Source organism: Osmerus mordax, chromosome 1 (assembly GCF_038355195.1).
Source record: "Osmerus mordax isolate fOsmMor3 chromosome 1, fOsmMor3.pri, whole genome shotgun sequence".
Classification (NCBI taxonomy): domain Eukaryota; kingdom Metazoa; phylum Chordata; class Actinopteri; order Osmeriformes; family Osmeridae; genus Osmerus; species Osmerus mordax.
In genome coordinates this window covers 13,540,551-13,817,074 of record NC_090050.1, presented here as the reverse complement: position 1 = coordinate 13,817,074, position 276,524 = coordinate 13,540,551, and the positions used below count along the sequence as shown (strand labels likewise).

The window sequence follows — 276,524 nt, the reverse complement described above, 5'->3', positions numbered from 1 at the left end:
GGAATAGGGGAACCATCTCGGCTCGTCCCCACTCTCTCTGCTCCAAACTCACTATGCAGGGCAGTATAGTGTTGGTGTGTGAATGGGCCCAGATAGACAACTAAAGACATACTGCATGTGTAGCATGAAATGACATCCAAAGACAAGATACAGGAATGTTTGGGCCATTTAGTTTCTATATTCATTAACGTGGGCTTTTTCGGTGATAGGACAGGTCTTTTTCCCACACAGCATCACCTGCACACACACATGCACACACTCGCAAACGCATTCACTCACCCAGTTTCTGGCAAAGAAAGTCATTTTATCCAGATGCTGTTTTTCTTTGGATATCAATCCTTTTCCAATCCTTCCCACACAGCCAACTAGTCTTGGAGCAGTTCAGTAATTATTTGTGTATGACAGACGCTGGGAAGAATGCACATCTCTCTACGGGAGATGGTGAGAAAACATAAGCACGCTAATTAAGTGAAATTGCTTGCGGGGGCGTAAACCAAGCACATATACAGCTTCTAATTTGAAAAAAGCCAAATGTTTTATTCATTTGGGTACACGGGCATGAATATGAGAGTGTGATGTTCGTCATTATGTGAAAAACAAAAAGACAATGGTACTTGCCACAACTCATTAGTCTGTATTCAGGGTTTGTAAGAATGTCTTCTGTCTCCTCTTGTGTTATTATGATGTTATCTCATCAAGTGCATATCACTATAAAACTAAACTCTAGAACTATACGAAATAGAGGATTTGAAGCGGAGGTGTGTAGGTTTAAACACACAGCACAGCTCTTGTGTAGTTTGTTTATTGCATCAGACAGCCATGGAGCAGCAATTGCAGTACTACCGCAACAAAATGTGTCAGCTGTCTTTGACGCTGCAAAAAAAAGCTTAATGAAACCTAACGCAGCACAATGTGGCATGTATCTAACGTCACATTGAAATGACAGATAATAGACTCATTTCCGTGGCCAGTGGGGATGACTGTTTTCACGACGAAGGTGTAATGGCCCATTCACACTGATGCATCAAGGCAGCTCAATCTGGTTTGATCCACGTCCTCTCAGAGGCCATTACTGCCCTGGGAGGGACAAAGTCTCCAAAATCTCTCATAGGCATGTTTTTTGTTTCTGTATATTACAGTCATGTTCATATTTTGTTAAGTGCTAATGTGGACTCTGGCAGGCCGGCTTCACATGGCGTCTCGGTCCATGGAGTGATTTACTTATGTCACTGAGAAGGTGACGTGGTCCTCCGGTAGGTTCTCTACCTCACTGTCCAGATTGTGATCTGTTCTACCTCATGGAAAATCCACGACTCTAAATACTATTGTTTTCCGTAGCACCTGCTATGCTCAAGGGTGCGGACTCTTAAGTTCTCTTATCCTGTTTCTACCAATATGTTATCCTCTCTCTCTGTCTCTCTCTGGTCCCTTTACTCTCTATCTCTCTCTGGTCCCTTTTATGCTCTTTCTCTCTCTCTCTCTCTCTCTCTCTCTCTCTCTCTCTCTCTCTCTCTCTCTCTCTCTCTCTCTCTCTCTCTCTCTCTCTCTCTCTCTCTCTCTCTCTCTCTCTCTCTCTCTCTCTCTCTCTCTCTCTCTGTTTGTCCTTCTTTCATGGTTGTCAAACCAGCTTGGATGAGGATGCAAATGAAGTCGAGAAGCCCACACACCAGAAAGAATGTGCATGTATAATTAGTTATGTGCTTATCAATGTGGTGATGTTGGGGGAGAGAAGGTGGAGAGATGCGAGGTGGGGGGACAAAGGAGCTGGGGAGGGGGGGGGGGGGGGTGTTGGATGCGGCCCCAGTGCTGTGATGAAGCCATTACAGTGAATAGCAGCTGGCAGACACACACCATAAACCAGTTAACGCATCACCAGAGGAAATAGGGATAACTGTCACAATCAGAGCATTGTGTGTCAGTGTCTGTGTGTGGGAATGTGTGTGTGTGTGACTGTGGGTGGGTGTGTGTGTGTGTCTGTTGACATACATATATGTGAGCTTGCGCGTGTTTACCCCTCTTCAGTGGTACTAGATGACCTGTCCTGTGGTTATTATCAGGGTTTTACTTGAGACTCATGAGACACAGGAAAGTAACTAAGACAGAGTCGTTTTAGATTGGAATAATGATAAAGATCATTACCCCAACACTGTTTTTGCCATCAACTTAATTACTGTACTCATTTAAATGAATATTAGGACTAACATTTTTTATGTGCTGCGCTAGAATTAAATCTGGGAAACTCTTAATTGAACAAATTCATTTGTTTGAATAATGAGCCTCATGCAAAAATATATTCAGTAGAATTGGATACAACATTACTGTAATGATAGGAGTGTTCTCTGATACAAATTCATTCTAATCTTGTTTCTACCCTCCCTCCCTCCCTTCCTCCTTCACTGCCTGTAGTTTTCGGGAGAGGTACCTGAGAACAAGGTTAATGTGGTGGTGACCAACCTGACGGTGATTGACAGGGACCAGCCTCACAGCCCTAACTGGAATGCTGTGTACAGGATCATCAACGGAGATCCCTCTGGACACTTCAGCATCCGCACCAACCCCATCAGCAATGATGGCATGGTCACCGTGGTTAAGGTAAGGGGGGGGGGGGACTGATTTAGAGAGAGAGACCACGGGGACTGATTTATTTGTGGTTCTCTATTAATCAGTGGCATCACATCTCTCTCTGTATCTTCCACCACATCCCACCCTAGCCGGTGGACTTTGAGATGAACCGGGCCTTTATGCTGTCAGTGGTGGTGTCCAACCAGGCCCATCTGGCCAGTGGGATCCAGTCGTCCCTCCAGTCCACGGCTGGGGTCACCATCTCAGTTCAGGATGTCAACGAGCCCCCTGTGTTTCCCGTCAACCCCAAGCTCATCCGCTTCGAGGAGGGCGTTCCAGCAGGGACCACCGTCACAGTGTTTGCTGCCACTGACCCTGACCACTTCATCCACCAGACCGTCAGGTAGGGTCCTGACAACAGCCATATGCCCTCAAATACAAATACACCAGCTACAGACCTTTTCTATAGTACTTATTATATATAATAATTATAATTAATATATTTTTATTATATACACTGGCCATGTACATGTGTATATACTGTGTATAAATGCACTCCTATATATAAATGTGTATACCAGTGTAAAAGACGTGATCACGCAAGCTTTGTCGGCTTTGCACACACGTCTTAACCGCCCGTCACTGGACTTGAACACAGCACCACAGACTCTGCACGTGTGACCACTACCAGCTACGCCAACAGAAAAGCTAGCTACTGACTGGCGCGATGGTCTGTGAATATACTCACATGTGCTACACCAGACCTATAAAACCCTGCACATCGACACTTCAGAACCTCACACATCTCTGACTAAGCCCAGGAGAGAAACTGAACTTTATGATATGTCCAGGTTGATCACACACTGGCCTATGTCTCCGCTGTGACATTCTAAACTGATCCCGTCGAGGACCAAGGTCCAATGGTTTCTTTTTTGCCTAGAGACGAGGGTGGAGGGGTCAGTGTGTAATGAGCTGAACTGTGGAGTTGTTCCTCACAGTCACCCCATTCCTCTCAGTCCTAATCGATCCTCTGAGTGTGGGCCTGTGCTCCCGGAGCTGGATGGCATGGCGGGCACGTTGCCAGCCCAGCATCGAGCCAGCGTGGCCTTACCGGGGAGAAGTCCCACATCCCCACAGGGTCAAAGGGCATCCCGCCACTCCCTTCCAAGATGCTACATAAATCAATTCCACTTAATGGCAGGGAGACCTTCATTGCAGAATGTTGTAGAATTGAGTGGCAGAAGATAAACTGGCAAATTTTATGACACAGGGCTTTTTCTTAATGGATTTAGTCATGCAAACTAAATCTGTTATGTTGTTTACTCCTCTGAGAGAGAAAACCCTTCTCTCCTGCTCCCCCCCCCCCCTCTCTCTCTCTCTCTCTCTCTCTCTCTCTCTCTCTCTCTCTCTCTCTCTCTCTCTGTTGACCCTATTGTCTGTCTCAGTTATTGATGGATGCTCCAAGCTACTTTCTCTTACAGAGGTAGTCTGGCAGCAGACAGCCTCATCTCCACTGCTTGATTCACTTATTTGACCTCCCATACGCACAACAAGAAAACTGTATGTGTGGGTATATTTGTGTGGGTTGGGCCTTTTTCTATGGATGGAGTGGAGAGGGTGGATAAGCTTGCCAGCTGATTTCTAACATTTGTAAAGTGAGGTCACGAGTGGATGTTGCTCTGCCCCAACAGCTGTGTGGCCTTTCCCATTTGCCAACTAGGTGTCAGAGGGAGCGAGAGCGCCCCTCAGATGGCACAACAGCACAGAGAGGGTTGACACAACCACACACACACGTCTCCCAGAACGCCCTGTTTCACCTGCCAACAAACATCACATCCAGGCTGAATCCTGAGTCTGTTTACGTGGCTGCCTGCGACATTTGTCGCTATTTTCTCAGTAATCCCTTCACACAGTACACAGAAATGCTATTCTACCCTTCTAACTCCATGGTTTGCGAGGGTGACAGTGTGTCATTAGCGGGAGCCAGATTTAGCTCTGCCATTATTTCCCCCATGTTTCAGTAGCACCTACTAACCTGTGTTAACCTCCAACACATTGTTCCCATCATCACACCATCTTCCTCCTGTGCACCTGATTTACACGCACGTCTACTTCTCTCACCTCTCTCTTTTCATTTCTTCTTTTTATCGTTCTCCGGCACGTTTTCTCTCTTCTCCTCCTCCTCTTTCGCTCCCCCCCTCTGTCCTCGTGTCTTTCTTCAAGTGTCTAAGCAAGAATATTGACATACATCTGTGAATTCATGTTGAGTACAAGCCCATGCAACTTTCTAGCAATTAACCTTTGCACATCAGCTGCACTCTCAGACATTCACACTTCATTTGCAGCACTCATAACAAGTACTCTTCAGTACCAAAATAAGTTGTTTACAACAAATGGCCCTTAGAAGTTAGTTCTCAACTTGCAAGGCGCAGGTTTATATCGGTTGATGAATTTGTTCTTTAAAATAACATCCTGTTGGGAATAATAAACTTACATACAGAATGTAGTTTGCCACATCTTACGGTGAAACGAGGCGTTTAGAAGGCATTCACTATTCTTCTCTTTCCCTGTACTGTGTGCTTTTTGCTACTCCAGTGGTTTATTTGTTGCTAACCAGATAGAGGTGGTCTGTGCATCTGTCTTTGAGAGCAGGTACTCCAAGCTATCTGACCCGGCCAACTGGCTGAGAATCAACAGGACCAACGGTCAGATCACCACCTTGGCTCAGCTTGACAGGGAGTCCTTCTATGTCAAAAACAACATCTATGAGGCCACCTTCCTGGCTGTGGACAATGGTAAGTCTGGTAAGTGAGTGTGAGTGTGGCTATGAGTGAAACTGGGAACTTTACAGGGAAACAACAAGTGGATTGTGGAGCTCTGTCTGTGTGTGTGTGTGTGTGTCTGTGTGTCTGTGTGCATGTGTTGATGTGAGTTTGAGTGTGTGTATGTGCATGTGTGTGTGTATGTGTGTGTATGTGTTACCTGCTCTACTTACCAGACACAGTGTTACCCTAGCTGCTGTAGCCATCAATGAAATAAGACCAATCAAGCCCAACCATTTTAGATGGAGGCGCTTACTTACTGTACCTGAGAGGGTGAATGCCCAGCTGTATTCATCAATGAAAGTAATGAAAGGATTGGTCTGGGACTTGCAAGCCGCATTGCTCTTGATAGCATACAAAATAGAGTTTAGCCCAACAAGAGGTTGACTACATATTGATTCCAAACCTCGATTTCTGCAGGAGGATACCTACTTTGCATAACATTCTCTTTACTTATTTTGCTCAATCGAAAAGGGAGTGCGACAAAGCATCTAGCCAATCATAACTGACTAGGCAGTTGTTGACTCTGGCAAGCAGAGGCAGTGGACCTTTACATGGTTTTTCCGCTTGATGCTGTCTGATAGAAAATCCAGTTTAAACTGTTCCAGTGCTGTGACTGAATGAGCTCCAGTTTGGATAAACTCTTACTTATCAAGTAGAAAGAGTTTGGCGCTGATTATTAACGATGTGTGTTAGTCTGCCAGCCACAACTTTGCAGCCCATGCCAAAATATAACTTCTCAAATGCTGACTGTAGGCTATTGTTAGTGAGTTAGTTGTTTTGTACTTTCATTCAAGTATAAAAACGAATTGTAAAACTTTCATTTCTAACTGTCATTACTAACTTACTATCAAGGTGATGGTATTGTCATACAGTGGCTGCACCTCTCTCTCTCCCCCTCTCTTGTCTTGTTCCATTTCTCTATCTTCCTCTCTCTCTCTCTCTTCCTCCCATTTCTCGCCACTCTGTCCTTTCATCATTATCTTTAATCTGCCTCCTTTTCCAAATTACTTCCTCCAGGTGAAGTTGACTTCAGATCCAAAGATTTTCCTTGTCAGGTGTTGCATTCTCACCTCTCTGTCTTTCTCCTTCTGTCCTTCCTCTCCCAGGTTCTCCTCCAGCTAGTGGAACAGGCACCCTGCAGATCTACCTGATAGACGTGAATGACAACACTCCAGTGCTGATTCCCAAAGAGGCGCAGGTGTGTGAGCGGGCCAGACCCAACTCCAGGGTGAACATCACAGCCTCGGACGCCGATGCCGACCCCAACGTGGGCCCGTTCGTCTTCGAGCTTCCCTCCTTCCCGCAGAGCGTCCGCCGGAACTGGACCATCTCCCGCCTCAGTGGTGAGTCAACGCCAGATGCTATTTTAGAACCCTTTCTGTGTGGAACCATAGCCTTGCTGTTTGTAGGACCTCGGCCTGACCTCGCGCTCTGGGTACTGGGGGATGAGGAAGTCAGGCGTGACAGTCAGAAGGCTCACAGGGACACAATGCCACCTGCTCATGTGGACAGATGACCTTCCGTTTGTGATAAATGAGATCAATTCATCTCCCCGTGCTCTGACTGACAAGATGCCATCCTCATAGATGAATGAGTTGTGATAAGGCAAAATAAGATCCAGAGTCCTAATGTTTTATCCCAGTAAGTCCACCTGCTTCCCCCTGACCTCTTTCCGTGCTCTCTACGTGTGTGACGATGACTATGCCCCGCTCACGCTGACTGGTGTGATCTGTGTGTGTGTGTGTGTGTCTCTGCTCTCATAGGTGATTACGCCCAGCTGAGACTCAGGATCCCCCACCTGGAAGCGGGGGTGTACGACATTCCAGTGACCGTGTCGGACTCGGGGAACCCGCCCCTGTCCAACAGGTCTGTGATCCGGGTGAAGGTGTGTCCCTGTGACGAGGATGGAGACTGCACCACCACAGGAGCTGTAGCCGCCGCCGGCCTGGGCACTGGAGCCATCATAGCCATCCTCATCTGTATCATCATCCTGCTTAGTGAGTGGAACACACTCACTCACACTGACCGCCACAGGGGGCTCCAACCCTGCTCCTGGAGAGCTGCCTGCCTGTTGGTTTTGGATCCTTGGTTCATTATTAGAATCAGGTGTGGGAGGTTCGTTTCACAGGCAGGTAGCTCTCCGGGAAAAGGTTTGTAGACCCCTGACCTGACATTGAGCACTCTTACATAGACATAGGCTACACACATGCATGGGTTATTTTATTCTATCTTATTTTATTTGATCGTATTTTATATTAAATTGTATAGCTCTGCCAGTATTTTGTTGGACATTTTCTACATTTTTTACATGTTTATTATATTTACTGTATGGACCTGCCCACCAAAGTAAATTCATTGTTTGTGACCACTTACTTGGCAATTAAACACTATTCTGATTCAGATTCTGATGCATGAATACATACATAAATACATACATACACTCTGTAGATACTGTAGATAAATAATTGAAAGTAAATTGCGTGTGTGTTGCAGCCATGGTGCTGTTCTTCGTGATGTGGATGAAGGGGAGAGAGAAGGAGCGTCAGGCCAAACCTCTCCTGATCGATCCGGAGGACGATGTCAGAGACAACATCCTGAAATACGACGAAGAGGGAGGAGGAGAGGAGGATCAGGTCCGCCACAAATACACACACACAGGTAACACAAGTCACTCCCATGAGACCATCTGTCTGAGCTCCCCTGTGCTGTCCCACGCAGGACTATGACCTGAGCCAGCTGCAGCAGCCTGAGTCTCTGGACCACATCATCAGCAAGCCAGCGGGGGTGCGCAGGGTGGACGAGAGGCCTGTCATCTCAGAGTCTCAGTACCCTGTCAGACCCAGCCTGCCCCACCCCGGAGACATAGGAGACTTCATAAACGACGTGCGTTCACCCTTACATATCCTCAGCTGTGACCAGTCTTTACTAGCCTGTACGCTCTCGTGATCGGGATATAGAGCCCGTTTGGAGGGATGTGGTGGTGGTTGTTGTAGAGCCGGCTGTCTAACCCACCTCTGTGCGTGTTACAGGGCCTGCGGGCAGCTGACAACGACCCCACGGCCCCGCCCTACGACTCCCTGCTGGTGTTTGACTACGAGGGCAGCGGCTCCACGGCCGGCTCCGTCAGCTCCCTCAACTCCTCCAGCTCAGGAGACCAGGACTACGACTACCTCAACGACTGGGGGCCGCGCTTCAAGAAGCTGGCCGACCTCTACGGGGGAGGGGATGACGACTGAGAGGGTGGGGGGTGGAAGGCAGGGGGCGGGGCGGGGTTACGGAGGGGGCAGGGAGGGGTAGATGTGTGAGGTGCCCGGAAACCACACACGGGGCCCAAGAAGAGCTCCTGAGATACTGTAGGTCCACGGTAGACGTGAGGACTGGACCAGTAGGCTGTTCTAGAACATGCCTTAGTGATCTCACAAGGTTCTGCTGCAACTCAAATGTACTCTGGCTTTTTTTTCGTGGCAAGTTTTCAGTGTATAGTTTACTTTGTTTTTCAATCCACTGGAGGAGTGTGGAGATGAAGAGAGACCCTTCTGAGAGTGGTGATCCTCGTTTACTTGCTTGGTAAAAAGGAACATCTTGTCCACTTTCTTTGTGACCGAATGTTACAAAAAAGGCACTCTTGAACTCTTTCTCTCCCCTTTGTCAACTTGAATTTAATTAGAACAGAAGCACTGTCGTTTATAAAGTGCCTTTTGTGGTGTGTTTTGTACGGGACTCCTGTTATCTCAGGGTGGGTTGCCATTTGAGCAGTTTCAGGCAAGTACTCTCAAAACCCCCCGCCATGACCTGCTAAGCCCCCCTCCTGATCACTACGTTGCTGACAGACCAACCCTGCGGCAACACAGAGATGACAGAAAGGAAGAAGCGACACTATCAGGGTGGACTGGACTGCAGATGACCGCCAGCCAATACAGTAGATTCTGAACTCTGGCCAGTTGGAGGGTTTTGGGATGGAGTGGAGCAGCCTTGTTCGAAGGACCTGATTTGTCCATCGCTGGGCTATTCTCTGACTTTCAGGAGCATTGTCTACTCAATGCCACTTGCTATGTGTGATTGTTTTTATAACTGTGGGGGGTTTCTAACTCAGCAGAGAATGCCTGCCTTTTCTTTACAAAACCATGAGTCTAGGAGCCTGTATACGTTCAGATGCTTGCCTGCCCTGTACGGTTTTGTGTTGTTTTTCACACTGTAAAGCTTGTATAGGCATGATCTGACTAGTCAGTCGATATGACAGGGGCTCTTGAAATGGCTTGGATTGAAAGACCTGGAAGCATCTGAAGGATTTTTCTCGCCTTGAACATTACCTTTTTTTTTAGGTCAACAAAACTATTAAGAGGTGCATGATTTTTTTGTTTTCCAAAATGTTTTACTCAACGCACTTGTTACTATGTGGTGAGAATGTGAAGGTAGTCCGCAAACTATATGAATATACTCTGTATAAAGACACACAAAAAAAGAAAATACTGTAAGATACCTATTTTTGAAGTATTAATGACAATATTTGCTGCTCTCTTGCTCTTCAGTGGCTGATGTGTTGGCCAGGCCATTTTAAATGTGTGTGCGCGTGTTGGTTGTTTAAAAAAGAAAAATCAATTTTGGTTCAAATGATGTAGATTTCATTCGGTTTCTGCTTTTTTTTTTTATTTGAAGGTTGTTTTCTAAGATTTAAGGAAAGCTTTGTTATACTCCTGTTTTTATATGTCAGATGCAGCCCTCTTTTCTCGTGTCTTTGACATAAGCATTCCTTCTCTTAGTCTTCAGGACTAAGGAAGGCTTCACAGCCATGCCTGCCGATAGTTGTTCAATTATTCAGTGTATCTGAATTCTTTTCTTCATTCATCTAGATACTGGATATGTGCTTTAGAAAATAAATGAGACATGTTTCAAAACTTCTTACACCCATCCTTTGATTATATCACTGGTAGGATCAACTGAATTCCGTTCATGTTTAGTCATTTTGTGTTTTCATTTCCATCGCTTGGAGTTTGACGAAGGAGAATTACGATACTTCTTGTGACGATGATCCGTCATGAACCTGGCACCCATCCCTACTACTGCTCTATGCAGACTTGAGCGAGTGGGAGTCCTCAGCCTAGGTCAAGTATGTGTGTGTCCAGCCCTGTGATTTCAATTAGTCAGCTGAGGCACCGAAAAACCCGCTGGGGATTTAAAGGGTTTTAATCCTCCCCGGCTGTGTGTCTATCAATTAGCCACACCATTAATCCCCAGGACGTAATCTCATTAGATAGAGCGCCTTTAATGAGACACCCAAAGAGAGGGGGAGAAGAAGCGAGAGGACTAAATGAAGGCCTGTGGAGATCTTCCAGGTTGGCTCTGTGGAAGACTGATGATGACGATGGATGAAACAGAGGGTCAACAGAGAGAGGGAACGAGAAAGTCGACTGGGAGGCAGAGCGCAACTTTTCGAACAAGAGCGGGGCCGATGCAAAACACTGCCCCTTTAAACACTGCCCCTTTAAACACTGTTGAAAAAGATTCAGAAATAGATATGAGCGTGTCTACTTTGACCAAGCTTGAAAGAGTGAGAGAGAGGCGTACAGAGTGAGGGAGAAGGACGCGAGAGAGATTAGGTGGGCTGAAATGCGGTGAGACCATGCTGGGGTAGAAAATGAAAGCTATGCTGGCTCCTCGACTAATCCCTCCACTCAAGGAAACCACAGTAGTGGCAACGTAATGAACCTTCTGTACAGTCAGACAGCCTATGGCCGGGGGTTCTTCTGTGGCACCATCAGCATTCTGTATGCTGCATGCTTGAGACTGTATGTGAGCAGAGAATGGCGATGTCCTCTCTGGGCTTCAAGTTTAGCTTCATTAGGAAGTCAGAAGTGGCTCCATTGGTCCAGGGGAGAAGCTATTGCTTGAGTAGCCTTGTTGATGAATGGTGTGCCCACCAAGAGCTTAGTTCTTGGTCAGGGGCCAGCAGTTTGTGTTTTGTAAATAAACTTCTCCTTTTCAAATGCATCTAGCTGCTCTTTTCATTTCCTCCCCATAAAGGTCCATGTCTCCTGGGCCAGCAGTGGGAACAATCCAATCTAGAAATGACTCAGACCGCCAAGTTTTGGTGGTGGAACCTGCTGGGTAATTGACTGTTTACAATTTAGTGCTGATGGGGCTGCCTCCGTTCAGACAAGCACTGGGAGGCACTTGTTTGCCAGGTCTGTTTTGCTGATACAGCAGAACCCTCCTGCTATTTTAAGACCAGGTCATGAATAAGATAAAAGCAGGAGAATCAATTGGCTGTTACTGCTCCGAGTGGTGAGTCCGTGCTGTGCCCTACCTCCATCTGTCATGCGGACGTCGACATGATAGATTGGTGAGAACGACAGAACAAACCTCTGATGGAGTCACTGTCATGGTGAGGAGAACCCAGCTGTCAAACTCTTCGTTTCTATAGAAACATGAATCCAGTCGCAGACAAAGGGCTTGCTTCATTATATTTCTACGGGCTTTTTAACCAGCCACTGCTGTCCTGTGGGAACTTTTGCTCCGCTATCTTCTTCTCTGGCCTCTGATTCCGTCTACTCCCATCTTCTATTGTTCAGTAGCCCGTCAGGTGTGCGGACCGTTCATATACATTGTACATACATCGCTGAGTGATTAGTATGAATGAATGATTTCTACCACGTGTAGTAGTAGTAAGTGAATCAGGGCAATTATATTACGATAACATGATGGAGAGTTATGTCAACACAGCCTGCCTTGACTACTGAAGGCTAGTAAGTTATGTCTGCATTTGCCTGATGAGCATCCAAGAATTCTCTCAGCTGGGGGATTGAGATGTGTTTCCATCAAAGAGACTCATAAAACGACTTGTGCATTATTCATTCATTTACTGCTGAACCTTGAAAAAAGGTAAAAGTGCTTCAAGGTGAGATGGATGTTTAGGTAAATGCAATGCAGTGAATCTGGTGCATTTTCACAAGGAGCTTTTTATTCCAGAGGCTGACTCACTTGGGACATGCTTGGGAATTTTATATTGTTTTGTAAGAACACTTTTATTTTGAAGAGAACTGCATTGTATGTGGGCTCTGGCATAATATACCAAACCCTCCCCATTCCAAACCAGGCACTGGATGTTGCTGTGCTTGTTCAAGATGTCTGAGGTGTGTTTCACTTTTCTTCTTCGGGACTAAATATTCTATATGCATAAACATGATGATGAAACCGAAAGCTACATCATCTTGCATTACAAACTCCATGGACTACCAGTGCCACCTAGCTAAGAACCTTGGAAATACAATTTACAAGAACATAATATAGTAAATGCACATTTTGTTAATTATGACGATGAAATTAAATGTGTGTGTCCATAAGTGTGATGCATGTGTGTGTGTGCGCGCATGCATGTCGCATTAACTCTGATTGGGTTTTCCTTTAGTTCTCCCTAGTTTACCCAATCATCTTATCCCCTGGTTGGCCTGTGTCCTGCCACTCTGAGTGAGCTCCATTAAAGCCCAACAGGCTATTAACCCCAGAGTCAATCCTTCACAGGTTTGGCCATGGTTATGAACCCATTCCAGCGGCAGTTATAAACACTAACCTTATTGTAGCATCTCCAGGCAAAAGCCAATTGAAGTCCTCAACCCCTAAATGAAAGGGCTTTTTAAGTTATACTGTGTAAAGAATACTTGCTCCATCTCCCCGCAACACACACATAAGGACTTTGTCTTCTGGCTAACAAGAGTATGACAGCATTAATGTACCAAACGACTGACATGAAGTACAATTCCACCCATGTCAGGAACCAGAGTGATGTCACTTCTCTTTCTAGACGGCTGTGATGTTTACTCTACACCCTCAGGTGCAGTGACTGAGATGTCGCTAGGCAACCGCACAGTCTCCGCTGTCGCTCGGTTGCTGGCACTCAAGTGGGAGCTTATGTGGACTTAAACTCTGAAAGAGCAGAGCTGTGCTGGAGTACAGAGGAGAATTACAAGGGAAAATATTGGATTGGACCGAGGAACAGAGAGCAGGAGTTTGGCACACTAGAACTGTGATGATGTGTAGACTGCCAATCCATCATACTCTGGCTCAGACGGTGGCTAACCAGTAGCTGAAAACAAGTAATGTCAGAGCTTTTTTGTATTTAGATCTGATTCTTGGTGAGCTGGGCACACTTTAAAAGCTGTTGCTAAAACTGTCCTTTTGAAACTCCTCTATAGAGAATGTAATAGGCAGAGAAGTCATGAATATACAGTATTACAAGACATCTTCAGGCATGACATGTTCAGCTTCATTCTTACTTGGCTTGCAGAGGCCTACCTACCGAAGAGGCAGCAGTGAATTATGTGAGATTTTACTGCCACCCTGTGGTGAAATGAAGCTATTAGAACAGGTTCACAAGGAGTTTACTCATGTAAACACACAGACACACTGTCATCTAGTAGATGTATTTTGCGGCATATTTTATTACCCTCAACTTGACCATGAAAAAACTAGACAGTAAAAAAATCATTTATTCAGACCTCTATAAAAATATTTACATATGAACAAAAGTCTGTGCAAAATGTACAAGAAACCATTCTCAGATTCTCCATGGAATTTCTCTGAGAAAAACATGCTGACAGAAATTCACCAATGGGAAGACATTGGGTGCACAGGCTGTATAATAAGAGAAATGACAATTATAACCGTCATGTCATCGAATGTCAAGAACCTTGGTATAAAAAAGTACACATTTTGCATGTTTAAAAGGGCTTGTATTGTAAATTGTTGGTGCAATAATACATGCCTTAAATCCCAACCCAAATCACAATGCATGCTGTACAGAACCCCACAAAGCCTTATGTAAGATTATAAAAATCTATTAACCATATTTTAGGGAACATAATTTTGGAAATTGAATCCCTCAGTGCAAGTGCAAGAATAAAAGCATGAAATCAACAAAAACACCAATTATATATCCTGTTATCAATTTGTTGCTACAAAATGCCACACACAAAAATATAGCACACGTATAGATTTTCCATACTTGGAAGAAAGAAAATCGGTCTAAACTGAAAACATACTAGACAGGGAATTAAAGCATAGTGCAACCAAACTCAGTGTTATTGTGTTAGATCATAATTATCTGAAGTTTTACTTTTGATGTTCATAAAAATCATGTACAAATACAGTATATGGCCTATTTTTGTTATTCACACTGAGTAGATTGATGCAAATTAAAATTCCTGCTAGATAACTATAGTTAATGTGATTAAAACTATTTGTATGATTTCATTTCATACACTAAACTGAATTGACTTTTTACTCTACAGGGACATATACTGTATGTGGTTGGTCAAAACATTACAAAACCACCTTCAAAGTATTATACTTAAGATCATTAAAAGGGGCCACCAGGTGTGCCCGTTACAATAGGCGAAAATCCATACAAGTAGAACAAGAGTATGTCTTTAGGAAAGTCGGTTCTTAAGACTTGAAAAAGAACAATGGCCTACATGGTAGTCATAGGAGCCGCCTGGATCATTGAGTTACATTTCAAGGTAGGATGAAAACAACTGAAATTCAAAAGGTATCCAGTCACTGAGGAGTCTCTTCATCCATCTCTCGGTGGAGATGAAAGTAAAAAGACTATCTGAGGAAGATTCTGAACTGAGAGGCAGGTCTTTCCCCACCCAGGAGTATCTCCCTCACTCTTTCTCTCTCTTTAGTCTCTTCACTTTAGGAAGCCTTTGTAGATGAGCTGGGAGCGATCGCTCTCTCTCTCGTTCTCCAGGCAGAAGAGCAGATCCCTGAGGTTAACCCTGGTGATGCGCTGACGGCTGAACTGCCTGGACGCCGCCGAACCTGGACTACCTGACACAGAAGGACTGAACCCCGAACCCTGCAGAGGGAGCCACAGGACAGATAGAGGTACATGACAGTGTGACAAAATGCTTGCCAACAAGTTCCATATCGGGTCTATTCAAGTTAAGACCCTGGGATTTAAGATCCCAGGCGAGGGTTAGCAAGAATCCGACCGCCTTACCTCTGCTCCAGCAGGAGAGGCTGCAGAGCCCAGCTTCCTCTTCTTCCTAGAGCCGATGGCTGCCAGAGCAGTAAGGTTGGCCTCCCTCTGTCTCATCTGCGCCAGCTCCTGCTGCTGCATCTGAACACACACACAAAGAAAGGGAGCTAATGAGCACACCTGGGAAAAAACAACATCCCACTGGTGGACTGGCACAGAATAACAGCTCCAGGTCCACACCTCCAGTGTCTCCTACCTCTTTGGCCTTCTGTTTCAGTCGCAGCTGCTCCGGGTCTTCTTGTCGAGCTCGAGACTGAAGGACCCCGCAGAGCAGAGGACAGGACAGGGGTCACAGACTCATGTGAAAACAGGTCACCACACCAAGGCTCCACATATAAAAGGCCTGCCTTTATCATGCCTTCATTTTAAAAGACACTTTCATCCAGAGCCACACACAGGGAAGATTTTGAAGCTGCAACCTAAAAGGCAAACGCTCTACCGCTGAGCTACACCCACCCCCTTTATCCTGAAACAGGTGTAGTCACTCCTGGCCACTAAGGGACCCCACATTTCAAGAAATCCACATCTAGGAGTCTAGGAGAGGAGCGTTTGGTTTCTGTTTCTGCCCCTGTACCTTTGCAGCCTTCATCAGGATCTCTCTCTCCTGCTCTTCTTTCCTCTGCTTCTCCACCTGGTCCAGGTGCTCAAAGAACTTGAGCTGGGCCCTCGCATCGCTTTTCTGCTCGTACCGACTATCCTCCTGCCCAAAAAAAAGGGAAGTGCCGTCACTGTCAGCTGTCGGGTACGAGACCTTTTGAAGATTTCATACCACACCACCGCTACATTGATAAAGAATGTATTGTAACTGACATACCTTGAAACTGATGTTTTTGTGCTGAGCCACCTCAGTGACCCGCTCCAGCAGGTTTCGCAGCCTCTGTTCGGTGGCATGGGACAAGAAGGTCACCACCTCTGGGCCCAGCTCTACTAGCCCACATCTCTGGCCTGGAGAGGACAGACACACAGCCATGGGGGCATGTAGGAGTAAAGAGTAAACAGCTGAGCTCAAAACAAATCCTACTTTCAGTGTGTGTGTGTGTGTGTGTGTAGGGGGGAGGAACCTCACCTATCTCCAGGATTCTCCTCTGCAGAGTGGAGGTATGGAGGTATGCCTCATCCTTACAGGAGCGCGTCACTGCCCCCACCAGCGCAGAGTTGGTTGCTAGGATCCGAGCGCTCTCCTCGGACAGGTTCACCCCGGCCATGGACGCCACGTCGTTGATGTCATCCTCCTCCCTGGAGGTGGTGACAAGCACACAAAATCAGCAAGACCACGTGAGCAAACCCTCCCATTCAGAGGTCAAGTTTGTCTTGTATATGAGGCAGACCTGAAGGTGCCTGCACCGGCCTCTCTCAGCTTATTCTTGTGGGCTGCAGTGGCCAGGGAAGCAGGGCCAGAAATGGTTTTAAAGCCAGGTCTCAAACCAGGCCTTGCCATGGGGACTGAGAGAGAACACAGAGACAGACAGATCCTGTCATGTTTCTTGGTTTACCACACAGTTAAACGTGCTGGTGTGTTCCCACTCTTACCTTGCTGCAGCTGTTTGAACTGCACCTGTGGCTGCCCCAGCATTAAGCCATTGGGGGCCTGACCCCTCAGTGATACCGCGGAGGTTGTTGCCAGGGTAACCTGGGGAGGCCTGACTATGGTCCCCTGCTGCACCTGGGGGGGGGGGGGGGGGGTATGCACGTATGGGTTCGCAGGTAAATAAGAAATAAAACTGATTTCCTTCATCTATAGAACATAATATTCTATAGTTAGACCATATGAAAAGCTGATTACCAGTGATGCTGGGTGTCCCTGTTTGCTGATGACAGGGTGGAGGTGGGATCTGGAGGCTGAGGCAGCAGGCATTAGAGCTGGGCTGCCGAGGACCACCATAGGAGTGGGGCTGGGGGTGGAGGTTGTATGGGCTGGCTGCTGGCTCTGCTGGATGAATGTTGCCGAGTCTGGGGTGAGCTGCCTCAGGGCTGGAAGGCTTCTCTGGAATAGGAACACAGAATTTAGACCTACATTAGGAATCCTTATTGGCATTAGGCTCAGCATTTGTCGCAATGGGTGAGTTGAGAAACATGATGGCGGTGGCAGCAATGCTTGCCTTGAGAAAAGGCACAAGGTAAGGCTGAGGTGAGGAGCTGAGCTCTTTGTACAGCTTACTGGTGAAATCCTCTGGTTCAATCTTGCCATCCTGTTGGAAACAAGCACAGAAGGGAGTAAATGATTAAATCAATGCAATATGTTAGTGGGGGGGAAACACTGTTCCAATCCTAGTTTTAGTGCCCTACTATGGAAAATGCTAAAGCTAGACTACTCTCCATACTGGTCATTCTTGTCCATACCGGCTGTGATTGGTGGTGTCTGCACTCACCAGCAGGTCTTTGACCAGGTCTTTGACGTTTTCCACTGTCTCTGAAGACTGCTTCCCGCTGGATGCCAGTTTGATTAAAGTCGAGAGAAAGTTCTTGCATTTTTTCACGTTCTCCATGGTTTCCTGCAGCAACACAATTCAGCGTTCAAATCCCCCTCATACAACCAATGTATGAATACATTCAGCACTGTTTGGAGTATCAGCTTGCTGTAAATAGTGGAGGCCCAGCCCTAGTCCCGATCAACAGGGGGACATAGGGATTGGATGAAAACTGGTGGCTCACCGTTGCCAAGGTGACAGTGGTCCCGGTGGATGGGCTGACTGTCATTTGGGATGTGCCTGGTAATGCTGCACCTATAGGGCTCTGGGGAGGAAAACCATAGAGAACAATGTGTAACTTCTGGAGTGTCTGAATTCATCACCTTTTTTTGGTTCCAACAGTCAGAGTAAGTAGTAGTTGTAAATGACTGTAAACCGAGCAGTTTCGGTTGCTTGGGGTTGTTTTTAAGGCTGACTGTAGCATTGAAGCTATGCTGTACCAGAAGCTACCAAAACTGAATGTTACCTGTAAAACCTGGGGTCTCTGAAGTGTGATGGTGACAGGGGCAGAGGTGAGGGCAGGAGACTCCTGCTTGATGATGGTGGGGGTCACCTGTCTGGGCAGGATGGAGGTACCAGGGGTCTGGGAAGAAGTAAAGAACACCAAGGTGTGATCTCATCATTTGCTTTGAAACTGACAGCGACTGTCAGAAACGAACAGTCGTGGGTGTCCTATGTGAATGTGTCGTCTGGTGTTGGTGAGGTGGGTTAATACGTTTTTTTGTGTTTTATTTCCTGAACATGGGCACAGGTGGTCTTACCTGGACTGAGGTGATCTGGACTTGGTGTCCTGGTGTGCTTGTGGGGGCGGCGAGGCGAGACGCCTGCATCTGAGACAGGATCTGTTGGTGGATCATCATCAGCTGCCCACTGTCACTGCGCACCAGGACCATACCTGTGTTGAAGACAACATAACCTGCTTAAACCTACGGACAGAGATAGGAAGGAGTTTGAAGCCAACCTAAAAACCTGTTATACGATTACATATTTCTGATGGAACTTATTTTACTTATCTGAAAGTCACTCGGATCGATGATCAATCCATATGAGTGATATTTTTGGGACTTAGCTCATTTGCCACTTACCTGTACAGGACACATTACTATAGAGATACCCAACAACTTAATGCAAGCTCCTCATTCAACCAGCAGTATGCTGACTTAATTTTCTATATTTCTTAAGACTTTTCGTTTTTTTGCAACCTTTCAATATCCCTAATGTTTTCTGTTGCTTACTCCGAAATTAAAGTTTGTTGCCTACCTGGGGGCAGCTGGATGTTCTGTAAGTTGGGCTGATTCGGGGATGTCTGGGAGAGACGTGGGGCTAACACCTGTGGCGCTATGGCTCTGATTCCGCCCGGGCTGGCAGCTGCTATCACAGGAGTGCACGTCTTTGGTGTGCTTTGCAGCAACGGATTCTTGATGATTATCCCCGGTGTTAAATTGTCCGCATTTGTAACAACGGCTGGAACAGTCTGCGGTTCTGTCTTTATGATTGTTTGGACCGCCTCTGCCTTGGCAATGTGCGATTCTGCACTGGCAGGCACTGAGGAACTAGGTGACTGATCACTGTTTAAAAGTGGAGTTTGAATGCTCCTAAATGGTGCAGACGTTAAGGGTTCCTTCGGTGCTTTGACATTTTCCGTACAACTGTCCCCATTCAAAGTTGTATACGATCCTGCAGTTTGCATACACGGCTTCACAAGTGTTACGGTAAGCCCACCACCCAAACCAGCAGCCGGAGATGAGGTAACAGTATTTTGTTGGTTAATACAAGTCTGAATGACACTGTTTGATGTGGGAGGCATTGTCACATTCGACAGTTTTAGTTCATTGCTGACTACTGTACTGCCGCTTTCGCTACCAGTGCAGATTTTTGACATCCCCGTTAGAGAGGAAGTGGTTCCTGAACTGTGGGAGACAATAATAGTGCTTCCATTAAAAGTTTTTACTGACGATGTAACTTTTTCGCCGTGATTTGGGACAGCATTAACACTAACAACAACTGTCTTGATTTGGTCATTTTCTGTCGATGAGTCCGACCCAACCGGTGATGCATCCATAGCTAAAATGAAAACTGAACTGTGCTAATGACACTTGCACTCCAGTCCCGATTTTGCAGGGGAAACAGTTCAAGCCAGACCACTTCCAAGTTCTACCTGAGTAAACAATTGGCGTTTGCTTTTTCTTACACTTAGGGAAACAGTTAGCGAGACAACGTCGTAGTAACACTGCATACCTGCTTTGGCAACCTCTTCAACAAGTCCCAGTTTGATCTGGACATTAGCTAGCATTAACGTTATTCCTTGTTCCGGTACTAGCCATGTGTAGGGCGCCTGTCTGACTTTCAACCCCAGGGTTTATGTGAAACGAGCTTGCGAGCTCGGATTCAAGAGATCCCACTAGATCACTGACTACTTTTTCGTCCACCTCTGTATTCAGAAAGACCTGGTACAGCAGATCAGAGCCTGACGCCATCTTCACACTTCTGCGAGGTGTGTGTGGACTGAAAGAGTTGCAAACTAACGTACGCCTGCGCCCATGAGCTATAACGTCACCACAGAGATCCGGGTATTCGCGGATTGGTAGTTTCTACATGTTAGGGCGGGACGAATGGACAGAGATGTATGCATACGACACCGTATGGCATAATCAGGCCAGGACAAGACAGCAAGACTGGGAAGTTACACTACACTATAGGCTAATAAACGTTTAATTTCAGGGAATTTCCCTCTATTGCTATCCTGTTTCGTTCGGAAATGACTTTGGCTACATTTTTATTCTTTAAAGTGAAGTTATATACACATACATTTTTGCAACATAAAATCAACATTCCAGGGCACAGCGCCCCTAGTCCCATGCTTAAAACGGCTGCGCCGATTCCAGAGCGCGAGGTAGCGATTGAAGATTTCTGATAACGCACCACACCTTTCTTTTTAATCGCGTTGTAGGGCATGCAGCAAAAAGTATAGGCCTACTGCTCATATTTACCTGTCTGGTCTTAATATTAAATGAAGTACAAATGACGCCAACTTAAGTGAAGGCAATGCATGCATTATACATTTGCTGTCTTATCTGTAGGATACACGTTGAAATTAGTCAATAAAAACTAAAAGAGTGTACCAATCTAGGCTATTTGATCCAATTTAATATAGGTTTGGCACCTGCTGTAAATTATGCCAGTGATTATCCACCTGTTGGTCCAACTGAGTTAATTTATCTATCATTTGTGAATAGATGCAAAGCAAGAATGTCCGGGACGCCTTACATTGGGAGTAAGATAAGTCTTATATCTAAAGCCCAAATTCGATACGACGGCATCCTATACTCTATCGATACAGTTAACTCGACGTTGGCTTTAGCAAGAGGTGAGGTTGTCCGCAGTCCTGCCGTTTTTTGCTACCTTATCAGATTTAGCTACCGTAGCGCAAACTATTTAACGCAAGCATGTAGGCTGGGACTTCTTGAATAGACTATCGCGCCGGTACAGTAAGCTACAGTCCAATCCCAAGTTAATGGTCCTTTTCTTTCAACAGTTAAGTCATATGGAACCGAGCACCGACCATCAAACAGACCTGTACCTCCAAAACATTACACTTTTGAATACATAATCTTTAGAGGACGTGACATCAAGGATATTACTGTCTGTGAACCACCAAAATCCCTCCGTTGTTTGCCTCATGACCCTGCCTTTTTGCAGGTAGGGTATGAGAACTTCACAAGCCTGCAATTCTGAGCTATGTAGGGCCTAATCATATTTAAAGTAGTACTTAACTAAGTTTTGTGATGTCTTTCTTTTTGCAGTCATCCATTGGCAGCTCATCTGACACCTACCTGCCCCAAACACATTACAATGCACACAGCGGTGTGATACCCAACTACAATCAACTGGATGTACACTCTCTATTCAACCAGCAATATGCTACAGCCCTGGCTCTTGGTGAGTTAGTTTTGAACCTGCTTGTTGTTTACAAAGCAGCAGTGGACAATGGTGTACCGTTTTTATTCATGGCCAGAAGCGTACCTAACCTTTAGTCTTAGTGTGAAGAGGGCATTTACATTTAGTCATTTAGCAGCATTTACACAAATGCATGCATCAAGTACCACTTCACCATTGGTAAAGCCTGATGGAAACATAATCTCCATCATCTGTTCAACATGTCATCCATCACAATATGCCTCCAAATGATAATGCCACCATATTATATAGCACGATTATCTGCTGGATCTTCTTATAGGGTTGCAGGGTCTTTCACTCAGCAGTGGGGCGATGGTAGAGCATGCTGTCCAGACTGTGCCAGTGGTCGAGGCTGCCCAGAAGAGGGGCCAGCCAGCCTCCAAGCAGCAGAGCAGAGAGTCCTCTCGCTCCCAGTCTCAGAGGAAGCCTGGCGCTCGCAGCAAGAATGAGCCAGGTCCTTGAGACCACAACAAATGACGTTCAATTCATCAGACTCAGCCTCCCACCATTAATTGTCTGACATTTTCATTTTCCAACCTGTATTTAGGACTGACTGCATCCCAGAGGGGCAACAGTGAGAATCGCACACCAAAACAACGTCAAGGTCTACTAGATGTAATCACTTGACAAGTTGTACAGTAACTCAAATGTCAGTTGTTGCACTTTAAACATAATCCTTATTCTTACAGGCAATCGCAGAATCCACGGAAGAGGTCAACTTCTTGTGGATGACTCAAAGACTACTACATTACATTTTGAGTCTGACTTTGATTTTGACACTGCTAATGCCCAGTTCTGTAAAGATGACCTTCCAAAGAAGCTTGAGGATCAAGTAATAATTAAAGGTGTCTGCTTAGGACGTAATCGTGCTCCATAAGTACTGATTTACAGAGATCGGGAATCTATATCTAATCTTACATGTTGGAGGGAGAAAAGGTGTTTCAGAAATGTATATTATTTTCTAATCTCTTCTTCCTGCATCAGAGGCAAAGGTGGACTTTGGAGTGGAGACTCCTACTAGTGGTGGCATGGCGGAGGAGGATTCTGTTGAAGAGAAGTTGCACTATGACAGAAACAAGTGCTTCTTCGATGGTGTCTCAGCCGACCTCAAGCCAAGGTGATTTGATGTTTGTTCCTTTTGTAGACCTTGAAAGGTCAAATTAAATGACAGTAGTCAGGACTACTGCTCATTATTGTATCCTTATCTGTTCCAGACGGACAACCTGGGCAGAGGAGAAGAAGCTGAACATGGAGACATTTGGGGTGCCTGGACGTCTCCTGAGGGACAGAGGGTTCCGCAGGGGCAGTCGTGGCCGGAAAGGGCCGAGCAGAGCCCTCCAGCAGCCCAGACCCAAAGTGGGTCGTGGTAGTGTGAAGTCTAAAGGGTTAACGCTTTGAATGTTCTCAGGTTTATTTTGCGTTCTGTGCTCGAGTAAAATTCAGTTGGTCAATGCCAACCCTCTCAGTTCAAAATCCGAAATATTTTCAATGAAAAATGGCAAAGTATTTGCTAGACAGACATGGCAACACATCAATTGATTTATCTTCAAAATATGTACTATAATACATCTTGAGTTTATTAGTATTTTGAAACATCCTATTTGGTTTAAGCATTAGTATTTAGAGGCATCCAAATTGATATCGGCCCACAGCTTATAGAATAAATTGAAAGTACAGTTGAAGGATGTATTTGATTTTTGTAAACACAATTACAATGGTTTTCAGGGCCTGTTTCCCATATGTAAAATACATCGATATGTGCCAATACTACGTTTTTTTTCTCTTTGTATTATTGTTAATGAAAATAATTGAATCCTTGGGGAAATGTAATTGTGACTCATCGTTTATTAATAAACAGTAAAAAAAAAAAATGTTTGTAAGGATGTTACTTCACATGGGCACATCATTCTTTTATTATTTTAAAGATGAAAAGTTAATTATACTATCATTATTCACTATACATGCGGACCCTATGGTCCTCTTGAATCAATGGTTGGCAGAATCAGGGATGCAGAGAGAAGCCAGCTGATTGAACTTTGGGCTGAGATCCTGCATATCTCCAATGTCCAAGGTGTCATCAGGGATGGAGATGGTGTCCAGTTGGAACTGGGTTCCCCCAGATGAGTCCCCCTCATCGGCATAGGGGTTTGGGTCATAGTCCCCCAGCTCTTCCCCTGGAACCTGGATGGAGTACAACCTCTACAGTTTGGGAAGAGAGGAGTGGACAGTGTCCCATATGAGTTACCATTCTTGTCAACAATATATAATAACAAATATATAATAATACTGTAAGGCAATGTAGTGTTAGCCTTTCACCAAAAAGGAACAAGATACAAACCTGGTGAAGCAGGGATCGAAAGGCATTTGTTACAGAGCCACAGTTCATTGTATTGTTGCTATACTTATTTATCTGAACGAATCCCTGTTGAACAGAGAAGATAAATCAAGTTCATGTCGTCACCAAAACAGGAGACATTGGCATAGAATCTACCAAACAAAATCTCAACAGTAAGTCATAGTACCTGATGGTGGTAGCTGTTTGTAACTGCACACGGTGATATCTTGTGTGTTTTGAAAATGAAAGGGGTCAGAGGAGGGCAGAGATGTAAGATTGCATTGAATAACACTCCTGTTAGCTACTGTCTGCACACATTGTTGTCTGTCTGTTTGCATACCATGTACAGAGAGTTGTCATTGAACAGTTGAAGATCCTCCTGACCATAGCCTCTGGCACCATGACTACTGAAGTTTTGATCTAAAACCTATGTGTGATAAAACAATGATATATTGTTCTCAGAGTATCAGTTTGTACAAATACCAGTATGTATCACCCAGCACATCTGAAGGATACCACCCGCACTTGCCGTTTTAGTGGACTGGGGATGCCATTGTGACCATATTGTTTTCTGTTGATCTGTGGGCAGCACTAGTGGCACAGTGGGAACCTTGACATAAAAACACAATAATGCAATCAATACAATTCCTGAAAAAAATCACATCTTTCTTGTCTTATTTCCTCATTGACAATGAGGAATTGTACCTACCATGCAGTCAGTTCCTGGTGCTTCTGTGTTAGTGTGGAGCAGGGTGTTTGCTGAGCTGTCTATATGAATGATGGACTGCTCCTTTCCACAAAAGATGGCGACAGACAACGACAAGAAAACTAACAAAAACATACAAATGAGTACAGTCACATAATCATCCTCAACCTGTTAGTGCTTGTGCTTGATGGATCCAGATGTCTTATAAGCCATGATCTACTGCTCTCTGATACTTCAGTTAACCCTCAAATAGATATAGATACTCAATGAATCTGAACAGTCTCTTACATAGCAACACAATCAAGGAGGTGAACAGGATTCCGATGGCTCCGTATCCCATTTGAGTGACAGTAACTCTGCCTTTCTGGCAGCTGGGTGTGACAGAGCAGTCACACACAGTTACAGAGAGGTTATACATCGCAAATTGGCCTTGCAAGTCCGAGATCTTCATCTCAACAGTGTGGGACCCAGCATACACACTAGTCTCTTTCACCAGGTTCACTGAATGACCTGGTGAATTGAATGAAACAGAAACATAGAGATTGAGTTGCTACGGGCAGTAGAAACGGTTCACATAATAAGGACATTTAAAAATTAAACAAGGGTTTTTACCATATGAAGGATCCAGACTCCATTTCCCATCAGTGTCTCCCAGGAGCTGAAACAGGAAGGGCCCTCCGTACGGATCCAGGTCCAGGTCAAAGGCTGTGATGTTGGCTGTGGTTGGGTCATCAGACACACACATGTCCACATAGCTCACTGTCAACTGTGGCACGTTGTCATTCTGATCCCTTACATGGATCCTCAGGGTCCCTGTGCCTGTCAAGGGCGGCTCACCTGCATAAGCGAGGGATGGCAGGAGTCACATTGAATTCGGTGCTTGAATAGAAAGAATATCTGTTCTCAGATTAGCACTTATTCTTGGCTTTGTGTACCATCACTTTATGGAAACTGAAATGTAAATAAGGGTCACCTATCATCCCCCCCCTACCGTTGTCAACAGCGTAGAGTATGACCATGTAGACATCTTTGTCCATGAAGCGGGATTCTCTGTCCAGTAATTTGGCTGTGGTGATGTGGCCAGTATGGAGGTCTACAGTCACCCAGTCGTCTGGATCGTATCCCTTCACATACCTGATCCACACAGGGAGGAGTGAGGAGGAGAATGCCACTTTCTTGACACACAATGATACAGTCACATGACGACAGTCTAACGAGTTTCTGTTCAAACATGAATTCTATGGATTTGATTGATGTCGCGCCATCGTAGAGTGGCCAAATCTCACAGCATATCCCGCAAACTCAACCACTAACAAGCGCTGGAGAGAAATCTTACACAAACTCATTTGCGTGACTGGAGTCCAGGTCAACAGCAGTCATGGTCTCCACAGGGGATCCCACCTCTGCGTTCTCCATCATTGAGGTGTCTTTCACGGGCATAATAAAGATGGGTGGGTCGTTGGCATCCTCTATGTGGATGATGAACCGCTCAGAGCTACGCTGAGGCAGAGCTGCGGTTGTGTCAACGGTCCACAGGCCAGAGACGGCCCTGTTCTTCACCTCGCAGGAAAAGAATGGCTCCTCGTTCTCCACAGACACAGACAGTTCTCTCTCTGCACCATCCTCAAAGTCCAGGGGCTGCACTCACACAGAACAATAAATATAGGTTATGATAAACAGGTGAGGCTCATCACTGATCACTGTGCTGTTCCTTTTGATGCAGCTTTTTTTATAACGTCTTTAAAACCTCTTTAAATATCGATGATACGACAAATGTACGTCACATAGTGTCAGTTCAATTCAAGGTGTTGTCATGAAGAGGACAAAACAGGCAAGAGGCATGAAAGGAAAAATAGCCTGACACATACTTTTACTACAGACAGAATTCCATCATTGGTTTCAGGGTCCGTCTCAATCTTAAAGTGGCCTCCCTCATTTCCCTCAATGGTGAACTTGGCTCTCCATGCTGGGGTCCCCTTGGTGTCCAAGTCAGTTACATGCAGTCGGAGGGGTGCAATTCCTGTACTTCCTTCCAGCACCTTGCTGCTTCCCTGAAAGAAAGAAATGACGTAGGAGGGAGAGATCATGGAGGAGAAATAGTTTATAGAGGAGAGAGAGATCATAGATGAGAAAGAGATCATGAGAGAGATCCCAAGAGAGAGTTCATGGAGGAGAGAGAGGTCATGGAGATGTGTGATGTTGCTGAGTCAGATATGGACCTACTGTGTAGCCGGTGATAGTTGGCAGGTGGTTGTTCTCATCCTGAACGTTGATGATGACAGTAGTCAAACTTGAAAGACTGACCACCTCACCATGGTCCTGTGCTTTCACCACCAGTGTGTAATTCTCAGCTCCCTGGGGACAAACACTAACAAATTAGACTAACATACCTTTCTCATGGTGCTTCCCTGTGTCAGGTAGCAACAGAATATTTATGTCAGAGTAGCAGAGATAAATACTTTACATAGCCGAGAGTCGAGAGTCCGACATGATGATCCATGTTTGAAACATCAGAGACGCTTGCAATCACATTTGAATGGAAATAAACACCTAATCTAACTTGTATGTCCTCCATAGTTTACTTGTGGGTTTATAACTTGCCTCATATTCCAAGCAGCCTGTGAAGGAGATTGAGCCATGGTTGTTGATGAAAAACTCAGCATTTGCCGGTTGTGGGGACACAGACACCATTTTGTAGTCAAACGTTGAGTTTGGTGAACCTCGCTGGTCTTTATCATGGGCCAAGACAGAGAGTAGATAGGAACCTATGTGACATTGAAAGGAACTCCATGTCACCTCCCTTATGGCGACACAGTATTATTAAACACAGTTTGGCATATGTTTGCATTCTTTACCTTGTCGGGTTGACTCTCCCATGTCGATTTTATACACGCCTCTCAGAAAGAGTGGTGGATTGTCATTAATGTCCAATATGCCAATCTCAACACCTAGTTTTGTATCAATGGCTTGATCTGTCTTCCTTGACTCAAATGTAAGCTGTAGACGGAACATGTGCCACACAAAACCATGAATAGAATGATTTGAAGGTGAATGTACGACGAGCAGTGAAAAATATGCAAATGTTTGTAACAGTTGACATTGTGAGATCCAGTGAGAGTGATCTGTCAGACTGTATATGTGCTCACCCTCAGGTTTTGGTGTTCCTCATAGTCGACTGCCTTGTGGACCAGCACTGTTCCACTTGCTTTATCGATTGAGAGGAGTCCCTTGGGCTCCTTATCCACCCCTTCCCCCATGAGCTCAAACTGCACACGGTATGTTCGTTCAATCTGGATCTAAGACCGTTGTTATTCCATGAAAGTTTAGTTTAGAAAAATCAGCATGTGGAGAATGGAGAAATGCATCATATTTCAATAGATTTGAGTAAATGTATTTCACAATTTTTTATGTTTAAAAAAATGTACTGAGGGATGAAACAAGCTTCGGAGCAGGTGACTGTTGTTGTACTTACTTGGCCTAGCTCATAGGGAAAGGGTCCAGGGTGGCCCTCTTCAATTTCAAACGAGCTGATGATCCATGCCCTCTTCTGGCGTCTCAGGGATGCCGTGCCAGTGACACAGGCCAGCCTACACACCTGGGGACCCCACTGACCGATTATTCAACTTGAAGTAAACCCTGTTAGTAAGGAGACCCTACAGACCTACTGTGTTAATGCTGCTTGAGAAGGTGGTGGATTACATCATTGTTCACAACCAGTTTTTATTTCTGGCTTCTAACTCCAACTTTATAACATGAAAATGTGTTATCTAATTTAGTTGATAACTTGACAACCACTTGACAAACTTGGATTCATTTGTTCAAAGTGAATGGTGTTGCATGGTCGTTGATACAGTTTCAGACTGAGTTGAGCATGCATCTCCTGACATGGATGGTATAGTTTCTGTTTGACGACACAAACAAACCTTCTACTCTCATGACACTATGAAACAGCTTTGTATGACACCCAGAGATGTTTCACCCAGCCAAGCCCTCTAAATTGGAAAAGATTAAATTAATGTGAACCTCCTCATGGTTAGTGAAGCACACCTGCCCATATTGGAGAAGCTCAGTGTATTGAAGCATAGGATGACATTTACATCTACATTTTTTTAAATTTTAGTCATTTAGCAGACGTTCTTATCCAGAGCGACTTACAGTAAGTACAGGGACATTCCCCCCGAGGCAAGTAGGGTAAAGTGCCTTGCCCAAGGACACAATCATTTGAAACGGCCAGGAATCGACCCAGCAACCTTCTGATTACTAGCCCGATTCCCTAACCGCTCGGCCACCTGACTCCCTACATGACATGATATGAAACATAGTGTTTACATTGATGTTATAAGCTCAATAATCTGTCATATTATAATATACTATTCATGCATTGCATGTACTGTATGCCTGTGTTATTTAAATTCTACACCTGGATCAAAGGTATACAGTCCAATTTACAATGTCAGTAAATATAGATTGTGTACCTCTTTGACATTTTGCCACACACAATTGTGTTTTTAAGTATTAAAAGTAAAAAGTAGTACATTCTCATGTTAGAAGAACATTTACATACTATACTGTATCCGGGTGAGTTGTACACATTCTATGTACACACTCTTTTTTTTAGACCAATTGTTGATTGCTGGTAATGTTAAATTAAATATCATGTACTAACCAAGAGGCAGAGAGAGATGAACAGTCCAGCTCTCATGGTCGAGCGATGATGACAGTGATGATCTGTTCTCCAGGACCTGCCAGTGGAGAGGTATCTGTCACAATGAACCAAGACATAGGAGACCCTGCCTTTTGTGTTCCTCACTGTATCCTATATGCAAATGTGTATGTGTGGGAGGGGGGTGGGGTCAGGGGGATTACGTGTGTCTGTGTGTATGTGTGGTGAAAGCAGTTGAGCAACATTCTTTTTCAGGATGTCAGATAAAGGAGCAACTTGCTGCTTGAGGTACAAGCCTCAAGGCTAACCAAAAGGCACAGGGACCTTAGTTGTTTGTTTAGAGCTAGGATATGTGAGCCATAGGCAGTCACCGTCAGAGAGAAAATAATGCAATGTAGTTTCTGTTTATTGCTGAAACAAATAAATTATGCATTAAAAACATATAATGTGAAACATGAGAATCTTCAGAGGAGGAAAAGAAAAAGGCTACTTCTACAGTGCTTCAAATTCAGTATCAGTAAGTCTTTAACAACATTTTGATTGGTTAGATGCAATACAAATCATGCTTAAGTCATTAGCAGTTTTCCTCTATTATTTACAAAGTGGAAGCCATGTAGGACAGACAATATATCATATAAAACAAAGAGAAAAGAAAAATGAAGTAAAAATGAAGAGCAGTAATGAGAGTATATGGAAAACGTTGGTGTTTTTAGTGTTCAATTGCACCAGTCCATTCTTGTTCTCCAGCTTGTGAAAAGAATGTTTATGAAGACAGTACGGGCCGATCCTTCTCATTGTCCTTCCCTGGAGAAGTGTCCATCAGTAAGAGCCTGTCAGCATGCATATCCTCATCATCTGATTGGACAACAGGGGTTTCCCCTCCATCCTTATTGGCGTTCTGGCTATCGGAGGATGAAGTAGAGGAAGTGGAGGACACACGAGACATTCCATCACAGCTGCTGTGGATGCATCGATGTAGTCCACGTTTGACGATGCCATCATGGTTATTGTTGTTGATCCCATGAACTGAGATAAAATAGAAATCATTTATTTTATAAATTGGTGTCAAACAAATCCCCAATTTGCATCCAAAATGTTTTTACTATCGTACCCTACTAAAATATAGTTACTCTTGTCTTTTTTATTCAGAGTAGACCCTCATCAGACTATTAAGCCTGCTGTTACCTGTTGAGTTACCTGGCAGTGGGGAGGCCAGCCCCCCCTCCTCTCCACTGGAGCTGAGGAAGACGTCCAGGGCTTCCTGGTCTGAGATGTCCAAGAGCTCCATCTGCTCCAGCATGTCCACATTCACCTCCATGGATGACACACTGCCAAGCGGAGCTAACATGAGAGATGGAGCCGAATGTTATACAAGTCACAGGCTCTTGACTCCAGACATCTGAACTATATGTGTGTGTTAGTTTGCATGGGACCAGACTCACGCCTCTTGTAGTCAACCTGCAGGTGTGCAGAGGACAGGTAGACATCCACATCGTGCTGAAAGACCTCCTCAAAGAAGCGCTGTCTCTCTCTCAGCTTCAGCTGCTGCGCTGCATCCATGTCTGTGACCCTCTGACCAAGTTCTGTCTCCGCTGGCAACCACAACAACAAAATGATTCTTCTTCAGACAAAGGGTTCCAGGAACAGAGCACATTGAGACCAGAAGGGGCCACCACTGAACTGTGGACAGAAGTCTGTAGCGGGCCAACATGCGGTGATTGACTGAAATGGACTTGATCAACATTCGTGTTTTTGGTGTCCCAGACATTTCAAAAATAATTCTGACCAGTTTGGGAAGTTCAACCCACATGATTTACAAAGCCTTTGTTTGTGTGTGTTCTCTTTCATTCATTATAAAGTATGTGCACACAGTTTCCTAGTCTGATACACTGTATTATTCCTGAACAGGACACAGATGTAACTTATCATAATTGCTTTAACCTTTACTACTGTAAGGTTTGCATTATGCATAGATAAAGAAATGTACGGCAATGTACTTTACAGCATAACAGCAGACCAGTCCTGGAGTTAATATTGTTAGGATGTCAAGCAATCCCATTTTCCACATCATCAGCATAGTTTTAAGAAAACAGAAATTAAATAAAGGGTAGGGTGCAGTAGAGGGATGAAACAGTAAAAGGAGAAATGCAGAAAACAAGTCAAGCTGGATGGACTGATACAGCCCAAACTATCCATGAATACCTGTCTACCAAGTGGCTGGCTTTTCCTCCAGGGGGAATGTGACTGCTGTGTGACACCAGAGCTGAACAACAGAAGGTTCTAGAACAACAGATCTAAAGAACGCCAGAGCACTTCAACTTTAGTGTTAACATCAAGGTTGCTCTGCGCTTTATAAGGGACTTCTCCAAAGACTGTTCATTTCTTGTATACATACCATTCCCTGTTGTTGATACCAACTGTACTGCTATAACAAATCTTTTGAACACCATGGTGTGTATACATATGAACAACTGGACATACCCTAGAGTTTATCTAAAGGTGTTTGAGTGAGGCCTGCCCTTGAACACACACAGCACGGATCAAACAAGGTTGACTAGACTTTCAGCAGAGTTCTGTTAGCATGTTGCAGCACACGATCCTGTCTCTCTGGCACATCCATATATTGACCACCTCTGAAAAAAACATCTAGGGATTCAGGTATAATGAGAGTCTACAGGCAGGGATTGGGCTAATTGGATGAAGCTTTTAAGCCTGATCTAAATTGGGAATAATGTAAAGATTATCTGGCATGTGATGTGTGCACCAATCACTCTCAAACGGTAGTTCTATAAAAAGCACAGACACACTGAACTACTTAGAAAATGGAAAGGTCTGGACAACACAATACCAGGGAAAAGAGCATCAGGAATTCCAGGTTTAGTCTCCTAAAAACCGGGAGGTGCTAAAACCACTGATCAGTTTTGCTAGGTTTTATTTGTGTTTGATGAGGTCCGATGTTCTCTGTAATCATTGGTGTGATTGTTTTCACAGTAACATGTGGTGGCGCTTTGGACAAAAGGAAGGCAGTTTATTTTGTATAAGAGGGTAGACCCCCTCAGTCTGATGTCTTTCCCCAAACCAGACCTCAGTAGTGTGAGCAGGGGACAACCAGACCTCAGTAGTGTGAGCAGGGGACAACCAGACCTCAGTAGTGTGAGCAGGGGACAACCAGACCTCAGTAGTGTGAGCAGGGGACAACCAGACCTCAGTAGTGTGAGCAGGGGACAACCAGACCTCAGTAGTGTGAGCAGGGGACAACCAGACCTCAGTAGTGTGAGCAGGGGACAACCAGACCTCAGTAGTGTGAGCAGGGGACAACCAGACCTCAGTAGTGTCAGCAGGGGACAACCAGACCTCAGTAGTGTGAGCAGGGGACAACCAGACCTCAGTAGTGTGAGCAGGGGACAATCAGACCTCAGTAGTGTCAGCAGGGGACAACCAGACCTCAGTAGTGTCAGCAGGGGACAACCAGACCTCAGTAGTGTGAGCAGGGGACAACCAGACCTCAGAAGTGTGAGCAGGGGACAACCAGACCTCAGTAGTGTGAGCAGGGGACAACCAGACCTCAGTAGTGTCAGCAGGGGACAACCAGACCTCAGTAGTGTGAGCAGGGGACAACCAGACCTCAGTAGTGTGAGCAGGGGACAACCAGACCTCAGTAGTAACAGCAGGGGACAACCAGACCTCAGTAGTAACAGCAGGGGACAACCAGACCTCAGTAGTAACAGCAGGGGACAACCAGACCTCAGTAGTAACAGCAGGGGACAACCAGACCTCAGTAGTGTCAGCAGGGGACAACCAGACCTCAGTAGTAACAGCAGGGGACAGGCCTGTCACAGCAGCTCTGCTCCCCCAGCCTGACAGACTGTCTTAGCCTCTGGAGCTCTGGGAAGGCTGGCTGTGGGCTCCCTCTTCTCTCTACCCATGAACAATGTAACACAGGTGAAACATTGATTTACAAAAGCTGTTTCCTTTACCAGTCTTGACTCTACTCTTCTGACTTTGCAACTCTTACTCCTAATGACACATTTTCATACCCATTTACGCCCACGGCCTGAAAAGGCCATGTCACCCACAGCTGGGCTCCATGTAACCAGCAGAGAGAAAGAGACTGTCACTCTGGCGTGATGTGAGCGATGAAGCTAGGATTACGCAATAAAGGGTCACGGCAGAGTCAAACACTGTCACAAGCTTAGAGTGAACTGTCCTTTCCTACGGCCTGGAGACAGGATGATGAGTTGGTAGTCCTGGAGCTAAGAACATAATGACACCCCAACATACTGAAGGAGTGTCGACAGAGCTTGTTGGGGAGGGGGGCAAATGAAGGGGGGGGGGGGGGGGGTTCTGTGATCTGAGCTAACAAGGCTGGCATCCTGAAGTGGGTTAGTAGATGAGAGTGACTCTCTCTTACACAATCAGATGTGCCACTGTCATGCCATGCTGACTCAGGAAGATGACAGGAGAAATGGGGTCTGCGCACATCAAGAGTCATCTTAATAACTGAAACAACAATGTTCATTTGTTGTGGTCTTCCTTTCCATTGTTTCCAGGGTTGAGAACATGTTTCTACTGGGTTTTAGGCTGGTGTGTGATTGGTGTATGTCCTGTAACACATACAACAGTGGGGTCAGTGGGGTCAGACCAGATGGTTTTACTGTCTTGTTAAAATAACGTATAAATATGTCAGCATAATTGTTCTTCTTCAGTTTATACCTTTGATCCCACAGACAAGATAACACTGACTTTGATTAACATAAATATTGATTTATTGCTTCATTTTACTTAAAGACCTCCAGGGACCAGATTTGGGATGCATGAGGATAAGTAGTATGCATGACCTCAGGTTGATTTCCTCAGTCTAGCCCATTCTTTCACCATCCAATCACCTTGATCAATAGCTCTGGGCAACTCAGAGCTGGCCTCTGTGACCTCTGAATAGCTTGACCATAACAAGAGAAGAAAAAATAAGGTCACACAGTGAGGCCACGATTTCCCGGACTGATGAGATCATTGTTCCGGTCTCTGCACCACTCCACCCCTCCACCCCCCTCCACCACCACAATCCAGTGTGACTACCAGCAGACTGCACAGTGTGGCCTTTCAAATGGGAGGAGGCATAAGGAGGGCTGGAGGACACAAGAATAGCATTTCTGATGGCCTTAAAGTTGACCTGACTTACTTACTGGAAGGACTTTCTTGTTTGGGTCTTTTCTACTCTCCTACTTCTTCCCCCGATCATTTCTGTTCCTCCCTCCCTCCTCCCTCCCTCCCTCCACCCCTCAGTCTGAGGGAAGGTTGTTGGAGCTGAGAGAAAGGGTCAGTGTTTAGGGCTCGGTACCAGCTGGATGTGTCAAATGAGAAGGACAGACAGAGCCGGATGTGTCAGCGTGCCCATTCTGCCCACCCACAGAAAGACAAACCCTAACCCTCCACACTGATGGGATGAACAGAAAAGGGCCTTTCAGAGATGGAGAAAAGCCTTGGTGTTGGGGAGTGGGACTGGGCTCGACTTTGGGGACATGAAGCCAGAGACAGGAAGTTACAACGTTCTGTGGGGTTGCAGAGTAGTGTCGGGAGATAGCAATAAGCCTCCATGTGGTCTATTCAAGAATGGATTAAGAATCTCTTGCACTTGAAGAATTTTTAATTACATATTAAATGAATACACAAGTAAAACACACAGCTTTCAACACGTACTGGAGAGGACGTGCTGTAGACCTTTGACAGATTTATACATGTAAAGGTATGGGAACACAACATGAGCAGTCAACTTTCCAGAAACAAGAGTTACTGTGGTCTCCCATTTTTGTGAAGTTGGTTTTGAGCCTCCCAACATAAATAGCTCCTCTTCAACTAAATTCCTCATAGATTAACATCTTCCTTTCTATAGAAAGAGTGACTGGAGGCTAAATTGCCAGATTCCGTTTGAAGTATTCTAGTCAACTAAGCTGAGAGTTCTGAACAGTGTCCAAAGGAACGTGATGTACCTTTTTATTTCAGAGAGCTATATTCCTAGCAGTGTAGGACATCAATTACATCACAGACAGAGGGAGGACAGTGGAAGAGATGAGAAGACAGACTTCATGCAACACCATACTGAAAGTGTTGACAGTGCAGCACAGCACCACACACTGCCAGAAGCTCCTGGTCAAACAGATACAAGGGCCTTGACAATGATGTCCCTGTGTTCAGAGTAGCCAGGAGGGGAGGCTGTCTGTCCTTTACCCGCAGACATGCTGGTCAGACTAATGCTTACATGCATGAGAGGGGAGAGGGATTCAGTTTCATGTCAACCACTTCTCCACTTGAAGTGGTGAGTGGGAGGAACACAGGAGAGCTGAGGAGAATATGTGAAAAGGAATGTGGGAGGAGAGGTTGGCCAGAGAGAGAAGGAACATACAATGGAAAGACAAAGAACAGGACCAGAAGGGAATTCTGCAGTATGGGAAAAAAAACAAAAAGACAAAAGGAATGCAAGAAACAGTTGCAATGAAAGAAAGAAAGAAAGACAGACAGACAGACAGACAGACAGAAAGAAAAGAAGTGGTGTGCAGTCTGTGGCCCATGCGGCTCCAAAATATTGCCAACACTGTCGCTTTTGAACAGCCTAATTATAACACATCACATTCCACCGTGATGCTCAAATTTATTCGATAATTGTTAGTTGATGACTTTCATATTGCTACTTTACAGGGACAATGGCCATCAAATTAAATAGACACCCACGGCCCGATCTCACCCGAGTGCCCAGAACACCTACACACAAGGCCACAGGTCCCTGACATCTTTGGGGCTGTTCCTTGCGGTGGAAACAAAAAATATGAGACCTTGTAGCCATAAGCCGGTGTGAGAGCACCAGTGGAAATGCCTCTTCTGTTTAGAGAAGGGGTTAGCGGGAGAGTCTGCTAATGTAAACAACACATCTGCTGCAGAATAGAAGAACCATGGAGAAAAAACAACTAGAGGCTTGTATTTGTATTTTGGGCTCTTGCAGTCCCTTGTTTTTTTTAATCCTAAACCCCATTTAGGCCTGGCTCCAATTGGACTAAATTATTGATGGTAAGTGTTGATGGGTATGTGTGTGACTGAATCAGAGTGTTTTGTGCATGTGTGCGTGTAACAGAGAGGAAGAGATATAGTGTGTGTGTGTGTGTGTGTGTGTGTGTGTGTGTGTGTGAGAGAGAGAGAGAGAGAGAGAGAGAGAGAGAGAGAGAGAGAGGGGGGGGGGGGGGGGGGGGGGGGCTGTAATGGGGCAAAGTACAGCCTGACACCATTCCATCCCTCTCCACAGTAAACACCAGTGACATCAGTGTTGACCCTCTCCTTCCCTCGGCTTAACCAAGTCTCACAATAGCATTGTTTGTGGGTCAGCCTCCTGTCTTGTCCTACTGCCCTCCGCCTGGCCTGTGACTAGACTGCTCTGAGACATGTCTGGGTATACAAAGAGCTTAGCCGTCTCGATTAGCCTGCCATCACTGTGAAGGAGGAGGAATAGCCCAGTGTGGAGGGAAGGGGTTAGAGGAATGCAGGGAGGAGAATAGGTGATGGAAGATGGCCAGTCAACTCCCGCCACATAGTGAGTCACGGTCACGTTTGGATGTTGAAGGTGGCTGTTTAGCCACCTTCACACAACATCAAGCAAGAAAAACTTGTTTTTAATTCACCAAAATTTGGTTTTACTAGGCATGTTACACGGGTGACCCCACTGAAACAGCTGTTGTCCGCTGTTTCAATGGAGCGCTGTTAAATGGCAGGAGCTGTTGACTGTTTCAGTGGCAAATAAAAAAATGTTGAAAAAATATCCTGTATCAAATAGTTTCTGACACACTCAGATGTATTTTCCATCTTTGATGCATTGGACTTTGGTAATCTAAAGGAGGACGTCAATGCATCCGTAGTCTAATTCAGTTATTGCAACTGATATTTTTTGCGTAATCAATCAATAACAACATCGCTACAGCATTCTTAAATGATGGCCTCGGTATATTCAAACAAAGTTACAACATTTAAAAACTCCGGCTTGAGGGCTACACATCTGAACAGATATGAGCACCTATTGTGTCAAAATCGAAATCTCCACAAATCCCAGGTTGGTTGGGTCTCCTTGATATTAATGTGTTTGTTAGTGGTCCATGTCTGTCCCAGTAGGTGTCTGGCTCCGTTTAAAAGAAGCACACTGGTATCAGCTGCAGCTCCCAGCAAGCAGGGAGGCAGACAGGAGGACACTGCTGCCACCAGACACATCCTGGTCTAATCTCTACATGACAGAGAACAGATCCCAGATTAAGTCACACTACTACTCCCTAATAAGGGACAACTTGTCCATGAACAAAAGACTTGGTTCCAAATAGTTACAACAGCATATTAAATGTAACCCTTCCATCTTGTTACAAATGGAAGTGACTGGAACTTTTGTGAAAAATTGTGAAACCAAGGGATTCGAATTTGATCGCTGTAAAAATCTCATCACATTTGTGTCGTGCGTGTCTAATCTGTTGCCAGGAAGACAAAGAGCTCCTTCACCAAGTGATTCCGATTGTGTCCTCTAGCTTTGCACCAGTCTGGCAACAGCTGTCTGCCCTTCCAGCCTCCACACACCGCTGGGCCGCTGTCCCTCACTCAGAGCCTGCTGGAGGGGCACAGAGTCTGCTCAACACAGCAGATGGAACACGGCTGTTCTCAGTCATGGTCCAATTTGACCTCCCAAACCTGTTAGCTGGCCTACCTGTGACAAATCACATTTATATATTTAGGACCGCCTTTAGGACACTGTAGTCCACATTGTTACGGTAGCCAATCTGTCTTTATAAAGCCAGACACCCAATCCCATTAGGAATCAGAGACTGTGTCTGAGAACATGTACAGTACAGTGCATGTGGCCTCTGTCCAGGACAACGCGTGTGTACATTTCAGACATGCTTTAGTTGAATGCCATTGATGACAAAGGCATGAGGCAACAAAAGTCTTAGTGATGATTCAACATTCTTGCCTTTATTTGGCCAGCACAGCACTTCCACCAGTGTGTGTCAGCCCAAGTAACATCAAGAACAGCTGTTCCCTTCTTCAGCATTTGTATTTTTAAGCTACAAACCACAAACACAACATTTACATACACACATACATGCCATACATACATGTACATGCAAACATACCTACATATACATACAAACATAGAGACAGACTGACAGACAGACTACTAGACATAAATTACAGCAATAGCAACAGTCAACAGGAACTCTTGATCATAGGCTTGATTTTGGTTTGTATTTCTTTGTTATTAATATTTAATGTGTTTGTCAGCAAGTGGAGCCTCATATGGCCAGAAGTAGAAAGGACTGGTCCCAACTATGCATACTGCTTTCCAATTCTAAATAAAAGGGAACAAATACGGCATACTGCACATATTACAAATAGTCAAGTAGTTGTTGAAAGGAATAAAAGAGTTCAGGTACTCACAAGGCAGGCGCTTGTTGTGGAGGTTGGCTGCTGAGGCGCTCATGGTCCTGTAGAGCCCAGGTGGAGCTCTCAGATCAGAGGTTAGGAGGAGGGAAACTTCACACCCACAGATCCAGAGAGAGATGATCAGTGACGCTTAGCCCTCCAGAGGTTCAGTAGAGACACTAGGCACAAGGACAACTCATTTTGCTCTTCTTTCTTGTCCTGGGATAAACACTCACTCAAAGTGTTGTAAAGTAAGTCAGCTGTCACACAGTCTGTCTGCTGCCCCAGTGTTCTCCCTCTTCCCACTGCCGTAAACTAAACCATTCGGATGGGGTCTGTAAGTAAGGGCTTGGAGGAGTGTACCAACTTGCTATTTATAGGGGTGGAGCACAACATGAGTTTGGGAGGGTTTCATCAGGGAGAGGGAAGGGAGCTTTTATGTAACATAGTGAAAGATACCATGACAAGTCAGACAATTTTTTATTCTCCTCTGCTATTCTTCTTTGTGAGTCCCCAGCACTGTCTCACTCTTAGGGTCAAGTGATGTCCCAAAAATTCAATGTGACAGGTTACAAGGTTGCCTGTAAGGAAAAGCCTTGCAATTTTAAGGAGGGATTGTTTGAAACAGAACATACAGTTCCTCAGATAAAAGGTTTATTTTGGTTACTTTGGTTAATTTATAATTTAGTTAAAAGCATTTCTTATTTCACAAAAAAAAGTATTCTGTTGAGATTTTCTGTATAGTGTGTTTGTCTAGATAGTTTTAGATTAGTTTACAATTCAATGAATAAAATGCACTCTGTTTTCTGTATGTTATATCATAAGGATTATTTTTCCAGGAGATACAATTCCTCAGAACATTCAGTTGGAATGAAAGACATTTCTCATGGTCAGGCTGAACCATACCCATGTTTTGAACGCCACCTAGTGGTGAACTATTACAGCAGCGGTGTTCAGATTACAGAAGGGGTCTCCAACCCTGTTCCTGAAGAGCTATCTTTCTGTAGGTTTTTGATTCAACACATCAACAAGCGAATTAGACAAATCAGGTGGGTTACAGTATGTCATGACATACAATATACAGTATTATCAACACATATTTCTCCATGAGAGCATCTGAGAGAAAACATTTCATTAGAAAATACTTGATGATTGACTTAAAGGCGCTGTAAAGCAAATTCCATGATTTGCTTCTCAGTACATAATATAAGTGTGAAATGAGTTTCTGAAAGCATATGCAAAGCTCTAAAACTTTGTCGCACTGAAATGTGGAGTTAGACCGTCGATTCGAACAGTTTCTCACCAGTTTTCATCTCAGGTTTTTTAAGGTGGGGCAAAACCCACCTATATACGTCACAGCAACCTATCTACGTCAGATCACAGACGGTTTATATAACCTGCATTATGTCAGCTGGTACAACGCAAAGACAAAGTAATTAACACCTAAAACACTCAGAGACTGCAGGTAGGACTGTTCTGATATCTGCTATTGATTTATCGAATTGTTGCTGTTGTTGCTAAATTCAATAAATTCAAGGGGGCGGAGCTTCAGCTCCTGCAGGCAACAAGCCCCCCTAGTATCAAGCAGAGAAGACTGCTTTCTCACGATTTCAAAGCTTAATTTAACATACTTGTCTGTGTTTTTGGATGGGTAGTTAACAACACATTCTTCTGTGGTGTGAAGAACTTGAAACTCATTTTCAGTTCAGCTTTACAGCCACTTTAATGTTTCTTCCCTGTTGGTGTGAACACTTTGTACAGAGGCTGGCACCGGTGCCAGGGTGCAAATGCAAGAAGCTGACGGCAAGAGATGATGTCTGTTTGGAGGTGGGAGGGAGAAGGCGATGTGGTCGTTTGTATCGATACCGTTCCTCCTAAATGTCAGCCAAGTGTCGCTTGTGGTAGTAACTACAAAGCCGTTGCCTCTTGACATGTTGTGTAGTGCATGAGAAAGTGTGTGTGGGCAGAGGAAGCGTGATGTGACTCAAAAGGAGAAGTACTCTTCACCTCTTTGATGTGTGTGTGGGCATGTCTTCCTCATGGCCGGGGCTTCACCCTGGGAGTCTGCAGCGTTGATGAGAGTGAACAAGAAAGATCTCCCTGATGAATCAAAGGCTGTGACCTCTGCTTTTGTTAAAGGAGGTTGAATAATAAGAAAGGGCATACACAGCCACAAAAATGGGAGAAAGAGAGGAAATCTATTTTATTTGTCTAGTGGTAATTGAAAAAGCCTTTGAGTAAACAGTTATGGTAGAGTCTAGCTCTAAGAGTTGACCTTTTGACAATTACTAAATCCAAGGGAAAATTGTACAATGAATATCATCCTCTTCTGGTTTTGCAGTCCAAGACATAAAATATGTGTTGCTCTCTCTGAAATGTGATGGATGTGAAAACTAGGCTCGAAAAAAAGGCTATGAGAACCAACAACTGAAACACTTTTCAATAACTGACAGTGTGGCTATTTTCAGAGTCCAATTTCAGTTTCGGCACATGCCCCCCCTATATTCCCTAGAAGGTTTGGTTTTCCAGCTAGTGGAGAAGCCCTGAAAGCTAAAGGTGTGTGCTGTGTGTGCCTAGCAGAGTGGAAGCTACAGTTTCCCGCCCTCACCACAGCTGGGAAGAGTGCCAAAGCCATCAGGCAGCCAGACGCCCACTATCAGCTGAGGAGTAGCACAGCAGTCTCATGTCTAATTATACAGCCAGGGAAAGCAGGAGGGAGGGAGGGAGGAAAAAAGGAAAGAGGGAGAGAGGGAGAGGGAGAGAGAGAGACAGAGACAGAGAGAGGAAAGAGGAAAAGAGAGAGCATCAAATCAGCTTGCTTGAGAGGGCTGGGGATACAGTAGAGTGGGGGTGTAAAAGAGTGGGAGGGAGAAGAGAGAATGTGTCTGATAGACACCGTCTGGTGATGTTGTCTGGATGTTTCCATTCAGTTTGCAGTCAGGCTGCTCTGCCAAGGAGCCTCATCTTCAGGACCCGGAGGTAAGACAGGTGGGCTGGCCTGGCCACCGCTCTTTGATGAGTGATAACGCCATGAGTGTGAATGTTTACTAATAGAGGTGTTTTAACTAGCTCTCGTCTCTCTGACACACAATGCTGCTTTAAGCCCATTTATGGAGTGTATCTGTTGACAAACTATTCTATAAATACAAAATGTATTATTCTGAAATGAGAGGGACATGACAGAAGAACAGTCTCAGTATCTGAAAGTACTCTGGAGTCTTGTTTGAATGATGGCTAATGAGCTGTACTGTGGAAACAGGCTGCCATGCTGCGTAGATTTGCAAAATGTCCTAGTCTTGATACAAAGTAAATTGTTTAGAGAGCTATACTGTAGCTGTGCAGTAGCTTTACTGTAGCCATTATAATACCACAAAACAGCAACACAGTTGTGTACAGTTGAGTGTATGGAACCATTTACATAATGACATGCACTGCAAGGTGAAGTGAAATGATAGCCTCTTAAGGTCATTCAGGTGTGCTGTGAGTGTTTGTCCTCAGTCATCAACTTTGTTAATGTAGCAGGTCGGTCACTTATCAGGCAGTTTCAGTTTCAGTCCCCTGTCAGTACAGCACTAGACCTAAATAAGACTAGCTCCAACCCCTTATCACTTTCTGTTATCTTCCCCCTGGCCTGTCCTGGATAGTGGGGCCTTCTGTGTGAAATTGAACATGTCTCCATGTGAGGGTGTGGTCTGTCCCCGCTCCATGAAGTCACCTTCCAACTACACACACGATGATGGATGTTACCTGAGCAATCCTTCCTGTCTGGGAGATGTGTCAGTCTTCGAGTCACTCGATTCATTCACTCAGTGTTGACTGTGGTGGCATGGTGATGACATAATGGAGGCCTTGGCCAAAGCTTTGCATCAGAGTGCTGTAAAAGTCCTTACACCGCTTTCATCTCTCACCTCCCTGCTGCTCGTTTGAATGACGAGCATGTGAGGATTTGAATATGTAAGCCACTGAACTTGAGCGAGTATGTGAATCATGAGATAACCTGATGATCTGGAAAACAGAGCTAAAAACAAGGCATGCTTGAGGTGAGAGATGATCATTTATGAGGCCGTATCAAACAAATCATTTTTCTTCCTTCCAAACATTCTGAAGAACGTTGATCAACTAAAAAAGGTACACACGTATTACAAGTGTGCCAGTTTAAAACTGGTTAATGTACGCCAGGTTCACTATTCATTTTGATATTCAAATACAAACACAGTCTAAACATTTTATTAGACCACTCTTTATTTAACCCCTGTAGCGTATACCTATTTTGTTACCATGGTAACTTTTCTGAAGGAGAGAAATTAAAATCCTACATTCAGGCTATAGCTGCCTATCAATCAATGTCTATAGAGCTGTCTGTTCTGTGCCACGAAAGGCTGTAATTTGAAGGCGCTTGGAGAAATGAATGTGGAGACTTTGAGAGCATAGTAACCATATGATTCTCCACAGGAGGTAGAGCGAGGGGAGGCTATGTAAATGTGAACAGTGTAGAAAGAGAAAAGAAATAGCGGGGGTGACAGCAGGATGGAAAATTAGATTGTGAAACCTTGGTAAACGCAGTTTATAAAATATACAGTACAATCTAAACAATCTGCTTGCATTTTCACTCTCTATAACTGTGGAATATTTGTAACATTATAGCTATATTTCTGCTCTTCAGACAACTTCAGGCAATTTGACTCTGACGCTTCAGCAGAAATCAACAGGAACCCTATGTCATGTGACCACAGAATGCCTTCAGCGATCTTAAAAAGTGCCTGTGCGAGTGACGCTTGAGTTGGACCAATGAGCAGCACACCAGCCCCAACCCTGTCCCCAGTCCGAGACAGGCTTCCACCCAAGAAGAGGGACCCAAGACAGGCAGAACCAGAGCAGTCTCCTGTCGCCACCTTCAAGGTGCCCTACCCGTACAAGAGCCAACATGCAGGCAGGAGCAAGAATGGGGTGAAACCCCTCTACACTCCATACCTAGACCTGTCTCCATCCATGGCTGATCCAGTGACCACTTTTTACCAGCCCTGGGTTCAGTCCAACACGGTCACCAGAAGCAAACCATACATCCCATATCCTGTCAGAGATAGTCACGGCTGGGAGAAATGGAGAGATTTTTACCACAGAAGCTGGGCTGCAGTGGACTCCAGGTTGGAAGTTCCCTTTATACCATCCCCTCACATGGGACACCCCAGGGGGGTCTCCACATCTGTCCTGCCCCTAGACCACCCACGCCACACCACAAAGATCAGACCAATCGCCACGTCCACAGAGGACCCACATGGGACGGGATTGGCCTACAGGTTGGAGTTGTTGGGTGCCAGGGGACAGTTGCCCTCACCCTCAGGGAGGCCCAATGAGACTTACATGAGAAGGAGAGGGAAACAGTGGACGCAAACACAAAGGATCACAGAGACAAGCCCTGCTCACCTGAATCTAGATTTCTCCTCACCCGTCTATGATCTATCTAAACTGGCCGACACAAAACACAGCACCGCGTCAAGCAAATGTGCCACCGCACCAGCACTTTCATATCAGTCAGTGGACCAATACTGGACCTTAGGAACAGCAAAAGATGTCATGGTTTCTCCCCCTCCCTCCTCAGTCCTCCGGTCCTCCCCCTCCGACCAGGCTCCCTGGCTCCTTCCTCACTTTGCGGCCGGCTCTCTGATCGAGCTCAGGGACGGCAGGCTGAAGAGGGTCGAGGACCTGCAGACAGAGGACTTCCAGTTGGGGTCAGAGGTCAGTCCAGAGCTCCATATCAGCTCCTGCACGGTGCAGCACATCTCCCCCTCCTCCTCTCCAGCCTTCTCACGCCTCCTCATCCTGCTCCACAAAGGGCTATCTCAGGTAAACACGGCTTCCTTCCTCACATCACAGGCTGACCACAATAAGCACTCCTTAACCAGTTACAATCCATCCCAATACGTTTCTTTTAGTCCCACACTGATCTCTAGAATGTCTCATGTTGCGTGACTTGATATGCTTTGCTATATACAGAACAGTGACCCCAGGTGGACAGAGTAGGAAGTGCACCATTGTCATTAACGGTCGGTCCCCCCTCAGGAGCTGCTGGATGTGTTTGTGGAGTATCCGTTCTTCGTCTGCGGGCGTGGCTGGTCCTCCTGCTGCCCGCAGAGAACCGCTCGTCTGTGTGGCCTCCGCTGCCACCAGCTCAGCGTGGGAGACATCTGCCTGGCTCTCACGCCAGCGCCTCCCCCCAGCCCCAGCCCATCCTCCCAGGGACCTGATGTTCCAACCAGTGTGGCGGAGGAGGAGTCTGAGCCCCTTCAGCGTTCCTCACCCCAGCCTGCCCAGGACCGGCCTCGTGCTTCAGGCAGGCCAGGTGAAGGGCTGGAGCCCAAGAGGAGGAGACGCTGGTCAGCCCCAGAGCTGCCCGGCCCGGGAGCTACCTGTCCAGACTCAGCTTCATTCAGGCCAAACCAACAATAAGTTGTGTATGCTGTTTTGTTTTTCTACCTCGTTCACTCTAGTCTGTTCTGTGTGAATTACATAAAACAGTGACAATAACTCCACAGAGATAGAATGGAGGATCACTCCAATTTTCACCCACTCACGATTCACCTCTTCATGTAATTTAGGAGCAAATAGAATCATCATAAAAACAATAACCAAAATGGATATTAGATTATAGTTATAGATATTTTTACTGTTATGATTATTAGGATTAAGCAACGGTTCTGGTTGCATTTTAAAGCATCCTGTTCGGCGAATGACTTGATGTATTTGAATGTGTCACCTAAAATGTATTACTTTAGTTCGTTCAGGAAAAATATGTGTAAAATTCTTAAACATCTTCTACCTCTATATTTGTTGTTTAGATCTGTGATTTAATGTTTACAAATGAGCGGGTCTTCCTATGTGCCTCTGGCTGTTCAGCTGATTCCTGCTTTGCCTTATGATGCACTTTTGTGCGACATCGATGTCCTGACTTTCATTTATTACCATTTCAAAATGTTATGCTCGGAAAATTACTTTGTTGTTAATTGGAAATAAATAGACTGCATACAGGTTAGAAATAGGCTATATTTCAGCTTTGTGCTTCATGAAGTGTTTTCGGGGTTTTTTCATTGTTGCACAGTGTGTACTTATATTATGTACAGTATCATATATATTTAATCAACCTTTCAAGTTCCAGTCTTTGGTTGTGTGCATGGCAGAGTGATATTAAATTATTGGCCCAGGTCCATTTGAACAGTTTCTGTTTATTTTTGCTGCTGTAATCTGACATTTTGTTTTGACCAAAAACACGGCCTCCCCTCGCCCACCTGCAGATCTGGCCCAACATCAAGAGAACACTGAAGTGGAGTGATGGCTCAGAACCCACTCTATATTTTGGGGGAAGAATCATCTCTGAGACCACATGCCTCCCCTCTGCTGCAGAGGGTTTGGTGATATACATCTCTACAACCCACTCCAGGAAACTCAGCCTAACCTACCGGCCTATCAATCCTACACACTTGTATTACCAGTTAGAGCTGCCAGTACTCTCAGAACCCCCACCACCTCCCTTAATGCAGAGAGCCAGATGTCCCACACCTGACTCTGACCAAACGCTGGCTCTTAAAACAGGATTTCAAAAGAAAAGACATAGATTATGTTTAACTCAAAGGTAACCCAGCTGTTTGAAACAGTCTAACAAAAAAAACATGTGTTCATAAAAACATATTGCATGTCTACTTGACATGTAAAGTACATCAGATGCAAAGTTCCAAACATGGTTTCCCATCCACGCGCAGGCTACCATGTGGGCTTCAGTACTTGTCAAACTTCCAGTTCATAACTGATGATTTTCATTTCTCTTTTAAAATGTCCAATGCACCATTTTGTAAAAAAAATACAAAAAAAACAAGCCCAGGTACTGAAAGTCCTTGCAGTGGACCAAGGCACAGTAAGTGTTCCTCTTTCTGTGTTTTCTAGTTATAAAAGAAAAAAGTATTTGTGGATATACAATACATGACAGTTCCTAGTCAAGCTTCATCAAGTGTTCACAAGAGAGGTCAGTTAGCCCTGAAGCAGCAGGTCCTTACAGATCAGGCAGTGACTAAGTTCCTACACCTAGCCCCTCCCCTTCCTCCTGTCCCAGTGCATCCCAGGAAGTTGGAGATATGCCAAACGTCAGTGGCAGCCGCAGGCTCTGACCACCATGTTGCGGTACTTCTTCAGGATGACGTTGGAGCTGTCATCAAAGTAAAGCACTGAGATGCCGTGCAGCTGGGTCGGAGCGCAGCAGGGCTTGGGCACCGTCTCTGGGTTTATAAAGTGTACCTGCAGGAGAAACATGGTGGACAGCTATCAGGCAGACAGAACTGGATAAGATGTACCAGTGACTTCTGAAGAACAGATGGTCTGGTACCTCCAGAGTATAGGAAATAGTGCACACTAAATCACCTTATAGACTCTAGACTAAGTGATATTACAACTAACGCTAATCTTACCAGAGTCTGCACAATGGCATGGTTAGTGGCGTTCATGTAGGAGTTGAGGGGGAAGGCACATTCACCCTCGCAGTAGTACGCTGCATAGCCCTCTGGAGCAATGATCCAATCCTGTGGTAAAAGCCACAAAACTGTAAGTTGCCAATTACAAAAAAAAACATAAACATCTCCTGAAAGTTAGCAACACGCACTGGTCCAATGGCTTACCTGCCACCCCAGGTCCCTGAAGCTGACATACAGCTCATGCTTCTTACAGCCCTGCTTGGGGTCAGTGCTGAGGTTCTCTGCAAGACCAGAGGGAAAATAAGTTCAGCTGGGTACTTGAATAACTCAGATCAACTCTCTGCTGTGGTGGTCAGCTGTGTTGATGGCCTACCTGCAGCAGCCTCTGCGACCTTCAAGGCATCCTGGGCAGTCTTCTGGGTTTTGGACCGGTTCCGCCCCTTGTGACCATGGGCAGAGCGGGCGCTGCGAAAGCGGACTTCAGTGGCTTTGAAGAAGGCCACCATGAAGGGCTGCTTGTCGTGTGACCCTGTGCCGCCCACCAGTCCCACCAGCCGGAAGTTCACACTCTGGCCTGAAGGCGGAGACAGACCCATTTCAGCCAACAGTCTCCCCTGCCGAATATACCTCTTGCATATCTATCAATCACAGTTCACTCCACTAAGTTTACGATATATTCTGAGCTCACCCTCATGATTCTACTGTAGTGACTCACCGTCAGCACCCTCTACCAACAGCTGCAGGCCCAGGTTCTGGTCGGGGTTCATCACCCAGTGGTTACTGGTGGCTGTGATGTCAAACACCAGCCAGCCCTCCTCAGCTGCCCACACTACCCGCGAGTCCAGCACGAATGGCTCCACATCACTGGGGGGCACACACACACACAAGGAGGGTTATGCACCAGGTGTAATACATTCTACAGGTTTGTTCGATTTCTGAATTAACCAAATAAGCTTTGGTTGAAAAACATTTTTGGTTGTTTATTGTCCTGACAGTTCACATTAAGTGGTCATTTGATTTCCCTAGCCCGATTTAGCGCAACAACAAAACCCTGGTTGATCTAGAAGGCTATTAATCACAAACAAGAGAAAACACGTAGATTCGCTGTATCCCTTATACGGACATTATTAAAAGAGAAGGATAATCTCTCCTCGTCAGATAAAAAATTCCCAGACTGATGGAAGCAGATATGGCAGCTCAGAGGCAGATTTCACAGACAATGGCTTCGTTTACATATTGAGTTTCAAGCCCTGAGGCTAACAGCAGAGACTCTTTGATTGTCGCCTGCTTGTCTGTATGGTGGGCATGTGTGTGTGTCTGTGAATGACAATGGTGTTACTCTTAACACCAACATCTCAGTCTCACTGTCACCGCTGAGACACACACCATGCCCACACACGACGCCGTAGGTTTATATGCTCTGGTACAGTTAGGTGAATGGGGGCGTTGATTTTGCTGGAAGATGAGGGGCATTAACGGAATTAAGACAAAGCAGCTGAACACCAGTACAAACAGAGCCTCAGGGTGTGTATCCTGTCCATTTATAATCAACAGCAAGGGTGTGATCAAACAGTGCTCTGGGGAGCACTCCTCTCTCTCTGTAGCAGACAGTAATGTCTAGATAAGCAGTCTAAGCTGTAGCAGTTAGCTAACCAGCCTGACAGTAAATCATTAGGAGGAGTGCCTGGGGAAGCCTACAGCAACAGCTGGAGACACACAACACTGCAGCACAAGCCAGTATCCTGCTGTTGAATTCGCCTAAACATGGGTACACACTGTGTATCTATCTGCAGTCAACAAGTTGAGGCATGTCATCAGTGGGAACATGAGGAGACGTGCAGAATGCCCACTCAGCGCTGTGATTGGAGGAGAGAGGTCACCTGCTGGGGGACTCCTGCAGCACCTGGAACACACTGACTCGGAAGGTCTCGTTCTCAAAGCGCTCTCGGACGTACTCCTTGTAGACGCGGAACTCTGCCCCCGTGACGGCCTCTCCCTCTGGGATGCGAGACAGGTCGAAGCGGTACTCCCTGCGGTGCTGCAGAGGCAGGGTGTCCTGGTCCTGCTCCACTGAGGTAGGAGGGAGAGAAATATATGGATGTTAGTACAGATACAGATGGACTTAGAGCAGGGGTGGCTGGGTATGTATGCCAAGACACAGACTTCTGGGAATACAATCAGACTGGCAGCCAGTTTGTGGTTTCTTTCTATCATAACTGCCCCATTGAATCAAACAGTTCTCTATGCTGCTTAGCCCACATCTCGGAAGTACCATGTTAGAAATAGGAAACTCTTGCTTCTATGAGAGGAGTGAGTGATCTCAACATCAGTAAGTGTTTCAAACATCAGTGTGTAAAGGGCCAATGTGTGTGGGGGAACCACACTCAGGGCTCAATTTGGCTCCACATTTAAACTGCACACATGTGGTGACCACAACAAAAACCTTTTAGAAAACTGCCCCGGAAAACCACAGCACCCAACACAGACACACATTATACTATGGTGCAGAGTGAGTTGATGTGGCTATTTTGAGATTAGCTAATACATAACTAGATTACCAAAAGTCCCTTAATGCCATTGGTCACATCAACGGGGGAATAGTAACAGCCAACCAATGCTACTAAACAACTTTTAGAATAGAATCTGAATTTTTAAAAATGGAACTACAAATTTGACAAGAACCTTAGTGATATGAATACCACATAGAAACAGACTAATCTAACGTGAGGAACTACAGCTGAGATGTGGGGTGTCCCACCCTGCCCTGAAACAGCTGACCCACTCTCAGAGTTTCCAGAATAATGTTGGTTGGAGAAAGCCAGAGGGTTCCTGGAGGTTTCCAGTGTTTTTACAGCGTTACCCAACGTGTTTGTCCTTGGAAAGAGCAGTGGAGGTCTCTGGAGAAGTGGGGGGACTTCCCACACTGGAGGTGTGCAAAGGGCAGCCATGATTACCCACCTCAAACCCTGCCTGCAGATGCCATGACATCACGTCCTTTTTGATGGTTAGCTATGGTTTCAGTGTCTCACTATGAACACACACATACACACCACCTTTCACGGTACACACGGAAGCACACACTCTGATGGATGATTTTTGTCTGGAACATAAGTACATAATGTCTCACAAAGACACAAAAAGCATAGAGCTTGAAAACATATTTATACACTCAAATATCCACAGCCCATAAGGCAAGACCAACCCACTCATCGTTAGGAAGAGAGCATTCTAAACACAGCTAGTCATTTGTTTGACCACAATTAAATGCTGGAAAGGAACCAGTGGCGTTTTTATGAAGGCAATAATTGCTTGTAAGAACTCGGTGTGTTTACGTTAGGGCCCATTAGCCCCAGAGATCAGCCCTCAGATATGCTAACTTCTCCCTGTGAGGCATTTCAACACTTCTTCAACCTCCTCACACTGGGCTTGACTCTGCACACTGACATGGCACAATCCTTCAAGCCTAGGGTTAAAATGATCTGGCTGATGTAATTGGTTTGCTAAGCTGCCACTTGTAGTAAGCATTTTAAATCTTTAAACAAATCAATAATATAATCCAGATTCTGGATCTAATTATGTAAAATTGTCCTTTTTTATGAGAATGATTCAACCCACCAAAACAGGCTTTGTTGACCCAACACAGCACCTCGTATTTAATTAATCCATCTGAAAACACAGTCCAAAACTGCTAGATTGTTATTAAAAGGTCATACAAGTCTGAAGGTAGAAGAAAAACAAATTTTCAACAAAGTATGGAAAAATAGTTAGGTGTGTAATCAGATTTTCTGGGGGAAGAAAGATAATCTCTTGTACAAACTACTTAGGTTCCACCAATCATCTTATCACAAACAGTTTCAACTGCTTAGCCTCACAATAGCTGTTCATGACTGGCATGGTGAACTGTTATACCAGAATATGCCTTGAAAAAGCATACTTCTATTTACAGACTGACAACTTCTGCCTCTATTGAACATCTGTCTTACATTGTTGAAAGAGCAATGGTTGCTGCAGGTGTGTTTTCGGGGGAACGTCCCAGACAACCATGGCAGCGGCCCCAGTCGGCATTAGAACCACTGGGATAGAGGTCACACCAGTTCATGGTATAAGGGAACAGTCAGGCAATAACTTAACTGTATGGGCATACTTGATTTACACAATACAGGAAGTGATTATAATTCCAATTATATAGCCTCACTGCCACACAGTAGCCGTACATGTATTGAAAGACTAAAGCTAAAATGTGAAGAGAAAGTACAGGTGCTTTAGTTCGATGTGAAATACTGGCATGACTTGAATGCTTGTGCTGAATAACTGCAATTGAGGCACTGTGGAATGGTGTTTAAGATGTCTGTGAGTACAGCTCAGATATTTAAATCAGAACATTTTACTCCATCCAGTGCATTTCATCAAAATCCATTAATCTGCATGAAAATGTTTACTTTACTGACTCTATCATTTGCTAAATCTACATGGATAAAAGCATCTGCTAAATATATAAATGTAAATGTACATTGTCGTCTAAAATGTATGATCCCATAACAGAAAGAGAGGGAAAATGTTTCTGTTCCTCACTGGTAGCTGTGGTCTGTTGAGGGGAAATGCCTCAATCCAGTTTGGTCTTATGTGATTATTCCAGGGACCACCAAGACAGGCTCTTTTCAAAATGGTAAGACCCACAGCTGGAACCAAGACAATCAAGCCAATCAAGAGCACAAGGAACAATGAACTGAGCTTATGAGAGCTCCTTCTCTTTCATAATTTATTTGGCCAGTCACATTTTTGTGTTTTGGCTCTGTACCACAGCGCATTGGATGTGAATTTGACTCTGATGATAACAATGATTATGAGGTACATGCTGTCAGCATTTATTTGACATATTTACGTTGAAAAACCATGTTGGAATTGGAGACCGTTTTATACATAGTAACAATACAACAAATACAATTCAGATATCTGCAGATTCAGCATGTGTGCTCTTTGTTGAAAAAGAAGATGGATGTAAAGGGGAGGGTCATTTTGATATTAGATTTTGCATAAAGTATACCTCTGAATAGCAGCCAAAAGCACTATGTTTTAACACAACAATTTTAGACTTGCATGAGATGTCTAAGAGTAAAACATAGGACTTGAATTTCATAAATGCAATCATGAAGCCACCTTACCCTCTACCACTCCTTTCATATCGTACACAAAAAAAAACTGGCAAGGCTCCATCTGCATATTTGTTTGAGGTAGAGTCTCTAGTAGACTAGTGCTGAATGTTTCCACCCTGTCTTTTGGTCAACTTGCCCTTTTTTTAGACTTCAGAAATGCCTGTTCAAATCTTAGTCATGCGAAACAAAGCCATCTTAAAGCTGGTCTCCCAAGGCTTTGAAGGGATTCCGGGGAAATCGGATACAGGCATGTTGTCATAACATTCACAACTAGGAATGCAGAACAATCTGATTTGAAGTACAGAGAAAGTGACCTAAAAGCATTCAGTGCAGAGCTGCAGCCCTACTGGTTGTCACAAAGACATGAGCACTTAGCTAATGCACTATGTGAGCGTTATTTCAGCAAAGTGACTTCAGACAACCAAAGGCATTAAAGAGTATTCTCTCTTTAATCCCAATGCCAACAGGTAAAAGCAGAGTGGAATTGATTTGCGGTTGTTTTGCCATCCGAGCTTATTCTGAGGTAGGGTTACTCCCAGAGGGCAAGTGTTGCAGAGACAACTTGATTTGTCACTGATGCCCTGTTCGTGCAGTTTTAGCCCACCTCACCTTGCACATAATCCACACTCAAGTCTGGAGTATGTTCCTCCATATAGCTATGCAGACAAACGGTGAGGTTCAGCCTAAACATACAGAGTGCAATCCAATCCAACATATTTGACCAACATTTTTGAAATACTTCCCCTTTATTAAGCTATAAGCAGTTTAGAAAGCAAGTTGTAACACTACACTTAGGCTACACATAATTTGAACTGAATGGAGGTACAAATATCAAAGCACAATAAAAAATAAAAACAACGTACCAAGGTTGACAAAACTCATTACCATATCCGCGTCGTTCAGAAATCGGCTGTCTAGCTGGGCTATCATTTGTGGTTCCTGGGTCGTAAATGCAGGGTTATAATATGAGTAACTTTTTGGCTCTCCGTTTGTTGAAATTGAGTTGTACAAATCCATCATAAACATCGGGGCTGCGTTTTGTTTAGTGTAGATGTGCGGCCGTGGCCGGTGAGGCAGCCCTAGGATGGAGAGGATCTCCCGCTGCATCTCTCTGCGCTCCTGACTCCGCAGACGCCGCTGGATGAAGCTGGAGTGCACTTCGTTATCCAGAGTGAAGTTAGAAAAAGTTACATCGGCCAAAATGCAATATCCGCATGCTACTAAAAACGCCGAGACCCGAATGAACAACATTGTCATCATGTTCAGATGATAGCGTATTTGGAATACGTAGGATACGGCTAAAGTTGAAATGGTTAGCCTCCAATCACTTCACTTCAAAATGCATGGGAAGAGAGCACCCCTGAGATCATCTGGATTGGTGCGCGCGGCGCGCTACTCCTATGCTACTGGTGAGTGCGCTGTACACGACTTGCTAATGGTCTTTATGGAAATGTAGTCTCCTAAGGGGAGGGCCGGGTGTGGTTTTGAATGGGAAAAGCTTTGTGTCTGGGAATGACTATTGCTGGATGATGAGGGCTTAGATGGGTTGATGAAAACTAGGGCAAGAGATCAATGTCCTTCTATTTCCTGGTAATGGGTGTGGAACACCTGGCCCATGATAGCAGTGTGAGACCTAATTGTCCTGTTGCATTTGCTTTGTTTGCAGGATTGAAGAATGGCCCGATGGATGCAAATATATTACTCTCCCCTCTTCCTCCCTCGATCACACACATAACCTCCTAATATACACCCACAATCACATGTGTAAAATACAGATTGTAGAGAACATTTACAGTGTGAAAACAAGTTTCAATTGTATGTCCAGATTCTGCTCATGACAAATACTCATTTCACAGGTTTGATGCCTGCTGTATCTGTGCCCTCTTGCCCATTATCATGTTCACAGTAGCCTGGCATAGTGTCACCTCGTACTAGTCTTATAGTCTTATATTCCCCGGTCCCCTATCCCGAAAAGCAAAGGTCGAACATGTCCCACAGATTTCTGGCCAAATGAGGACACGCAACTGACCATCACAATGTCTCTATCCCTCTAATTCAAATCTAAAAAGTTCAGCACACTAAAACAAAGCCTGTTTGAAAAGCAGGTTTTTCTCACAGCAATTATAAGTGAGTCAAACAATCATCTTGCGGGTTAGATGTGTCCATGTGTCCACACACTTGCTGAGACAACCTGTCTGGTTAGTTTACAAAAGGGATTTTCTAACAATAATGTACTAGTTTGAATTGTATGTTTTCTATAGGCAATACAAAGATCTGTTCTCCATAAATAACAGATTTGTACATGAGGGCCACAACTCCCCTTTGGTCAGTCAAACCGTAATGAGGGATAATCCCTTGTTCAAGACACCTTTGAACTCAAACAATGAGTCAGGATCCACCCTTGTTGGTGGTGATGCGTCTAAAGTAAGTGATCAACAACAGCAGCCCTGTAGAGAAACATGAGGGACGTGCTAATGGGACCACTGAATTACAGAGCAAGGTGCAAAGTGCAAACCCCAAGGTGCATGGAATGTTTGAGTGGTGAGGGGGAGGTGTACAATCAATGCAATTGTCTGACAGAGACACAGGGATTTACTAACTGGTGTCTAGTGTGTCTTTTTTATTGTTCAGGTGGTTTGCACAACTAAACATCTGTAGGCCTATGTGCAACCAAAAGAAAAAGAATAAACTAATGACAAGGCTGACGTGTAACATAGTTTCTTGTAAAGTATTTTGTTTCATAAAGTTTAGGCTATTAGGCTACATTTCACACTACTTGAGACAATCTATTAACAGGTTATAGCGAGTATATAAGACACCAGACCAAATAAAAGCCTTGTTAAATGACATTATATTTGTGTTTCGCTTGGTTTACGCCATTTTCATTTGGATAGAAAAGTTAAATAAAACAGACAAAATATAGGATTGCCTATCCCTGAATACAAAAAAAATCGAATCTGGATTTGACATTGGTGCATATCTACTGCCACCGAGTGGCGATTTGTTGTTATTGCCAATCAGTTTAAAAGTCAACATTATGACACATCTAACGTAAAATGTAGCTAATCAATATAGGTTTGAGGTTCATGGTTTGAGTTATTTTTTAATACAGGCTATTTAATCAACCTAGCCTACTTTTGGTGTATCAACTGTGGAATTTGTATCTAATTAACTACGTAGTTTCGAGCAATAATATGTAACGCTATGATACTCTGGAGTTTAAGAATACATCAGATAGAAGTATTTTGGTATTTATAAATATCACAATTGATTTCAAGAATTTGGAGCTGAGCCTGCACCACAGGTCTACCGCAAGGCAAGCGTCATCAACAAGCGTCTGCGGCAGGTTGGCAAATGAAGCAAGTTATCTTGAGGGCGCCACATTTGCTTACCCCAGAATAATTGTGCCAATTTTCTGTATTACTGGGTTATACATCTATATTAGGTATGTACATTTTAATTTGTATGTCCTGACTTACGAAATGGTTTTGATTTACCTCCATTACAGGACAGTTGTTCACTGTGATGGGAGCCAACCAATTAATGCTAGCCGTCCACATTAACGCTAGCTAGTTAGCTAGCTATGGGCGTAGCATCGGCATGGGCAGTTACAGTTCCTTTTACAAACACTATGCAAAGGAAGTTATCAACTAACTGTCCAGCTATATTGTATTAGTATCTGCTTCATTATAATGGCTGTGCATAGCACAACTTATCAATAGTTACCCAGTTAGCCACCACATTCTTCTAGTAAGGTAAAGTTAGCGTTGTCGCTAGCACCCTTCATGTCGGACATGGCATGAGCTTGTACTAAAAGCGCGTAAGGGAGCGGTGTTGTCAACAATAAATCTAGCCCGCTAGCATAACGTTAATGTTTGCTATCTAGCATACTACTGAAAGGCCAACTGATAGCTAGTCTAACGTTTCTCACCCTTACCCAATGCTGGTCCTCGGGGCCCACTGCCCTGCATGTTTTATGCTTCCCTGCTCGAACACATGATTCAAATGAATGGGACGTTAGCAGGCTTCTTGCTCGATGACAACCCATAAATGGACAGGGAAACAACTATAACATACAGGGCAGTGGACAGGACAAAGCTTAAGAAAGGCTGGCCTAGTGTATCTCAAATGCAAGTAACTGAGCCAGCTTGCTGAAATGGTCATTCTTTTTTTTTCTTTCGTAGCCCATTGCCTAGCTTCTAATCATGAGTTTATTTGGGACAACCACCGGTTTTGGTACTGGAGGAACCGGTGTCTTTGGAAGTACAACAACAGACAGCCACAATCCCATGAAGGCAAGTGCATGAAATTGCCACATATTTCCTTCAACAAATGCACAGTCTATGGGGCTGTGTATGTTCATATTGGTACAGTTCTGATAAGAAATCCTTATTATGCCAAGTCACTGTCTTGCTGTCCTTTGAATAACAGATTTTTTAAGCAGCAAAGTAGTATACTGTGCCAGTTCATTTTGGTTTTAGTGCATTTTTCATATTGACTCTGACTCTGGTGCAGGATGTTGAGGTGACTTCGCCACCTGATGACAGTATCAGCTGTCTGACTTTTAGCCCACCCACAATGCCAGGAAACTTTTTAATTGGTGGATCCTGGGCCAATGATGTAAGTGGCTCTCATTATGATTAAGTTGTAAACATAACTTTTCATTAACTGTGAGATGGTTTCATAGTCCTTAATGCATGGTAACCAACAAGGAAAGTTTTGATTAACAAACGATATGTTTTTTCTTTCTGTAACCGTAGGTGAGGTGCTGGGAGGTTCAAGACAACGGGCAAACTGTGCCCAAAGCCCAACAAATGCACACTGGCCCAGTGCTGGATGTCTGCTGGAGTGATGTAAGACCAAACACATCACACTCCTGATCTGACTTGAATGACTGTATTGTGGAATATGATGTGATGGTCCTTTCTGTTTTGGTCAGGATGGGAGCAAAGTATTCACTGCCTCATGTGACAAGACAGCCAAGATGTGGGACCTAAACAGTAACCAGGCCATGCAGATTGCGCAGGTAAGACAACCCCCATTCTGTTCACCATGTGTTAAATCAGATGGATAGTGCTGTTAAAAGTGATCATAACTGATGATACCTCCCTCCTCCATGATACCTCCCTCCTCCCTAGCATGATGGTCCCATCAGGACAATACACTGGATCAAAGCCCCTAACTACAGCTGTATTATGACGGGCAGCTGGGACAAAACACTGAAGGTAACCAGTTTCTGCCAGTGTGTCAGGGATAATTTTGTTATCAAAGTTTTTTTTGTCACATTGTGATATTGGATTTGTCCACCCACAGTTCTGGGACACACGCTCCCCCAACCCTATGATGTCTCTGCAGATGCCAGAGAGATGCTATTGTGCTGATGTGGTGAGTAGAGGCAACTTTCCCAAAGAAGTCATGACATCCTAACAAAAATGTCCCTCAATTTAAGTTTGCTTCCAACATGGTATACTGGTAAGCCCAGGTTTAAATCTGAGGATGAAGATAGCTAAACCCTTTTGGCCCTCTGTCCTGTACAGGTGTACCCCATGGCAGTGGTGGCCACGGCAGAGAGAGGTCTGATAGTTTACCAGCTGGAGAACCAGCCCTCAGAGTTCCGCAGGATAGACTCCCCACTGAAACACCAGGTGAATGACTCAACTCATCCCTCTCTTTCTCTCTCTTGCAATTTCAAAAAGTGATCTGTCTAACTGTATTCCCCCCCCCCCCCCCCCCCCCTTACATTATCATCCCGAAGCATCGATGTGTGGCAATCTTCAAAGACAAGCAGAACAAGCCCACAGGCTTTGCCCTGGGAAGCATTGAGGGTCGAGTGGCCATCCACTACATTAACCCCCCAAACCCGTGAGTGAACACACAACATGTCTCGAGTAGAGGAATGAATCTGACACGGCTCCTAAGTACTTGTCTTTGGGTATGCTTCCTACTAGGGCTAAGGACAACTTCACCTTCAAGTGCCACAGGTCCAATGGAACCAACACTGCCACACCACAGGATATATATGCTGTAAGTTCTGTCTGGATGTAGTTTATATTTATTCAGTTTTGCCATACATGTTCTTGTAATACTTGACTGGATAGCGTATTTAAAAAATCCAATACGATAAAAATATAGCCCTGAGATTGATCTTCAAAGCTGCCTTTGGTACATTTGTGTACCTGCTTAAACGATTGCTATCAAGTTTCTAAAACTGTTGGAAAATGTAAGAACACACAAGGTCATCCTAAACAATGACATTCATACTCCTAACTTATGTTGGGCGTAAGAGTCATTATTAATATGAGAATCACTGTAATCACTCTCAGCTCACCTTACTGCTCCTCCTCCAGGTGAATGCCATCTCGTTCCACCCTGTCCATGGCACACTGTCCACTGTTGGCTCAGATGGACGATTCAGCTTCTGGGACAAAGACGCCCGCACTAAACTCAAGACTTCTGAGCAGCTTGACCAGCCAATCACAGCCTGCTGCTTCAACAACAATGGCAACATCTTTGCCTATGCTTCCAGCTATGATTGGTCAAAGGTAAAATACTGGTTCACTGACAACCACCACTTGTGCTTGCAGATGTGTGCAAAGTGTTCTGTTTCCATAGTTACCCACTTACCTAGGCCTTCCACCTCATGGAGACAGCCTAGTGACCCAGGTTGGTGTGAAGGTTTATACAGTACGGGGCATCACAGAGAGCTGCCTAATGTAACAGTTTTTCCTTGTTTATTGCCCAGTAATCAATAGTTTCCTAGACATGAATCACATTTAATGGTTGATTAACAATGCGGAGCACTGGCAGTGAAACATCTGTTAACTGGCATCAGTGTCTTGATACAAGTGGCTAACTCTTGCCCTGTCGCTTGCACTCCTCAGGGACATGAGTATTACAACCCCCAGAAGAAGAACTATATCTTCCTACGGAACGCTGCTGAGGAACTGAAGCCTCGGAACAAGAAATGGTGAGAGAAGGGCAGCCGCTGTTCGTAATCTTGGAGAGGGTGTCACTGGACGGGGCTGCCCTACTTCCCCAGGCATGGTTGCTGGGGCCTTTCTCAGCACCTCTCGGCCTTATGCATGCAGGGATGTGGGTGGTCAGGGATTCATCTGGTATTGAGAGTACTGTGAATTATACTTAAGTGCTGCTGTGTAGTGCTAAGGCTGAAGTGCTCTCTGAGATGTCAAGCTTGGTTAAACTGTTAAGTTTGAGCTGTGCTGTGCATACACGTACCAGCTTTCACTAATTGTATCTTCAGTGGTTTTAAGGATAAGAGCATGCTGCACTGAAATTAATTTTATTTATGCTTTTAAATGTGAATTAGTAAGGATTTGCTGTGCATTCCTAATCACACAAAGGATTAAAACACTGTGGTTTCTTTATTTAAAGTAGAGAATTTGAATACGAACACTTGTTTGAATGATTTGTAGAACTTTCTTACAATTGGCAATATTGATTTTGTTTGTCTGCCATAGACTAATAATGTAAACAATAGGTAAAGACATAAAAAGACAATTTAAAGAAGCTCTTTGTGACTGACCGCTCCCTTCTGTCTTTAGATTTGTCGTGCCGAGTCGCTGTTGTGTGGAAACATGGAAGACCTGCTGCTTTAGTGTGTGTATACGCTCAAGACAGTGACGCCTTCCTTTTGGCAAACACCTGGACCAATGCTCTGGCATTGCATACTGTGCATGGACCAATCAGAGTTTGGTAAACACCCAGTATTGATGACAGCCGTGTGAATATTGGTCTCATGGGGTCACATTAAGGGGGGCTTTATTGTCATGAATCTGTTTTTTTTTTTTTTATTGACGTCTGCAGAATTTTGTTTTTTATACTGCTCTCCAAAGACTTTACGTTCACTCTTGATTTCCTGTCACCCTGGTGTAGCTCGAATATTAAATTTGAAATGTGAAATAATAAATAAACCTGCGCAGGACCCACTCCAGATTTTCCACATGTATTCTGTCAGGAGAAACATCAGTTGTTTGTCAGTATAACATGGCTTTTGCCATTACATCAGAAATATAAGCAACAAAATAAAATACTTTACAAATGTACATTGTGGCCTATAAACAATGCTGCACTCTACTGCTACAAATTTTTATTTGTGATATTGCTCAGTGTCACCAAGTGACCACAAGGTGAAGTATTTCATCTTTTACTTTATCTCTGGAGTGCTGGTAGGAAGTTCAGAAATCAGTCCAGGATCAAAGCTGGGTAGTTTGATTCAGTTGAGTCTTTGTTTGGCACAAGAAATAGAGATTGGGGATTTACCAGTAGGATATGAATTAGGGGTAGTGGGGATTACAAAGGCCATATGTGAGAAGATAACGGGTTATAAAAAGGTGTGAATGAAATAAATGTTTATTGTCATTTGAGTATCACTTAACTGTCATTTGGGCTTTGGGTACTTAGCAGTTGTGCTCCAAGGGATCTTGAGTGTGAATTACAGTCCTTTGGTTCTTTTTAACGAGATTTTGAACTTCATAAATTCTTGGGATACTATGGGTTCCAGTTCACATAGGCCAGACCCATGTTCAAATATATTTTCAAAAATCCACTGCATTTTGGCAACTGAAGCTGCTATAGTGTTACATTGTATTTTAAGCCCAGGTACTGTTTGGTACCAGGACTGGAGATAATCAAGGTCTTATGAATTCATAGCAACTGTGCGGTTGCACTCCGTGGGCAACACTCTGTTACAAGCCATGGCATGCCCTCTCTGGCCAACTTTTGGTTACGCAGCCCAACAATGAAGCAATCAATTACTTTACAGGAGACCTTGAAAGAAAACCGACGAACAAGACCGTTTTTAGGTAAACACAGAAGCGAGTGCGTTATCCTGCTTGCTATCAGTCATGAGCCAAACATTAAGTTTTAAAGGCGGTCAAAAATGGCGGGCCTACCATCAATATTTTACAAATTGATAACCAATAAAAATGTCAATAGCCTAATATGACACCACTTAAATGTGAGTAAACTATGTATGCACTTGAATAATAATATCGTAGCCTAATACTATGATGGTATTATGTCGTTTTCCAGTTTACAATAATTGGCCTGGATCATGTCGTAAACCCGTTTACAAGCGCTTCAATGCCAAGCCATAGATAGTTGCATAAAAATAATCAGTTCAAAAAATGTGATTCCGTTAATCAAACAAACAGGATCCGATGTTTAATAGGTTTTAAAGGATATTATATTATAGTTAATATAGTGTGTTATATATATATATATATATATATATATATATATATATATATATATATATATATATATATCAAAGTAACAGGGGTGATGCGCAAGGCGCGCTTCTTGGATAAATCGTGGTTTCCCTTTGTGTAGTAAAGACAAACACAGGCAGGTGCAAAAGGTAGGCTTTGCTTGAGGGCGGGTGAATAGGAGGGACTAAAGTTGTCGTTCGGATTCTTTGCTGATAGGACGGTTATGTAGAGTGGGCGCGGTTACGAACAGTGAAGATAAAGCTCTGTCGGAGTTTGACCTGTAGTGACTGAAAACTGGAACCAGTAGAAAACCAAGACCAGAGCTGGGTGCGAGATCGTAGCGTACAGTGTAGGAAATTATCACGCATGCCAACCGGTCGAAGGACAAAATTATACACCTGTAATTGGGAAGGAACGGACCACAATAACTTTTTTTATGAAGCCAGATATTGTGCTGGACTGTTTTCTGCTGTATAATTAGTCTAAAAACATTAGACTAATTGGTTAACCTACATTTGTTTTATTTATTAGTGTGATTTACGGCCTACCAATGCTCTTGCATCAGTTCATGAACGGAGCCTTGGAAGTGATGCATCCTACAGCAATACAAAAAGACACTACTTTCACCAAGATTTTTGTTGGTGGGTTGCCTTACCACACAAACGATGCCTCCTTAAGAAAATATTTTGAAGCCTTCGGAGAGATCGATGAGGCTGTTGTGATAACGGACAGACAGACTGGGAAGTCTAGAGGATACGGCTTTGTAAGTACCACTGCATGTCATTACAGCTCTGTCAGGCACTTCACCAGCATTGGCACGTGCTACTTGTTCAATTCGTGACCAACTGGCTTTTAATTATGGTGCCATTTGATAATGTCACGTGATCAGCACGGTAGGCTTAGAGGTTTGTTTCTCCAAGTGTTGGCGAAGTGCTTAATGACGGGAGTTGATATTATAAAATGACGTATTTAATCATTGCACAGTGCGGCTTAACGAGTAGGCAATGCCGAACACAAATGTATACATTTTTGCATTGCTTCCTTATTTGGCTTTATGAGGATCACATGTTTTGATGGATAAGAAGATTATATCTCGACATATGTCTCTAATATCCTTCATCCCTCTAACCAACTCTCCAGAAGTCGCCAATATTACCGACACGACACACCAATCAGTACTTGACCGTCACCGTTGAGCGCTGTAACTACGCGCCTAAGTGAGATGCTGTATGTCGCACTCGCTTGCTTTTATGGCGACCTGCATTCCCCTCCATATAGAACCGTTCAGTGTTGGTCCTATATCAAATGGAATGGAAAACTGCGATTAGGAGCAGCATAGGTCTGTTTACAGTTTGATGTACCTCACTGCGAGTGAGTCATTAAGACATCAACATCAGTCCCATCCCGCAAATGTGAGCTATCAAGATTTCCGGTCACCGAGAACACCATTTTCTTTAGCATTTTTCATTGCAAAATGAGTAGCCTAACTTTTTATTTTAGCTTTTATGATTGATTTGAATGTGCAAGGAGGACTTGGGCATAGAGAGTATGACCATAGTTGGGCACCAACCTGGTCCTATTCCTGTGCCTGATCCTCTGTGTGACCTCCATTCACATTAAGTGTCTGGGTATCTTCCCATTGAGAGCTGGAAGAGGATCAAAGAAACAGAATAATCTACAAGGTGGGCAAATAGACACCCAGAAGATACAATGAATGGGAAAAGCAGACATTTTAATTTTAAGAGTTCTGGAGACGCATCCTTGATGTAGACCAAAGATGGAATGGAAAGTTGTGTGTGCTTCTGGGTGGGTGACTGGGTGCAGTCTGTGTTTACTTTTAACAAAATTTAGAACCGTAACACTGGCAAACAATGACACTCAGCGTTTACACATTAGCAACCGCCAAATCCCTTGTGGATGTGTCTGCTGAGTGCCTCTGGTGTTTCAGGTCTGACCGGCTCAGGAGTATGTGGGTGCTCCATGCTTGTAAAGAGGTGCCTCAGCACATCACACGCTGGGAAAAGCCAAAAAGCAGCCAGTGGCATTTTTTATTTCCTCCCCCCTGGTAACGGAGTAGGCCAACTTGATAATCCTGTTGCTCGCTGCTTCAGACAGGCCCAGTGGGAGGGGGAGGAGGTGGGGATGCTCCACTGCCGGGCTTAGCCTACCTTTTATACACACTCCAGAGGTGGATTAGTAGATCCCCCCCCTCCTTCAGCAGAGTTCCAGTGTAAACACAGCCTTGTTCCTCTTTGTGTTCACAACACAAGCCCTGGAGTAGGCTCAGGACTGTGATGGCGAGCAGCAACCCACTCCACAGCACAGTTAAGATCTACATTTACAATCGAATTATCTGAAACCTCCTGAGTCGGCAGAAGAGAACCATCAAAGCAGACGGGGGATGTCTAATTCTTTTGGAAGGAGGGGGGAGGTGAGGGGTTTGGCATATGAAACAATCTCCTTAAATATCTGTTGTCCAATTGGATAAGCCCTTCTTATTTGTCCCAGATCCATATTTCAGCAGCCCTAGGTGGCAGGCTGTGCTGCTGTCAGGCGGGGGGGGGGGGGGGGTTGGCCTAGTGTTATGGGTAGTTTCTGAGCGGTGGTCATTGTGCTTTGTGTGCAGTTTCCTCTTCTGTTAAGAAAGGGGAATCTCAACAGTGGAAGCTCAGCAGAGAGGACTTTTACGACGGCTGGCGAGGTGGAAGGGGATGGGGGAGCTGTTTTATCATTCAGTGCTTTTGCTTTCGTTGGAGGGTTGAAGTGACCTTAACCACGGCAGGGGTGCTCTATTGTGATAAACGTGTCTGGGTGAAGCCTTTTGTAACACAAGGGGAAGCGGTGTCAGCCTTTTGGGATTCACGCTGTCCATTGCACTTCAATCCCCTGTCTTAATCAGGTGACCATGACCGATCGGGGGGCAGCAGAGAGGGCCTGTAAAGACCCGAACCCCATCATCGACGGGCGGAAGGCCAACGTCAACCTGGCCTACCTGGGTGCCAAGCCCCGCAGCATGCAGACAGGTGAGCCTGACAGGGGTGAGAGCTGCCGACCGACCTCCACACCACACTCTGCACACACTCCCCAGCGCTCACGCTGCCAGCGCGCACTCGCACAGTGACACACGTTCCCATCTGAGCGGAGCAAGCGTTCCAGCTATCTACCATGCATTTGCCTATGCCGATATTAGCATGCTGTTTGAGACAAGCCCCGTCCTTATGCACTTTTGCTCGGTCTCTTTCTGTCGTCTGTGTATTGTTCTCTATTCCTCCTCTGTAAATGCAAATGTGAGTGTGACCGTGGCTGTGTGTCTGTCTTCCAGGCATATCTATTGGCGTGCAGTCCATTCACCCTGCGCTCATCCAGAGGCAGTATGGGTAAGTGAGTAGGACTGGGCGCTCCCTCTTTATCATAAGTTTACTATCTCATAAAGACCAGACAACAGTGCTGCTCTTCTCTCGTTTCGTCTGTCTGTCCCCTGCCTGCATTAAGCTCTCAGTAATTCTGTTGGCGTAGCTTGAGTCTCTTATGTACTTGGTTAATAGTTATCAAATATAGGTTAGGTGTGTATATGTTGCTGGTGCATGCCCCAGTCGTGGGGCCTGGTGTTCCCCTGGTTGACTGGTTTCTCGGTAGGCCCTGCGGGGTCTGGTGTTGTCGAAACGACCTCGAGGGAGCCCAGCCTATGACCATGTCCAGGACACATGCACCAGTGGGCAGCTAATGACCATGTGGCTGTCAGAGGATTAACAGTCCTGGCCCCCCTGCTGCTGTGTGTCACCATCAGCCCCTCTCAAATGAATGCTCACTATGGACATCCAATGAGCATTCATCGCTTACAAGAGTCATATTTCTGTTAATATAAGTAAGGTTCAAACTTTGTCATCCATACCCACCTACAGAGCCGTTTCTTTGCCGCATGTCAATCAGGGGCATGTATGAGCACGTTCAGGGAGTTTGGGGGAGGGGGGGGGTCTTAGAAAGTCCCTTGATGTCCAAGTGCTTGTTGCCATAGGAACGGGGAGGAGCTCCCAGTGGTGGAAGCATGCTGCTCGGTGCCATGTGCCTGACAGGTGGTGGCTCTTATTACAACCTTTTACACCCCCTTAATCTCCCATGACTGCACCCCTAGAGAGCACCCGCACCTGTCTGCTTGGCTCTGAGCTCTCTCTATAGGCAGTTGACAGACACAGGCTGTTTGGAGATTTCGAGCACACAAGTGGCCTTTCAGCTTGTCTCCCGCCCCGAACCCTTGAACAACATGTGGTGGGGAGGACTTCTTGACTCCACCATGTGAAGTGGGCTTGTTTGTTGGGAGGGAGCACGTGCTGGACATGGGTACCTCCCGTGTGGACTGGACAGCAGCTCGTCCTTGTGTGCCAGCGCTGCTCTGGTCAGCAGATACTGTGGGCTGGGAGGGGCAGGTAGGGTCACGGAGGCCAGGGACACCGTTGAAGGGCACAGCCGGTTTGGAAGGGTGGTAGTGGCCAGAGAATTTTTCTTTTGTCTGTCTTGGCTTCTGTCTTCATATTCCGCATCCATTTTCTCCTGAACCCCCTTTTGGAGCAGCTCTCTTGTTCTTTACCGTCTTTCCACCCGTACGTCTCCCCCCCCCCGAACGAAGGAAGCAGCGCTTAGCGTCTCACCCAGAAAAACACCAGTCCTACTGTGTGGAGGAGCGATTAGACACAGACACTGAAAATTGACACCTCTGTGAGACTGGGGGTGGGTCAGGGGGAGGGGGGGGTTACAGTGGGGGAAAGGTGTAAGGAAAGGGGGGGGGAGGGGATATGGAGTAGGGTGAATTGTGTCTCTGAAGATCTCTGCCTAATGAGGCAGTATTCTCTGTGGGTGACACCTTCATGGGTGTCGAACAGAAGCTGTTTTTCTGTCCTTCCACTCTCTTGAGATGGCCTCTTTGATGTTTATCTTTATCTTTACCCGACTGAACGAGAAGGCCATTTTAACTAGCTTTAATAAGCTATTTGAGTGTAGGCAGGGACTACTTGACACGGTATCATAATTATGTATACACTGTATTTGTCAGCTGAAGCTGTGATGCTGAGAGGATTTGTGTGCTGATGTCAGTGGCTCTGCCACTCTGACTTCTCTGCCATCCCCAGAGTGGCACATGTCACATACACCCGCTAGCCGTCAGCACAAACCAGCTGACCCCTTGTCCTCCCCCCGCTGGCCCACAATGCTCCCTTTCGCCCTCTGAAGTCATGGGGTCTCTGGAGCCTGGGGAGCACACTGCTCTTCCTCACCTCCCTGTTTTCCTCTTTTACTATTCACCCTCTCTGACTCTCTGTGTGTTGTCTCATCTTTATTAATCCTGTGAAGGGAATTGTGAAAAGGATAACTTTCTCATAGAAAAAGTTATATTGCAGTCTACCACCTAATGTTTTCCAAAGGTCAACCCATGTTCTGTCAGCTTATCAAAGCTAGGGTCAGAGCAAAGGGTTACACACACTTTAGAGGTTACAGAGGGGAAGGGGGTGTGTGTGTGAGACTGCGGCCATTTTCAAGAGAATATCTACACAAATACAGAACTTATTTGTGAATAGCTTCATTCCATTCTGTAGCAGTGTTCAGCTGTGAGAGTGTTTTACCTGGTATGTATGATGCTGTGTATAGTGTAAATAAACTGTAGCCCAGTTTACACTCAGTTAACATCCCCCCCCCTAGCACAGCTCCCACCAATGTATTTTTTCATGTTTGTTTACTTTCTGTGGGAAGGATTTATGCATGTATTTTGATGTATCATCCACACCATTGTAGCCACCTCATTGTTTAACCACCACTATCCTATCAAACCCACTCATGGTTGCTCTGTGCTCCCAGCTGACCAGTGTGCCTGCAGGGGAGTGAAGATACCCAAGGTGCAGGACTCGTTGAGGCCTAATATGGAGGCTCCAGGAGGTTGCAGCATGTGACTGCCCCCACTCCCCACCCCACTCAAAGGTGCCAGTGATGGCTTGAGAGTGCAGTGCAGTGTGTTGTGATGGATTGGAGTGCCTTTATCTTCCTCTGTGTTGTGTGTGTGCGTGTGCGTGTGTGATATGACATTGGAAAGGTTATGCTGATTAAAGAGTAACTTCCATATATGGCATGGTTTGAGGTGTGCAGTGGTGACTTTCGTTGCTGATTGAAGTCCAGGGATAGAGGGGGGGGTTTAGTACGTGTGTGTGTGTGTCCTCCTGTCTACCGTGTCCCTGCATGCTCCCATGTGCGCTGTTGACGTGACGGCTGTCTCAATACTTCTAACATGTCTCCTTCCTCAACTCCTCCTGACTGTTTTGAGGGGAGGACATGGTTGAAACCTCCCCTGTCCTCTCGCCTCGTGCGCTCACCAAAGGAGGAGTGTGACGAGAGAGCGGTTTTATTAGTGTCGAGACGCAGTCAAGGAGTGAGTTGAGGTGTGCTGTGACTCTGCTGCCCTGTTGTAGTCCTTTCCCCCGGACCATACCTCCTGTCTGTGTGGCAGGGCTGAAGAGCCTCTTCTTTTCTCTCCCTGTGTGGAGTCTGCAGTGAGGGGAGCGCCCTTACCTCCTCTGTGTGTGTGTTCCTCCAGTTGAGTCACGTCAGTTTGTACCCCCAGAACTGCGCGCGCCGTCTGCAGTTGGACACTTGTGCTGTAGCCTGCCATCAACTCTCACCCTGCGACCTATTCTATGGAGCAAGACCCCAGGAGAGAGAATCTTTGGCCTTCATAAAAATAGCTCCCCATCCCCCCCTCCCTCTGCTCTAGTCTCCAGTCTGGGACCACATCCAGAGAGAGAAGAGAGTTCCCCAGAGCCCTCAGCTCGAATCATTCATCAGTGTGTGTGTGTGTGTGTGTGTGTGTGAGTGTGTGAAGCCCAGTTGTCCAATCTGCTCTGACGCTTCTCCTTTCTACCAGCTCCCCTCCTTCACATCATTTCTGTGCAATGTTCTTCACACATTCAACAGGAATAACGCCCACAAGTCTACTACTTCGTTACTTCCCGTTTGTGTGTGTGAGGGGGGTTCTCAGCGAGTGAGGAGCAGCAGCTGTTAAAACACTCGCATGGTGTCTGAACTTGAAAACCTGCCAGTAACGGCTGTCTCTCGCTCCTCCTCTCCTCCCCCTCCATGTCCGCTCAGGGGGCCTACCTAACAGGTTTTGTAGGTTCTCTTAACTGTCGGAGGTTAAGTTCCCTCCCAACCTCCTTACCCCTCTGCCTTGTCGTCACATTAGCAGTGGGTGGTATGGTGTCTGGCTAAGCTCTCACCCATTCCCAGGGTGGTCAGCAGACTGGACACATCCTAAGCTTTTTATACTCTCGACAAGCCAGCTCTTTGGCAATGTAAATGATAGAATCCAGGCCCTGGAGGACTATGTGTCCTTCTGCTGCATGTCCATTCTAACCCGGCTCCTCTACTGTGTGTGTGCAGGTTGGCCCAGCAGTACATGTACCCACAGGCCTTCGTCCAGCCCAGCCTGGTGATGCCCTCTCAGGTCTCCTCCTCCGTCAGCTCACCCTACCTGGACTACAGTGCTGCCTACGCCCAGTATGCCTCATCCGCCTTCGACCAGTACCCCTACGCCGCCTCCCCAGGCTTCCTGGGCTACGGCTACGCCCCCAGCCCCTCCGCTGGGCCCGCCGCAGCCTCTGTCCCCGCCACCGTCCACCAGACCCTCCCCACGGCCGCAGGCCCCGCCCCGGCCTTCCTGCAGTACGCCCCGCAGCCGCACGTCCAGCCAGACCGTATGCAGTGAGGAGGAGGGGGAGGAGGAGGGGAGGGGGAGGGGGGGGGGGGGGGATGGGAGGCCAAGCCTCGTGCCTGGAGAAACACACCCTCCTGACTGACCCTGCTACTGTCAGGGGTTTCAGGGAAGGGCAGGACTATTGCACTGTACCATCAGGATGAGCCCCTTCTTCGATGATGGAAGGCGGGGGGGGGGGGAGGGGGGTTCAGGGATTAGGGACTGTGGGGTCAGGGTGTTAAGCTATTTAAGGGCCACCTGAAGCAGACACATTCATTTTATGAGGATTTATTATTATTATTATTATTATTATTATTATTATTGTCTATCTATATTGTATTAATGTTCCTGTCTGTGTTTTATGTATTCAATGTTATTTTGTTGTTCAATCAACAATGTCTATGGTACATACTTGTTTTTGGAGAGGCTTACCTCGGACACTGCTGCTTTGAGACAGTGGGCTGGGCTTGGGCTTAGAGAAGGGCAGGCTGGGGGCCGTGGCCCTGGGCTGGCCCTGTGAGCACACTTGTCCAGTGTTAATGGCCCAAACAAAGGAACAAGGATTAGTCACTGTTGATCAAGGACAAAATGGACAGACTTCAGGTCCCCCACCTGAAAATGTGACTTCAGGACTTCTTTTTTTTATTTTCTATTAAAGAGGCCTTAATAGAACTCCCTCGATGTCTCTTCTATGTTTATACAAAAGCTCCTTTAACCCTCACTCACACACTGGGAGAGGCCCCTGTCGTAGTTATATGGCCAGATGCTTCCTATTTATACTATAGTCTAGTCCAGTCGTACACTCACTTTGTTGTTGATTTACTGTGTTGATGGATGTAGATAATCATATGCAGTAGGTGGTAGGAGGCCAAGAGCATTTGGTATTGATGTGGATGGTATCTGACAGATCCAATACCAGTGCGTTTCTTCTAACTGTTGATCTAAGATGATTGTCAAAAATGTTGCTTTGTCTAAAGGACATTCATGTACAGCATTTTGAAATGTTTCAGTTATTGATACATTCACAATGTTTATGTTTAGGTATTTATATGATAATGTTAAGTAAAAAGTTTTGGGTTACAATTACAGTATGTCTAGTTGCAGCACTGAGATCCTCTAACTTGCAGAGGCATACAATATGTGCAGACTCATGGGTATTGTTTCTGGGTCATTTCATGATCCCACTTTGTTTTGAGATCAATGTAGGAACCAACTGATCTGCCTGTATGCACAACTAGATGCTCTTTTGTAGGCCCTAGTATCACTGGCTGCTGGCATGAACAGGAAAGCTCTGTAGACTGTTTTAAGTACAATGTCAAGTCCCTTCAAGGAAGCCATACCAAAAAAAAAATACAAAATAAAGAATTTCTATTAAAATTGGCACATGAATTTTCTTCTTGTAATGTTGAATATATCACTACTTTGCCTCATGCCTTGTCGATTAGTTGTAGATTATTTCTATTGACGTAGCATCCAGTCATGAGCAGTCACCGAGGTGAGAAGGTTCAGTTGAGACCTTACGTCTGTATGTGACACGGTCGTTATCACGGTGTGTTGTCGGCTTTGGTGGGGGTCTGGAGCAAGAGGCCCACATTTTATCAGCCCATAGCACTACCTCCTGCCGGGGGCACGGGGTGTTCCTTGATCCCCCACCCCACACACACACACACTGTTGCCGGGGAGACTTTTTTAAATTACATATCAAGACAAAACTGATAAGCAAAACGGCTAGCTTAGTTCCTGCTTGAAACCCTTCCTCTACTCTCAAACGAGAGTTTGTTAGGCCACATGGTTTGGGGAACATGGTCTCTGCTTCAAAATAGCTCTGACATGCATTTCATGACCAAAGTCGGGTACAATCTGTAGAAGCGAGTGTGTATCTTTACAACAATGAGGAATGACAGATGGGGTTGTTACAGTGTGTTAGATAATTGGACAGTAATGGAGTCCTGCTTTGTTTAAATAAGCATTGTCCATTAATGGAATCAATGTCTCCGACTTGCAATTATATTGTTGAATCTTGTCATAAGTGTTTATAAGCAGTGTACAGTGAGGGAACGCGTGTCCTCTGCTCTGTGCCTGCTTTGTGTTAAAGCAGGATAGTTGCAGCTTTGTTAGTGTTTGGCTGTTCCTGTGGTTCTTCTCTCTGTCCATCATCTAACTTTTTTATTGTTTGTCCTCCTCCAGCTCATGCATCTCATCTCTGGCTCTCCTCCTGAGACTCTCTTCATTACGTCGACTTTTGTTTTTCCCAGTCTCTCCTCTTCCATCCCCATCTTTATTCAATCGTTTGTTCACGTTTGTCCAGAGTTGTTTTCTCACTCCCTTGTTTTTCCTCTGTCTGTCATTCTCCCTCCCTCCTTCGCTTCCTCCCTCTTTTCTCCTCCCTCCCTCCCTCCCTCCCTCCTCCCTCTCTCTCTCCTTCCTTCTCCCTGTCTCTCGCTGAATCATGAGAGGGGAGAAACAGAGCAGTGTCAGCTTGATGAACGAGGTCATACAGGCCTAGCGGAGCATGTTATGCTGAGTCACCATTAGGCCTCTTGTTCTCACACACATAACACACAGAGAAACGCACGCACGCCCAGCACAGGCCCAGACTGGTCTGCTCAGTCAAATCTAACTGCCCACATGGTGCTCACAATCATGCTCTTCTCTGACGTCAAGGGATTTCTCAGAACTGTCATATAACTGTCCCATCTCCCTCAGACATGGGACAGCCCTCAGCGCAACCTGAATCACAACACAGGATGAACTGATGCTCACTTCACACAACTACTCCACTTCCCCAGCTGAAAGACATTTCTAATTCTGGGTAAGTTTTGTGTTTGTGGATCCCAGTCCTTCAAACCCAGTATGCCCGTCTGCCGTGCCTCTGGCTCTGAAGTGGACCGGTCAGGAACTGGACAACATCATTTGAGATAGGGTCCTAGATCCAGTCTATATTTACCCATACTCAGAGAGACGGCCAGCCCCACACCCCTGTCTCAGGCTCTCTCAGGGAAATTTCCCGCGCCGGCCTACAGCGATAACATGGACAGGTCTGGAATGGGGGAAGGTGTTAGGAACTGGGGTGGGGGTGGGGTGCGGGGTGGAGGTGAGGGGTTGAGTGACGGGCAGCATGTGGTTGTAGGATGTTGAGAATGATGTTCAAAAGAGGTTGAGATCATTTTGATAAGAGGAGAGCATTTGTCAGGAACAGAGTCTGAAAATGTTTGTCGCAGATTGACTGCATACAGAGAGGAGGTTTGTCCCTAACACAGACCTGTCCGTTATCTGCCGGGTCTAATGGACTTGTGAGTCATTCTTCCACTCAGGTTTTAAAGCAGAGCAGATAGCAGGCTGGGGCAGATATACTGTCAGTTACAGATGTTCAAGACTGATACATTAGTGTGGCTCACCGATGCGCGAGGTTGTATATGTTAGCGAGAAAGAGAAAGAGAGAAAGAGAGAGAGACAGCGAGGGGGAAAAAGAGAGGCCATGCATTCATGCATGCTTGATGTGCTTGGTCATATTCAGTCTCTTGGTGTTAATACCACATAGCTGCTTGCGCGGGCTGTGCACTGCCAGTGTGAATATACATGAATTCAGAGAGTAAGTGTGATATTCCTGTTTGTGTGTGTGTGTGTGTGTGTGTGTGTGTGTGTGTGTGTGTGTGTGTGTGTGTGTGTGTGTGTGTGTGTGTGTGTGTGTGTGTGTGTGTGTGTGTGTGTGTGCGTGCGTGCGTGCGTGCGTGCGTGTGTGTGTGTGAGAGTGTGTGAGAGTGCTCATCATATCTTAGTAGCGTGTCTTATCTTATAGTTCTTCATGTATGTACTTGAACATGTGCTCCATCAACCTTTTGGCGTGTGTTGCTTTCTCTCCCCATAGATCCTCCGTGTCTTCAAGCCTGTAATTTGATCTGAGTTTGTCTCACTCAATTAGAGCCTGGGGAAGCTGGAGCTGTGTGCTGTAATCATTGGCTCATAGTCTCCACAAGACAAAGCAAGGCAACAAAAGGAAATACCTCCCCACCATCACACCCTCTCTCTCTGTCCTCAGCTGAGTCCACGGCTCCTTTGACCCGGCGTCAGCCTCTGTATGCGCTACACAATACTGGACGTGCACATCTGCGCACAGACACAGCTGTTAGAGAACACCCCAGTCGTAGCACAGAGGTAGAGGAGATGTTTTCTGAACACTCATACAGAGTGCATAACACAAGCATAGATAACACATTCATGTTAGTGTGGTCACATAAACTGTAGACGGAGGGAGGACAAGATGTGGTTTAGGGTGAGGTGATGTAAGAGGGCGGAGGTGGACCGTGAGAAGGCTGGAAAGAGAAATGAGGAGCAAAGAAATAAGAGTTTAGAGGGAGGACGTTTTCTTGACATGGCTGTCGATTGGAACAGGAACGTGTGTGTCTGTACCCCTCTCTGTCTCCAAGTATGAGCTGCTTTCGAGAACCGAACCCTGAGCCATGAACCATGGCCACATGTTCACAATGTGACAGGCGTCACATATGTTTTCTTGGCAGGTGGGGAGTTCCTGGTTTCTATGCCAGATTTCCTTATCTTTAGACGGCATGCATGCACCCAAGGCTGGGCCCCTGCCCTAACCCCCAGCAGTGGCTCAGACTGTGCCTGTTTAGGGTTGGGGGGTGGGGGGAGGGAGGGATGGATGGATGGAGGGGTGAACTGACCCCCACAGTAACAGGACCCAAAAAATCTAATGGACCGAAAGCCTGATAAACCCTGGCAGCTGAGCTTCCTCTCACAAAGGGCCTTTCCACCACCACAAACCCTGACACAAGTGTTCACCAACACAAAGATTCACAAAGACAACGGATGCGAAATGCACAGTCATACACAGCGTAACGCCCTGGCTTTCATACAGACACAGTTTGAAGTTGACTCAGTCTGACCGGCCTGTGGGGCTGCTCCAGTGGAGGAGGGATGCGTTACGTAACTGGGAGGCTCCGTGGACGTGTTCTGAGTGGAGGCTATTCTGTGGCTCTGGGCCTGCCTCAGATACTTTCTCATCTCAGCTTTGGAAAAGATTCATATCTGGATTATACTCATTTTGTGTGTGTGTTTGTGTCCAGTATGTGTGTATGTGTGGGTCAGATGGCTGAGCGGTTAGGGAGTCGGGCTATTAATCAGAAGGTTTTTGATCCGATTCCCCGGCTGTGCCAAATGACGTTGTGTCCTTGGGCAAGGTACTTCACCCTACTTGCCTCGGGGGAATGTCCCTGTACTTACTGTAAGTTGTTCTGGATAAGAGTGTCTGCTAAATTACTAAAAATGACTAAATGTATGAGTAATATGTACGGGTTTCTTTTTTGGGTGCCCATCCACCAAATGGGAGCCCAAGCAGCAGGTTTAGGACAGTGAAGCGTTTTCCTCCTGGAGGGACCTCTGCAGCTCAGCCCTTTGCTTTCATTGTAGTAATGGCAGCTGTCCAACTGACCTGCTGTTATCTCTCATCTCAGCATGGTCGAGTTTGGGGCCGGAGGGGGAGGCAAAGAGAGAGAGAGAGCAGCTCATGTAGATATTGATGATAATGTTAGTTATGTGTTGTTTTCCTGTGAAGGCATGTCTAAGCTTGCCCATCTGTACACAGCCTTCCCCCTTGTGTTTGTAAGTCTGTGTACGCATGTTTCAGGCTGCTGATAAGCAAGGGGCCGCTTCAGTTTGGACTGATGATTGAGTGTGGTGTGTGAGAGCAGCTGCGTGCTGACAGTGGCACCGTGTTGCAGCTGGCGGGGGGGGGGGGGGGGGGGGGGGGGGGGACGACACAGAACAGACCCCCACTGATAACATGGCTCAGACAGACAGACAGGGACAGGGGGCAGGACATGGTGGGAGGTCACATGATAAGACCTCTTGTCTACCGCTGCTGCTGTGGACCAAGACCCAAATGACCAGTGATTACATTAGAGGGGAAGTCTGGGGAGTCATTGAGTTGTTGAGTTGTTTTAGAATGCCAGCACAGATCCAGTGCTCTGTGTCCTTTTTCCTCCAGAGAAGTCATCGGAACACGTACTTTGAAGGAGATTTCTCCTTCAATGTAGATGAGATCTCACGGGGATCTACAAGGTGACAGTGAACAGTGGGATAAGAGAGAGTGAGAAAGATAAAATAAGGGATGTTTGTAGGGGATCACCATTTGAAAACAGAATTGAGATGTAAACCTTAAGGTTCATTGCATGGGCGTCTATAATCCAAGACTATGAGAGTATTCATGGAAAGCAGTTCATTTGAAGGTCATTTCGTAATCTTGAAAAACATCTTACACTCGGAGGTCAAACAGTCTCTTTCATTCTCTCTCTTTTTTTCCCGGGTCTGCCTTCAACCTATCCTATTTTAGTATGTTCCGCCTGGCTCTGTTTGCACTCTCATGAAAAGATAAAAACTGTTCAGATGCCGTCTTTCTTTCTCAGGAAAAAACCTGTGGAGGCAGAGTGGGGCTGTTTTCTCAGTCCGGGGGGAGCGATCTGCTCTCTGCGGAGCCAGGATGATACTCTGCATGGATTCAACACAGCTCTTTATAAGGACAGAGGAAAAAGGGCCTGCTGCCTCTATATATAGACCGACTTTATTGGGCCTCTTGTCTCTTTTCCCCCTCCGCTGCTCTTAGGAATCTCTCACCAAAGCCATGTGGGCGGCCAACCCTTCTCTCCTGCCCGCAGAGAGGAGAGTGAGAATGATAATGATCTGGGTGATAATAACAGAGTGAACAGAGAGAGAGAGAGAGAGAGAGATAGAGAGATAGAGATAGAGAGAGAGAGAGAGAGAGAGAGAGAGAGAGAGGGAGGGAGAGAGAGAGAGAGAGAGAGAGAGAGAGAGAGAGAGAGAGAGAGAGAGAGAGAGAGAGAAGACACGCAGACAAGACAGAGAGGCAAACAGGAGGATAGATGGTGAGAGGGGAAGTGAGTTGGCATCAGTATATCTAACATGGACTCAGCACTCCTCACTGGCTGTCATCTCGATTGCCTAGCAGAATGAGAAGGTTGATACAGGGCACTCAACCGATGTCTCCCTGAGGTCTTCTGGATGATTCCAAACTATGAGCAATGCTAGTATTTGTCTGTCTTGTTTTGGGGGCATGTGTATGTGTGTGTGTTCTTACTCTCCACTACACTGCTACATGTATTTCAAGCGTTGATCTCTGCTATCTAAACAGGCCTCTAAACTTGTGCAATCTAGCTGCCTAAATCTCTACAGCCAGTGTATCCCTTAGTGATACTAACAAACCGTACCTTGGTGTAACAGTAACTGTGTCCAATCAACTAGGCTTGGAGAGATTGGAAGACTCAAGTAACAAAACGACAACAAGATAGTGAAAGCAAATATGGACTGATAAGACATAGCTACATTTTATCACTATATTAAAGTGATTTGTGTTGTCAATCTGTTTTTTTTTTATAAATCTGTTGCCGGAGTAACCTTAACATGTCTATATATGTGTGAAACATCAGACAACACAAGGGATGTTCAAGTGATAAACAGATAGACAATAATGATCACAAAAAAACATAATAATCCAAACTCCCAAGAACATATTCATATTTCCCTGTGAGTATAAAACGAATTAAGTATCTATTTGAATTTTGACTTATTTTCCAGAAGACACTTCTGAGAACATCTTCAAAGGTTTTGCCTGTGCAACACTCTACAAAAACAAGATTGTCAAAATGGGTTGTCTCGTTTGATGGCCATGACCCTGTCCATGAGGAGATCTGAGGAGGTGTGAGGGTAGCCCCACCCATAAACACCATCTCCTCCCTGGAGTTAAAAAGACTCAGGCCAGATGAAAAATGAAATGTTTATTTGCATGTGTGCTGTCAAATACAGGGGTTGTACAGAAGCATCAACTGCCAAGCAAATTACATGCAAATGAGATTCAAATGAGATAAAAAGAGGCTGAAAGGGTGAAGGATACAGTATGTTTGTATGCATGCCATGGTACACGAGTCACTGCTTTGTACATCTATCACAACTGGATGAATGAGAAGGTGGACTTTCTATGATAACAGTGAACAATATTGGACCCGAGATAAAAACTAAATGAAAGACCTACAGGATATTTGAATGTCGTGCCAAGGATTATCTGAACGTCTAATTTGGTGACAGTATGAGTGTGGTATTTGTATGCATGTTTGTGGATGTAGAGTATGTACCACATTTACCTGTTTATCATTGGTTTTCCCTTTTAAAACCACCATCAGTTTCACCACAACAGTAACAGAAGAGCTCTGAGAATGACCAACGATGGCGTCACAATAGTGGTGGACAATGGGGCTGTGTCGGGGAGAGAAGCCCGGGCGTGGCCACGCTGGACAGAGGCTCCTCACACTGCAGGGGCCACGGCAGCTGTCTGAGCCGCTGTGTGTCTCCCTTCGCCCCACTACCACTCTCTGTTCAGCTCCAACACTGGAACGCAGGGATGGAGGTGGAGTGGGAGGAGAGCCAGAGAGGGATAGATGGCAAACATAGACTGGAAAACAAAAGGGACAGAGAGGCCCTTTCAGTTCAAACATGCACATACATACACACAAGTACACGCCCAAACACACACACACACACACACACAAGCACACTTGCATAGATAACCTCACAATTATTGTCCAGCCTGCATTCATCTTCTCTTCAACACCCCCACAACCCTCACACACTTACCCACTGTTAGTCTCTGCTCCTCCCATACTTATAAACGTTGTGCAGTTGATTTGAGTTACAGGAGTGTTTACCCAAGTTTCTAAAAGGAGAGCTATCCTCTTCAAACAACCATAACATTTTACAGGCCACAACAGAGACAAGTGATGAAGCTAACCCGCTGAACTGTATTTCACATAAAGGAAGAAAGAATTCTGGTTGCCTCGGCAGGATTCTGATTGTAAGGGCAAAATCATAGTCACAAAGATTCATGACAGGTACAAACCACCTGGATAGTAAGACGAGTCTGATGAACAATTGAAACAGCCCTTGTGGGACTGTGCAAACAGCGGAGGAACCTCATTGACTGTATATTAAGTCTGAATAAACACAAAGCCAACCTGCTCTTCAGTTTACGTTTAATGAGAACGACACAACAAAAGCCCAGTACAATAGTCACTGCCACGGGGGCTTCTGCTGTTGACTATTCAGACACTCATGCACTTCTGAATAGGCTTCAGGATGTCCATCTGTTTTAAAGCATACATGGTCGGCATTAGATATGGGAATTTTCCTACAGGTCATAGGACAAGGATGTTACAGAACTTTGACTACATAGAGGTTTTCCCTAAAAGGTCAAACAGAATGTATTTATTTTGGTTCCATTTTAGGGTTTGCATTTAGTTGCTGTAGTGGCATTGAGGATGTATGATTGGTTTGTTTTAATTCCTGCATCTGAAACATATATTTTACACTAGGCTTTGAGACAGCAGTCCTATATCACATAGGCCTATCCCTCTATGACCTTGCTGGTCTTTCTACCCAGAGAACTCTGTCCATCAGAGAACGTGACCTTGCACATTCATTTCCTGAGGGATCGGGGGACCATGAGAGAAGTATTTCCCAGACGTTCCCTTTAAATGGATGTAGATGGAAATATATTGGATACAGATAGAATCAGATTTACAAAATATTCCTAGCCTAGTAGTAAATCCATGTCACACAGTCTGACGTCAACTGCCGACATGTGGATGTTTTCCGAATGATAAACACTGTTAAATAGGTTTTGAGCGCCATCTAGTGGTATTAATCGATTTCAACAAACTACGACAAAAGTTCATATCAAAATAAAACGCTTTATTTTTTTTATGTGGAAGATTGTAGCCTATTTATAAATAATTTACTCTTTAGCCTACATTGGTTTCTCTTCACACTCAGTGATTTGAGTATCAGTACATCTACGCAATGTAAAAATGTACTAAAGAGAGCTATGGTGTATTTTAGAAACGGATCTATGAGTGAGATGAGTGGACATCCAGACCACCATGATAGCAAAAAGGAACATTAAGGCAGATAGTGTAAGGTGGTATAAATCATGGATGAAGCACGTACGGAAGTTATTGCCCCATGCGTGAATTTTTGGCTCCAACCTACACTCTGATGTGTCACGCTTTCAAAGGGGACGTGAGGTGTGAACATTGTGTCGTCACAGTGAAACGGGCAATGCTTTGGTTTTCAGCTATTTCATCAATCGCAATGTTCTCGGATTGTTTACGCAACACCATATAAAGTGACGCCGTGAAGTGAGCTGTAGGTATTTTGTCTTGACAATTTTGCATTACCGTATTGTATGTGTATCGAAACAATTGTGTCTGATGAGTTCCACTGTAGTTCCAAATGGGTTTTGATGGCAACATTTCTGAAAGATAATCTCTATCTTGAGAAACTGGGATAGTGTCCCCGACTGAAGGTAGGATGGTGTTGTGTAACTCTGTCTGCCCAGGGTGTAAGAAACGTGACATGTGTTAGCCAAGCTGTCTTCTGCAAGCAATTTGACCCACCTTGTTGGTCACTGCACCTACACAGACTGCCTGCATTCTTGCAGAGCTTGGGATATTGAACCCTAGACTCCAGCCCCAAAATACAGAATGTCACAACTATGGAACAAAATTGTGACACCATTTATTTGTGTGTATTTATTACAATGTTTTTAAAATTGTAAAAAAAACTGCTTAGGGGTACTGAATGTACAGTGTCATTTAAACGTAACAACTGAGCAATTATCCTTACAGCTTCGCTCTGGCTGACTGAGCAAGCTGAGCTAGTGACAATTGGAAGCAGCATGAGATAGAGGGGCAAGAGAACAGGGGCCGTGCTGCATGGAGGTCCCTAAACCCAGGAAGATAGTCCATCCTGGGCAGAAGGAGGAAGGAACTCAGGGCAAGGATGGAAGCCCAACACCAAGTATTGAAAGTGGTGAGTGTTTCTCATGCCCTGCCTGCCCTTAAAACCTGTCTCTGTGTTTGTATTCTGAGTGGCCATGGTGCTCTGTCACCTGTGTCTGTTTGACTTGCAGGAACAAATTATGCCAGGCTGACCTAAGGAAAAAAGTTTAATTCCTAGTTTTGTTTCACTGGTTATTCTTATGTGATCATATGCGTGACTCAACATAAATCTCCTGAACCAACTCTGTTTACAGTTTTGGACTGTTGCTTTGACACCTGCAAGCTTACAGTATTAAGCCTTTATACAGCTTGCCAATGTATGAATAATGTTGAATAAGTCATGAGGTCACACTTGGAAATGTCAGGTGGTCAGATGTATGAATACAGAGGCCAGGCATTAATGTTTCATGTGTTTGCTGACTGTGTGTTTGGTCTTGGACTGAAGAGGTCAAGGTTTAGGTTTCAGTTACAGACCCCAGCTTTGTGAACCTAATGATATATTAATCCCATGATCTCTTTACATCGGAATGTTGTTGAAACACATGTGAGGCTACTATGACCTAAGTGTAATTGTCTGTTCAGAACTATCAGGTAATAACTACTGAATGTACCAAATGTGAAGTGAGAAATACATATTTGGTTAACGGTGGTTTCTGTCCACAAATTCGATTCAGACCCCGCAGGAGATATGGGGGACACCTCTACAGACCACCAGAGCAAATCAGTGTGTCAGCGACGCACCCAAGCACCCCAGATCCCCACCATCAATAAGGGCCTACAGCCAAGTACAACCAGCAACTTCAGACAGCCGACACACTTACCATACATACCATACATCTGTCAAATAGAGCTGTCATCATCATGCATACTGGCTTGCTTGTGTTTGTGTGTCAGCGCCCCCTCCTGAGAGCAAAGTGCGCCGCAGCTTGCTCAACCTTCCTGTCATCAACCCAGAAAGACTCAGGACAGCCAAAGCCTTGGTGGACAAAGCGTTGCAGGTAAAGTGTGTGCTCGAGATAGTACAAATACATCTGACTTTGTTCCGAAAGGTCAATCAGTCATTCTTTCTACTCCTCGCTCTCCCTCCTCCCTCTCCCCCAGATGCGGAAGGTCTTTTCCATCCAGGGTCAGTACCCGGTCGTTCGGGCTATCCTCAGGGCCAGAGGTTGGGTAGAACGCCGTCTACCACAGCCAAATCAACCTTGCAGGCGTCGCCGTGGAGATGAGGAAGACGATGGGAATGATGCAGATGACAGTGATGATGATGATGATGATGGTGAGCTGGGAAGTAAACCGTCAGTGTTTCGTAATTGTATTTTGTTTCTTTGATGTATTTGATATTTATATGGAAGATGGACTGAGTGGTTTGTTATGTGGCTGTGCTTTTGCTTAGACAATCCACACGATGTTGAGAAACAGGAGGATCCTGATGACATGTATGATATCATGGTAATATGTTTTCTGGTTCACCGCGCCTGGTAGCTGAGATGTGGTTCCTTTTGCGATGGCCAGTCAATACAGTCCCCGTTTCTTGACTCTTACCAACGAAATATTGTTGAATTATGCACTTCTGATAATTGCTCTTCTGTGGTACTCTCTATATGCATCATTTTCATGTAGCTTTGGATAAAAGGTATCTGTTGAATTAAGAAAATGTATGTAAATGTGGTTCAAACACATTTCACTTTGACTACATAGGCGTGCCAAAGATCATGAGAAAGAATTCCGTTGTTCAACAGTCACGCATGGTGCGCAATGAAAGGACATACCTTTATTGGACAACCCGTAGAGAGAACATTGACATTCGGATTCTGCGAAAGGAACAGATTACCAATCATTATGCAAAGGCGGGAACCATCACCACCAAGGTCAGACATATCATAATGTCATCAGCCTATTTACCTAACTCGGAAATGCTATTGATGACACGTAGGGTTTTGTCCTTTGTCCCTTGTACCTGTCTGTCAGGTGGGCCTGTGTGTCAACCTGAGGAACCTGAGGTGGTTCGACGCAGCTGACCCGGACACGTTCTTCCCTCGCTGCTATAGGCTGGGTGCAGAAGATGAGAAGTACGCCTTCATCGGTCAGAATGTTTCCTTTGTCACTATTGGTTAGCTTTACGTGCTCTGTATTCCTTGCATTGTCACTTTACTTTCTACTGGATGGGTTTCCAGAACATTTCTGTACTCTATCATTGCTATTTTCACACCTGTTCCCCCCCACCACCACTTCTTTTTCTTCTAAATCTCCCCCCAATGTGTGCAGAGGACTACAGGAGGACAGCCTGCACCAGCCTTTTGAAGTGTATAGTAGAGAGGAGTTGTGGTGAGAGAGGAGAGGGACTAAAAGCTCGGACAGATGCATCAACCAAGCAGTCAGGCTAGTGAACGATGATGGTCATTCACAACATCATGTCAGTTGCACATTATTTGTTGAAAGAGGCTAACTAATTTCTGTCCTCGTCCCAACTGTGTCTTTAGGTCAAAACAAATCCAACAAGCGCCGACCAGTTGTATCGGTGTCCAGCACAATCATTGACATTGCATTAGAAGTGTGTCAAGACTTTCTGGATAGTTTGGAACATAATGACATAGACATTTCCTTGGACACGCCGCCAGCGCTTGATGAAGAACAGTGGTCTGAGTTCATTCACAATTATTACTGCGTTGTTCAGTGAGTACTTTGTTCAGTGAGTACTTTTTAAGTGTCTGATGATCATGTCTTGATGGGCCTTTCATACCAAAGAGCCATTAGAGACCGCAGTCTTTCTTCATTTTCCCACCTTTCTCTCTCTCTCTCTCTCTCTCTCTCTCTCTCTCTCTCTCTCTCTCTCTCTCTCTCTCTCTCTCTCTCTCTCTCTCTCTCTCTCTCTCTCTCTCTCTTTCTCTCTCTCTCTCTCTGTCTTTCTTTCTCTCTCTCTCTCTCTCTCTCTCGTCTCTCTCTCTCTCTCTCTCTCTCTCTCTCTCTCTTTCTCCCTCCCTCCCTCCCTCCCTCCCTCCCTCCCTCTCCCTCCCTCCCTCCCTCCCTCCCTCCCTCCCTCCCTCCCTCCCTCCCTCCCTCCCTCCCTCTCCCTCACTCCCCCTGTTTCTCCCTACTCTCTCTAATTATCTCTTCCCAGTGATGGAGTAGAAATAGAAGACAGCTCTATGTACCTGGGCAGCTGTCAGGCCATGTTGCAGAAGCTTCAGGAGGTCAGTCCACAGCTGGAAACAGACGGAACTCACAACATCTGGATTATCAAACCAGGGGCCATGTCCAGAGGTAGAGGTGAGCTTCAAGAGGAGCACATCACACAAAACAGTCATAAGTCATATCTAATAATCTAGCTCTTATGTCAGTCATAAAAAGAGATATTTACAGTTATACTTATAGTGTTGCTGCCTTCGGTCTCCAGGTATAATGTGTGCTAAGCGTCTAGATGAGATCCTCAGGCTGGTTGACAGTGACCCGTCCCTGATTAAGGACAGTAAGTGGGTGGTGCAGAAGTACCTGGAGCGCCCCCTGCTAGTTCATGACACCAAGTTTGACCTGCGTCAGTGGTTCCTGGTCACTGACTGGAACCCCCTCACTGTCTGGTTCTATAAGAAGTGCTACATGCGCTTCTGCACCCAGCCCTACTCAGTAGAGACTCTGGACAGGTATGGGAGGGGTTGAGAGAGAACTGTGGTAGGGGAAAGTGGAAGAGGTCATGACAAACGGTTAACTTTTTTATTCTTAAATATTTACTACATTTTCAACCCTTTGCCTCTCCCTTTATTTACCTCAACCTCCTTCACTCTGATCATCTTACCTTTCACCTGCCTCCCCCAGCTCCATTCATCTGTGTAATAACTCCATCCAGAAGCACCTGCAGCCTTCTCTGCAGCGCCACCCAGAGGTACCGGCAGACAACATGTGGTCGTGTGACCAGTTCAAAGCCTTCTTGTCTAGGCAAGGCTGGGGTGCACAGTGGGGGTCTGTGGTGGTCCCAGGGATGAAGAAGGCTGTGGTCCATGCCCTCCAGACAGCTCAGGACCTGGTGGAGTCACGACGAGGCAGCTTTGAACTGTATGGAGCTGACTTCATGCTTGGTAAGTTTATCAGTGTGGCATAGTGGCATGGCACATTTTTCAGGATTTCAATGATGGGCATACGTGTGACCTAGGAAAGAGACAAACATCACAGAATTTGTGTGATTCATACTCCTATCCAAAGGCCAAATCGCATTGTGGAGAATGGTGCTGGGTGGTACGACCATGCAGTTGGGGTATACGAATTCTGTGATGTTTGTCTCTTTCCTAGGTCGTGACCTGAGGCCATGGCTGATAGAGATCAATGCCAGCCCCACCATGGCGCCATCCACAGCAGTGACTGCCCGCCTGTGTGCGAAGGTTCAGGAGGACACTTTACGGGTGGTTCTCGACAAACGTCTGGACAAGGGGGCACAAACCGGAGGCTTTCAGCTCATATGCAAGCAGGTGAAGTTTTACACACAAGTGTTGGTACTGTTTTTTTTGTTGTTGCATGAAACGTGTTGTTCAAAAATGTTAGTTTAATCATTTGGTTGATAAGCAAAGTCTCTTATTTTTCTTATCGGAGATACATAATTCTGTATTTCAGAGATATTCTCTTTCAGGTGGTGAGGATAATTTTTTTCAAGTTAGAGTTTTAAATGGATAATGGTCCCCCAACTATTCATCCCAATAAATATAGTATTCTAAAGTGTGTGTTCATGGTGATCCAAAGCGTGAATGGAACATTTTGCTTAGGAACCAGAAGAAACATGCAGTTGTCTCTATTAATCTAAAATAATCAATAAAATATTCCGCTCACTGTTCTTCTCTCTCCAGGCTGCAGTGGAGGTGCCTCAGTATGTTGGAGTCAACTTCCTTGTCGAGGGCTCCCAGATCAAACGGCCCTGGCGCACTCCTCCTCTGAAAGCCTCTAAACTCTCTGAGCCTCGGACCAACCTAGGGGTCCCAAGACGGTGCCCCGCCAGTAAGGAGGAGAAGAGGACAGAGAAAACAAAGACAGCATCTAGGAGGTGGATGAGGGCTGTGGTTAAACAGCTTTCCCTGTCTAGCACCAAGGTCCAGCACCCTTCCTTTTCGGACAGGCCTCCGGCCACAGACACTTGGAGGCTGCATTACCCATGCCTGCCCATGGGGGGTGTTCACTCGTATCACAGGCCCCCCATAGCTCAGTCCCGCTCCATGGATTGCTGGAGAAGGCCCCAGGTTATAAAGCCTCGGTCGGTGCAAAACTGCAGACTCTTAGATACCAGCTATCAAGGCCCTATCTTTCCTCTGGAGGTCATACGCCTGCAGGACCCAGCCAAGAAGGCCCCTTCCCTGCAATTCACTCCCTTTGTCCGTCATCCTGGTTTCAGGTTTTCTCTACATCAGGACCTCCACCAGTGCATTGTCAGAGCTGCATGCACAGGGAGAGGACACTACAAAAGCACCTGATCCAGAGGATTATTATAACCCTTCACTTGCTGTTACATTTGAAGTTTGGTTAATCATTGTAGACCTACCTCATATAAAGTCATTGTTGAATCATAGCTTTGTGTTTGTATTTTTATGAAAATGGTTTATGTTTTCCACTGTGAATTACGGGTGTTATATAATTTAGACCTTTTATTAAAAAAGAATGTGTTTTTCCGTTAAACTAGAAGAAATATAAGCTCATGATTATGTACAGCTCAAGTTGGACTCCAAACGCAGAGCTGTGTTGAAGTCCAAGTACTTTTGATTGTGTAGTGCGATTGCGTCACAGTTTCTAGACCGGTTACGTGCGCGCAGCTGATCAGTCTGTATTTGCCAGGAAAAGATGGCAGCGTCCGTGTGCCGAGTTGGGAGTACTGTGGGTAAAGCCCTCGCCAAAGCACGCAGCGTGAGTAATCAGACACACATTTAAGGTGTTTAGATTATAACATAGTGTGGGAAAAGAGATGTTCAGTCCGATAAAAAAAATCGAAACTTGGTTATAACCATCGAATAACAAGGCCCTTCATAAGCCGCACTAGCCACCTAACGTTAGCACAGCTAGCTAATGAGATTGAGGCATGTAGGACTCGCTAGCTCGCTAGCTCGCTAACATTACGCAAGGTCAACTGTCAGAAGAGGCATAACGTCTTAAAATCAGAGTCTGATCTTTGCTCATACAGTTTTGCTTACGTTTGCTAAGGACTTGTTCAGTATTGTGTTCGTTTACAGATACTTTAGTAAGGTCATTCTGATGAGAACTGAGACGTCCTCATTTGCCCTCCCTGCTTTTATATCCCTGCTTAGCAAGTTGGCTAGCCAGTGTTAGTAAGACAGTGCTAACGGTGACTGACCTAGTCAGAAAGTATATAATTGTAGTTTTTCGTAAAATCTTTCAATCCTCGAAGGCAAACTCTTTTAACGAGGTTTTTACTAATTCTTCTGACAATAACTTGTTACTATTAGTAGTTGAAGGAGATGTGGCATCTAGCCATCTAATAATAACGATTTGGCTTTTCAATATTAGAAGTGTAAGAAATCAACTACGGCGTGTATGACAAATAGTTATAGCTAACATAAATGTATTACATGAGTGTTGCATTACATAGCAACCTGGTTATGTACAATTATATTGTTATCATCTCCACAGTCCTGCAACCAGACATTAAAATGACAATAATTCTGGTAACCTTCTAATTCCGTACCCGCTAGCCCGTGTTGCTGTCTCTGCGTCGTGGTCAGGCTACAGTGTCGTATGCCCAGACCCTGCTGGGGGCCCCTGAGACCCGGCTCACTGCCCTGGACAATGGCTTGAGGATTGCCTCAGAGGATTCTGGACATGCCACATGCACTGTAAGAGCCTCTGAGAAACTGCTTTCAGAACACAATGGCATTTGATGTCAAGAATTCATACATGCATTCTGTTTTTTTCTACTGTAGGACATCAGAATGTTCCCTTAATTCACTGTGTAGACTTGGATGCCACTAGGTCACGTACTGAGCATCTCCTCCTCTTTTAGGTTGGCCTGTGGATTAGCTGTGGTAGTCGCTACGAGTCAGAGAGGACCAATGGAGCAGGGTTCTTCCTGGAGCACCTGGCTTTCAAGGTAAGCTACGCTTTACACTGTTCAGTGTGCTTTGAGGCTCATGAACTTGTATGTCAACACTGTTCTATATACCCAGACTTGATCCTTACACCTTGTTGTTGTTCTTCTTCTCCTCCTCCAGGGGACAAAAAAGCACCCCCAGACAGCCCTGGAGCAGCAGGTAGAGTCGATGGGTGCTCACCTGAGCGCATACACCTCCCGCGAGCACACTGCATATTACATGAAGACCATGGCAAAGGATCTGCCCAAAGGTGAGCTGAACAGCATATAGGCTGTGTGTGTGTGTGTGCGTGCCCGCATGTGTGTAACTGTCTCGTCTCTCCCGGTCAGCGGTGGAGCTGCTGTCTGAAGTGGTGCAGAGCAGTGCCCTGAGTGAGGCTGACATCGAGCAGCAGAGAGGCGTGATGTTGAGAGAGCTGGAGGAGGTGGAGGGCAGTCTGCAGGACGTGTGTATGGACCTGCTGTACGCCACGGCCTTCCAGGGCACCCCCATGGGGCAGAGTGTGCTGGGGCCCTCTCATAACGCCAGGTACACACCAACATGCACAAGCGCTTCATCTGGAGCCTGAACACCAACGCACTATTACCATTTCGTACCAGTGTTTGTCTGTATCAAACATCTGTCTCTCTCCCTCAGGACCTTGACTCGCCAGGACCTGGTTGAGTACATCAACAGCCACTACAAGGCCCCCCGCATGGTGCTGGCTGCGGCTGGAGGTAGGCCTCCGAGATGCTGCTCTGTTGGGGCTTTGTGTTGGTAGACTGTGGAAGGTTCGCCCCACCCGTGTGTTTCGATGAGTCGTCGTTATGGTTTAATACTGAATCATGGAATTTCGAACCCGCCTGTATGTGCAGGGGTGAGCCACGAGGAGCTAGTTGGGCTGGCCAAACAACACTTCAGTGGAGTGTCCTTTGAGTACGAGGACGACGCCGTACCCGTGCTGTCCCCTTGTCGGTTCACCGGCAGCGAGGTGAGAACAACGGTCTCTCTGTACGTGGTGTGCGCGTGTGCAAGCGTGTCTGCACAGGCCATCCAAATCTGGTTCCCCATGTCCCTACAGATCCGTATGCGCGACGACGCTATGCCGCTAGCACACGTAGCCATCGCTGTAGAGGGCGCCAATGCCGCCAGCCCCGACATCGTGCCTCTTATGCTGGGCAACTCCATCATCGGCAGCTATGACATCACCTTTGGAGGAGGAAAGGTGAGCTTTGTGACTCCTTTTCCCCCTCCTTAGTATATATCAGTTAAAATGTCAGATCACTATATATATATACATATTCTCTAAATCATATCATCGTGTGTGTGCAGCACCTGAGCAGTCGACTGGCTCGTTGTGCGGTGGAGGACAATCTGTGTCACAGCTTCCAGGCTTTCCACTCCTCGTACAGCGACACTGGCCTGATGGGCATCTACTTTGTGGCGGATAAACACAACATCGACGACATGGTGCTGTACGCCCTGAACGCGTGGTGAGTGATGTCATAACAGGCGCCAGGCCGGCTGCAAACCTCAACTCAGCGGTGTGCCGCGCTGGTCTCTGAGCAGTCTCCGTCTCTCTCTGCAGGATGAACCTGTGCACCACAGTGACGGAGAGCGACGTCGCCAGAGCCAAGAACGCCCTCAAGGCCAGCCTGGTGGGACAGCTCAACGGTAAGACCCCCCCCCCCCCCCCCCCCGTGTTGTCTTTCTCACACAGACACACACGCACGCCAACAGGTTCTAACACGTGGTGCTCTCCTGCGCAGGCACGACGCCCGTGTGTGATGACATCGGCCGGCACGTCCTGAACTACGGCCGCCGCATCCCCCTGGCCGAGTGGGACGCACGCATCGACGTGAGTCCCTCGACGCCGCTCCGACACGCCCCCGTGCCTCGCACACGCTCGCCACCCCTCCCCTCTGCCTGCCTACCCTTACACTTGTCCCTGTGTGTCTTCTCCCCAGGCTGTGACGCCCAAGATCGTGCGTGACGTCTGCTCCAAATACATCTACGATAAGTGTCCCGCTGTGTCTGCTGTCGGTGAGTTACTGGACATTTCCTCTTTTTTTTTTTTCTTTCTTGTTCCTCTTTTATCAAGGCTATGACTCTGTGTTCTGACCTGTCCATCTCCCTCCCTCCATGACACAGGCCCCATTGAGCAGCTTACCGACTACAACAGAGTGCGCAGTGGCATGTACTGGCTCCGGTTTTAAGACGTCCCACCGCGCCCCCCCTCCTGTGTGCGTTGTCAGCTCTTCCTCCCCTCTTCACTCCTTTCTCACTGCGAACATGAAGACCCGAGAACGGCCTCAGTTCATCAACACGGACAGCCCTCCGTTCTCGCCCTCCTCCTCCGTCTCTTCATCGTTCCCGCCTCCCTTTCTCTCCCGCGGAGGGAGGGAGGCCCTGGGTGCATGTGTTCGCGGTGTCTCGGTTCACTGTAAAGACATGCTTATTCATCAATTACCTCTCGAGAAAGATTGTAATACACGGATTCCTGGTGTTATCAAGGAGCATTTTAACATACTTCATACTGTTTTGGGAAGGAGGAGAGAAGGGATCTTCTGAATACATTGTGATATACCTAGAGTTAAATCAGGCCACTGTGTACAACCTGTCATTGTGGAGCAGAAGTATTTATGAATTGCTGTAACGTTTTGTTTCTGGCCTCTATTGTACATAACAGAAGCTCTCATTCCGATGAATAAAATACTGTTCAACACCTTTGTGGCAGGCTCTGGTTTATCTACGTACATCTGCTTCAGTAAGGCCTGATGTTGTTCTGTAATGATTCATTCCAGCCACACGGGGGACATGATGGTGCTCTCCTGTTCTCACCTGAAAAAAGGCAATATCCTGTCAACACACAGTCACTCAAATGTTCCTCAAGTTCAAAGCCTCCCTCAAAGTATTATTCTCCCTTTGTTCCTTCATGAGTTAACTCTTATTGCGTCCACTCTCCACATCTTATTTTCCTGTCGGGTCTGGGATCCCAAGACTCCCTCCACATACCAATAATTTAATTTAGTCATTTAGCAGATGCTCTTATCCAGAGCGACCAATGTCAGAACTGCATACAAAGAGTTGCAGATCAGTTTTGCATCTATACCTTTACCTAAATAAACATCTGGTATTTACATTTGTAGATGTGTATTTGCTGATATCAAGAATAAATCACTCTGCAAAATGTCAGACAACATTCTGTGCTGGAGTGTGCCTGAATTAATATCTCCAGAAATGAATGTCAACTTGAGGGTACAGTGTGGCATGCCCACTTACTTTCCATGGACAACTCGCATCTTATCCTCCACTGATCCACCGAAGGACTGATCTTAATCATACATGGCAACATGTGTGACATAAAGCACATTGGAGTTCGTAGTGTATTTATGAAACAGACCTTGAACTGCAACCCAATAGCTGCAAGATGAGACATGCCTATTTACCTCTGAGTCACCCCCTTGATGGCGTCACACTGGATCTACAACACTGGGACTGCTGGTGGTATTCTATTCCAGGCTGTTCCACCTATGAGTACAGCCAGTGACCCCCCCCCCCCCCCCCCCCCCCCCTTCTCTCCTGCCTGAGCAGTGCTGCTGATAACAAGGCTGTAGGATGGGAATGTGACCCCATGCTGTGTGTTCAAACTGAAGAGGTCACCCAGGCAGATCCTCCTCTGAATAGCCCCAGGATCAGGTCCTTCTGTCCAGGCAGCAGATGTTGGTCTTCTGTTATCATTAACCAGATGAGGATAATGTCTTGATGGACCAAGCTGGAGGTGACTCAGCAAACGAGAACCTTGTCTTCCTCTCTCTCCTCTTCGCAGGGGACACAGCCTCTCCCTCTTTTCTCTCGTCCGCTGGGTTTTCGCCCCAGTTGATCCTTTTCCTTTTCGCCACGTATCTCATCTATTATTTTGAGACCGCAACGCACTTTTTTTTAACCTAATTTTAAGTGGAATTGAGAATGTGTGTTTTAAATATCTCTATATAGGTTTTAACCAGTAAATCAGAGACTGGATGTTGTTGCTCAGCATGGTCACTGATGGACTGGTTGACCCAGTTATAAAGAAACCAGATGTAACCAGATCTCCCAAAATGTAATGATGGACATGGTGACAGAGTCTCACTATTGATTGGATTTACAGGCACAGACGGAACCTGTTGGACTGTTCTGTGAAAGATGAATCCCACTTGTTCTGTCAGCAATCACAAAAAAGAAAGATCTCAACTGTTTCAAAAGATTATATATATATATATACTGTAACATGTGCAAAAGGTGATAACCCTATGTGATAACCCTATACATAAACAAGCACCATGCATTGATCAGGCCTAGATAAAGCATACTTTCACTAATGATGTTGGGAGTTGGCATGAGGTTCAGGGTGGTGAACGGATATTATGACCAATATAGAAAGGCCAAAATATTACAATTAACACTGTCTTTGTTATTTTTAGACAAAGAAGGTGATAGCAATGACAAGAAAGGAAATTACACAAGATGAGAGGGGAAGGAAAAGGATGGAGAGATGCAAAAGATAAACAGGGTGGGGGGGATCGTTGGGGGGGAAGGGGAAATGTGACGGTGCAGTGGGATGAGGATGAAAGAGAGGCGAGTCTTGGATAACGAGAGAGAAGTCAAGTTGAACAGTTGTCCGTATAGGTGTGATTGTGGTCGTTCTTCTACCGGGAGTTCAGAACCTGAAAGACAGAGAGACGATCAGTGGAGGACAGACGACAAACACTTCAACAGAACCTTGCTTCAGAGAAGAGAACTCAAGAGACTTTCTGTTACTTTTCCACTCCAGAGCCGTGACATTGGGTAAGTCCTTGGCATTTAGACTATTTTATTAGGCTTTACCAAACTGGTATTCAATTTAAAACTCAGTTTACTCAGTGGTCAGCACAACAACCCATGAATAGCTAAGGGTAAAATAGTATTTTTAATATCTATAGAATTTTGAACAATATTGCCACCCAGTTTAATACTCGTCATTTATCTACTTAATAGACATGGGATCAGTTAAGCACAAGGAAGATAATTAAACAATGTTTCAAAGTTTACGCATGAGTTGGACCCACTGACATGCAAATACAATGAGCAGTTATTTCTGACGGCAATTACGTTCCAAGGAGAAAAAGCTTTAATGATGTGAATACAGTGCATGGCAACACAATCTACAGTACTGTATTGGTGACAAATAAAAGAGGCAAATCTGTATGTATACATGGTCTGTATTTTCAAGTATTTTCTCTCCTCCCTAGACCAAGAGTGCTGACCATGCAGGGCATGCGTTTGTGTTTAGCCTTGGCTTTGCTGCTTCCCTGGTGCATCCAGTGCCAGAGAAGAGGCTCTGCCAGTGCCGATTTGGGTGAGGACACAGAGACGGACCTAGTGGCTGTTGACGTCCTAAACCACAGCGGTGTCCTGCGCACCCTGTTCCCCCCAGAGTACCATCCAACCCTCCGGCAAGTCAGAGCTCCACGCCCGGCGTCCCAGATCCCCAAGAGAGCCCAGCAGGGGTCCCGCTTTGCTCTGTCTCTCGATGTCCCCACCAGCATCCTCAGTGTCCTCATAGACCTGGCCAAGAACCAAGACATGAGAGCCAAGGCAGCAGCAAATGCAGAATTGATGGCCCGCATTGGCAAGAGAAAATGAGGACAAAGGGGGGTAAAGACCAGGAAGGATCAGTCTCCTTCCATGGGGAAGGATCCCGGACCAGGCTGTGGTAAATGTGCTAGGATGGCAGCAGGCTGGCTGTAAAAGGCATATCCGAATCTTTACTGAGTCTTGATTTACTTTAGATCCTCAATGTTTTATATTTTCATTGCATAATTATCACCTCATTCCAAAAACCTTCCACAGATTGCCTCTTGGAAATGGCAAAGAATGATATAGCAAACCTTGCCAATTGTCACTGAGAATGAAGCTGGTCTTTTGTCTCTGATACAGTGAATTAAAATAATCCATAGCAAATTAATATTAAAGAGAAATATTTAAAGTATATGTATTGTGTTTGTTGAGTGTATTAAATTGGAAGGTTCCAAAATAAAATATAATAGTGTAAATCTGTTTTGCGATTGCTGTTTTCGTTGTGGTCTGACGTCAAATGCACTTATTAATTACAAGCATCAGCAAACAATAAAACACAAATGAATGGGCCTAAGCCAAATCATCCTGCGTCAGTCACAGCAGGTTATCTTTGATAATGGGACACAAGGAATGGAGAGGAAATTGACCTCAAACACAAACAGAGCCCCCCTGATACAGATCTATGTTGATTTATGCCTGACCCATAGTCAAAAAGATATGTTTCAATCTACAATCCAAGTTATTTCATGTCTAAGGTATTCAGATGACACAGTTGAAACGTATAGGCCTATCCCCTCATATAGCCTCCACGTTGCCTTTCGTCATAGCCTACATCCTCATTGTAGAACATACTTTGTGTATAATTACTTTAATAATTACAAGCTGATATTTGAAGTCAAAATGAGTCACTGGACCCTGAGGTATTCAGCAATTGTCTTGAACGGAACTGGCAGTTTATTACTAAAATAAATGACTAAATGTTATTACTGTGGCCCTACCACTGTTTACTCTGACAGAAGCGTTCCAAGATTCACAAGATCGGTAGTGTATTAAGCAGCAGCTCATTGTTCATGACCATTGCCGTATGGAATAAATAACGTGCAGGCCTACCACATTGTTTGCTCAGGGAGTATAACTTGATACTGTCGCAGGAAAACTTACGAGCATACCATCGGGTATTTGCCCATGAGCTATTTGGCATATTCGTTCACCAACGATTTTGTCCACACGGTGTCAGTATTTTTTCTTTAATGCGTCTTTAATGCCCTTCCAAGTTCTGTGTTGTTCGTATGAGATCACACCTATGGTTCAAACGTTGGAGAACTACTTAAGCCACGATAAAGCTATTTAGCTTGTCATTAGGCTTAATTCAGTGCAGGTGTTTAAGATGTTTGTCGTAGCAGATGGCAATGTAATGTGTTCAATTAGGCAAAGAAAGTAAACGACTGAAGTTGGCACGCTGATGGTGAATATGATGGGCTACAACTATGAAGTGCATATGAAAAAAAAACTGCGCCTATTTTAGATAATAGCCTACAACGTTTTTAATAATTTGGGGAAACTTTATACTATCACTTCACACACACACCCTTGTATGTTGTTTGCATTACGGTTCTGAGACGGGAACCAAGGCAAATCTTTGTGTTATTGGGCCTTGTGTACAAACAAGTGCGTCTAGGCCTATGCGTATGTTCGTCTAGGATGTTGACACAGTTACCTATTCTTGAATACCGCGTTTGTGTGCATTTTTCTTATGAGCATGTTAGTGGAAAGAAAGGAAATGTACTAGAGTTGCTGCATGGGGTCTTGTAAGAGCTAAGAAACAGACAAGTTTGTGAAATAATTGGCAGCAAATCAACAAATTGCGAAAGCAACAAGCTGTTTCTCACCACCATAGATGATTTTATGGAGTGTGTGTGTGAGAGAGAGAGACATGTAGGCCATATGTTGTCACACTGACGTAGTGATTTGATGTAGTGATTTGATGTAGTGTTTTGTACAATCATGTTTTTATTTAGGGTAGATTGTATAACATGGATGGTGTGACGCAGTCAAAGGGACAAGGAATTACCTCATTTTGGCCTATTCGTATCAGCCTAAATGACGTGTTTAAAACTCAAGATAATGCCAGACTACATTTGGACTTTGACATCAGATATGTACAATATTGCCAGGACATGAGAGCCAAGAGTATTAACTGGACCATCATTAATGTACTTCCTATTTTTATTTTACCATAGTATGTGGATTAAGGGTTAAATTGACTGTCCTAAATTTAGGGGTCCATCCATTCTGCTCACAGATGAACGAATTGGCATTAATTAATGTTCTATCTTAAATGCTGAAATTTTATAAATTGAGTGATAAACAGCATTTTAGGGGAGGAGAAGTGGGTGGGACACAGATAGAATTGCTCAATATAAAAGCTGACTGTGCAACTGGCAGATTTGTTAGAACAAAGGTGAATGTGACGCAAGAAGCAGAAGGAGCTAAAGAGAGAAGACTGACGCTTGAGTTAAGAGAGGTGGAGACGATACCAGAAGAAGCTGTGTAAGCGTAGAGAGAGAGATCTTACTTACTGACGGTAACTTGATAGACTATAGCAACTGCTGGGTTGTGAGATGAACTTCTTTTCCTCATCAGAAATGTATTCGATGGTTGACTCATGACTTCCAGCACGTCTGTTTTAATGGGAGCACGGCATCTCCTGCTGGTAATTTGAAGCAGAACACCTTTAAGATTAACCTGTGTTCTTTTTGAATCAGCAGGTCCAGAGAGAACGTACGGATCATGACGTTGAATTATGCCATGAAGTCCTTCAGTCTTCTGTCGCCGACTTCTCTTTCTAAGTAAGACTTAGGGAGGGGGAACCTCCCGCTAGGAACACTTAAGGAATAATTGGCACAAGTCTTGACTGTGGCCTTGGAAATAGATCAGCACTACAGTTGGTCATCTTGGATTTGCTATTAAGTTCTTTATTCCATCTCATAAGGAATGTGTCTATTTTACTGTCCAGACAATCAGCAGAGTTTGAGTAGATGTGTGTTTGTGTCCGTACGGCAGGCGTGTGACAGACGGTGTCTCTGCAAGTGCTTCCATGACCCAGCAACTCCTGACGGTCAGGACTGCTCCGTCCAAACCTTTTCGGGTCACCATTTTTGACCGCAGTGTGAAGAAAGGCATCATGGCAGAGAGTCTACAAGACCTCATCAACAAGGTGAGGTTCTGAGGGAAGGTGGAGAACAGTGTGTCAATGTCAGGCAGTACATGGGTAACAGTGAGATTAAATGGAATGGAAGAATAGAGAGTGAGGAAGGGGATATGCTGTAGCTTGTTTCATAAATTTTTTCACATCTATCATTTGTGATGTCATATATTCATGACGGGATACAATGTGACTCAGACAGACCAATGAAGGACTGGAGATTAAAAGCATTGGGTGATTCAGAGCCTTGCAAAGAGAACATAGGTTTTTTTCTATGAAAGCTTTTTGTACTGTAGGATGAACTCATTGTCGTACTGATGCTGATTCACTTGTTTTTCTTTCACGCGCTGTGACGCTATTGCACCTTTCACACACTACTTTTAGAAACTCATGATCTTTAATAAATTTTTTGAATTTTCAAATAAGAGACCTTTCAGGAACTTCTTATCAAAGAAAAGCACATTGAAGTGTGAACATACTGTCACCAATTACAACTTGATATATAATTATATAATTGTGATTTAAGTAGGAAAGGGACCTCTGAGACAATGACTGGAGATGGCTGTACATGTTCTCCCTGTTGATGTTCTTCCTGCTGACATGTTGCTTGTCTCTCCACCAGGCCAGGGACTCTCTGCAGGTGTCCTGCGACGGCGTCCTGGTGCTGGAGGAGGATGGCACCGGGGTCGACACGGAGGACTTCTTCCTGACCCTGCCCAACAATGCTGCCCTCATGCTCCTGAACAAGGGCCAGAAGTGGACTCCTTCACAGGTTGGAAATGCCTCATACTACTGTCGACTCACTTCACTAGGATGTCCAGCATGTCATCAGTCAGTATGCCTGGAGGAGAGGCCACATTAGCATGTTCAGTATCCGCTCTGCACGAGGCTTGGTCATTGTCCATGGTCCTTCTGCTGTGGTGGCAATATGAAATTACTTTGTGGGGAAGTTTATATTTCATAAACTGAATTCAATATTCAGGAAATGTGACGAGAAAGAGAAATGCAAAATCCCTGGAATTAATTTGTAGAATTAATATAAATGTGTTGTTATTAAGGCTGACTAATACAACTGGCCTGATATGGAATAAGTCTGAAAGCAAATGGATATCAAATGGCAAAACTCACTCAGTTTTTGGGACAAAATGACGATTCAACAAAGGTCCCGTTACATTGGAATTAGTTTATTTCCATATTCATTTAATTGTGTTATGATTGGCTGCTACCTGAATGCCAACGCTCTGTGTCTGTTCTGCTCGCTTCATGCTGAGCCTGTCTCATTAACATAAGTCATTTCCTCTCTCTGGTTGTCAGCCTGATGTTTAAGATGCATTCATATCTATTCTAATGCACTCTGTGTTACTTGCAGATGACAGAACCCCCTTGGGGTTCTGTTCCACTTTGTCAGAATAATTCTGAACACTTAAGGGGATTATTTTAGAACTTATATTTGAAATTATATACTCCATCATTGTGTTTATAGTAGCCTTTGAGCCTGACCATTCTGACCATTTGACTGTCAGTGTTCCAGCAGAGTCCAGCACCGAAAAGATGTGGCTCGAGTGACCTTTGATCTGTACAAGAACAACCCGAAAGATTTCATTGGCTGTATGAATGTGAAGGCCACACTGTATGGAGTGTACACAGTGTCCTACGACGTCCGCTGCTATGCTGCCAAGACTATGTTCAAGTGAGTAAATTGTGTGTGTGTGTGTGTGTGTGTGTGTGGGGGGGGGGGGGGTTACTGTTTGGGAAATAAAGGTACAAGAGGTCAGATCTCCAATAGGTTGGGATGATTTTAGGGAGTAATTTTAGATGAGCCATAAGTGCTCAAGAGCAGCTTCAGGTGAACAGAAAATGAGATTAATGTTAAAATGTTTATTACTGATGTTGTGTATTCTGTTTCCATCTGCCTGAAACCTTTTGTTTTGTTTTTTCTTCTTGTATGTTATTATTTTACAACTCTCTTCATTTTTTTTTTTTACTGCTGCATGAGCACTGTATTTGCACCGTATGGCTGCATTTGCATGTTATGGCTCTGTCTGTTTGGTTACTATGTATTTGGTCTGGTGGTCCATCTACACGGCAGGTATTCGTCTGTGTCTGACCAACATTGTTTGTCCTGGTGTTAACAGGGAGATGCTCAGGTGGACCTTGTTCTCCATGCAGACCACAGGCCACCTCCTGCTGGGCTCTTCCTTCTACATCGAGCAGATGCTGGATGAAGAGGAGCAGGCAGAGAAGGGACTGGCACTGCCTAAGAGCAGCAGGATCAAGAAGCTGCAGTGTGCTCTGATGGGCAAGACGGCCCAGTGACAGCAGTCAGGGATGCCACCAACACTCAGGAGTTACATGCTCCCAGATGCGGAGGTAGTCATGCATGGTATGGACCCTGGAAAATGTCACCTGTTGCATCATTTGAATGATGTCACGTGCACTAGTCGGTGGTGAATGATGTGCCTAGAATGGATGTAGTCCGTCCTTGTGGAAAACGGGAAAGACTGCAATTTACTGCTGTCGTTTAACTAGCTTTGTTACACTTCCTGTTTATCAGAATGGAAAACAATGCACAAACCTTTTCTCTGAATGCACTTTTCTATTGCTGTGGCTACTGCTGCTGTGGCTACTACTGCTGCTGGTATGGCTTGTATTATATACTGCACAAAACTGTTCTTTTTTTATTTATACGCTGAAAAAAATAAATGATATGGATCACTGCAGCATTTATTTCATTTGTCGCAAGTACAACTAACTCACAGGGCTCAATGGTTAGTTTAGAGGAAGGGGTCATTTGTCATTGTCGTCTGGTCATCTCACAGCTCTGTAATAGTGTTGTGCCCTGTCCTGTCCTGCCAGCTGCAGCGTTTTAAGGGGGGGGGGGGGGGGGGGGTGGAAGGCAGGACAGGCTAACAGCTGTTGGGAGTAAAGTGGCAATGGATGACGGAAGAGAGCCATTAAACTAAAAGGAGAGGGTCATGATTTTGCCAGCAACATCAGCAGGTCCACTCCCCAGTTTTTAAGGAAAAGTGGCTGGGAAAAAAGGGTGTCATTAACAGAAATGATATAGGTTCCGTTTGGTCGTTCTGTCAAACACTTGAGTGGTCAGTAAGTGTGCTTTCAGACGCATGGGTATGAGTCGGGACAGCAGATTGGTTCAGATGGTACACATACCCTGGCACTACACATACCATGGCACTACACATGCTGCCTCCTGAACTGGGTCTCATTAGCCTCATTTCAAAATGATGCGGGGTATATCAGATCCAATGTCACATGGTTTCATTTTCATCCTATCCACTCCAAGACGTTTTCACAATCTTCTTCTCATGGACCATAACACAACTCTTTCAGCAAGTACACACAGACCAATTTCAATGATATTCAGAATGTAGTCTCTAACAGTTGAACCTGAGGAGAGTTCAGTGTTTACCTTTTACCCATTCCATTCGTGTTACACAGTTGTATGGAATAACAATTTAATGCATCTGCTTATCTTGATATTGGAGGGAAGTTGAGGAATTCCATCTGAAAGAAGGATACATTTACATCTTTCAAGACATCTTTGAAACAGGCAAGACACCTATTTGTATATGCTAAAGCGCAGTGTTGTGCATGAACGAGTTCAAAAGAACACGTTCATTGAACACGTTCATTTTTATGAGAACGATGAACTGAACGCAACTTAATGACAAATAATAAATTTGAACGGTGAACACGTCCATATTATCTGAGGTCTAGCTAAAACGTTACGGAATGTTTTCCTTCTCCTGAGGAGAGACGCTGTCTAATTCGAATGCTTCCACCATCGTTGCTCAGTGCCCGTAACATTTTCGCTATGTAGCTAGCCTAACCTAAACCAACTAACTCGACTTTGCACTACGTTAGCCTACCAATGATTCATCGCACACACGTAGACCAAACAAGCAACTTTACGTATTCCAAGACAACAGCTCTCCGTCTCATAAAAATGGCAAGTGAAAGCAGAGACGCAGACTCAGCGACTACATCTGATCGATGCACCTTATTATTTATTGCGGGATTTTTACACACAGTAAACACATACCTTAAAACTATTAAATGAACTGAACTATGAACTAGTTCAGCATTTAAATGGTGAACTATGAACGTGAACGATTCATATTTACTTGTATGAACTGAACTTGGACTAGTTTATGAGAGGTATGAACGTGCACAACACTGCTAAAGCGTAATCCTTGTAGACCGGTATGGGAGGCGAGAGACGCTCGCATTTGAATACCCAGCTACAATCCGTTGAACATGTGGTTAACTCTGATCATCAACACCCGCACATGCATACGCACTGTTTTTCATGGTGAAAAAAAACCTTGCTCTAGGTAGTCGTCTGCACCACAGAGGGATGGCTGCCCTTCATCGGCATAGGGAAGGAACCTATGAGTAAAAAGTGAAATTTTAGTTCAATAGTGGATTGTGCGGCAATATTTGTGGTATTACTTACTAGCGACAGACAGAATGTGTCACCTGTTAAATAATGTAGCGGAATATCCTGGACCGGTGGGGTACTGGCACATACAGGTAAGCATGTGCACTTTTGACATAATACTGAATTTGATTTTAAACCATTCAATAATTGATAAACCAGTTATCTTATATTCCACCTGTTTACCCATTGATGTTTTAATCTTGGACCTTACAATTACAACAGTTTAAAAAAAAGAAAAAAAAGAATTAAACCGACATCTAAAACCGTATACCTATCCTGTGCTCTTCTCTTAGAAGGAAAACACAATTCCCTCTAAATTTGTTGAGATTTTAGGGACATTGTTTGAACAGCTCATTTATTGATCTACAATGTTTTTTCAAGGAAACGTGAAACGAATATATTGCAACTGAATTTATGATTTGTTAAATTAATTATTGTTTTACGACCGTGTAACTATTGCAGATGCAGTTTTTCTTCTGCGTTATTCGCCTGCATACATTGTGGAGGCAGTATCGATTTACTGTAGTAGAGGGTACGGATTGAAACCAGGCTTTATGGTAGGAGTTGATGTTTGACACTTAAAGGCTTAGAGGCTGTGTGTTTCTCCCACGCTCCTGTGGGAACTCCACTGTGGTTGTCTTACTGGGAAAACATTTCCTTATGCATATCATGGAGATATATAACAGGCTTTCCATAGTGCCTATGTAAAAGACGGATCAAAACAAAACCATAAATTTCCTACTTATTAAACAGAACTACTAATACAACAAAATAATACAATAACAATATTTTCAACTCTTCAAAAAAGGAACTAAATGTGATCTCCTTTACCCCTTTATGCCTGTATACTGGTGTGGAGTGGTTTGATTGTGAATGTCCAGTTAACGTCTTGACAGGAGACACAGTCAGGACCCCACGGAGGTTTGGTACAGAGACAGCCCCTTCCACTATCTATCTCCCTGCAGCCAGCAGGACAATTTGATTAATTGTCTACTAATTACATCCTTCAGAAGATAAAGTAACCTCATTGTTTTAGACAAGTAGTGCTCTGTGTTTGTCCTTCCTCCCACGCAAACACATGAGCACACACAAACAAACGCTGCATGTACTCCAGCACATACACTCATATGTAGACCCCTGCCTTTCTTGCATTCCGCCTTTCAGCCTCCACTAGCTCTGTTTTTCCATCACTGTCTATTTCAGGTCTATATTGCAGTAAAAGCCCAACTATAAATTATTCAAGCAATGGGACAACACAAAATCTGTCTGTGGACGAATGGTGATATCTCTCGAACATACAAAACAGTATAGCTGACTACTATCCTGCTGTGAGGACATCTTACTTAAAGGATATTTGTCTTTCAAATTCAGGGATAAGAAATATACTTTTGGGGGGGTTTCTGCTGGCATTAATGGATGTCACAACATTATTTTCATGTCATTCAGTCCTCACTCCGATAACTACTTTAAACATACCCAGCTTCTAGATGATTGTTGTAATGCGTGTATTTCCAATGTTTTCAAGATACTTTAAATTCTTACTGATCTTAGGCATTGATTGACCATCCTCCTATCTTCCAGCTCTCTCTGTTCACCTGCCTTTAGCCCATTATTTTCTCAATGTTTCATGCCTTTGTACATTTCCAAATAGACCTGCATGTCTGACTGCTGCTTATTAGCATTACAGAATGAGCAAATATATTTATGACCTGGAAAGTAATGAAAATTGGATTTCTTTGCATTAATAAAAAGAATGGGTCAGAAGCACAGAATGAGAGGATGTAAAAAAATTCTACACAAACTGTCAATAATCCAATCAGGATAGAGCACATCCGTGACCCTCAATTCACCCTGTTGTGAAATCGTTTCGGTGAAGGTCAGACCAGCACGGCTAGAACATTTACATTCTGATGGAATGAGAATACAGTTCCTATCAGTGTGTGTGTGGGTGTGTGTGTTTAGAACTGTGTTAAATATGGGCAGGGACCTGTGACATTGTGTTCCAGCAAGGGCATGGTTATGGTACATGAACTCAAGTAGTGTTCTGCTGCGGTCTCAGTGGAGTATCATACTCTAAGAGAGGGAGTTACTGCTCTCACCATGTGACAGAGTTTCTGCTAGATGTATTCATATTTTGGTTAAGGTCCCATTATAAGACTGGTCCACCTTTTGTCATCTGTTATTGATTGTTGTTTGGGTTTGGGTAGTGGTTGACAAGTAAAAACACTGCTGACCTTCACACACCACCTACCTCCCCAGATCACTGTCGATCTGTATTATTTATTAATAGCATTTTATCTTCCATTTGATTTTTTTCTTTCAACGGTAGTCTCAGAGCAACAGAGTCTCAAGTCAACTCCATAGTTCACGTATCTGAGAACACATATTTCTCGTAGACTGGACCAAATCTGCTGGTGTAATGTTAAGTACAGGTATGACGAAACACCAGTCTAGCACGGATGAAGTTGTCCACCAGGGCACAACCCCTTTTTACTCTCGCTGTGTCATCCATCTCCACTCATCTAATCTTGACAACCTGTCACATCAGGCTGTCACAAGGGACACCAGGAGTCCGCTCCATTGACATCCATATTATGTGTTGCACGTGCCTTAGCACTGCACCACAGGACTGAGAGAAATACTTATCTGTTGAACATTATGGCTGTGTTCAGCTTTGATATTTTGATCAAACGTTGCATTTTACATGTTACATTTTTACATACCGCTATGAATGACACTTCACAATGACTACAAATATCGGATGGAAACAGCTGACTGTGTTGAAAGTCCCCCCCCCCCCCCTTCTCCATCTTACAACCATGCAGTGTTCAGTGATTCCATCCCCCCTTTCTTCAGCAAGCTGAAGGCCAGTCAAGCGTAGCAGACTGGATGCTACGCTTGCATCTGGGGTCCAGCAGTTGAGTAGTATGTGGGGGAGGAAGGGATGGAGTGGTGGACGTGTTGTTCAAACCGCAGCATAGGCAGAAAATCATCCATGATCCAGAAAATCATCCATGTATGTGCATCCACACACATCCATCATACTGTAGTGACCGGTCACTTCCGGACACAATTCTGAGCTGCTTGCACAGCACATTCTCTGCACTCTCGGCTGGAAACAGCTACTGTGTTTTGGGGAGAAGAAGAACATGGCAAGACGTGTAACCATTAACTTTTGATTATTGACTGTTCCTGCCTGACTACGTCTGTTATTAAGAAAGCCCACGCCTAGATCATACTCTATCTGGCCTGAGCCTCCAGACATTACAATGTAGAATAGATCAGTCTCAGTCTGTATATCAAGGAAGCTCAAAACATCCTAAGCCTGCCGGACCATACCTCTCCTCTCACAATGCTCATTATTCTCGTCCTCACTTCCCAGTTCCCCTTCCCTAACAACAACAGACTCAGTCCCGCAAAGTCCCACACAGCCTCTCTAGTTAAAATCCTTCAACCGTCCTTATCAGGAAGTCAGCTGTGTGACTCTACAGGTGTCTGGTTTCCAGTTGATTGGATACAACTTTAAGTTGTTTTTTTATAAATTGTTCTCAGTAATTTGTCTTTGAGCTGTATGTAAGTGGCTGCATACAATTATCTAACACTCCAGGAGTCCCCTGTGAACCTTTACTTGCAGGGGACTTAATTAAGAAGTTATCTTCAGAGTAGCGTGCACCGGGGTTTCACACCCTTGCAGGAGTCGATCATTAAGACCTGAGAGTGGTAGCAAGGCAAGTCACAAATTCACTGAGGCGTCAGATGAGTATAGAGGACTAGAGCAGATTTTTAGGTGAAGTTTAAGACGCCAAGCTTTATCCGCAGCACTTTTGTCATTGTGTACATATTTAAACGGAGGCTTCTGAGACACCTGACTCACAGAGTACAGACAAAGCTGTGAGCCTCGTCCATTCACTATTCCATGAAGCGCATGGTCCTATTCACTGTGAAAAGCTAGTGTGGACAGGGGGGCCTGAGATTTGACACTGAGACAGTTATACTGTCCTGTAGAGAATGCGAGGAAGGACTGTGTCCTGCAAGGACGACGAGCTGCAAGGCTATGTGAAATGGAGGTCGTATTGTTTTATCTCAAGCTTTAACTTTTTCCTCAAGCCTCATTTAAATAACATTTTACATTTGTATTCATTTATCAGAAGCTTTTTATCAAAAATGACATTCAAATAGTGTATATAGAAAGTTCAGCAGAACATCAAGGAAAAGAAGTGCTTAGTTCTAACAGTATTTTGATGGTTAGAGTCAAGAAATGGTCTGTATTCATCTGCACAGTGAACAATGCAACAATGACATATCAACTACAATAGTGCATAGTACAGCGCAGCAAACACAATGCAATAAGTACAACATCAAACAATTGCGTGGGTGCAGTCTCTTGCCAGACAGTGGTACAACAGAATCTCAAATACAACATATAGGGAAAGAATTACAATAAGAAATGTAGGATAACCATAGAAAAGTCTACGTTTGTTTACAAACACTTTACAAAGCTTTTCAGCCAGACATGCACGCAGGGAACCATAAATCAATCATTGTGGACAACAATAAGGTTTAAGGTATGTAAGCTTGTGTTATAAACATCTGCCAAATTAGTGCTACAGCATGCCACCCTGTATGGATCTGCCGCCACAGTTTAACCATGTTTGTTGAGTTCTCTATGTTTACGACTGGCATGATGTCTCATCCCAGTGTGAGACTCCTGCAGACATGCAGCTCTCCACTTAGAGGATATTGTGGGACACAGTAGACTCGGTAGAGAACAGGATCAGCCCTTTGGGAGCAGGGAACCATGCAGGAGGGTTGAGCAAGTGGATGTGAGACATTGGAGTGGAAAAAACACAGCCCGGTTCTCTCTCCCTGGGGAATCTTGTTTACCTGGTCCGATAAATTACCCTCCCCCTGTCTTTTCTCCTCCTTCCCTCTCTACCTTCTTACCTTGCTTATGCTTCAACCCTTCTTATAATCCAATCTAGCTCAAGACAGCCAAGCTGAAGAAACCTAGACATCCTAATGTATGTGCATGGGAAGATGTGTTTGGAAAGCATTTGATTTGACACCTCCATCTAAAGAACCATCATCTGTGGTTTGATGACCAATACGTATTTATCTCTTAAACTTCCCAAACACCTTTGAGGAATAAGCAGCCAACAGAAATGTGGAAAGTTAAAATAAACTTGATGTACCCTATTAGTCAGAATGCTTACTGTTATAGGACCATTAACACTTTGACTGTCACCATCAGGGTGTCACACACTTTAGTACTACAACAACTGTGTCCTCATTAATCTAGACCCTTGCAGCCTGGTTGTCATGGCAACGACAACGGGAGAACGGGTCCATCACTCAACCTAACATCTTGCTTAAAGACTGATGCAGTGGTGGAAACATATCCTACGATGAAGAATATTTTCACTGGGTTTTGGGTTGATAATCTCCGGCGATGTTCGTGGCAATAAATCTAACTCTGTGGATCTTGCAGATTTGGACAATCCGTTGGCTTTTGGTTAATCATTGGACCACACTCAGCAGCCATTCTCTGATCAATGCTAAGAGTACATTGCCTTAAGTAATCCTGGTGGTTCTGTCAATAAAGCAGCTGAACACAGTCTGATGACCCCATAGCACTGCAATAAATAAATAATACGTTAATACTGTTTACTATCACATACAGAAGGCCTCTCAGGCCTCTCACATCCTGCTTACTCACACTGGCTAATAAATGAGTCAACTGTCTGAGCTAGAGTCTGTTCCTGACTCGTAGACACATAGTGACCTAGACAACATGACTGTTGTCTAGGTCACTAGACAACGGTCTAGTGACTGTTTCATTTCTGTTTACTGTTGAATGACAATGAGTTTGTAGATATTACATTGTGTCTTTCACATACCACACAGATGCTGGTAGCAAGCTTCCTGGACAGATATTATAAACTATTTGTTTATCTGATATGTACTTAAGAGTAACTGACATTGCAGGTGACAGTCCCTGTGTGTTTGAATAGTTTGCTCATTACTTGTATTCATTATGTACCTCAGTACCAGACCTCAGGCAGACATTTCTTGAGATCTATATGACAGTGGCTGCAACTTCCAGACAGATGGTTAAACCCACATCTAAACCCCTGATTACACCCACAGAGCTCAGATGGTAATCAAGATAATCAATATGTGACAAACGCAGGATTGGCTGTATCTCTACCATACACCTGTTACCTCTGCCATCATAGCTTACCTAAGGGAAAGAAGATTAGTTGTTTTTCTTCCCATCTTGTCTCCCTCTCTCCAGGCCTGTCACTGAGCCGTTTGACACCCTGGGGTCCCTGCCTGGCTGCACCATGGGAGCTTGTTACTACTGGCTATTCTGCTGCATATGAGGCTTGAACGATTAGCATGGAGACCGACGCATACACCCCTAACCTGGCCACCACGGACTGGGCTGGCATGGTTGGGAGCATTGGGGGGATGGGAGGTGTAGAGGAGGGGGCCCATGGGTCGGCAGGCCCCTCCAGCCCAGCCTGGTACATGCCCTACCCGCTCGGCTTCCAGGTGTCCCTCACAGCCGTCCTGATGCTGGAGCTGGTGCTGGGCTTCAGCAGCAATATGACCGTGCTGGTTCTCTACTCCTCCCAGTCCAACCTGGTGGACTCGGTCAGCAACATGGTGACGGTCAACTTGCATGTGTTGGACGTTGCCGTATGTGTGCTGTGTCTGCCCCTCACCCTGGTGCTGGTGCTGCTGCCGCCAGGACCCAATCTGGCCCTGCTCTGCTGCTTCCACGAGGCCTGCGTCACCTTTGCCAGCATTGCCACCGCCATCAATGTCCTGGTCATCAGTGTAGACCGCTACGACATCTCTGTGCGACCAGCCAACCGGCTGCTGACCCTACGGAGGGCAGCGCTGCTGTTGGCTGCTGTCTGGGCCACCTCTCTGGCTGTTTTCTTCATCCCTTTCCTGGAGGTGGAGTTTTTCTCTGGTGCTGGGACGAAGAGTGGCCAGCTCAGTCATTCATCCTCCCCCCCAACCCCCTCCTCTCTGACGCCAGTTTGGCAAAACCGAACCCTGCTGTGTGTAGGAGGGCAGGGCTACCACACAAGCCTGAGCATGTACTACCACCTCTTGCTGCAGGTGCCCATCTTCTTCACCACAGTGGTGGCCATGCTGTTCACGTACTCACGCATCCTGCGGGCCTTGAACATCCGCATAGGCTCCCAATGGAAGAAGGTTCATCGCTTTAGGGGCCCCTCCTGCGGAGGGCGCCATAAGAAACCGAAGAAAAAGACAGGGCTTGGAGTGGAAGAGGCCGGAGAACAGTGTGCAGACAACACCAAGCACCTCACACACCCTCCCCTCATCCCGTCACCCACCCTCACTGCCACCTCCCCCCCAGTCCTGTCCACCGCCCCCATGGTTAAATCAGAAAGTGCTGCCACCCCTGTACCCATCACTGTTGGTGTCCAAGCATCTGTGTCAGCCATCATTGCCCTGCGACGGGCGGTGCGGCGCCACCGCGACCGTCGTGAGCGCCAGCGGAGGGTGTTCCGGATGTCTTTCCTCATCATCGTCACCTTCCTGGGCTGCTGGGCACCTCTGTCCCTGACCAACGTGCTGATCCTGTGCCTGGGCCCAAGCGACGCCCTGGTCAGCCTACGCCTCTGGTTCCTGGCCCTGGCTTACGGCACCACTGTCTCCCACCCTCTGCTCTACGCCTTCACCAGGCAGAAGCTGCGCCTCGCTCTTCGAGCCAAGGTGAAGAAGAGGGTGGTGTCCCTGCTCCAAGTGGACCCCTCGCCAGGGAGCACCGTCATACACAACTCCTGGGTGGAGCCGAGGAAGGGAGGGAGGAAGGTTCGACTGATGGGCAATGATGCCGCTGACCGCTGCCTGGGAGAGGCCTTGTAAGACCAGCACCAATTTGGCATGTATGGTTCATTGCCAATAGCCACACACCAATGCAAGTCACATACTGTATGTTACTCATGGGACTTCAAGCCCTTGTTGTGGGGGTATTGTGCACGGTTCGAAAAGTGACGATATATTTAAAAGTGCTTTATCAAATATATAGGAATCCCCCAATTAAGTGGTATAAACTGGTTGGATGTCTTTCTCCTAATAATTTTCTTAATTATGCCTCTAATATTGACACATCAAAACTACACATCAATTTGTACAAATGTGTTGAAATACTAAGTCTCTGTTTACAATCAGAGTAAAACAAAAATAAATGTTTTCATTGCACTCATGAAGGTGCTTACATAACTGCTCCAAATGAGTGTATGTTACTGTAAGCTAGAAAATGATCTGAATGCCGCCCACTCAAGCTCTTGAAGGCAGCTTCCAGGACTACACAAACACATGGGCATATATGAATACTCACATCCTTTACTTATGCCTTAATCCTGTAGAATGATTCATGCTAATTGTGTTATTTATTTGCCATTTTAGAAACCCATACGTGTTGTTTTTTTTAGCACATTATCAGACAATATTTGTAACCATAGAAAATAATGTCTGTATCTGTTAACTATTCTTCAACAGCAACTGTGCTGTTGAGAGAGACAGAGAGAAATGTGACAGTAGGAAAGTAAAAAGAAGTCATTTGTTTCTTGATACAAACATTTGGTAATGTATGAAATGAATGAAAGTGGCTGAATTTGTAATTATGTAAATGTTTATGTCAGTGAGATATTGAGTAGCCATGGCAGCATTGCCTTGTCCAGCTTCATACTGGGTTATAGTTGAGAAGTATGTCGCTATATGTGAGACCATCAGTCTTGAATTTCCCTACAATTTATTCAACCGCTCATGTCTTGACAAGTAGGGTTTACACAATGATCTGTGACACAGGCAGAAGAGTCTATTATTAGTAATGCAGTGTTGAAATTGTTCAAGAAATTATTACACAGTTTTGTGCTACTAACACACCTGCTCATTGCTCAGGTTAAGTGAGTTTATTAAGAGTTCTTAAATAAAATCTGGTGTATTTTAATTCTATACGTTCTGTTCTGTATAGTGTTTGCACAGTGCGCACACATAATTATTACATATTAATGTAAATGGTGTTCTATCTATATACTGAATATACTGTAAGTAGAATATCAATAAATGACTTTTGAGTTCTTGTCTTTTCTGTGGTTTTGCTATTTTTGAGTCCTGCTCGTCCATGCATGTTGTAGTATTTGAGTCTTTTGAAATGTGAACACTGATGAGAGCTTTGCTGAACTACACATTTTCTGTGGAGATGTGGTCCCTTCCTTGCAAGTATGGAAGCCATGAAATGGCTTGAAAGCTAATTATCACAAGGACAACAATGTTTGGGACACACATAAACATACAGAGAATTGGCAAATGTGCCAGAGCAGATAAAACATCCGCTCCTCTGTTTTAGTTTTTATAAACAACTTGTACAGCCTACTATAATTCAAACGTAATGCTACTGTAATGTCTCATAAGTACCTCCTTTGCTAGTTCATCTAGTAGGAGATTTATATATATATATATATAGCTAAGAATAAAAACGATATCTAGCCATTATTCTATGATTAGGCCTACTGCTTTGACTGTAGGATGCACTGTAGGACGATGCCCTTTAATCTATTTGTTGTGCGCCCTGTGAAGTGTATCATCCAGAGAGTGTTTGTGTGTGTTCCTGTTTGTGTTTTCTGCAATATTTTGGCTTGGCCTATAGTTTAAGGATTTCACAACTCTGAAAGTGCTCTGTTGCATCTAACAGGCGCTGAAGTGTTAGGCTTCCGAACAAAAAACTAAAATGACTCGTTGTGGCAGACACAATTTTAAGATAATATGCTCTCAGACTGTATGCTTTCAATGAAACTTATGATACTGAAGCCAACACATTCTGTAGGTTATTGTGGACAATTCCTTAGCTTCTGTGACTGCAGCTGAAGTCGGCTCGGTTTAGTGGGTTGTGGCTGAATGGGATAGTCTTGTCTAGACTAGAGCAATGTTTAGGTCCACTGAGTGACACATTTTTATGCATTATTTGTCTACGTTATTTAAACAATAAATATTAAATCATTGACTTCTGATATAATCAGGCAGACAACTTCCCATCTCAACAGAAAAAATAAATTGTTTGTTTTTTGGTCATACGTCAGCAACAGAACTTTAGCACCCTCTATCGCTCAACAATATATTAATTCTCCCATCATGCACTAGGCTAGAGCGTCTAAATCCATACATGCGAGGAAGCATTGCACGCCGAAATAGCTCAGTTGGGAGAGCGTTAGACTGAAGATCTAAAGGTCCCTGGTTCGATCCCGGGTTTCGGCAGTCAGCGGACAAGGTGTCTCTTTTGAATTGTTGATTATTGTGACAATTACAGCATTTACTGGCGTACATAACTGTATTTGACATCACAGGCGAAGTGAAAACGTTAATGAAGCGTTTTAAAATAATTGTTATTTTTGTTGCAGCTTGAGTTCCCTGGTATATCACACGATGGTGCTGTACTCTAACTCAGATCATTTTAGGATTTACACCAGACAAAGTGAACCACTTGTGCAGGTTGCACACTTGCACAATGCTGACAATGCACAATTTTGACAATTCACAAGTTTGTTTTGCAAAAAATGCTAACTTTTCTAAAAAATATAACTTTTACAGTGGTTAACAAAATGAGCCCCATGGTACGTTCCATGCTATCCAGAGCGCTACATATCTACTCTGCTACTGTCCCATCTGTTATGAGAACATTCTAAATTGTTGTAATATCTACGTGAATTACCTACAATGCATCTCAGCTGTGAATCAACAATCACAAAAGAATCATATAAGGGAGTTGAGCTAATTTCCTACTGCCACTTTATCAAGGGTCCCACAGCAGTACTCTGACAGGCAAATTGGGTCTGAAACAGTACATTCGAGGTTCTAGTTTTCCTGCCCACCTGCTTGCAAAGTTGTTTTGTGATGAAAAAGCATTGGTCGAGGAGATGGGTCATGAACAGGTCAGGGATTTGCGTCATGTGTATTGAAACTGAGTGAATGGTTTGCTTCCCCTTTGCTTGTCTGTGGCAGTGTTCTAATCGGCAGTACATTCTAATGAAAGCATGGGTTTGTTTCAGGGGATGCAGTCAGGTAGAGAAAGTGTGGTGTGTTTGAAAGGAGGTGCAGAATGTTCTGAGTGTGCTGCTGGGTGTTTGTGTGACAAAAGAGGTGAGGAGCTTTACATGTTGTTTTTGAATGTGTAATTGACGATACACATTTGATTATGCAAACGACTGAACTCAGCATCTACTGGAAGCCCTGACTTAAGTCTCTCAGAATGTCTTACATTATGTTGTGGCATGAAGTCTACTTGTTTCCAATAACCATGCTCAGAAATGCTAACAAAGCAACTGACTGATTAAATATGGTAATTTAATTCAACATTCAAGTGGCACCCTATACAGAGGACATGAAGGGAAAAGGACTGGGGCCTTGCACTCTTTTTGCTGTAATTAATCAATAGTCAATTTAGTCTTGTTCCACACAACTTCCACAAGAATGTCAGTGAAGTTGGAATGACTTCAAGACTTACATAACCCAAACAAGAACGACTTATACATTCTTAACACCCTCTTCTTAACATTCTCTCTGTCTGTCCTGTTACTCAACACTCTGCCTCTTGAACTGAGACTTGAAAAATGGATGGAGGAGTCGGACAGCAGAGACAGTACAATAATAACAAAAATGTTAAATTGACTACAGTGAAAAAAGTTACTTTACAGTACATGTTTCTAATAATGCCAGAAATCAAATTTGAATGGGTTCTGACGTTAACCTGCGTCGGCCGCACCAGGCTAGCATGCCACATTTGGAGTATGTGGATGCTGTAAAGAACAGTAACTCAAATAATTTGTAATCAGTCTTGAAATCTACTTTCTTGATCGAAGCAAAGACCATTTTTAATTTCCAATTCATACACCTCCATTGGGCAGTTTAGATGTGTTCATGATAACAGAAACAGATGCATTCTCAGAAATGCATGGCTTTACCTTTGGGGGGCGCTAGGGAGTCAACAAAACAGCTGATGTTTACGAGTATTTGGTTGTATTCCTCACTGATAGTGGTGACATTGTGCAAAATGTCTGTATTTGTATGAACCTTTGTATTGAAAGGTTTAGTTGATTTTTAAGATAAATTGTACCTCAGGTCAAAGTGACCCAAATGTAATAGGTGTTATTATTCCTTAATAAAGGAATTTTATTTTATATTTTATTGTATAGTTTATTTTAATTCTAATTCCACTTAGTATTGCTAGTTATGTACCCTTAGTATAGTTAATCCTCGTATTAAAATTTTAGATTCCTATATGTTTAATGTTTGCACCTTCCTGCCAAAGCAAATTCCTTGTCTGTGCAAACCTTCATGGTGAATAAAACCCATTCTGATTCTGATTCTGATAAAATAATGTAACAGCAACACAAACAGTAAACAGCAACAAAAAAATGCTATTACTATACTAATTAAAACACTCATGATTTGTGCTGCTGTTGTAGGCCAGCCTACAGCTGTTTACTAGCTAGATATCTAGGCCAGCTCCCCATCAAATCCTAGCATTCAATTGGATGATGGTACAATATTATGGTAGTATATGGTTATTACATGGTGGTGTGTAAAAGTCTCAAAGGTATATTTTCATTTCCTTAAGTTTTAATTTAGTTAAAATTGTTTTTTGTTTTTGTGTTGTTGTTTTTATGGTGTTGGTGGGTAAATCTCAGTTTCACCTATCTTTCTTATTGACAATCAACCTGCTGTGAGATGTCATTTGTTGTCAGGGACATCCCCACGAAGGTAAGCGATACTAAAGAAGGTCAACTTTGTGTTATATACTTAACATGCCAGATTACAGCCTTCCGACTCCCTGCCCTAACCCTGTCGTACCCGTTTGCATTTTCTCTCTAGACTTCTTGATTGCTTTCAGAAAGTGGAAGCTCGATAGGCACTATTATTCATTGTGGAGTGGTGGCAGTTTAAGATGTGAGATGGGAACCAAACATTGATGGGAGCCAACAACACAGTTATTGCACTCCTCTCTGGAAATGGAGTAGAAAGTATTCCCTCCGGGTTAGTCCAAGTTGTCAGCACTACTCTCATATAACTCAAATATGTGGGGGCGTCCTGCATTGAGTCATGTGTCCACTTTAAGATGAGATACCTTTAATGCCAGGGCTCTTGACTACATATACATTTACTTGAGAAATTCTACAAACATTTCCTGAAATCGTAATAATCCCAGGAAAGTATTAAATCCTTACAAAGTTACCACATCAAAATATTTGTGTTTCCCCCTCCAAAATATCTCTTCCCATTTCTCTCTCTGACTTTAACTATAATCAGGTGCCATTCATTCAGGGATTAGCCAACATTTGTCACAAGGACACAGACAATAATAATAAGACTATAAATAAAAACATTGCTACACTGACATAGTATCATAAGCTAGGCAGAATAAGTGGGTCTTGGGGCATGATTTAAAAACATCAATATTGATTTCATGTTCTTCAGAGCTCTGGAGACAGTGTGGTAACCAAGTGTTCAATGAAGCCACAGTACTTTTCCACTGACCACTCTGCAGCTGTCTCTCTGTGCCATTGCTCTCAGGTGTTCCCCTGCATGTTGGACAGGGCCCAGGTTTCCCATTATAATAAATTACTTTACACATTGAAATGTGAAGTTTTTGTATTATCTGCATGAAGGAGTGACTGATAATAATAAGATACAATACAATGTAGTGGGCAAATCTACTGTTGATTGCTTTTTAATCATTAGTAAACATGGGGTTGGTTGGGGAGTGGCAAATAATGGACAATGCCTTCTACTGCTTTCGAGTATTAGAACTATTACCGACTGTAGTAAATGCTTGTCAGTGACTTGACTGACTGACTGACTGTAGCCAGTATTGGGTGTCCAGGATGAGCCATAAGATTGCAGCTCTCTGTACTGATCATGTTTCCTAGTGAAACTTTCAAAACAGGTTTGGGTTTCCCTTGGCCTGTGTCCCACCCCTCCCCCTTCAGTCTCTCTCTCCTCCATTGTCCTTTCCTCTTGTCTTAGGTTTCTCACTGACTGGAACACGTCACTGTCGCTCTAGCTTGCATACCAATCAGAGACCGAGGTGAGATATGTACATAGACTGTGGGCTGCTGTCAGCACTCTTCACTCTCCTGTTCAGGTCATGGACATGGACGAGAGCTTTGAACTAGTCTGAAATGTAGGCCAAGGCCTCTTCACTATGTGAACAATTGGAATGTTTTGGACATGGACATGGTATATGGATGGGTTTTTCTGCTTCTGATAGCACAGAGGTTTTCTATAGGTGCGTGACTGGTGATCTTTTAGGTTCGAGGTGTAGGCTTGTTGTTGAAGGGATGTGTTAGTGAGCCACAGGGCACGTGCATCCATGTTCCTGTCGCCTGACGTGGGGGGAGATTCACCAGAGATTCACCTCAAGGATCGGAATCCTCAAAAGCTCTGTTACTCAATACACAATGCACCCAATCACACTGCAGATGGATGAGCCTTGGTGTCAAGTTTACAGAAGACACCTGGCTTACGCTAATCATGCAGTCTCCTTGACATTCCCAAGGTTCCCTTGAACACATCTTGTCACACTTTCTACTTTATTCTGCTTTACCTCTATTATCCAATATTGTTCGCTTATTATTTAACAACCTCTATTCACCCAGCACATTTCCATTGCAAAGATTTGTTCTTCCGATTCCTGACCAATAGGGAAATGCTAGTACGTCACATTCAAACACAAACAACAAGACTGAGCTGTGTATGAGGATTTACAGAGCTGAGAGACGTCCACCTGAAGCCTGGCTTACACAGGAGCACAGTGCTACAGTGATACACTGGCCATCATAGTGTTGCTGGCACAAGGAGTGTAATATAATCTTACCCCTCTGCTGCAGAGCACAGGACAGATCAGGAGTTTACTGGGGAGCAATGGCTGTTTGACCTCAATGGCAACCGGGGCTCATGGTCAAACCACCACATTAGAATGAGAAGATATCACCTAAATGTTTAATATCTATACATTTACACAAGTAAGTCCGTATGTCCTGCCTGAGTGTAAAAGTGGTGTAACTGGATAGGTGGAGCCTACCTTTCCCTGCCAACAGATTGACACTGTGTCCTGTTTTCCAGACAGCCTTATTGAACCTGTTGGTTTGTGTACACACGTACAGATTTGTGTGAATGAATAGCTGTTCCTGAAGTATTTTTAGTGCAAGCTTAAAGTGACCTCTGAGGATCACCATCATCTGATCTAATGCCACATGTCTGGAAAAGGACCCCTAGCTGACCCCAAGGTGGGATTAACCTCTTCCAATAAATCCACCCTACAGACACGTCAACAGAGGTGTGTGGTGTGTGTGGTGTGTGTGGTCTGTGTGTTTGTGTGTGTGTGTGGTGTGTGTGTGTGTGTCTGGGATGTTCAGTTGGGGCTCACTCTCTTCATCAGTCTGAGAAAGGGGAACTGATATCCTGTTCTAAATCTGGCCATGCAATTGGTCTGTCCACTGCAAGGAGAACAACTATCAATTATCATTTAGATAGCATAGATTTCTGTATCTTAAGTTCAAGCGAGGCCCAGCTCAAGTTTCTTTCCAAGTTGAAGGATACCTGCCTGATACATGTCTCAATGTCAGAGTGTAGATGTACAAACAAGTGAATTGGTGAGCTGAAGATTTTGTTATTGTGTCCTGTACAATCTCATTTAGTCTCTTAAGTCTTTATAAAATCACTCAGCACCTTGTTATTATCCCCACTCCAGTTACCTTTCTCCCCTGCCTGTGCCCTCGGACTCATATGGGCCCACAAGATGACCAAGATGAACACCCATCATCAAGCTCTTATTCATTTCATTCCAAGGCCCAGTGCAACCTTCTCACATTTGAACTGGATGTGTTGTCATGTGAGAGGGTAATATTCATTGAACGTCTGTCCTGTCAGGGCTTCAGAACTGGCTTTTCTCCAGGTCTCTCTCCAGACCACCGGCCCTCCACACAGCAGCAAACAGCCCTTGTTAAGACCTGACCTACTTAAAACACGTACGTGTTGATAAGTTGTACCTGACCATCCACACAACTAACCCTAGTTAGGTTACTAGAAGAAAGTAAGCCTTCCGCTGGGCTTTTTGAGACCGACGAGGATTAACAGAGAACACATTTAGAAAACATTTTATGAAGGTTTGGCTAGGCTTCATAATAATCATCAGTATGGTTGCCATCATTTATTACAAAAATACAAAATAAATAACAAAAAAGTACACTTTCAACTGTTTTTATTCTTTTGAATGCATAAAAACGTTTTTGCAGGTAATCACAGAGCTACAAAAATAGAGACACTGTTTTATCATATTTGTAACATTCAGAAAAGGTTCATCTTTTTTTGTTTCAGTAAAACACTTTTAATATTTGTCACAGTTTAGTACAAATATTTTCTCGTATATTCCTTTGGTGCAGAAAGTATAGGGAGCGAGCTAGAAAAAAAAGGTCACATGAACAACTCTTTTGCCCCGACGTGTCTGACTGAACTAGTGTACGCATGGCGTGTTACTCGCTTGAAGGAATGCATCATTCTGCTCTACAGTAGGTGTTTTTTGATGTTCAAGGCTGTTTTGGTATTTCATTTGTATATCACAAGCCTGTGTTTCAATTCCTGAATGTTATTTTGTGGCCCATTTTCCTGTTGTGTGTTCCAGGAAGCTGGATTACAGAGATTAAGCAGTATCCACCCACTCTGAAACTGACACACACAGAGATAGCACACACAAGGGCACATTTATTCTTGCATTCTCAGTTATTAGGTGAATTATTCAGTAACATAGCTTACTTTGTTATATGTTGTTGATAAGTATAGTAGCTCATATAGGTTAGGATTCACAGCATTTATTACAGGTTTAGATACACTTGAAACTTGAACTAACGTTATATACAAGGTTGTACTAATATCTTGTGGAATATACCATACTCATAGTAGACTGCACAAGTTAAACTGTCACCACACACATTCAAAGAGTGGTCTATCCTGTTCCATACTCATCTCCTGAAATTTCATGGAAATATTATTTTCAATGTTCATGGAAACATTTCTGACAGAGGATCATTTTTGACAGAAATTATTCAACCTTTTAAAATGCAATAAGGCTACGTATGTTTTTACTGCTTTACTTATACAATAATACAGTATTATCACAATGCTGTATTATTTCTTGGTGCTGTATTCCTCATCTCTCTCCCTTCCCCCAGACCTCTTCCATCTTTTCCCTGCATGTCTTTGTTTGTTTTGCTCCATTCCCTCAAATGGTTACCACCCAACAACCTGCTCATGCTGTCTGTGATTGGTGAATGTGGGATGAGGGGGCGGGCTTAGCTTGTGAGATTTTTACCAGTCGACAGCGAGCTCTTGACTGTCAGACGGGTTTCAGTGTGCAGGCAGGACACACAGATCTCTGTCCCACTCGACCTGCAGCTGCAATACCAAACCTTCATTTTTCAACACTAGGACATAAAGGGCTTTCTGTCCCTATACAGCCAGGAGACCTACCAAAGCCAACGAAAGGGATTTCTGATCAAAAAGCATTGAGCCAATCTCTCTATCTCTTTCTTCCTCCTTGTTGTCTCTCTTTGTTTTCATCCTGCATAATCCCTCTTGCACAGAGAGATCCTCAGAGCACCGTCTGAAGACACAGAGAAGGATCAAAACAAACATCGCAACAGAGCCAAAATTCACCAAGGACTTTCTCTGTGTCGGTCGGGTGTGATCAAGGGCCTTTTGCTGTCCTGCTGTCCTGCTGCCCTGCGGTGTGTGTGTGTGTGTGTGTGTGAGGAGGCTAATGCCCGCGGTGGCGTTAGGGCCAGAGGAGGATGAGTCCGGCTGTAGGGGCTCAGGCCCAGGAGGCCATGCAAGCAGAGCAGCAGCAGTGCTACCTGGAGGAACGGGGGGTGATGCTTGAGCCCTTCGTTCACCAGGTGGGGGGCCACTCGTGTGTGCTGCGCTTCGGGGAGCAGACCATCTGCAAGCCCCTCATCCCCCGCGAGCACCAGTTCTACAAGAGTCTCCCTCCTGCCATGAAAACATTCACCCCTCAGTACAGAGGTAAGACTCAACTCAGCCGTGTTGCGGTTTGCTTGTGTTGCTCTGCTCTGTATCTTTAGTAGGTTCATGCTGAGTCAGCTCCTCCTCAACATGTTTATGTTTCATTCCACCGAGACTTTTGGAAATTCTGTTGTGGCCGGTCAGTGACCCACTTTTATTTATACAGTAGAAGCGGTAAGTATCCCAGAAGGTGGGAACTGGAGTTTCTCTGGATAATCAGCAGTCCAGTAGGCTGTGTCCTACTGGCAAAGCTAAAGCTACAGTAAAGATGGTCTCCTGTAGCAATCTCCTATAGTCAAAAAAGAAGACAAAAGAAGGCTGCTCTGAAAGGCTGGGAGGACCCTCCAACACCTTTGATCGAGCTCAGCTGTCAGATTCAAATGGTTCATTCCTGTTTTACTCACCTGCACTTGTACATATTTATGGTTTCCCATTCACAAATTCATTCAGACATTTTCTAGCTCAGACTGTACATATATTATTCAGCAAAGAAGGAGTTGTGCATGCCAGGCAGTGACATCAGTATGGAAGGTGAAAATATAGTCAGCATGGAATGGCTGGGTCCTAAATCCCGCCATTTGGCCAGCCTTTCCTGTTCTACCAAAATGTATGCTGTGTCCTTCCCTTTAACTGTTATCTAAGACTGCTGCACGGGTCACTGCAGCTGCTTGCCTTTTGTCCATGAGGGAGGTTTGAAAGGTGATCTTTGATATCAGCTGACATTGATCTGTTCTAACAGCCTGAGAGCTGTACTGTTTAAAAATGTAAGTGTTCCATGTGATTGTCCCATTTTTGTGTTATGGAACATGAAAACAACAAGGCATGACAATGTTATTCATTCAGTTGTTGTCGTTTGATTCACACAGAGAATGTTATTCTTGCCATCACAGGATACAGTTTTGTATTGCCTTCCCCTCTCCCTCTGTTTCTCTATCGCTGTACAGTAGTATATCAGCCCCTTTCTTTTAATCTCAGCAAAATTCTAATAAAAAATGATGTCTCTACCTTAACTTGGATTTCTGTGCCAAACATGCCTTGTGACCATAAATAGACTTTGATGCCAAACATCCAGTCTAATTCTGAAGTCCTTAGAAAACCTTATTTGTAGGGGGAGCGTTCTTTGTGTGGACAGGTATGCTACGTGATAGCATGCATAATGCTGCTTTTGACTTTTGGAGAAAAATATTTCATCCTTTATACCTCATTGTTTTTATTGTCGCTATGTTATATTGACTTGTGGTTCCTTTGCTTTTTTATCAAATGCAAATACATTTACTGTTGTCAATGCATATTTTGATATATGCACATTTAATTAAACATCCATCCTCATTGCATCTCCTCAAGGCTTGCGTCACAATAATAAATCAATACTGATTTACTGGCAGTGTGTGCTTACTGGGAGTGTCTAGGTTTACAATGTAACTACAGTCCACTGATTACACATTCACTTTTCCATTTTTCTCTCTAAAAATATTTGCTTTTGATCTTTAACTGGTTAAAATTCATTGATGCAAACAGCTCGACTTGTTAAAAACTGCCACAAAATAACATTTGACTCTCTACTTTCTCATTCTCTCAGGAGTGGTATCGGTTAGCTTTGACGAGGATGCTGATGGAAACTTGTGCCTCATGGCTTACCCCATCCACAGTGAACCAGAGGACATGGAGAACCAAGACCCTGCAGACGACTGTGAACCCAAGAGCAAGATGCTCAAGTGGGGGAACAAGAGGCTGAACACCCTGCTGGAAAAAGAGAACTACAGCAGAGAGAGCCGAACCAGGCACTCACGCAAGGACAAGGACAAGAGGTGAGGCCACATTAGACTGGTACAAATGCATGCAATGTCACAGTAATGATCCTTTCCATCATTCCACCCATTAACTAAATGTGGCACTGATCAAAACCATCCTGTATGAATGCACTCCCTCCTACATGCAATTAAATAGACATAATCTGTACTCAACATTACCTGCCTGTGACTCAGTGCACAGATCCAATTTCATCAGACCTACTCGATAGAGGTCTCTTCCTAAGGTCAGTCCTCCCCCTCTCTCGTCCCTCAGTCTGAAGCGTGAGGAGGAGCTGGAGCAGGAGAGGTTACAGGAGGACGAGGTGCACCGTTACAGCCTGGAGCGCAGCAACGCTGGGCCCCAGCACAAGCACAACCCCTGGAGCCTCAAGTGCCATCAGCAACACCTGCAGAAGATGAAGGAGAATGCCAAGCAACGCAACCAGTACAGTATCCTTTCGCCCAGGACTGCCGGTCATGGAAGAGGTAGCTTGGTCTTCTTTTGTACTGGAGTAGAGTGAGGCTCCATTTGTAGGTTGACTCCCTTGACCCAGACTCCCTTCCCAGAATTCATCCTGCTGGAGAACCTGACGTGGAGACACACGGTGCCGTGCGTGCTGGACCTGAAGATGGGCACGCGCCAGCACGGGGACGACGCCTCGGAGGAGAAGAAGGCCATGCACATCCGCAAGTGCCAGCAGAGCACCTCCGCCTCCATAGGGGTCCGACTGTGTGGCATGCAGGTGGGCACCGCAGCAGCCAGGCCTGTGGCATTCTTCATTGTCATGAGAAGCTAAGGAAGTCCGAAAACAGACTCACAGGCAGTAGAGATAGCAGTCGTTTTCATGACGTTCAACAATTGAAGGAAATATATACTTATTCTATAGAGATTCATAAAATGTCTACTTTGCCTTATCTTAAAGACCAATACAACTTGGGTGATGGGTATAGCTCAGTGGTAGAGCATTTGGCTTGTGATCAAGAGGTTGGTTATCTGTTGCTTTGGATAAAAGCATCTGCTAAATAAAAACTCAATTTTTATCATTAATGGAGCTGTTACGTAATAATGTGTTTGTTGCCATTTCCTGTCCATTCCACTCGTTGCTTAGGTGTACCAGTCCGACTCAGGCCAGCTGATGTTCATGAACAAGTACCACGGCCGGAAGCTCACCCTGCCGGGCTTCAAGGAGGCCTTGTTCCAGTTCTTCCATGACGGGCGGCGTCTACGCCGTGAGCTGCTCTCCCCGGTGCTGCACAAGCTGAGGGACATGCAGGCCGCGCTGGAGTCCTGCGAGTCCTACCGCTTCTACTCCAGCTCTCTGCTCATCATCTACGATGGAGAGCCGTCATGCACACACACACGCCACCGAAAAGGCCAGTCCAAAGAGGAGGAGGAGGAGGAAGAAGAGGAGGTAGAGGGTGACGAGGGTGGTGCGTTTGGATTCCTTCACATTGCAGGGGAGTCCAGCGAGAGCGGTAGCTCCTTGGGCAGCGCAGGAGTCCGGTGCCAGCCCCCCTGCCCAGACCCAGACCCAGCGGTGGATGTGAGGATGATAGACTTTGCCCACACCACCTGTCGTCACTATGGGGAGGACAGTGTGGTCCACGAGGGCCAGGATTCTGGCTATATCTTTGGTCTTCAGAACCTCATAACAATCATCTCACAGCTGGAGGATCATTGCACAGACTAGAGTCACTCACCTTACACACGGTACTACACACACGCACACATGCAGCATACACACGCCACCCATGGAAGAAATAGCACACTGGACTACAGCTATGTTGAGGAGACCAAGGTGTCTGTCTTCACCAGCAAATCAAACTTTGCTGTAGCCTGAAGTTCCATCTGTCTCCATGTTTCGGTCCTTGGTGCTTATCTGGTGTTTCTGTGTGTGTGTGTGTTACTGTCTGTAGGGATTAACAGAGTCCTGAAGGTTAGTGTTTACCTAACTCAGTGACTTACCGCCTTTATCTGCTCAAACTTATGTAACAAAGTTACTTAGTCGACCCAGTTATTCAGGGAAATAGGTTGTGGAAAACAGTTTAGAGATATTTATGAGAAATCTGTATAATAGAGGATGCACGGTTTTCAGATGTTCTATTTGAAATAGAATGTCGCCATTGTGTGCACACTTACACACTTACACACACACACACTTACACACACACACAAACAGTCCATGATAGTCCTGTGTGCTCCTGATAGAACAGGTGTATCAAAGAGAATAGGAGTTACAGTTGATTTGTGTGATGGTAAGGGAAACTTTCAATACTGTAACCTTTATTTTCGTTGAATCATTTTGCCATCCCTCCTACCCCTTCCCTTAACATATATTCATATAGATAATACAGAAAACACATATACAGTATGTATATATACAGATAGATATTTATTTATTTGACATGTTCATAAATAAATACAAAAACTAAAAAAGAAACTGAATAGATTCAAAAATGACATTCCATAAATTCATGTTATAATGATGTGAATGAAAAGTGATGTTCAGAAACTGTATTTTATATCTGTGCTCCACAGTTTACCAGAGGATAAATAAAAACCTTTTTGTGGTAAAACGTCTGGTATGTCAGTGTCCTCATGCTGTAACAACCATCTATTCCCCACTACTTTCCGAAATTCTCATTTCTATTGCCAAATATACAAAATGGTCATGCCCCGAGTTCAGGAAGTGTATTCACAGTGTGTGGAAATTTGATAACAAAAGAGACAACACACTTCAAAGGGATACATTTCTCTCTAATTAATGACTTTAATATAATATTCTGAAAGTTACATCAGCATCTGCAAGCATGAAGACAACAATTGACCAGACAAAAGCCTTTGCCACACATCATATCTCTGAGATTGAGTTCCTAATAAAAGGATGAAAGGCATGGTTCCATTGTCCACTAGTGCCACAGAGAGCCTCAGTTCCAGAGCCGTGTGTTTGGAGAGTGGGTGTGGGCACAGTCCCCCAGAGTCAGGTCTTATCCAGTCGGAGCTGGTACGAGAGGGACGTAGAGTGAACGGGACACAGTCAGTTTCTGAGTCATGTATGTGTCACACCTTTCAGGATGCATGTAGACCACTGTTCCTGGTTTTGTTTACATGATCACACACAATGAAGGACTATCACGTCACTGGAAGCATTGCATCCTAACCTCTGTATCTCAGTTCTGGAACATGGCTTATGATGTACATCATCGTGGTTTGGGATACTGTTGGTGATTAAGGGTTAATTTCAGGGATCTACTGACACTTTGGTGCTTGGTTATGACCCAGAAGGCTCAGCTCCAATTATAGACACACAGTGTCACAGCAGTACATCAAAACTGTACTGTACGTTTGAAACTATCAGTCCTCTGATTCATTTGATGTGTGTGATTGAGTCTCGGAGCAGGCTCAAAGCCATCACTCATGACACTGAACATATTTGATGCTTCAATCCTGGATGAGATTCCAGAGGGATTGAGAGATTGATGGAGGAGGTAAGCTGCTCCGTCTCTCGTCCCTGGGGAGGGGGGCTTTAACTGATGTTGTCTAAAAGCCTCAGAGTCATTGGTCTGTTTCATCAGCTTCATACCACCAGGACCTGATCTGATTCTGTCACTTTCTAAATGTCTTTGTGAATGTGTGTTTCTGTGTTTGTGTTTGTGAGTGTGTGTATGTTGTGTATGTGCATGTGGGTGTATACTGTATGTGTGTCCATGTGTGTGTTGTGTTATCTGTATATAGTATGCAGGTATATGCTCTTGTTCATACCCTTGTCCTACTTTGTTATGCTTGCCAATGCAAGTAGACTGGTTGCATAATAGTGGTTGAATTTGCTATGACAACAGCACCACGCTATTGTTAATTCTGAGTCTGGGGAGGAAATAGTTTCCTGGATTCTCAGATATTTCTAACCCCAAATGATCCAATCAAATCAACTATTCATGTCAACTGACTAGCTGCCATTGTATATCTCTTTTCTTCAGTCAGAAGACTGTTTTCACTCTGGCTAACACCATGTACTTTGCATCTCTATATTTGTTGTCAATATAATCAGCCACTACTACTACTGATTAACAACAAAACATTTTTTTTTTACATTTCAACAGTAAACCTCATTTAGCACACACATAGAAATATACTCTACACACCAACATCGTGTAAATACACAGTCTGCCAAGAACACAGATTAAGGGGGATTGAATCTAAGTAGTTGGTAATTGGTCTCAGTGAGGAATGGAAAAGTCAAAGAGCATCAGAGTCCAATCATTATAATGTAATAAACAAAGCATTATTTTAGCGGACGCTTTTATCCAGCACAACATACAGGATGAGATTTGAACTGGTGACCTTTTGATCTGCAGTTAGATGCACTGAGCCATACCTGTCCCCTTGAAATGTGAATCAACACCACGTTTTGAAGCAAGACCAATGACTATAAACATGCCCTGAATAAAAAGCACATATGTTCATATTGTTAACTCACATACTGTACACACATATTATGACAGTCTATAATAATTTCTTTATCAGTATCTATGCCTATTATTTTATAAATACATATAATATATCTGTTAAAGATTCAGGCCTTAATCTCATGCTGTATTCATTCATATCCTGCTGAGACTTGGGGCAGTTTTAGCCAAGTTTCTAACCAAAACAAGACAGGATTGTGTTTTGACAGTGGTTAAAGTGAGCCCCTGCCAGTGCCTGTGGGGGCGACCAGTGACAAGCTCTGCCCAGGCAGTTACATAACCAGTGGAACTGTGACAGGAGGTGGGGTAGGACACTTCCAGCATCCTTCTCATGCTCCATCATCCAGTCATGGAGAATTGACAATGAGGATGGGGATGTTGAAACACATAGCTTTTTTAGCCACTCAGGTGTATGTGTGTGTGTTTGTGTGAGAGAGAAAAAAGGTCTTATTCATGAGATGGTCTGCAAGGCAAATGAAAACGTGGAATAATCAAACGTCTGCACCAAGAGTCGGGTATTGATTCTGCTTTAGAAATGTAGGTAATAACCACACAGGTGCATGAACCGAAGAATACAAAGTCAGTGAAATAATGCCTGATACTGTACTTATTTAAATGTAACCCCTTCTGTTCCTCAATCAAAAGTTTCCTTATCCACGTTTTTGGAAAGGAAAGAAAAGGGTGCATTGGTCTCTTACATTTTTGCCGAGCTGTAATGTCAAATGAATGGCCGTGTCCAGAAGTCTGACATTTTGTCCATATATACAACTCTGGAAAAAAAATTTAAGACCACAGCAACTTATTCTTTCCTTTCCAAATACGTTGAGAGTGAGGAACAGAAGGGTTCAACTTGCAGTGGCCTCTTCTCATATAATCGTTATACATGTTTTAAATATTTAGTTATGTCACCATCTGAAGTAATGTTTGCATTTGATGATGATTTGAATGAGAACAATGTTCTGGTTTGTAATGATAGCCTAAATACATGCAGTGTGCAGAGCAAACACTGCCTAACCATTGGGCGAATGTGACCTTCACATTGAGGAGGATTTCAACCACACTTTCAGATGGAGGGCAGCAGATAGCATTAGATATGGTTGGATTGAGCCAAGAAAAGAGGAGACCAGAAAAACAGGCCAAGATGGAATTAGAATCTTACATAAGGGCAGCAGTGACGTGGTTGAACATAGCAGAGGGCAAGCATTTGCCCAAGGGTTCTGTCAGGGCTGATCCACGCATACTCTGTCAAACCAATTTTTATTTACCTACAAATTACCCTAATTGGTAACTAGACACACACTCTCTTTATGTCGTGAAAGCGTTGGTAACTATAAGCGGATGCATGTTAGAGGGATTCGTATCTGAACTGCAGGTCCCTTGTCTAATACCCACTGGACTGCAAGACTTCTGCAATTTAACTGGTTCCAATGGCCCTGCTCAAATTTCTGTGTAAAACAATCTTTGTTTTGACCCTATCATACATGACATTAAAATGAAATCAAATTCCTAAGCCAAAGATTTGATTGAACCAGAAAGTCTTTCTTTTTGATCTACATAGTATGTCCAGTAATTTCCACTTATCCCCCCCCCCTCCCTCGCCCCCCTCTCTCTCTTGCTCTTGTATTGAGACACTATTCTGAGTCTAGTTTACGTAACTGCTGTGTTCTCATTGGCCCCCTCTTTGCCAGAAGGGATGTGTGAAGCAAATGATGCATGCAAGGACTGTGTGTGTGTGTTTGTGTGTGTCCGTGTGTGTGTGTGTTTGTCAATGTATGTCCCAAATGGTAAATAGCTCAGGTTAGTGCAATCCTATGAATGGACACAGTAGAGGTGTCATAAACATAGCAACCAATGCTAATCAGAAACAAGGAAAGGAAAATATCTACATTAAAAGGTTCCTCATATGTACATACTGATAGATGAGGTCAGGGTGTGAGTAGACTGTACTACCAATAACACTTCACATTCTCTAACAAGGCTCCTCATATGTACATACTGATAGACGAGGTCAGGGTGTGACTAGACTGTACTACCAACACTCCAAATTATCTAACAAGGTTCCTCATATGTACATACTGATATATGAGGTCAGGGTGTGAGTAGACTGTACTACTAATAACACTCCAAATTCTCTAACAAGGCTCCTCATATGTACATACTGATAGATGAGGTCAGGGTGTGAGTAGACTGTACTACCAAGGTCATACATTTTAGTTTACGTTGCAGAATATGAATATATACAGTACAGGCTATAGTTGCAAACTCATATGGTATTAATCAATGTTGATGTGCAGTGAAAATATGTCCCATCCAGACTCCTGTAACACCGTCATACACATGCCTGCACACCTAGCAGTCCACTGTATATTATTAGGCCTCTAAAAATAAGAATATAAGATCTGACTAATCTGGAATGAAAGCATATTTGCTGCCTGCCTACGTCACCACGTTCTTATGTTCTCATATCAACTTCCCACGCCACAGGCAGTCTGTATGTCTGCACAGCTCTGCACATTACTGTGGGTGGACTTATGGAGCCAGTTATGCCTTAATGAAGACAGACAAGAACTTATTTTTGCACTCTTACATGTGTCAGAGCTTATGCAATCAAATGGTTATACCTATTCCCTGAATGATGCTCCTTATATTAAACTATACCAAAAATATACAGTACATAAAGCATTCATAACCACCTCTTCAGGACTGAAGTCAATACCACTTGTTGCAATACAAATAAGCACAGATACATTTTAAGGAGCTCACAGTGGGTGTCAGTCATTCAATTTTTATGCAACCAGTTTCCTAGTCCCTATATTTTTTGTCACAAAAAAGACGATGATTTTGATTGATTTAATCAAGGTTGATGCCCTAATCAAACTAATCATATTCAGGCAGTCAGCTGTCAGATAGGGTTGGTAGAGGTCCCAGGTGCTAATTAAGGTGCCGTTGTTTTACTGGAGATCAGTGATTTGACTAAATTCACGCTGTCATCGGCAGCCACAATGCATATCCTGCAATATAACTGACATCCAAGAAAATAACTATTAAATACAATTTACAATCAGTACTCAGATGTGTTTCAGTAAATGGGTTTCACCCCTTTCTGTCTTGTATGACGTGTTTTAGTTTTTCCTTCAGGGGTTTTATATGGGTTCATTGTGTACTCAGAGACAAGGAGTTTATGACAGTCAGATAAACCTTTTTTGACGACCCTTCAACTAGAATAAAAGACAGCTATGGGCTATTGGGTTTGATTGGTCATTAGTCAACAACTACCACATTATTTAGATGCTCCATGTTTAACTTGAAATATAATCAACAATGAAAAAGAATTCCGGAGATACAGTAGGTGATTAGATCTTTAGAATTGCCTGTCCCCAAAATATCTGTCTGTGGATAAATAACAGTTATGTCTTCATTTTTGCATACAATTCCAGGCTCATTCACCAAACTCAACTAAACAAAACTAATATCTCTATCAACAGTATATAATGTATCTACGTTGGTTTATCATGTTTACAAAAATACATTTTGCGAGTTTAGTCAAAATATAATTAAAATATCATTTTACCTTTGTTTTAGGTAGACTAATGACAGTGTTTACTTACGTATATTACTTGCTGTAACTGGTCGATCATCACTGGTATAATACTGATCTCTAGTGGCAAAGAATACCCTACTTACTGAATGATTTGAAACAAATTGGCAAGTTTCAACGAGCAACTGATTGTCTTCATGTCTCTTGGCATTGAGCAGACAACAATTCCTACTGTATAAATCTAATTCGTATACTGTTTTCATAAAATTACCTCTGACTGCAAGAGGACTGAAACGTTAGTTTTATGTATTCGTTTATTACAGCTTCTCTTTTGCAGAAAAAATGCACATGAGCGTGTTTAAACACGTTTACACACACTGGAATGAATGTATGCATTGATGAAAAACTAATCAAGTGCATACTGTTTGTTCATCATTTCTAGTGCAAGTCCAAAGTTTATGAAGTTCCAAAGAATTATTGGCTATTCATGCATTCCTAAACAACTTATAAGTTGTATTAACATGTTCCTAATATATATTTTTGTTTTGATTGATTTAATTACCTAAAATTGGCCAACTCATTGAGACGCTGCTTGGGATCTTGTGGATGGTGATGATTGCTCAAAAACAGAAGATCCTCAAAGATCTGACGTGTAGTAGCAGCTTCATTGGTGACGTGTCTTTTACAGAGCTTTCTTTTCAGTGTGGAGCGGCTGGATGGTGCCACACAAACCGTGCTGATCCTTCAAAGTGGCACCATTAACATATTAGGAATCGGACAAACGACACCATGGGCAGTAAGTAATCTTCTTACTAGACATATACATCTATTAAACAGGATTGATTTGGTAAAAATACGCTCTAACTGTTTGCATTGGTGTATGAATAGACATTTAGCTTACTAGCTATCAGTAAAGGTAGCCAGTCTTGCTATTTGATTGTCAGGCCCTGGTTATTACTTGGTAATAACATTTGAGCAACTACCCAGTTAACTTACACAAATAATATGCTGTGTACCTCACTAAACTCCCTAACGTTATCGCCATCATTGTCATTGAAATATCAAGTTGGCACGCTAGACAATGCAATACAATACAAATAGGGGTTGCTGCTAGCTAGCCAGCACTAAACTAATCTGCCAAAGAGGGTGGCTACTCAATGGTAGCATAAACCATAGCTGAGATAGTTAGTTGCTTTGCATTATCCCATTCATCCAGTTGGTCAGATGCAATTACCGAACAAAAAAGTTTGACACAGTCCAAATCTGAACGTTGTGTTGATTTTACTTGTATAACAGTGAGTCTATAACAGTATGTTTGAGGCTAGCTAGCTAACTGCTCGCTAGCGCTGCAAAGACACAACTCGGCTGGAAACGATTGCATACTAGCTAGGTGAAACTCAATTGTTGATATCTTTAATTTAAATACAATAGCTTGTCATTCATTTGCATTTTTATATAACTACTCAAAATAAAAATGAATTTGTTTTGTTATCCAATGTAATAATGGGCTAGTCGACATTCCTATATTGCTTTTGCTGTCTACAAACTAGATTGAGTGACGTGGTACTACAGTACCCATTTGTTTAATGGAAAAGTCACAAACTAGGCTAGTACTATACATTTAACTTCAGTTACATACTTTTGGAATTGGCAAATGTTAATAACCTTTTTTTCTCTCTTTAGTTAAATTTTTGGAAGTCATAAAGCCCTTCTGTGCGGTCTTACCTGAGATCCAGAAACCAGAAAGAAAGGTACAGTGTGGGGGTAGTAATGTGTAGAAGCTCTCCAAATGTAGATCATTGTATCTGGAGTTTAATTATCTAACATCCCTTTTTTTCCTTGTAATTACAGATTCAATTTAGGGAAAAAGTACTATGGACTGCCATCACTCTCTTCATCTTCCTGGTGTGCTGCCAGGTTAGTATCTGCTGGGTTCAGCTCAACAGTGAATTCTTTTACTTGCCATTACTGTACAAGTTATTCTTGTCTTGAAGTCTGTTTGCAGGTTGCTAGTCATTGAGACACTAAAGGGCTGTTGTTCTCTCTTGTTTCTCCTTCAGATTCCTCTCTTTGGCATCATGTCATCAGACTCAGCAGATCCTTTCTACTGGATGAGAGTAATCTTGGCTTCCAACAGAGGTGTGTAAAGTGGGCTGTTTCGTAAAATGATTGTACCGTTTGATTCAAGAGCTAACTGTCTGTAATGTTGTGGTTTGGCGAGGGTGTAGCTCAGTGGTTAGAGCACTTGACTGCAGATTAAGAAATTGCAGGTTCAAATGATTCCCTGCACTGTATGTTGCTTTAGATACAAGTTGGACGAGAGCTTGGTAGAATTCAGCATATCTGAGTGTCTCTTTCTCTCCATTCCTTTTTGTCTTGTAGGTACTCTGATGGAGCTGGGCATCTCACCCATCGTCACTTCGGGGCTCATCATGCAACTGCTTGCAGGAGCCAAGATCATTGAAGTTGGTGACACCCCAAAGGACAGAGCTCTGTTCAATGGAGCTCAGAAATGTAGGTCTTCTGTTTCACTTTCAAACGCCATCATCCACACAAGCACCCACTTTAACTCACTATAGACTTAGAGTTTGTTATAGTGTACAAGGATGCCAGACCTACACTTTCTCTGTTCTCTACACGAATGCAACCTACATTGTGCCTTGCAGTGTTCGGAATGATCATCACCATTGGACAGGCCATTGTGTACGTGATGACGGGCATGTATGGAGACCCCTCTGAAATGGGTGCTGGGGTCTGTCTGCTCATCATCATTCAGGTTAGAGCCCACAGACAATGATCCATATGAGTGATCCAAACCTGAACATTAGCATTGACCATGTATCATTCAGAACTCTGTTGTTAAGGTCCTTCTCTTGTCCTGTCCAGCTGTTTGTTGCCGGTCTGATTGTGTTGCTGCTGGATGAGCTGCTGCAGAAGGGATATGGTTTGGGCTCTGGTATCTCCCTGTTCATCGCCACCAACATCTGTGAGACTATTGTCTGGAAGGCCTTCAGCCCCACTACTGTCAACACTGGCAGAGGTTTGTACAGCCTTCCGACTGATGGGATCTAGTCAAGGCACCCAAACAAACCTAAAATAGTGTGAAACAAAGATGTAAATAAAGTTTTCCTTTTAATATTCATCCCCTTGTGTGTTTGACGTTTCAGGTACTGAGTTTGAAGGAGCCATCATTGCTCTCTTCCATCTGCTGGCCACCAGGACAGACAAGGTGCGTGCCTTGAGGGAGGCCTTCTACAGACAGAACCTTCCCAACCTCATGAACCTCATCGCCACCGTCTTCGTGTTCGCCGTGGTCATATACTTCCAGGTCAGTTGACAACTCAGTTGGAGGATGTAGCCTGCTTTTCAAACCACTGGGTAAAGAATGAGGACTTGTGAATTAAATAAGGGAACCATTCTGTCCTCTTCTTCTAGGGCTTCAGAGTGGATCTGCCCATTAAGTCAGCCCGCTACCGTGGACAGTACAACACCTACCCCATCAAGCTGTTCTACACCTCCAACATTCCCATCATCCTCCAGTCTGCCCTTGTGTCCAATCTGTACGTCATCTCTCAGATGCTGTCGACTCGGTTTAGTGGCAACTTCATTGTTAACCTGCTGGGGACCTGGTCTGTAAGTATCTATTTTGAGTGGCTGAATATTACTGCATAAGTGGCCGTTATACAAATGTAATGTTTACCTTTTACTCAGCACTATTACCAACTGGTTTAGTTGTAAGGTATAACGCTTTACGTCACGACTAAATGTAAATGACTAACTGACTCGTGTGTGTGATCTGGTGTTCAGGACACTTCTAGCGGAGGCCCAGCCCGTGCCTACCCGGTGGCTGGTCTCTGCTACTACCTCTCTCCCCCGGAGTCGTTTGGCTCCGTCCTGGATGACCCGGTCCATGCTGTAATCTACATCGTCTTCATGCTGGGATCCTGCGCCTTCTTCTCCAAGACCTGGATCGAGGTGTCAGGGTCCTCCGCCAAAGATGTAAGCACATCACACCTTCTGTTTATGCGTCGGTTAACACGCCTTCTCTTACGGGGTTGATCCGAGGTCTTAACCGTGCTGTTTGGGTGTGACAGGTGGCCAAGCAGCTGAAGGAACAGCAAATGGTAATGAGAGGACACAGGGAGACCTCCATGGTTCATGAGCTCAACAGGTAAGAATGAACACATCATCAGACTCTTACTTATATATTACAGTTGAAATGTTGCGTTGGATACAGCTCAGTGGTAGAGCATTTGACTACAGAGCAAGAGATTACAGCTTCAATAAATGTATAATAATAATAATGATTATTTAATAGCTTAAATAGCTTGTCACATTAAAACTTTTTAATTTCAGGTACATCCCTACTGCTGCTGCATTTGGAGGTTTATGCATAGGAGGGCTGTCTGTCATGGCTGACTTCCTGGGTGCCATTGGCTCTGGTACTGGAATCCTATTGGCTGTCACCATCATCTACCAGTACTTTGAGATCTTCGTCAAGGAGCAGAGTGAAATGGGCAGCATGGGAGCTCTACTGTTCTAGAAAGCACATCCTTTAACACATACAACAGACACATGCCTCCATCCTTCAAATTATTTTCTTTAGCATTTTGTTAAATGCGCACAATCAATACATTCTTGTCCTGGGAAGTGGGCTTGTTCTCAGCCACTAATGTGTTCCCAGTAGCCCTCAAGGTTTCAATACAGGCTGGGTTTTATTTGGGAGTGGAAATGAGCAGCTTGTCTCAGTGTTCAGCATGGAATTGAGCTTCCTCTGCCTCTTTCTATTACCCTCCTCTCTTCATCAGACCATCCAGGTTAAGTCTTTACCGACTGTCCTATCTTCTGAAGCATGGTGAAAAGCGCAAAGGTCTGAGATTGTCGTGGACATACCTCAGGCTTAATTTGCTGACATTTAACCATCTAGTCACCATCTGATGGAGTTAGTGTTTAAACTCACTTTTGGAGAGTGAAAAAAGCCATGTTCATTTCAGGTAATTGAAAGCTGCACATGGGGTTTTAAGAGTATGTTATTAGAATGCATTACATATACTTGTACATGTATTTCTGAAATGGCTCAAGGAATCTCCCAAAAAGCTTAGTTGGTTTTCATTTATATTGATGTTTTAAATCATGAAATACTTGTTTTCACGCTGGTCTTATCAAGGGCACAATGTCCTGTGTCTGGGTCCTAAAAGGGAAGTGTGTGTCTGTAGTCCACTTTTTTAGTCCCAGACTGAATCGCTGCAAAAACTGCCTGATGTGGTTGGATGAGGGTGGGTTTGGTAGGGAAAGAATGGGGGCTCGTTTTTGGTTCTTACTTTCTGTATTGGACATAATTGTATTATTAAAAATGATTTTTTTCCAACAGTCTTTGAAGTTGTGTTATCAATTTAAATGGTTAGTTATAAATCAACATGGCTTTCTCACTAGGCTGATGTAGAAATAGCTGGTTTGTGTTAAACCGCCGCTGACTCAAAGCTGACGTCATCGCTGCGCGACTGAAAGTCGCATTAGGTCAGGGGTAACCGGGCAGCTCGAACTGTCGGAAACCGACAAATCACTAATGAATGTCCTGTAACATTGATGGTTAATTACATTATTTTAATAATTGTACCATTGTGAATATATAACGTGGGCCGACAGATACCAACCTTCGAAAACATGTCTTACTGCAAGCAAGAGGGTAAGTGTTGCGGTGCTGGCTTGTCATTCATTCCATGCGTTTCCCCAATGTCATGTCATGCCTGCGAGATCTAGCTAGCTCAAGTTAGCTGGCAAGTTAGCACCATGGCATGATTTCAATTTATCGCAGTGTCACATTACCCTGTCGCTTGAGCTTGCAACCTTGCTATCTATCCATGATCCACGATTGCCTTAACCGTAACCGTCTTGCTATTTTAACTTCTTTGCAATCGGGTTTAGCAAGTCAAATAGCCAAGCTAAATTTGAGTCTAGACTCATGAGTCGTTGTCAGCATTAACAGCAGTCACGAATTGAGCTACATTGGGCAATTGATGTTTTATCCTCTGTCTTACGGTTCTGTCAAATGTGCTAGTATTATGTTTATGTCAAGTTTTCATTACCTAAGAGAAGCCATTCTTAGATACATGTGTTCTCCCCTACAGGAAAAGATCGTATTATCTTTGTAACTAAAGAAGACCATGAGATGCCAAGCAATGCTGAGCTCATTGCTGATGACCCTAATGACCCCTATGAAGACCATGGTTAGTAGAGTGCCAATAGATGCTTTTATTTTGTTCAGTATCTCCTAGCATCACGACTAGTTCATTGAGTGTGTGTGGTCTGTTTTTCTATTTATATAGGTTTGATCCTGCCCAATGGGGATGTAAACTGGAACTGCCCGTGCCTGGGGGGCATGGCCAGTGGGCCCTGTGGTCAGCAGTTCAAGGAGGCCTTCTCCTGTTTCCACTACAGCAATGAAGAAGTTAAGGGTTCTGAGTGTATCGACAATTTCCGGAACATGCAGGAGTGCATGCAGAAATACCCTGAGCTTTATCCACAGGAGGATGAAAACGAGAGCCCCTCTCAGGGAGGGGTTGATGCCACTGCACCAACTGAGGACACTGGCCTTCCCTCAGCCCCCTCCACTGACTCTGAATCAGGCCCATCTGAATCAGGCCCATCTGAATCAGGCCCATCTGAATCCCCCTCTGAATCAGGCCCATCTGACAATATGCCATCCACAGACAGCCTAGCTACCAGCTAAAACAATGCATCGCCATCTGCGGCCTCTGTCTCTCTGTAAAAGATTAACTGCCCTACAGAAGGCTCTCTCTCTGTGTGAGGTTGGATACTCCAAACTTGCCCTCTATGTTCAAATCTTGTCACAAGGGCAGAGAACCAGAGACACAACCCAGCCTCAAGGAAGATCTTGTTAATGTAGGGACAAGTCATGAAGACAAGGGGGATGATCAAAAGAAAAATACGTAAGACATTTTTTCTTAAGCTATTGTATTCTAAGCTTCGAGAGTCCCAATAGTGATGATAGATGAGAGCTTCTTTGTTTTGGGTGGATTTCACTAAGGTCTCTCCATTACAGGGTTTTGTAGTGTATTGTCCTGCTACAAATCAGATGAGTTGATTCTGTGCCATTGATCATTAATGCTACACTGGTGATGTGTAACCTACTGTAGGTGTAACTGCTCAGACTGTATTTGTATTAGTGTCACTTAACTTAAGCTTGCAATGTCAATACCCCCCCAACATTAACACTTAGATTTTTAATTAAAGCTTAATCATAATTACCTATCAGCATACCAAAGATTGTGTTGGCAAACTATCCCTTTTCATCTCACTTGCAACCTGAATACCTTCATCTACTCTTTTAGTTTATTCTTGTCTCAGGTTTTAACACATCTTGTTGTTCAAGTGGCTTTTGGATTATAATTTTCTATAATTAAAAAGACATACCCAAATTATGTGATTCTAAATATCTATGCAATCTTTTTCAAAATCATAAATAAAATTGAACAGAATTTTGAGTTGATCAGAAGGACACCTCACAATATACAGACTAATTCAAGATCATATTACATCTAATTGAAAGTGAAGTTGACTTATTTTGTCCCTTCATTTTCTGAAAAACGTCTGGTGAGCCTCTGTGGAGGCATTGGAGCTATGTGTCGGTCTGAAACTGCTTTTGTACAATCCTTGGTGTTCCTAATGCCTGAATCTTGTTTTGCTGTGTATTCAAACATGTTTTAAGCCTCAATGCACTAGTATCCTTTTTCCCTGTCTTGATTAAACAGAATGGAGAACTATATGTCATTTGATTTCTATTACTTATGTGGTTAGTGTGTCTAGATAGTGATTTGTTCCAGAGAGGGTAGTAAAACCATATTCCCCTTTGTATTAATATGTTAAATTTTATTTAAAGTGTTCAAGTAGAAAATTACATGAAGGTTTTTTAGCAAAATTCTTTATATATATATTCAGAAGTGCTGTGCATCTGGAACATTATCAAAATGTATTGAGGCAAATCTAAGTTGGCATGTGACTCCTGTAGTTAATATGTTTAGTTGTAGGCTATATAATTATATTGTATTTAAACTAAATGTTAGAAAAAGCTATCAAGCCTGCATTCCAGGTTCATTGTGTGTTGTAGTTCACACTTAAGTGACCACGTTTAACTACTCTAGCATTCATTGGATTCCAGAAAAAAATATTTCTGCCCATGTCTGAGAGATGACTCGTGGAACCACCTTTCATATTCACTTCATTCTGGAGTTTAACTCTGTCATCTCATCACGTTTACAGAATGGCAGAATGTTTACATTGGGAAAAGTGGTAACCAGTGACCTAAACTGAAATGCAGTCCATTAGTGGAGTAATCAGTTTGATTACAGTCCATTTCTGTTCTGAGTGCTCCTCTGTTTCCGGGGTGTGCACAGTTCACTGGTCATGGGCAGCTGTGTCTGAGGCCCTCTGCTATGTGAACCCCTAGCTGAGGGGACCAGGGCACCACCACACTCTGCATGGTGACCAGCAGTCGCCCCGTCCCAGCCTCTTCAGGGCCTGCCAGCAGGTACTCCACACCTGGGGGAAAGCGAGATGGATGGGGTTGGCCTGGGCTAGTTTAGAATTATTGTTATTCAAGATGTATCATAACTGGGTAATGGTTACATATTACTAGTTACAGATGACATCTACCATGAAAAATACAATTTGCACTATTGGATGTTTACTGAAATGTGTTTCGGCTTTTAATATCGGACTACCTGGGTTTAGGATGGGGCAGGTGCACCCTCTGCTGGTCCAAGACAAGGGATAGAGACTAAGAGTGCCCTGGGACACCTGAGTCACCTGTCCTGATCGCAGAACCTTGCGAACTTTGACCTGAACCTCAGCATGGCTCCCCTTGTCATGAGCAGACAACACACTGGCCTTGATCACTGCCACAACCAGAAACCAATCTTATATAATTATTTGTACAACTCAAACAGTGCATTTGACCTTAAATGTATTTTATTTGAACTGTCTTACCATAGTCATGTTTGGTCTTACAAAGGTCAGATACACTCAGTTTTTTATCCTTACAGCTACATTTCCCTGTTAACAGTCAAATGAATTGTTCTTACTCTTAAAAGCTTAATCATAGATAAACATAAAGCAAATGTACATTAGCCATATTATATTTATCATGTTTGTTTACACACTGCTTGCTTACCTGTGTAGTGCAGTGCAGAGACGGCAAGCTCCTTTGGCCACAAAGCCTTACCCTCATTAGTCGTCAAAATGTCCACATCAGGAATCTTTCCACCAATGGGCACGTTGAAAACCTGGTTATTCCTGAAGCTGATGAAGTGAAAATGGGGGTATGGGGTCAATGTGCAGTCAACTGTGTACTGTAGGACATGATTATACAGCGAGTATGCAATCACTGTTGCTTTGGACAGTAAGAGGCCTGGGCCTAACCTGTCAAGGCAGTGACCTGTGAATGGATCACAGCTCAGAGGACAAGTGCATGGTTTGCACCCCTCCTCACCATATTCCCAGTACCCAGGGAGGCAGTGGCTGCAGCTGGTGCCTCCAACACCAGGCTTACAGGGGCACTGCCCACTCCTAGAGTGGCACCACTGGCCCTTCTGCCCAGAGTGGCCTGACAATGACCCCACTGAGTCACACCTGCAACCTGGAAAAATGGACACAAAGACAATTTATGTATAATCCTTTATGTTATAACATAAATCAGACATAAACATCTCCTCTTTATTATACACTTTCCCATAATGCTAATGCAGTTCTTTACCAGAAGGGGGTGATGACAAGACATTTTTCATTGAGAACTGAACAGGAAACAGACGTATATCAAACCAGCTATCCCAATCCCTTGTCCTCACTTACGTGTGCAGGCATAGGGGGAGTTGAGGGGCATGGTCGGATGGCGGTGGTAACCATGGCGACATCGCTGGCACTTGCGCCCAGCTGTATTGTGTCGGCAGTTATCACAGACCCCCCCGCTCCTACCCCCTGAGGAGAGCCATGCCCTCTTGGAGAAGTGACAGCTGTCTGCGTGGCTGTGACACTCACATTCTGGCCAGCAGGAGAGAGGGGGTAAGAGAGGATTAATGTTTGAAACATTCAAGTGTTCGAATGTTTTCCTTCTCTTTGCCCTCACTCAGTTGTGACTTGTTATTAGGCCGTCCAATTAGCAAAAGGATAGTTTGGATATGAGTAGAATTAGGGAAGAGCAAGTGTCTAATCGACAGGTAGTTAAAATGCAGTAGTTCAGAGGACTGAGGCAATGAGTAATAACCAAGGTTTTATTTGCTCAGTTGTATTATAGCTTTGTTATATATTGACTGTAGTTTGACCCTCACAGAGTACTTACTCTGGCAGGGGTGTGGCTCCCCACTGCTACCATTTGCTGGCCTCCAGGCACGGTCATTGTACAGAGGGGCACACCTTTCACAGTGCTCCCCTGCTGTGTGGTGAGTACACACACAGCTGCCTGGAACCTGCAATACAGGTGTATTTCACAGTACACACATGCACCAACCACTACCAGGCATCTGCAACAAGCGATGGGTCTTTAAGAACACCTTCCAGTGAGAGCAGTCTTTGAGCACAAACAGACACTTGCAAAGCCATACACCATGAAGAACAGTTTGACAGCAGCATGATAGACAATCGGATAGATCAGCACCACATGGCCGAGTGCCGAGATGGAGAACAGTGAAAACAATATAAAATGTTATACAGAAATGGATCACTCACCAAGTTGCCGTCCTCTGGTGTCTCCTGGCTGCTACTGTCTACACATTGCTCTGCATGGCCATGACACAGGCATGTTCCTCTCGCCAGTAGGGTGTAAATGGAAAAGGATGGTGTGGCTGAGGACTCTGATATGGACAGGGAGGGTGAAGCGCTCCCAACCGTGAGAGGGTCGGGGGGTTCCATAGAGGGGCTCAAGGAAGAAGATGAGGATGAAGAAGACTGGCAGGCCTGGGCCTTGATGAGACGTATGCGGAGGCTGGTCAGGGTCAGCTGGACCAGGGCCTCGGGACTGTAGGGGTCAAGTACTCCACCATCACTTGGGCCAAGCGCCCGATATATCACCTGGGAGAGACATGCTGTACAGTCACAATATGCCGACTGACTCATTGACATATTGTAGAACCGACAGGAATCAGCATGTCCAACAGACACAATGGCCTCTTACCTCCCCTCTGCTGCATGTGGTGGCACTGGAGTAGCGGGAAGTACACAGAGACCCTGCCTGACTGCTGTCGTCAGGAAGTCCAAACTCCCGAATGCAGTTTTTAGCAAACAGTTTCAGCGTCTCCCACGTCTGGCCGTAATCCTGGGATCGCTCTATGGCCATGGCAGCAGGTTGGGGGGAATGAAACAGCAGGATCACATGAGTCAGGAAGAATTTGGTCTCAAGGTCTAGATGGATCTCATCCTGTTGCCCAGCACTAGCCCTGGACTTCCACCAGGTGTCTGGGTGCAGGAAGGGATCGTCCACCATGTGGGCAGGTGGGTGGAGTTGCTCAGAGCAGACGTGGTGAGGAGAGGGGCATGGGGTGTCCTGGGAGCTATTTCCACAGCAGCCTGAAAGAGTGCGGAGGCTCCGACCACTGGCTAGGTTGCCCAGAGGAGGACTGCAAGCATGGTCCACACACCTGGAGGCTAAAGAGGGCACATGGAGATAGTTGCTCAGTGAAAAAATACGGATCTGAAATATGATGTAAAAACTAAAGTAACTAAGATGAACGGTAAGAGATGTTCAGTATTTATTTGATGATGTTATGGTGGTGTCCAGACGTGATAGGCTACTCACCTGTTCCGCTGTGCATAACAATGAGCAACAGCGCATAGTTAATTGCAAGCATCTCTATTCTGAGGTGACTTCCCAGCAAAGGTATTCTACATAACAAAGTCTTCTATCTGATGCCAATTTGGGTTTACATTTATTTAGTCAAAGGACGAGCACTTCACTTATCACTGTCATGGAATTCGTATCCAGTGGTCAAGTCTGATCGATGTTTTAATTTAATCCTTTTTAATGTCAAACAGGAAGCGTCTTGAATGTGGTCGGTGGTCCATAATGCGTAGCCGGATTGATTAAAAGCCATTCGATAATCCAAGTGCAAATATTCAGGACAATAGCATGTTAAAAAGGGAAGATGTTGCCATTTAAAAAGGTTTTATATTTAACTATTATTTACCTCCATCTATTCATAAATCCTGTTACTTCCGCTGAAGTGTTCATGACTATCAGTTTTTAATGGAGAGGCTAGTACACAAGCGCCTGGAACATACCCAACTGAAATTACGCACAAATAAGCGAGCGCTCTGTATTTATGCAGAGCCCTCTGTGGACAGCTGGTGTATTGCCTTTATTTATTATTTATTTATTACCGAATTTAACTTCGAAAATATGTCTCTTTAAATCTGTCGGCAAACTAATTACTTCCACTCAGACTCCAAAACAACGACAAGCGTGAGTAGCCTATTCTTTGTTAACCTTCCTCCTACCGTTTAAACCACTGAGATAGTTTTGCAAGTTTGAGTTTGAGTTTTCCAAGTCATGTCATCAACAATACAGCTATATCCAATAATAAATACATAATGTTAGAGGAAATATTCACCTTGCATGTAAATAATTGTCTTGCATAGAACATACATTATGACATAAAATGAACGGTACCATGTAATGCATTCCTGTTCCTTTGAAGATGCTAGTTTGTGGAACACAAGATCTTTTCAGATTTACAGTACAATGAAGATAAAGGGCTCATAAATTTAAATATACACATTAAATTGGACTTTGTTCCTATAAATCCCTTTTGTGTCTGGAAGCTCACTGAGGCCTCCCCATCATTTTCAAGGGTCATCTTAGTTTATCCCTTTGGTCCCTTTAACTGCAGTATGTGTCATGAATCATTTTATGGGGAACTGTGTTACTCTTGTTTGTGAGGGATTTGTTGCATTGGACACAAACAAATGTTGCATTGGACACAAACAAATGTAGGACAGGTGATTGTGTCACTGTAAGGTTTTTGGACAGTGAGGCTTACTCTTGGAAATAAATTCAGAGAGCGTGGGATAGAAATACTGTGTGTGTGTGTGTGTGTGTGTGTGTGTGCACATGCTTGTGTGTATGCATGTGGTGTTCTTATATTTTAGTCTGTGATAGCTCTGATACATATATTTGTGTATTTTGGAAATAAATGTTTGTGAAGTTACAATTTCAGAATTGAGGTTTCATTTGAGGTAATTTGCATCTCACTTTAAAGCACCCACAGGATTTAACAAGACCGTGAAAACCTTTATAAAGCAGGACATTTGAAAAACTAGTTCAACTGCTTGTTTCAGATGGAAAATAGAAACAGTCAAATGTTAATTGACTTCCCAGTAATTGTGGGTGATGGTGCCAACCCACAACCAATAAAAAACATTGTTGTGAACATCCCACATGATAACACAAATCCACAACATCATGGTCGACAGTGGATACTCTCACTGTAGTGAGAGAGAAAGTGGAAGGAGTATGCATTTCTTTATTATTTTCATAGATAATTGGGCATTTTCATGAAGGAAAGTCACAGAGATCACCTATCTTCCGTGTGACTCTGGTTCTAATTGTTAGTCTCTCTCATTTACAGGACTTAACAGAGGCCTGGGTCAGGGAGCAAGGTCAGGCTGTCAGGGATCCCCCTGCCCCTATAATACTCAGTGTTAGTTCATGCAAGTCATTCATGCATGTGTCGAGAAAACGGTGTTAGTCTTCACCTCACCCTTGTCAACTCAAATAAAAATCTTTCTGCCTCTGCTGCTGTATCTTTGTTCTATCTGTGTTACCGCCTCCCATTCCTTTATACGCATGATTGTGAACGTTGCATTATTTCACGTCTGGGATTGGTCACCCTGTAGAGGTAGTATGATTTTGGGATCATTTAATTGTAATAATTGTTCATAAATACTCTAATCATTTGTCAGATTAAGTGCAGTTGTTATCATTATAGCCCACTGAAAACACCATGGCATGACAGAGCTGTGGGCAGTTGGATGGATATGTAAGAAAGCCATTGAGATGCCATGCCTACAGTATCAAATATTTCAACAAGATGGGTCATGACAACTGAAATTCCCTAAATAGGACTTTGCAGAGTACAACTGGGCAAGGTTTAAATGGAAAAAGGTTAGAATTAGGATCCAAAACATTAGCTCTGTCATGATTTGTGCCTCCTTAACACTTCTCTTTGACAATCCATGACCATGAACATGTCGGTGAACATGTGCATCAACATTCTTTTGAGCATTGTGTACACTGGCATCTGTGTTTGTCTTAAAAGGGTTTAGAATGCAGACAGGTTCTTTGATCTAAAAGAATAAATGACACAGATTATGCTGTCAGGCAAGGGACTGATAAAAGCCAGATGAGGCAGCCTCTGTGTAACGATTGGGTAGAGTGGCAAAGTAATAATGCACTGTGTGTGTGTTCCAGGAGTGCATTAACATTAACACATGTTTTGATTTATAATCTCTTTTTTTTCTCATTGAAACTGTCTGAATTATTCTGAAAATGGTTTTGATTTAATAGGTTTTGGTTGAGTGGCAGTGATGTATTTTATGAATGCAGCTGAAACTCATGTCTGATATCTGAACTGAATGTCCCACCCACATACAACATGCAAAGAAACCTTTTACACAGAATCTATTTAAAGTTTTCCCACTCTGACTTATATGGTATTGTGTTATTATTTGTGCTCATTTTTTCCACCAATTCCACTGGATAGAGAGGATTGGAAATGTCTGCTCTAGGAATGTTATGTAAATCACAAAAGTTGTACAAAAGTTGAACAAGGTCAACCAGACGACAGACAAGGTTAAAAGTCAAGACACAGAGACTGGAGAATAACAATAAATCTATACTGCCTTACTATAGAGTTCACCACCATGCCCAATGCACACACACCTGCAAGTCTTCTCTCTGCTTGTCACACACACCTACACACACTCACACACACCAGTGCACTCAATCACACTTAATCAGTAAAGAGTTTCCTGTCCACTGAATACTTGTGTGACTGATGGTTTCTGATCTTTGAGCTTTAATGCGACTTTAGTTTCCCGTAAAAGTCACAGTGAGAAATGAGGCAAATGAGAAGAAGAAAGCAGATGCAGCTGTTTTGGGTCCCTGGCCGTGAGTATGGAGATTTACTCAGTCTACCCCTATTCCCTACTTAAGGGCTGTCGCCATGCACCCATTAAACGCTTTACAAGCATGCCAAGGATCCACCTGTGATGCACCCCAACCATTTGCGGCCACTTCAATGGCGGACAAGGCATAGGGTCATACTAAATCTTTATTCAACATCATGCCATAACCTAACACCCCAGGTCACCCTTTCATTTCACTTTCTCTGGCATGCGCTCCGAAAATGCACATCCACAAACATTGCAATGTTAGTGTGACATTTTCTGCCCTAACTAGGTGTCCATTTCATCCATTAACTAGCATGTGTGACACTCCAGCAGTGCAGAGGTGTTTTTGTAACCCTCATAAAAGAGTAAAGCACTTGACAATTGGCCATAAATGCTTATGTGAGGTGAACACATTCGAGTTTGTCCAGATGTGGTGTGATTACCTTTTTACCTTCTAAATGAAACCTTTATACACATAATGTGAGATATGAACTCCCTTTTCCCCAACTTTATCGTAAAGCATCGAGACACACACAATACCTGTAGTTTACATCCTGCTGTGCACACAGTTGTGGATGGTATGTATGTTGTTGGTGAAGAAGGTTGGTTTGGCCTCCCTAGCTATGAGAGGAGTTTGGTAGTGGTGGTCGGGGTCGGGGTGGGAGGGGGTGGGAGTTGGGCAGTGTTTGATCACACCAACATCTGGCCCTCAGGAGGAGCTAAAGTTAGTAGAACATGCTTCTCTCATTACTGTAAAAATGGAGTCACATTTGCAGGCGTGACCCCCACAACACCCCAGACCCTGTAAAAACAGGAGGTGGGGTTGGGGGCTAAAGTAGGGAGGTTGGGGTGGAAGCCAAGGAGCCTGGGTGAGAGAGGCAAAGAGGGATGAGAGAAGTGTGTGTGTGTGTGTGTGTGTGCGTGTGTGTGTGGGGAGGGGGGTATTGTGGTCGTTTTGTAGTTGATGGTGTTCCAGCTGGTTAATATGAGGATACAGCTGCCACTGGACAAGAAGGACCATAGGAGAAGAGGTGCAGGGTGGATCAAAGCAATGACAAACTTGTTAGATTCTAATCAGCTCCACCGCAAATAACTTCCAAACGCAGATATGTTTGATAAACCTAAGAGCAGTGGTAGATTCTAGCTTCAGCCGCGACCATGATCGCCCGCCAAGCCCTGGCTCACATCTACGTTCGCAGGACCGACACCTCATCAGAGACACTGGGGCTTATAAGATTTTCTTTGGTTCATTTTAACAAGTTCCTTTGCCTGATCTCATTGCCTTATTACGCAGCTGCAAACAATTAATGAAGCTGCGTAGACCAAGGAGGGCTGTGAACATCAAACGGCCTGGCGCTCTGATATGATAATGTCATTCTTAGATGTTAGTTAATCGTTGGTGCGGTCATCCAATAGGATGGTGGGACTGAGTTCCCCTGGTGAGTGAGCTCATCCTCTCTAACCACTAATGGTTAACATGGTTAGCCAACCAGAGCCAAGTCAGAAGAGCCTTGGATGAACTGTGATTTAATTTAAACTGTAGCTGACAAAAACAAGGATGAAGAAGAGCACAAAAGACAACACATTCCCTTTGCATTTAATTTTTTTTCTGTCATGCTTCTCTTCTCAGTAATTTTCAAAGAGAAGAATGTCTTATCATGACACTGTCCGACTCCTCACATGTTCTCTGTCTCCAGTTCACTCTGCAGTGGGTCATTCAATCCAGTGTAACACGTGAGAGTTCAAACATGGAAAACAAATAGTTTATGCTTGGTACATCTTAGGCAGGTCTATGAGATTCATACTCTGGGGGTCGGGCCAGGAGGCATGTTTTCTGTCATCTGCCATGGGAAACGAGTGGTAGGCTATGGAGGCCTTGTGACCCAGGGGTGTGGGGATAGCACGGGTCAGTGGGGCTTCTCTCCTGCCAAACACATTCAGGCTGGCCTTGGTGGGACAGGAAGGTTCACTAATTTGAGCACAGGACTGTCCATTCCAGTGTATTATCTCATCATCATCACCATTATCATTACCCTCATGATCATTTGCAAAAGTATTGTAATGGGCACAAATAAATGATTGACATCCCTTGAAAAAGGTTCAGCTAGCAGGAGTTGTATTATTCTGTATTTGGTGCAGTTTATTTAGTAGTGACCAATTATAGCTTTAAGTATATTGTAGCATAAATGAAAGTGAGCCTATTTGCGCCCCAGCAACCGATTGTTCTTCTTGCCACGTAATTTCTTTAGTGCATTAGGTCACGTGCTTTGGCACTCCACGCTCAGCTGTTTGACAGGATAAAGTCCCTGACAACCGTTGCCGCGTCCTCCACTTTTGCTCTGTTAACTAGTCTACATAGAAACCGAGATTTCACCTGAAAAAGAAACGGCGTTAGGTTCATGGAAAGTCAACTCCAAGCAAAAGTTTGATGTTTGAAAACGAATAGCACCTTCTAAAGTAATTTCAGAATGGAGAGCATCAAGTAAAAGCTTTTTATAGCAGGTCTGTACTATAGTAACAAGTTCGCTCGAACTTCATACTGTAACTTTGCCAGATGGGAACCAACGTGATTACAGTAGCTCTATAGCCTACTGCAGTACTGTAATCACAACAGTTTAGCTAACGTTAATTTAGCTTTATTTTGTATCTGTAATGTAATGTAATGTAACTTGGTCAATCGACAAATTATGTCATGCCATGTTATGTCAGTAACGCAACTTAAGGCTTGAAGATACTGGATTTGATTCAGGAAGTGCTAAAACCTAGAGGTCGCCTACTTCCTCAGATTGCACCAACATTGTAATTCTTCCTTTGTGACAGGTGACAGGTGACCTGTGGGAAGATGGAGGCAAAGCAGGGACTCCACGACCATCCTCATGGATTTGGTACATTATTAGTTCCACATCCACCCATCAAACCTGCAGAGCCCAAGTTACCACCCATACAAGGTCACACAAAACTACCTCCAATAAGAAAGTACCCTCTGATTGAGCAGAAAGGGTACTACTCTGAACTCATTACAACTGCAGCCAAACCAAGACTTCAGGTAGCTACTGTCATTTGTGGCATACATTCAGGCTACGGTTAGCAATATTCATTGTGTTGTAATGCCACAGTATTAATACATGTTTTGTCTTACTTACTTAAGCCTTGCACAGATGGACCAGTGACCCAACAGAGTTTACTCTGCCAAGCTGGGTATGAGTGCAACACTCCAAAAGGTGGGGCTCATGCACAACATATGGAGCTTTGAATTGATGAGGAGACATACTGTATATGAGTGTTATGTTTTCACAAATACTTCTACAGACTGTTAACCACTGGAAATTTATAATGGCATATACATATTTCTATCAATATAATATATCCTGTGTGCACTCTGCTCACAGTGACCACCTTCTGGACACCCCATGAACTACACAGCCTTGTTGAGAAGGACAGCCATGGACCCAGCACCCAGATCCAGCAGCAGACTGACTTTGCCCCAGGAGGTCACACAGCCAAGGTCCAGCTGCCCTACAACAGCCTGCCAGGAGAGATCCCTCGCAAGATAGAGATTGAAAGGTGTGTGTAGGCCACAGCTCAGATTAAACAGAGACGTGATCGACCCTTTGTATTCAAGTAACGTAATGTATAACTTTTGCTCCAATTAAAGTTGTACTTTTTAAAATGCTGTTAATGTTCATCACTTCACTTTCTATCAGACGCAGACGGCAGTACCTACAGCTGGACATCGCCCAGCTCCTGGAAGAGGAAGGCATTGACTCAAATCTCCTGATGTCTCGCCACCAGGGAACAGAGGAATGTGTGACCACCCCAGACAGTCCACTCCCACCAGTGGCAAACTACCTGCCTCTAGAGGTGAGACCCATATCACAGGCCATGTCTGCTAAATTCTCCTTGGTTTCCAGAATAATAGTGCATATGTTTTAGAATTTTGGTTTGACCATACCAGATGCTATCCATGGCAGGAGAGTAGCTATTTCTCAATAATAGTGGACTGATTTTTTTTTCTAGGTTTTTGACAATGAAGAGTATGACTGTCGGACCCCTCAAGACTGGCTTGCCCTGGGCTGTGATCCTGGATCAACTGACCGCAAACCTATACCTGCTAAAGCCCTGCTGCCCACAATTGACAAAATACCTCCAGGTACAGTCATTTTACATGCATGACTCTCAAAAACAGTTAGTATATACAATGCATTTACAGTACATGCTTTTTTGTTTATTCCTTTTCCTTTGATTCTGAAGAGGACCCAAAAAGCCCCACTATAGAGTACAGCTGGCAGTTTGTTGGTGTCCTAAACTACTGCCAGGAGAAAGGCCTTTACCTGGTCCAGAAGGCTGATAGCAGCGGGCATATCAAAGATGCAGAGGGAAATCCTGTTCTTAATGGGGCCCAGAAAATCCAAGGCAAATACTGTGCTAGAATTTGTTAGATCCAAGTACAAGATACTTTGTTTCCCTCATGAGATGATCCTATGTCTGTCTATTCTTTCCATTGTATCACTGTACTTCATTAGCTTTTTTACAATTGTGATGCCCTGTTCCTGTGGTCTGTACTGTAGGTGTGTACCATCTGACCGCCACTCAGTACTGGGTTCCCAGGATCAGGCTGCTGTTCAGTGCTGAGGACCCTCGGGTCTTCTGCCAGCGGGTGCAGTTTGCCCATCGCTGGAGGGACAACACCGAGGCCCTGCTGCTCTACCACCTGTCTGTCGACTGCATGCCTGTGTGGAGCGGCACCCCGTCTTTGAACTCCCAAAGCCTCAACCGCATACAGAAATACGCCCTCTCCACACCTGGCCTTCGACTCAAAATGTGAGAAGTATGGCTGTACTTTTTTCCCCAGTCGCATTTGATTGTGTGTCTGTGTCAGATCCCCCCCCATTTTTGTTTCTCGTGTTTTATATGTCGTATACATGCAGTCTGGAGGAGTGTGTAGGTCGTCTGGGGAAGGAGATACAGCTGGATTTCGACCGCACCATGAACAGAATCAGCTTTGACAGAGTGGTGCTGTCCAACCCTGAGGAGTTCTCCCACATCACTCTGCCTCAGGAAGATCCTGAGTGTGTGCCCCAGGAGGGTGAGATCACTGGTGTTTACAGTAGGGAACTGGGACTGCAGGGAGAACAGTAGAACTCAGTAGAAAACAGTGTACTCCTCAAGTATAAGGGAGTTTTGCTGGTGTGCTACTGTAACATATTGTCATATAACCTTCAGTATCAAAGATATATTGTGTAAATCATGTGGAACGTCTCCTTAACGTGCATGTCCATAGGGTTAGTGTATGTCCCTGACTACCCCTTTGAGAAGAACCGAGCTGCATTTGCCTTCCACTCCCTGCTGACCAAGCCAGAGGTGATCTCTGCCTTGTCCAAAGTGCGAGCCGAGTGTAACAGAGTGGCAGCCATGAGCCTCTTCCATGTAACCTTCACCAAATCGCTGCGTCTGGAAGAATTTGAGGTCACCCAGTCTCAGACACATGCACAGGTAAGATGTCAACACTTCCGACACTCCCAACACAGTAGAAACCACAAAGGCTTAGACTTACATCCGTTGTTCCGACCGTAGCATACATTGAGGCCTCGTCTAACATCCCTGTACTGTATACATTTGAAACCCTTCAGGTACAGCTGTTCCTGAGAGACTCGTTAGTGACCACGCTGTGTAATGGCGTGCGCTACAGCCTGAGAGAAGTGGGGCCTGGCTGGTACAGTCTGTCTGAGTCCCGCTGGGAGGTGTACAGGATGTCCAAGCTGTGCAGCCTCATGGGCCTGGTGCGCTACAACCTGCAGGACTCCCTGCGCTTCCTGGTTCAGGACTCGATGGTCAGCTTTGCCCAGCTGCTGCTGGACGCCTGCCACAGTGTCCTCTCCTGTCCTCAGGACCTGATCTGGGGGTCTGACCTCATCAACAGCCCTTACAAGTCAGCTGCGTTTATAGCTGTCTTGTTATGCATTCTAATTGTTCGAATTGCATTATTCTACTTGTACACTGTATCATTTTGTGAGGGGATGTGTGTTGATTATGTGTCTGCTTTGTATTCAGGCCTAAGAAGAACCCTCTGTTCCTGGTAGATCTGGTTCTGGACCAGACTGGAGTCCATTACAGCACTCCTCTGGAGAACTTTGAAACATCTCTCATGACTTTGTTTGATAAGGGAGTACTGTCCACACACAACGTACCTCAACTGGACAAGGCAAGATAAACAGGATGAACTGATAAAGACATTTACAGTAAAAATCTGTCAATTCAAATAGCTTTGCTCCAGACACGGTGAGGATGATGACGTTTCACAATGACGATGTGAAGGTAACTTAGCCTTTCTCTCTTAGTTTGTGATGCAGAAGATGTTCATCAGTGGAATTCCCCTGTTGGAGTCTGTGGGTCTGTTGGAGCCTGTGGTCTCCGAGCTGAGAGAGGTGATCCGTCAAGCCCTGCGTCAGGCAGCCATACCTCTAAAGGCCTACGCCTGCGAGTATGAGAAGCACCTGGAACTGCACAACTCCAACATTGACACCTTCCTCACGTAAGACCTACCTCAGCCCCTCATAATAAACTTGTCCGACACATTTTTCCGTGCGAGCTGCCGACGTTCTTTGTGTTTCTCCCGTGCAGAGCCCACAGTCAGGAGAGCCAGACTCCCCAGGAGGTGAAGAAGGAGGTGGTGCAGCACCTGAAGGAGCAGGAGACTCTGGACCACTCCATCCCTGCCTCCATAGTCATCGGACCTTTCACTGTCAGTGTGAATAGTGTACGCCAGAATCTGTCCAAGAAACGCAAAGCCTTGGCCAACGCTGTGCTCGACCGGCTTGTTATCAAACTGCACAAGCAAGTGGAAGAGGTGAGTCCGTCCTGTGTGCGTAGAAAACACACGGGTTTGGGTGTGTTTGTTTCGTGAGTGAGATACTGGGTACACTAAGCCATTCTGTTCAAGGCATGTGAAGAGTGCAAGGCCATCAGCATGAAACTGTACGAGAAACCCAACAGCATTGAGGAGCTTTCCGAGCAGCGCGATTGGATGAAGCAGATCCCAGAGCAGCTGAAGGCCCATGAGGTTCAGACTGATATTCATACAATAAGAAAGAAAGCCGTATGGCCTCAGAGACCTTTGATTTGACGTCTGATTTGATCTCCCTCTCCAAATCTCCCCGTAGGAGCTCCTATCTAAAGCCATGTCAGACTACGAGCTGATTGACGAGTTCTTCTACAGTCTGTCAAATGAAGACTTCAACGGAAAGTAAGACAAACCATCCATCGTCGCACAAAATGTGCTTTCAAATCTCTGTGGGATGTTGAGATAAGATTGTGGTCACATCCTCTAGCTTGGATACCTTACGCTATACAGGGCGAAGCAGGGAATTAAGATATTCAGTGAGGAGTGAAGGAGTGTCCATCGTCGGTCTCTGCGCAGGTGGACAGCCATGGCATGGTCACACAAGATCGTGACCCAGATGGAGACAGTATCAGAGCAGCACTTGGAGGACGAAGAACGCTTCCACAAGATCCAGCTGGCCGACCAGAACAACTTCCAGGAGCGCATTGACTCTCTGCAGGTCGGTGGGGAAGGGACAGCATCTATGAGCGGAGCCTTCTGGCGCGCTGAGGAAGTTGCTGATCACCTGTGTGGTTGTAGATGCTGGTGGCCGGCTTCGCCGCCTACACCGACGTGAGCAGAGCCCACGAGGTGGCCAACGAGGTGAGGCGTGTGGGAAAGCAGCTGAAGGAATCCCAGACCATGGCCCAGACCTACAACAACCGGGAACGCCTGTTTGGACTCCCCGTCACCAACGTGAGTAGGGCCTCGATAGCCCGCTATTATCCTGAAATAAAACGATCGCTTGGAATCCTCGGCGTACGTTGGAGCCGTATGTTGCGTGTGTTGCAGTACGAGCGTTTGCAGAAGCTCAGCAGGGACTTCCAGCCCTTCAGAGACCTGTGGACCACCACGTCAGACTGGCTGCGCTGGCACGAGAGCTGGCTCAACGACCCGCTGTCCACCATCGACCCCGAGCTGCTGGAGCGAAACGTCACAGACGCCTTCAAGACCATGCACAAGTGTGTCAAACAGTTTAAGGACATCCCCGGTAAGGAGTCCTGACCAAAGAGGCACAAGAGGCAGTTTGCTCTCTTTTTTTCCCTCTCTCCTACTCTTTCTTTTCCCTTCTTCTCCATGTATTTGTTCTCCCTCTCTCACATGCTGTACACCACCTCCCTCCCAGCCTGTCAGGAGGTGGCGTCGGAGATCCGGGAAAAGATCGACGAGTTCCGACCGTCCATCCCCCTGATCCAGGGCCTGAGGAACCCTGGGATGCGGGCCCGTCACTGGGAGCTGCTGTCGGACCGCATCCACATGAACGTGAAGCCCAAAGCCAACCTGACCTTCTCCCGCTGCCTGGAGCTGGGCCTGCAGGACCACGTCAGTGAGATAGCCCACGTGGCCGAGGTGGCGGGGAAGGAGTACGCCATCGAGCAGGTACTGGATCGTGCCGGAAAGCGAGCCGTCCAAAATACACGGAGCTCAACAAAAGTTCCGTAAAGAATGTTCTTGCCCTCCTCTCCGTCCATCTAGGCCCTGAATAAGATGGAGAATGAGTGGTCCACGGTGATGTTCGAGGTGCTGCCTTACAAGGAGACGGGCACGTACATCCTGAAGAGCCCGGACGAGGCCTCCCAGCTCCTGGATGACCACATCGTCATGACCCAGAGCATGTCCTTCTCCCCTTACAAGAAGCCCTTCGAGGAGCGCATCAGCGCCTGGGAGACCAAGCTCAGGATGACGCAGGTACATTTTAAGCGAAAGGAGGCTGAAGTCCCAAATGATACGGATGAACTTCTAGTAAATAATGTGGATTGAATGCGTTTGAATTCCACAATCGAAAGCATTCGTGTCGATTTGAACGCTCACTCCGATGCCCGTTCAGTGAGAACCAGTTCCTGGTGAGCATTACTCAGCCCTCACGCTGTGCTGCCCTCTGCTGGCAGGATGTGCTGGAAGAGTGGCTGACATGCCAGCGCTCCTGGCTCTACCTGGAGCCCATCTTCAGCTCTGACGACATCAACCGCCAGCTGCCTGTGGAGGGCAAGAGGTACCAGACCATGGAGCGCACCTGGAGGAAGGTCATGACGAGGGCTCACGACAACAAACAGGTCCGACCCTGCCCTCCCTAACAACCACGTACAACAGCAAGGCATACCGTAGACAGACATGGGGAAGGAGGTCATGCTTTGGAGTGTGTGTGTTTGTAGGTTATCGACCTGTGTCCAGACCCCCGCCTGTTGGACAGTCTGAAGGACTGTAACAAGCTGCTGGAGCTGGTCCAGAAGGGGCTGACCGAGTACCTGGAGACTAAGAGGGGATCTTTCCCCAGGTAGGCTGTGCGCCTGCTAACTTGGCCTGTTGCTCTGTACGCACCACCTGACCTGCTGTCTGCTCAACAACTGACAGCGTTTTAAAGATCTAACTCGTTCTGTGTTTCCAATTTTTCAGATTCTATTTCTTGTCAGATGATGAGCTGTTGGAGATTTTGTCCCAGACCAAAGATCCTACTGCGGTCCAGCCTCATCTACGCAAGTGCTTCGAGAACATTGCTCGGGTTTGTCTTCATTCTCTCTCTCCCCTCTCTGAACCCATATGACTTCTAGAGACACAGAATAACAAGTAGAACATGTTTGCGTCAGCTGAATAACCTCGTAACACCCTGTCTGACCTGCAGTTGAAGTTCCAGCCAGACTTGAAGATCACCCACATGTACTCCGGTGAGGGTGAGGAGGTGATGCTCAGTGTGCCAGTGTGGCCCTCTGGGAATGTGGAGGACTGGCTGAGGGAAGTGGAAAAGTCTATGAAGGCCAGTCTGAGGGACCAGATTCAACGCTCCCTTCAGGCCTACCCACAGGTCAGGCCCTGCCAGCAAACTCCTCCACATCTCAGTGCGGTAGAGATCCAGAAACTGAAAGAGCAAACAGAGGAGCTCATTTGACCGTGTTTCCTTCCCCTCAGGAACCGCGTACCACCTGGGTGTTGTCATGGCCGGGGCAGGTGGTCATTGCTGGCTGTCAGACCTTCTGGACCACGGAGGTGTCTGGGGCCCTGGAGCAGGGAGACATGGGTAGCCGTCTCTACCCCCAGCTACAGGCCCAGGTGAGGGGAAGCAGGTTGGTCAGACCAAGGCTGCTCTTCCTGTGCTTCATTTTGACCTCATCAAGCTGGTGTATTATATCCCTTAGTGTAAAAAACACAATCCTAGTATCCAAGTCCCTACAGCCTCGGGAGAGTAATGCATGAAGGTGTTCTGTGCAGCTGGGTGACCTGGTGCAGCTGGTGAGGGGGCGCCTGTCCAGGATGCAGAGGGCCGTCCTCTCCGCCCTCATCGTCATCGAGGTCCACGCCAAGGACGTGTCTGCCAAGCTGGTGGATGAAGGAGTGTGTAGTGTCAATGACTTTGAGTGGATCAGCCAGCTCAGGTTGAACCTGCGTCCATCCCCTGACCCCACAGCTCCCAGGCTGGTCCTGGGTATTCTTGTGAAAGGCACAGCACATGCTCAGCTGACTGGTGTACTGTGTTCAAACCCGTTCCAGGTATTACTGGGCCAGAGATGACCTGTATATCCGTGCTGTGAATGCAGAGTTCCTGTATGGATATGAGTACCTGGGTAACTCTGGACGTCTGGTCATCACCCCCCTCACAGACAGGTAAGTCCAGGCTGTCAGGGAGTGTCTAAGGTAGTGTTCTCACACGTCTTGTTCATGAAAAGGGTTATGAAGTCATTCTAAAGTGACCCCTCCTTCCTATCTTCACAGGTGCTATCTGACCCTCACAGGAGCACTGCACCTGAAGTTTGGGGGGGCTCCTGCAGGTCCAGCAGGAACAGGGAAGACCGAGACCACCAAAGACCTGGGGAAGGCCCTGGCCATCCAGACTGTGGTGTTCAACTGCTCTGACCAGCTGGACTTCATCGCTATGGGCAAGTTCCTCAAGGGACTGGCCAGGTGAGACCGACCTAGCACATATGTAACACCCCTAAAGCACTGGAAATGTTGTTGTAAAATACAAAGGAAAAAAGTTGCCCACTGTAACAGTTGAACGTTTTGACTTTGTTGGTGAATATTATGAGTCATTCACGGTGAAAGTTCATGAAAGTGGCTTCAAATGATAAGGCACCTTTTCTGTCATCTTGTCTGTCCTGCAGCTCTGGAGCCTGGGCATGTTTTGACGAGTTTAACCGCATTGATGTGGAGGTGCTGTCTGTGGTAGCCCAACAGATCACAACTATCCAGAAAGCCCAGCAACAGAGGGTGGGCTGGAATTGGAATGGCACAGAAGTACTGGTATCTGATTCCCAGATGATAGGACGAGTAGACACTCATGTTTTAAACGTGTTCATTATGTCTTGACAGGTGGAGCGCTTTGTGTTTGAGGGGGTAGAAATTCCACTGGTGGCCTCCTGTGCTGTCTTCATTACCATGAACCCTGGTTATGCAGGGCGCACTGAACTGCCAGATAACCTCAAGGTGGATCCTCACTCCTTACTCTCCCTGCACTGTCTCCAATGATGACCGAAAGGTCCTACTGACATTTGTATTTGTTATTTCCAGGCCCTGTTCCGTCCTGTTGCTATGATGGTCCCTGACTATGCCATGATTGCTGAGATCTCCCTCTACTCCTTTGGCTTCAGTGATGCCAAAGTTCTTTCTAAGAAGATCACTACCACCTTCAAACTGTCCTCAGAGCAGCTCAGCTCCCAGGTGGGCCTCTAGGCTGCATGGACAGAACAGACAGCTTGGCCTGCAGTATGTTAATGACTTCAACCAGGACTGTTAGGCAGAGTCTTAATCCTGATGTTCTTGTGCTTGGTTCTGTATGCAGGATCATTATGACTTTGGGATGAGGGCTGTGAAGACCGTGATCTCTGCAGCTGGAAACCTAAAGAGAGAAAATCCTGATATGAATGAGGTATGTATATTTGTGATTCTGCTGAAAACAAACCCTTTTATCCAAAGTGAGGCACCATACAGAGGGGGGATTTGTATCTGCAACCTGATTTGCCGTCAAATTCTCTTCCACTGAACTATACCCTGAAAAATAAGCATTGTTCCTATTTTCGTCCAACAAAAACACGATTGACCATTTTCCTTGTACCTCACCCAGGAGCTGATCTGTCTGCGGGCTATAAGAGACGTCAACGTCCCCAAGTTCCTCCAAGACGACCTCAAGCTCTTTTACGGCATCGTGTCGGACCTTTTCCCCAAGATCAAAGAGGAGCCCATCGACTACGGCACCCTGGAGAAGTCAATCCGAGACGTCTGCACCAAGAAGTACCTCAAGGATGTGGATGGTTCGTAAGGACACACACACACACCTACACGCATACTCTACGGCCGCGGAAGATGACCATGTGGTGTGCGTCTTTCTCACGTCTCTCTCGTCCATCTGATACTGTAGCATATATCACCAAGTGTATCCAGCTGTATGAAACCACTGTCGTGAGACATGGCCTGATGCTGGTGGGACCATCTGGCTCTGGGAAAACCAAGGTCTGCTTTCATTCTGATCTCTTCCTGAACATCATCTTAGTGTTGGTTTGCCTCTGAGAGAGTTTCTTTTGGTCCGTTTGTGCGTTAGTGCTATGAGATCCTGGGTGCGGCCATAACAGCCCTGCAGGGCCAGCCGTCAGTGAGCGGTGGGGTGTATGAGGTTGTTCATATTCATGTCCTCAACCCCAAGTCCATTACCATGGGACAGCTCTATGGAGAGTTTGACCTGCTGACCCATGAGTGGTGAGAACGTACACAGCCACACAACGTCGTTAGCGTTCCCGCAAAAACACACACGCTCACTCAGCACTCCCTTCCCTCTCTGCGGTCCCTGCAGGACCGATGGAATCCTCTCGTCCCTCATCCGGGGGGGGACGAGCACCATGGATGAGGAGAAGAAGTGGTATATGTTCGACGGACCGGTGGACGCCGTGTGGATTGAGAATATGAACACCGTGCTGGACGACAACAAAAAACTCTGTCTGAGCTCTGGAGAGATCATCAAACTGACAGACGTAAAAAGAGCCTTCCACCTTTATCCATCGGATTGACAGAGTTTATTAATTCAGTCCGTTCTGATGTCGGGACTGTGCTGTGCTGTGTGTGTGTCCTCCAGGTTATGACCTTGATGTTTGAGGTGGAGGACCTAGCAGTGGCCTCCCCAGCCACGGTATCTCGCTGTGGGATGGTGTACCTGGAGCCCAGCATCCTGGGACTCACACCTTTCACAGAGTGCTGGCTCAGGAAGGTCCCTGAGCCTTTCCAGCCCTACACAGACCAGCTGAACTCCCTCTTCACCAGGTTCCTCCAGGTAGCAGACAGAGAACATGGGAGAGAGTCTGGGAAACATACGAAATAGCTTGTGTGTGTGTCAAGCCTGACATAAAGACATAAAGACACTGATCCCGTCTGTGTTTTTTGTAGGACTCCATCACCTTTTTGCGCAAATCCGTCAAAGAGGTCATAACCTCCATGGACAGCAACCTCACCTGCAGCCTCCTGAAACTGCTGGACTGCTTCTTCCAGCCCTTCATCCCCCGAGAGGTCAGCTGGCGGCAACATGCTGCAGTGTGTTGTGTGTCATCAGTATGTGTGCAGGGTGAAGACCTTCCACGATGCCTCTGTGTCATGTTCCTGGGCAGGGTGAGAGGCCACCTCTCCAGGACAAGCTGGAGCGTCTGAATGAGCTTATAGAGCCCTGGTTCATCTTCTCCCTGATCTGGAGTGTGGGCGCCACAGGAGACGCCCCCAGCTGCCAGCGCTTCAGTGCGTGGCTCCGGGGCAAGATGGCCGAGGAGAAGGTCAGAGGTCATGATGAGGCTCCCTCAGGCAGCCCAGTAGAGTTTATTACACGTCATGTGGTAGGACTTTAGCTCTTTGTGTGTTTGTAACTGCATCAGTGTGTTAATTCATGTCTGGTAGATCGGCCTGCTTTTCCCACAAGAGGGCCTGGTGTATGACTACCAGCTGGATGATGCAGGGATCAGTAACTTTACTGAGGAAGAGGAGGAAGAAAAAGGGAGGAAGGTTGAGTTTTCAAAAATGCAATTAGGGAAATAAAACACACACTGGAATGAAATGTTTAGAGATTTTGATGAAAATATATGTGCAGTACTTTGGGACAACTTGTGGTTTCCTGCCCTGGTCTGCAGGTTAAGTGGGTCAGCTGGATGAACTCTGCCCAGGATGTGGTCATCACCCCGGAGACAAGCTACTCTGACATCATCGTGCCCACCCAAGACACAGTACGCATGTCCTTCCTGATGGACATGTTGCTGTCCAATAAGAAACCTGTGAGTGTACCCTATCTCTCCCTTCTCATCCCTAAGGTGTGTCCTGTGTGCGTCTGGCTTGAAAAGTATGTGAGTGAAGGTTTAGTTGTAATCAAGTGGGGCTGTGTTCACCAGGTGCTGTGTATTGGCCCGACTGGCACAGGGAAGACCCTCACCATGTCTGATAAGCTGCTGAAGAACATGTTTTCTGAGTACATCACACACTTCCTCATGTTCTCCGCTCGGACCTCAGCCAACCAGACTCAAGATTACATTGACAGCAAGCTGGACAAGAGGTACACCCCCAACAAGCTAATACTAGTCTGTTATAGCGATAGTCCAAGGTGTTCTTAACTGTGATGTCTAGTCATGTGTTTGGGGAGCTTTAAAAGAAGGAGCCCTGTTTCTTTGTTAGGCGGAAGGGTGTGTTTGGGCCCCCCCTTGGCAAGTACTTCATCTTCTTCATTGACGACCTGAACATGCCCCTGCTGGAGACGTACGGGGCCCAGCCCCCCATAGAGCTGCTGCGGCAGTGGATGGACCACGGAGGCTGGTACGACAGGAAGCAGATCGGTACGGGCGCCTCCTCCCCCCACGGCTGTGCTGGGACTCAGGGACACACAGAGCTTCCTGTATATGAGAGGGGAATCCTCGTTTCTTTTCTCATTCATCTTCCTCGCTCTGTTCATTCAGGAACCTTCAAGAACCTGGTGGACATCAACTTTGCCTGTGCGATGGGTCCCCCAGGAGGGGGAAGAAACCCCATCACGCAGCGCTTCACCCGCCATTTCAACTTCCTCTCCTTCACCGAGATGGAGGACGCCAGTAAGAGGAAAATCTTCTCCACTATTCTGGGAAGCTGGATGGGTAAGTCAGAAGTCAAAAATGAATGAGTGTCCGACTGAATTTGGTTGTAGAGATGATTAAGGAGGCTTGTTTCAGTGGTGGGTCATGATGATGGATGGGGCCGCTTGCTGAGGTCAGGGTTGGTCTCTAACAGAGTTTTTGTTGTTTCACAGATGGAAATATGAGTAAAAAAGAACCAGGCAGTAAGTCAGACAGGAGAGAGGAGAATGAGGGAAGATGAGGTAGAGACAGGAGATAAAAGACCATAGACAGGCATTATCTATTCATCACTATTTGAGACACGTCACTTTTTTACGCAGGATATTCTTTTTGCAGTAAAAGCAGTTTGTATATAAAGGAAACGGTCTAAAATATAATAAGTTATAATTTCAGAACCTTCCCAAAATTAAGGGCTCCATGGTGTCTTCTCAATGTCTTGTTTGCCCCCACCAGAACCTGTCCCAGAGATCCAGCCCCTCAACGAGCCCCTGGTGGACGCCACCATCCTCGTCTATGCCACCATCACTTCCCAGCTGCTCCCCACTCCAGCCAAGTCCCACTACACCTTCAACCTCAGAGACCTCTCCAAAGTCTTCCAAGGCATCCTGATGGCCGAAGCCACCAAGACTGAGGTACTGGACTCCCCAGAAATCCCGTTTCACGAGAGCTATCGAAAGAGCTATTGTTAGACAGGAGCATGTGGATCAGACCCAGCGCCAGGTACGTGGATCTGATGGGATGGTGTCTGTGTCCGTGTCCAGGACAAGGTGCACCTGCTGCAGCTGTGGTACCACGAGAGCTGCCGGGTGTTCCAGGACCGCCTGGTGAATAAGGAAGACAGGGACTGGTTTGACCAGCTGCTGCAGGCTCGCATCCAGGAGTTTGGCTGCAGCTTTGAGGAGGTTGTATCCACCCAGCCTCTCATGTTTGGAGACTTCATGATCCCAGGCACCGACAACAAAGTCTACCAGCTCATTGAGGACAAGGAAAAGGTGACCTGTGTGATGGAACACAGGTCTGTCAGACTGACAGACCTGTTGAGACATAATAGTAAACAACTCATCCCATCTCTGTTTTTGTTTGGCAGCTGGCCAGGGTCATGGAGGAGTATATGGACGATTACAACCAGATCAGTACCACCAAGATGAAGCTGGTGCTCTTCATGGACGCCATCCAGCACGTGTGTCGCATCAGCCGCATCCTGCGCCAGCCCCTGGGCAACGCCCTGCTGCTGGGTGTGGGGGGCAGCGGGCGCCAGTCTCTCACCAAGCTGGCCACTCACATGTGAGGCTCGCCACTCGGTGGCCGGCCCATACAGGTAGTCAACATGGCTGTATCTGTCCCAGGTTCATTCTCAGGCTCCTTCTCCGTCTGTCCCTCCCAGTTCAGACTACGAGTGCTTCCAGATCGAGCTCTCCAAGAACTACGGCCTGGCCGAGTGGAAGGAGGACATCAAGAGTATCATGCTGAAGGCTGGCCTGCAGAACGTCCAGATCACCTTCCTGTTTGTGGATACCCAGGTAACTGGCTTGGGCCCGGGCACACTGACCCCCGGCTGTCCCTCGTCCCTGCCGCTCATCCGTGTCGTGTGTTTGCGTCCAGATCAAGAGCGAGTCGTTCCTGGAGGACGTGAACAACATCCTGAACTCGGGGGACGTCCCCAACCTGTATGCGGTGGACGAGCAGGAGAGCATCCTCACAGCCATGAAGCCCGTGGTGCAGGACCTGGGCCAGCAGCCCACCAAGGCCAACCTGATGGCTGCTTACATCAAGAGGGTCCGCTGCAACATCCACACCGTGCTCTGCATGAGGTCCGCTCACTTCCCAAGTCCTGTCCATGTGATCGGACCGGCAGCAAAGGCTCGAGGCCTCCTTCGCGTGCTTTGAGCACTTTGTGAAGTGATTTTTCATTCATAACTACCCTTCTGTCTTATTCTACCTACGCCTCTCCTGGCATTGCTCTCTCCTTCCCCCTCCCTCGGCCATCCTTTCCCCTCCCTCCCTCCCTCCCTCCCTCCCTCCCTCCCTCCGCAGCCCTATAGGTGAGGTGTTCCGTGCGCGGTTGAGGCAGTTCCCCTCCCTGGTGACCTGCTGTACTCTAGACTGGTTCAGCGCCTGGCCAGAAGATGCCCTGCAGTCTGTCGCTTCCTCCTTCCTCAGTGAACTGCCAGAGCTGGAGGCCGGCCCCACTGCTATGAGAGGCATGGTGAGGACTGAATGTGTGTGTGTCTGTGTTTGGAGCAGGGCGTGCGTTTGGGTGTCTAATGGGTGTCAATCGATTTTCTTACCTGTTTGTTTGTTCCTAGACTTTGATGTGTGTGGAGATCCACCAAATGGTGGCCAGGAAGTGTCAACAGTACCTGGCTGAGCTGTCCCGCTACAACTATGTCACCCCCAAGAGCTACCTGGAGCTGCTCATCATCTTCTCTTCTCTCATCGGAGGCAAGAAGCAGGAGCTGCACAGCGCCCGCCAGCGCATGAAGACCGGTCTAGACAAGGTACGGCTAATGGGCTCTGTAGAGGCTTCCATTAACGAGAGAAGACTTACAACTTCCTGTGTGTGTGTGTGTGTGTGTGTCTGTCTGTGTGTCTGTGTGTGTGTGTGTGTGTAGCTCCTGAGGACAGCCGAGGACGTGAGTAAGATGCAGGAGGAGCTGGAGATGATGAGACCCCTGCTGGAGGAAGCTGCCAAGGACACCGTGGTCACCATGGAGAAGATCAAGGTAACCCACACCCAACCAGCTCCAGACCTCCACCACCACATCCAGTCAGGCCATCAATCCCAAACCTCCTCACCGCGTGGTCTGACACCTTGCCCTGCGCGTTGCTAGGAAGACACGGTGGTGGCAGAGGAGACCCGCACGGCCGTGCAGGCGGAGGAGGCCAAGGCCTCAGAGAAGGCCAGCGTTGCTCAGGAGATCGCTACCGACGCCCAGAAAGACCTGGATGCGGCTCTGCCTGCACTGGATGCTGCTCTCACCAGCCTCAAGTCTCTCAACAAGAATGACGTCGTAGAGGTACCGCCTCTTCTATGCAGCTGGACGCTAGTGTCCTCTCGTGAACAGCACTTTCCATGCAGTGTTCATTTAACCCCAGGAGTGTTCAGGTCCAGCTCATGAGATTGGGTTTATAGAAACGGGTAACAAGTCAAATATATACTCCCGGTGTTAAATGAACACTTAGAAATGTGCTGTGTGGCTTCGTAGCTGGACTTGTAACCGGGGGCGGGGGGTTTGTAGGTGCGAGCTATGCAGCGTCCTCCCAACGGGGTGAGGCTGGTTGTGGAGGCAGTGTGCATCATGAAGGGCATTAAACCCAAGAAGGTGGCTGGGGAGAAGCCAGGCACCAAGGTGGACGACTACTGGGAACCTGGAAAGGGCCTGTTGCAGGACCCTGGCAAGTTCTTGGAGGGGCTTTTCAAATTTGACAAGGTAGAAGTGTTGAAATGACACGATTTGCTAATGACTCAAAGCTGAATTTGTATTCCACACTGACACCAACTTCTCCTCCTCTTACCCACGTAAGGAAAACATTCCAGATTCTGTCATCAAATTAATTCAGCCATACATTGATAATGAAGAGTTCCAGCCAGCCAACATAGCCAAAGTATCCAAGGCCTGCACCTCCATCTGTCAGTGGGTGCGAGCCATGCATGTGTATCATTTTGTGGCCAGGGGTGTGGAACCAAAGAGGGTACGCCTTTTATTTGAAAAGTGATCACATCCCACACAGTTAACTTCTTAAGTTCTTAGTTACTGACTGGTAAATACTGTACTGTGTGTGTGTGTATGTGTGTGTGTGTGAGAGCAGCAAGCCCTTCAAGAGGCCTCAGAGGACTTGGCTGCGACGCAGCTCATCCTTGACGATGCCAAGGCAAAGCTTGATAAAGTGGAGGAGGGCATCGCCACCCTGCAGGCCAAGTACCTCGACTGCCTGGCCAAGAGGGACGAGCTGGACACCAAGTGCCAGCTGTGTGAGTGCCGCCTGGTCCGCGCAGACAAGGTCAGAGACACGGCGTCCAGTTCGAACCTTACCGGCTCTTTTTCATTCATGTCGTCTGTTGTCTGTACCGGTTGTAAGTTGCTGATGAAGTTCTGTGTGTGTGTAGCTGATTGGAGGGTTAGCTGATGAGAAGGTGCGCTGGAAGGAGACAGTGCAGCACCTGGAGTACATGGTCAATAATGTGTCAGGAGACGTGCTGCTGGCAGCAGGATATGTGGCCTACCTGGGGCCTTTCACTGTAAGTGGCTGTTACCAGGGCTTGCAACTAACTGTTTGTTCATACCCTGCCGCCGCCTATGTGCGTAGTAGCTCGGCCGATAACGGTGTTCCGGAGAATTCCGTTCCCCTGTTCCCCCTTCCTTGCGTGTGTGCGAAATCATGACGTTTTCTCTTGTTGCTTGGTTGAGCTGAATGTGATTTATATAATCACGTGTGTTAGCTTATAGTGTATAGGTGTATGCACCAGTCTTTTACACTGAGAACACAGGGGGAACAGATTTCCCTGGAGGCCTGAGGAAAGTGGTTCCCCTCCTGAATATTACAGTCTGCCCATTTATAAAACAATACAGTGATGCTGGTGATGTATGTTACTTGCTGTTACACATTTGTGTGTGTGTGTGTATGTGTGTGTGTCCTTATGTCATTCTTGTGTATCTGTTAGGGGGAGTACCGGGCCTCCATGGCAGAAGAGTGGCTGCAAGGTTTTCAAAAGCTAGGTGTTCCTCACACTAAAGATCCCAACCTCATCAGCACCCTGGGGGACAAGGGCAAGATACGCTCGTGGCAGGTCAGAACCTCCTGACACACCACACAGTGTCATCTGTCTCCTACATGGGTGTGTGTGTGTGTGTGTGTGTGTGTGTGTGTGTGTGTGTGTGTGTGTTCCTTCGGTGTGTTTGTGTTTCCACTATTGTGAGCGAAAATCAGAGGTCAGTTCACCTTGATACTAAAATGACTTTGTGAATGAATGAATGAATGAATGAATGTGCTTTGGATGTATTTCACATTTTCCTTGGGGAGGTGCGCAGGATATGTAAACGATATAAACCATACAAACATGCTGCATGACCAGTTTATGTGAAGATAAGTGGATGTGCGTGTGTGATTCCTTGTTTCCTTGGATATATTTAGATTACCGGTTTACCCAAGGACAATCTGTCAGTGGAGAATGGTGTGATCACTCAGTACTCCAAACGCTGGCCTCTGTTTATTGACCCCCAGGGACAGGCCAACAAGTGGGTCAAGAACATGGTACGAACCTCTTCTCTCCCATGCACCACTCTCACTCTACCCACAGATGGAGCTAGAAAGCTAAACCAAAAATCACAATAGCTCTATTTTTTACATTTAGCAGACACTCGTTTTATCCAGAGCCACATACAAATGATGCATGTACAATTCCATTAGGTTTTGAAAATGTGAAATCCATGGTTGTAGTTATGTGAATAAGAATTGTTTCTATGTCATAGTATGACTGGCTACTGGCTAGGCTAGTTGAGTACAGGTCACAGTGTAACTGGCCCTGCGTTCCTGTCTCCCAGGAACGGGAAAATGGATTGGATGTGATGAAGCTGAGTGACCGGGACTTCCTGAGGAGTTTGGAGAATGCGATTCGCTTTGGGAAGCCCTGCCTACTGGAGAATGTAGGCGAGGAGCTGGACCCTGCTCTGGAGCCTGTTCTCCAGCGACTGGTTGGTACATAGCTGACTCGAACCTACTTTTGAACAGGGTGAACCTTTCATGGTCATGAGAACTTCCATATCTGCTTGACGTGACTCTCTCTCCCCAGACCTACAAGCAGCAAGGCAGCACGGTTCTGAAGCTGGGAGACGCAATCATTCCCTACCACGATGACTTCAAGATGTATATCACCACCAAGCTGCCCAACCCACACTACTCCCCTGAGATCTCCACCAAGGTCACCCTCATTAACTTCACCCTGTCCCCCAGGTACGCAGCCTGCTCACAAGATGTCACCACCTCCCTGTCCATGGTCATCCATAACCTAGCACCAGAAGGGTTCTCTTTCATTTGAACTGGACCCTGACTTTGACCTTTGTCGTGTGTATTTGTGTATGTGATTATATTTGTGTGGCTATATTTGTGTGGCTGTGTGTACGCGTGTGAGACTGTGTGTGTGGCTGGGTATGTGTGTGTATGGCTGTGTGAATGTGCGGATGTGTGTGTGGATGTGTGTGTGTGTGGCTGTGTGCGTGGCTGTGTGTGCGGATGTTTGTGTGGGGCTGTGTGTGTGTGGCTATGTGTGTGTGCGGATATGTGTGTGTGTGGCTGTGTGTGTGTGCCGATGTGTGTGTGTGTGGCTATGTGTGTGTGTGTGTGTGTGCACATGGTCTGGTGTAGTGGTTTGGAGGACCAGCTGCTGGGCCGGGTGGTGGCTGAAGAGAGGCCTGACCTGGAGGAGGCAAAGAACCAGCTGATAGTGAGTAACGCCCGTATGAAGCAGGAGCTGAAGGAGATCGAGGACCAGATCCTGTTCCGTCTCAGCTCGTCAGAGGGCAACCCTGTGGATGACGAGGAGCTCATCCGAGTGCTGGGTGCCTCCAAGGTCAAAGCCGAGGAGATCAAGGTCAGTGTCCAGCAAAATCACCAGCCCATGTTTTAACAGCCTGTTCAGTTGACTGACTGTTCAGTTATTTGTTCATCTCAACCTTTAATCGTGGATGTATTCATGTGTCTGTAACAAGCTGATGTCTCCGCCAGGCCAAAGTGATGGTTGCCGAGGAGACGGAGCGGGACATTGATGCCACCCGTCTGGAGTACATCCCTGTGGCTGTGCGCACTCAGATCCTCTTCTTCTGCGTGTCGGACCTGTCCAACGTGGACCCCATGTACCAGTACTCCCTGGAGTGGTTCCTGGGCATCTTCCTGTCCGGCATCGGCAACTCCGACAGGGCAGGTAGAGACGACACAGACGCACAGATTGATTGGATACATAAATTAAAAAAAACACTTATGACTTTAGGGAAAATAGGATACTATGTGGCTACTAATTACAGACCCTTTCTTGACTCTGACCACTGAAAGACGACTAGAACTATGCACTTCTGAGCCTTGTTCTTCTACTGTTCTTATGTGCACTCTTTGTACATCACTTTGGAGAAAAGCATCTGCTAAATGAATACAAAGTGAATGAGACCGTCTGTCCAGCTCACTGCTCCGCTGACGCCCCTGTATCCCTCCCAGACACGGTGGAGCAGAGGATCATCAACATCAACCAGTTCTTCACCTTCAGCCTCTACAGTAACGTGTGCCGCAGCTTGTTTGAGAAGCACAAGCTCATGTTCGCCTTCCTCCTGTGTGCTCGCATCATGATGAACGACGACAAGATAGACATGGTGAGAAGATTTCCTCCTCAACCTTCCTGCCCTGAATGATCTCCATCGCTTCTACAGTGCTGATATAAAAGAGTATTGTGGTGGTCCCGATTTGCCTGTGTTTATACCCTGTGTGTGTGTGTGTGTGTGTGTGCGTGTGTGTGTGTGTGTACCAGGCGGAGTGGAGGTATATGTTGTCTGGAGGGATGCCCCAGCAGCAACTGCCCAACCCAGCGGTGAGCTGGCTGTCTGTGCGAGCCTGGCAGGACATCCTGGCTCTGTCTGCCCTGCCCACCTTCAGCAGCCTCCCTGAGAGCTTCTCCCAGCACATAGAGGGCTTCAAGACCATCTTTGACAGCAACGAGCCCCACAGGTCTCTCTCCCAAGCCCCCGCTCTCACCCTCCCAACACTGTTTACCGTACTGGAGCCTGAGGGTCAAAGTCAGATAAATATTTAGCATGACAGTTTACAGTGTGTGCGTATGTTTAGCTTTGGTTGACATTTGTGTGTGTGTGGGGCTGTGGGGGTTTATAGGGAGCCTGTCCCAGGAAAACTGAACACAACCTTGGACTCCTTCCAGAAGTTACTGGTGCTGCGCTGTCTGAGGGCTGACCGCCTCACTCATGGCCTGCAGGACTTTGTGGCTGCCCATCTGGGCCAGCGCTTCATCGAGCCCCAGGTGTGAACACAGAACACAGGCCTCAGACTCCACAGGGGCTTTTATCAGCCCCATTCTCTCCAAGAGACACAGTCACTCTAAATCTAACGGCTTTTTCCAATGCTGCTGATATCAATCTATTTTCTGTTGTTGTTCACCCTGTTGCACACAAATGCACTATTTGTACGTCGCTTTGGAAAAATGTATTGTTGCTTTCATCCAAAGCGACGTGCAAACAGCGCATCAACAGCAGCACGTCAGATGATCAAGGAGTGCATAGTTCTACCGGTTCTCATGGTTCTCCCTCCTCCACTGACTGTCCCGTTCTCCTCCGCTGCCCCTCCACTTCCCCCCCAGACGTCAGATCTGTCCGTGGTGTTTAAGGAGTCGTCCCCCTCCACGCCCCTCATCTTCGTCCTCTCCCCTGGGACTGATCCTGCCGCTGACCTGTACAAGTTTGCTGACCTCATGAAGTTCTCCAAGAAGATGAGCGCCATCTCGCTGGGCCAGGGCCAGGTGAGGACCAGGAGACGACGACGGTCTCACTCCCCCTCTCACACCCTGGGGGGGGGGAAACCTGAAAACCGTTATTCATAAAATGAGGTCACTCTCATTTGTCCTGCTAAGAAAAGCCCAGTTTCGACACCTCGGTGCTAATTACTGGGTGTATTTTGAGCCGAGTGTGGCACACCAGGTCCTGTATCTCTTTCAGACTGTGTTGATGTGCTGTCTGGTCGTAGCTCTCTGAAGACCTCCATGTGGCCCTCCTGCTTTGTGTTGTTCCCTCCCAGGGTCCCTGGGCCGAGGCTTTGATGCACAGTGCCATGGAGAGAGGGAAGTGGGTGTTCTTCCAGAACTGCCACCTGGCTCCCAGCTGGATGCCCTCCCTGGAGAGACTCATTGAGAACATTGACCCAGATAAGGTAAGGCACATCCACAAAGGTCCATAACTGACCCACCCTTGACTGTTAGCATGGAACCATCTCACCCTAAGTGGGGTTTTCTTCTCTCCAGGTACACAGGGACTTCCGTATGTGGCTCACCAGCCTGCCCAGCAACAAGTTCCCCGTGGCCATCCTGCAGAACGGCTCCAAGATGACCATCGAGCCGCCCAGGGGCATCAAGGCCAACCTGCTGAAGACGTACCTGAGCCTCACGGATGACTTCATCACAACCTGCTCCAAGGTCTGTGTGGCTCACGCCCACCATCTCGCTCTCCCTCACCTCTCCTCTCCTTCAAGGTGAGGAAGAGAGTGCCCGTCCTCCCTCTCACCCCCCTCTCTCCTCGCCTGTCGTCTGTCTCTCCCTTGTTACAGCTCAGTCACAGTTCACAGATGACCACAGCACATACTCTTAGATTGGAGTCTTAGACTCCAATCAGCTCTTTACGTTTATTCATCGCCGTACGAGCTTAAGATCTGTGCTTCGGAGAGCCATGTCGAACTTGTAGAAGTAGCAGCACCATATCTTCTCCCTCCTCGGCCCTGCCTCACCCTCCCCCTCCTCTCTTGCGGTCCAGACTGCGGCGTTCAAGTGCCTGCTCCTGTCCCTGTGCCTGTTCCACGGGAACACCATCGAGCGCAAGAAGTTCGGCCCGTTGGGCTTCAACATCCCGTATGATTTCACTGATGGAGACCTGCGTATCTGCATCAGCCAGCTGAAGATGTTCTTGGACGAGTACCACGACGTTCCCTACAAGGTGGGACACCCCCCCCCCCCCCTTTATTGTATTTTTGATTTATTCTTGTCTAATATTTAGTTTTCAACTAGCCCTACTTAGCAGCGCTTACATTTATTCAAGCGATTTGCAGACAGTTTAAACAGTTTAAACTGTGTCCTCTCTCACCTCTCCTCTTGATCCAGACAGATACTGCAAACATTCAAAATTGAAGTCGCTGGTCTTTGGGCCATGTGCTGTAGTAAACACTTAGAACAAGATTAGACAGTTTTGCCAGAATGTGTATATGTCCTTGAGCCTGTACCCAGTGTGTGTGTGGTGTGTGTGCGTGTGTTAATGTGTGTGTGTGTGTTTGCCTTAAACCTCCTGTGGACTGATGTTGGTGTCCAGGTGTTGAAGTACACTGCCGGGGAAATCAACTACGGCGGGCGTGTGACTGATGACTGGGACCGCCGCTGCATCCTCAACGTGTTAGAGGACTTCTACTGTCCCTCCGTGCTCCACCCCGACCACGCCTACTCTCCCTCTGGAGTCTACAGACAGATCAACACGGAGCTGGACGTCAAGGTTAGGGCACACTGCAGACCTGACTTTGGCCTGGTTCTCGCTATGCACCATTGTGCATCAGCATTGTTCCAGACTTACATTTACATTTCGTCATTTAGCAGACGCTCTTATCCAGAACTGACACCTACATCAGTCCATTTAATGTGTCTATGAGTGCTTGTTAATTTGTGGCTTGTTACTGTAATGACCGGTTGTCATGGTCACCCTCCTTAGGGCTACCTGGACTATATCCGTGGCCTGCCCATCAACGACACACCTGAGATCTTCGGTCTCCATGACAACGCTAACATTAGTTTTGCACAGAATGAGACGTTTGCTCTGCTAGGAGCAGTGTTGAAACTGCAGCCCAGAGCAGCTGCCAGTGGGGGCAAGGGCAGAGAGGAGGTAGTGTGTGTGTGTGTGTGTGTGCGTGTAGACAATAGGTGACAGCTTGTCATAAACACATTTTTTACTTGTCTTTCTAGGGACTTTTGGTGTTGTGGCATATTTACCCTGTATAGATGCATGTGTTTAGATGTGTGTCACATTTCCCTAGTAACAAAACACCATAATAATGCATTGGATACTATTCTGGTGACAGGGCAACACTAAACAATGCACATATCTCCAAAGGCAATAATGTTGTTTGTGAGCATTTACACTTTCTTTGAAAAGGAGATTACGGTTGGGTTAACCAGTCATGGTGTATATCTCTTGCTGCAGATGGTGGAAGAGATTGTGGCAGGTATAGTGCAGAAGATCCCTCCACTCATAAATGTTGTAGAGGTCATGGCCAAGTATCCAGTCATGTATGAGGAGTCCATGAACACAGTGCTGCTGCAGGAGGTCATCAGGTAATACACTCCTCATTAGGGTTGGGGGGAATATTACATCATATTATTACTGAAGTGAGTAACAAAGTAATATGACGCATTTGTTTTTGACATTGAGTAATATTATTACAGTTACTTATTTAAGTAACTTGCGTTAATTGTCCAAGTTACTGCATGAATTCAACAAAAGACTAAAATAGCCTTAGAAATACAGATTGTTGCCTAAACAACAATTCCTGGGCGCAGTGTTTGCCTTTGATTCACGCTGCAGACAAACAGGCAGCAGAACGTGTAAGCTAACGTTTTTGAGTGGAAATATTCACACAATTTCTCTTTCATTGAAGAGATAGGAAAAAAAATTAAAGTGAACTGCAAACTGTGCCAAACGAAATACTATCTACTTCCAAAAACAGCACTTACAACTTAAAAAAACACCTCGAAAGTGTCCAGAGTAAGGAAGCTGGCAGCTAGCGAAAAACCCACTTTAAACCTTAAGAGAGATGGCGACCCGTTTCCACAACTCGCTACTATTAAAAGTAATAGTAAAAGTAATATAATAAGTAATAATATTACTTTGTACAGTAAGTAATAATGTAACTTAATCACACTACTCTTACTGAACAATAATAAGTAATAACTAATATATAACTTTTTTGAGTACATTTACATTTACATTTTAGTCATTTAGCAGACGCTCTTATCCAGAGCGACTTACATTAAGTACAGGGACATTCTCCCCGAGGCAAGTAGGGTGAAGTGCCTTGCCCAAGGACACAACGTCATTTGGCACAGCCGGGGAATCGAATTGACAACCTTCAGATTACTAGCCCGCTTCCCTAACCGCTCAGCCACCTGACTCCCAGTAACTTCCCCCAACACTGCTGCTCATACACCCCTCAGCTCACCCAGCAGGTCCTCCAGTCATTCATCTACCATCTTCCTCTGTTTCTCAGGTATAACCGGTTGCTGGAAGTCATATCCCAGAGTCTCAGTGACATAGTGAAGGCTCTGAAGGGCTTAGTGGTGATGTCATCAGAACTGGAGCTCATGGCCAACAGCCTTTTCATCAATGTGGTGCCGGACATATGGAAGGGCAAGGCAAGAGAGAAACACACACTGTGAAAAGATGATAGTAATAATGGTTTATATCAGTCCATTTGATACAGTTGTATTTGTCTCTCAAACACTGCCCATCCACTGTCATCCTCCAGGCCTATCCATCCCTGAAGCCTCTGGCCTCCTGGGTGTCTGACCTTCTCCTGAGGATCAAGTTCTTGAAGGGCTGGATCTCTGACGGGATCCCAGCGGTGTTCTGGATCAGTGGTTTCTTCTTCCCGCAGGCCTTCCTCACAGGAACACTCCAGAACTATGCTCGTCGATCCGTGGTCTCCATAGACACCATTGGTTTTGACTTCAAGGTGAGGAAGGACGCTCCCCCTACCCTAACAGACTGGATGGCTGTCATAAACAGAAGTTATTTTCTCTACGAAGACAAAAGTTTCAATGGTCTATGCACTTTGTGCTGGGACAAACCTTTCTCTGCCCCTTCCTGACCCCCCCCCTCCCCCCCCCCCCGCCCCCCAGGTGATGAAGGTGTCGTCTGCAGAGTTGAAGGAGCGTCCTGACATGGGCTGCTACATCCACGGTCTGTTCCTGGAGGGAGCCTGCTGGGACAGGCAGGAAGGCCTGCTCAAACAGTCCAGACCCAAAGAGCTGTACACAGAGATGGCTGTCATCTGGATGGTCCCTGAGCCCAACCGCAAAGCTCCCTCCTCTGGGATCTACATCTGCCCCATCTACAAGACCCTCACTAGAGCCGGTCAGTGACTCTGGAGAGGTTCTGGCTAGAGTGTGTGCAACTCCAGGGGTGTAGCTGGTCTCTCAGTCGTAAGAGTTCAGGGCACAGGGCGTCAAACCCTCTGAGTGGTAAAACCTTATCAAACCTATCGGACATCATTTTGCTAGGCAAACATGGCAAACTGTAATAGCTAAATTATGATTATACAACATATAATCATATTCTGCTAAATGAAAAAAAAAAAAACAATGATTACATGTTAATCTAATAAATGCTCAAATATTTAGCAAGTCTATGACAAACCATATATGGTAAGTATGCTAGTATGGCTAGATAATGCTGCTAAACTAAAAGGAACACTCAACAGGTAAACCAATGGAATGGTGAAGGGCAACTGTGTAGTACTGATGTGACTGTTTAATAGCAGTTGTGCATACACTTGAGTTGGTTGCTTAAAATAGCCTGACTATAGTATCCAATTTCACTATGTGCAACTCAATGTTTTCCATCACCAGCAAGCTGTTGCCATCCACATAATATCACTTTGAAATACCCGATTCATCACAGGTATATCACATTTTGTTCTTGTTAATCTTTTCCCCTGTAGGAACCCTGTCAACAACTGGGCATTCTACCAATTATGTCATTGCTGTGGAGCTGCCCACAGACCAGACCCAGAGACACTGGATCAAACAGGGGGTGGCCCTCATCTGTGCACTAGACTACTGAAGACACACACACGTACACAACACACACACTACACATACACACAAGATCACACACATTATATAGACATGTGGCACAGACCCTGTCCCTAGCAGGGTCTTTGCCACAGGGTCTAAAATACAGGTTCAGGATTGTGGATTATTCTCTGAATTAAAATGGACATGCTAAGCATGTTTTAAACATTGTATATTGCTACCTTGCCAACCGCAGTGGTTTTGTTGAAAATGGGATATTTTAACCACTTCACTATCTTACTCAAGAACATAATGCTATAGCACATACACTATACAATGCTCTTTTTTTCCGAATGCAGAAGTTGGTTTTGGTTGGGTATTTAGTCTGGGGGCAACAGTGTTGCCAAAATTGTGAAATACAACACCAAGCAATTTTTTTTCTATTTTCCCAGATTTTTTCTATTTTGCTCTATTCCTCACTCTCCTCTACACATAATCATATTTTTGTCTCCAAAACTAAATTATCTGTGTGCTACTGTCACAGCTTTTTTCATGTCTATCTCTCCTTTACACACACACACACACACACACACACACACACACACACACACACACACACACACACACACACACACACTGTTAAATAATATATAATTCAAGACACCTTCACTTTAACTCTGGCCAACAGACCAAAAGTCACACCTAGTTTCCATTTAACTGAGCACCTAATTACAAAGATTCTTCCATGACACCTGTACTGCTCCTTTAAGAGGCAGAGAGCCAGTAGAGAATATTACAAGGAGATGGATAGGGTTACACAAGCTCTCAGTGCCAGTTAGTTCATGAAAATGTTACGAATCGTTGGGAAGTGTGGAGATCAACGATAGGTGCATTAGACCAGAATTCCCGTTTGGTCTGGATTCGCTGAATCCTTTTAACACTGGAAACTTGGAGACTAATGCATATTTATGTGTTTTAATTTTATAATATAAGGCAATTATAGTTCCAGTGTAATTTTTTTAAATTAAATAATAGGTACATGTGGATACACTTTTTTTTTACAAGCATGAATCAGATGCGGTATTAACTTTTTACCTTTTCTAGCTGAACTGTTGGGTTTACACACATGTTCTCGTCGGTCTGTCTGGATTAAGTCACACTTCTGCATCGTACTGCTGCCGCGCGCATAAGGGTGTTTACTAACCAGTTTAATTTAAGATTTGAATCAATTACGCAACAGCGGCAGTCATTTCATTACTTTCTGTTCTCTGACATAAACTGGTGGACCATTTACTGGCACCACGCCTGTGTGACAATGCTACAAAATGGGAACGGTAAGGAGAAACCGTTGGAGGCTCCAAAGGCTCAACCAGAAGAAGATTCCCCGTTAGAACCTCCGAAACAGACTACTCCGACTGACAGTGAGGCGGCCAAAAATGACTTTGATAGCGAATCCACGAAGTTCCCAATGCCTAATTATCCTAAACTTGAGATCAAGCGAAACGCAGTGACGGACGATTACAAGATTACCAGCCAGGTGCTAGGTTTGGGAATCAATGGGAAAGTTCTGGAGTGCTTTAACAAGAAGACTGGAGAAAAGTGTGCACTGAAGGTAGGCTAGCCTTCAGCTTGTGACAAGCAGGTGGATGTGACACTGATATGTTGGCATTTTTATGTTTTAAGATGATCTGAGCACGTCAGTAGTCAAAAGTAAAGCAGAAAAGGTACTGCCACTGTATAGTGACCATATTGTATTTTATTTTGACTCATTTCTAGTTTGTGTGTGCACTCCTACTTGTGTCATTTCGTGTATGAATATCTCTTACAGTGTGGCGTGGGTTCTGGGAAGGAGGGTTTGGGCTATTTATACATCAGCTGAAATTCAGTGCAAAACCAAGAACATGGTTGGTGTTATTTTATGCTGACTCTTAGTAAGTCATTATACTAGTAATTGTCAGTGTTTTACTCAGTATTTTGGCTGAGAAGTGGAAACTTTGACATACACACAACCCTGGAACCCGCATGACCAACACATAGTGACTGTCCTGGTTGTGCAGTGGAAAGCTGTCACCTGTCACCACAAGGCTGGTGAAAAAGATTTATATCCTTCCGGTAATCCACCGGGCTCAGAATACTCAAACCAGGACCATTGAGCCAAGCCTAGACTGAGGTGTAGGTCTACTTGAGGGGAGGAGAGACAGCTGGGGGGAGAACCATGGGTCATGGATGACATGGAAAGGAACACCTGACTTTTAGAAAAGCTTTAAAATCACAACAATCTTATCTTGAAAAGTAATAATATAATCAAATACATTGGATGGAAAGTGTATTTGGATACAGTGTTTGCCTATCACAGAGATGAACGTAACATATTCCACTTTCATAGGCATAAATTGTACACAGGCCTTTAGACAATTTGCTTTGAGTGGTATAAAGCAGTGAACTACATCATTGCACCCACATCAAACATCTCATAGGTCCCTGTTCATAACTTAGGCAGGGCCACAGTCACAGAGACCAAAGCTTAAGCAAGGACTTCAAAGTTAAAGCAATTCCTATTCAAAACACAGCCACTTGCCCCTTTAGAAAAGTTCACTCTATTTGAGAAGATGTTTGCACATTGACTAAGAACTGTTAATCAGTGTCTGAAAGTAACACCACCCGCACACCCTGCCAAATAAAACTTGTGTGACTTAAAGCAAATGGCGTTATATCTGGTTGGCATATTAGTGGTGTTTTTGTGTTTCCTGTACCTTATTGGTAGATAGAGTACATAAGCCAACAACTTGTTTGCCGTGTGTGATTAAATGCACACTTGCCAGGAAGAACCTTTTTTTTGATTTTCCCATTGATACTCTTGGTAATTTACAACTTAATGTCCTTTTTGTTTTATCACAAGGCAAACAGGCAAAGGGGGACTGGGGGTAGAGGTGCTCAGTCTGGTTGAGCAGCTTTTTAATTAAGTCTTTGTCTTAATGCTAGATGGGGACAGGTTTCGTGTATTCTGTAGACTTGGAGGAAAGCCAGTCTTTTAATCTAATCCAATTACAGTGATCAGGGATCTCTCATCTTGTCAAGCTGCCACTGAAGATGATTCACTGAAAGTGAATCTGTGCTTAACCTGGAAAGATGCACTGCTCCAGGATGGTTCCCCGGAGAGATTCCATTTACTGGAGATTCCATTAGAACTTCACAGTTGGCAGGCGAATGTTCCGTCCCGAAGTTGCTGTCTTGCCAAACATTTCAGCAGTCTTTTCATATTCCCCCCGGTTTGTTTCAGTGGCTCCTCATGTTTACATCTGTGGTCATTTTTAGGCAGTTTTGGTCCTTCTGAGTTTACTCTGTGGTTCTGTGACGTGTGATGCAGAGTTGAACTTTGGCCATAGTCGAACTTTGGTCTCTAGGTTGATTGGTCCTCAGAGCCTATAAAAGAAGTTAATCAGTCAGATGTGATAATTTCCTCTCTTAAGTGGTCAACATGTTGGGTAATTGTCTGCACTATTGCATGTTATACCTTTTTAGTAAACAAATACTTGCAAGTCAAACTTGGCTAGTACTTAGGTTTTATCATGTGAAGCTTACTGCATTTTTCGTTTCTGATATTTCTCGTACATTTTTGTCTCCACTTTCTGTTGTACTGAGAGGATTAATATTTTAATACCTCACTTAATAATTTATATAACTTCCTTATTTACTCATCAGATTTTATGATAAAAACATTATTGGTTATAGAAGTGCTAAAAGGTGCAATACAGAGTAAACCGTTCTAGATAAGCAGGCCAATATACAAACAATATGCCATTAACCTTGAACAGTCTGTAAACAACCAACAAGATACACTTTGCAGCAGTGTGTGAAGCTGGCCAATAACACACTGCTGGCAGGGATATCATGCATGCGGTAAAAGCACCAGGTTTGTTCTAAGTAAAAAGATGAGATTTCTTTTGGGGATATCACTGTGTTGTGATGTGTGAGGAAGGGGGCTGGGCAAGTAGTGTCTCATGGCTGTAGGGGAGTAGGATCTCATTGGTATATGTGTCTGAGGAGGATGTTGATTGGTTTATAGGGAGATCAGGGACAGGTGCGACATTAGCCCCCAGAACGTCTGCAGAGGGCACCAATGATGTCATGTTGCATTAGAAGTGGATCCATCTGAGGATTATATCTTACTCACCCTGTGTGTGAGTGTGTTGTCTTGTTTAACTACCCTTGTGGTGACTTTTAAATAAACTAGTGGTCACTTGTAAACTAAGAAATTACTGACCTTGTGGGAACTTTTCTTGGGCCCCACAAGTATTATTTCTAAGGGGGGGGGGGGGGGAGTAGGGTTAGGGTCAGAATTAGTGTTAGGGTAACAAGTACATGAAGAGTTAAGGTTAGATTTAGGTGTTAGGTATAACACCATTTTGAATGGGAGTGAATGGTCTGGCCTCACGAGGATAGTAAAATAAACTTGTGTGTGTGTGTATTTGTTTGTGTAATATGTGTTAATGTATGTGAATGTGTGTTTTCATTTCTGAACTGAGAGTCCTTTCAGTATTTCATGCTGTAAGTTAAAAGCTGTCTGCTTTTAGTTGAATCATAAGGGTCCCAATAAAAACACTGCATATGAGTTTGCTGTATTTTATAACAATATCCACTCACTGTTTGATTTCAAGATGCACTAGACAGATGTGAGAAACTCACTGTTGAAGAGTATCTACACTCTGAAGTAATGTCTTAATGTGAGCCTAAGATAGACATCTATTATGAAGAACGACGGAAGTCTTTAACTTCCACTTTCCCCTCACAAACATGAGGCAAGAAGCTTGCTTCCTCTTAAATGTTTTATCAGGGCATGGTTTGTGAAGACGTTTGTCCCACACAGCCAGAGCTAAAACCACTCATGCCTTGACATGGACACTATTATACCCAGGATACACAGCTTAAAAAATAACTTCATGTTACTGACTTTCTCTGAAGTTAGTTGAAACCTGGGGCCTTTTGTAAATAATTGTAAAAGACAATGGATATTGAGATTTCTTTCTTCAACACTTAACTGCCTATTACAGTCAAATCGAAACAAGTAACTTTAAACAGCAAACTGGAATCAAATGTAAGCATATATTGCATCGAAACTTAATTTTTAATCGAATCGTGACCCCAAGAATCGAATCGTGAGGTACCAAAAGATTCCCACCCCTACTATTGCTATTGTACTTGTGTGTGGCATGTGTTTTTGCTGTGTGTGTAATCTGTGACTGAGCTGGTCTTGTGAACTGCAGATCATTCCATCTCTGTAAGCTCCCCAAAATACCCTCTGATGGAACGCATGCTTTGTCAAGGCCTCTCGCCTGCTGCGTAACAGTGTGAGTGAGTGTGTGTGTGTGTGTGTATGTGGAGAGAGGAGTGAGTCCGCAATGCCTATTTCAAATTGTTGTTGTGTGAGCAGGGAATGCTCTGACCCCTTATCACATGTAGTAGGGAACAACTTTGACAGACACAAATTATTGCTTTGACTAGGGTTGTAAAAAGCTTATTACAGTTGGAAAATGTTTATAAATACATGAAAATTGTCGGGCATGTATAGAATTCTTTGAATTTATATGAACTAATGAACTTTAAGGACCTTTTTCTAATTCATGTGGCACAATAATAGTTTTATATAGATCCATTAATAGTTGATGGGTTGGCTTAAAAAAACTATTTTAGGAGTTTATAATTAATGTCCCCAAACTTTGAAACTCTAACTTGCATCATTCTACCATGCTGGATACCTGATGTTAGAATTTGCTGTAAATAAGTCAGGTTGGTCATAGGCCGATAATTGTCTTGTGTCTAAGGCAGAGTGCGAATTATACAATGACAATCGGGGGGGTGAACTTTTTCTCCAGGGCGTAAAGTAATATTTACGATTACAGGTAAGAATGATATATAAATGTATCGACCCCCTGACCTGTTGTTTTTACCTCTTTTGGGAGGGTCCAAGTCTTAATTAGGGGGGTCAAACCCCCCCGTAATTCGAACTCTGGTCTCAGGCCCTTGAGACAGAGAGAGCCCTAGGTGCAGATACCAGTCTTTCAACTCAGTCCAGATCCGTGTCCAGTAATCCTTCTCCTCCCTGTCTTAGATTCTGTACGACAGTCCGAAGGCCAGGCGGGAGGTGGAGCTCCACTGGAGGGTGTCAGGAGGGCCTTACATTGTTCGCATTCTCAGCCTGTATGAGAACATGCACCACGGGAAGAAGTGCCTGCTCATTGTCATGGAATGGTACAGTCCTGTCTGTCGTCCTGTTATACCCCCTTTTCTGGTATCCCTCTCCTCCTTCCCACACCACTGCTTCAAGGGGCAGTAATGGTCACTTCATCTAATCTTAGAGTACATAGTATACTACTGGATCCAAAGTTGAATAAGGATTGGGGATGGACTAATGTGAGATAGATTTGAGATGGGTCAGTACACCTGAGGAAACCCATCCTGACATGAAGGACGCTTGATGAAACTTTACAATTTGACACATCAAACTATTTTGTAGCATCAATAACTTTGAGCTTTTGCTCTGTGGGATCTTTCCTGTGTCTTTAACATTGAACATGTATCTGATAGTATTTATCTGATAGACAAGTATATGCGTGGAAGTCTGTGAATTCAGGCTGGGCAATCTAGCCTTTCTGTGCTCAGATCAAGGCATTTTAGTGCCGCTCTTACACAGTTGGCCAATATCATTAGGCTCAATGGAAAGGTCAGTTCTGCAGCATGGTATGTGTACGGAGGGCAGGAGTGGGAGTAGGCCAGCCCTAAACTCCATGCGGGGTCACCACCTGTGCTTCTCAGATCACTCCAAACTCTCCTCACTTCTCAGAGATGACAGTGTAGTCTGTCACCATGTGCTGGAAGTCTGTCTCACACTAGTCCAGAGTCTGGTTTGTAACCTAGATGACGTAACTGTCATTTCAATTGAGAAGCTACACATTTGCCTCCGCGCTACATTAACGGGGAGGGTGTGGACATTAACAAGTAAGGAGTTTCACTGGTTAAAATATCATCCTGCTTCGCTGATAGAAGATTTCTGGTTCATCGTCAGAGTGACCAGTCATTTTCACATAATCTGTCTATTCAAAGAAGAGTGGGATGACCAGCACACAGATTCTCTGAGCGTGTTGTCAGTAAAGTAATCTCTCCCAGCGATCTGCCCTTCCTGTAGCAAGGAGGGTCAGAGGAGTTCAACAGCTCAGAAGGCTCAATAAAAAGATCCTATGACAGAATCTCACAGACATTCTTTTTGTAAACCCCATCCTCTTCTTACATGGAACAGTGTCCAAAAGAGAAGCAGCATTACGGTGTGATTGTGTGTATCATAGCTTGCATGTATGAGGTCATGGAAAGATAGGGACAACAGTTTGTTGCGTATAGCAGCTTGTTGTCAGTCCAGCCTTACACCCAGTCTTTTTTAGGTTACATCTAGGTGCACAGATTTACCACTCTGCTGCCTGCTTTGTAATATATACCTTTATCCCCATCTACCCTACTGCCTTTCACACTAACGTTATATCAAGACAACATGCTGTTTGTGAAGAAGGTTGTACACATGGTCAGTAGGTGACAGTGTTCCTCCATCTCCAGTATGCAGGGAGGAGAGCTCTTCAGCCGCATCCAGGTCAGAGGAGACCAGGCCTTCACTGAGAGAGGTGAGGTCGGCTGGGAGGAGGCCAAAGCTCCATGTCCATCACCTCAGCGAACATGACGTTTTGATGTTCTCGAGGTTCTGTCTTCCTTTTCAGAGGCTTCAGAGATCATGAGGGACATTGGCACGGCCTGTGAATTCCTCCACAATATAAACATTGCGCACAGAGACATTAAGGTGAGAGGGGCTTTGTCAGCTTCTGGCTCTAGTCATATACGTGTGTCATGTGTTACTGACAGGGCTTTCTTTTATCAGCCTGAGAACCTGCTCTACACCAGCCAGGATTGCAAAGGTGTCCTCAAACTGACAGACTTTGGCTTTGCCAAGGAGACTACGCTACACAACGCCCTGCAGACCCCCTGCTACACTCCATACTACGTGGGTCAGTTTTATTGCAACCTTCTCTGCTTGAAAGGCATATGTAACATGGACTATCAGAACGTCATGACGTGACAGAGAAACATATGAAATATAACATTTCAAAAGTTACAGTCTGTCACTAAGGTTGTTGTTAAAGACTAACAGTAATACTTTTTTTTGTTTCTCATCGATAAGCCCCCGAGGTTTTGGGCCCAGAGAAGTATGACAAGTCCTGTGACATGTGGTCTCTTGGCGTCATTATGTACATCCTGTAAGTACTGCATGAAAGCTTGTGTTTCTGTGTATGAGAGAGAGTAAAGGAGAGAGAGTCAGCCTTAGTTGTAGGGGTGTGTCTAAACTTTACAATGTATTAACATTTGAACATTAAATATAAATGTCATCTTAAGCTTTTTCCTAACGAGCTAACGAGAGGTGGTTAGTTGTGTGTTTGAGTCTGGAGACCCCAAATCTCCTTCTTTTTAAATGACAAGGAATACATAGCCGCATATAAAAACAACCCAGTAAAGTATTGTTTTATGTGACAATCCTCTATCCTGCAGGCTGTGTGGGTTTCCTCCGTTCTACTCCAACACGGGTCAGGCCATCTCCCCAGGGATGAAGAGGAGGATCAGGATGGGCCAGTACGAGTTCCCCAAACCAGAGTGGGCTGAGGTGTCAGAGGAAGGTGAAACGGGGTCACTTGTCAGCTTACATCCTGCTCAACTCGTTATCCCTGTTTTCCTTAATGGTCATCCATTTCCCTGAATGTGGACTTAAAACTAGTTTAGCATACGCTACACCATCACACGCACACAGATTGCTTCTTAAAACCTGTGGCAAACACAAGTGGAATATGCACATGTCCATGCACAAATCAGTTCAAGAAACAATAGGCAAACGAACAGTAGGCATAGTCTGAATGTACTCTGTGACATTGTCACGTGGACCAACTGGTGCCTGCTTACAAAACAGAAGCCCAGACAGAGGGCAACTCTGGTGGAGAGGGCTCCACTCAGATGGCTCACCACGTGCACACTATCATATCTCTCAGTCTCTCTGGGCTCCTATCTTTTGCTCTCCTTCGCATTTTGTCAAATAGCTCCAGGCCTCATATCATTAAAATGGCTAAAACATGAGCAGTGTGTGTGCTTGTGTGAGTATTACTGATTCTTTTTTTTCGCCCCCCAGCCAAACAGTTAATCCATCAGCTGTTGAAGACAGACCCCAATGAGAGAATGCCTATAACGCAGTTCATGAACCACCCCTGGATCAATGTAAGATCATGGATATGTGGGCGTGTTTGTGTGTGGGTGGGTGAGTGAGTCTCTGTTTGTCTCATGGCTGACTGTGTCTCTATGAAATCATTACAGCAGTCCATGGTTGTTCCTTCCACTCCGCTCCACACTACGAGAGTCTTGACTGAGGACAGGGAAATGTGGGACGACGTGAAGGTGAGACCCAGAGCAACACTGACACCCTCTGGCCATTAAAGGGAATGCATGTCTCCCAAGGCTTTTCATGAACTCATGCAAACAGTCCGACAATGTTCTCACAGTGTAAATGAACAGAAGGATCCCTCAACCCTTGCTGGGCCTCGTTTAGGAGCTGATCCACAAGGGAGAGGCAAACAGATGGGCCTAGTCGAGTTACACCACATAGATGACAGACTGATCCTCACTGTTTCAGATTCCAGAGCATTTCTCTCATCCTGCGTGTCTGTGTGTGTGTCTGTGTGTGTGTGTGTGCCCTGTAGGAGGAGATGACCAGTGCCCTGGCCACCATGCGTGTGGACTATGACCAGGTGAAGATCAAAGATCTGGACACGTCCAGTAACCCACTGCTGAATAAGAGACGCAAGAAGGCAGCTGCAGGCAGCAAGAGTGGAGGAACTGTTTGTAACAGCCAATGAGGGGTGGAGGAAGGCTTGAAGAAGATTATTTGAGGAAGGACAGTTGAACATATGAGGAACAGCTGAGGAGGGAAGTCGGGGGTGGGAGGGTAACACCGGGGCAGGAGACTAGGAGCGTGTCTCAGCAAATAACATCTGTGTCTGGTCACTACAGAAATGAGCAAGCTTGCATACACTGTAGGCCTTTCATTGATATGGATTGATGGTGGGTTTTGTATGGTGTAATAGTGTGTCTTTGTAAGTGTGTGTTCATAAGTGTCTGTGATGGCAGCGAGGTGGATGCTGGATTGCCTCTCGACTTCAGGTTTCTCCCATCATCCCTGCACTGTTGAGATCATGCTCATTTGTGGAACCTACATTGCCGTAACACACCACAAACCAGCTCCTTGGAATCCCTTTGATTTTGTACCTAAGAATACTTAGATGGTCGATCATGGACTATGCATGACACCGGCACACTGTAGATTGTATGTGGTCTCATTTGTATTTGTACGTTGTTCTTTGTTTCAAACAATAAAGCATATTTGAAACTAGTTGTCCTGTCAATTACTGGAAAGGGTTCTGATAAGATGTTTTCTCACATGTGCGCAAAGTTCCCTCTTCTTCAATCCCAGGATCAACACACATGCACACACACAACTGTTTGTGACATTCTGGTAGTGTCCTTCTATCTAACACAGAAGAGAAGAGTCCGAAATCCTTAAAATCATATTATGCTTCCTAGCAGGATCGGGTGGTGATAATGTTATTCTGGTACCGCCCTCTGGTTGTGAGAGCAGAGCGTTGTGTAAGCGGATGATGTCCCAAGGTTAGGTGGTGAACTTTTGTGTTGTCACTTGATTCTTTACATATTGTGGTTTTAGCACAAGTACAAACAGTATTTGACAACACTTATTTTGATACAACTTTTTTCCTTGCTTTGTGCGCTAGTTATAAATAGGAGCAGTGAAATATTTATTTGGAACACAAGCTAATAACTCAACGTTGACACAACTATATATTAAGAATAGCTTTATCATTTAAAGGAAAACCTTTCCCTTACTTCCAGTTCACACGTTTTCCATTTGGGATGGGTTTGGTAAATTACTGGCTTGAAATTTAGTCTGGCTTAGCTATTGGAAATATTGGAAATCAGCCAAGCTTATATTTGGCTCTTTTCAGATCATGACCTCACAGCTGTTGTTTGGTTCACAAGAAAATATTTTATACATGATAAACATCGTATTCACCAGCACAATTAGACAGTAGTTTATGGCCTTCTTGGTCGAAGTTTAGATACTTCTCAAGTTGAAATATATTGTATTTTTAGTCAAATTAAAAGGATCTAAATTAATAGATATTGTAAAGTAAAATGTAATCCCAATCTACTGAATTATTGTAATTCAAGTAATAATGATGATGTAAAACAACAGTCACATGATACAACATCACCCAACAGTTAAACCTTTACCCACAGATGTCGTAAGGCTTCAGCTCCCCTAAGATCAAAGCACAGTAGCTCGGCCAAAGCCACCGTGTCCTCTAGCATGTTCAGCACAGTCATGCCAGCAGGCACTAGTTATGACAGGGGGCTGACATCCAGCATCTAGACACAGTGTTTTAGGTGAGGGGGGCGGGGGTGCTAATAATCACACTCTGACCTTTATGGTGCAGTGAAGAATAAGACAGGTCATGTCACAGAGCTCTCGGGCACAATGATTCTTCCTCAGTTCTCTTACTTTCTTTTCAGTCTCTCTTGCTTTCTTTGTTGTTGTTTTTTACACTTTCACACAAGTCTGCTCTACTCACTTTGTTGGTTACAAGCACCTTTAATAATTGTCATGTTTCATTCGTTGTACGTTCATTATTTACGATGGAACTACAACTCTACAACACTTCTCTATGTAACCAATGTGTCAAACTTACCCATTTATTGTTGCTGATGATGGATATGATCCAGTGCATAAATACTGCCATGTAAGTACTGCTGATAAGGGTACCACTCGCCCCTGAAATAGCCTCCAGCCTGAGCAGAGGGTCACATGATATTGTTATCTCTACAGGCTTACACTGTTAATTGTGTTTGTGTTTCACCTACATAGGTTCACCTATAGGTACTCAACTGACGGACTTCTTATCCGTAACATTTTTAAGTTAACTTAAACTTTTACTGGAATGGAAATGTTCATCTATACATCTACATTCAAATGTAGGTACACATGTTATTGACAAGTTTATCTATACAGATTCTGTAAAATTGGACTATTGTAAAATAAAGTGTCATATCCGTGGCTATAGGCTACATACGATGATTCATTGCAACTTCTCAATGTTTCCCAATGAAATCCATGTGGTCAAACATCCTCTTACACAGTATAGCTACTTTCAAGATAGAACCATATACGTGTAGGCCCCAAGTGTTTTAAAAAATCCACTCATTTACAACAGAAGTGGGTGTGTGCATAGTCGCAGTATTTCGAGACATGAGCTGGTTGCGGCACGTTTCACTGAGTGTGATACACCCGCTTTCATCGGACGCACAGGCAAGTAGCGTCAGTATAGCGGAGCACTGGAAACAAATGATGAGAGGCTGCAGTCGTTCCAAAAATACACAAAATCTGGATCGGACGGGTAAGGGAAATATTTTGCTAATAGGCTATTACGATTTGTTATAAGAAAAGCCTGCAGTTCCTGAAGCTACAATGTAGCCTAACGCTGAACGTAAACAACCGTCGATGTTGTGCTGTCAATGAGACCGATCACCGCCAACACGCATCCTTGGTAGCTAATTATGGGCTTCAGTTTTTGTAGCGTATTCAATAGTCTACGTACTTATTAAATCAAATCTAAACCGGTAGCCTAATTGTGATAGCCTACACTGGGCTATTTTTAGCCCGTTCTAGGCATATTCTACGGGCTATGTAAAAATCGCAACTGGAGTAAACTGTCTGTCAACGCGCATGTGAACTAAACTGAAAGGTTACAAGACTATTCCTGATACAAGTGTCTCGCTTGAAGTAAGAATAAGACATTGGTGTATTGTTTCATAATGTATTCATCCTGTCATGGTGTGGTTTATGTGTAGTACCATTATGACCATTATCTTGTATTGACATTATCTCAATAGACTCTATTGAAATAATGTCAATACACGAGTTGATCTGAGAATCAGACAATAAAGTTTTACATTTCTGTCCATTTTTATAGCAAAATTGGATGGTTGGATAAAATCCGGTTGCTCTTAAAACTGGTCTCATTGACAACATTGGCCTAATTATGGATTTTAGTTCACAATTAGGCTACATTGTTGTCAGATTATCAGCAGGTAAGGCAGATGAGATACCAAGGTTGATTCAAGTGACAATGTCACTAACGATGATTGAACGAGGCCTTTCTGTCAAGATGATGAATTTATCCATTTGGTGTGGTTTGATAAGGCTCTGTTAAACCTATAACGCTGGGCAGCAGCCTAATGCATAATGTAATAGTCGTACTTAATAAAAAAATGTTTTAATTACAATGCGGTTTGTTGCAAATGTCGAAACGCTTCCTTATTTTGCAAGACCTCAGCAAATCATCAGAATGTGCCAATCTATTTCCAGAATATGGCTTTAAGCGTCAGCTGTGACAATCAGGGTAGAAAAGAGAAAGACCTGGATTGTTTAAATAGACACCCTCCATCTCTTATTTGGGTCATGACTGTTGGTGCTGCATCAGGATCCTATACAGTTTTATGACCCACTGGATACCCATACATTGCTGCTTAATAAGAAATATAGCCTACTGACTATAGCACTGGTTACGCACTGAAACACTGCATGTATATACTTGTTGGATGTATGTAATCATGCAAACACCCACATTTGAAATACATGGTATAGGCTAATTGGCACAATAATATCCATCATGTAGCCTGTATAATTGATAGGCTATGTAGCCTAATCAAAGTAAACAAAGTAAACATGTCATAAACTCTATGCTGCCATCTTATGGATATTCATAAAAATACATAAAAACGGTATTATAATAATAGCCTATGTCCACAGTATTTTCAGTTTATTATTATTATTTATATATGTAAAATCCCCTCCCCATTTTGGTCTATAGGCTAGAGGCCCTATACGTTGTTGAAATACATTTTATCAGTTTCTCACGATACATTGCATCGAGTTGGGAGGGGCTTGTATCTCCTACCACCCATTAATTAATTCTCTTGCGCAAATTGAATTTGTGTTAAATTAGAAATAGCCTATAGTATGTGGTAGACTTTATAGTAGGTTATGACCCCAACATACATGGAATTCATGTATCCTAGTCAGAGTCAAAATCGTGACCGCCGGGCATCGCAGATCAAATTTCTGAATACCAAGCGCGCATGTTTTCGACAGATTATGGTAAACTTGGTCAAACCAACCCATATTCTACGACATCCAAAATAATCCCACCAAACCATTAGGACATCTCATACGAGGGACCAGGCGCTATACGAGCTGTAGGCTATGTGAATAAAAGGCCCCGTGCTGATTTTGTTGAGGCTTCTCTGATGGACGACGAAATGGACGAACGACCATCAAATTCCTCAACGCCGCGGGAACTTACTCAAAACCCTCTAAAGAAAATCTGGATGCCAAACAAGAATGGCCTTCCTGAGAAACACATTTCTCAAAGAAAAGGTGTGTATTTTGCTAGCTAGCTGCATTACGACGTGGTTTAGATTTCGAAGCTGGGATGCAGGTCGTTTGGTACCCCATTAATTGATGAATGCTTTGAAAGTTGATGAATGTCATGATAAATTATTGTAACATGCATTTGCTACTTACTGATTTTTCGAGGGAACAAACTGCATCGCGATTGTAGCAATGCTGTATTACAATAAGTAGGAAATAATACTCTCCTATGCTCATATCGGAGTGGGAATCGGTCTGTAATACATTTTTTTTTATTCATCGCTATTCATCTACACAGGGTATTCCATTGTTATTGTCCTATATTGTTGGTAAGCAGAAGTTCTCCTGACTGTAGCCTACATGTTTTTGAGTCTGCTTCACTGTGCTTTGCAGTTTTGTTCCTGGTCACAAATCACCCTTACAGATATTTCTCTTAAATTAAACTAAAAAAATAAACTAAAAAATATTAAAATTATTTTTTATTATAGTCAAATCTGAACATTGTTGTGTTCTGATTTTAGAAAAGTATTTTGTCCTAAGCAGTACTTTGGGTATTTGATTTGATTGATAGCAAACTATAAATTAACATTGTTCAGTAAAGTGGATTGTCCCAGACCCAGTCAAGAGTTTTCACTATTTCCTCTCTGGCCTACTAGTCTTCAAGTCTACAGATGTTTTGCTATGAAATACTTTTACCATGACATGGCAACAGATATGACCTCTGCTCTATTTCATATATTACTTGACAACATTTCATATATTGAGTAATGGAACAGTATAAGCTTGCATCAGATAGCATTCCGTGTGACCTACTTTAACAAGGAAAAATTCCACTCTTAATATCAGATTTTAACAAGTTGTTGCAATGTGTATCTACCAACCAGTATTTCACTATAAAAATATATTGTCAATGTCACGAGGGAATGTCGTGTTCTGTGCAGCAGGGTTTGTAAAGCACAAAACGTCAGCTGCTATGTCCATGTTCAATTGATTGAAGTGTGTCTTCCCCCCTGTACGTTTCTCCCATATTCAGTATGTATGACCAACTGCCCCACCCTCATTGTGACGGTGGGTCTCCCAGCCAGAGGGAAGACCTACATCTCGAAGAAGCTGACTCGCTACCTCAACTGGATAGGTGTACCCACAAGAGGTACTAGCTCCCCTGATATAGCGATTCATTTGGTTTGTGCTTATCAATTTGAACATATGCCTAAAGGAGAACGGTTGTTTCCTTTATTGAACATTGCATCTCTTTAACTTCTGTAGAGTTCAATGTTGGCCAGTACCGGCGTGAATGTGTGAAGATCTACAAGTCCTTTGAGTTTTTCCTACCAGACAATGAGGAGGGACTGAAGATACGGCAGTAAGATGAACTTCTAAGGCTTTCTCTGTTACTCTAATGAGCGAAGATGAGGTGGATTCAGTATCACAAGATTTATGATGAACCCTCCTCCAACCCATGGTCACGATGTGTCGGTGGTAGATGTTGTAATGTCTTCTATTTGTCTTTGTAATGACTCCCGGTCATTGTTAGTAAAAGTAACATATCCCTGTGTCACTTCTAGGCAGTGTGCCACAGCTGCTCTGAATGATGTCAGACAGTACCTTACTGATGAAGGAGGCCAAGTTGCGGTGGGTCAAGTCACTTAAACCAGTTAAATGGACTAGGACATTTTAGAAACTCATGTCATGGCTCAATAAAGATACTTCAAGGATGCAATACTAAAATTATTCCAAGTTTATTTATGCATGGGGAGAAGGTTCACAACACTATTGCGATTTCAGTTCTTTGCCAAATGGCAGTTTTCCCCAAGCGTATTAAACCGGGACTGACAAGGTCTTCATTCAAAGGACATGACAAGGAATTACGTGATTGGTAGAAAGACATTGATTAATTATCGCTGTCTGCTTACAGTTAGTTAGGCCTTACTGTCGCAATAAAGGTAGGGGGGAAGGTCAAAGGTCTTTCCTGTCTCGTAAAAGGCGTAAAACGTAAACACATCAGATAAGGTACACACCTAGTCTTGAAGAACAAAACAAAAGCTGAAGTTTGAACCACAATCATATCAGGAAAGGGTGCATTAGATTACTGTTGGACAATTGCCTCCATATAACTGTTATGAGCATGCAATATAGGCCTAATACTTTCTGTAGAAGGTTTTAGTCTGTATGAGCTATTTTGTTGGGAGTAACCGGTGTGTCCTCTGGTGTTCCAGGTGTTTGATGCCACAAACACCACCAGGGAAAGAAGAGAGACCATCAACCAGTTCGCTGAGCAGAATGGTTTTAAGGTACAATTGGCCTCTCAAGTGCTGATCCGTCTGGTTGAGTTGTGTTGTACGACTCTGATGTTTCATCGGTTCTTTAAGGTGTTCTTTGTGGAGTCGGTTTGCGAAGACCCAGATGTCATTCAAGAGAACATAGTGGTGAGTTTCCTCAGCAAACCACTATTTGGATCAAACTGGAACAGAACTTTTCCATGGTTCACACTAAACGTGTTACCTTTGTCCCCCGTGTGTTGTGGTCAGCAAGTGAAACTGGGCAGCCCTGACTACACCAACTGTGACACAGAGGAAGCTGTGCAGGACTTCATGAAGAGAATCAAGTGTTATGAGAACTCCTATGAACCTCTTGACGAGGTCCAGGACAGGTAAGGGGGGGGGGGGGGGGGGCTGTGTGAGCAACACAACTTGGCTTCCTCTGATTGAAGATGGCTGACGTCTAAAGCCATTTCTCTCTCCCAGGGATCTGTCCTACATTAAGATTATTGACGTGGGCCAACGGTACCTGGTGAACCGGGTCCAGGACCACATCCAGAGCCGCATCGTCTACTACCTGATGAACATCCACATCACCCCACGCTCCATCTACCTCTGCCGCCACGGAGAGAGTGAACTCAACATCAAGGGCCGCATTGGAGGAGATTCTGGGCTCTCAAACAGGGGCAAAGAGGTGGGACACATGCTGGGAATCAGTTCTTTGGTGGGAAGGGTTCTTGGTCTGGCTAGCTCTTCTTCATTGCTTTTCCATGTGAACTCTGTGTTGTGCAGTTTGCCAAGTACCTAGACCACTTCATCCAGTCTCAGGAGATCAGTGATCTGAAGGTGTGGACCAGTCAGATGAAGAGGACCATCCAGACTGCAGAGGCTCTCAATGTGCCCTATGAGCAGTGGAAGGCTATTAACGAGATAGACGCGGTGAGATGCCCTGCAAAACTCGAATGTACTGCTACTATTGTGTTTCTGGATTTGTGGATTTAACTAACGTATCCGATATGTGCTTTCATCAGGGTGTGTGTGAGGAGATGATGTATGAGGAAATCCAGGAACACTACCCTCTGGAGTTTGCTATGAGGGACCAGGACAAATACCGTTACCGTTATCCAAAGGGAGAGGTGAGGCCAGACAATTTGCTTATAGACTGTTTCCTTACGGTGCCTTCTGAAAATATCCAGATATCTTTCAATTGTTCCACGTTTTGTTGTGTTTTATGGGTAGACTTCATTTACAATGTTTTATTTTTATTTTTATACTGCCTCAGTCCACACACACTACTCGACAATGACAAATAGAAAACATGCAAATGTTCAGAAACTAAAATGTACATTTAGTTCTTAAGACCATTTGTTATGACATACCAATTTGCCAAGTTTCTCAACTGTTTCCTTTTACAAAAACATGTTTTCAATACATCCTTTTGGGGTGTAGGTGATGCGTCTTTGTTCTAGACTCTTGTATGTGTGTTAATGATGTCCTAAATGCCAAATGATGCGTTTCTACCGTTTAGTCTTGTCTCATTATCCTTCATTTCCTCTACTTAGTGAGACTCAGATGCCCATTATGATTATCTCTTGATAACCCAGTTCTTTGGAAGGCTTAATCTCTGAGATATAATGCTGATGTGTGCCCTGATCTAGTGTGTGTGTGTGTGTGTGTGTGTGTGTGTGTCTTTGCAAGTCTATTTATGTCTTTCTTGCTGTCTGTGTGTATTTGCTCTCTCATCTCTGCTCTCAGTCCTATGAGGACCTGGTGCAGCGGTTAGAGCCAGTCATCATGGAGCTAGAGAGGCAGGAGAATGTGCTCGTCATATGTCACCAGGCCATCATGCGCTGCCTGCTGGCCTACTTCCTGGATAAAACAGCAGGTTAGTCTGCAAACCCACCAGCTAGTATGAGGGCCAGGGCATTGGCTGTGTTAGTCTTTAAGACTTTGTGTTGTTTTTGTTTGAGATGAACATAGATTATACACTGATTTACTATTGTCTGACTGAGCTGGATGTTGACCATTTGGTACCGTCTTCTCAGACGAGCTGCCCTACCTGAAGTGCCCACTGCATACTGTGCTGAAGCTCACACCAGTGGCTTACGGTAAGAGTGATGTCTTTTTAATCTCTCTTTCTCTCTTTTATTGGTTGAAATAATCAGACGATAAACGGCTTCTCTTCACTGTGTCTCTAGGCTGTAAGGTGGAATCCATCTACCTGCATGTGGAAGCTGTGAACACCCACAGAGATCGACCAGAGGTAGGTATACGCACCACCACCACCACATGCTGGAGGTCCATTCATGATTTCCTATAGATTCATGGAAGTCTGTTCCAGTGAAATGCAACTCTTAAGACGGTTCCTCACAATAAGGCTTTGATGCAATGCCCATCATACCAGATACCTAAAAGCATAGATGCACTATGGTCTTCTCAAATTGCAAAAAATGCTCTTGGATGACCTTTTGCACTTTTTATTTAATATTATGGAAAACCTTTGCCATGCCTAGAGAGGCATAAAAACAGAACATAACAATACAATAATCAAGTTAGATGATTATTAATTTTTGATTACCTGAATGTGTCTCCCGTATGCTTGACCCATTTGTTTTGTTTTATTGCTGAACAGAACGTAGAGGTGTCGCGGATGTCAGATGAGGCTTTGCTAACAGTCCCAGCTCACCAGTGAGACAGTGTCCCTTTCACTCTCAAACACTCGTCCCCTCTCACACTCTCCCTCTGCTCCATCCTCAATCACTATCATCACAATCAGGCTTCTCTTGAACTCCTGTGATCAGAAGCTAATTGGTCTGGCTTTAGTAAACAACATCGGTGCAATGTGCTGTTTCCTGCCCTATTAACAATGAATAACTGGAATCCAGTTCAATACTGACAACCCAACTCCATGAGTCAAGTGTAATTTATACTCCTTTTCTAAATATCAAAGCATTGATTTTTGCCATAACATCAAATACTAATGTTGTGAATCGATGCTCGATTGCCAAATGTGAAGCAATGACACAAGCAGCATTTTTAACTGAACTTCGATGACTTAGTCTTGTCATTTTGAATGTTGGAAAAATGAATGTTGTGTGTTTGAATGAATGGGAATCAACCGCAGTTTACATATCAGTTGTCAGTGTTACACAGCTGGCTATGAAGCAGGTACATGTAGAGACAATGCCATTTGCATTTAAGAATGCATTTTAGTCCTTTCTCTCATTTTCATTCATATTAATATGCTTATCCTGTAGACAAAAGTCCCTTGTTGAGTTCTCAGCTATGAAGGTCTGCTGAAATTAAAGGGGAAGTCTTTCCTTCCTATTGTGTACGCGCTGTGTTAATAAAATATACTTGACCTTCTCTGCTGCACTTTTTTATCCATGCCTTCAGATGTCTTATTTAAAATGGGTCTGACCAGTTTTGTAGAGCTGCCAGCTATGAAGAATTAGATATACCATGACCTGCTTTTGAGGGTGCGTACCACAGTTGTCCACTAAATGAATAATAACCTGTGAATTTGTAACCAATCGAGTTTTCCAATCATCCACACCACTGCTGAACTCGAAAGTATTTCCAAAATTCACTCTATGGTTCTTCCGTTGATTCTTCTTGAAATGTGTTGTCAATGTTGGTGGATGTTGTCACTAGCCTCCCTTTGTCAACGTCCCTATCTACATGTAAAATATATAGTGTCTTTATAAAGTTTTCCCCTCTTTCAAAAAGTCTGAAAAGTTACATTTGACTCATTTAGTAGTTGCTTTTATCGCGATCGAGGATCACACGTCCATAGTTCTAGCTGTGTTTGTTGTGGTCATAGACAAGGACTGGTCAGAATCTTTCAGCCACAGCGCAAAGTAACCACATCTCTGCTCCCAGGCGCAGTGAACCATAATAGTATCTGAACTACACTACAATGATAACATCTCAATTACAATAGTGCATAATACAGTGCAGCTAAATCAGTGATATATCTCACATCTCTAGCCAGACGGGTGCAACAGGATCTCAAATTCAACAGGCAGTGAAGGGACAAATGTGTAGGTATCACAAGAATTTATTCTTTCTCTGCATGGTATTTTAGATCCTTTTGTACCCCTGTCTGGCAAGAGACTGCACCCACAACTGTTGCACTAATGTCTATCAAAAGTGTCATAACCTCAACTGGATTCCTTATTTTTGTCACTTGCCTACACACAATACACCATAATGACAACAGAGACAACATGTTTGCACATCCCTTGAAAATCGAATGAAAAAATATGTCAGTATATTGCATACCCCTGAGTACACATACTGCAAAGTGGTGTTTTGTACTTTGTACTTTATGGCATTTCATTTCCAAGCTGATGCTAGTAACATGTATATAGATGGGGCTGTTGGACTACATATTAATTGTTGATGTTCCAAACTCCTGTGTTTGCCATGTTGTTGGTTGTTTTGCTAAAATATCTGTTGAGGGTTGATATGCGTTGCAGGATAATTTGCATGTCCATGAACTAAAAACCTAAATGGGCTTTCTGAAAGACTTGCTTTACATTTATTATAAACACATTCAACATATTCACAAAAGCTGAACTAGTTTAGTGGTTTTTATACATCAGACTTGTGTTCCTCTTTCAGAATGTAAACGTCCATCGCACTACTGAAGATGCCTTGCAGACCGTCCCATCTCACCTTTGACCTTCTATCTGCTTGTCAGACATGTTGGAAGGGGAGACTTCTAGCCCTCATTCTCTGTTTGCCTCCAAGATACACTCATCGGGTACAACAATGGCAGTGACATATTTTTGTAATGTGAAACCTAAAATTCTTTGTGTTATAACTATTTTGAATAACTGGTATCACTGAACCTTTTGTGTGACACTGTACAGTATTAAAGGGATTGTTAAGGTTTAGACACTTTCTGGGAAAATTATTTAAAGACATTACTTTATGATCATAGAATGAGTAGCACTTGATAAGGTGTTCATGTAATTTTCAAAAATAGTGAAGTATAATGAAACAACTTCCTCAAACAATAATCCAATGCCATTTGAAGTGAACACAAAATGTTATTTTAAGCACCAATATGGGCAAGATATGGACACGTGGTAAGAACGTTGCCTCTATTAAACCATTGGAAGACAGAAAAGTAGTTAATTGGGAAAACGTTCTATTAAAATCACAGATGAACACTAATGAAAACCCACAATAATGGGCCCTAAGGGTTAAGTCAATCCCCTTTTCCCCACATCAGCAACACCCGTTTTTCTGCATATCGACAACATATCTGTTGCACCATCACATTGCCATTGTGCCTTTTGAGGAGGGCACTTAAAAACCATGCAATGTCACAGTACGGTTAGTGTATGTTGGAGAATAATATATAATATTTTTTTTCTATTATGCTTAAATCACATCTGAAAATGTTTTGACATATATGGAATCAATAACAATTTGGGTTTGATTGATACTTTAACACATTAAAATGTTATCTGAACTGTTAATACATTTTTGGTTTGACTTATTTTGAATCAGTCATTATGTCAAAATTAGAGGAATGTTATAGGAGTGAATATACATTACATACAAATACAGGAATATCTCAAGCATATGAATTGTTTTTGAAACTTTGATTTGAGTTGCCTACAATGCCAAAAGACCACAACAATCCTCAATGAGGATGATCAGGCACAGCAGTGTAAATGAACTCTCCTGTCTCAGACCTTCACCAGTCATACATACAGTCATACATACAGACCTTCACCAGTCATACATACAGTCATACATACAGACCTTCACCAGTCATACATACAGTCATACATACAGACCTTCACCAGTCATACATACAGTCATACATACAGACCTTCACCAGTCATACATACAGTCATACATACAGACCTTCACCAGTCATACATACAGACCTTCACCAGTCATACATACAGTCATACATACAGACCTTCACCAGTCATACATACAGACCTTCACCAGTCATACATACAGTCATACATACAGACCTTCACCAGTCATACATACAGTCATACATACAGTCATACATACAGACCTTCACCAGTCATACATACAGACCTTCACCAGTCATACATACAGACCTTCACCAGTCATACATCCCTTACAAACCTTCCTGACAGCAAACAGACAACCTACACACAGGCAAAACCAGTCACATCCTGCAACAGCTCAAATGTAACCCAACACCTTGGGTTACATTGAAGAAAGAATTCAAGCATTACAAACAATCCAACATTTTATTGGTGATTTGCATTTTTATCACTCACCACACCATCATTTTATACAGGGTTTCTGGTGGCTTCTTTCCAATTATTTGTAATGATGCCTTCCTCTGAGATTCAGGCATTTATGACAAAACAGTCTAGATTATATGAAAGGACGTACAGAATGTATAAAAACAATATAGTCCATTTATATCGCAACATTCTGTTGCAACACTCATTGTCCCTGTTTCCATGAATATCAACTTGATTAATACTATAAGGACCCGCCTTGGTTGAGGGATTTGTCCCAAATTCTATAAAATGAAATCGGAACTATTTCATTATATACAATCATCAATAATCATGCGAACAGGGGAATACTCTTGTGATATACAATTGGGTGCTAAGCACACTGTCATAGGATTGGTCATTTTTGTGTGGTCGTTATCGTTGATTGGCTGTTCATTCACGGGGGCTCTCCCCTCTCACGCTGTCACCCTGTCCTCAGATACAGTAACGGCCATGTCACGTGACCAAATGGCAGGATGGCAGGAGACCCTCTCAAAACTGTGAAAATAGGATTTTCATTGTAAGCATCTACATTATTACATCACATCACATATATTCTTTCTATATTAGCTTAATCACTATAAGGACAAAGGACAAAGTATAAAAAATACAGCTGAGTCATAATTGCATCACAAGCACTGCTTCTTTAAAGGACTGTAAATATGAGTTCTTACATTCTTGAGGAACTCCTCTGCTACAATACGAGCTCTGGCGTTGACAGACAACTTCATCTCACTGATCTCTTTGTCGATCTCCTCCATGAAGTTAATGACAAAGTCCACTAACTTGTGCTTGTACATCTGCTCTGTGTGGAAGTTGGTTATGAGGAAACTGATGTCATAACCCTGGATGAAAAAATGAAGTCAGATAATTAAACATAAGTTTGCTATTCATACAAATGATCATGTGTGTTACTCTACAGATAAAATACTATGGTTATTTTGGGCATTTATGAATCATCGTTTTGTTTCCTCAACTGTTCTCTGCTTCGACCTCATAGGAGAACTTGGTTTCCTTCTACTTCATATAAAAAGTATCATCTTCTGAGCTCTACTTCTCCTTTAGCTCACCTCGACTGGCTTCCTCCGCAGGATAAAGAAGTTCTCTGCTCTCATCATCATGAACCGCATAAACTTGTGGCACAAGATCTTCTCAATCTCATCAGCCTGAGGGGGGCAATGATCACACAAAAACAACACCAAATAGGATTAGACTCAAAGTGACTTATGTTCACGGTTAGCTTGTAGAATTAAGATCAGAGTGAACGTAACAAAACGAACTAATTCGTGACAAATGCCTAAAGCAATGCAACTGGTTCACTGACCTGCTTTACAGCAATGCTGACTCTGACAGAGTTGATAGAGCCCTCAATGAAAACCTTTTCTTTTTCATTGCGGCTGACAACTACAGGCTGTAGCAACAACTCTTTACTGCTCCTGTAAGGTTATACAGAGTGAGACATTACCTTTGTAATCGTATGGAACCTCAACAGAGGTAGAGCATCTTTGACATACTGGACAAGGAGACTGTCTCCCTCAGAGATTGTTCTTACCTGACCTCCACCTCTGGTTTGTTGTGACGCTCCACCACTTGGGAGGAGAAGTTCTCCAAGCAGAGCGCTGCCTGCAGAGTTGCACGCACTGCGTTCAAGTAGGGGCGCAAAGTCGCTGTCTGAGAAGAGTGACACGGCCTTGGTAAGGTATAAATAGCACCATTGTGTGGTGGGTTCATACGTTATTTCTCGTCCAATGATGCCAGACGATATGACTTGATCAGTCCGAGAAAACTGACAGGAAGTGTCACCTCATTAGCCCCTTTTACTTAACAGCAACACACAACTATCAACATAATATATGGTGAAAACAGATGAGTAAACTGGCTTGCCCAACACATTTATATTAGCAGCTAGCTAGCTCACACTTTGGGTTGGGTGCAGCAGTTGTTGAGTGAAGTTTTGCTCAGAGGATGACAGTCACGCCCAGGCAAGCTAATGAATCGAACTGACCCTGATGCGACCACCACATTTGCCCAATCTGTGGCACAATGATTTGCCCGTGCACTCGTTTCGGACAACAATGATCATAATCGGTGTATGCCAGGAGAATTTTAGACGCTTACCATTTTTCTGATGAAGCTGGTTTGAAGACGGAAGTTCGCCTGCCACGCCTGGACGGAACTCTTCCGTAAATCTCATATTTCATTGAGATAGACCAAATATGACGCTGCATCAGAAGCCATTCACGACGCTCGTTTTGTAATCATGGGCTTCTTGACAGAGCGGGGGTATTCTAATCATGAAATGATCGGTTTGTCGGAACGAAATATCCTCCCGTTTGTGCTGTTCTAGTTGTCAAAACGAACTAGCATACGACCGATCCTTCATGCAGTTGGTTTTGTAGGGGAGTTGAATTAAAATTACATTTTGTGCTAATTGGTACAGTCCTGAACAAATAATAATTGAACAAATTTGACAGCAAATTGTGTATTATGCAAAAAATAGATCTATCGTTTCAGATCATATTTCCCTGAAACCTACCGAACCCACCGAAGATACCATCCTGTATCTGGGGTGCTTTTGTATTTCCACTGCTATTTAGCCTATGGAACTGTGGTTAAATAACAGTGTTCATTTGCGAATTAAAATTTGTTTTCAATCCCCAGACAAAATAGCAGATTATGTGACCTCACTCGTCCTCTGAAATAGAAGGAATTGTACTTGAAATCGCAACTCACCGAAAAACCCTATCCCCTATTCTTGTAAATGGTCCTTCCAATAATGGATGCCTTTCTGTAAAGGTAAATATTGCTGGGCGCTTAAATCTAATTTAGCCATTTTAGATTCCACTAATATCGTATATTTTGAATGAAAGGGGTGTCTCGTAAATTAATGCACCTACGTATGGGCTGAGATTAGTTTGTGTTGAATGTAGCTGTTCAGTCTTGAACGCAACACCGGTGTTGAGAGCAGATTGTTAATGCTAACACTAGTAGCTAGCTAGGCTAAAGTAGAGAGAAGTGGTTAGTTAGCACTAGGAAGCTGGCTTTCTGTAAGCACCCACGCTGCTGTAGTTTTGACAGAAGGAGTAATAATAAACGTTTATCACCAGTCAGCAAGAAGAAGAATGTCTAAGAAGAATGTGTCTATCTGAAATGTATGGTTTAAATCTCCGCTGTTTGCAGGATTCAGGAGAACAATTTAAAGACCCCAATTTTCCACTGACCTTAAAATCATTAACATTGTGTATGGTTTCATATCTTTCATTAGAGATTTGCTCGACCTCACTAAACATTAACATGAGTGAGTTGAAGGACTGCCCCCCTCTGAAGTACTATGACTTCAAACCTGTTGAGCACGTGAAAGTATGCCCTCGGTACAGTGCTGTGCTTAGCCGCTCAGAAGACGATGGCATCGGTATAGAGGAATTGGACACACTACAGTTGGAGCTGGAGACGCTTCTGTCCTCTGCCAATCGCCGCCTCAGAGCTCTAGAGGAACAGAGACAGGTACGAAAAGAGGTGTTTGTAACAGCTTCTGAGACCTAATGTGTGGTTATAAATCACTGATTACTTTATCCCTAGATCCTCACAGACTGGCAGGATAAGAAGGGGGACAAGCGTTTCCTGAAGCTGGGGAAGGATGCAGACCTCTCTGCCACGTCAAGGCACAAAACCAAGAAGCAGAAGCTAGATGGCAAGGGTGGTCATAGTACTGGACCTGGACCTGGCAGACCTAAATCCAAGAACTTGCAGCCAAAGGTCCAGGACTATGAGTTCAGTGAAGATCCTCAAGACATTCCCCGTAATCCTAAAAATGATGCTCCAAACAGGTCAGAAACAATCACTATTTTATGTATAGCCCTGATTTTGATTTCAAACTTTGTGTGATAGTTTAAGCATTTCTTACATTGTCGTGCCAAATGTAGAGTATGCCATATGTGTTTGTGATTTCAGATTTTGGGCATCAGTTGAACCATACTGTGCTGACATCACAAATGAAGAGATCCGAGTTCTGGAAGAACTCTTGAAGCCTCCAGAGGATGAGGCAGAATATTACAAGGTACACTTTTTTGGAGACAATTGACCCCTTTTGTACAACATAATATACTTTTTGGAAGTACCTGAAGGCCCTGATACATGTTCCCAATGGACATAACATGAGATTGAGAACAACAGTAGAGTGATGGCACACTTGGCTGTGTTTTGTAGATTCCAGCATTGGGGAAACACTACTCCCAGCGGTGGGCACAGGAGGATCTGCTGGAGGAGCAGAGGGAAGGAGCTCGGGCCAATGACAAAAAGAAAAGCCTTTTGGGACCGCTTTCTGAGTTGGACGCCAAAGGTGAGGGATTTGAAAGCGAATGTTGAGACTGAACCTTGAGCTTTTGTATAGGCATGTGAACAGTGGCTGCCTCCAGGATAACAACTTTGAAAGTAAGGGTGGCTAATGGGGTGGTTACTGTTGTTCTTCCAGACGTGGATGCTTTGTTAAAGAAGTCAGAGTCTCAACATGACAGTCCCGAGGATGGCTGTCCCTTTGGTCCTCTCACACAACGCCTGCTTCAGGCCCTTGTTGAGGTCAGATAACTAGGCCTGTAGTGTGTGTGTCAGCACAAATGACACCTCTGACATCCATATGTTTCTTGTAGGGATGCAAACCCTATCAGTGTCAGCCAATATTAGCATATATAATTCTGGCATTGCTTCACTGTTAACTGATATGTTTATATGTAGGATATATTTTTATATATAGTACATGTTAACATTTGTTTTGATGTTATTCTTCCAGGAAAACATTATATCCCCCATGGAAGATTCCCCAATTCCAGACATTTCAGGGAAAGATGGAGGAAACGACGGGGCTGGGACCTCACCTCGCAGCCAAGGAAAAACCTTCAGGTACCTTCTAAAGTGATGTATTCTTCACTGTCAAAATGATACCCTTCAGGTTCACCAGCTTTTTAAAAATTGATCACGAGGCATCCTTTTTTCATTTTCTCATTGATCTTAATCACCATTTATTGTATAATTGTATTGTATAAATTTGTTTGTTTTGCTTTTCTTGCTGCTCGTGTTTTGATATTTCTTTTCTCTGTTGACCCAGTGTTCCTCACACCCGTTCACTGGAGGCCCGGATCAAGGAGGAGCTGGTGGCTCAGGGGCTGCTGGACTCTGAGGAGCGGCCGGGGGCAGGAGGAGACTCGGAGGACGAGGTGCTGGCAGAACTCCACAAGAGACAGGCGGAGCTCAAAGCCCTGAGTGCCCACAACCGTGCCCGCAAGCAGGAGCTGCTTAGGTATGGAAAGATAGTCCTAAAAGAAAATCGTCCTAAAACACATAGTTATTGACCTCCACATCCTACATTTGACAATACTGCGAATTAAGTTTTAGACAAGCCATGTGTGCATAAGTAATGATCTAGTCTAACGTGCCGTGTGTGGCCGGGCTCCCTCAGGCTGGCTAAGGAGGAGATGGGGAAGCAGGAGCTGAGGCAGAGGGTCAGAGTCTCTGACAACGAGGTCATGGAGGGTTTCCGTCGCATCATGGCTGCCAGGCAAAAGAAACGCACACCAACCAAGAAGGAGAAGGATCAGGCATGGAAATCCCTGAAGGAGAGAGACAGCATCCTTAAGCTGCTGGATGGATGAATGGCCAACCCTTTAGAGGCTTAGTCGTGGTGGGAGGGGAGCAGTGTTTCGGCAGTCATTTGTATCATTAGAGTTTATATATATTTGATGTCCTTCCTTAGTTTAGTGATCATTAACACATTTTATACTTCCAGCAGTCTCATGACAGGACATTTAATATAGATGTAGCATGCTTTTTCATAAAGTAAAATTTTCAAAGGCATGTATGTTTTGGTGGATATTTTTATCCTGATTATGCACACTGCTTTCCAAATGGGAACATCCTTTACTGTGTTTATGGGAACTTTCAGTCGTTTCATGTAGGCCTAGCATTCTGTTTCTGAGACAACCATTTAATAATAATGTTATTGTATTAACACAATTACATATCTGTGTTCTGATGTGGATTTTGTTTTCCAATGTTTATCACAATATGAAAAAAATGACTGTGAATGTTTGAATAAATTAATATCACTAATGCTGGGCAGAGTATTCAATATGTATCGTAGAAAGTGGCAGAAATAACGTTTGATTAGTTGATTTTCTGGGCACAATGTTCATTATTAAAACACTGAAAACCCACAGGTTATTCCAAGATTCTATTAAAATGGACATAACTGGCCTGGCTTTTCACATGCTGCCATGCCTTTGCACCACATGCCCTAAATGGCTTCAGGGGGAGAACATTGGACTACAATCAAGGAGCCAACTAAATACATTTTGGTGTGACTGAGGAGGTGATTATGGAGGCTGTAGGCTTTGTCCAACCGTATTCCTTCAGCTCAGTCTTGTCTAAGGCCTTAGTGAGTGAGCTGGTCCACTAGTCAGGAGGTATCCATCGTTCATATGCTACTCTCCAGGTGTACACAGGCCTTAGTGAGTGAGCTGGTCCACTAGTCAGGAGGTATCCATCATTCATATGCTACTCTCAAGGTGTACACCCCCTGTTATACTCCAATACCTTGACAAGGGGGTCTGGTGGAGGTAACATCACCTCATCTTGCCAATCTAGTGGCCAATGAAGTGTTCAGTCAGCTACCTGTGATCTGCACCAAGCTGTACTGTGCTGGGATGAGCTTCTCTAGTCTTGGAGGCTCCCCCACCCACTCCAACACTGCACATCCTTCTCACCACACAAACCTACTTCATGTATTCCCCCACTATAACCTCATAGACCTCCTGTATCTCCTACCACAGACACATCTGACTTCAACCACACATGCTCCTCCTTTCAACATCCACTAAACACACCTTAGTATCCACACATCTCCAACTTACACACACCATACCTACCTCACCAGCCTATACCAGCCTCACCTCTGCTCTCACTGACCCACTTCACATTCCCTGACTTTACACCTCAACCACCACAACACACTAAAAGACAATACAATGAAAAACAATTACTTTGTTTGCTAAGCTTTAAGGGTAAACATGCATTGTATCATACTCATTCTACATGATTATTTAACATGAAAAGATCCCTTTCTGATTTCCAGAGTTTTTGCATATTTTCAACATTATGTATGATCTAAAACCAAAACCACATTTTAGGTAAGAAATTCTCAAGGTTTCTCAACCTTTGTGATTGATTTATTAAGTTATGCAAAAGTTAAACGCCAACAAATGCCCCTGTATGAAAAGTTAATCAACCCCTTATATTTAGTAACTTGTTTACATTACTTTTAGCAGCAGTGACTTCAACCAAACTCTTCCTGTAGTTATTGATCAGCAGACCATAGAACCCACTGCTCAATGCATAATTTCTTATAACTTCTTATATACTTGTTGCATTTGTGATGTGAATGTGGCAACACTCAAAATGTAGTTTGAATAATGAAGTGCACTCAGTTGAACCCTTGATAATGCCATTTTCTTTGATGTGTTGCTTTTTCTCACTGCCTCGTTATCCACACACACATACACACACAATTTGATTAAGGAGGTGGTTAAAAAAAAATTGACATTTAAATTCAAGCCGGAGGAGTGCGAGCATCTCTGTTCGAAGATCGAATGGGGATTTAAGAAAACATGCTTGCCGACTATAATTTTTGTCAAACTGAGGAGATTGCGTATCCATGACGATAATTCAATTGGCCAGTGATCAATTTTGTTTACAAATACAGAGATGAATGTGTGTGCCCTGATCAACTTATCATCAAGTTGACAATTAATTATGTTAGTCGAGTATTTAAATAACATATTCTTTAAAATAATGTATGCCATCAACGATGTAAAGAATGTTGCTAAACCATGTTTCTTAAATTAGGGTAATCAGAACTAAGTCTTGAGCACAACAAAAACCTGGTTCTTTGAAAGTGTGTAGTATAAAATATTTGACAAGGATAGTGTTTTACTGCCCTCTTGTGTTTTCATAATGATAAAGTGGTGGTGGTGATCTCTCCAGGCAATGTCAGATGGATCCTCTACTCATCTTTACAGTGTATCTGCTTCACAACATCTGGATTGGCTAGATAAAGAACAATATTTGTGTCATTCTCTGGAATATTGACCATAGGAACAGTAAGGCATGGGTAAGAATGAAAATATGTGACATTGCACCAGTACTACTAGGTAGAAGAAGAGCACAAAGAAAAAAGCCCATGCCTTGGGTGAGCTGACAGTGACAAGACTCTGGTCCAGTCCCCATTCAGAACCTTGGTTGGATGCCCTGATCTCTTTCCTGTCTGAGGGAGGCTGCTCTGTGTTCTCCCACACATGTAGTCTGATGCATCAATCGCTGGTCTGAGACGGACCCTTATAGGACATGCAAATGTGGCGTGATTTGGGTCCTAACTGGACACAGAGGACTGTGAATTCCCAGAAGGCATCAAGGCTTTGGCTGAGAAGTAAAGGCATCATGGCAGAATCATGGGTGGAAAAGAAAGACACTTTTTAACCTGGTTACCATGGGAACATGCCTGTGTCTCACTCCAGCATCACTCCTGTGCAGACATACAGCACTGTCTTATCTGACAGACGAGGGCATTCATTTTTCAAACTGCTTCTTCACCTCGAATCTGCAGTCCAAAGCATTCACTATGATGTGCTCCTTCACAAACTCAATCTTCGTCATTCACCCGACACACAAATACATACCCCAATTTGGGAATATATCCCATACCAAAGACACACTTCACACATCCTATAATTTAAGAACAGTCTATCCTTAACACACGGGGCGGATTTAGATTTTAAACAAGCCTTAAAACAAAGATTACTATACCACCTATAGTCTCATAGAGCCTCCAAAATTAGATTTTCTGCAAAGTACCTCCCTATAATATCAACATTGTTGGGAGTTAGAACAATAAAACTAATCTGATTATGTTACTAAAATCAAAACACAATATTGTGTGTATATGTGTGCTTGTGTGTGGTGTGTCAAAGCACAAGTGCAATAGAAGTCACTAGTGTTATCTGACTTTGGAAACAAAAGTTTTTCCCCATTTTTGTAATCCTCGCGTTTTAGCAGTTAGAACAAAATTAGATAATGGCTTGTGGCATTGTGGTTAAAACATAGTAGTAGTTGACCTACCCATCAAGTCACACTTGATGGGTAGGTCACACTTGACTGGGATTTTACACCTGTCCTGGCTGCAGCTTCTAGTTGTAGGAACAATTGAGATATTTAAGGCATAGTCTTGTTGCATGACTCCTGCTCTTCTGTGAATGTACGTGCAGATGGTGTTTGCAACATATCTGCACAATTCTCAGCTCAACTCTTTCAAGTAGCCTACATTTCCTACCCTGTGGGATATATTAGACCTATATTGAGTGAGGTTAATTCTGATTAGCAAATATATTTTCCTGCAAGGACTATAGATACAAAAATATTTTTACGGAAAATTCCACCTATGGTCATTTGCCATGCCTTATTAAGTTGCTTTGTGGTCATTTCCAACAACCCTTCCAGTTCGCATCCGAGTTGCATCCACACAGTGGGCCTCTTTTTGTTTTCTTAACAGTTCTCTTCAACCTAACACGAGAAGGGGGAGGGTAAATAGGTTGAAACGAGTGTTGAAGAGCAACTAGACGTGCCAAAGGAAAGGAGAATCATCATTCGAATTACCCAATAGGAGCAACGGAGTCTCAAGGTTCTCCTCTCATGATCGGCTATGGGCGGTCCTAGTCTCTGAGGGCCCTCCTCAAGGCCACACCGTTTGGTTGAGCGCAGTCTGCAGTTTCAGTTTGTTTTATTCACCATTTTGAGTAGCAGAAGGTAAAAATTAAACTAAAATCGCATTTAGTTGAGTAATCGCTCCCACATTTTTTGTTTTACGCAATAGCTCCGGCGTTGAGCTGTGACGTCTTGTGCCGCCCTTTTGGAGTCGCAGAGCGGGGCGATTTTTTTTATTTGCCTGGGCTTCTTTTTCCCTTTCTTACATTCTTAACCTCTACAGTATTTCTGCAAAATGTCAAGACCAGTGAGGTACGTTTACTGAATATGTCCACCGCTGTGCCTACGCGCCATGCACGCACGCCTCGTAGACAACATGTACGTCTCTACTATGTTGAGCTTTTGGCCCGGGTCGTGTTATTTTATAAAATATTGATGTAAATGTGTTTTTCACTGCACGCACTTTCTAACATGGATCCTTTGCTATGGGAAATGCTCGCCATGCCCTCATAGAAATGTCTTTATTACGCGCGCATTGGCTTGTGAATGCATCTTGTCTGATTCATGCCTGGAAAACAGATCCGTGTCGAGCGTCATTTGCTGCAATCAGCTTGTTGTGCTTCAAATGTATTTTAGCGAGTTATTACATGATACCTGGACTGGTAAATGACTTGATATTTTCCCTGAGAGCACTGGTTGACTAGGCTGAGGGAATATGGCTACCCATTCATCCACGGGAGGCTCTGAAACGCTAATAAAAAAACAGGACTGGAGGTAGTCATCGGCTCATGGGTTTAAGCTTGTTAGCAAGCACTGGGCTAAATCTAGCGTCAGTCAAGACAACACCTTTTTCACATGTTTTATAATACAATATGAGGGAAATAATTTCTGGCCGTTGATTTTCGTGTAGAACGCCAGAGTAGAAAGGGAGAGGGGAGCTACATTTTCACTGATGGCAGTAAATTAACACTGTTGAGTGATGTCAGAGGGGGGCGGAGTGGCTTTAAAAGTCACCACACCCCCAGCATCGTGCTCTACTGTCTTGGCATATACATTTATGTGTAATTAATCGAATAGTAACGTAAATAAAGATGTTTATGTTAGAGAAAACATTCACTTTAAAATCGATCGGTCAAGAATCCATTTAACAGGAAATGTTGCTGCCGGAAACAATGTAACAATAGAACACTGGCACGGCTACAAAGTAGAGCTATGTGTCGTAAGGTTCCCTCCCCCTTGACTCCAGGTAGAGCGCGAGACCGCCAAGCTGTTCTATTCAACCAGTTGCACAATATATTAGCTGTTGTAGCATCATCCAATGCTATAATTTCTCAGCAAGGAGCGCTAGCATTTAAACCGTTTAAAAATACAATTCAGGGTGGAAGCTAAATCGTACGGTAAATGGACACAGATGGAATCGTACAGTAGATGCACACTGCCTGTCTAGACTGAGGCCTTTACAGTGGTTTGTCAGCCTGCTCTTGTAATCAGAAGGCTTGTAAAATGGTTTAAGACCCCTCACCCTTGCCCCACTCCTCAATTACTACTTGCTGGTTTAACCATGTGTGATGCTATACTTGAAGGAGGAATTACATGCACTAAGAAAGAAACGTGATAGGAGAAACAATTAGGTTGGTTCTTGTCTCAGGTTGTCTGTCACAGTTGAGATTCCATGGACTCGACATTACAGCACAGCTCTCCTGGTGTGTGTTACATTGAACATTTGAGCAGTGGTCAGCTGTGTGTTACCTGAAACGTCCCTTTTTAAAGAGTGTGTAGGTTTCTGTGAGTCCATCGACCCACTCTAGCTAATGAGCCATGGAAACAATAGAAGAGAGACTGGCGTCCATTTTACCCCCTGCTGAGACAGTAAGCCACCGGTGCTTCACCCACCCTTCCCTTGACCCCTCGGGGTCTTGTTGTGTAGTGCCGATGTACCATCAAAGCGCACTGGTCAACTTGCCGCCATCCACCAACCACGGCACTCCTAACCTGTTATCCACACCCCCTTTAGGATCAGGTGGTATTTTGTGTTGGATAGGTTTCTGTTAGCAGTGGATCAGAGGGTGATTCTGCGGTTCTGTTGAATGTGGGGCAAGAAAAAGCACTGTGTTTGAATAAACGTATTTTTTGTTTTGTTTATAGGAACAGGAAGGTGGTGAATTACTCACAGTTCAATGAGTCTGATGATGCAGGTGAGATTTGTAAGGTGTGGGGTTTGAGCCATGGGTGTTTGAACACACCCCCTTGGGTATATATGTTTTTGTGTTTTAAAGCCGTTGTCCTGTCTGTAGATGAGGAGTATGGGAAAGACTCCAACAAGCCCAAGAAGATCCGTGCGGCGCCTCGGGAGGTGAAGCACAAACGTTCAAAGAACTCCCAGGAGGACAGGTGAGCTCTGATTGGACCAGTCTTACATCTCTAGAGACATGAACCTGGCGTGGTATTCATTCTAAACATTGTAACGGGAACCACAGGCTGCTCTAGAAAACATTTGCTTCTAGAAAAACTGAGCCGTAGATGCAATCTAATTATCGCAATGATTAAACGAGCTAAATAGGTTTTAAAACAGTTTTCATCAGTTACCTGGAGACTGTTTCCTAGACTACCCGGTATCGTGTTGCTAAGATGATGTTTATTATTTCTTTCAGTGAGGAATCTGATGACAAACTCTCCAAACCCAAAAATGATTCAGCAGGTAAACAATGTAGAAATTCAGACGGGTTATGATTTGATGGGGGTAGGACTAGAGGGGGGCAGGGGTGGATTGGTGTCACTGTTCGTTGGACAGAAGCCTTGGGGAATTGTCCTGAGACCGGGCCAGTGATGACTGCTCCTTTGCCCATCTGCAGATGACTTCGGCAGTGATGACGACAACGACTTTGGAGAGGAGGATGAGGAGGATGGAGGGAGCGACTACGAGGCCAAGCGAGGAAAAAAGGGAAAGAAGGCCAAGGTGGAGAAGCCCAGCAAGAAGACGCTGAAGAGGAAACGGCCTGCTGGTGAGAGTCGTGTGTGTGTGTGTAAGAGACCAGAGTACCCAGGAGTGTCTCTCAGCCGTGTGTGTGAAAGAGAGACAAGCTGACCATGGCCCGTCTGTGTGTAGATGATAGTGACGATGACCGGGAGGTGAGTCGTAAGGTGCGCACGGTGCGCCAGGCAGCGACCAAGGCCGTGTCCAAACAGAGAGAGATCCTACTGGGGGACGGAGGTAGCGAGGACGAGGAACACCCAGACCAGGAGGAGGCCTACATGGACCGTAAGTCCACCACCCAGTATCACACACACACCTTAAACCCTTCACTTGCTTATCACCACAAGTTTAGTCACCACTCAACATTGTATTGTCCGAAAGTCAGTCAAATGCGTCCGTACAACGTGATCTCATAGCCTTCCTCTGCAGCTGACGAGTCGGGTAGCGATGAAGACTTCATGGTTGAGGATGATGATGATAGTGACTACGGACGCTCCAAGAAGAGGAGCAAGAAGGTGATCAGAAGGGGCCGGCCAGAGCGGAAGGAGAAGAAGTCCCCCAAACCAAGACTAAAGGCCACAGGTAAGAACCCCCCTCGACCCTCTGAAATGGATGATGACGTGATGGACGGAGTGAACGCCCCCCCCCTGACTGTGTGCCCCTCCCCTCCTCAGTTACCCCCAGCCCATTGAAAGGCAAAGGTAAGGGGCGCCCCAGCGCCAAAGCCCTGGAGAAGAGCTCGCCCAAAGAGGAGGAAGAGGAGGAGCCAGAGAGCCCCCTGGAGGAGGACGAGGAAGAGGTCGAGAAGAAGGAGTCCTCCCCCGCCCCCAAGAAAACAAAGGAGGCCGCAGGAGAGGAAGAGGAGGAGGAAGATGAAGAGGAGGATGGCTCGGAAGAGGAAGCTCCCTCTGGGGAGGACTAGAAGATCCAACCCACAGAAATCTCCCTCTCTCTCTTTGGTTCTTTCTCTCTTCTCAAACGTTCTCGAGTTTTGTTTTATTTTTTTTTGTTTTATTGTACTCCTGAGTTTTAAAGATGGTTTATTTTAGGTTTATGCAGTGGCCTGGCCCAATGGTTTGGACATTAATGTGGCTTTATTGTTTTGCTCTGGTTTTATCCTCCCCTACATCCCACTTGCCCCTTTGGCCCGGGACCCCTGTGGTATGAGAACATGCCACGTGTGATAGAGGAGTATAGGCAGCTGTCTCTGGCTTTCTGACGCCCTGTATACGTTCCCTTTTCCTTCCATGTCCCCCAGCTTTGCCTCTCCTTTGACAGACTTGTCTCTGGTGTCTTATCTTTTCCCTTCCATTCAGGAGCTCCTGTGACTTCCGGAGGGATTCACCTCTCCAGGCCGTGTTAGTTGGCTTCTTCTCAGCACACCGTGCTAGTGAGCATCCGTCCTGAAGCCTCACCCAAACCATAGAAAAGCTAGTTCGCCCAACATGCGCGTGTCTGTGCGAGCGTGGGTGGTTGTGTTCGTTTCAGGACCATGTTATCAAAGGGTCACTGATTTGACATGACCACACAGGGAGTCAGAGTAGTAATCCCTTTCCTCCAGTCATGTGACCACCGTTAGGGCCTGAACATGCTCTGTATAGCTCTTTTAACATCCAGCCACTGCGCGGTTTATTCACCAAGCAACACTATCCATTGGTGCAGCCGCAACCCCTGCTGAGTAATGAGAGAGGGCCAGACTAGACAGTAAACAAAAATGAGGATATGGACTTGGTGAAGTTCTTGTACGTTTCTCCTCTGCTGGTTAGTTCAGTTTGAGTTACATGGGTGTGTGTGTGTTTTTAAATCTCTGACTCTTATACTGTTAAACACATCATGTGTTAACAGGGCAGTTTTATGCTTATTTTATTCACGGTAATTTCTTATCTGTGCTGTTCTGCTGTCCCCTACTTGTCTTCAGCTTGACAGGAAAAACGTTATCTGTCCCTGTGTTGACGGCCTGCAGTTTTAACACTGAAGTAATACTCATTGCTTGTGTGGTTGTAGACTATGTTATTGGTCTGTGGTTTTAATGAAGAGAACTGAGGTGATAATAATTTCTATGAACAGTGTTGACGTTCAAAATGATAGGTCTCCCTCTGGAGCAGTGGTTATGAACTGACAACGGTTAATTGTTTGTTACAGAAACAAGTTCTTGGTGAGATCCTGGTCTGTACTCTGTGTGTTTGTTGCCCACGAAGGTGTTAACCTGCTGTGTGTGTGTGTGTGTGCGCGTAAGTACAGTGTAGAGAAACTGGGTTTTACAGTTGTCTCCATGTGGGATGATTCTCACGCATGCTCACACCAATATGACTAACACAGATGTTCTGTTAGTAGCACTCTCAGAAATACACTAGCCCAGTCTGACTGGAGCATCTTCTCACCGTTCAATCCTTTGTGCCAGGCGTCTCCATTTATTTTTGTTTTAGTTTTTTAGTTTTGTTTTGGAGAGTCCAAAAAAATGAATGTTTTTTTTTTTTTTTTTTTTTTATGGTTTTAATTCTCTTAAGATTTTTTTTGTAATGTTTGTTTTTTAAGAAAATAAATAAAATGTATCTTTGATTTTAAAGAGAAAAGTTGACCCTATCCATCTGTTGATATGTCTGTGGTTGGAGTGGTTTTGGAGAGCAGGCCATCCATCATGTCTTACTCCTCTGTCTGTCCCTCTCTTTCAGCTAATCCTGCTCCCTTCTATGTCACTCATGAGCCGAGAACAAACATGCATCATCAGGTGGACAGATGGGTTAAAATGGTCAAAATGTGTTTGCATTATGACCCAAGCTAATGTTTAGGGCCACTCCCTTCCCCTTCAACTCCGTCAGGATGGAGGGCTATCTATTACTATTATTCCTTTACTAGACTCAAGATACATTTGTGACTCAGATTTATGGTACTGAGATGTATATTGATTCGTATGAATTACTGTTTTCACTGAGTAGGCTATGAACATTGGTTGAGAAGCTCTCTGAACATTCATCATGTCTAATCTTTTTGTAAATGCCTTAATGTGGGTCAGGCATAGGGCAGCAGTGGGTGTCATTAAATTGACTGGAACTGGAGATGTGAACGGGAAATGTAGATAACTACAGCTTTTCCACTATTATCATTAGCTTAGTGTTGCTGACAACCAGTTGAAGCCATAAGTGATATGTGATGGCTTAATGTAAAACGGTGACGCAAAAAGTAGGAAAATGATGAGTCAAAGCTGCCAAAGAAATCTTGGACACATGTTTGTTCTTGTTATCTTTGTTTTAGGATTAATTCCAAATAGCCTGAGACCCAAGACTGCAAAACAACTAGTGCCCTAATAGGCCCACATGTAAACCCAAGCCTTGGTTCTGAAGCACATTCACTGATTCAAAAACTGACCTTACCACAAGGAAGAAATGCTATCTCATGCCCAACTCCTAATTGACACCAAGCCTACAGCCACATCTATATATCTGACTGTATGTACAGAAAGACAAGCCCATACTTACTTTTGGGACAGAGCCAGAAGGCTTTTTGCAGGATTCTGGAATGCCAGTCCCACGACAGCTGGTGTTCTGTGACGTGTTAAAGCTCTGAGGGCTTCTATGCTACTGTGTCTGAAATGAGAAACATGACATACAGTAACAATTTCCTTAGAGGGAGCAACGGACTTGTTCTTTCTTTTATTCATTGTACAGCTTGTTTTCAAAATTTTGTTTCTCATGTTTTTCTCTGTATCTTGAATCGTTCTGGCAATGTAAATGTAAGCAAACGTGATTCCTGCAGGTGATGTGGAGAAGCTTTTGTTAGTGTGGTGTGGAAAGGGAACGCTGAACTGCATGTCATGGAAAAGTTAGCTACAATGAAGAAGGTGGCGATGAAGGTGATGGTGATGATGGCAATAGTGTGGTCTTAAATAGTGTTAACAACAACAATGATGTTGATGACATTTTGGTTTCCCAGCTTCTAATAAAGGCAACCTACTTTTTATATCGATTTAACTAGTTGTTTTCTGATAGAGTTATGTACTGAATTTGTGGATGTGAAAATGTCAGACTATGGGGCACTACTGATTCTCATCCACTGGGTGGCAATGTTCAATTCAGAGAAAGTGAATCCATGTCTTGTCCTTGTCTGGTGTAAGCTCACTAACTTCCAACACATCTCAAGACCTTAAGTCTGCAAATTCTTATAGCAAATCCACATAGCTATCTACAGCTCCTATCTCTTCATGTGAAAGCAACTGAACCATTAGAGATTCAACTCAATATATTACGTTATTAACCTTAAGCTGTAAAGGGCACTAAATGTATTGCCATGTGTTGATCTAATTCTACAGTCACACGACATACCACTTATCTACCAACAGGAAATGAAGAGGTGATGAGGATCTTGTATCAGTTGAGCACACTGTGACAATATATTAGTTTCACTGTAGGGTTGTTCCAGAGACACATTTACAGATTAATCAGGTACTCGGCAAACCGAAGGACAGAACTGAAGTATATTATTCACACTTCAACCAGCTGAGAGACCTACAGGTAGGCTACCAAACAGAACAGCTGATCATCTGACCTGCTGATCTCTTAACGTACACTAGACTAGACGTGACAGTTATTATTTTGATCACAATGATTTAAATATGTAGAGACAGAAATGACATGCCGCCGTGTAAATAAGATAAATAAGATAAGGCCATTTAGTTTGTTTAATAAAAAAGCAAGCTATAGACTTGTTTTATAGGAAAGGTAACCTTAAATGACTTATTTTGTGATATGGCGCTATATATATATATATATATTTTTTTTTTACAAAATTTACTTGACCTACCGGGGGGGGGGGGGGGGGGGGGCTAATATAATGGTTAGGGGAAACACTGCTGTTTGTGTTTAATAGTATGGCTTTACTCTTGAGTCAATCACCCTTCAATTCTACACACAAGTGTAACTGACTTCCAGTTTCCCTTTTTCATTTCTCAAATGATTATGCTCAGCACTTTTATTTGCTGAATCATGCATAACAGCAGTGTCTGGGGACAACTGACATGGCAAGGCGTTAACCTAACTAGCAGAACACAGAACAGCTTTGCACAATTACTCTCCAAAGCCTGTGCTGGAAACGTGGTAAGTAATTCAACCTGAAAATATTCATTGCTTTCATCTGAATGGCCACCTGGTTCTTTCTTCCTACTCCCTTCTGTTTGTCTGTTTATCTTCCTTTTTATGTTTATTTAGTCCTTCCCTGCCTTATATTTGAATATTCAGAAGCAGAGTTCTGAGTAAACTCCTGTAGCCTAATCAGCTTCCCTGGTTAGGTTGCCAAGGCTACTCTCCCCAGCAGGTGTGGGACCAGGATGTGATCTCCGCTTTATGGTGGCTTTTGCAAACATTCTGAAAGCAATGTGGGTAAGGTCAACCACTTCTTTGGTCTAATCCAGCCTTGTTTTTTTAATACACTGCAAACAGGAAAAATAACACCAGAAACTACAGCTAAAAGGCTGGTTCCTATCCTCAGGGCACGGGGCCCATGGCTGGTATTGGCTGGTGGGAATAGCCTACTATGAGTCTTTGGTCCCTCCCAAACAGCTAGTTCTGTCCCAGGGGGAGGGGTGAGAGTGTGGATATTCCAGTTCCCAACCTCATCCCCTCAAACCTCATCCCGTAGAGCAGGTGTGTCTCACCTGGCCTGTTATGTGGGTCATATATGATGATGCCTGCCATCTTGTAGCTGGAAAAACAGATAAGGAAATATACTCACATGCTGGGTTTTTCAGACACTCGAAGGACCCAGAAGGACTTTGAGGTTAGATGGTGATTTTTATTTTTCTAATGATCTATAACATTGTATGTGACGATAAAAGCTAAAAAGTGCTTAATTGTGTCTTCTGGTATAGCATGGGTTTAGTCTTGGTTTGTGTGACACAAACCATGTTACAATAAGTGAACTTATCTCAACTGTGTACTCAAACCCCATGTCAAGACACAGGAACAGGCTTTATCTACAGTACATGTTTTAAATACAGAATAACAAATGCTTTGTGTGTGTGACTGAGCAGACAGATTGACACACCTCAGTGTACACACTGCTTGCTGGGCTTGACTTGTACCTGGTCTATGAGAATCCAACCTTGCCCTTCTCTTTACACTTTCAAACCTATTTAATAGTATATATTTTAAGTTGTTGCCCCCCAGAGTTGACAACATGTAAAATTAAATTGAAAAAATAATTAAAATAAGTTATAATTGAAGTACAAAAACTCCATGCTGTGCAGTGTAAAGAGTGGCTTGTCTATATCAGTTCTAATGTCCCTATGCATACTGTAGTCAATCTCAGACAGGCTCATGTCTAGCCTAACCTCAGAGAACATAGATACTCAGAACCACTGTCTAGAGCCCACCTGTCGATCTCTAAACATGATCAAAGTCCAACTGGATGGAATGATGGTAACGATGACAGGTGCATTTTTGATGTACCGGTAACTCAATACATCAAAAAACATTTGTATTTTATATTTATTTTCGATATATCTCAGTATGGAAACAAAATCATCGATTTAAGAACGGTTGCTCGCCAATGTGTTCTCAAAAGTGTATTTTCCGTTGTCCCACAGCCATCTTATTAGGACTTTCCAACCTCCACCTGATGTCACCTGATCCTCATTAGAGGCCTGGAAGAGTGTCCACACATCTGCCTGCTCCGGCCAGGGTTAGCTCCAGGACAGGCCAGGGTTAGCTCCAGGACAGGCCAGGGTTAGCTCTAAGACAGGCCAGGGTTAGCTCCAGGACAGGCCAGGGTTAGCTCCAGGACAGGCCAGGGTTAGCTCTAAGACAGGCCAGGGTTAGCTCCAGGACAGGCCAGTGTTAGCTCCAGGACAGGCCAGGGTTAGCTCCAGGACAGGCCAGTGTTAGCTCCAGGACAGGCCAGGGTTAGCTCCAGGACAGGCCAGGGTTAGCTCCAGGACAGGCCAGGCCAGGGTTAGCTCCAGGACAGGCCAGGGTTAGCTCCAGGACAGGCCAGGCCAGGGTTAGCTCCAGGACAGGCCAGTGTTAGCTCCAGGACAGGCCAGTGTTAGCTCCAGGCCAGTGATAGCTCCAGGACAGGCCAGTGTTAGCTCCAGGACAGGCCAGTGTTAGCTCCAGGACAGGCCAGGGTTAGCTCAAGGACAGGCCAGGCCAGTGTTAGCTTCAGGACAGGCCAGGGTTAGCTCCAGGACAGGCCAGGGTTAGCTCCAGGACAGGCCAGGGTTAGGTCTAAGACAGGCCAGGGTTAGCTTCAGGACAGGCCAGGGTTAGCTCTAAGACAGGTCAGGGGTCAGCACTCCTTTATTCACTGACCACCCTTGCAGTGGAGAGGAAAACTGACCTTTTTTCACTGGACAACATCCTAATCCCAAGACACACTGAAAGCCCCATGGAAAAGCAAAAAGTCAACAATCTACTGAAGCCCAGCCTCGGCACAGTTCAGATAACCTATGGACTGACAACTGTAAACCTTAACATGGGCGGAGGATATCTGTGTCTCAGTCTTTCATCCTGAGGAACCAAGTTGAAGCCGTAAGCAGATCAGTCTCTAGACTGAAAGGGATCAGGGAGAGAGAAAAAGGGGGAATCAGGGGAGTCCAAGGCAGTGTGTGTGGGCCATGCAAGGGTGTGTGTGCCAGCTCCTGCTGGTGAACGCACTAGCATATGGGCTGGAGATGTGCATGGCTGCAGGGACCATCTGCATCCCTCCTCTACTGCTGCATGTGGGCGTGGAGGAAAGCTACATGACCATGGTGCTGGGTGAGTCAACACAACAGGGTCAGTATTTCCTCTTCCCTGTCTTGTCCATGCCCTTGTAAACAGGGTTCCCGCAACGACCACATTTACACCTCTTTGCTCAGCTATGTGTTTGGTATTTGCATTTGAGTGAGTTCAACATCAGCCGGACATCAACATCAGCTCTCAGTCAGAAGTGTTAAATATGTGAATGCTGGACAAATTGAGCCATTCAATGATTCCATTTTCTTTCTTTCTCTCTCTCTCTCTCTCTCTCTCTCTCTCTCTCTCTCTCTCTCTCTCTCTCTCTCTCTCTCTCTCTCTCTCTCTCTCTCTCTCTCTCTCTCTCTCTCTCTCTCTCTCTCTCTCTCTCTCTCTCTCTCTCTCTCTCTCTCAGGAGTGGGCCCTGTTATGGCCCTGATCTTTGTGCCTATGATTGGGTCAGCAAGTGACTCATGGCGTGGGCGCTTTGGTCGTCGACGCCCATTCATCTGGCTGCTGAGTGTGGGATTTCTGTTGGGCTTGCAGATCATGCTCCAGGCCTCACGCCTGGCTGCTCTGTTCTCCCCACAGAAGCCCCACTGGTTGAAGGCACTGCTTCAAGCTGGGGGGGTGTGTCTGCTGGAATTCTGTGGACAGGTTGGTTAGGATGTTGTAAATCCATACTCATATAACTTGATGTTATTCCAAACTTCATACAGTGATAATGTGAGTTTGCAAGATGAGGTTATGCTTGATAAAGATGTGTTCATTCACTCCAGTCCTCCAGGCGATGCTCTTGGTGTTTGTGTTGTTGTTTCAGGCCTGCTGCACGCCACTGGTGGCTCTGCTGTCAGACCTGTTTCCTGGAGAAGAGGAGAGCAGGAGAGCCTTCTCAGTCTACTCCCTCATGATCAGCCTGGGGGGCTGCTTCGGGTAGGACAACCCCTCCGCACGCCTTTCTCTCACTCTGCCCGTGATTTCTTTCCCTTGTCCCTCCTCTCATATCTATTCCTCTAATCCCGGAGCTCTGTTCCCAGATACCTGCTCCCAGTGATGGACTGGAGCCACTCCTCCATAGCAGTGTACCTGGGGGGCCAGGAGGCCTTCATCTACACCTTGCTCTCCCTCATCTTCCTCATCTGCCTTCTCAGTACAGCCTTCATCTCGGAGGAAAAATGGACAGGGGGGGGAGGGAAGACAACCAGTAGGACTGCAGGGCTCAGCCCCACCTTGAAACCTTCCCCCTGCAGGAACCGCTGCTGTGCCCCCTCCCCGACACCCTGGCTCCCATGTTTGTGCCTGGCACTGGGCCGTTGGTTGTTGATGTGTGTTGTGGCATTGCCGCGGGCGTATGGTGTGTGTGCACGTGTTCCGGCAGTCATGCAGAGGCTGTTTGTGGCAGAGCTTTGTAGTTGGATGGCCCTAATGAGTTTCATGCTCTTCTATGCTGACTTCATGGGGGAGGGGCTGTATAAGGGTGTGGCCCATGCCCCACAAGGCAGTCAGGACAGACTTCTCTACGATGAAGGTAGGATAGTTAGGAAATTGGGTTGAAGAGTCCTCACTGTAGACGTATAACTTTTCCTGAAGACTGTTCCTGTCTGTTTGTATATTTGCAGGTGTGCGTGTAGCCAGTTTGGGTCTGTTCCTACAATGCGTGACGTCTGCGATCTGCTCCCTGCTTATCGAGCGCTGGGTGGTGTTGCTAGGTGCCAGGGCTGTGTACTTCAGCAGTGTAGTTCTGCTGGCCTTAGCCACCGCCGTGATGAGTCTGTCAGAGAGCGTGTTGATTGTCACTGCCTTGGCGGCCGCAACTGGATACACGTTCTGCGTGCTGCAAATCCTGCCCTACATGCTACTCTGTCTCTACCACTCCGATAGACACGTGAGAGCACACACACACACAAGCACACACACACAGTCCTTGTTTGAAAGGTTACCACAGCATATACATTTCACCCACCACTTTCGTTTTCAGGTTTACTTCTCCAGCTCCAAACTCAAACTGGCCTACCCTCGAGGAAGTGATTATCCTTCCTACTCCAAACCTCTCCTCCCCCCTGACTTAGCCAGTCTCCATGGCAACAGCCACCCAGGGGGAGTCACTCTACCTGGGGCATCTGGCTCTCTAACACCACTCTCCTGCCAAGTGCCCCTGCAGTTGGAGAGGGACAGAGGTGAGGGAGACCCTGCAAACATGTCCCAGAGAGGGATGTGCTTAGACGTGGCTATCCTGGACAGTGCCTACCTTCTCTCCCAGGCAAGGATGATCCAGTGAAACATCTTGAGCACACAACAATGCCCTGTAAAGCATCTTCAGTAGATTCTTTATGTTATTGAAGTGTTTGATTTAGGGATAAAGTAAACTGTTGTGTCCCCACCTCCCTGCTAGGTGCTGCCTGCGCTGTGTCTGGGCACTCTAGTTCAGCAGGCGGGCAGTGTGAGGGCCTACATGGTGTCTGCCTGCTCTCTCAGCCTCCTGGCCCTGCTCTGCTCCACCCGGGTCACCTTCCAACTCAGTGACCTCCAATGTTAACAAAGTACACAGTTACAGGATAGTGGTCACAGGAACAGCCTTGGCTCCTGGACAACCAAATAGGTGACAGAGTAGAAGAGATGCACTTCGAATGGTGGGTCATTGACCACATGGAGAGGATGGGTGTAAAAAGTACTGAGTTTAGACATGGGAAAACATTTTGAGAGGTGAATACACTGAAGTTGACGATATCTTCACAGAGAAAACAACATTCAGTATTGTTAACTGCTACATATTTTGAACAATGCTTGTGTTTTTATGGAAGCTTATGTTTGTCTATTTATTAATGTGTTCACTACCGGTAGAAGAGGTCTCTTATGAATGTCATAATCATGTATGTGTGTGTGTTTTTTGCAGCTGTGCACAGTTGCAAAATTACAGAGGAAGGTGTTTGTAACATGCCACCTTAAAGTGTTTTCGATTGGTTTTTGGGGAATATTAAGGTCCTATTGTCAGTAAAGTACATGCTCATTTGTCCTGGTCAATCAGATGCTTATCAAACACTCTCTAACACACTCTCTCCAGATACTGTATGCTAAATACCCAATTTTCCAATAGCTTAGTTTAGCTTCATGCACAAACAACCCTTTTAATAATTTTTTGATAACAAGCACAATACTAAAATATACAAATTAAAGCTAGATAGACAATGTTATGGTGTAATAAATTGGTGTATAAAAATTGTGCAAAAGGTAGCTGTTTATTTAGAATAATCAGGAACCTACATTTCTAAATGACTGAGATGTGATGTCCAGTATGGATCAAAGGCAACATGATCCAAGAGACTTACTGTTCTTACCCAGGAGACCTTTCTAGTCTAGGACACAGATAAAACACATTTCAAATTGTTCTGGCAATGTATTGACTGTTTTTGTCATTATAGGACTTCAACAATGTTTCATCAATTAGTAGGCTACATCATTTTCAGTTAAATCTGATTTATCAATCTCTAAATACACTTCGAGGATTTTTTGTAATCCGTTTATTGTAGCGATTGACAATGTGCTATTTCGGCTTAATTCCTCTCTGGGGAGGACAGAAAGGGTACCATTCCGAAGAACTTGAAAAAATAACTTACACGCAGTCTATTATCATGTTATGTTATCTCCAAATCACTTATGTGAACGTTTGACTTCTAGAGTAATAGACTCTACATTTGTGTGCAATGCTTATAGGGATTAAGCCACCGCGAGTCCTGAACCACCAGAGGTCCCTGTTCTATCTCCAAAACCACTGATCAAATACGCATATTCCAGAACATAACCCACCCATTCATTCCATACTTGATCAACCACATGCTCCTCGTAACAAGCGTAAACAATCTTAAATCTCTGCATACTATGCAACAAGTTTTGATAACACATTTTAATGGCTGTAGAGCTTAAATATGTTGCATACGCAACATTTAAGACACTTGTGGCGTTAGACATTGCAGGACAAATGGGCCATGTTTCCAAAATAATGATGACAACAACATATATCCAGTGGAAACCAATGAGAGCTCATGTTTTAGGGCGAGCCTCCGCAATTCAAACCAATCAGAAACACGGAATTGGATCCGTGCCTCCGAGTGTACAGCAATGCAGTCATGTGATGGCCTCAGTGAAGAATGCCAACATGGAACCGTGGCAAGGACGGAATCCTTTTCTTTAACAATAACACGACGGAGAAAAACTTGCCAGTGGGCGTAGTTCGATTAATTACATGATATAATAAAATTATAGAGGGTAAGTCCGATACATCCCTCTAAATGTGATATTTCTGTTTGCGCGAGAATGCTCAATAAGTATAAATAGAATATTGACCGACCGAACTTGAGACTCGTGAATTCCTGTCTGTCTTTTGTAGCTAGCTAGCTAGTCAGGTGGCTTGCCATGCGCCTCGCAAGTAAATATCGTGTGTAGTATTGGGTGGGCGCCGTATTTTTACATATACACAATATATACCATCTGTAAAGTATTGTTCTTGCTCCCCGCCCCCCCCCCCCCCCCCCCCAATATACATGCGTCACAAGTGAAACCTACTAGACTTGAACTTGCAGTGTAAAATGTATATTAAATTCATAGTTGCTGCAACTAGTTTGCGTATGAGTGCTCGATATATCATTTTGTGTATTTTGTAACTCGCGTAGCTCTGTTTCATGTTTCTCAAATTGCATTCAGCATGTATTTTGCAAACCTCGTAGTTGGCCTGAATCACACCACAAAGTGCCAAATGACACACTAGGAGAAAACAGGTGTCCAAACGCATTTATGGTGAATTATGCTAAGTTACCAACTATCCCAATGTTATCTTTGCAGGTTAGACTTTCCCCTGTGGTTTCCTGACAAACATCATCTCCTTGTATCTGGACTGAATCAATGGTGTCAATAAGCAGCAGGACGCTGGTTACTGATAATGCCCTATTCCGAGACTGTTCTTTGGTTTCCCTGGGACTAGAGGAGGTAGGGAGCAGTGAGGGGGGAAGCGAGGGGGGCGGTTCAGCTTACTGTTACAGTCCGGAGGGGGGCGACATGGGGGCTCATCTAAGCTCCAGTCCAGGAGCAGAGGAGGAAGAAGAAGGTGACGAGGAAGGGGGCCATTTGCACCTCTTTCTTACCCATACGCCAGCAGAAGAGGGGAAGAATCAAGAAGGGAGCGGTTCACAGGACCCGAGCCTGCCTGACTTTCCTCTCCGCCAGCCATCCCAGTTCTCCCCAACCCTGGATGACATCGAAGAGTTCCTGAGGGAAAAGATGGAGCTGGTGAGAGAGGGCCTACTCCTCCTTGACGAACCTAGAAACGGATCCTCACCCTCCTCATCCAGCCCGACAGAGCCTCCTTCCTCTTACCCCGAGGAACACAGTGAACATAATGATTCAGTGGTCAGTGCTGCTCTCTCCCCCCAAAGCCCTCACACACCTCTCAATCTGCACATCCCCAGCCCAACAACCCCATCTCCCTCCCCATCACCTTTAACCCCATCTGTTGTCCTTGGTGCCCCCCTAGTTCTCCAACTCCAGTCCCTTCCCCTGGCCCAGGCAGGCTCCTCTGGGTCCTATGCCGGCCTGCAGCTGGCCCACCTGGTTCTGGGGCTCCAGGGTGCTGTAGGGCAGAACATTACCCTGCTGGCTTCACAAGTACCCTCTGCCACGCTTCTTCCCTTTGGTGGTGGAGATCCTTGTGGACCAGACCAGAAGTATGTCAAGATTGCCCCTCTCCCGATCACAGTGAGGGCCTTGGGGGTTGCAGGGGTGACAGGGCTTGGGAGTCAGGGTGGTGTGAGCCTGGTGAAAGCTGTTCCCCCTCGGGTGAACAGAGTGCCCCCTACAGAGACACTTAGGGTTCATAAATGCTCCCACCCGGGTTGTGAGAAGATGTACACCAAGAGCAGCCATCTTAAAGCCCATTTCCGCAGACACACAGGAGAGAAGCCTTACACGTGTAGCTGGCCTGACTGTGGTTGGAGGTAGGTGCTCTCTCCTTGGTAGGACAGCTAAAGGTATAGATGGTGTAAATCTCAAATGGAGACTAGACATTTCATTGTGACTTGACATCTGGTGGTTAAGTGTTGAAGCTCTTGTCTCCTCAGGTTCTCCCGATCTGATGAACTTTCTCGTCACCGACGCTCCCACTCTGGGGTAAAACCGTACGAGTGCTCGCTGTGTGACAAGAAGTTTGCCCGCAGCGACCATCTGTCCAAACACACCAAGGTGCACCGCAGCCCACGGCCAGGAAGGATAATCAGAACCACAGTCTGAGCCCCACCCTGCCCAGGCCCCTCAGCAGACACAGCTCTTCCTACCCTCCCATCTCAGGCTCGCCCAGCCAGGGGGTCTAGGCCCTCCTCGGGACTGGTGCTACAGAAACATAATGAGACCTGAAGCTCTGATCCCCCACCCCTCTGGCTTCTACCCGTCTCCCTCATTTAGTCCCTTCTCATCCCTCCTCCCATCACTCTAATCCATCCTCAGCTATCCTGAGATAAGGGCTTCTCTTGGTGCTACATTGAGCCAGTGCTACATTGAACGGTTACCCCCAGCGGAAGACTGACATGCGAAAGGTCTCACATCAGAGACTAGCCTTCTCACAGCCTCGAGCTTCTACTCCTAGCCCTGGGAAATCATGATTTCTGATAGCTGATAATGAATTTAAATCTTTTCAGTTTTTTCAATGCCAAACATCAGGCCTTGATGCCTTTTTGCTCACGCAATCATGTTGCTCTTTGAACTTTATGACTTTGACCAATTAGCATGTTTACTAGCCTATGTGTTCCTTCCCTTTTTTAACCTTACCTGGGGTTGATGCCTTCGTACAATCAGAGCCCTTAATGGTCCCTATCAAGAGCAACTCCAGTTGCTAGCACAGTTAACAAATGCCTGCTCTTATTGGATTGTAATTGTTGTACTGGGGTTTTGCCAAACCAGTCCTTTTTGGTCATTTTCAAACGTGAGCCACACACACACCTATGTGTGATCTACAAGCTATAAGCCTAGTTTCTCTCTTATTGAAACCAATGCGAGTGATAGTGGCCCAATGTTTTACAAGTTAGCTTTACAAAGCAATGTGATGTTAAGTACTGTTTATTCCGATTTACAGTTGTACAGTTACTGTAAACTCTTAGTGGCCAGCAAGGAAAGCTAATTAATTACCTCCCAAAAAAACAATTGACCTTATCTATCCATTTAGATAATCAGTAAAATGTAATAGTAGGCCTTCTGAACTAACTTATACAGAGCACTTAGCAGAATGTGTAGTCGTATAAGAGACGTTCCTATCTCAGTGCATTAAGCTATTCCAGTGATGTCTCTGTGGAAGAGTTATGTGAGATTCGTTGTATGGTCATTCGTCTGAAATTTTTCCAGATGATATGACTTAATAGGCACTGGCCTACAACTGCATTGTCAGTGTATGCCTGTGCCAAAGAATCTTTAAGTTTCATTATTTCCTGTAACATTTGTAACACAGCACATAAGTCTTGATAGTAATTTTACAAGGACTTGCTTTCTAGGTTTGGAAGTGGATAAGCTGTAGATTTTGAATCCCACTGTACACCACCTATAAGCTCAGACCCATGTAAAGTCCATTCAACCAAGCCCTGTGGTCTCTAATGCACTTCTGTTGAGCAGAGCAAAGGACAGCTGAAATGAAATTGCAGTGATTCATCTACTGTAGTTGACACGCGTTAAAAAACCTTATCCAAGTACATGGGAACCAACAGAAGCTAAGCTCTTGTATGGCGTATCATGGGTAATTATGAAACACTGCAGAAAATGATCAAGCAAATAGAATGATGTCTCCCTATAACAGATGACAGATCCCTATGATCAGACCACAGTGGCTTGGGTTCCACAATTCTGGTGCTGTAACAAGAAGTTTTTTTGTACTGCTGGTCCAGCCTGTTTGGTCAAATCTGTTATATCTGATATTATTGTGTTAAAATGAAATGTTGAACAGAAGAGTGGTAACATGCACTTCATGCTGTACTTGCATCGAAGACCAGTTTTAAAAAGGTGCCACTTTTGACTGTCAAACCCTGAATAGAGCACTTCAATATGAGACGGTAGCAGCAGTTCATCATATCAAAATGACTTACAAGTGCAGAAGAAGGTGTGTATGTAGTTGTAACTTTTTATTTTAACATGACTTGTGTTGAAATAAGATTTTTTTCTTCAAGCTTTTCTGTATGTAGTCATGTAGAAATGCATCTCCCCACAGGTAGGCTGTGATGTGCATGGCTGGTTGTACTGACCATGCCAACTTGTAAATATCCACAACACATCCAGTCTGCACAGCAGCTATATCCACTGACATACATGCTATATTTTTTGAATACAAGAAATGCTATTTTCCTATGTATGAAAATAAAGTACAACAGTTGCTTCATCTGATGCCATTATCAATCCCTTTCTTCATGTGAACAAGATAAATGTATCCTGACGAAGATGACCATGGATACGACTTTAAACAAGACTGTCAGTAGACCACACTAAACCTATCCACCAAACAACTTTCAGGCTTGTGACAGTTCTTACAGTATGTGGCATGCTGGCATGGGTGTTTCTGCATGTTTCTACAAGAAGAAAAGAATTCTGTTGGCTCCGGTACAGGGAATGCCAGCATATTGCTAACAGTGATTCTGCTGTTCCTCTGTGTGAAATAATGTGGGTGTGCAGTGCTAGTAGAGAGGAGGATGATAAACTAAAAATGGACATTCTTCTTTGTGCTTCAGAAGCCTGAAAGACTGGAATGTCTGGTTCTGGACACAGCTGATTTGAACTGGGTAGAGTGGGTGTGACCAGAATAGGTTGCATTATAAACATAACGTGCCCCCCTCCCCTTCACCAGTTCACTCATCTAAACCCAAGGATGTACTTCTTTAAGAGAGTAGGATATATAATGCAAAGACTCAAGTGGATAAATAATTCTTCTCAGAGATACCATCAGGCCAGGGACACAAGTACATGTCAACTGTCATGAACTGCTTGACAAGCATTGCTTATTTATTGTACATATACAGAGGATCCATCCTGATTCAAGACTTTTATCTGAGAATGCCAAATAATATACCGTATTTTATCTGTACTTGCCCGGGAGTAATATTAAATATATCAACCTGAGCAATACACAAGGCTACCACTTAGTGGTGAACGCGAGTAAAGACCCTGTGATGAAGCAAGGTACAAGTACTCTGCACACCTCCCACGCACTTTCCAGACAGACCTCATCCATACAGTCATAGTCAATGGAATAGGAACGCGGGAGGATGTACAGATTATGTATTCGATACATTTTATAGATAACATTTTAATCTTTATATATCAGATATATTCGGCGTAACCTTTATTTTACAGAGGGGACTGCTCTGCTAGATGGTTTAACGCCAATAAGTTGGTGCCGTCGGAGATGGGAACGAAATAGGAAGTGATCTCAGCAAGGTTTTAATTTCCTGTTGTGTACTGCGCAGAGCTAAACTCAGAGCTAGCTACTTTCCAACAGTTTAATTGCACAAAGTAAAGACAGTCCACACTATTCTGTTAATGAACACCACGCCTTAAGATACCACTAAGCCAGCCTAGTGTGCTTGCATTTTTACACAAGCTGCCAAGCTCAATTCCTGCCAGAATGTTTTGGTATTTGTATGGACATTTTTGGACGGCTCGGGATTTCGACGGACTCGATTTGTACTAGTAGTAGCCAAGGTAAGTGATGATGGATCATAAGTGGAGCTACAAAAGTACCTAGTTGGTGTTAGCTAGGTATCAAACTAGCACGGTAGAAACGTTTCCCCCCCAACTATCAATGGCCCCTCAGTCACTCAAGTTCAACTTTGAAGAGAATACACAGTACCTTGCGTCAGTGACAGTGGTGTGTGGGGGAGTTCAAAATATCAAGACAATCGTGTTTCTGTTTTTTACTTTAAATGTAGCAAGCTAATTATGCAATTCGGGGGTGTTTGGACTGCATGCAATACCAGTGCTTCTGTTTTTATAAGATTAGCACTGTATTGTTTTTATACCTGACTCGTATACAACAATCTCTCTAGTTTTTCCGCTCAAGCACTGAAGCTAGGTCGCAACTTAGGTGCTTTTTAAAGCTTGATAAGTCATGTACGCTAGGTAGCTAGTGTACCAGCTGTTTTTGTCAAATGTTGTCAATGTCAGTCGAACGATGTTATAATTCGTAGGATCTCTGAAAAGGAAAGCTGCATCGAAGTAGCAACAGAGCAAACTGTTGTGGTCAGCTTGATGTTTGCATTTGCATGCTTGTAGTATGATTTGCTTGATGCATTTGACTTAGATCTAGTTGTGATATTGTTAGCTACCTAGCTACAGCACATGTCATGAGTAGGCTAGCTATTCTAGGCATACACTAGTTAGCTGACTAGTCTTGTTAGTTCGTATAGTGAATGCTACTCAAACCCCAATGTTGTGGTGAGTTGTAGCTAGCTAGCCAGGTATCAAAACTGTTGTAACAGGCCAAGGTTTATTTTTTATTTTTTTTACTTTTAATCTTTGCTCTATTGGACTCAGCTAGGCTGTGAGTATTGTCACAGTTACATAATCAGATCCCCAATCATATCGGTAATCTTCTTGGCGGCCGTTTTCTAGTCTGTTCTGATTTTACCCCCTTTTCACCCGTTTTTAAACATCTATGATAGGACAGATTGTGTGTGGGGGGTGTGTCCCTGTCCCATCTGGCCGAGTGAGTCAGGGCAGATTTAGCCTTCATCTAAGCAGCTTACACACACGAATACAGAGTAAAAGTCAGACGTCAAGCAGCAAAAGGAGCACAGTGCATATCCTAGAAATGACCCAAACGATCCAGTGTTATACCAGTGCACTTTCCATGTTCTCTGACATTTCCTTTAGGATCAATAAAGTGAATTTTAATGTGTTACATCACTGTACCAAGGCTATTATGATGGCTTTGTTATGGCCTCGAGATCCTACTTTCTGCTTCTGCAACAGTTGTCCTGGCAAAGGATTTCCTTTTAAAACAACACTATGCATGCATTACTTATAGACTACAATACAGAAGTGTTTGAAATCAACACAGAGGAAAGGAGACTGCAACGGTCTAAAATGATTATATTATTCAGTCAGGCTTTCTGACTTCTCCTAAACTGGCCCACAGCAACTTAGCTTCAGATTGTCTTCAAGGCCCTTCCAGAGGGATACCAGCTAAACAAAAACAAAGCCTCAAGTAAATCTCGACTCAGAGAAATACATGTAGGCTTGTTAGTATTGGATAGGTAGGCCTCAATGTACTGGGAATGTCAGTAAAGCAATGTTATTGTAAATAATCTTTGATGGGTTAACACAAACACACACACTTTAGAGCCAACTAGGCAGAGCAACATTTTAAAATCTTTCTTTTACTTAAGAAACCCTTCACTTTTCACTGTGGAACTTATAATTACCCCACAGACAGACAATTGCTCAGCCAGGGAAGCAGACAGGCTGTAATTTTAAAGGGAGGAAACAGTCACAGGCAGCCACAGTGTAATATCCCTTAAATTGAGGCAATATTCTTGTCTAAGGGCCTAGTATGTAAGACCAGGAACTGTCACTTATGTAGGATATAACTGACGATAGCCAAGTATGAAAAACAGATGTTCTTAGTGTGTGCTGGTTGATTTTCTCCATCTGCACACCTGTGTTTGTGTGCCCATAGCATTTTCCTCCATTGTTGTGTTGAACATCATTGAAGGAGTGCACCATGGGAATAATCTCTTCAGAGCTACTGCTGTGAAAACCTGTCCTTGCTCCCTGGCCCTTGAGTTTCGCTTTTCAGAGCATCAACATTTGTGTGTGCACTTCAGAATTGTGGTCTGCTTCTCTTTTTCAAGGTTGCCATCCTAAAGACTTGGGCTACTTGGCTCTAGACTTATTTTTGTTGGTAGTCAACCACCATACAACATACACAAGAAAATTTCAAATTGTCTTGCTTTTGTTCTGAGAAATACGGAGGTGTACAGTTCCTACATTCGACCGTAACTGACTGTTATTGACTGCAACGGTTGCTTGTCTTTCTGTTTGTGTGCATAGCAGGGGACATGGATAGCTCAGTGACCCTGTGGCAGTTTCTTCTCCAACTCCTGTTGGACTCCTCCAATGATCAGTTGATCTGTTGGACCAATCATGACGGAGAGTTTAAGCTGCTACAGGCTGAGGAGGTGGCCAAGCTGTGGGGCGCCAGGAAGAACAAGCCCAGCATGAACTACGACAAGCTCAGCAGAGCACTGAGATACTACTACGACAAGGTAACACACACACACCCACACCCACACACCCACACACCCACACAGACAGACAGAAACCTTTTTGGTGGTTTACTTCCAGAAGTTGAGATTCTCCCCTCAGTATATGGCCCCTAGCCTCCTCAGTACATTGGATAGCCTGTTATGTTTACAGCCTTGAACCCACTCTGTATACAGCCTCTATTGCAGCACAGAGCTGTGTCTGTCTCACCCACTCTGCCTGTGGTTTGGCCCCTTGTCAGTGGGAAGGCTGGACTGGTATGTTTAGCTGGAGGATGATTGGTTGCTAGTTTGGTCACAGACAGGAAGGATGGAAGAGTCCCACGCGGAACGCTTTTCTGTGGTCTCATGTTACTTCTGACTACCTTTCATGGGCCTAAATGTAAAACACATTGACTCTGACCCTCTAAATGGTTGAAACATTTCTTCTTTCTCGCCTTCCTATCCTCTCTCGTTCTTGCAGAACATTATTAAGAAGGTGAACGGACAGAAGTTTGTCTACCGCTTTGTCTCCTACCCCGACATCCTGAAAGGGGAGACGTCGGCCAGGCCGGAGGGGGGTGAAGGGGGTGCAGGGGGTTCGCCGCCTGTCTCAGAGAGGGGGGAAAACATACCCCGAGAAGGGGACTCTGGGGACAAGAGCAGGGCTGGAGGTGGGCCAGGCGGCCAGGGCTTTAGCACCAAGCCATCCAATCGGAATGACTACATCCACTCTGGGCTCTACACATCCTTTACCCTCACCTCACTACAAAATGGACGACAACTATTCAAATCCATCAAGATGGAGAACCCGGCTGACAAACTGGCAGACAGGAAGTCAGCCTCGGACCTGTCTCCTCTGCCACAGCAGCCCCCGAGGTCTCCTTCTGTCATCAAGTTTGGGAGCACACCACCCACTCCTCAGGTTGCCATAGAAACCTCTCCAGCATCCAGCTCAACGCTGTATCCTCTCCAAAGCCCACCCCCCGTAGGTGATGTTGTGACAACACACTCCTCGCTCCCACCCCCTGCTGGGTGTAGTTTGGAGCCAGTCCGATCCACGGAGTCTGCATTGCCAGGATTCGCCCTGTCAGAGCTGTCGTCACGGAGCCCCTCCCCCAGCATCATTCCTGACTCCACCCAGGAACTGGTGATTGACAGCGACAATGAGTCAAGCTGCTCCCAGCCTACCGACACACAGACACAGGGGGTAAGGCTGCAGCACACACAGCTCATTTGAATGTCAGGGTTAAGGAAAAGTGAGCAAACTCAACATGGTTTTCTCTCTCTGCCAGGTGGAAAGGGCAGGCTCTGTGTCCAGTGGTGAGGTGTGTCCAGGGGACAGAGAGATGAGCCTCTCTCCAGGCAGAAGGAGTCTCAGTGGGTGCAGTCAGAACGGAGGGAAGGCCCGCAAGCCCAAGGTCCTGGAGCTGAGCGCCCCCACTCTGGTGGTCACCTCCTCCGACCTTTCACCCATGAACCTCTACAGCCCCTCCCTACCCACGGCCTCCCTGACTCCCGCCCTGTTGCAGGTCAGACAGGCACAAACATACACTCACGTCTTATAACACACACATCCAGCTTGTTGAAGTGGCTTGAGGTCCGTGGTGGACCAACTGGATTTGCCCTCATTAAACCCTCAGAGTCTCTTTAGACTGGCTGGGCCTCACATGACTGAGGACATGTAGAAAAAGGCCTTCCTCGTCATGACAGTCTTTCTTCCTTTCCTCTCAGACTCCCACCCTGCTGCTGACTCCCAGCCCCCTGCTGTCCAACATCCACTTCTGGAGCACGCTCAGTCCGGTGGCTCCCCTCAGCCCCGCCACCCGTCGCCAGCAGGCTGCTCACACCCTTTTCCAGGTCAGAAACGCCCTTCCCTTCCTTGGTTCTCGAGCCTGAACAGTGTCTGTGGAAGCTATTTCAAACCCATGTTTTGTTTTTGTTCACACATGACTTCCTGTGTTGTCTTGCAGTTTCCCTCAGTGCTGAATCCTCAGTTCCAGATACCAGTGCACAGTCTAGACGGGACGAACACCCCCGGGCCCATCTCCCCAGACCCTCAGAAGACGTAAGACACCCTCCACCATGAACCCCATCTGGCAGCCAGGTCGTCATACTCACTTCCACCCCAGTTCCAGAACACTGCTGGGGGGCCCTGTGCCTGGGGGGGGGGGCTGACTACCACAAACTGTCATGAAGTGGAAATCTGGGCCACCTGCCGCCAAAGAATGGCTGGATGTTTGCTGTATGTCAGCTACTGGGCACAGGTGTCCTGTTGATTAGAAGCCATAATCCCTACCTTGAGCCCTGACCCTTGAACTCAACCTCAACCCCCCACCTAGGGTCCTGACCTGAACCCCTTAGCCTTAACCCCAAACATGAACCCTAAGCTCTAACTCAAACCTCAACCTTAACTCGGAAGCTATAGCTATGAAAGATATAGAGGTGTAGACTATTAGGCAGTAGAATCAAGCCATAAGGCAGGAGCAGCGGAAGTCCCTACATCGAATGGGACGTTGGTGGAATGTTTCAGATTCTCATGTTTACAGGCGACTCATTGTAAGCCCCTGTCACTGCTGCCCATTCCTGTTAGAAATGCTTTGCCTCTTGTAACACATGCTTACTTTAAGTGGTGCCTTAATCCTCCCAGGCCCTAGTCCAGCCCTCTGGGCTCGGCCCTAGCTAATGCAGTGTAGATTCTTTGCTGTCTTTGTGTTGATGTTTGTGTAATGCAAGCTCTGCCTTTACCAAGCGGCAGAAGGAGGAGGGGAGAGCAGGTGGGGGGGCTGTCAGAGCAGCCAGGCCCAGGCAGCTTGGTGCCACACCTCTGCTCTCTCCACCAGGATAGGAGGCAGGGTCTACTATATTGGGAAGTAAAAGTGCTCACCTAGACCCTTCTATAAACAAATTTCTTAATTTTGTCTATTACAGCTTTTTTTTACAGCAGTGCTGTATGATAGTTGCATTAAGGTCATGATCCCGAGCCGAGGTCTTTCGACACATTTTCCTTTTCCATTTGTAAGCCACGTCACAAACATTTATTTCGATTTTTGAAGTCACATCCTGTCGACGTTAGAAGTTCAGTTGGGATGGCTCGTTCTCTCTCTCTCGTGGTCTCAAGGTTTCCTGTGTGTGTGTGTGTGCAAGTATGGATTATAGTTCAGAATTGCACAGAGGGAGAATACGGCTCGACGATCAAAAGGAATGTGCAGGCGTCATCTCTGCATGTTTGCAAAGACGCGCAGGACATGCACATGAATAGTGCACCCCCACGTTCTGTACCTCCTCCTGCTTCTCCGTCCCCCACTGTTTACCTGCTTAAACATTAGTAGTGACATTAAAACGTAACCATGTGACATAGAAAAGTCAATTATGCCTATCTGTTTCGTTTGAATTCCTTTTGACATTTTCCATGTCACTTTCAGTCTGAACATAAATGTATATTTTTGTAATGGCCAGATGGTGGTGTCCATGCTGTCGTGGTTTCTGTAGTTGAATATGGTTTTAATGTAGACGTTTTGTTCATGTGGTTTTCTTCTCCGATTGTGGGTCTTGTCCCTTGATGACATTGACTATTTGTGCAATCAAAGCCTTGTGCAGAGAAACATAAATCCAAGTTTTTATATAGTACTTTGATAGCGTTAAGTGTTGGTAGTGGTATAATGTTGGCACTCGAACTTCAGGATTTCCTGTAGTATTGGATACAAAATATGAAATCACTTTTCTATGTTTGAGATTTGATACAGATTTTACACTATTGCAAAAAAAAAAGTAGATTAAATCTATATTTGTCTGTGATTACTTAGTTTTGTCCAAATCAACACAATCTGTAAATCTATGCACAAACTGACTTCAAGATTGATCTCCCTAGATCTGCAGTATGGTCTTAATCAAATGTTTATATTTTAACGTAGAAGAAAAACCTCTGCATCTGAGTTCCCTGTTTATCAAAGTTTACAGATTTAACAGCAGATATTTTTGTATCTGAAAAGTGACATTTCTATTTCAGAAAAATGACATAAGCTTAAAACTCTATGCTATTCTATTCTATTTTGTACAATAGTTAAAGGTGAAAAGTAGCCATTTTTGAAGATTTTCCAACGGTATGAAGTTTCATCCAAGCATCTCTTGCCCCAACATTCTAGTATTTGTATGTTGTTTTCTTGAATCACCATTCATGTCAAACTTTGGCGCTTAAAAAGACGTTAACAGACTGTTTGCTTGTTCTGTTTGGTTTTGTCCAGTTGCAGTAATTGTACTTGTTCAAAGCTTTTCAAATGTTTACAGGCTGCTTGTTTGAAGTGGCATATTGATGTGAGGAGTACACAGCCTCTTTAAAATATGAGAAAAAGATTAAATAAACTAGTCTCTCTAGCCAGACTGACTGTGTCTCTATGGAGTTATGCACCACACCATGTTTATAAAGTTGTACTCATCCACCTGTTTTTGATAAACCATGGCAAAATGACAGGGTTCCCCCAGGGTCTTAAAAAGTCAAAAATTCTGAACTTGCCTTAAAACATCTTAAAAACGGACAGATTTTCATCCGAGGTCTTAAATTTCATTTAGTCATGTCTAAAAAGGTTTTACCCTTGTTCATTTCCAGAAACGCTGGCCGCAGAAAGTTGTTACAAAATAGCAAAAAAGTATTGAGTCGTAGCCTACAAAGCGGAGCGCTAGAGTCCAGGGTTCATATTACGGGGAGCTTGGGGGGGGATTTGACCCCCCCTAATTAAGACTTGGACCCCCCCAAAAGAGGTAAAAACAACAGGTCGGCGGGGTCGATACATTTATATATCGTTCTTGCCTGTAATTGTAAATATTACTTTACACCCTGGAGAAGAAGCTGACCCCCCCGATTATCATTGTATAATTCGCACTCTATTTCTAACTAAATGAAAGAGAATCTTCCTGAGATTAACAAGCGTTTGGCAGAGAGGAGAGACATTATATTTATGAAACTATGTGAAGGTGAAGTCCCACATCTCACATGACCACAATGTAACAAGTTAAAATAAACAATTTAAAATTTGGATTAGAACCCAGGCTGTTGCGGTACTGCACCAGCATGTCTGAAAGAGCACGCACACTAACCCAGTGAGTTAACAGGGGAGCCCTGCTTTCTTCTGGTTTTCTGACACCCCAACTCTGCAGTTAGTTACAATTAGATAGTTCAATGTCAAATGTTATGTTGAGTGGAGCTTGTTATGATCCCTGATAGCACAGTGGTTAAGGATGTGTGAGGGGTCTTGTGTTCAAATATGTCTGAAGGATCTTCTTACAGCTCAATTTTTGCTCTTGGACTTAAAACTTATATAAGGTACATTTCTTTTTAGACTCTTGGTTGAGCCTTTCCTGGTGGGACAGTTGTGTAACTGTAAAGACAGTACCCACTACACCACAGGGTCCCCTTCTTGAATAGACATTTATTTCTGCAACATAGATAAATATTAAACAGAAATGTACAGCTTACCGTCTATTAGGAGTGGGAATCTTTTGGTACCTCACAATTTGATTCTTGGGGTCACGATTCGGTAAAAAAATAGATTTATGATTTTTTTTTTTTTTTTTTTATCAAAATACGATTCAATATATACTTACATTTAAAAAAATTGAGAATTGCTAGAAGACTGAATCGCGATTCATATGTGAATCGATTTTTTCCCCCACCCCTAGTACTTAGTGCTGAATTAAATTAGGTAACTAATGTGATTGCTTTATCTGTAAATTAAATGTATGCTTTTTCAATGACTGAATTCATTGAAATAAGTTTTTTTCAGAATTTCTTTGATTTGAATATTTTCTTTGGTAATGTGGTGTGTAGGTCTTAAATTAAATCTTTATGGTCTTAAAATCAGGCATGCAAACAGGTCAGGGGTAAAAACCCCCTCGAGGGGGGTCCGGGTGTGTGCTCCCCCGGAAGAACATTTATTACATTTTAAAGTTAAACGCATCAATCTGGTTCCCTTTGAGAGCAAAATTAAGAGGCTAAATCTATGTAGAATCTGTGCTCTTGTAAACAATGTAATGTTATTAAACAATCGGGATTACCTGTGTTGAACTACTGTATTTTCTATAAGTCAAAAGCTTCACTTACTGTAAAGCTAACACCTATCCAATAGACATAATTTTTTATATTGTATTAAAATTGTTTGTACTAGATGATGTAAGATTGACATTGTCCCATTGACATTCATTCACTTATTTAACTATTATAAGTCCATCTAATGGCAAGTCAGTATGCCACTTTATCTCAGTATCCGATTGCACTATGTTGACCATTCACGCTGCTCATTATTCTTATTTTTATATATATTTTATTTTATATTTAAATTGTTGTATTCTTAGATTGTTTAGTTCTTAGAAATAGTTAAACTTTTGTACTTTTACTTAATTTAAGATCTGTATATGTTTAGTGTTTTGCACCTCCCTGCCACAGTAAATTCCGTGTTTGTATAACATACATGGCGAATAAACCGAATTCTGATTCTGATTCTAAGATGGGTCTGTAAACCTCTCCCCACTCTGCCTCTGAATGGTTGTGAAGTTTAGGCATTAGGAGTGACGATTGGGTCCAGAGCCAGTTGTAAAGTTGCGATGCACGGGTAAAATGCTGTGTTGGCCATGGCCACGACCCCCCCCCCCCCCCTCTCATCGGATCTGCACGAATCATTTAGGTTACCCATTTTGGTTTCAAAAAGGTGAGTCTCACCTAAAGGTGAGGAGTTTGCATGCCTATAAAATATCTTACAAGGGTCGTGAATTTGAATTACTGAAACCTGCAGGAACCCTGGAATGAGATACTTGTTTAACAAAATAAATCCAGACACAAAAGTATGCACACACAGGCAGCGATGACAGCCATAGGCCAAGCTTTCAGACAAGCTTTATGAAAGCCACTAGAGTAGACAGTTACAGCTACACACGTTCAACATTTACTACACTTTGTTAATAAGTTCATATGGTGGAGTTTTTACACCTGGTTCCCCTACACTCCAATAATGAGTGTGTAGACAGACCCAGGTGAGGCTGTTTTTGATCAAAGGCTTGTACTACAGGATGGGGGTGTCCACCAGGCTCTCCAGCAGTGTCCTAGTCCCTACTAATACTTCTCCCTCTTGGACCCCAGCATAGTGGGTCCTTCACAGGGGAACTGGATCCCCATGGCTTACGGGCTTGTTCCTTGTGACTGTTAGCTGAACTGTTTGTGGTCTCTGTCTTCAACTCGACCCCTGCGTCACTGCCTCACGTGTCGATTTATGGTCTTCTGTCATGGGGAGGGTTTAGAGGGACATGAAAGGACAGCAGTATATTAGCTGTCTAATTACTTCCGATGTTTGTGCGTGTGTTTTAGTGTGTGTGTATACCTGTGTGGTAGTTCCTGTACACATGTCGGCAGTAGAGGAAGAGGAGGAAGAAAGAGAACCCGATGAAGGCTGCGATCATACCAGACAGTGGGAAGCTGTAGCTGCCTTGGCTGTTGATCACCTGGAGGCGGAGGCAGAGATCACATGTCTCGCCGTTTTTTCCCCCTACAGGGACCACACGCGCGTCACACACACAAACCAGCCTCTTACCGATCCCACTAGCACCTGCAGCACCATCTCTCCTGTGCTAGCACTGGTCACCAGGACTGTGGTGGCACAACCTGAGGATTGACAGAGGAGCCCAGTTTTTAAGACGTGTGTGTGTGTGTGTGTGTGTGTGTACGGTGTTTCTACTTGAACACTTTTGCACCTCTGCATGTGTGTGTCTGACCTTTATAGTCCAGTATGTCTTCTGTGAGCGCGAGCATACACGGGAACACAGTGCTGATACACAGGCCCAGCAAACATGTCCCCAGGAAGAGGAACACAGTGCTGGAGTGAAGCATCAGCAGCATGCACTCCACAATGACCACCCCTCCCTGGGGAAGGCACAGGGAGAAGACAGCAAACATTCAGTCCATCACACCACAGATCCACCACATCCCATCCACCATAGATGCACCACACATGCACCATAGTTCCGCTCTGCTGATTTGTCACACTGCGCTTGCGTGTGACCCAGCCAAATGCCATCTGGTAAAGCAAAACTGACGTTTTTCTCCCACTCATCATCTGCTTCCCTGTTTCTGTGCACCCATGTGACACGGCAATACGAGTCTATCCACAACCATGTGTGATCTTACCAGACTGACAGACAGCAGCTTCACAGCAGTGTATCTGTAGGACAGGTATATGGCCGCCAGTCTGCCAGCAGTGATGGAGGCCCAGAACACGCTGGGGAGACAGCCTGCAGTCTTATGGTGCATAGACAGGGGAGAGGATACTGCATATGTGTAGACAAAACCTGCATAGGAACCCTGGGTTGAACAGACAATTAGTCAGTGGTTAGTTAACCCTTAGTGGTAGTGTGTGTGTGTGTGAGAGAGAGAGAGGTTGTCTCACAATGATGCCGTCTGTGATGAAAAGGACAGCTCCCCCCAAACCATGAAGGATGAAGAAAGAAGGAGGATGACCCTGCAGGTTGCTACGGTTACAGCAGTTAAACATGTCCCTGTGGTCTGAAAAGATTTGGAAACATTAAAACGTATTTCAAGTTTCAGCCCCATCTCACTGGGATTTTGTAGCATTGAAATTCACTGCCTGCGCTGTTCAAGCCTCTATCTCAAAAATAACCTATTCATCTAGTTTGTAAACTATATAATGCCTTTTTGTTTTTAGCGTTTTGGTGTGATACAGAAATTCAGGTTGTACCTTGATTTAGCATGTTATTAGAGCATTGTTTATTTTCATCAATTCAAGATGTAAAAAAGCCTGATTAATCAAACTCTAACTATGTTTATGCATATGGAATGGAAAACATGCACATAACCCCAAAACTGGATGGAGGACGGAACTGAGGATATGTAAGGGTTTTCTACCCTGTGTGGAGGAGTGTGGTCCATGTTCTCACCCTGATCCGTGTCTGCGGGGATCGACTCTGTGGGGGTCTTACTGGCCCGGGGGTCTGGCTCCAGCAGCCGAGGGCTGTAGTTGAAGCAGGGCAACATCCGCTCACGGTACATCAACACACACACGGCTACAGGTACGGGTAGCTAGGGAGACAACAATCACACTGCTACAGGTACGGGTAGCTAGGGAGACAACACACACTCTCCTACAGGTACGGGTAGACAGACAACACACACACTGCTACAGGTACGGGTAGCTAGGGAGACAACACACACACTGCTACAGGCACAGGTAGCTAGGGAGACAACACACACACTGCTACAGGCACAGGTAGCTAGGGAGACAACACACACACTGCTACGGGCACAGGTAGCTAGGGAGACAACACACACACTGCTACGGGCACAGGTAGCTAGGGAGACAACACACACACTGCTACAGGCACAGGTAGCTAGGGAGACAACACACACCCTGCTACAGGCACAGGTAGCTAGGGAGACAACACACACACTGCTACAGGCAGCTAGGGAGAAAACACACACACTGCTACAGACACAGGTAGCTAGGGAAACAACACAGGGAGTGATGCAAAGGTAAAGTAAGACCATTTCCAGGAGAGCACTGAATATGAAAGGTAAGCTTGGACAGTTGAATTGGGACACTGACATTCTGGGGGGGAAAAACATTGTCTATTCAAAGCAGCCTGCTCTTTCAACTAAATGTCATGTTAGTCAAATGAGCCAGCCACTCTCCTGAGACATAATCGGCATGTAAAATACAGCTGGGCTGCGGGTGCTTCCACTCAAGCATTGTATAGTTACATTGTGTCAAAACAACACTAAGCCAAGACCCTAAAAATCGATGCCCAGTTGACAGTCTGGTTAATGTCAGGCACAGCAACCATAAATCTGTCAAGACACCTTGGGATAGTGTGTCTCTTTAATCCCTGCCTCACAAGCAAGGGAACATGTTTCCATTTTAAAGCTTTCCAAAGAAATTCTCAGACAGACATATAGTTTTCCTTTTTTTTCTTATCTTCTCTCAATCCAGACTTGAAGTACCCCCAAACACTCCTGCCTCTTTACAATACAGAACCCATATACCAAACCAAACATACTGTATATGAAAGAACTTTCTGGATAAATTGACCCCTTAATTAGTGGTCCTTGGATTGGCCCAGCTTAAACTCAATCAATTAAGGATAACAGAACAAATCCCCATAGGTCTAAAATAGGATCTAGCTATCTTCATTCTCATCCTACAAAAACACTCACATTTATAAGAGCCATAATCCAGAAAGCGTAGGAGATGTTGGTGGTGACCGTGCCCTGTGTGTGCAGGTTGTAGTGGGACACATTGTGCAGAACGGTCCCCTTCCCGGCCAGGGAGCTACGGAGGTGATGGAGGTTGGAGGAGGAGTTTTCTGTCCCATTCTTGACACAAATATCATCTGCCAGGAATGGATCCGCAACCAGGGGGCTGACCAATGCTCCGATTCCAATGAAGAAATGCAAGACCTGGGTGAAGTGGTATGAAGGTACCAAAATGGGCATGGGTGTTCAGATTCAGTTGTGTTTGTTCAAACATGCTTCCCTCTTTCCCTCCCTTGCTCCCTCCCTCTAACCTGTAGGAATACAGCCGAATCCTTCTGATAGAGCTTCACCAGCCGGAGGTTTGCGATGGTGTCAATCACCCCCATTGCCGTGCCAGCGATTGCCATGGCGACGGCCAGCATGACCACATTGTTACAGAGGGGAATGAATGCGAACACCAAGGAAATGAGGAGAGTGGAGAGAGAGAGAGCCATGAGGGAGAAGAGCAGCCTAAAGATAGATAAAGAGAGAGAGAGAGAGAGAGAGAAAGAGAGAGAAAGAGAGAGAGAGAGAGAGAGAGAGAGAGAGAGAGAGAGAGAGAGAGAGAGAGAGAGAGAGAGAAAAGCAGGCGATGGAGACAGTTGTTATTCACACCAACAGAAGGCAGGTGGTAGACGGCAGTATCTATGGAGGCTGTAATAAAGTGGGTGTTCACACGAGGATACACGTGAGGTCACCTTGACGAAGCACAGCATTTATTGACCCAGTGGTGTTATCGGAACCAACAGGCTCCTTATCTTCAGTTTCACCAGCTTTTTCCTCCTCTCTGAGCCCAGACTTCTGGCCCCTCAACTAGTTATGTCATCATGTTCACTATGGAAGCATTGTGTCTTCAGACTTAGTTTTTAGAATCCTACCCAAATACCCAGACAAAGAAGGCAATGCATCTCCACCTCAGTTATATTTGAACTAGCTCCTTGGTTTATGTGTTTTAGTGATGGGTTATCATCACTAGGGTCTTTTGCCAGTCACTTGCCAGGTACTCAACAAGGTTTGTGTGTGTGTGGATTTGGGTGAGTGTTTGTTGAGGTCATAAAAGGACAAGAATTAAGTCAGAGCAAGGGCAAGCCCTGTTGGCGAATCCTGATTGTATACTTGTATTTGTGTGTGTGTTAACCCTGTCAGACCTGGTTTAAAATTACAAAATCCCTTTTAGCTCTCCAAAAAAACACATTTGCAAATATCTTTTTTCAATTACCACATTTACATAGCCAATGGATCCTATTGTCTTGCCTTGCAATGTTATTGGATAAATGTGGTCTTTAAAAAAAACAAAAACAATTAAAGAGCTAAAAGTGACATTGTAATTTTACAACAATTGGTCTTACTGGGTTAATTAATATAACTTTCCTGCCTGAGATCATCTTTGCTTTCATTTCGTGATGTTGGAAACAACCCAGTTAATTAACCCAGTTGTACCATATGTTTGTTTGTGTAGAATCGTACTTGGATAGTCAACATGTGCAAAAACATTGACATGATGCAGAGGCTTATAGTGCCCACGTGTGTTACACACGCAGCAAATATGATAACTCACAGCAACGACGTGTTCACTTACGTTCTCTTGAGAAGTCCTCCAAGGCAGCTGCCAATTAGGAGTAAGAACTGCTGGGAGAAGAAGACCCAGGTGATCTGCTGAAGAGTGGACTGCGTTTGACACCTCAGATCCAGGATAGTTGGTCCCAGAAATGCAATGCACAACCCGAAACTAAAGAACACACTCCAGTATGTCAACGTTTGCTGCCATTTGTGCTTGAACAATACCCAGATCCGCTCTTCAAAAATCATCATCATAACATTACATTGACCGCCACATATGAACAACAGAAAATTAACAAACATGGCATTCACAAGTAACACCGCCTACTAAGATATTAACTTCATACTGATAGGCTGCCTTCTCTGTCTCAGCTTTGGACGATGGTTGGACGATGGTTGGACGTGCTCACGCTAAAAGTTCGCAGGTAAAACTACCTTTGTGACGACCTCACTGCAAATTTGCATGACGAAATGTAGATAAGACGTTGTTTGGCTGACTTTGTCTGCTTAATTTGCTTGACCAAAGACAATTCTGTCAATTAAATTCTGCTAACCTCAAGCTGAGACAGGCATTTGTGTTGTGGTAAATATCGCCAAGAAGCCTACCGCCATTTGTTTTGCATATACATTCTAAACATAGACTGATCCCCAAAAAGTAGCCTACTGTTGTTTTCTGTAAACTATGAAACTATTAAAATAAACTATTGAAATAAAGTTTTATCATGTTGAATATTGGTAGGTAGAATATTTTTTTAATAAGTTATCGGACTGTGTGTGCTTCAGAATCGTTTATTGATTTATTCATTAGTTATTCATTATTCGATCACTTTTGGCTTATTGGCAGTCACAATACATTCAATCTCTTGTTTTAATAACAGCGTAGACAAATCACACAAAATATTGAATATCACATTTCATACAAAATCTAAATATACTTTATATCTTTTATAAAACATTTAGATATAATCTACAATTATTTAATACAGTCATATCTTGTATCGTCTGTCTGGCATAAAATTCACTGAGAAAGATGGACACATCTGTTAAAATACATATATATTATTTCAAATTACAGTATTTAAAATAGCTTCATTTACCACAACTAAACACATACAGTAATACTTCAGCCCCAGGGGTGCTAAGATAAAGAGGGGACAATTTAAAGTGTAACACAATTACATCTCTCCCACAAGGTCCTTCCTAGGCATACATCACTCTGCTTTCAACTATCAGATTTTTCACTCTGTTAGCTGGGCCCAAGACTATAGTCAAGGTATGGAAGCTGTTTTAGAGTATTGCTACACCAAGCCTCAGGGTGCTTCTCTTCTCTGGTTATCTGCATTGATCTGGAAACGCCAAGGTTGACTCAAAGCTCTGCAGTCAGACTCCTGCTACGGTACTACCCTTCATTTAGGTGAAGGAGAGAAGGGGAGAATGCCACAGCAGACTACTGAGAGCCAGACTCTATCTCAGGGTAGGGTCTCAAGGTTCTGTGTCTCTCCACAGAATATTATCCAGGTCGTCCGATGCTAACTTCCACCACACCTGAAGTCCACCTCACAACCCCCGCTAACCACATCTTGTACCCTTGTCTGTGTGCTACTCATGGTGCTCAGTAGTGCTCTGGGGACTGTGAGGAAAGGAGCATAAAAGAAGAGGAGGATGAATCTGGGCCTGGTCACAACATCTCAAGCCTCCTGATACTGTCTTCAGAACTGCAGGATAAGAGGGGAAAGAACTAGGGGACGAGACGACAGTTTGTGTTTGGACTTGGCCTGCCTGGTGATGGAGGAGGAGGGAAAGGAACTTTCTTCAGAGGACACTTCTGGTTTGTGCAAATAGGAGAGACTTAAAATACGGACACTTGATAGTGTGTTTTTACAAAAACAAAGAAAATATCCTCCAACACAAAGGCTACTCTAGATGTCTATATCATATTCTCAACACGTGAAATGTCATGCACATTTTACTAAGGCAACTTCAAAAGAGTGAAATTTACTAATGTACTGTAATACTGTCATGACAATCCACAAGGAGTTAAATCATTGGGTGATTGTAGACATTTGTTTACCATCTGAATTTATATTTACCCCACATATTGTGGTATTTGGTCTTGTACAGTTAAGAAGGTGGACGTGTATTTAAATAGTAGCAGTATTGTTGTTTTGTGGCAATAGTTGAGGAATTTTGCGTGCATGTGTCTGGATGTGTGTGTATGTATGTGGATGTGTGCGTTATCATATACAAATCATATACAAATCTAGCTGCTTTAGCTGTACTCATGCACATAACCAATGCTTCTGAGGTTGGTAGGGTCCAGTGTCTTGACTATAGGTACTGTATGGCCGCAGTGCATACTCAGTGTGTGGGAGTGTAGTACCAGGCTATTCAGTTTGTTTTAATGTAACATCTAAAGAATCCAGTGTTTGTGACTATACTAAAAGGCTCAACTCAGCTCAAGGGAGAGGGGGGGATTGAGGCGCAGTGCAAGTTCATATATAGAAATCCTTAACTATGTCCATGCTTCATTGACATGACAAAAACAAGGTGAATTGGATTGTTTGTGTCTGTGTGTGTTTTACAGGTGGGAGAAGATCTCCACAGATGATTTCTTCTCTGTTTTCAGAGCGGCTGCTCGCTGTCTCTCCTCTGTCCGCTGCTCTAGAAGATGCTCTGTCTTCTGTTCTTCCCCCGACCTGGGATCAGGAGGAAAAAAAACACAACATGAGGAATCCTGTTCATATCTATTGGTGTATGTACAGTAGGGGGATGCTATGTGGATGCTTGCTTAGTGCAGTGTAATGGAATACTACGCGTTTGCTTCAAATCTATTACTATGGGGACGTTGATGCATAAGAAGGTGTGACTGCATGAGAGGTATAGTGTTTACTAAAATACTCGCAACCTTTGAACCAAAGGTCAAGACAATAAAGTATTTTCAATCAGTCAGTCAATCAGTCAGTCAATCAGTCAGTCAATCAGTCAGTCAGTCAGTCAGTCAGTCAGTCAGTCAGTCAGTCAGTAGTACCTGGAGGCTGGAACACTGAGCTCCGGTGGCCTGGATCCTTCTGCAGCTGTACCTCTCTGAGGGAGAACACTGAAGAAGCTGGGCGTGGAGAAACACAAAGACATCACAGTGTGAGGAATGGCTGTGTGTACTGTGCTTCTGTGTGTGTGTGTGTCTGTGTGTGTGTGTGTGTCTTACTGTCTGCCAGGCTGTGGATTCTCTCTCCCAGAGCCAGGAAGTAGGGGTACCTCAGAGAACCTTCAGCCGAGACTCTGGTCCTTGTGTCATACTGCAACAACACAGGAGAATACTGTGGTCCAGCAGCTGGAAACAGACCTCTGCAAGAATACACAAGGAAAGCAATGCTGCAGACGCACATCTCTTACCATGAGCAGAGCAGACAGCAGGTCTATCCCCTCTGCATCCAGCCTAGTAAAGACAAAAACATAGTCAAGTTGTGGTCCTACATTACCATGTGATGGGTGATGGTGAGCAGTTGGAATAGGGTCAGGTCTTGTAGTCTTGCTATGGTTGTCTACCTGGGCACCTGGTTAATGAGCGGTTGGGATTTGTACTGGGGGAAGAGGTAGGATGCAAACTCTTCATTGTTGGAGATGCCCGGCCAGGTCTCCTCTGTGGGGGTACCTGAGGAAGGGAAGGAGGGAGAGAGACAGAGCGAGGGAGCAGAAGAGAGGGAGCGGAAGGCAGTAGGCAGTGTCAGTATTAGATGGAGGCAGGGCTGTATCTGGTCCAGGTTGTGGTGGGAGGAGCTTTGCGGAGGCTGATCTGTTACCCATGAGTCTGAAGATCAGATGGAGCTCCTCCTTCACGGTGGCTCCAGGGAACATGGGCCGGCCCGTGGCCATCTCAAACATGATGCAGCCCACGCCCCTGGTAAGACAGACAGGAAAGACATGCTGGCATCAGAATGACCATATCACAGACGGAGAGTCAGACAGTTCCTCCGTTTTTTTGGGACTGTGATAGTAAGCATATTAGCTGAGAGCTCATGAGATTGATTAGGGATGGTTAGAAGGTTCTGGCTAGTTTGATAGAAGTGATAAATGTTTGTCGTTTTTGCACACACACACACACACACACACACACACACACACACACACACACACACACACACACACACACACACACACACACACACACACACACACACACACATATACATCAAAGAGATGTTGCGGTGGTCACAAGCAGGACAGTGTCTGTGTCTGTGATGTGAGAACCCTGATGTATTCTGTTATTTATGGAGCCCTTTTCACACAACAGCCTACAGCTTGATGTATAAAGAATGCATTTAGAATGAGTATGTATGAAGGGCTGCTATTGTGTTGCAGGCTTGGCCTCTCAGACGGACCATACATACTCCTCAAAGAGTCTCCTCCCCTTGGAAATGACCATGAAGAAAAGATACCAGATAGAACTGTGAAAGGGCAAACTGGATGATGACATGCTGTTTAGGCTTGGTAGTCGTTTCTGACAGAAGGGCTGCCCTGGAGTGTTGAGGACGACTGGTGCTGTTCTACTCACCACATGTCTAAGGGTGTGGAGTACTCTGTGGAGCCCAGCAGCACATCTGGAGGGCGGTACCACAATGTCACCACCTCGTTGGAGTAGGTCTTGGTGGGGACAGACTTGGCGCGCGCCAGACCTGACCAGTCAAGCGCAGAGTCACAAGTCACTTGCTTATCTGAACTGAGGTCAAGCAATGCTTTTGCCTTGTCATGTTAACACAGACCCCTGACCCCTGTGCGTGTCTTACCAAAGTCAGCCAGTTTGAGCTCCCCCTTCTCATTGATGAGCAGGTTCTGAGGTTTGAGGTCTCTGTGGAGGATCTTCCTCTTGTGACAGTAGGACAGACCTCTCATCAGCTGGAACATGAAGATCTGGAGAGAGAGAGAGAGAGAACCACCAATGGAGTTAGGGAGGGAGAAGGGGTCGAGGTAGAGTTTTAGATATTAATATTATAAAAAGTTATACTATTAAACGAAAATGAAATTGATCAGAATCAGAATCAGAATGGGATTTATTCGCCATGAAAGTTTGCACAGACAAGGAATTTGCTTTGGCAGGAAGGTGCATACAATAAACATATACCTAAAATTTAAATATGTGGACTAACTATACTAAGGGTACATAAACTAGCAGTACTAAGTGGGATTGATGATGAAAAGGATGATGCCGATCCCTTGGGTCTTGGTCACCTTGACGTTGTACATGCTCATGAGGTTCCCACAGTTGTCCAGGTACTGTTTTAAATCACTGTCCTGGAACACACACAGACAAGAGCTCATCAGAAACGGCCATCTCATGATGCCATCAAATATGCTTCTTATAAGACAGGATTTGTGTGTGTGTGTGTGTGTGTGTGCTTACCAGGTACTCAAACACCAGTGTGAGGGAGCGGTCTGTGTGTATAATATCATGCAAGGTAACGATGTTTGCATGTTTCAGGTTCTTCAGTAGGGAAACTGAGGGGGCAGACACACAGCAGTTAGTCCAACAGCACCAAACTCAATAAGAGCGGTAGGGACATTGGATGTCCACTGGAGGGCAGTGTTGTTACATTCCTGACGGCTGAAAAGCCCTTCATGGCTAATAATAATAATAACTATCCCCGGGTAGTGTAGATGTTTGTGCTGTGGTTGAAGGTGTGAGAGAGTAAAAGATAAGGCTTTAAGGGCCGTGTGTGGGTGTGTGGCTTGTTGTTGTTGTTCTTGTTGTTATGATCAGTGACCTATGCACTTTGTAAAGCTCTCTCTTGGAAGTCGCTTTGGATAAAAGCGTCCGCTAAATGAATATGTGTATGGGTGTGTGTGTGTGGGTGTGTGTGTGTGGGTGTGTGTGTGTTACCTTCTCTGATAGCTGTGCAGGGGGCTCCCTCCTCGTGCTCCAGTCTGATCTCCTTCAGCGCCACCAGGTTCTCTGTCAGTTTGCTACGCCCTTTAAACACTGTGGCGTACGTCCCCTAAAGAAACATACACACACACACACACATACACACACACACACACATACACACACACACATACACATATCATACATACAACAAACCACCACCAAACAGTCTTTGGTCAACTGAGCACAGGAAGTATAGTACATTGACTCAAGTGGTCTATCTTCCCAAATAAGGAAAGTACGGACACTCTGACACCATCATACGACAGAGCAAGATTATACTGAATCAGTTTTAGATTAGAATAAAAGGACACATCCCATCAGCAGACAATCACGATTTAGTCTCTGCTCATCCTGCTCTCTGCTTATCCTTCCTTTACAAAATGATATTTTGAAGTGTTATTATTATGCTGGCACATAGAAAGGAATACTGTTCAGTTGGCCTGCCATTGACCTTGTTACCATCAACATCAAGCTTACATAACCCCCTCCCCCATGCTAGCAGTGGTATACCTTGTACTGCAGAGCCATGGGACTGAGTGACACACCTGCTATCTCTATCACATGACCTTCACCAGGCCAGTCATGCTGCAGGCTCTTGAGAACTCTGAGGATTCAGTGTGAGAGAAGGTCTGGACCTGTTGACACTACTCTGATCAGTCCAGCGTTAATGCACGGCCGCAGGACTAGAAAACGCCTGGATATGTTCCCTGCTGTAGATGCTGATTGTAGAGGGCAACATAATAATACCATGCACACTGCTCTCTGCTACCAGGCTAGCACAGAGGGCAACCGTAGCCCTGAACACACATTACCTTCTTATCTAACATTGGAAGGGGCTACTTTACAAACACACACAAACACACACTACTGTTGTGAAGGCCTGGTGTGTTTGAAACACGCTCTGTGGAAGTGTTGAGTGGTGCAGACAAGTTGTGGTGACATCTTCTCACCTCGCCTAGTTTTCCCAGCTTCACATAGGTCTCCAGTTTCCCAAAACCAATGTCTGACTGCAGGAGGAGACACATACACAGAGTGGCCCGGTCAGCACCACGTCTGAGCCTTTCAATGAACTTTATTGATACCAGAGTGTGTTGACGTGCAGGTACATACCAGCGAGGCTCTTCTGGACATGCGAGTGAGGGGCTTGCTGTCGGCCGAGTTCTCACTCTCCATCTGGAGCTTCTTGAGGAACTCTGGAGGCAGACGGATGTCCATGGGCAAAGACATGCGCTTGCTGACGTCCTACCACACGCACACACGCACACACGCACGCACGCACGCACGCACACACACACACACACACACACACACACACACACACACACACAGTCAACATGAAACAATAGCTCTCAGGTTTAAAAGGTAAACAGGCATTCATTTGTACACATAACCTGGAATACACTACCAGCCCTGGTGGTGTACGTACAGCTGTGCTTCCATACACCTTATTATTATGTGTATGAATCTGGGCAATGTTTACCAGCCTGTCCTTTATTTGGACATATGTAATACAGATATCAGTGTTTGATGACGAGGCAGGACCTGTGGCCCTCCCTCCCTCTTCCTGGTCAGGGTACTGAAGCTCAGTTAGAGCACAACTCGTCCCTTTTTTCCCTGAGTGACTTGACTTGTCCACACTTCCCCTGCGTAATAGGTGTACTTTGCTGTCTGACAGTGAGTCTGTGTGAATTTCCACTAAGTTTGAGTTTGTGTTGTTGTGTGTGTGTGTGTGTGTGTGTATGGGCGTCTGAGAGGAGGTGACTCCGAACTGTCTCAGCGGGAAGGCTTCTTGGGAAAGGTCAGATGGATGACTCTCCCGCCTTGTCACTGAAGGTGTTTGGCTCTGACTAGAAGTCAAGAAGCGTAGCAAAAGAAGTCAAAAAAGAAATATGGTGTCTCTTCTCTTTGAATGGGTTCAGGAATAAACCTGCATGTTTTTTTAATGCGATACTTTTCTTTCCTCAGCCTTCTGTAGACACATGAGAAAAGATAAGAACTGGAAAACCATTGTTGAATCATGTGTGGGTGGAGAGACAGTTGTGTGTATGGCCTTACCTCCATGGAGAAGCGCCTGTGGGCCTTGCTCCGGTACTGAAACTGGGAGGGGGACTGTGCTCCTGGGGTGTCTGGCTCAGAGCTCACCGGGCTGGCATCGGTGGACAGAGAAGGCAGTGCCAGGCTGTCTGTGGCGAGAGCTGGAAAGGGGATGGACAGCACATTCTAATCCAAGTACATACCAGGCAGGCAGGCAGGCAGGCACACATACACACACTCCTCAATTCTCTAGGAAAGATAAATGACATAAAGCCCACACGCAGGAGCTGGAGAGAGGCTCTAAAGTCTCTCTCCAGCATGTCCTCATCACGGTGAGACTGGTTCTTGCTGTTCGAGTGTTTAACACAGCAGTGTTTGAGGTTTGCTGTTATGAAAAGCTATCAGCTAGCATGGAGTACAGAGAACTTAATTATAATTAAGTGTGTTTGTGCGTGTGCGATTGTGTGCGTGGGTGAGGTCTTTGAATACGCTGAACATGTTTCAACTTGGGTCTCATCCCTTATCTCAATGAAGGAGGGCTATTTGTCTCCCTGGCTTTGTATTTGATTGTGGGTTTCAAGTGGACACGTGTCTCTGTTCCACTGACAACCTCCTGCTTTATTCGTGAGTGTGTTGTATGTGTGTGTGTGCGCGGCCCATTCCTTCTCTGGGTGTTTGATGTTGAATGCATGGAGCTCTGTAACTCCTAGTTTCCATGGGGACGCTGATTGTTAATACAGACAGGGTTAGAGCTAACTGAGGTGTCTCTTCCTCCCTGTCTCTCTCTCTCTCTCTCTCTCCAATTATTACAGGAAATTCAATAGCCTTGGTTTTACTAAACACATTTAGGAACAACCAGCAGGTGCAATTTACAAAGAAAGACAAATACTTTCTCTCTAAGGAGCACGACTATGGAGCAAGTCTTTAAGTGATAGACAAAAAGATAGCTAGATAGATTCAGAAATAAATTATCAGCTATAGTCTCATTTAAATATCATAGGGTTAGTAGACCTTTGATCTGTCTTTGAGTAATTGGGGTCAGTGCAGTCGATTCACACACAGGCACACGGAGGCACACGGAGGCACACGGAGGCACACAGGCACACGGAGGCACACGGAGGCACACGGAGGCACACGGAGGCACACGGAGGCACACAGAGGCACACGGAGGCACACAGTCACACAGAGGCACACGGAGGCACACAGAGGCACACAGAGGCACACAGAGGCACACAGAGGCACACAGAGTCACACAGAGGCACACAGAGGCACACAGAGGCACACATACACAAACACAAATTCAGGTTACGTAGGTTCTAATGTCTGGCTGTGAGACCTGGATAGAGCAGTTTGTTGGGAAAAGGACAATCCAATAAGAACCACATGAGGTCACATGAGAGAGAGAGAGAGAGAGGGAGAGGGAGAGAGGGAGAGGGAGAGAGGGAGAGGGAGAGGGAGAGGGAGAAAGAATGAAAGAAAGAAAGAAAGAAAGAGGGGGAGGGAACCCAGGGAGATGGAGATAGTGATGGGGTTATCTGTATGTGTTATGAAAGCTACAGCGCTCAGCCTCTGCTGCCAGGAGGTGGGCTCTCTCAGTGGAGCGGTCATATCCATCTGTCTGTCTAACCCTGGCAGCCCACTGGCTCTGCCACAGCTACTGTTTCAACCCTGCCAGCCTAAGCAACAATGAACTCCACACAAGCTGTAAAGGGGAGGAGGAGGAAGGGGGGGCGAGGAGAGGAGAAGAAGAGCTGTAGTGAGGAGAGAGCGGAGGAGGTTGACGGTGAATAAAGGAGGATTAGGTGTGGGGAGAGGAAAGGAGAGGAGAGTAGAGGAGGAGGCTGTACAGGGAAAGGAGAAAGGAGAGAGTGTGTTGCTTTGAATAAAAGCGTCAACATGAATAAAATGTGAAAATGCAAATGAGAGGAGAGGGGCGAGGACAGGAGTAGTCAGGGCAGTCAGAACCACAGGCAGTCTGCATGACCAGAGAACACCAGGCCTTATGTAATGAGGGACTTGTGACTGTGTCCATGAGTCTGTGTCTGTGTGTGTGTATTTGTGTGCATGTGTGTTTTGGAAACTGATATAAAGAGAAATCTGTTAATGTGAATAATTTGGCTGTGCTGGTTCTCACATGGCCATGTGGGAAATTCAATCAGTGGGGACATGCAGACCAGGCCTGAGATAGTCACAGTGGAGCTACAGTGTAGCTACAGTTGTCCTGCCACAGTACAGTGAGTTAAAGTGTTTGCTGCTACATTTGTTTAACCAGCACATCAAACTGTTTTTACTAGAATGACACTATGCTGAAAAACAGCATAGTATTTTGAGTTATTCAAAATGATACAAGCCTCAAAGTTACATACATACACACACACACACACACACACACACACGCACACACACACACACACACACACACACTCAAATTGTAAAACTAATCCTGCAGTAATGGAAGGATAACTGCACAAGGCGTCCATGTAAATCCACACTGATTTATTATGTCTCAATAAATTATCTGTAACAATCTAGATATGAGTTGGTGTGTTTTTGTGTGTGAGTGTGTGTGTGTGTGAATGCATGCGTACAAAAGCGTGTGTGTATACATACCCCTAGGATTACACAAACACACACAAATGCACGTTTCTGTGTGTGTGTAATCCTAGGGGTATGCTAATGAATTCATCAGCTTCAGTCAGCCATGACTGATTGACTTTCTTTGTCTTTACAAGTTTGATGCAGCTGCTCTCCAATCCAAACAGACAGCCGTGAGAATCAAATCTGCTGAAATTAGTAAGAGAGCTTCCATGAGGATAAATAGTTGTCCATATTTAAGTACAGACAGTGCAACTGTATAGTTAGTACATAATCTCTGTTGCATTGGACACTATGACTATCTTTTGTCTCCCAAGAACGTGTTGGTATACCAGTACTGACTATTTCTAAGAGAAAGGAGTAAGGAAAATATAGTGTCAACCTTTTGATACACATGAATGTGATGTTCAGAGGATGACAAAGTGTTTGAAATGCTGTTTTTAACATTGAGATACTGTGCTTTCCTCTGATACATTTGGAACGTCATTGCTCTGATGTGGTAACCTAATCTGAACTGGAAGGGAATGTTACGAAACATTTTGGGAATGTGGGTTTAACTGTGAACAAATTCGGAGTTTGGCATCACCAAACAGGAATCTGATAAAGCTCAACACTAACTCAATACTAATCCAGTGGAGGTAGTACAGCAACTGTGAATAAAGGACCATCCTTACATCTGAGTCCTGAAGCTATGTCCTTCTCTGTCTCTGTCTCTGTCTCTGTCTCTGTCTCTGTCTCTCTCTCTCTCTCTCTCTCTCTCTCTCTCTCTCTCTCTCTCTCTCTCTCTCTCTCTCCTCTCTCTTTCTGTCCTTCTCTGTCTCTGTCTCTGTCCCTGTCTCTCTCTCTCTCTCTCTCTCTCTCTCTCTCTCTCTCTCTCTCTCTCTCTCTCTCTCTCTCTTTCTGTCTCTCTCTGTCTCTCTCTCTGTCTCTGTCTCTCTCTCTCTCTCTCTCTGTCTCTCTCTGTCTCTCTATGTCTCTCTCTCTTCTCTTTCTTTCCCTCACTCGCTCTACTGACCCACTTCTCCTGGGAGTCCTGGAGTTAAAGCACACAGCTGCTTTTCCCAAACAGCTGAGCATCTCTCTCTCTTCTCCTTTCTCCCCTTTTCTCTCTCCCTCACTCTCCTCTCAGAACTACATTCTTTTTGTAGATAAAATAATCTTTCCACTTTTTGGTGTAATCATGTCTTGAACCCATCTCAGACCCCAGGCCCATCCCCAGGCCCAACCCCAACCAGACACACTTCTGATCTGCCTGCAACCTGAGAGGCCTGGGGCAGACACGGAAAGATTGGTGTGAATGAAGAAAACTCTGCATGAGCTGATTACTGATCCAATAATAGAGCTGGCCGATCAGTCACAGTAGGATGGATGGAGGGATGAGGAGGAGGTGGAGTAACAGAGCTGGGATCAGGACTGGATCAGCGCTGTGGAAATAGTCTCTGGGCTCTATGAATGGGAATGGTTATTGATATACAGGTACTGTAGCAATGAAAACATTGGGTGAGAGTTTCGGTAATGAGATTAGTTCCTGATTACGATGAGGCTTGAGTGGACTGGAGGTTGCTGATTGGAGATTCAGGCTCCTACCCTGAGTGTGTCGGATGTTGAGCTGGTTGATCTGCTCAGTGAACTCGTTCTCCTCGATGGTCTCGGTGCGAGGGACGGACAGAGAAAAGCGCCGCTTAAAGTTCTTCATCTTGTTCATGATGCTGTGGAGCTGAGCCTGCCAGGGGAAGACAGAAAAAGATTCAGGAAATGATGATCCCTATCCGTCCGTCCATTCGTCCGTCTGTCAGTCTGTCCATTCATCCATTCATCCATCCACCCATCTCCCCAGAGTAACCATCACAGTATTGAACCTTCAGAACTAAACCATGGTCTGTCACATGATCTTTTCCCCGTGACCCTCCCTCCCCTCTGACTGAGACCTGTCCTGGTTGCCATCATGTCCTCGCATGGTCTAACCTCTTCATTTGCTGTGGTGTTGGACTTGTAAACGAGAGAGACAGACAGACACTCACTGTGCCGCTCTCCCCTGACTGATGGCAGTACTGCTTTCCTCTGATCTAATAACGAGCGAGCACGCAGCAAGGGAGCGCTCGATCAATAGTCACTCCTCCCCCCTGCCCTGTCCCTCTGACATGGCCCAGTTGCACCAGCCACTTGGGTGTGGATGCATTATGCCACCCTGTCCTGGTGTTACATCATTGCTTTGTCTCTTTCTTTTCTTCTCGTTCTCTTTAACTTTTGATCTATTTCTTTTTCTCACATTGTTCTCGCTAGTTTCTCGCCGCCTCGTCAACTGTGTATGCATCTTTCTCTTTACTCTCTCTCTCCACTCCGGACTGCTGGCTGGTTGCTATGGTCTCCCTTTTTCTCTATCAGTCCCCAATAATAGACTTGAATCTTGCGTCTATGTGTGTGTGTGAGTGTGTGTGGGTGTTCATTATTTGAGCTCATTATTTTAAGACCTGAGAGTAGGCAGCTTAGTGATCAGTGTGGCTGCCGATGTGTAGCTCTTCCCTTGTGAGGCTGTAGAAGATCCCTGGGCCTTCTGGGACTCAGTCGCTCACCAAGGTCTTAACAGGGGTTCTGGCACCTGCACCTCAGACCCAGATTACCTGGGGTGCTGCTTGCTTATCTGCCCTGACTGTCTGTACGCTTGTCGGCCTGTCTATCAGCCTGCTTAGTCTGTCAGTTTGTTTGTTGGTCTGCCTGTCTGCTTGTCTATGTGACTATCTGTCTCTGTCTGTTTACCTGTCTGCTTGTCTGTTGTCTGTGCTGCCTGGGGGGCCAAACAGTGTCTGAAAACTGCATCAGCACACACATCTGCATGTGGACACCCACGGGCAGCCACGCTTTGCACCCACAAAAAGACAGTCATTATTTCTCTCTCATTAAATCTCTCCACCGTTTCACATCTCTTTGCTCTCTTCATCTCTGTCAGCTGGTGTGTGTTTCAGATCCCTGACCACAGCAGCCTGCCCAGAGAGCAGCAGGCAGCAGTGGGTGTTAGTGGAAGCTTGTTACTGGATCCGAGTCTAATGTGATGTCTTACCAAAGTTCTGTTTCCCCAATTCACAATATGCTGCTGTGATCTGATGTAGCCCTGTCCTTCCCAAAGCTGTGTGTCGGGTTTTTACCTCAGTTGCCCTGACTACACAGTGCAGTTGAAACAGGACATGTTTCCATTCATCCTTTCATGTCGGTGTCACCTCCCAGCCCCTCTTGAACAGCTCAATGTGTGTGTTGCCAGGGAAGTGTCCCTGATTGCATGTGTGTGTGTTCCAAACCCAGTCCGCTCCACTTCTCTTGTTTACAGACAACGGGGGCCTCTGTTTGGAGCAGGGTGCATTCTGGGGACTTCTTGCTGTTAGCCAATAGGATATATTTTCCACCCATTGCTCCCTCTCTCTCTGTCAAGGGCATTAGGGTCCAGAACACACACTCTCACACAGACACACAAACAGGCACACAAACAGGCACACAAACAGGCACACAAACAGACACACAAACAGACACACAAACAGACACACAAACAGACACACAAACAGACACACAAACAGGCACACAAACAGACACACAAACAGACACACAAACAGGCACACAAACAGGCACACAAACAGACACACAAACAGGCACACAAACAGGCACACAAACAGGCACACAAACAGACACACAAACAGGCACACAAACAGACACACAAACAGACACACAAACAGACACACAAACAGGCACACAGACACACAAACAGGCACACAAACAGGCACACAAACAGACACACAAACAGGCACACAAACAGACACACAAACAGGCACACAAACAGACACACAAACAGACACACAAACAGACACACAAACAGGCACACAAAAGAGCATCTGCTCTGGTCCCCTCATTTCCTCTCTCTGATCGAGCTGGGACAGAGGCACAGGCCTAACACTGCCTGCAAAACCACATCCCTCCCTCCCTCCCTTCCTTTCTTCCATGTCTTACCCCTCTCCTCCCTCTGTTGTTCACAGGAGAGGTGTAATGGAGATGGAAACTGTAGAGAGCTGTGAAGTCTTTCTCTTCCACTGGCGCAGGTATGATTTTGATCTCGCTCCCTCTTTCCACTCCAGGTGTGGATCCATCCCAAGCAAGGATGATTAGAAGGTTGTAGGTTGAAAAACACGTTATTCATTAGTTTATGATATATTCTTGCCCGTTATTCAAGCCTGGTACGAGCCATTTCTGTCTTTGTCCAGTTATCTCACCACATGAATGTGGGCAGTTGATGTAGAACATTTGTGTTTTTCATGTTCAGTTTGGCTTCATGGGTTTATACAGGTCAGTGCACATGGACATCAAAGATGTGGCACACATTCATCCTGATGCGCACACACGTGCTGGAGCTTGCACACTCGAACACACATATGCTCACATGCACGTTTCCCCCTACCCATGGGCATTTGGTCTCTCTCTCTCTCTCTCTCTCTCTCTCTCTCTCTCTCTCTCTCTCTCTCTCTCTCACTCACTCACTCACTCACTCACTCTCACACACACACACACACACACACACTTTCTCGCTCCTCTCTGTGTATCCTCTCTACCATTTCATTTCCCTGAAATGTACCGCCTGAGCCTCCCTGAATACCCAGTGTAATGGCGCCCTGACCCCACTGGCAAGGACACCCTATCCATTCTAATATCTAATTGTTGGTTTACGTAACCAATGGTTTCCTGTGGATGGGTGTGGGCGAGAGACAGAGGTCAGACGAGTCGTGGAGAAGAGATTGGAGGAGGAGAGGTCATGCCAGGAGAACTGGAGGTGTTGCTAAGGTACAGCAGGAGTTGAACATGAAGCATGAAATGAGGAATAATGAATGTGTGAGTCGTGGAAGAAAAAAGTTCTCTTTCCGTTTCTGGTCCCCCCCCTTTGCCCTGTCTCCCTCCCTCATGACTCTCCCTCACTGGCCTTCTGGGTCCTCAGGAGATGGACAAGAAAGGGAACCATGTGATCTTTTAAGTTTGCAAACAACCAAAGAATTACTCACAGTTGTGCCATATTGCCTGCATGTGTGTTCAATGTATGTTTGTGTGTGCGTGTGCGTGTGTGTGTGTGTGTGGCGGGGGGTTGCAGCAGAAAGCCAACCCTAGCCCTGTGGTCACATTACTTTTCGGCACAGCGGTTCACATGCACCGAAGGACTGCTCATTCAAGCGCTGCCCATATTACTGCAAGCAAACATACACACACACACACACGTACACACACCCACCCACACACAGGTGCTGTGGCAGACATCTTAGTCTGGATTCATCTCAGACAGTAAGCCCACATGAACTGTGTGTTGTCCATCATTTTTATCTACAATTTGTACTCAAAACCAACTCACACAACGTGAGTAGAAATTCAAATGTACAGTATATTCTTTTGGAGCTCAGCCTTATCTTATTTTATTTTTAATTGTATGTTTTATGTTTATTTTGACTCACATATTTTGTGGGTTTGAGAAAAGAAACATGAACTAAAAGTAACACCCGGGTTTCCACAGCCGTGGAGACTGGGTTCTGTTACTCTGTCTGACCATGGTAGATGTATTCAGTGTCTCAGCAATAACACAGCGCCCGTGTGTTCAGCAACATCACAGCCTCTTATGTGTGCTGTGGAGCAGGAGACACATGGCTGTGGGAGTCTTTCCTATATCTCCCTCCTCCTCCTCCTTTTCCTCCTCCTCCTCTTCCTCCTCCTCCTCCTCCTCCTCCTCCTCCTCCTCCTCCTCCTCCTCCTCCTCCTCCTCCTCCTCCTCTTCCTCTTCCTCTTCCTCTTCCTCTTCCTCCTCCTCCTCCTCCTCCTCCTCCTCCTCCTCCTCCTCCTCCTCCTCCTCCTCCTCCTCCTCCTCCTCTTCCTCCTCCTCTTCCTCCTCCTCCTCCTCCTCCTCCTCCTCCTCCTTCCTTTCTCCTCCTCCCCCTCCTCCCATTCATCCACCCCCCCTCTCCCTCTGTCTCCAGTGTGGCAGTATTAAAGATGACCTTTCACGTCTCCTGCTTCCCTCGCTTCCCACCAGCCACAGGGAGATGTGCCGCTTAGCTGTACTGGGCTCTCTCTTCCTCTTTCTATTTCCCTTTGTCGGCAGTGTACATGTAGCTTTCCTGTCCTGTTCTCTCTCGTTTTTGTTGTTGTCTCTCCACGTTGATGTGTGATCTTCGCTCCTCTTCCTGTTTCTCCACCTTTCCCTTTTTTACCCCTCTTTATTTTCCTCCATTCTCAAGGGTTTATTGGTGTTGATGGAGTGTAAGTGAGCTTGGATCACCAAACTGGTAACGGTAATGACAATGACTTCCTCAAGAGAAATTACAATCATGAAATCTCTTTTGTTTATGTCCCCCCCTCCTGCCACACACACACACACACACACCACACGCGCGCGTGCCCACTCCCCTTCCCAGAACAGTAGTTCTACTATACACAGTGGGCCAGAGTGAAAAACAAATATCTCGCAATGCTGGATCAAAATCAAACAACTGCTTTGTGTCCTCGGTCGTGTTGGTTTATGTAAGAGGCCATTCATGTCATTGTTGTTTTGTTGTTGGGCTGTTTTCTTTTGCGTTATTATTACATGATTGTACACTACACATGTCTGCACTGGATGAATGATTTGTTATGTGTTTTGGTTGGTTTTGCCTGTCTGTCTGTCTATTTGTCTGCCAGCCTGCCTGCCTGTCTGTATGCCACCCCGCCTGTCTGTCTATTTGTCTGTCTGTTTGGTTGTCTGTTTGCCTACCATTCTAGATGCCAGTCTGTCTGCCTTTCTGCCTGTGAGCCTGCCTGTCTGTCTGTCTGTCTGCCTATCTGCCTGCCTGCCTTTCGGTGTGTCTGTCTGTCTGAGCTCAGCTGTGTCCTGTGTTTCCTCCTGCCTGCTCCTCTGGGTGTGATGTGGACACAGGGTCAGAGGGTGTGCAGCAGGGTCAGAGGGTGTGATGTGGACACAGGGTCAGAGGGTGTGCAGCAGGGTCAGAGGGTGTGATGTGGACACAGGGTCAGAGGGTGTGCAGCAGGGTCAGAGGGTGTGATGTGGACACAGGGTCAGAGGGTGTGCAGCAGGGTCAGAGGGTGTGCTGCAGGGTCAGAGGGTGTGCAGCAGGGTCAGAGGGTGTGCAGCAGGGACAGCAGGAGGTAGGAGGACACATCTTCTTCTTCATCTACTGGTGCTGGAGAGGCAGGAGCTGCTAGCTCTGTATAACAGCCTTCACTGAGACGATACTATACTGTCGTGTAGTGCAGGTCTGTCTCTGACTGTGTGTCTGTGTGTCGTCTGTCTGTCTGTCTGTCTGTCTGTCTGTGTCTGTCTGAGAAAAAGAGCTTGAGAGATGACTGAGCAGAACTAAAATTGGCTCCAACACGTACCTCTCATTCAGCTCCCATCACACATACTAATACGATAATCTAGATTAAACTACTTAGTGAACACATACAGTCTGTCTGTCTGTCTGTCTCCATCTCTCTCTCTCTCTCTCTCTCTCTCTCTCTCTCTCTCTCTCTCTCTCTCTCTCTCTCTCTCTCTCTCTCTCTCTCTCTCTCTCTCTCTCTCTCTCTCTCTCTCTCTCTCTCTCTCTTTCCCACACCCACACACAAACACACACATCAACATGCACCCACAGGGCCGAGCAGGGGGTAAGGGTTGACATGAGTAGAGAAAGTGATGTGATGGGAAGCATTAGAAATGTCACGTTGATGATTCATCCTCAAACAGACTTCATCAGCCCTTGGATGGACAGAGAGTATGGGAGAGGGAGAAAACTACAGCACCCAGGGGGTAGGCTGAAAGCTGTCTGTTTGTTTGTGCTGAATGACGGCATAAAATCTCACCTAAAGGGCACATTTTAATTAAAAGTATGATTCTTCCCTTGGCCTGTGTGTGTCTGTACAGTAGTTTCAAGTTTCAAGTTTTTATTGTCAGGTGCACAGAACAACACAAAGTCAGACTGGGCACTGAAATTCTTGGAACAAGACAACGCAAAGCAACCTGGCATAACATAACATATAAGTACTAAGAGCATAGATTGCATCTATGATAAGATAATAAAAAAATAAATAGAATAAACCTCCTAATATACAAAATAGTGTGCAATATACAATATACTAGACCTCAATACACATAATGACCTATACTAACCTTATAGACCTATACTAACCTAAGACAAGCGGAGTAAGTGTGTGTGTGGATGTGTGTGCAGGTCAGCGTGGACAGAGGAAATATAAGTAATAATAAATGATTAAATGAACATCTTGATGTGTGTGAGTGTGCCCTTTAACAGCTATGGAGCCCAGCAGGCAAAGGACATAGTGACACGATCTCCAGTCTATCACCTCATGTTAGTCTTCTGATGACATCACTTGTGTGTGGGTGTTTTACTTTTTACATGCTATGTCACACATGGTTTCACCAAAGCCCAACCTGAACCCTGACAGAAGATAAGGAATACAATAACACGCTCTCAGGGGAGAGAGAAAAGGAAGAAACCTTGTGAGGAGGATTCAGGGAGAGGTCTCTACCAAATACAGTTGGGTTGGCAGCAGGTTCTGTCACAATGGTAGATGGGCAAAAGACAAATTCCCACAGGGTGTTAGGCTGCACTCCCTGAAACACCTTAACCCCAATAACCTATTATAATGGCAGTTACCGAACAATGTAGCTAATGGAGGTGTGCATGGTGTACAGTTGTTGTAGACGCTCCTTCACCCTCTCCCTCCACCTCTCCCTCCACCTCTCCTTCTACCTCTCCTTCTACCTCTCCTTCTACCTCTCCTTCTACCTCTCCTTCTTCATCTCCCTCAACCTCTCCTTCACCCTCTCCCTCCACCTCTCCTTCTACCTCTCCCTCCACCTCTCCTTCTCCCTCTCCCTCCACCTCTCCTTCTTCCTCTCCCTCAATCTCTCCTTCTACCTCTCCCTCCACCTCTCCTTCTACCTCTCCCTCCACCTCTCCTTCTCCCTCTCCCTCCACCTCTCCTTCTCCCTCTCCCTCCACCTCTCCTACTACCTCTCCCTCCCTCCCCCTCTGCCTCTACATCCCCTCTCGACCTCCCTGTGCTCTCTATCCATCTCTCCCTCTGCCTCCCCCTCTGTCTCTCTCTCCGGCTCTGGCCAGCTCCTTTAATAAGCTATCACAGCTCCAGCATTATGCTGAGCCTCTAGAGAACTAACCCTGTAATTATCTAAAACCACCTGATCACAGAGAGCCAGCCCAGCCACAGGGCTGTGGACACACTGCCCAAATGAACCAGCTCCACGCTCACATCCAGCTGAAACACAGAGAAGACACTTATAGAACGCTGTGTCATTGTGGAAACCCCCAGAGATCACGACGTTTTGTCTGTTGAAACCGAACTGCAAGATATCCAGTGGGTGGCTTTCCTTCATTACTAGCTAACAGCTGAGGTTTGGAATGAAGAGATCCCCAGATGAGGATAAAACAAATAGAGATATGAGGGAGTCTGTCTGAAAGAGGAGATGGTGGGTGTCCCTGTTGCTCCCCAACTCAGGGCTCTCTGTATGTCTCTGCCATCCTGTGAGCCCCCTCTCCTGGTGGAGGTCACTAGGGTTCCTCACAGCACAGTACATGGAGAGCTGAGGGGGTAGTTGTGGTCATCCCTTCTGTGCTGTTGATATCAGGCTCTCCCTCTCCTCCCCCCTCCCCTGTCATTACACAGATTGCTTTCGAGCATGAACAGTGGGAGAGGTGAGGTCTTGGCAGAGACACACATTTCCGCAGACAAACACACAAAACACAACACATGGCTATAAATACACATGGATTCTGGCTGATTTGCCAACTGGCGGATTGGCTTGTTGCTGTGTGTGAATTGCGATTGATACCAGCTTGCCTTGTGTGAGGGTGTTTCTGCGTGGTGTTTTCTGTTGTTGAACACTCCAGTGGGGTCTAGCTTCATGTCAGCATTTCTATGGGGTGGTGATGAATCATAGTCCAATAATATGCAGGAGAGTTATTTAAATTCACTAATATACCAAGGTCAGACTAAGCTAGGGGCAGGCAACCAGACTTTTTCAAGCTTGCTGCCATATTGTACATTTGTCTGTGTGCTTTGAGAGAGCACTTTGAACTTGTATACATGCAACAGGTGTTACTGAGATCCTGGTCAGAATTGCATCCTCCCTCACTGGCCCCTGCTGGGAGTCTCTTTGGGTCTTCTTCTGACTTTTAAACATAAGTGGCCTTCTGCCATAAATATGGCTTTAGACAGCTGCACCACTGAAAAACTAATGTTCTGATGTGGAGAAACATTAAGTAATTTAGCTTGGTTTTAAACACGCACAAACAAACATACATACCTATGTGAATAAGATGTCTGTCTATTCACAGTCCATCCCTGCCACTGAGAAAACTTGGCATCCATGCAAAGACTCTCTCTCTCTTTCTCTTTATTTATCTATTTCTCTCTCTCTTAATCCCACTCCTACACACGCACACACACACACACACACACACACACACACACACACACACACACACACACACACACACACACACACACACACACACACACACACACACACTCACACACACACACACATACACAACACTACTCTGCACCACACCTGGGTCAATTACATGGATCAATTCTCTGAATGCTTTTGAAAGCATGAGCTGTGTTTGAAATGCTCACAGTTGGCTCTCAAGAGACTCTTCCATGGGTTTCCTCACACTGGGCAGCTTAAATCACCTGCTTCCAAAGTGTTTGTGCTAACAGAAAAATACACAGACCCGCTTTCAACCACACACGTACACACACACGCACATAGATTGCCAAAAAAACGGTTTGCCTCTACTGTCGACAGGAGAATAGATGAATACTTTGAGAGAGACAGAGGCCAACATTGAGGCAAAGACACAGAAATAGCTACTACAGTTGTACTTACAGGAGCGAAGAGGTCATCCACCAAGGGAACCAGGAACCTCTCTCCCTCTGCTCAGGTTCCCAGGGACGTCCCAGGTGTGTGCGTCTGTGCGCGTGAGTCGTGGGTACACGCAACAAGACAGACAGTGGGAGGAGGAGTGTGCGTCAGGCTGACAGATAATCCAGTACTCGAGAGCTGCTTTGACAGAGATAGGCAGCTGAACGACGCAGGGGAGCTCTGCACTGACAGCTCACCATTCAACCTCTCTGTCTATTCACATGCGATCGCTCCAGTGCCTGGAATAGGAGGGAAAAAAGGAACAGAGAAAAAAAGGAGAGGAGGAGAGCAGTGTGCATGGAGGGTTTTTATAATAAGTCTCAGTCTCCACCCCCTCTCAGCCATCTCTCCGCCCCGATTGTTATAGCAACAGCCAATCCCGGTCGAGCAAAACACAAGCCCTCTCCAGCCAGCGTATATGCTGTTGACATGAATCCCATGAACCAGCAAGTGCAATATGCATCCCTGTGTGCATGCATGTGTGTGTATATGTGTGTGTCTGTGTGTGGCACACACGTGTGTGTCTTGGGTGTCAATTACCACAATGTGTTGTGTCATTATTTTTGACATTTCATTGGCCTTTGGAATGTTTTAGCTAAGAAATACTCACCTGTGGTGCTTCAGTGTTACCTGTAACAGCTCAGGCTCAGTGCTGTAAAGCAGGGGTTCTCAAACCTTTTGGAGCCAGGGACCCCTCACAGGGGAGAACATTTTCCAAGGACCCCCCATAATCGTAACATCCATTCAGCATACCCTTTGTGCTCTTAACTGGACACAATATGCTTGTTTTATTGGTGCAAATGGTCCCCATCTGTAGATTATTATATATTTTTTTCACTTTTTAATGATACAGCACAATTTTACAATTATAGAATTGATGGCAAATGATTTTGCGGACCCCCTGGCTATGGCTTGCGGACCCCTAGGGGACATCCGGGGACCCCACTGTGAGAACCAATGCTGTAAAGAGCTCTTGACTGATGAACATAAAGACAGGGATAGATCTACGAAAGCACATCATTCTTTCCCACAACAGGACAAAACATATTCACCTGCATGAAAGTGCCCTAAAAGCCTTGAACAATAAATCTGAATCACTCTACTAAAAGCTCGTCTCCCCTCTCCCACCCCTGGGTCTCTCAGGCGCCCACTTTCTCTTATTCTTTCTCTGAACCAGAGAGAATACTTAGTATTGGTTCAGTGAGTCAGTCCTTCTCAATCAATTAGCACACATTGGAGGTTAAGTGTGTCATGTCATTGTGGAGGAGGTGAAACCTGACTCGTCTACACACACACGCACCCGCACACATATACTCAGACCCCAAACACACAGAAATGAAACAAGACGGTTTATTTAAGATAGTCTCACCGTATACAGTGTGGTCCGAATACAATTTATGGCTTGTCTGCATTCCGTTGGCATGGAGATGCCAGCAAGTGAGTGTCAATGGGGACTCCTGCACCAGTCTGACCCCATGCAAATTCACACACAACATCACTGCCATTCCACCTCTCAAAGGTTCTAGACTGTCATCAATCTGTCTTTGCTTCATGGTGGTTGCTACAGTATGTGTTGTGTCTTTGTGTACAGTACACAGCCTGGGTGTGTCACATGATCAACCCCAGATCAACCTCTCCAACAGCAGCCAGGAGAGATGTTTCCAGACAGCAGTGTGACCAGCATGGCTCCTGCTCAGGCTTAACACTGTTATGTAGCTTCTGGCAGCATTCCTCCCAGGTCAAAGGTCCGCAGGCCTGCTAAGACTCAGAGCAGAACAGGAAGTCGTTTTAAAGAACCATTGGATGCTTGTGGTATTAATGATCATTTCAGAATGAAAACAGTACGCTGTAAGTGTAACCTTCAACTGCTGGCCTCCTTTCCAGTCCGTGTTTACATTTCACACATAACTGATCTCAATCATCGCGTTGTTGTTTATCTGTCATGAGCCATGAGGCTGATAAATGATCAACATACCAACCAACTCACCCCCGCAATAATCCCTTTCTCCATCGCTCTCCTGTCTGCAGTGTGCCGTCCAGCTCTTCCTCTGAGACGGTCTCATCTGGCCTCTGTGAAGACCGTTCAGTGTTATAGCTGCCCCCAGCCTGCCACAACAGTCGCAGACTGACTGGGATCCCTCAGGTGAACTCTGATCGACCAAGGATATGACATCAGCATCCACAAGTGTGTCCATGATAGATAAGAAAAAAACGAAAAACAATGAAACGAGTTTGTGAGAAACCTCTCTCCACGCACACACACGTGCACACACACACACACACACACACACACACACACACACACACACACACACACACACACACACACACACACACACACGTGGTGCTTAGTGGAAAAGAACAACAGGCAGGGTGTCAGTCAGGAGGCCAACATGGAACATTCTCCGTAATGATTCGATTGTCTGTGTCCTTTAGTGCAGGGCTAGCTGAATCAGACACTTAGGCACACACATTCAGGAGGACTGTGAAGGAGAGAGGCTGGAATGAGAGAGAGAGAGACAGTTGAAAGAATTAAAGGATATTAAATCTATTCCAGGATGTGGCTGGCAGTGTAATATTTAATGAACAAACAGAGTTGGACATGAAGCCCAGTCTCTAGCTCCTCTCCTGTTTGTCCTGGGTTTAACTCTCTCTCTCTCTCTCTCTCTCTCTCTCTCTCTCTCTCTCTCTCTCTCTCTCTCTCTCTCTCTTCCGTTCTCCTCCTCAACCTCCTCACTCAGCATCCAGAGAGGGCCTTTACATGGTCCTGCGGACATTTGAGCATTTGTGTGTGCGTGTTCTTGTGTGCCTGTGTGTGTGTTTGTGGTTGTTTCCCCCAGAGGAATAGAGGACTAGGCTGTGCGTTCTCCCCAGGCTTCTCTAAATGGCGACAGCATGGTATTGTGTGTAGGATATTTGACTAACGAGGTTGATTGCCAGCTGTTCTGGACAGTGGTCCACGGTTGGTCACTGTGATTTGTTGTCAAAAAATTGCACAACATGAACAGCGGTTTGGTGGATTCTGAGCACATGTAACACACACAAACACACACACACTACATCTGGTCACTGTTCTTTGTTCTGCATCTCCTTAGAACATTCTTTGAACTGGCTATATTTAACCATCCATGTATTGAGGCCCTTCTTGAGAAAAGAACACACTCACACACACAGTTGACTACCATCACATGAAGCCTGCAGGCTATCAAAGACCTCCAGCTCAGACTATTAAGATCTCTGCAGGGAAGAAGGTAGAAATGTCTTCCAACAAACAGGTCTATGGGGAGATAACCCCACGGTTAGAGGCCTGGGTTCTCTCTCTGCTCTGCAGGGGTAGAATTACACCCTGCTATCCCCTGCTGGCCTTTTCTATGTGTTCATATCGACAATGAAAGGCCAACAACATCGGATATATTTTCCTTGGTGGTTCTTATGTCATTCTGAAAAAATGCTATGAAGATGTATGTACGTGTGTTCCCATGCATGTGTGTGCTGTGTGTGTGGGTGGGTGGGTGGGTGGGTGGGGGGGAGCTGATGGGAGTGTGTGTGTTATCTAGACAGGTCCATTCATTCAAATTCAATTGGCCATGATTGAGCAGCTCTTTGAATGGTATAATTCAGAGAGGCTTTAGAACAGCAAAGATGAAAGGAGAAAGACTGCTAATTGAAAGAAATACAGACAGATAGACAGACAGACAAACAGACAGTCAGACAGGCAAACAGACAGACAGACATGTAGACAGACAGACAGGAAGACCGGCAAACTGGCAAACACAGACAGTCAGACAGACAGAGACAGACAGACAGACAGACAGACAGACAGACAGGCAGACAGACAGGCAGACAGGCAGACAGAGAAAGACAGCCAGCCAGACAGACAGACAGACATAGCAGCTGTGTTGCTCATGTGTGTGTCGGCGTGTCATCTCCTCTGAAATTCCCCTTCTGTGAGAGGTGGTTTAATATAGACCTTGTCTCAGACTCTCCTCACCGAGCCTCCCTCCACACAGATAATTACAGCAGAGCTCCGCTTGTCCCTGCCAGTGAGCTCCTCCACAAGCCCCTCCATCACCTGGCTGGGGGGACAGACTGCACTACAACCACATGGAGGGCCTTTAGAAGGCTGTCATGGAACAGAGACCCATGTGATGAGCACTGTGTTTCCATGTGAGGCTCTGTGTCATAAAGAAGTGCTGCAGTTGGTTCTGGCACTCAGATGACAAGCTATTGCTAAGGCTTCCTTGCCAGCCCACTGCTCATTAGACACGTCCTTTTTATCACAGGGCCTGCAGATTCACACCCCGAGTTCTGATTGGTGGTGTGCTTGCTCTCTCCCTCTCTCTCTCATTCCCCCTCTCTCTTTCTATCTCTCCCTCTCTACCTCTCACTCCCTCTCTCATCCTCTCTGCCTCTCCCTCTACCTGTCTTACCACCTCTCTTCACTTCACCTCACCTCACCTCACCCCATCTCTCGCTCTCTCTCTCTCTCTCTCTCTCTCTCTCTCTCTCTCTCTCTCTCTCTCTCTCTCTTTCTCTCAACCTTTCTCTCTCTCTATCAGCCTCAGTGTTGTCTAATAAGACTCATCCAGGAGCGCTGACATTAATTAGGCCAAGTGACAATCTGATATGCAGGAGCCCCACAGTATTACCATGTATTAGCATAATTGAAAGTGGGGTGTTGAGGATTCTCCGCATTTCTGGCCTTAACCAGACAGATGCTTCAGGGAGAGAAAGGGAAGGGAGGGGGGGCAGGAGGGAGCAGGGGAGACTCCCAAGGAGGGGTTAGAGAAATGAGGAGGAGGAGGAGACCTGTTTGAACAGCTGCAGACGCACCATTTTGGGCCTTAGTTACAATGTTGCTAGGTGAACCCTCTCTGCCATTGTGTCCTCTCAGACTCTTCTAATCTATCCCATGGGGTTCCACACCTTACAGTGCTAAATCCAGAAGCTACTGTGGTATAGTTCACTTTGCTTACAAGCCAGACTGCTTTGCCTTGCACCAACCGAATGAGTGGGACCTGTCTGTGCCATGCCAGGCTGGATCAGACTGAACCAGTCTGGACCGGACACCTCTCTACACCATGGCAGACTGGTCCAGACTGAACCAGACAAGACAAGAAATAAGTTGACGCTATGTCAGACTGGACCAGACTGCACCAGACTAGGCTAGGCACCAGTCTACACAATGTCAGACTGGACCAGACTGCACCAGACTAGGCTAGACACCAGTCTACATGATGTCAGGCTGGACCAGACTGCACCAGACTAGGCTAGACACCAGTCTACATGATGTCAGATTGGACCAGACTGCACCAGACTAGGCTAGACACCAGTCTACATGATGTCAGACTGGACCAGACTGCACCAGACTAGGCTAGGCACCAGTCTACATGATGTCAGGCTGGACCAGACTGCACCAGACTAGGCTAGACACCAGTCTACATGATGTCAGACTGGACCAGACTGCACCAGAGTAGGCTAGACACCAGTCTACATGATGTCAGACTGGACCAGACTGCACCAGACTCGGCTAGGCACCAGTCTACATGATGTCAGACTGGACCAGACTGCACCAGACTAGGCTAGGCACCAGTCTACATGATGTCAGACTGGACCAGACTGCACCAGACTAGGCTAGGCACCAGTCTACATGATGTCAGACTGGACCAGACTGCACCAGACTAGGCTAGACACCAGTCTACATGATGTCAGACTGGACCAGACTGCACCAGACTAGGCTAGACACCAGTCTACACAATGTCAGACTGGACCAGACTGCAACCGACTGAGTGTGACATGTTGTGTGTGTGTGTGTGTATGTGTGTGTCTGTGTATGTGTACTACATGTTTTGATAACAGATTTCCCCTTCATACTTGGATGGACTCCCTCAATGTCTCCCTGTTTGTCAGTCTACAAACTATTCCCACTCTCCTTCTCTGTCCTCTGCTCCACTCCCCCATCTGCCCCTCCAACCTCTCTCCTCTCTCCTCTAAGAGTAGAACATGTTTACTGGCACAGATCCAGCAGATCAAATATGACCTTCCAGGAACTGTAACTACTACCCTTTGATGATAACTTTTTTTTAACTGTGCAGTCCCCCAACGGACCAACAGAGAGCGATGTCTACCATGATACTTTGTGACAAAGCTGATGTCACCTTGGCATTTCTGATGCAGAGGTCTTGAATTGACTCTCTCTTCGATTTTTGAAACCTGTTCACTTCCTTATTTTTGTCCTGCAGTGATTTAACCAATAAGAAGTCTGTGGCAATCGTCACCACGGTGAACACCCTGCTCCTTCCCACTGAATGTGACAATACCTGCTGTGAAAATGTATCCTTTTAAATCTGTAGTAGTGCTACAATTATACCACTAGATGGCAGACAAGGACCACCTCTGTTGATGTGCTCGGACTAGAGAAACATTTACCGGAATCTCACATGTCTGGCATGGTGTAGAAAGGAGTCTAGTCTAGTACAGTCTGGTCTAATCAGGTCTAGTGTAGTCTAGCATGGTGTAGAAAGGAGTCTAGTCTCGTCCAGTTTAGTTCAATCTGATCCAGTCTGGCATGGTGTAAACTGGTGTCTGTCTGGTCTGGCTCAGTCTGGTCCAGTTTGACACCGTGTAGACTGGTGTCTAGCCTAGTCTGGTGCAGTCTGGTCCAGTCTGACATCGTGTAGACTGGTGTCTAGTCTAGTCTAGTCTGGTCCAGTCTGACTTCGTGTAGACTGGTGTCTAGTCTTGTCTGGTGCAGTCTGGTCCAGTCTGACATCATGTAGACTGGTGTCTAGCCTAGTCTGGTGCAGTCTGGTCCAGTCTGACATAGCGTCAACTTATTTCTTGTCTTGTCTGGTTCAGTCTGGACCAGTCTGCCATGGTGTAGAGAGGTGTCCGGTCCAGACTGGTTCAGTCTGATCCAGCCTGGCATGGCGCAGACAGGTGTGGTCTAACAGGGGAGGGGGAGCAGCTGGGAGACTGCTGACCTTCACACCTCTCTCCTCCACACTCTGAATCATGTCATCAGAAAACTCATTACTGCCTGTGCTGCTCAGATGTTTCAGAGCCGCCCTGTCTGCTGGGATCCCATCCTACATGTCTGTGACATCAGCCCACAGCTGGGAAAGAAGCGTGACATCGATAGCAGGTATCTATATTGTCGTTGTCCTGGCTGTGGACTACTGTGAGTGAGCAACTCAATGGAGTTTAGTGTGCTCTGGGCTTTTATTCTACTGACTGTATATGACTGACTTACTTGACATTCAAATGTGATTCAAATGAGCTTCCTTTCTGCTGTCATTCAGTGGAATGGGATTGTGCTGTTGTAATCACCTGATGTTTACGCAAAGCCCACTGCCTGCTTCATAAACACGCTCGGTGTCATTCTCTTCACGATTATTACTGCAATATCATTATTGATTATAATTATGATTCTGTTTTCTTTGCGTGGCGTCGTGATGTTTCCCTCCATGCCAATACAGCTTATTGAATTGAGCTGACCTGACCTGGCACAATGCATTATGGGAAAGATTTTCCCTCCCCCTCTCTCTATCTGTCAGCCTGAATGGACGATAAAGAAGGGATGGAGGGAGGTAAGAGACAGGCCGATACGTCGATGCAGGGGGGTGAGGGAGGGAAGAGTGTGAGAGAGAGATAGAGGGAGACGGAGAGGTGATTGGGGGGGTTATCTGACTGAGTCCTTATCGGGAGCTGCTGTTTGTCTCGTGTCACTGCTGGAGGAACGTCTGACTGCAGCCAGACACAAGCTACTGTAGCATGCTGCCCGGCATTGGAGACGCCCAGACAGAGAGAGAGAGAACGAGAGAGCTGGACGGAACTGAGAAAAGGTGGCCAAGGAAGAAGCACAACGGACTGTAGGATGGGTGAGGCAGGTTGGAGTCATGGTCCCAGTTTGAGGGGACATCTTCTTCTGTGTGCATGTGCCAGTTCTCTCCCATCAAAACACCTCACCAAGGCTGTGACACAGACGTCCAGTGTGGGAGAGAGCACGTGATGAGTGTGTGTGTGTTTGTTTGTCCTTGTGTATGTGTTTGTGGCTTGGTGATGATGTTTTTTGAATTGGTTTAGAAACGGATGATGACATCTGCGAAAGTCTGCCATCAACACCTCCTTATCCAACTCAGCTAGCTTGCCCACAGTCCTCCCATCTGCCACAGTTGTGGTTGGTTGCATCATATGTGGTATATTGTCAATTAGTCAATACGGTCTGTATTTTGATCACCAACCAAATTCCCACAAAACTGATTGCAGTATTTCTAAAACCAAGAGGTCCCAGGAGTATTTGGTATATTGTACATTTGGAATTGTTTCATTTCAGTCGGAATGACTTAAACCAGTAACATGGACCTTGATGCGCAATCAAAATATGTTAGTAATTTGAATGTTTCATTTTTATGAGCGTTATGGGCGATGGTAAACATGAAGTGCACACTAGCGTACAAATGAGCCAGTATGTGTGACATCCCAGAATTAGATTCGGTTCCTGGCTGTAAAACCATTCAACTCTGCCAATAACACCCTAGACAGCACCATTCATGTGTAGCACATTTTTTAAGGAGAAGAGATGAGAAGTGGAGAGGAGAGGAGGAGAGAGGAGGAGGGAAGAGGAGGGACGAGGAGGGAGTGACTCATACATCTTAATTAGAAGCTAACCAGCAGCATGTTAGCATTAGTGAGGAGAGGCAAGGTTGTCACTGCGTATCAGCAAATAGGGATTCCATTGTGGGAAGGTGAGAACCACGAACACACACACTCACACACGCACAGCCAACTTGTTCCAGAAGCCCAATTAGCTCTGTCAAATCTGATGCAGGAGACAGATACCCTAGCAGGGAATGCATGCACACATGTGAGACGGTGTGAGAAGTCCCTGGAATACACCACAGCACAGTGAATACACCACCTTAAAGACTGTCCCTGGATCAGCACAGTGAATACACCACCTTAAAGACTGAACACAGCTACTCTGAGAGCAGCCAGACGATAAACCCCTCTAACTACCTGTTAGACCTGCAAGGGAAAGAGAGAGAGAGAGAGAGAGAGAGATGGATATAGTGAGAGAGAGAGAGAGAGATGGATATAGTGAGAGAGGGAGAGAGAGAGAGAGAGAGAGAGAGAGAGGGATATAGTGAGAGGAAGAGAGAGAGAGGGAGAGAGTGATTTAGAAAGGTCTCTGTCCTAAAAAAAGCAGCAGGGGTTTTTGGGAGGATGGATGGGAAAGGAGTTGCAGAAACAACAAGCTTGGTTAAAGGTTAGGCACAGGGATGAGAGGATGGAGGGGAGGAGTGGTGGAATGATGGGGGGATGTGAGCTGAAGGCCCACCCAAGACCCTGTTGTTTGTTTTAATGTCGTCAGCGGTCAGTGGCATTTGTCCAGATTCCCCCCCCCACCCCCCCCCCCCCCCCCCCCTCTCTCTCTCTCTCTCTCTCTCTATCTCTCGCTCCTACACGCATGTGTACACACACACATGCGTACGCAGCCAGTGGCATTTTGTCAAAGCTGTGCGGGGGTGTGGGGTGACGCTGTTGTTGCCACGGGGACAAGGTGACCTTAAACAGCCCTCAGTGATCACAGTGGTGGTAGTATCCGACTGTTCACTTCAACTCGGTATCAGCACCAGCTCACACACACACACACACACACACACCTCCAACACACACACTCATCGTAATTGTCCAACATGGTTGATGATGAATCTGTCTCCTTTGGGATAGTGGGGGTGGATGGGTGAACACTTGTAACGTCACATGTGGTTGTGGGGGTGATGAGGAGCAGGAGGAACATGTGCGTCCGGTCCTCGGGGAGAGCTCCAGCAGCAGCGTCTCATTGAACACCTTCAGTCCCCGGGTCTCTGCCCAGCCAAGGCTGCGGGGAACTTTCAAAGGTCCAGTTGGCTGGCCTCTGGCAAATATTAGAAAAAAAAACCTTTGTCCCCTCTATCTCTTCAGTGTCACTGATGTCACAGATGAGCTAAGATGTGCCCCCCCCTCCCCCCCCCTCGCCCCATCTCCGCCCCCACCAACCAGATTGACTGCCCCCCCCCCACTGCTATAACACTTGTAGAAATGGCCTGACAGATCCAATTTGAGGTTATTACCCTGACACATACATTCAGCATCCAGCCTACAACAGCGCTCGCACTCTCTCTCCACCGCTCCACACAGTCCATTAGAAGAGCCCAAATGAAAATGAATTATGCATTTTCTCCTGCCACTTTGTATAAGTATAGGATACATCCTCTGTTTCCACACAATTGCACTGGGACACACGTTGGCACCGACAGACACTCACACCAACACATTCACAAATAGACTTGCGCAGAGGCACAAATACATTGTTTTTGCTGTTCTCAACATGCAAATGTATTCCTGAAAGAATATAGCCATCTTTCTTCATTTTTGAGGAGGTTAATTGAATGTTTTCCAGCTTCCATAACCTACAGTATTAAGTGCCAGTTATGGTACCCCCCCCCCCCCCCGCCCTCCCCAGCTCCCCCTCCCCCCCCCGCCAAGGTCGCTGGCCTCCCTCCTGCCGTTAGTATTCCCCTCGTATCCCCCATAATCCTCAGTGTTTGAGCCTCAGATACAAACACATTCTATTCAGCCCGCGCCAGGGGTCCTCTGATACCCAGCAGAGTGTTAGTGTGTTAGTGTGTGTGTGTACGTGTGAGTGTGTCGGGGTCTGTGAGAGTCTGTGTGTGTGTGAACAGGGCTGTGTGTTTAACATCCTTCAGTGTTTAGTATTCTCTCCGCCACGCGTCCTTGTGTCCCTGTCCTCTCTCGCTCTCCCCTTTCTGATGAGAATACTGACGCCTGATGGAGGAGAAGAGGAGAGAGGAGGAGAGGAGGAGAGGAGGAGAGAGGAGGAGAGGACAGGAGAAGAGCAAGGAAAACGTTTATTTTGTCTGCCAAGGGTATTGAGTGTGAATACAGATGGATATGGTTCATGCCATACTGTCATTATGTGATTAAATAACGAAGCGTTCTGTGTGACGTGTCAGGCTGTACATACATTCTATAAATAGGAGAGCAGGATAATGTTAGCAGAATATCAATACAGGCTTGGAGCGTGCAGGGAGCAGATATGGGAGGTTGTTTTCAGAGTATTGATGTGGGCTGTGGCTCAGTCTGTGCGAGATATCTCATCTTGCTTTTGGATGGCCGTGTGTCTGCGTGTGTGTGCGCGCGTGCGTGTGTGTGTGGGTGGGTGGGTGGGGCTGCGCCGGGGGGCTGCTCAAGTGTGAAATCGTGTGGCGGTTCCTCCATTGCGCTTCATTTAGCCAACCATCGTCCATCTCTCATTCCTGACAAGTTTCCTAACTGCTCCAAAATGCAAGCGCCTCAGGCTGAGGTAGCAATGTGTGTGTGTGTGTGTGTTTGTGTGTTGAAACTTTAGTGTATGTATGTGTGTTTGAGAGAGAGAGCTTAAGTGAGACTCTAATAAAGCCGCCTGCTACCATGGTAACCGGGGCGGGGGCTAACTCATCTTCCATGTCTGGAGACCCATCAGAGCTCGACCACGACACACACTCTCCTCAGCATACGCACACTTTCCCCACCGCACACTTTCACCACACACACACACACACACAAACGCATATGGATCAACTGATGCAGATGGACGCCATGTAAATGAGGCTTTGCAGAGGCATCCACACACTTACAAACACAGGCGCACACACACATGAACCCAGACTGTGATCTGTGTAACAAGCTGTGACACTGCGAACAAGAGGTATCCAGACAGGCTGTTCCTCTTGCATGTGCTGACGCTCTCTGACCACCCCAGCCTATCCTCCAGACCATGACCAAACACCTGCACAGCATTCCCCAACACACAACACACACACACACAGACACACACACACACACACACATTGACAATAGGTCTGCCATAGCCAATGATTTCAGCTAGATACAGGCCTTTCCTTTCCAACTGTAATCAAAATCTCCTGTTTCTATAGGGTGGCTGTGTGTGTGTGTGTCTGTGTGTGTGTGTGTGTGTGTCTGTGTGTCGATGTGCCTTGGGAGGAGATGGGATAGCTTGTCAGGAGGCTGAGTGTGACAAAGTGAAAAGTACATTGTCCATGTGACAGTTTTATTGCATTTTTCATGTCTGTTTAAATAAAACCTCCAGACGTTAAATACACACGCACACACACACACACACACACGCACACACACACACGCACACACACACACTCACTCACACACACACACACACGCACACACACACACTCACTCACACACACACACACACACACACACCACAACATGCTCATCCACCCACAGACACAAGAATCCCTCCTCCGTCACTCACAATGAGAAGGGCAGCGGATCCCGACAGCCAATCACAATGATCTTTAATAACACCCTTACCCATGATCCTCCTGGGCCGTGTGGGAGGAGGAGGGCAATAGAGTTTCACCTGACATTTAAGATAAGCTCTGTTTGTGTTCATAATGACGAGGAAGACAAATATCATGAAATAGATCACACATTCGCGTGGCTCTGTAACTAAAGTAGGAGAGTTCATGCAAAGAGTTTAGGCCAGAAGAGACATGGCTTTACACAACTTTATGTGAGAAAACGTGAAAGACTACTGAAGCGAAGATGGAATGAGACTGAAAAAGAATTGATTGAAAGATGATGAAACATTCTTGCAGAGCTGGCCCCAGGTTCCACTGTTCTATACCTGCAGAAAACAGACACACACACACACAGACACAGACAGACACCACAAGATAGAACCATAAAGCAAAGGAAAATAAGAGATATAGGTTTTCAGTTATGTGTTTCATTCCTGGTGATGAAGAAGATATATTTTTTCATCAAAGGAATTTGATTTCCCAATATACACATGTCAATGAACAGGAAGAAATTGCTTGGATATCCTGCAACTCTAGCAACCCAAATTGCATCAAGAAGGTGAAAGAAATGTTAAATAAACCAAATTAAAATATTAAGAATGACTTCTAGGATACAAACCCATGTGAACTTTTGTTGAATTTTGCTGAAGGGGCTTTTCCTTGACCTGTAGCCTACGCAGTGAATATAGGTGGCAGGCTCATTATAATATGAAACCCATGGTGATAGGATCGAGCCAAATTAGACTCCTACTGTGGATAGACAATGTAGTAGAATGTGACTAAATAACATATTTTTGGAATGTGTTATATTTACAGAACCCTATCTGAAATTCAGTTCATCCTTCCCCAGGACAAGTGATCGGAAAAACTCAAGCCACCTTCCACCGCCTAATGCCGCCCAAACACTAAACCACACTATTACACCTTTGATCTGTCTTTTGATCGTTCAAGGCGTTTGCAGAGAGCCGAGAGGTCCACATATTTTCACAAAGTTGTATTTTCTCAGCCTCAAAAAGCTAGTAGTCTAGCAGTACCAGGTAGCCTAGGGCAAGTGTTGATAAATGTAATAAGCAGTTGGCCATAAGAGCAGGAGAATGAGACGTGATGTGGAGCATAAATCATGAATTACCTGGCTAATACGGCTGTTGTCTGTTTTTATTTGACATTTATTTACTTTGTCCATTGTGTCTTTGTTTTTATGTGACAACATGAACTTGAAATTCCAGGTTACTGTAGTTACTGTGCAGTACTACTACTTACAGTACAGACAGGCAAGCAATGCAAACACGTTTTAGTCATGTAGTGAATAGCAGCATGTCTATAATAGTAGCATAAGCCTATTCAGACCCAGGCTGGAGAGGAGACACCTGCTACTCCAACATGCCCCCCTCCCCCCCCCCCTTCCTCTTCCTCCTTCCTCCTCCGTCCACCCCCCTCCCTCTCTCCTTCAGCATTGTAATTCTGCTGGAAGCTCAGCCCAGTCTCGGTAAGTGGGGTAGCCATGCGTGTCACAGTGAGATCCACTGAATGGTAATGAACTGTGAGTGTGTGTGTGTGTGTGTGTGTGTGTGTCAGGGAGAAAGGGAGGGTGCGATAAGTCCCAGAGCATGAGACGTTTCTGTTCCGTGAGCGCAGAGAGCGGGAGACCAGTGAAATGAGAGCAGTGAGAGGACGAGAGGGGAGTGAGAGAGAACAGGAGCGAGGCAGGCGAGAGGAGAGCAGCATGAGAGAAGGCAGGGGAAGAACGAGGCAGGCTGCTGAATCACCACCACTCCATCCATCTCTCCATTCTCTCCCTCCGACGGGGCGGAGGAGGAGTACGGGAAAGGACAACCCCACGCACACACACACGCACGCACACACACACAGCCTCCAGTCTGCATCACTATCCAGCACACCTGCCTCCATCCATCCACCAACTCCCATTGTTCCATCCAACTCCGCTCTGTCTCATCCCTTCCCATCCCCGTCAATCGGTCCATCCCCGTCCTTCTCTGTTCCCTCCAGCCCCCACGCCCTGCTAACCCACACAACGTGTGTCACCACCGCCAGGAAGAGCATGCGTTGCCGTGGTGGAAGGAAGCCTCAGAAGAGAGACGCGGAAGACGAGAAGGAAGGGCAGAGACGGAGCCGAGTGCAGCACCCCAATCCGATGTTCCGGACACTCTCGTTTCTCTGATGGAATACCCTGCAACCCGCGGATGGAGGAGTAGGGGAGAAGACAGGAGAGAGACAGAGAGAAGAAGAGAGGATTCCCGACCAAGACAGCCAGCGCGCCTGAGGGGAACGGAAAGAGAGAGGGAGAGAGAGAGAGAGTGAGAAAAAAAGAATCACTCCAATCATTCTCCGAACAACTTCAACTCCCTTGTCCCCTCTGGCGTTTTTCATTCCGGTTCAATCTCGTTTCTCATTCTGTTTTCCCTCTCTCTCTCTCTCTCTGTCTCTTTCTCCGTCTTTCTCT

The 276,524-nt window shown here is 45.0% G+C and overlaps 28 protein-coding genes and 1 non-coding gene across 44 annotated transcripts in view; 21 read left to right on the top strand and 8 right to left on the bottom strand.

Annotated features, from left to right (window-relative positions):
- cdh4 (cadherin 4, type 1, R-cadherin (retinal)) overlaps positions 1-8,623 on the top strand; it is a 116,015-nt gene extending 107,392 nt beyond the window's left edge. Inside the window, exons 10-17 of the mRNA XM_067233986.1 lie at positions 2,407-2,592; positions 2,712-2,965; positions 5,215-5,357; positions 6,494-6,730; positions 7,151-7,384; positions 7,881-8,020; positions 8,106-8,270; positions 8,417-8,623. Of these exons, the coding sequence (XP_067090087.1) occupies positions 2,407-2,592; positions 2,712-2,965; positions 5,215-5,357; positions 6,494-6,730; positions 7,151-7,384; positions 7,881-8,020; positions 8,106-8,270; positions 8,417-8,623 (1,566 nt within the window). The remainder of the gene's footprint in view (positions 1-2,406; positions 2,593-2,711; positions 2,966-5,214; positions 5,358-6,493; positions 6,731-7,150; positions 7,385-7,880; positions 8,021-8,105; positions 8,271-8,416) is intronic.
- A 5,229-nt stretch (positions 8,624-13,852) lies between these two features.
- taf4a (TAF4A RNA polymerase II, TATA box binding protein (TBP)-associated factor) lies at positions 13,853-20,155 on the bottom strand. Its single transcript, XM_067235396.1, has 15 exons — positions 19,152-20,155; positions 18,653-18,786; positions 18,358-18,474; positions 18,076-18,156; positions 17,793-17,915; positions 17,523-17,612; positions 17,207-17,407; positions 16,954-17,086; positions 16,752-16,866; positions 16,490-16,659; positions 16,238-16,368; positions 15,998-16,123; positions 15,620-15,676; positions 15,385-15,504; positions 13,853-15,240 (listed from the first exon to the last, which is right to left on the bottom strand). The coding sequence occupies exons 1-15, from the start codon at positions 19,951-19,953 to the stop codon at positions 15,073-15,075; spliced, it is 2,568 nt and encodes an 855-aa protein (XP_067091497.1). The 5' UTR covers positions 19,954-20,155; the 3' UTR covers positions 13,853-15,072.
- Positions 20,156-21,140: 985 nt separating this feature from the next.
- Positions 21,141-23,679, top strand: LOC136948621 (protein LSM14 homolog B-like). Its single transcript, XM_067242522.1, has 8 exons — positions 21,141-21,258; positions 21,427-21,590; positions 21,695-21,830; positions 22,129-22,302; positions 22,396-22,452; positions 22,538-22,693; positions 22,833-22,965; positions 23,063-23,679. The coding sequence occupies exons 1-8, from the start codon at positions 21,141-21,143 to the stop codon at positions 23,244-23,246; spliced, it is 1,122 nt and encodes a 373-aa protein (XP_067098623.1). The 3' UTR covers positions 23,247-23,679.
- Positions 23,680-23,834: 155 nt separating this feature from the next.
- On the bottom strand, positions 23,835-29,375 carry LOC136948534 (cadherin-like protein 26). Its single transcript, XM_067242878.1, has 16 exons — positions 29,365-29,375; positions 28,362-28,476; positions 28,036-28,185; positions 27,745-27,886; positions 27,487-27,654; positions 27,113-27,240; positions 26,758-26,940; positions 26,226-26,527; positions 25,881-26,023; positions 25,502-25,726; positions 25,178-25,399; positions 24,893-25,011; positions 24,524-24,610; positions 24,371-24,409; positions 24,187-24,270; positions 23,835-24,047 (listed from the first exon to the last, which is right to left on the bottom strand). The coding sequence occupies exons 1-16, from the start codon at positions 29,373-29,375 to the stop codon at positions 23,835-23,837; spliced, it is 2,331 nt and encodes a 776-aa protein (XP_067098979.1).
- A 566-nt stretch (positions 29,376-29,941) lies between these two features.
- si:ch211-253b8.5 (dysbindin) lies at positions 29,942-39,342 on the bottom strand. Of its 2 annotated transcripts, none has more exons than XM_067243811.1 (4): positions 39,009-39,342; positions 30,995-31,144; positions 30,750-30,893; positions 29,942-30,578 (listed from the first exon to the last, which is right to left on the bottom strand). In XM_067243811.1, exons 1-4 carry the CDS (start codon positions 39,049-39,051, stop codon positions 30,316-30,318), a joined length of 600 nt encoding a protein of 199 aa, XP_067099912.1. In that variant the 5' UTR covers positions 39,052-39,342; the 3' UTR covers positions 29,942-30,315. The 2 variants fall into 2 exon arrangements, with proteins under 2 accessions (XP_067099912.1, XP_067099902.1); XM_067243801.1 differs by having other exon boundaries at positions 30,738-30,893; positions 39,009-39,310.
- Positions 39,343-47,126: 7,784 nt separating this feature from the next.
- LOC136949118 (bone morphogenetic protein 7-like) lies at positions 47,127-53,872 on the bottom strand. Of its 2 annotated transcripts, XM_067243360.1 has the most exons (7): positions 53,466-53,872; positions 49,330-49,519; positions 48,165-48,313; positions 47,823-48,023; positions 47,654-47,730; positions 47,447-47,557; positions 47,127-47,276 (listed from the first exon to the last, which is right to left on the bottom strand). In XM_067243360.1, exons 1-7 carry the CDS (start codon positions 53,860-53,862, stop codon positions 47,127-47,129), a joined length of 1,275 nt encoding a protein of 424 aa, XP_067099461.1. In that variant the 5' UTR covers positions 53,863-53,872. The 2 variants fall into 2 exon arrangements, with proteins under 2 accessions (XP_067099461.1, XP_067099541.1); XM_067243440.1 differs by lacking the exon at positions 47,447-47,557.
- Positions 53,873-55,946: 2,074 nt separating this feature from the next.
- rae1 (ribonucleic acid export 1) lies at positions 55,947-60,950 on the top strand. Of its 2 annotated transcripts, XM_067234298.1 has the most exons (13): positions 55,947-56,047; positions 56,787-56,897; positions 57,118-57,222; positions 57,363-57,455; positions 57,542-57,628; positions 57,741-57,827; positions 57,916-57,987; positions 58,140-58,247; positions 58,358-58,464; positions 58,551-58,626; positions 58,950-59,144; positions 59,484-59,569; positions 60,165-60,950. In XM_067234298.1, coding segments are annotated over exons 2-13 (1,107 nt in total). In that variant the 5' UTR covers positions 55,947-56,047; positions 56,787-56,807; the 3' UTR covers positions 60,166-60,950. The 2 variants fall into 2 exon arrangements, with proteins under 2 accessions (XP_067090399.1, XP_067090389.1); XM_067234288.1 differs by lacking the exon at positions 60,165-60,950 and having other exon boundaries at positions 59,484-59,573.
- A 1,181-nt stretch (positions 60,951-62,131) lies between these two features.
- LOC136947326 (RNA-binding protein 38-like) lies at positions 62,132-69,581 on the top strand. 2 transcript variants are annotated; one of them, XM_067241350.1, is made up of 4 exons: positions 62,132-62,595; positions 64,732-64,855; positions 65,155-65,209; positions 69,249-69,581. In XM_067241350.1, exons 1-4 carry the CDS (start codon positions 62,383-62,385, stop codon positions 69,571-69,573), a joined length of 717 nt encoding a protein of 238 aa, XP_067097451.1. In that variant the 5' UTR covers positions 62,132-62,382; the 3' UTR covers positions 69,574-69,581. The 2 variants fall into 2 exon arrangements, with proteins under 2 accessions (XP_067097451.1, XP_067097442.1); XM_067241341.1 differs by having other exon boundaries at positions 64,732-64,870.
- A 10,776-nt stretch (positions 69,582-80,357) lies between these two features.
- LOC136941055 (tubulin monoglycylase TTLL3-like) lies at positions 80,358-85,870 on the top strand. Its single transcript, XM_067233447.1, has 14 exons — positions 80,358-80,452; positions 81,090-81,208; positions 81,318-81,421; positions 81,525-81,699; positions 81,817-81,872; positions 82,163-82,291; positions 82,392-82,506; positions 82,689-82,802; positions 82,904-83,096; positions 83,542-83,690; positions 83,818-84,061; positions 84,234-84,493; positions 84,705-84,880; positions 85,253-85,870. Exons 1-14 carry the CDS (start codon positions 80,358-80,360, stop codon positions 85,868-85,870), a joined length of 2,547 nt encoding a protein of 848 aa, XP_067089548.1.
- A 358-nt stretch (positions 85,871-86,228) lies between these two features.
- On the top strand, positions 86,229-90,200 carry uqcrc1 (ubiquinol-cytochrome c reductase core protein 1). Its single transcript, XM_067234275.1, has 13 exons — positions 86,229-86,297; positions 87,101-87,241; positions 87,409-87,495; positions 87,617-87,746; positions 87,826-88,024; positions 88,133-88,212; positions 88,351-88,466; positions 88,557-88,700; positions 88,808-88,968; positions 89,064-89,149; positions 89,245-89,333; positions 89,443-89,518; positions 89,627-90,200. Exons 1-13 carry the CDS (start codon positions 86,235-86,237, stop codon positions 89,689-89,691), a joined length of 1,437 nt encoding a protein of 478 aa, XP_067090376.1. The 5' UTR covers positions 86,229-86,234; the 3' UTR covers positions 89,692-90,200.
- A 2,561-nt stretch (positions 90,201-92,761) lies between these two features.
- On the top strand, positions 92,762-93,139 carry LOC136951732 (urocortin-2-like). The gene has a single exon (XM_067246318.1). The coding sequence runs from the start codon at positions 92,762-92,764 to the stop codon at positions 93,137-93,139; it is 378 nt and encodes a 125-aa protein (XP_067102419.1).
- Positions 93,140-94,519: 1,380 nt separating this feature from the next.
- On the top strand, positions 94,520-98,995 carry cidec (cell death inducing DFFA like effector c). Of its 6 annotated transcripts, XM_067239322.1 has the most exons (7): positions 95,546-95,623; positions 95,839-95,922; positions 96,137-96,290; positions 96,901-97,050; positions 97,802-97,968; positions 98,414-98,596; positions 98,637-98,995. In XM_067239322.1, the coding sequence occupies exons 2-6, from the start codon at positions 95,864-95,866 to the stop codon at positions 98,592-98,594; spliced, it is 711 nt and encodes a 236-aa protein (XP_067095423.1). In that variant the 5' UTR covers positions 95,546-95,623; positions 95,839-95,863; the 3' UTR covers positions 98,595-98,596; positions 98,637-98,995. The 6 variants fall into 6 exon arrangements, with proteins under 6 accessions (XP_067095461.1, XP_067095423.1, XP_067095414.1 ...); XM_067239360.1 differs by lacking the exon at positions 95,546-95,623 and adding an exon at positions 94,520-94,538 and having other exon boundaries at positions 95,842-95,922; positions 98,414-98,995; XM_067239313.1 differs by having other exon boundaries at positions 98,414-98,995.
- An 8,144-nt stretch (positions 98,996-107,139) lies between these two features.
- On the top strand, positions 107,140-108,683 carry LOC136948659 (G-protein coupled receptor 22-like). Of its 2 annotated transcripts, XM_067242596.1 has the most exons (3): positions 107,204-107,737; positions 107,792-108,059; positions 108,171-108,683. In XM_067242596.1, exons 1-3 carry the CDS (start codon positions 107,212-107,214, stop codon positions 108,646-108,648), a joined length of 1,272 nt encoding a protein of 423 aa, XP_067098697.1. In that variant the 5' UTR covers positions 107,204-107,211; the 3' UTR covers positions 108,649-108,683. The 2 variants fall into 2 exon arrangements, with proteins under 2 accessions (XP_067098689.1, XP_067098697.1); XM_067242588.1 differs by having other exon boundaries at positions 107,140-108,683.
- Positions 108,684-110,966: 2,283 nt separating this feature from the next.
- On the top strand, positions 110,967-111,039 carry trnaf-gaa (transfer RNA phenylalanine (anticodon GAA)). Its single transcript has one exon. It is a non-coding gene; the product is annotated as a tRNA-Phe (tRNA).
- A 7,157-nt stretch (positions 111,040-118,196) lies between these two features.
- Positions 118,197-123,190, top strand: LOC136943999 (inositol hexakisphosphate kinase 2-like). 2 transcript variants are annotated; one of them, XM_067237531.1, is made up of 5 exons: positions 118,197-118,857; positions 120,437-120,665; positions 120,922-121,097; positions 121,215-121,390; positions 121,757-123,190. In XM_067237531.1, the coding sequence occupies exons 1-5, from the start codon at positions 118,626-118,628 to the stop codon at positions 122,336-122,338; spliced, it is 1,395 nt and encodes a 464-aa protein (XP_067093632.1). In that variant the 5' UTR covers positions 118,197-118,625; the 3' UTR covers positions 122,339-123,190. The 2 variants fall into 2 exon arrangements, with proteins under 2 accessions (XP_067093632.1, XP_067093624.1); XM_067237523.1 differs by having other exon boundaries at positions 120,922-121,133.
- A 6,150-nt stretch (positions 123,191-129,340) lies between these two features.
- Positions 129,341-134,022, top strand: LOC136944189 (protein transport protein Sec61 subunit alpha-like 1). The gene is made up of 12 exons (XM_067237856.1): positions 129,341-129,448; positions 130,336-130,403; positions 130,504-130,569; positions 130,713-130,791; positions 131,035-131,166; positions 131,319-131,428; positions 131,539-131,692; positions 131,820-131,980; positions 132,088-132,285; positions 132,460-132,651; positions 132,747-132,823; positions 133,009-134,022. The coding sequence occupies exons 1-12, from the start codon at positions 129,442-129,444 to the stop codon at positions 133,193-133,195; spliced, it is 1,431 nt and encodes a 476-aa protein (XP_067093957.1). The 5' UTR covers positions 129,341-129,441; the 3' UTR covers positions 133,196-134,022.
- Positions 134,023-134,167: 145 nt separating this feature from the next.
- On the top strand, positions 134,168-135,504 carry chchd4a (coiled-coil-helix-coiled-coil-helix domain containing 4a). Its single transcript, XM_067241010.1, has 3 exons — positions 134,168-134,338; positions 134,781-134,879; positions 134,979-135,504. The coding sequence occupies exons 1-3, from the start codon at positions 134,317-134,319 to the stop codon at positions 135,380-135,382; spliced, it is 525 nt and encodes a 174-aa protein (XP_067097111.1). The 5' UTR covers positions 134,168-134,316; the 3' UTR covers positions 135,383-135,504.
- A 1,570-nt stretch (positions 135,505-137,074) lies between these two features.
- On the bottom strand, positions 137,075-140,510 carry si:dkey-202e22.2 (netrin-4). Its single transcript, XM_067243031.1, has 10 exons — positions 140,459-140,510; positions 139,838-140,307; positions 139,393-139,734; positions 139,007-139,133; positions 138,520-138,708; positions 138,091-138,307; positions 137,843-137,970; positions 137,659-137,724; positions 137,394-137,567; positions 137,075-137,211 (listed from the first exon to the last, which is right to left on the bottom strand). The coding sequence occupies exons 1-10, from the start codon at positions 140,508-140,510 to the stop codon at positions 137,075-137,077; spliced, it is 1,902 nt and encodes a 633-aa protein (XP_067099132.1).
- Positions 140,511-144,987: 4,477 nt separating this feature from the next.
- Positions 144,988-172,749, top strand: dnah1 (dynein, axonemal, heavy chain 1). Its single transcript, XM_067246034.1, has 77 exons — positions 144,988-145,020; positions 146,978-147,050; positions 147,219-147,393; positions 147,534-147,690; positions 147,847-147,979; positions 148,081-148,242; positions 148,398-148,650; positions 148,758-148,915; positions 149,111-149,322; positions 149,460-149,758; positions 149,881-150,031; positions 150,168-150,361; positions 150,451-150,676; positions 150,770-150,889; positions 150,990-151,072; positions 151,247-151,388; positions 151,469-151,624; positions 151,721-151,919; positions 152,055-152,308; positions 152,405-152,617; positions 152,818-152,982; positions 153,082-153,203; positions 153,323-153,428; positions 153,549-153,728; positions 153,833-153,973; positions 154,133-154,296; positions 154,412-154,525; positions 154,634-154,822; positions 155,023-155,128; positions 155,231-155,344; positions 155,429-155,578; positions 155,700-155,786; positions 155,982-156,168; positions 156,276-156,367; positions 156,456-156,610; positions 156,705-156,882; positions 156,984-157,178; positions 157,292-157,411; positions 157,510-157,668; positions 157,790-157,894; positions 158,020-158,160; positions 158,275-158,435; positions 158,555-158,712; positions 158,833-159,006; positions 159,439-159,617; positions 159,747-159,977; positions 160,073-160,269; positions 160,370-160,505; positions 160,588-160,796; positions 161,020-161,191; positions 161,292-161,483; positions 161,598-161,708; positions 161,817-162,002; positions 162,225-162,416; positions 162,511-162,678; positions 162,796-162,987; positions 163,094-163,225; positions 163,649-163,774; positions 164,119-164,238; positions 164,529-164,678; positions 164,777-164,937; positions 165,349-165,574; positions 165,709-165,904; positions 166,192-166,343; positions 166,499-166,695; positions 166,858-167,002; positions 167,339-167,497; positions 167,773-167,904; positions 167,996-168,166; positions 168,501-168,680; positions 169,050-169,226; positions 169,440-169,610; positions 169,929-170,059; positions 170,992-171,136; positions 171,250-171,456; positions 171,623-171,857; positions 172,444-172,749. Exons 1-77 carry the CDS (start codon positions 144,988-144,990, stop codon positions 172,563-172,565), a joined length of 12,456 nt encoding a protein of 4,151 aa, XP_067102135.1. The 3' UTR covers positions 172,566-172,749.
- Positions 172,750-173,394: 645 nt separating this feature from the next.
- mapkapk3 (MAPK activated protein kinase 3) lies at positions 173,395-182,978 on the top strand. Its single transcript, XM_067246883.1, has 10 exons — positions 173,395-174,128; positions 178,626-178,765; positions 180,119-180,183; positions 180,277-180,356; positions 180,435-180,561; positions 180,735-180,810; positions 181,100-181,224; positions 181,728-181,813; positions 181,910-181,990; positions 182,293-182,978. The coding sequence occupies exons 1-10, from the start codon at positions 173,832-173,834 to the stop codon at positions 182,446-182,448; spliced, it is 1,233 nt and encodes a 410-aa protein (XP_067102984.1). The 5' UTR covers positions 173,395-173,831; the 3' UTR covers positions 182,449-182,978.
- A 1,975-nt stretch (positions 182,979-184,953) lies between these two features.
- LOC136936024 (6-phosphofructo-2-kinase/fructose-2,6-bisphosphatase 4-like) lies at positions 184,954-194,253 on the top strand. 4 transcript variants are annotated; one of them, XM_067229933.1, is made up of 15 exons: positions 184,954-185,058; positions 188,128-188,244; positions 188,361-188,457; positions 188,660-188,726; positions 189,311-189,385; positions 189,464-189,520; positions 189,623-189,744; positions 189,839-190,046; positions 190,145-190,291; positions 190,384-190,488; positions 191,108-191,237; positions 191,398-191,460; positions 191,551-191,615; positions 191,985-192,040; positions 193,979-194,083. In XM_067229933.1, the coding sequence occupies exons 1-15, from the start codon at positions 185,007-185,009 to the stop codon at positions 193,983-193,985; spliced, it is 1,368 nt and encodes a 455-aa protein (XP_067086034.1). In that variant the 5' UTR covers positions 184,954-185,006; the 3' UTR covers positions 193,986-194,083. The 4 variants fall into 4 exon arrangements, with proteins under 4 accessions (XP_067086034.1, XP_067086108.1, XP_067085888.1 ...); XM_067229787.1 differs by lacking the exon at positions 184,954-185,058 and adding an exon at positions 186,874-187,100; XM_067230007.1 differs by lacking the exon at positions 191,985-192,040 and having other exon boundaries at positions 193,979-194,253.
- Positions 194,254-195,589: 1,336 nt separating this feature from the next.
- Positions 195,590-197,860, bottom strand: LOC136941942 (actin-related protein 2/3 complex subunit 4-like). Its single transcript, XM_067234626.1, has 6 exons — positions 197,758-197,860; positions 197,192-197,310; positions 196,964-197,075; positions 196,710-196,805; positions 196,314-196,484; positions 195,590-196,137 (listed from the first exon to the last, which is right to left on the bottom strand). Exons 1-6 carry the CDS (start codon positions 197,758-197,760, stop codon positions 196,132-196,134), a joined length of 507 nt encoding a protein of 168 aa, XP_067090727.1. The 5' UTR covers positions 197,761-197,860; the 3' UTR covers positions 195,590-196,131.
- Positions 197,861-198,302: 442 nt separating this feature from the next.
- tada3l (transcriptional adaptor 3 (NGG1 homolog, yeast)-like) lies at positions 198,303-201,741 on the top strand. Of its 2 annotated transcripts, none has more exons than XM_067240549.1 (9): positions 198,303-198,435; positions 198,905-199,143; positions 199,219-199,466; positions 199,591-199,696; positions 199,846-199,978; positions 200,111-200,214; positions 200,426-200,535; positions 200,741-200,932; positions 201,092-201,741. In XM_067240549.1, exons 1-9 carry the CDS (start codon positions 198,420-198,422, stop codon positions 201,282-201,284), a joined length of 1,341 nt encoding a protein of 446 aa, XP_067096650.1. In that variant the 5' UTR covers positions 198,303-198,419; the 3' UTR covers positions 201,285-201,741. The 2 variants fall into 2 exon arrangements, with proteins under 2 accessions (XP_067096650.1, XP_067096658.1); XM_067240557.1 differs by lacking the exon at positions 198,303-198,435 and adding an exon at positions 198,558-198,791.
- Positions 201,742-205,438: 3,697 nt separating this feature from the next.
- On the top strand, positions 205,439-209,395 carry nucks1a (nuclear casein kinase and cyclin-dependent kinase substrate 1a). The gene is made up of 8 exons (XM_067245132.1): positions 205,439-205,695; positions 207,529-207,578; positions 207,678-207,774; positions 208,035-208,081; positions 208,236-208,385; positions 208,490-208,642; positions 208,787-208,939; positions 209,032-209,395. Exons 1-8 carry the CDS (start codon positions 205,679-205,681, stop codon positions 209,277-209,279), a joined length of 915 nt encoding a protein of 304 aa, XP_067101233.1. The 5' UTR covers positions 205,439-205,678; the 3' UTR covers positions 209,280-209,395.
- Positions 209,396-215,963: 6,568 nt separating this feature from the next.
- On the top strand, positions 215,964-219,396 carry slc45a3 (solute carrier family 45 member 3). Its single transcript, XM_067246020.1, has 7 exons — positions 215,964-216,105; positions 216,479-216,720; positions 216,884-216,996; positions 217,101-217,591; positions 217,683-217,948; positions 218,042-218,323; positions 218,456-219,396. The coding sequence occupies exons 1-7, from the start codon at positions 215,964-215,966 to the stop codon at positions 218,597-218,599; spliced, it is 1,680 nt and encodes a 559-aa protein (XP_067102121.1). The 3' UTR covers positions 218,600-219,396.
- Positions 219,397-220,209: 813 nt separating this feature from the next.
- si:ch211-117k10.3 (Krueppel-like factor 15) lies at positions 220,210-224,461 on the top strand. Its single transcript, XM_067236863.1, has 3 exons — positions 220,210-220,326; positions 220,900-222,047; positions 222,171-224,461. Exons 2-3 carry the CDS (start codon positions 220,960-220,962, stop codon positions 222,337-222,339), a joined length of 1,257 nt encoding a protein of 418 aa, XP_067092964.1. The 5' UTR covers positions 220,210-220,326; positions 220,900-220,959; the 3' UTR covers positions 222,340-224,461.
- Positions 224,462-225,329: 868 nt separating this feature from the next.
- On the top strand, positions 225,330-230,478 carry elk4 (ETS transcription factor ELK4). The gene is made up of 6 exons (XM_067244469.1): positions 225,330-225,780; positions 228,130-228,344; positions 228,805-229,530; positions 229,616-229,852; positions 230,055-230,180; positions 230,294-230,478. Exons 1-6 carry the CDS (start codon positions 225,720-225,722, stop codon positions 230,390-230,392), a joined length of 1,464 nt encoding a protein of 487 aa, XP_067100570.1. The 5' UTR covers positions 225,330-225,719; the 3' UTR covers positions 230,393-230,478.
- A 4,704-nt stretch (positions 230,479-235,182) lies between these two features.
- LOC136948736 (major facilitator superfamily domain-containing protein 4A-like) lies at positions 235,183-240,423 on the bottom strand. The gene is made up of 10 exons (XM_067242739.1): positions 240,188-240,423; positions 238,881-239,079; positions 238,531-238,773; positions 237,258-237,399; positions 236,750-236,865; positions 236,491-236,664; positions 236,079-236,226; positions 235,898-235,968; positions 235,688-235,808; positions 235,183-235,587 (listed from the first exon to the last, which is right to left on the bottom strand). Exons 1-10 carry the CDS (start codon positions 240,421-240,423, stop codon positions 235,541-235,543), a joined length of 1,497 nt encoding a protein of 498 aa, XP_067098840.1. The 3' UTR covers positions 235,183-235,540.
- Positions 240,424-240,952: 529 nt separating this feature from the next.
- cdk18 (cyclin dependent kinase 18) lies at positions 240,953-261,857 on the bottom strand. Its single transcript, XM_067237571.1, has 16 exons — positions 261,642-261,857; positions 252,308-252,443; positions 248,147-248,286; positions 247,202-247,333; positions 247,042-247,098; positions 246,044-246,158; positions 245,567-245,661; positions 245,395-245,457; positions 244,953-245,076; positions 244,721-244,841; positions 243,969-244,066; positions 243,715-243,820; positions 243,562-243,604; positions 243,374-243,464; positions 243,197-243,274; positions 240,953-242,864 (listed from the first exon to the last, which is right to left on the bottom strand). The coding sequence occupies exons 2-16, from the start codon at positions 252,423-252,425 to the stop codon at positions 242,830-242,832; spliced, it is 1,416 nt and encodes a 471-aa protein (XP_067093672.1). The 5' UTR covers positions 252,426-252,443; positions 261,642-261,857; the 3' UTR covers positions 240,953-242,829.
- Between the last annotated feature and the right edge of the window lie 14,667 nt (positions 261,858-276,524).

What these genes read in the sequence shown, in the direction of transcription:
- si:ch211-117k10.3 (XM_067236863.1), top strand. Translation starts at nt 220,960, where the DNA reads ATGGTGTCAATAAGCAGCAGGACGCTGGTTACTGATAATGCCCTATTC. An exon ending in TGGCCTGACTGTGGTTGGAG is followed by an intron (nt 222,048 to 222,170) that starts GTAGGTGCTCTC and finishes TTGTCTCCTCAG; the next exon opens with GTTCTCCCGATCTGATGAAC.
- LOC136948659 (XM_067242588.1), top strand. Translation starts at nt 107,140, where the DNA reads ATGGAGACCGACGCATACACCCCTAACCTGGCCACCACGGACTGGGCT.
- LOC136941055 (XM_067233447.1), top strand. Translation starts at nt 80,358, where the DNA reads ATGGAGGTCCCTAAACCCAGGAAGATAGTCCATCCTGGGCAGAAGGAG. An exon ending in CAATAAGGGCCTACAGCCAA is followed by an intron (nt 81,209 to 81,317) that starts GTACAACCAGCA and finishes TTTGTGTGTCAG; the next exon opens with CGCCCCCTCCTGAGAGCAAA. An exon ending in AATTATTACTGCGTTGTTCA is followed by an intron (nt 83,097 to 83,541) that starts GTGAGTACTTTG and finishes ATCTCTTCCCAG; the next exon opens with TGATGGAGTAGAAATAGAAG.
- LOC136951732 (XM_067246318.1), top strand. Translation starts at nt 92,762, where the DNA reads ATGCAGGGCATGCGTTTGTGTTTAGCCTTGGCTTTGCTGCTTCCCTGG.
- LOC136941942 (XM_067234626.1), bottom strand. An exon ending in TCAGCATTGCTGTAAAGCAG is followed by an intron (nt 196,806 to 196,963) that starts GTCAGTGAACCA and finishes TGCCCCCCTCAG; the next exon opens with GCTGATGAGATTGAGAAGAT. An exon ending in TGCGGAGGAAGCCAGTCGAG is followed by an intron (nt 196,485 to 196,709) that starts GTGAGCTAAAGG and finishes TTTTTCATCCAG; the next exon opens with GGTTATGACATCAGTTTCCT.
- LOC136947326 (XM_067241341.1), top strand. Translation starts at nt 62,383, where the DNA reads ATGCTCTTGCATCAGTTCATGAACGGAGCCTTGGAAGTGATGCATCCT. An exon ending in AGTCTAGAGGATACGGCTTT is followed by an intron (nt 62,596 to 64,731) that starts GTAAGTACCACT and finishes TGTCTTAATCAG; the next exon opens with GTGACCATGACCGATCGGGG. An exon ending in CTCATCCAGAGGCAGTATGG is followed by an intron (nt 65,210 to 69,248) that starts GTAAGTGAGTAG and finishes GTGTGTGTGCAG; the next exon opens with GTTGGCCCAGCAGTACATGT.
- LOC136936024 (XM_067229787.1), top strand. Translation starts at nt 186,971, where the DNA reads ATGGACGACGAAATGGACGAACGACCATCAAATTCCTCAACGCCGCGG. An exon ending in GATAGGTGTACCCACAAGAG is followed by an intron (nt 188,245 to 188,360) that starts GTACTAGCTCCC and finishes TAACTTCTGTAG; the next exon opens with AGTTCAATGTTGGCCAGTAC. An exon ending in GAGGGACTGAAGATACGGCA is followed by an intron (nt 188,458 to 188,659) that starts GTAAGATGAACT and finishes TGTCACTTCTAG; the next exon opens with GCAGTGTGCCACAGCTGCTC.
- mapkapk3 (XM_067246883.1), top strand. Translation starts at nt 173,832, where the DNA reads ATGCTACAAAATGGGAACGGTAAGGAGAAACCGTTGGAGGCTCCAAAG. An exon ending in TTGCGCACAGAGACATTAAG is followed by an intron (nt 180,357 to 180,434) that starts GTGAGAGGGGCT and finishes TTCTTTTATCAG; the next exon opens with CCTGAGAACCTGCTCTACAC. An exon ending in GGCTGAGGTGTCAGAGGAAG is followed by an intron (nt 181,225 to 181,727) that starts GTGAAACGGGGT and finishes TTCGCCCCCCAG; the next exon opens with CCAAACAGTTAATCCATCAG.
- slc45a3 (XM_067246020.1), top strand. Translation starts at nt 215,964, where the DNA reads ATGCAAGGGTGTGTGTGCCAGCTCCTGCTGGTGAACGCACTAGCATAT. An exon ending in CTACATGACCATGGTGCTGG is followed by an intron (nt 216,106 to 216,478) that starts GTGAGTCAACAC and finishes TCTCTCTCTCAG; the next exon opens with GAGTGGGCCCTGTTATGGCC. An exon ending in TCTACCACTCCGATAGACAC is followed by an intron (nt 217,949 to 218,041) that starts GTGAGAGCACAC and finishes TTTCGTTTTCAG; the next exon opens with GTTTACTTCTCCAGCTCCAA.
- LOC136948534 (XM_067242878.1), bottom strand. An exon ending in GGGAGAGTCAACCCGACAAG is followed by an intron (nt 27,655 to 27,744) that starts GTAAAGAATGCA and finishes AATGTCACATAG; the next exon opens with GTTCCTATCTACTCTCTGTC. An exon ending in GAATTCTGTCTGTAGTAAAA is followed by an intron (nt 26,528 to 26,757) that starts GTATGTGTCAGG and finishes GTGTGAGTGCAG; the next exon opens with CCCCTGGACTTTGAGGATGG.
- LOC136948736 (XM_067242739.1), bottom strand. Translation starts at nt 240,423, where the DNA reads ATGATGATGATTTTTGAAGAGCGGATCTGGGTATTGTTCAAGCACAAA. An exon ending in ATTCGGCTGTATTCCTACAG is followed by an intron (nt 238,774 to 238,880) that starts GTTAGAGGGAGG and finishes CACTTCACCCAG; the next exon opens with GTCTTGCATTTCTTCATTGG. An exon ending in CCCCGCAGACACGGATCAGG is followed by an intron (nt 236,866 to 237,257) that starts GTGAGAACATGG and finishes AAATCTTTTCAG; the next exon opens with ACCACAGGGACATGTTTAAC.
- LOC136943999 (XM_067237523.1), top strand. Translation starts at nt 118,626, where the DNA reads ATGAGTCCGGCTGTAGGGGCTCAGGCCCAGGAGGCCATGCAAGCAGAG. An exon ending in CGCAAGGACAAGGACAAGAG is followed by an intron (nt 120,666 to 120,921) that starts GTGAGGCCACAT and finishes CTCGTCCCTCAG; the next exon opens with TCTGAAGCGTGAGGAGGAGC. An exon ending in GACTGCCGGTCATGGAAGAG is followed by an intron (nt 121,134 to 121,214) that starts GTAGCTTGGTCT and finishes CTCCCTTCCCAG; the next exon opens with AATTCATCCTGCTGGAGAAC.
- LOC136949118 (XM_067243360.1), bottom strand. Translation starts at nt 53,862, where the DNA reads ATGATGACAATGTTGTTCATTCGGGTCTCGGCGTTTTTAGTAGCATGC. An exon ending in CTGCAGGAGTCCCCCAGCAG is followed by an intron (nt 48,314 to 49,329) that starts GTGACCTCTCTC and finishes TGTGCCCCCCAG; the next exon opens with TGATGTGGAGCCATTCGTGC. An exon ending in GGTCGCAGAGGCTGCTGCAG is followed by an intron (nt 47,731 to 47,822) that starts GTAGGCCATCAA and finishes CTGGTCTTGCAG; the next exon opens with AGAACCTCAGCACTGACCCC.
- chchd4a (XM_067241010.1), top strand. Translation starts at nt 134,317, where the DNA reads ATGTCTTACTGCAAGCAAGAGG. An exon ending in GTCTTACTGCAAGCAAGAGG is followed by an intron (nt 134,339 to 134,780) that starts GTAAGTGTTGCG and finishes TCTCCCCTACAG; the next exon opens with GAAAAGATCGTATTATCTTT. An exon ending in TGACCCCTATGAAGACCATG is followed by an intron (nt 134,880 to 134,978) that starts GTTAGTAGAGTG and finishes CTATTTATATAG; the next exon opens with GTTTGATCCTGCCCAATGGG.
- LOC136944189 (XM_067237856.1), top strand. An exon ending in TCCAGAAACCAGAAAGAAAG is followed by an intron (nt 130,404 to 130,503) that starts GTACAGTGTGGG and finishes TTGTAATTACAG; the next exon opens with ATTCAATTTAGGGAAAAAGT. An exon ending in CCGTGGTCATATACTTCCAG is followed by an intron (nt 131,981 to 132,087) that starts GTCAGTTGACAA and finishes CTCTTCTTCTAG; the next exon opens with GGCTTCAGAGTGGATCTGCC.
- elk4 (XM_067244469.1), top strand. Translation starts at nt 225,720, where the DNA reads ATGGACATTTTTGGACGGCTCGGGATTTCGACGGACTCGATTTGTACT. An exon ending in TGAGATACTACTACGACAAG is followed by an intron (nt 228,345 to 228,804) that starts GTAACACACACA and finishes TCGTTCTTGCAG; the next exon opens with AACATTATTAAGAAGGTGAA. An exon ending in CCGACACACAGACACAGGGG is followed by an intron (nt 229,531 to 229,615) that starts GTAAGGCTGCAG and finishes TCTCTCTGCCAG; the next exon opens with GTGGAAAGGGCAGGCTCTGT.
- tada3l (XM_067240549.1), top strand. An exon ending in TGCTTCAGGCCCTTGTTGAG is followed by an intron (nt 200,215 to 200,425) that starts GTCAGATAACTA and finishes TTATTCTTCCAG; the next exon opens with GAAAACATTATATCCCCCAT. An exon ending in AGCCAAGGAAAAACCTTCAG is followed by an intron (nt 200,536 to 200,740) that starts GTACCTTCTAAA and finishes CTGTTGACCCAG; the next exon opens with TGTTCCTCACACCCGTTCAC.
- nucks1a (XM_067245132.1), top strand. An exon ending in AAGAACTCCCAGGAGGACAG is followed by an intron (nt 207,775 to 208,034) that starts GTGAGCTCTGAT and finishes TATTTCTTTCAG; the next exon opens with TGAGGAATCTGATGACAAAC. An exon ending in ACCCAAAAATGATTCAGCAG is followed by an intron (nt 208,082 to 208,235) that starts GTAAACAATGTA and finishes GCCCATCTGCAG; the next exon opens with ATGACTTCGGCAGTGATGAC.
- si:dkey-202e22.2 (XM_067243031.1), bottom strand. Translation starts at nt 140,510, where the DNA reads ATGCTTGCAATTAACTATGCGCTGTTGCTCATTGTTATGCACAGCGGA. An exon ending in CACCAGAGGACGGCAACTTG is followed by an intron (nt 139,134 to 139,392) that starts GTGAGTGATCCA and finishes CCTGTATTGCAG; the next exon opens with GTTCCAGGCAGCTGTGTGTG. An exon ending in TAAGACCAAACATGACTATG is followed by an intron (nt 137,568 to 137,658) that starts GTAAGACAGTTC and finishes TGGTTGTGGCAG; the next exon opens with TGATCAAGGCCAGTGTGTTG.
- cdk18 (XM_067237571.1), bottom strand. Translation starts at nt 252,425, where the DNA reads ATGAACAAGATGAAGAACTTTAAGCGGCGCTTTTCTCTGTCCGTCCCT. An exon ending in TGAGCATGTACAACGTCAAG is followed by an intron (nt 245,077 to 245,394) that starts GTGACCAAGACC and finishes CTCTCTCTCCAG; the next exon opens with ATCTTCATGTTCCAGCTGAT. An exon ending in GCTCAAACTGGCTGACTTTG is followed by an intron (nt 244,842 to 244,952) that starts GTAAGACACGCA and finishes TTGACTGGTCAG; the next exon opens with GTCTGGCGCGCGCCAAGTCT.
- taf4a (XM_067235396.1), bottom strand. Translation starts at nt 19,953, where the DNA reads ATGGATGCATCACCGGTTGGGTCGGACTCATCGACAGAAAATGACCAA. An exon ending in ACCTGGTCAAAGACCTGCTG is followed by an intron (nt 17,613 to 17,792) that starts GTGAGTGCAGAC and finishes TGTTTCCAACAG; the next exon opens with GATGGCAAGATTGAACCAGA. An exon ending in AGGGACACCCAGCATCACTG is followed by an intron (nt 17,087 to 17,206) that starts GTAATCAGCTTT and finishes CCCCCCCCCCAG; the next exon opens with GTGCAGCAGGGGACCATAGT.
- cidec (XM_067239360.1), top strand. Translation starts at nt 95,864, where the DNA reads ATGACGTTGAATTATGCCATGAAGTCCTTCAGTCTTCTGTCGCCGACT. An exon ending in AGAAGTGGACTCCTTCACAG is followed by an intron (nt 97,051 to 97,801) that starts GTTGGAAATGCC and finishes TTTGACTGTCAG; the next exon opens with TGTTCCAGCAGAGTCCAGCA. An exon ending in GCTGCCAAGACTATGTTCAA is followed by an intron (nt 97,969 to 98,413) that starts GTGAGTAAATTG and finishes TGGTGTTAACAG; the next exon opens with GGAGATGCTCAGGTGGACCT.
- LOC136948621 (XM_067242522.1), top strand. Translation starts at nt 21,141, where the DNA reads ATGTCCGGGACGCCTTACATTGGGAGTAAGATAAGTCTTATATCTAAA. An exon ending in GGATCAAGTAATAATTAAAG is followed by an intron (nt 22,694 to 22,832) that starts GTGTCTGCTTAG and finishes TTCCTGCATCAG; the next exon opens with AGGCAAAGGTGGACTTTGGA. An exon ending in TCAGCCGACCTCAAGCCAAG is followed by an intron (nt 22,966 to 23,062) that starts GTGATTTGATGT and finishes TATCTGTTCCAG; the next exon opens with ACGGACAACCTGGGCAGAGG.
- dnah1 (XM_067246034.1), top strand. Translation starts at nt 144,988, where the DNA reads ATGATCGCCCGCCAAGCCCTGGCTCACATCTAC. An exon ending in GAGTGGATCAGCCAGCTCAG is followed by an intron (nt 154,297 to 154,411) that starts GTTGAACCTGCG and finishes AACCCGTTCCAG; the next exon opens with GTATTACTGGGCCAGAGATG. An exon ending in TCTTCACCAGGTTCCTCCAG is followed by an intron (nt 157,179 to 157,291) that starts GTAGCAGACAGA and finishes TGTTTTTTGTAG; the next exon opens with GACTCCATCACCTTTTTGCG.
- si:ch211-253b8.5 (XM_067243801.1), bottom strand. Translation starts at nt 39,051, where the DNA reads ATGAGCGCCTCAGCAGCCAACCTCCACAACAAGCGCCTGCCTT. An exon ending in GCAGGTTGACTACAAGAGGC is followed by an intron (nt 30,894 to 30,994) that starts GTGAGTCTGGTC and finishes CTCTCATGTTAG; the next exon opens with CTCCGCTTGGCAGTGTGTCA. An exon ending in ACTGCCAGGTAACTCAACAG is followed by an intron (nt 30,579 to 30,737) that starts GTAACAGCAGGC and finishes ATTTTATCTCAG; the next exon opens with TTCATGGGATCAACAACAAT.
- uqcrc1 (XM_067234275.1), top strand. Translation starts at nt 86,235, where the DNA reads ATGGCAGCGTCCGTGTGCCGAGTTGGGAGTACTGTGGGTAAAGCCCTC. An exon ending in GGCAAAGGATCTGCCCAAAG is followed by an intron (nt 87,747 to 87,825) that starts GTGAGCTGAACA and finishes TCTCCCGGTCAG; the next exon opens with CGGTGGAGCTGCTGTCTGAA. An exon ending in GGGCCCTCTCATAACGCCAG is followed by an intron (nt 88,025 to 88,132) that starts GTACACACCAAC and finishes TCTCTCCCTCAG; the next exon opens with GACCTTGACTCGCCAGGACC.
- rae1 (XM_067234288.1), top strand. Translation starts at nt 56,808, where the DNA reads ATGAGTTTATTTGGGACAACCACCGGTTTTGGTACTGGAGGAACCGGT. An exon ending in GTGGATCCTGGGCCAATGAT is followed by an intron (nt 57,223 to 57,362) that starts GTAAGTGGCTCT and finishes CTGTAACCGTAG; the next exon opens with GTGAGGTGCTGGGAGGTTCA. An exon ending in ACTCCCCACTGAAACACCAG is followed by an intron (nt 58,248 to 58,357) that starts GTGAATGACTCA and finishes ATCATCCCGAAG; the next exon opens with CATCGATGTGTGGCAATCTT.